General features: G+C 40.3%; 8 protein-coding genes, 1 long non-coding RNA gene and 1 pseudogene across 24 annotated transcripts; 5 read left to right on the top strand and 5 right to left on the bottom strand.

Moving 5' to 3' along the window:
• The first annotated feature begins 18,824 nt into the window (after positions 1 to 18,824).
• fdx2 (ferredoxin 2) lies at positions 18,825 to 22,657 on the top strand. The gene is made up of 5 exons (XM_086082835.1): positions 18,825 to 19,011; positions 19,311 to 19,362; positions 20,248 to 20,354; positions 21,236 to 21,323; positions 21,427 to 22,657. Exons 1-5 carry the CDS (start codon positions 18,834 to 18,836, stop codon positions 21,581 to 21,583), a joined length of 582 nt encoding a protein of 193 aa, XP_085938961.1. The 5' UTR covers positions 18,825 to 18,833; the 3' UTR covers positions 21,584 to 22,657.
• Positions 22,658 to 23,217: 560 nt separating this feature from the next.
• On the top strand, positions 23,218 to 28,770 carry zglp1 (zinc finger GATA like protein 1; annotated as a pseudogene). Its single transcript, XR_015095829.1, has 5 exons — positions 23,218 to 23,331; positions 24,405 to 25,404; positions 25,500 to 25,597; positions 26,881 to 26,974; positions 27,940 to 28,770. The product of XR_015095829.1 is annotated as a zinc finger GATA like protein 1 (transcript).
• A 1,453-nt stretch (positions 28,771 to 30,223) lies between these two features.
• LOC147169698 (forkhead box protein D5-like) lies at positions 30,224 to 31,777 on the top strand. The gene has a single exon (XM_086083217.1). The coding sequence runs from the start codon at positions 30,265 to 30,267 to the stop codon at positions 31,066 to 31,068; it is 804 nt and encodes a 267-aa protein (XP_085939343.1). The 5' UTR covers positions 30,224 to 30,264; the 3' UTR covers positions 31,069 to 31,777.
• A 558-nt stretch (positions 31,778 to 32,335) lies between these two features.
• Positions 32,336 to 47,862, bottom strand: LOC147169697 (uncharacterized). The gene is made up of 4 exons (XR_015095727.1): positions 47,322 to 47,862; positions 46,331 to 46,426; positions 44,355 to 44,507; positions 32,336 to 32,712 (listed from the first exon to the last, which is right to left on the bottom strand). It is a non-coding gene; the product is annotated as an uncharacterized LOC147169697 (long non-coding RNA).
• lyl1 (LYL1 basic helix-loop-helix family member) lies at positions 41,397 to 49,082 on the top strand. Its single transcript, XM_086081751.1, has 5 exons — positions 41,397 to 41,516; positions 41,689 to 41,830; positions 43,141 to 44,488; positions 46,352 to 46,449; positions 48,416 to 49,082. The coding sequence occupies exons 3-5, from the start codon at positions 43,914 to 43,916 to the stop codon at positions 48,952 to 48,954; spliced, it is 1,212 nt and encodes a 403-aa protein (XP_085937877.1). The 5' UTR covers positions 41,397 to 41,516; positions 41,689 to 41,830; positions 43,141 to 43,913; the 3' UTR covers positions 48,955 to 49,082.
• A 4,353-nt stretch (positions 49,083 to 53,435) lies between these two features.
• Positions 53,436 to 62,830, bottom strand: LOC147169695 (uncharacterized). The gene is made up of 8 exons (XM_086081750.1): positions 62,686 to 62,830; positions 61,479 to 61,807; positions 60,546 to 60,656; positions 59,851 to 59,973; positions 58,697 to 59,069; positions 57,737 to 57,796; positions 57,366 to 57,661; positions 53,436 to 56,114 (listed from the first exon to the last, which is right to left on the bottom strand). Exons 2-8 carry the CDS (start codon positions 61,803 to 61,805, stop codon positions 54,588 to 54,590), a joined length of 2,817 nt encoding a protein of 938 aa, XP_085937876.1. The 5' UTR covers positions 61,806 to 61,807; positions 62,686 to 62,830; the 3' UTR covers positions 53,436 to 54,587.
• Positions 62,831 to 62,861: 31 nt separating this feature from the next.
• hmgxb4b (HMG box domain containing 4b) lies at positions 62,862 to 65,837 on the bottom strand. 3 transcript variants are annotated; one of them, XM_086081756.1, is made up of 6 exons: positions 65,724 to 65,837; positions 65,191 to 65,295; positions 64,658 to 64,960; positions 64,323 to 64,445; positions 63,152 to 63,189; positions 62,862 to 62,962 (listed from the first exon to the last, which is right to left on the bottom strand). In XM_086081756.1, the coding sequence occupies exons 1-5, from the start codon at positions 65,793 to 65,795 to the stop codon at positions 63,166 to 63,168; spliced, it is 627 nt and encodes a 208-aa protein (XP_085937882.1). In that variant the 5' UTR covers positions 65,796 to 65,837; the 3' UTR covers positions 62,862 to 62,962; positions 63,152 to 63,165. The 3 variants fall into 3 exon arrangements, with proteins under 3 accessions (XP_085937882.1, XP_085937881.1, XP_085937880.1); XM_086081755.1 differs by having other exon boundaries at positions 62,890 to 63,033; XM_086081754.1 differs by lacking the exon at positions 62,862 to 62,962 and having other exon boundaries at positions 62,986 to 63,189.
• A 1,420-nt stretch (positions 65,838 to 67,257) lies between these two features.
• hmox1b (heme oxygenase 1b) lies at positions 67,258 to 71,516 on the top strand. 2 transcript variants are annotated; one of them, XM_086081753.1, is made up of 5 exons: positions 67,258 to 67,433; positions 67,731 to 67,842; positions 67,924 to 68,139; positions 68,218 to 68,490; positions 69,244 to 71,516. In XM_086081753.1, the coding sequence occupies exons 1-5, from the start codon at positions 67,402 to 67,404 to the stop codon at positions 69,409 to 69,411; spliced, it is 801 nt and encodes a 266-aa protein (XP_085937879.1). In that variant the 5' UTR covers positions 67,258 to 67,401; the 3' UTR covers positions 69,412 to 71,516. The 2 variants fall into 2 exon arrangements, with proteins under 2 accessions (XP_085937879.1, XP_085937878.1); XM_086081752.1 differs by having other exon boundaries at positions 67,260 to 67,433; positions 67,728 to 67,842; positions 69,244 to 71,513.
• rnf11a (ring finger protein 11a) lies at positions 71,402 to 74,604 on the bottom strand. The gene is made up of 3 exons (XM_086081757.1): positions 74,238 to 74,604; positions 73,141 to 73,313; positions 71,402 to 73,057 (listed from the first exon to the last, which is right to left on the bottom strand). Exons 1-3 carry the CDS (start codon positions 74,334 to 74,336, stop codon positions 72,886 to 72,888), a joined length of 444 nt encoding a protein of 147 aa, XP_085937883.1. The 5' UTR covers positions 74,337 to 74,604; the 3' UTR covers positions 71,402 to 72,885.
• Positions 74,605 to 76,342: 1,738 nt separating this feature from the next.
• nfixa (nuclear factor I/Xa) lies at positions 76,343 to 217,096 on the bottom strand. 12 transcript variants are annotated; one of them, XM_086081947.1, is made up of 14 exons: positions 216,276 to 217,093; positions 203,713 to 203,796; positions 168,929 to 169,460; positions 110,299 to 110,361; positions 109,399 to 109,473; positions 108,724 to 108,847; positions 106,621 to 106,656; positions 106,313 to 106,440; positions 104,326 to 104,400; positions 98,307 to 98,432; positions 93,121 to 93,290; positions 90,310 to 90,457; positions 88,201 to 88,289; positions 76,343 to 81,789 (listed from the first exon to the last, which is right to left on the bottom strand). In XM_086081947.1, the coding sequence occupies exons 1-14, from the start codon at positions 216,276 to 216,278 to the stop codon at positions 81,775 to 81,777; spliced, it is 1,668 nt and encodes a 555-aa protein (XP_085938073.1). In that variant the 5' UTR covers positions 216,279 to 217,093; the 3' UTR covers positions 76,343 to 81,774. The 12 variants fall into 12 exon arrangements, with proteins under 12 accessions (XP_085938073.1, XP_085938079.1, XP_085938076.1 ...); XM_086081953.1 differs by lacking the exon at positions 98,307 to 98,432 and having other exon boundaries at positions 216,276 to 217,096; XM_086081950.1 differs by lacking the exon at positions 104,326 to 104,400 and having other exon boundaries at positions 216,276 to 217,095.
• Positions 217,097 to 223,026: the final 5,930 nt, after the last annotated feature.

Raw genomic sequence — 223,026 nt, 5'->3', positions numbered from 1 at the left:
TTCAGAATGCGTGAAGTGCTGGCACGTTGATGCTCTCCTGCCAAAGCCGTGTAACTGAGCTAATAGCAGCTGTTTAAGCCGCTTCTCAGAACACATTCACATGTTCCATTAGGAGCCAGTGGCGGATTGAGCGGCTCCAGATGTGTGGCGTGGCAAGGGAAAAAGCCTCGCAGGATTCAACGGAAGAAATGAGGAGATGTGTTTTGTGTCTCGGGAGAAGTACGAGTGTCTTCACTGGTGCTTTCAAAGACCTAAAGAGGAAGTCTCTTTGCATCTGCTCTAATCAGACAGACGCCTCTTCATAGCCAAATCCTCAAGGGTAATGTTCTACAGTGTCTTTCCAAATGGGAACATTTCAGTGATGGTGTTATATGTATGACTTGTACTGGGTAATACATCACATTTGGGAAGGACAGATGTAAACAGCTTGTAACGGTTGAGGACTGGACATGATTTTCTCTCAAGTTGAATTAATGCATGTTGGCAAATGTGAACACAGTATTTCCATTATTTGTGCAGCAAAATTCAAACTGCTCATAGGACCGTTTGTCAAAGCGAATGTGCTCGCCAGAGAGAAACGCTACTGTCATTACTGCCGAGATGCTTTCAGCTTCAGATGAAGCTCATGCAAATCAAGCGTGTCAGATTCTTGCGCTCCTCAAACTTTCCAAACACATTTTCTCGATGTATCTGGAGCTTCATCGACTTGTATTTTATGTACTTCTGCACAATAGTTCCCAATGCCTCCATCCGTTGTCTACAGTGCTTGTCCTCATTATGTTCACGGGTGACCTTGTGCCTGTCCCAGCTAACTTTGGTCGAAAGGTGGGGTACACCTGGGGTTTGGACTCGAGCCCGTCGCGCTTACATTCACACTTATGGACAACACTGGGGAACGATTTCTTAAAAGAGCTCTTTTGAGTTGTTGAGATGTTTATGCTGATTAAAACTAAAGTTGGCATGCTGATTCCAAAATTGCGGTCAATTTCTCCACATCTTACCCTCCAGATAAGCACATTTCCGCTGATTTGCTGTAGAAAGACAGTAGCTGATTGATTATGATGGGACTCCTCTACAGCTAAGTGGCATTTTGTTTGTGCAGTCACATTTGAGATAGTGTGGTGAAAGTTGTGTGCTAGCTAGTACTAGCTAGTAGCTATACTGTAAGAGGATTATTGTCTTTTCTCTTAGTTAATTAGTTGTATGCATTTTTTTTAAACGTTTGTAACTATTCATCTTAGTGCTTTATTTACATACATATACATACATTTCTTTTTATTTATTTCTTTTATTTGTTTTTTTTTGTTTTTACAAAAACGGGGCTCCTATAGCTCAAAAACGTCACGTGACAGAGAAAAACTTTTGTTTTGGATTCCGCATCCGAAAATGTGTTAAATACAGCTGTCAGACTTAACTCCACAAAAATTGTGCACCCCAGTGCAAGCTACGGTGTCTTTAGTTAATCTAATATGCTGCAAAATGATCCTGAGCTGAGATTCAAACCCGGGACTTCAACTGTGAGGCAGACATGCGAACCACAACAACACTGTGCTGCCTATACCATTTTTATTAATACTGAAATATACTGTATTATTAATAATAATAATATATTCATTAGTTTTATGGAAGTGTTCAAGAGAAGGAACAGAATACAATGATTTACAAATCCTTTTCAACCTATATTCAATGGAATACAAAGACAACATTTTTAATTTAATCAAAGGACCACAATTTTAAAAACTGATCATTTACAACTTACATTTCATAACGTGCATCTCGGCCACACGGCTTCCCTTTGTTTGTGGGTGATTTTTTTTTTCCCAGTCAGATTTCAGCTTTGTGTTGCCATGCCGATATTATTTTTTATTTTACCAGGTTTTAGATTCATCACTCCGCGTCTTGAGTTTGTTTTTCCGTCCTCTTAATTGGCTCAGGCACTGTATCACAGCCACAGATTGGTTGAGCTTAAAATGCGAATCAAAGATCGATTTACACAGGGGAGGGAGTGATTAAAAATTCACTTTCAAGCAAATCTGTACTTCATGTGGCTAGGTCAATTTAAAAAAATTCTTCACAGGATGATGATATCTTGCTATGGATTCTACATTAATTTTAGCAAGCTCATGCTACAGATTATAAATTGAAAAGCTGTCCCTGAACATTATTAGCATTTGTGTAGTGACACTTTACATTTTGAACTCAAGTAGGAAAATGAACATCATAGCCGTCATTTAGATCCAATGGAAAGTCACTGTTCAGTCCCAAGAAGCCCCTAAAAATGTCGAATAAGTATTTCTCAATCTGACATAGAGATTGTTCTATCGACTGCCAATCTCGGGGTTTCTCCTCAGTCAGGCGATGTGGTTTCTTCACAACCATCATGTCATCTGGGCTTGGTTAATGCTGGTGATGTTCTCCTGTGGTATTCCTTAAAACGTGGCTCTGATCTCTGCGGCAAACTGCCCCTTAAAGAGTCGACGCAACAATGATTCCAGAGGTTTATTCTACCAAAGTGGCTGCTGATGTAATAAATCCTTTAAGTAATAGCGAGCATTTTTGTATAAAACCATGAAGTCATCTGGTTGTCTCCTTGCTTACAGTACACGAGAACTAAATGGGACGCTCCATGCAAACATTTAGATCACATAAGAGAAACAGAATGGAAGTACAGCATTTTGCCGTCACCTGTTTTGTGTCCCGTGCCGTCTTATGTTCCAGCGCACATTTTGATCTGAATGGTCGGCCAATCCGACTAAGACTCTTTCCCAGCTGGAACGTAAACACAAGTCAGCCGCAGTCTCATCAAGAGCAACAAAAGGCTTAAAGCGACCCAGAGAAACGTTAGATGACGTTTTGGCAGACTTTTAGAGAATAGACGTATCCATCTTTGACTTACTTTTCACCTGTACTTTTTATGTTCTAAAAAATATAATACTACATAAGAGTAAAAAAAAGTCAAGGCACTACGTTCCTTCCACTTTAATTTCCCCAATGTAGAATGAGTGTAAATGACACCTTCAGAAAAACAAAAAAGACTTCTTCAGCACTCTACAGCACACTTGCCACGATATACAGTTACAGCGCAGACAGCAACTGATTCCCAACTTCAACTCCCCTGGAGAGGTTCCTTTCACTCCCTCCTCATTGTGAAGGCAAAGTGTCAGTGGGGAGTGACAGCGGTCATTAATGACCTTTGACAGCGTCTGACATTAGGCAAGCAGAATAACACCGTAATGGTGTCACAGGATACTCGGTTTACATAAAACAGCACTCCGAAATAATCCAAATGTGTTTAGTGATGTTCATGTCACAGGGTTCACGTTAGGCGTAACACACCAGCGGACTAGACGAGCTTGAGCTATGCCTGTGAATGAACCTTTTAGCGGTGACACGAGTGACAAAGAGAAAGATTCCGCACATTCTTGTTAGCTTTAGTTACACGCCACTAAATCTTTTCACTGACAGTGTTAAATGACTTTTGACACCTCGGTGGTTCATCAAACTGAATTGCTGCTGTTGTTTGCCTTGTTAGCCACCCGTGACCAACAACATTTATGCGGTTCAGGGTTTTTGCCCAAGAGGTCAATTAGACCAAGTTGATATCAAATGTTCTCCCTGCACTCAATATGTAAGCTTGCAAAGGTGTTTATAATAAACTCAATTACTCGACACACTTGCTCAAACCCAGTTCAAGGTACAGTATTGTAAAAATGTGACTTTCAGAAGCAAATATTGCTTTGTTTTGATTGACACGGCCAGAAAAGCACATTTTATTTCCATTTGCAAAACTGTTTCAATTCAATCCTGCAATCACGTCCGCTGCCAAGATGCTTGTGCCCCATTCCACTTAATAAAGTTTTTTTTTCCACGTGTTTATTTTTTATTTGAAAACTAGTGTTGAGTTATATATCACTTAGACATTAAAAATATAAGAACAAACGATGGTGTGATTTTATTTGGTCAGTCTCATCTGCATCATCCCATTACAGCCTTACGGAAAATGAAGATAGGTGTGCAGGCCTACGTGATGAATGCTGCATGCCAATATTGCCCGCACAATTTTCAGGGAATCTGATTATAATCCAGACTATATACTGTAGATTACTGGTACATGTTGCCATCTTTTGTGGTCAAGAAGTTGGCATATTTGCATTCCATACTGTGAACTTTGAGCCGAATGGTTTAAAATCAAGACAGGGTTTTTTTTTGTTGGGGGGGTTGTACTGACCTGTATACGTTATACTGTAGGTTATATGTTGCTATCTTTCGCAATCACAGATATCTTGCGATGATAGTGCCAATAATGTTTTTGAAAAATCCCTCAAATTCCGCATGACTGTTTTTGAAAAACATACCATAATACCGTGTATTACTATTTACCCCTATCTTCAACCCATTTAAAAATGATTAAAACACACATTTTAAATATATTTTAAATGTGCTTGAACAAAACAAAAAACTGCAATAAAAAGATATAGAAAAATCATGGTATAGTTTGAGAGCATATTTGTTCAAAGTAAAAAAAGAAGACCACCAAGTCAATCCAGAGTATCGTCATATATTGTGATTGCTGCAAGCTAGCATAGTTAGCGAGTTACGCTACTCGGTGTAAACAAACTCTAGTGTTTGGTTGTCCTCCAAGACAACTGGAGCCTTTACTGGCCACCACAATGACGCAATAAGGCCTCTGATCATTAAATATTGCCTTCATCCAGCCTAATTTAAGGAAAAAGTCTTCCACCATGCTTCTCTGGCTTTCTTCTCGGAGATCATTCTTTGTGGTTTTGAGGTTAGAGAGTGCTGGCTAGGCGTCATACATGTTGAGGCCCACTCTTTTGGCTCGCCCAGTCACTTTCCCTCCTTTTCTCACTGCTCCCCCTCTTCTTCCTTCACTTCCTTTGTCAGGAACCAGTTTCACGCTTGTTTAAGCAAAAGCTTGGCCAAAGCGTTTGCTGGAGGTTAGCGAAGGAACGTTAAACAGGGGAAGCCGAAATGGATGGACCCCAGCAGTGCTGTAACCCCGAGAGGGAACCTGACCCAGTTCTTGGAGAGAATGTGGTTTGTGGGTGCGGTCCATTGGAAGACCAGTTTACCTCACACACATCGAACCCGCTGAACTGAACACAAAGTCCCGCCATACCGCAACAATGCAAGTGCAACCGGCATTGTCAAATTTCCTTTCAAGTCAGCATGAATGGTCGAGAAAAGTTCTTGTGCTTTACAGATGAGCAGATAGTTCAAGAAAGAAGCTTTTGCGTGACAGATAAGGAACAAACATACTGTTGAAAGAGAACATTTATGACCACTCAGTCCGTGTGTGGGAGAGCCGTTAGACGAGGTCTTTGTTGATAACAGTGACGGATGATGCTTTCAAGTTATGGATGCGACCAAGAAGATAGACTCGCTGGATCGGGAGAAGCACTATTGTGTGAACGTTGTATGTTTACGGGGGTTTTCCAGCAAACGCCTTTCAGACGTGAATCACAGTTGCATGAAACAGTCACTGGGAATGGGAGTAGGAGAGAGAACAAGACAATGTTTTTGAGGTAGGCTATGAATCATTAGAAGGAGGAATTTCTCACACGGGAGGATCCTGCTGTGAACCGTTTTGAGTTTTTCAACGTCACTCTTCAATGTGTGGTAACATTGCCTCTTCGTAACTATATGCAGAGTTTTCAGTCTGTCGCACACCTCGATGGAGCTCGCGTGTTCTACCTGAGCTTGTGCGGGTTTTATCCTAAATTGTGCAATCCACAACTTTTTTTGTAACCCACAAATGTGTCTCAAAATTTTTCTTGACACGTGTTCAAAACCAGTGCTACATCATAAGTATGGTAATAACCAAATGCAGAGGTAATTATGTAATGTGATAGGAAAATTACTGTATTCAAGTTCCCACATAACATATTAGGTAAGGGACAAGAATAACGGCACCACGCTCTAGCCACACTCCACTATTATATGCCAACATGAAGTAAAAAGAAAAAGAAGCAAAAAAGAGAAGCCCTCAAATGATAAAAACAAAAATACATAATAATTAATTGTTGGAAACATTGGCAAATCATGTATTCATCATTAAATAAGGCATTTTTTAAATTTCTATTACAATAACAAAGTGTGCTATGTAGAAAGGTGTGTGTAAAAACAACAACATCAGTACATATGCTAACCCTAACCCTAACAAAAACTGAAAAAAGTGGACATTGTTTTTTGCTGTATAGATAACAACAAAACCACAACCGAGACAGACCAATTGGCATACAGCTTGTCCAACATCAAGAAATAGTCCAAAAGATGAAAAGCTTTTGTAAGATTTCTTTTTTCTTTTTGTTGTTTTACATGTCATTAAATTTGTCCGTGTTTACAAAAAAGACGACCAGTTTGGTTTGCATTTTCTTCCTTCCTCTGTCTGGGTATGCCTGGACACGTTCAAAAATAGTGCAACAAATAGATAGAAAATTCTCTGGGATTTCAACATACTAGTTTGCTTGTTGCGTTTTAACAAAAGTTCCTCGAAAGATGGAGAAAAAAAAAACGATATACAGGCCAGAACTGCCATCCTCCTTAAACCCCGCCTCCTCGGCAGGCTTACCTAAGTCAAAGCACACATTTATAATAATATCTCTCATGGCATACCACCAAACAAATGTGTTACAAAAACTATAAATAGTCTAGCTAAAAATGATGATCTCACCTCAATTTACTCACAAATGATCATAGTGTGAAATCTGAAAGTGTTTTACTTGTAAACCATGTCGTGGCCTGTGAAGATAATTGTAAAGAGAAGTAAAAAAGAAACACGTCTTTGTCCAACGAGGATCATTTTAACAAAACTTTAACTTTCCGTAGCAACTGAGACATGAAACTAAACTTTGTGTTGGACGTATCCTTTCACAAATAAGACGCTCATAACTTCTCCTTACAACGTTTCCGAGTTTGTGTACATTTGGAAACGCACTTACGAAACGACAGCTGCTAATACTGTAATCCATACATACACACCCACTACTTAATAACATAGCCATGCCTAATCAAATATTGAAAATTCAGCCTTTCCAACAATGACTGCAGCGGAATTCAACAAATCGCACATCTATGCCAAGGTGGAACAATAATTCCAGATGGCGATAGATTTCTCCCTTCTGTCTTAGCAGCAAGTGGAACATGCGCGAGACACAAACAGCTGAGCTAGCATAAAATGACTTCGCCATTTATCCAAAAAGACTAATTGTTTTATGTGTTCAATCATTAAACGCAATGATCCTGGGTAATGTATCACATGAAAAGTACATGGAAATAGACACAAATTTGACATACAGTATATACTGTATATCTTGGAGCTCTTGGGGGGTCTCATTTGTCAATTAGGAGAACTTTATAGCCTAGCCTGCTGAAAACACACTCCTCTACAAATTTCTAAGCAACTTGACACGGAGCCAGATAGGTTGGATTGACAGACTGTCACTACCACTACTCAGCAGTGTGTGACATTTCACTTTTTCAGAGCAGGAAAAGGTCAGGATGCAAGTTGTAACAGTGTAAAGTAGCCAAAAGTCAGGAAATAAGAAACTTGATTCGCCGTGCTCCAAACCTTCAAACCTTGCTTGGAGTGTTCTTGAAGGAAGTTTCACTCATGAGCATAAGTCAAGTAAGAAATACAGAAAATATGTCAAATTCATTTCAAACAGAGGAATTCCACACTAATTGTTTACAAACAGACCAGTGAAATAGATTTGCGAATTTTTTTAAATATTCCTTTATTTTATTTCTTCTAAATTTGAACGAAAACGCAAATTTCACCTTCTTAAGAAATTTGATTGACATCAAATGAAGTTATATTGAATATAGAAATAAGGTAGAAACTGGCCTTCTGAAAAGTATTTTCCTATATTTTCAATGGGCCAATGTTTAATTTATTGGCTAGCAGATTTTTCTCTCGTATATTTTAGTATAAAGTTAGACGGCAAAGTGTAAACAAGACAACAATTAGAGAACAGTAGGAAAGAATATGGCTCCTCTGCACAAGAAACTTACAGCTAAATAAATATCCATATCATACAGTGGTATTTATGAATAATAAAATAAAAATAAAAGGAATGATAAGGTATTAATATTATTATTGTTGTTATTATTATTAACTACATTTCCTGTGCAATTTATTTTATTAATAAATATCATTTAATATAGTTTTTTAAATTATTTTTTTTACCTGAATTAGAAACACTGGGATGTCCTGTAATGGATTGAATTATTATTATTCTCTTTACTTTAGATGAATGACTGTTAATCAATTGAACCCGCAAGTCTGACTGCTTGTTTGGACACGTGCACAACCCGCTGTTCGTTTTTAGCTTTATGACGTCATGTGGCCAGGTGTTGGAGAGGAGCAATGAGGTCACTCTATAACACCTTGATAATTACAGTCATTTTGTCTACGCTGGAGGTGCTCAGCAAGTTTAGAAAGATTTATACAGTTTCATAAACTAAGGATGAAACAATATCCCTCATAGTCATATTACGTTAAATAAATCCGTCCATGCAAATGGGAAATACGTGTGTGTGTGTGCGCGCGCGTTGAGCTGATGCATCTTTATCAATCTGTGTATGTTTACTACTTGTGTGGGTGCGTGCACTGTGGGTGTTCATGTCTTGGAATTTGTATGAGTAACATTACACTGTATGCTGCTTCAATGAGAGAGCGACAGACGTAGAAAGTGTGACACACCTGTTGGCATCATCTCACCTGGACAACTGTCTGGTTTTACACCCTGATGAGAGGCCATGATACATAAAACATTTAGTGATGCCTCCAAAACCTGCTATTTGAACATGGGTGTGATGACTTTTTATATGCAGTGTATGTAACGTGCGTATCATGTACTTGCAAGCGCGTGTGCGCGCGTGCGTCCGCATCAACAGGAAACCCCAAAGTAATAACTCACAGCTCCAGTGATGGCGAGGGCAGAGCCGCCATCCTGGACCGAGCGAGCGGTGCCGCTCACAGCCACAGCGGGCCGTTTCAACTGCCACCTGCCAAGCCTTTATCTCCATCCGCCCGGTCTCGTGCATGCGTGTCGATGTGGTCGCACAAGGAGCGTGTGGCCAATGGTACGAGATAACATCAAGGATGCATTCTGATGTGTTGAAAAATGTTGCCGTGCTATATGCATGTCGACACAGTTTTCAACTGACAACAGATAGAAAATTTTGTCGTTTTAGAGGAAAGTGGATTTTTTTATTTTTTATTATTATCAACACCATTATCATAAAAGCCAAAAGACTTCCTGTGAAAATGGAGATGCACATTATTACAGTTAACACATTTCCAGCAAGGATGCTCATTTTCATATCTGTTTGAGGTATCTTATACTTAATAGGATTTTTTTTGCAATTGTTGTCATCCAATTTGCAATGTTAGAAAAGCTACTGGAAATTTTCGATTGTATGGCCAAGGATTCATTTTTTTTCTCAGTACAAGACAAGCAACAACACAACAAACTATTTTGTGTGCAGAGGAGTTATTTTTGTTGCTAGTATTTGCAAGTTATCAAAACAGAAAGTAACGATTCATTTTTACTTTTGTAATACTAAATTATATTTCGGAGGCTGTACTTTTTTTTTTTTTTTTACCTAAATTGAAGTGTAGAGTTGAATGAGTCCATCCACTTTTACCAGAACCGTATTTATGTATTCAATTATTTATTTATTATTTTACACAATTATCTGTATTTTTACTTTAGTATAGAGTGTGAGTACCTTGGACCATGGCCCCAGACCTGCTCCATATGTAAAGTGTCTTGAGATAATTTCTGCCCCATTAAAAAAAATACATTATATATATATATATATATATATATATATATATATAGTACACCCACACACAACTGACCTGACCCCATCCATCCATTACATTTTAAATGCACATATATGTCGGTGGTTATGTTCAAAATAAGCTTTTGGATACAATCTGAGAGAACAAGCCACAGACTAGTCACTCCTCCGATTACTGGCATACATGCTTGTTGCAACATTTTCAGCTAGTATGTGTCAACGAGAGCCAGTCTTTTGTATCTCAAACCTTTCAAAAACACACACACACACACACACACACACAAAAAAACTATAGGTAATTATTATATAAACACTCAAAAACAAGTGCCTGAAAAAGTTTGTTCATTCCATTTTTAGCCAAGATTTACACACTTTTTGAATAATCCTCTCAATGATTTTGTTTGTTCTTTGGATGTTTCCTGTGTCTTTTAGTAATGGTTAAAAACGATATACAGGTACATCTAAATTTTTCAAATTTTTACAAAAGTAGCCCAAAGTCACATATGCTAAATTAAAACATTTAAGGCATTACATACGACTGCAGAAAAGGTGTGTGCATTACGGTCCAAAACACATCCCAGACAAGGCAAAAACATTTCATATCTTCTTTGTCTTATCAACACGGCTGGAAAAAGATAAAACCCTGAGCTGCAACGCGAATAAAAACACTGCCCAGACGAAAAACAAAATCACCAACATGAAGGGGGAAAAAACCCCAAACATGCTTTGTAACCATGACTACAGTCCACACAAATATAGTTTTTCTGTATCATTACTTTAAACTACCAAACACCTAGAAAATGATGCATATTGAGTGGTCTAATATTTGATTAATATGGTCGAAGATGTTCTGTTTCCGATAAATATGTGTCAACACTGTATAAAAGTGGCAAAAAGATTCCAACTGAAATTTGTATGCAGCTTCAGTATAACTAAAGAACCAAGTGATTACCTTCTGGTCATCACCGCCTTGATCTTCTTTCTAACATACAACAAAAAATGAAATGAGTATAGCTTCAGTTAAAGTTCAAGTACCACTGATTGTCACACCCAACTAAGTGGGGAAAAAAAGTCACATTTAATAGATTTTGGATCTGGAACTGGGATCAGATTTTTATTTTTATTTATTTTTGTTAAATACTATACATATGGCTCGAAACAAAAATAACATTGTTATCATGGTCTGCCTTTTTCAACTCAAAACAAATTCCAAGTACATTATGTGCATAGCTTCAGTAGGACCTAATGGTGAAGTGATTAGCTCTAGATCATAATCTGCATCAGCATCAAAAACCTGGGTTAGGTTTATTAATATAGATTGCATGACTTTTGATCAAGACTTGTCAAGTCACTGCAGACATCAAAAATGTGTGTGCTCTGCGCTCTACCGAGTGCCACCCCTAGCTTATACTTGCATATGGAATTTCCGGAATACAGTCAAATGACACTGCAGCTCACCATATCACAAAACCTCTGTGGCTAAATCTTCTTGCACTGCTGGCGTAATAACACATGATTATGCACACGTTTAAAAGACCGCAACTCCGCATTGCTTTTGCATCGTTTTATACAGCTGTAAAGCAGCCATACGCAACGTAGAGTTCCTGGTCCAATGTCTCCTTTGACTGTTCCAGTCTGCCAGCAGCGCTGATAAAATTGTTTAGACTAGCTAATCTGCAGATATGCCACTGGGGGGAAAAAAAACAAAAAGAGAAAGCCTGTGTTGTGTTTTGGTCACAAAGCAGAGCGAGGGGTGTTGGTCCATTTGAAAAAAAACAGGATGGCGTGTGCCAGGACACGTAGAAACGAGCCACACGTCATTGTTGTAGCAATAACAAGGAGATAAGACGTGAACGTGCTGAAAATCAGACATGGCGGCTGTCGTACCATACGTGGAATTACTGTCATGTGAAGCACAACAAAATACAATGACTGTTACATCATGGGAAAATTGTAATGTTCGTATACAAACATTTGCTTGTTTGGATTATCTACCCAAAAATCAAGGAACAAATTTAAAAAACAAAAAAACTGTACTGTAAATCTTTAGTTGTCTATGCGGGGGTGGAGGATAAAACAAAACCAACCAAACCAATTAACAAGAGTATTTTGGTAACTTGGTGAAGAAACGCCGCACCCACGAGTGATACAACATGGCTAGCCAGAGCTATGTTGACAAATATGTTGGGTGCGTGCTTGTTTTTCCAAACTCGGCTCTGCCTCCGCATCAGCAGGAACACGCCGACCAGATTTGGCTGGTTGTCAAGCTAACGAAAGCCGGGTTCGCCATTGGCCTAGCAATAGCCCATATGAAATGAGGAATGGAGCACTGCATGAGATAAATATGCTAGACTATGAGACGATTTATTAATCAATCATTTTAATATTGAATTTACCCAATTTTCACGGGCTTGCATACTCAATTGTGGGTTGGTGGTCGTTATGTAATCCTTCCCTGACTCATGCGCTTTACCTGCTTCCACAGAGCTCTTACCAACACCCTAAGAAACCTATCAATCACTCTGCTGTGACGCCTCAAGGAGGCCTGCGGTGGGCTGTCTCGCAGCTTCATGTTCCAAGTGGGCCATGTTACCCCTCCCAATAACATCAAGTGACTGACAGACAGTGCCAGACTTGCATTCAAAATAGATAAACCACTCTTATGGAATCCTGAATGGAAACATAAGCAGTGGAACATCTGCGTTAGGAGCAGGTGGGGAAGTGTTATTGGACTTTGTAGTTTACTCATCAGGTAATTACAAAAAAAATTCAAAACTGATCCAATTGGCCAAAATTGGATGCGACAATTAAGGTTCGACTCCCTGACCAATTCTTTCCTGTACAGTTTCTAGCAACTATTTCTCAAATGGATTTAGGAACTCTCTGTAAGGTGCTGACTGAACCGAGTAAACTCATTTGTTGAAGTCAAACCACAAAAAAAGTCCAAAGCACACGATTGGAACCAGCTCACAGCTTTCATGTAATGTATTATGTAAGCAAATGCTGCACAACTATGTAAGTGAGATTAATGTACCTCAGCACGGCACTCTGGACGAATGCTTGCACACGTGTTAGTCGGGAAAAAAACAACAACTTTCCACTAAGATAAAATTACTAAACCGATTTGACTCCATAGAGTCATGTTTTTTTTTAATGTCCTGTGACCTTTAAAAGTCTAGTAACAGTCTGGCCCCATTTTGAAAGAAGTCAACTTTTGTTATGTTAAATGACCAGCCCAGATGTGTTGCCAAGATAGCTTCAGAGTGGAAAGACCTGCCAAGACGTTTGTTATCTATGGACAATTTGAAAGCCTCGGTAGGCGGTGAATATGGCAACGGATCTGTCATACATAGTAGGAAATCCAATATTTAAATATTCCCACCAAAATAAATACAACTATTAAAACCAGCTGTAATATTTAGGGACCTCCATAGTTGTTCTAAAATGTTAGCAAGACGCGAGGAGCTACACTTTTACTCTCAAACGAACATTCCTCTACGTATATAATGTTCCCACAATAAGGTAAAAATAAACATGTCTTGTGAATTTCAGTGATTAAAAAAAGGAAATAAAAAAACTATCAGCAAACTATAGCAACGAGATGCGTTAGCCTCAAGCTAGCTCATGAGGCTTCCAGCCGCAGCTACTCTCGGTTGTCCAGAGCGTCACCTCCTTGCTTGGGAATTTACATTTTGATACCAAACTGTTGTATACATTGTGGCAAAGCCATCAATATTAATAACAATACGTTTAGTCATTGTGACAGTTCGTCCTAGGAAATGATTAGTCCTATTTTCTTCTTTTTTGTCACCATCTAAACAAATCATAAGTGTCTCGAATGGCCATTTAGGTTCCATCCAGCATTTGCTTGCTATGCTAGTAATCATAGCCTTTGCTGACAATACCAAACAACATTAACCATTTCAAAAACTCGCCAAAGTAGGACTATTCAAAACCTCATTTGGACAAATACTCCTCAGCACCTTTATGTAGACACACAATAAAATGATGTCAGTTCCTTGGGCCCGCCCCGCCCGCCCTCAAACATTTGCTTAATATTGCCGTACCACTGATCAAAGTCAATTATAACCTACTCGGTGGAGGTAAGAAAACAAACTACAACAAATTACTGCAGAAGATTTATGACTTCCTGTGTGTGTCGATGTAGCACCTCTGCGACCTGCAGGCTTTAACCTCTTTGCTGCTTTTCCTCCACTAAAAAGGTCAACAGCGAGTAGTCAGCGCCGTCTGTCAAAGGCAAGACGATAGAGACGCCGGCATCAGACCGACACCGCTAAACCCCAGTCAGCCCTCGAGATAAACAAACCTCTGGCCGCTGTCGGCTGTGTCTGGTGGTGTGTGGGGAGAAAAAGGTCATTAATTAAAAACAACACTGGGAAGCAGCGGCTTGGAGGTGGGGGTGCACTCAAATGGGTGACACACAATAGCGAAAGTGTCCCACAGCTGACACATAAACGTCACAGGGGTTCGACTCACATGGCGTTTTTGTTGACGTGCTCTGCTCCCATGATGCTTTGCTTAGTCACACTGATGGTAAGTTTCTCTTTTGTCTGCCGGAGAACAAACTTTTTTTGGATTTGCTTCTGATGCGAACGAGTTGTGAACGAGTCATCTGAAGGGAAATACTCAACGTACTTAAATATTGTTTTAACTTTTAAAAACGTATTTTATTAAAATCGGGCACAAGACCAAAAGGGAATTGTCTAAATGTACAGCTGGTGTCAAAGTCTTTACAAATGCCCTTGGCCGTGTCCTTGCTGTTCCTGGCTGCTTTTCTTTAAGACTTTCCATCTGAATTCCATCAAGACCTGGACAGATTAGGCCCAAAGGACAGCTGTAAAAAATGAATGAGACGGATTAAATAGCCGCTGTCATTCAAGCAATCTGTGTGATAGATCATCACACCTGATAAAGTACTTACAGTAAAGCCGACACAGCGTTAAACAGGCAAAATAAAACACCGTAAATTATTAGTGTAAGGTTTGCATGCAAGACACTTGTAATGGCTCCTAAGGCGAAACAAATGCACACCATTTGAAAAAGTCTGCAACTTGCATTTGAGACTTTTAGAAGGTTTTAGTGTCTAATCTGAAACCATTGTGAATTTACTCCAGGACTATAAATTCAAACCATTTTTTTTTGCACCATGATCCCAGAGCAACTTGTAGGAAATCACGCAAAAAGTGAAGCACTATATTACATTCGAAACAGACTTTTTATGAACAACACCAGCATCATCACAACTGTGAAAACACAAATACTGCAGACATGCAGCTGGGAATAGTGCATATTTTTGCCATAACGTGCACAGACATGTAAATAGCTACAGTAATGCTGTGCTTGGCTATAAATAGTAAGCAAGTAACAATAATGTATTGGAACCAAATTAGCAAACCTCGAAAAAACAAACATGTGCCGCCTTTGAAATGGCAAAACCACGACATGCTCCTTCCAACATCCCGTTTGTCTCCAATAGAGATACAGTCATCTCACAGTACTACTTCATTTCTTATAATTAATCTAATCATTTTTAATAAAAAGAAAGAAAGAAAGAAATACGCCTGTATTGAAGTAATATGCTGCACATTTCGCAAATACCAGGGGATCCTGCTTTTCAACACGCGCCGACTGCAGTGACAATTTGGTGGCAGGAAGTCAATCAAAACCTTATGCGTGCCCAGCCTACACACGTGGTTGGTGTATGCAGCTTGCGGGCACGACCTCATCATTTCGAAATAATTCTAATTCATTACAATAAAACAAGGTGGTGAGAAGAAAACTGGCCGGTGCGCACGCGTCATGAATCCAACAGTGAATTTTCACACTGTGACTGAACTTGTGTGCAGGGTAAGAATATTTCAATGCATTTTTTTTTTGAGTGAATGAGGCCCAATAACGACAGCTCTGATGGGTTTGGAGTGATGGAACTAAAAAGGACGACTGGAAATTCTTCGACTTCATCCATCACTGGAAACAAACTGATACACTGTGCACACGGTGTGCTCTCAGGGGGCCGTTTAGCAGATCACTTTATCACGCCTTTTCCTTCCACACATTTTGCTTCAAGCTGCGCGTCTTTCATCATGAAGGAGACATCAGGAATCCGTACGTGGCCACGTGTGAGCTACAGCAAGATGTGAGGGGAAGTACAGTGGAACAGTCCCCAAAAATATTTGTACTGTATCTCTGTTAATCTATCGATGCCAGCTATACAGCGACACCGATAATAATGAAATGCTCCAATAGCAGACGATACAATAAATCTTTCTGTCCATTTGTTGCCATTCATCATTATCTCAGTATATAAAGTACATTGTCCCCAAACGTTGTGCCGGGTGCTATTAAAATACTTTTAAGATGATAATGACTATAATTAATTCAATGAATTAATTTATACAATGATTTAAAGGGATTGTCCCACAATGTTTTCATATTTATGAATGAAATGCAACTCACACTCACGTCCACCGAGTCGGTCTGCCTGCACCTCGATCAAATACACCAGAATCTTGTTACGCCGCCTGCGCCACTAGTTAGAGCTGGTTTTACCGAGTCCAAGATCTCATCTACTTTTTGTCACCAAATTGGAGCTTGGTGCGCCGGGACGGCCAGCGCGGTGTAGTGCGTCTATCAAATTCACAAACACGACAGACCTGAAAATGTAAATGCCCATTTTTTTTTTTTTTATGACAAGCGCATGTGCAAATGTCTATGAAAATAGAGTGAGTGTCACTCAAGCACCCTTTTCATACTCCGAATAGTAAGTAGTTTTACTTTATTTTATTTCTACTCAGTTTTGTTACCATTTTTAACATCTCATTATAATTGTATGACACTGTTACTTAAATATTGACTGTACATATTAAAGAATTTTGTCATGGTGACAGTCGGAGCCTGAAACTAATTAAATTCATGTTACAAAGTTGTTTTGAAGTCAACTCTGTTTGACTTTGGAGGTTCCACTATAAATTTGCAGAGGGCAGCCAGGAGCCACATTAGCGTGTTTTGGACCTCCACCCACCACACCCCTAAACATGGACACATGCATGCACCTGCAGGACAGGACGTTCAGTGAGAAACAGGTGTTTTCCATTCCTAGAAAGGTAAACAATCCCAGGACACTCATCATGTGCAGGTGTACATAAAGTGTGGCGATTTATATTCCTGTGTGTTCTGCTTGCTATTAAATATAAAAGTCAACACGCTGGGGCCCAATAAACACCGTCTAGCGCTCCACAAGGGAGGAAGCGCTGCACCGAGAAGGGAGGTAAGTATACGTCTCAAAACCAACTTTAAGACAGGCACTTTTTCGCAATGTGCAAGTCTTTATATATGTTTAAAAAAAGAATGATAAGAAAGAAAAAAAGAAAAAATATAGTGTGATTCCAGCAGGACAGCACTATACAGTCACACAGAGGTATAAATCACATGTGGAAATGTCAACATCATGCTCCTACAAGTTTTACTGCTCTCAAAAGGCAAATAATAGCGTCTCACTTTCTTCTTTATGGAGGATATCTTTTTTTTTTTGCTTCATTTCTAGGTAACGTCAACTCAACAAAATATGAAACCGCACCATTCATCTAGATATCTCTTGTCTACATTCATACAAAACTATAAGATCTATAGCCAGCCTGCATCAGATGCCTTGTTTAGTTAGGTTTGTCTCCCTCTGGAGCAGGTGGTAAAGCAAAGTACGTTATGATGACTGTTGTTATAATGGGAATATTTAGTTTCATTATTAATTTGAACCATGTGGAGGCTCGCTGCTTCTGCTTTTCTTTTTCTTTTTTAACAAAAGAGTGGACAACTGCAGCTTGCAGCTTGAAATGATTATATAGCAACAGAAATGCGCCCGCGTTAAAATCAAGCCTTTTGAGTGAAGATTCAAATGGACCCATTTTATTGAATTAGTCTGATAATAACATCATGCTAGTAAATTATGATTGTTGAAACAAGCTGATCTGAATTTGCAATAATATATGGAAATTAGATTACAATTTTGTTTTTTCATGTAGTAGAATAGAAAAATAAAGTGACACCATAAATAAAGATCTTTCTGATATTTGAATTTTTCAGTCAGCAGCCACAAAACTGGAAGTTGCATATTCCAATGAGACTCAATTAAAAACTGCACACACATTGAGAGTACTATGAAAATGCTGAATATTAGGGAAAAAAAGGGACTTTTTTGTGATGTGTTGAATGAGTTGAACATTTTGCCGCTGGAATGGACTGCATCTTTCTTTGTTTTTCTGTTTCATCTCTTCATGTATTCTATGTCATTTTTAAACAAGCTAAAGTGCACAACCATACAGTAGCTTACTTGGTTGAAATGTAATATTTTAATAACCAAAAATACAGCATGCCGTCCTTGCCTCAAAAATGATTTGTTCCACCAAATTCCTCCGTAAGTTTTAAACCAGTGTATGTGGAACATTTCTGAAACTGCTACCACCAACACACTATTATCATTACCATTCCTCATTATTGCTGCACTTAAACGTAGGTAATTGTTTATGTTGCTGGATGGGACAGAGATGATCGTTCTCTAGCTATGAACTAAACTTCAGATGGTCACAGAGACAGTGAGAGAGCGAGGGAAGGATGTAATATACCATATTCTTATTTAAAGTATTGTCAGAAGTCCATTTCTGTTCATGTGTTTTACATGCTGTGCATTGCAATTCATTTATCAATTTTTGTTGTTATTTTTGCTATATAATATTCTCACTTTAGGATACTGATTTACACCAGAATAAATGCATACTGTTAAATTATATGTAGAGGTGCTGCTGTATCAAAATGAGTTGTCTTCAAAATGTTTGTTTTGTTCAACATTCATTAAATAAACTTTACCATATTTGATGGTTTAGTCACAGACTAACTGTAAAGTCGCAGCGGCCTCTGTCGACGGAACAGAATGCTGACAGGGCTCTTTTCCTATTGGACGACGTGGAGCACGTGATCAAAACACAATCATGGCTGCCGCCGCCGCAGTCCGCTCGAGCATGGGGCTGACTTTCAGACTTTCGCGAGTTTTACCGGACTGTAGCACATGTCCTAAGACCAGGTTAACGTCGTGCACGGCTCATTTACAGAGGAAGGGCTCTGTGGACACGTTTCGTACCATTAATCGATACATGCAGACGAGTGTAGGTGAGTGCTTCGCCCTGCTTGTTACCGTAGGTTTGTAATTTTTAACGTCTCTCGCTTTATTGCGACGAAAGTATGATGAGGATTTAACGTATTTTTCTAACAGATGCTCACAGGCTAATATTCACGCATTTTGCATATGTCAGCACTTAGTCAAGCATACGCCGAGTAATGCTTGTGTAACCTCACTCGCATGGCATTGTGAAACCTTGCCTTATGCAACAAGTAAACTATTCTCATGACGGATTTTCTGTGTTCACCTGTGAGAGCAGAAGTACTTACTGGCCCTGTGTTTCTTGTAGGTTCGTTCCACAGTGAGGAAAGCAGCGCAGATGAAGAGAACCAGGCCAATGTGTAAGTCTGCAAAACATGTAGCAGTGTTATTATAATCAACAAAAACAAACGAAATAACTCAAACTGAAAAACACAGTTAATGAAATGATGTAAAAAATTCCTGCTTTAAAAAAAACGATAACTGAAACTACATTTAATGTTTTTAAAAAGCATCCAGTCTCAACACTAAATCAACCTTTTTTTCTTTCTTTTTTGCTGATAAACTGTATTATTGGGTGTCTACTAATGTCCTGATTATTATTTTAGTGCATGTTTGTTGAAAGCTATTTGGGACAAAAACCATCAGTGTGGCGCCATCTTCAGGTTAAACGCTGAGATAAACACAATTTGGCTGAAACTGACATAGCAGAGCCACCCACGTACACACACACACACACCTTCTTAGCGAGTTGGAATAGTAATGTTTGCTAACATCTCATGTAGATTTGTACAGGTGAGGCAAAGTGACCTCAGCAAAATATCTGCAGCTTGAAAGTACATACAGTACCTCCAGTCATAAGTATCCAACACGTCGCTAAATCGCTGCTTTTTCGATGTATAATAAAAATTTTGATACACGTCTTTGGCAATGTTCAACTCAATTTTATTTATAGAGCGCTTTAAGAACAACTGCAGCTGATACCAAGTACTGCACATCAGACAAAATCATCAACCACAATCAGCATGATCGTGACTGCATTCCACCAGGCTCTTATGAAAATGGTCCGACAAATGTTTCGAGGTTGCAATTGGCGCCCGATTAACTTGTTTATGCAGAGACGTAAGAATATGTCATCACAGGAAGGCGCGCTCAGTGACTGCAGTATGTCCTGATTTTCTTTTGATTGTTTTATATTTGTGACCAAGAAGTACTGATTTCCTTAAGATGTGTTTATTGCCTTTCAGGGTCAATGTGGTGTATATAGACCGGTCGGGCCAGAGGATCCCAGTTAGAGCCAAAGTGGGAGACAATATTTTGTACTTGGCTCACAAAAATGGAATTGGGCTAGAAGGTGGGTGTTTCTACTGTTTAAGGACCCATCCACACAAAACCCCGTTTCAATGTATCCGCACAAGGCGGCGCCGTTTCGGAGCATGAAACCGATCACTTTTGTAACCGGGCTCCAGAGTGGAAAGATTTCAAAACACGCCCCATAATGTGGACACCATATGCGTTGATGACGTAGTGGTCGCAGCTCGATGACGACGCGTTGTCGTAGTTTGATGACGTATTCTCCAATTCTGCAAGCGAACCGCCGGTCACCAACAATGGCAGTTATAGTCTGAAAATAAATATTAGAACTAAATTCGCAGCATTATTGTGGTTTACGTCGTGATGACCCCCGGCCGCAAAACACAAAACATTACGTCGCCTTATGTAAAAAACAAACACGACTGATTGTCACCAAAATATATGGGTACATGTGCAGACACGTGATAATCATAGTCCGGAAATATTAGAACGGAACTCGCAACATTTTTGATAATATATTATATGAAAGCGTTCATTTTTTAAAAATTATTATTATTATTATTATTATTGAATGTGCGACAAATTATTGCAAGCTTCGTTCTAATATATTAAGACTATGATTAACATATGTCTGCACATGTACTCATAAATTTGGGGGACAATCGGTCACGGTTTTCATTCATAATGCTACCGAGGACTGGTTGCGCATAATTGGCTGTGTCGCACTCCGCTCCAGTCAGAAATGACTCTCGTAACAGTTTGGGAATGGTTGGGAACTAATGGTGTCCATGTACAAGTGAAATGAGGCAAAAAAAATAAAAATGTGTATTGCTCTTTTGAGCAAGTGTAACGAGACAGTGGCTGGTGAAGTTACGCTCAAGCACACGATGTTAACGGTCATTTTGTATTTTTCTCATTCAGGGGCTTGTGAGGCATCATTGGCCTGTTCAACGTGTCACGTGTATGTTAGCGGCGACCATTTAGACAAACTGCCAGAACCACTTGAGAGGTAGGTGTGCCCTTTTAATTGTATTTTTGTAATATCTCATTCAAGACTGGCAACCTTTTGAGATGGAGTGAAAAGTATATCCGGTACTATGCTCAAATTTTAGGGAGGATGACATGCTGGACATGGCGCCCATGCTCCAGGAGAACTCCCGACTTGGGTGCCAGATTGTTCTCACCCCAGAGCTGGAGGGCATGGAGGTGACTTTGCCCAAAGTCACGAGGAACTTCTACGTGGACGGACATGTTCCCAAACCTCATTGAGAAGGCGCACTGCAGATGAAGGTGGGATTGATAGGGGCCGGCCCGGCAAACGAGAAGCCATGCTAGGAAGGGAGCGAGCGGGTTTTCCTTTGACAAAATCTACGGCTTGGGAAAACCGTAGCAACCACCCAGAGGATCTTAACTGATCAATTAACAGTTTACTGTGGTGGGCCTGCAGTTTTTCGCAGAATTCAATGAAATCAATGGTTACTTGGCAAAAGGAACATATAACATCTTTTTATGTATGCGGAATGCCTTCGGGCCAGCATTGAGAGCGAGCAATTTCACAAAAGTGTTCTTTTGTTAATAATGCAACAATCTATACATTCAAGTTTGGAGACCTTAGTTCACCTTTACAAAAGAGTATTAGGGCCACACTGAGAAAAAAAATTAAAGAGCAGTGAGAATAAAGTAATAATTTAATGGAAATAATACCATATTTTTTGATGAATGAAGCCGTTAGGCTTATATTAATCATGAAATATGTAAACTATTTCACTGGTTGCCAAATGTAAACAGTGTAAGAGTGTACGGTTTTCTCAACACATGACTATTCTAGTAAAACCATTTTTAAGAGATTTGCAAATTTTTTCGTAATACATTTTTTTCCCAGTGTACCTGCTAATACTCTACTACAACTATACATCGCTGAATGGAGCGTGCCTGGTTACAACTCTTATACGCACATTGTGATTGTAAAATGCTCTTGCCATTTCACTTAGACAATCTTGATTATGAATTTTCACTCAAACGTTATCATGCATTTCTTTGGTATTTGTGTGGGAATATGACTGCACTTCAGTCAAAGTCCCTCTCTAAAATCCCGATAAACATTTCAACTGTCCTGTAGAAACGGGCTTACCTTGAGAAAGAGTGTTCTGACCAGCTGACACCGATGTGCTGTGTTCTGAAACGAAATTGCGACATGCTGCCAATGAAGGAGTTTGCCAGGTTGAACTGTGTTTATTTGTCAAGTCTACTGTACTTGTCCAACTTACGCACACATTTAAGTCACTAATGTATGGCATATATCAAATGTTTAAAATTGTGCAATAAAGTACTATTTTAAAGCTGTATGGGATTTGTTTTTTCTCTCTCTTAAGAGCCTAAAGGTCCAGGCTAAATTGCTCTGAATATGAAAACAACAGTCAGTTAGTGGCGGTAGTAGTAGTAGTAATATTACCTGTAGTCAAAGACACAATATTGTTATATTAATGGGAGCCTCAAGAAAGGGTCAAGCTGGGGTGAAGCATTGAGTCCTCTCTGGGGAAAATGCAGTATAGTAAATTTAATTTGCTTACCGACAGCTGTAATAGCATTTCAAGCCTTCCTGCGCGAAACACAGCTTCTCAAAACATGTAACCCACAAACACTCTGAAGTATATTTAAAAAATAATAAGACGTGCTTTTCTAATTTGCTTCGCATAAAAAAAAATAAAAAATGATGGCCCTTTGAGGACCTGATATAAAATGACCCTGATATGGTTCCCCAATCCAAAGTTAAAGGGACATTTCTAGCGTGTGGTAATACTCCCACATACAAAAAGTAATAAATAAAAAAAATGAATACGTTTTTACGTGTTTTGAGTTGCGATCGAATCATTTTGTGAAAGATCGGCGTTAATTAGCCATCAGGTGTTCGCATCTTCGGATGTAATCACGCTAAGCAGCGGCCAGCTGTGTCACACAGACTTGCTCCCCGGTGACAGCCAAAACTCGCCAATTCCTCTATAACGACAATCCATAAGGTAAGCAACAAAGATTTTATTTGCCACAAAATTGTTTTTGAATTTCTTAACAAACTGTCGAGAAGGTCTTACCTCATGGCGGGCCAAAAATGGCGAAAATATTACTGTACAACTGCGAGCTCAAAGTGAGGTAAACGTTTCTAATGACATATGGAATTTGCGATCAGTGTACAACAAATACAATTTAACAAGTTAATATGTACATTAATGTACATGCATAATTCCAACAACTCGTACATTACCCGCTATATAAAGTCAATGTTTTGAAGCCGATGAAGAAAGATGCCGTAAAAACACGCCCAACCTCACGTATCGTAAAACGTACTGTCAGTTTTCCATAAATGTTATGAGGGTTTTAATAGTTTTGGTGGGGAACATGTCATCCCATTCGAAAGATCAAGAAGGCCATCGATTTTATTAGCGACATATCGTTCATATGGAACAAGTTTTAAAGGTCACCTGCGCGACAACTCCACGCTGTTTACAACAGATTGTGAAAAATTATTACCTTTTTTAAATCATGGAAAAAGTTCAATACACTCAACTTGGAATAGGCCTACGTAACACTGCAATGATTTACTCTTATTTAACTGCTACTAAAATGCACATATCCTATCAACATGTGCATTAATTAATACTAAAGGCACTACGGTATAAGTATCCAATGCAAAAGCAGCATTCATGATACAGCTCTTATTGGGGGGGGGGGGGGGGGTCAATACATAATTAAAATACCCAAATTAATGACAAAGGCCATGTGTATGTAAACCTGTGACTGGCAATAATTGTAAGATAAAAGTTTTTTGTTTTTGTTAAATATGTGAATGTTTTCTCTGTGCTGTTACAAATATGTGAATATATTTTCTCTGTACTATTACATACATAATTACTTCCTTTTCAATGTTTACTTCAGCCTTTTACCTGACAGAGAGAAAAAGGAATCACATATTTGGAGGTTTATTTATGTGGACAACTTTTTGAGACAATTTGGTAGCTTTCCATACCTCACTCAGGGATACTCAAAGAGTACATTTGGGGTCCACTTATCTTTTTTGTTGTTGTTTATGATGCAGGTATGAGCACAGGTCAAAGTTCACAGGTGACCCTCTTTCAGAAACATCAGAGGGCAGCAGAACAAAATGAGTCTCAATCTGCGCTCCTCTACCTTTTCCGGGAAGTTTCCAAACTTGACGCCTCCTTGCAAAGCGGTGTCCTGGCCACCAGATCGCTGTCCAGCTGGGTTCAAGACAGTTCAGCTGAAAATGGGGCAAGGGCTCCAAACGCCATCAACCCAAATGTAATATCACTCAATAAGCACCTCATGGTGAACGGGAAAGTGGAAATTGTAGTGGAGTCCCCACCTGGAGGCCACAGCCCTTGGCTAGCGTTGAGTCTGATCAACCAGCAGTGTAAAAGGCTCATGGATCTCGGAGAAGAGGAAGCAGACTCGGGATTGCTATTTCCCACCATGTGCGATGTCCCTTCTGCGCACACATCAGGAACTGGTGCCAGTGTTGACTGCACTTTGAGACCACCGCCCGTTGCAGGGATCTCCACCTCGGTCGCGCCGGTGGTTGATGAGCAAAGAAACGGCTTTTCTTCTAAACCGAAGACTTGTGAGAAAGAGTTGACATGTCATGGCCCACCACGGATGGCGGAGAAAGACACGCCAGCATTGAGTGTTGACATGTTTGAGGGGAGTCATGACAGCTCCTCTGACACCCACGTTTCAAGAAGTTCTTCTACAGTCTTCACCCGCGACCACAATGCAAACCTGATATTGGGCTGTCATTCGCCCTCCAAACCAGATGACCACACGGTGTCACCAAAATCACACTGTGTAAATATTCCCATTGAGCACACCACACTTATCTCACATTTGAGGTCAAAGGGGGGAAATAAGCCGCCAGGCACTCAGCACTTGTGGAGAACCAGAGCTCCTAGAAAGCAACCCAATCCCAGCCGCAGCGGCAATATCCACGACCCAGACTTCCAGGGAGTGACGTTCCGGATGCACGCAGACCTGAACGCCAGCAGGGATCAGTGTCGGCTCAGCATAACATCCAAGTACAGGTGAGGACACGCCGATATACAATTGGAGGATTCGTGGTGGAATTATATTGTTATTGTCTACAATTTTTCTGGTTCATCTCTCTTTTCCATCTCAGCAAGGAGCTCTCCAGGAACTTGCGGAAACGGAGAGCGAAGACTCGAAGGTGTCGCATGACCAGCAGCTCAGATGAGGGAAGTGTACCTGCTGCCCCAGGTATCTGCACAAGTCAAGCCACCACCGTCACTTTTACTGCAGTGTGTTCCAGTAGTCCAGACACACCGCATAAAATAGTGCTTCAAACCAACATACCACTGAAAATGAATTATTTCATTCAATTAGGTTAGTGTGTATAAACAATAACTGTGCAAAGATCAAGGCATCTGATTACCTGGAAAAAAAAAGTTGAAGCCAATAAGCTATCAAAAAAATGACATACACTGGTGCAGCGCCATTTTGGCTGGGTTTGAGAAGGCAAGTGCTGTAATTTAGATTGCTATAAAAATGCTGGATGGTATCATAAAGTATTGCCATGATTTATATAGCGCTCCAACAAAATGATTATAGTTGTCATAGGTTTACTATCGGAGCATATTATTTGCGGAGCCCCTAAGGTGACATGAAACTTTGCGTTCCCTCGCAAATAAACGTTTCGTTCCCTCACAAAAACATAATTACGTTCTCTTGCAAAGATTGCGTTCCCTCGCAAAAACTTTTACGTTCCCTCGCAAAAACGTTTGCATTAAAAAAATTTGCGTTCCCTTGCAATGATGGAGGATAAAACGTATACAGCAGTTTACACGCTCCATCCTCGTCGCTTTTGGTCACACAGAAGATGACCCGGAAGTACATCAACTCGTTTGGGACAAAAAAATATTGCGACCTCTCGCAAAAACACTTTTGCATTATCTCGTAAACATTGCGAAGGAACGCAAATGTTTTTGCGAGGGAACGCAATGTTTGCGTTATCTTGCTATCTTTGCAAGGGAACGCAAATCATTATTCTTTGCCTACCATGTCACCTTAAGGGCTCCGTATTTACTTATTTAAAGCTACTGAACACAGAAAAAAATAATTTTGAGCAGCATTTTCCCGTCCTCAGATAAACAATGCGCACATGACATCACATTCGCAGACAGAGGGCGGGAAATTCGAACCCGAATCCAGTCTGAAAACTATTGGTCAGAGGCTTGCAGTAGTTCCCATTATAAACAGCTAAGGTGTTAATCTACTATTTAAAAAATGTTTCAGGCATAAATGGTCAAATAAAAAGGGTATTGCAAAGATATTTTTGGGCAAATTGTCACAAAGCGTTGCTTTAATTGAATTGAATTGTTTAACATATTTCCCTCCACTGAGAGGAGCTGCTACACAAGTTGTATTTGCAAACAAGCTTTCACCTGCCCTGCCTGAACTGTAATGCACGTTTCGGTTTTGTGATGGCATATCGTGTTACAACATAATACAATACAATACTAATGTGTGTTGACTGTCACTAGGGGTCAAAGTTTGCGCATCATGCTGCACCAGAAAGACCCCAATGTGGAGAGATGCAGAAGATGGGACCCCCCTCTGTAATGCTTGTGGCATCAGGTATTTTATTCTTATCAACATTATTCACACTGTAGCTAAACACGCAATTATTCTTTAAAAAAAAAAAGAAAATCTTTCAGTCCTTTATTTTCTAGCACTTATCTTGTACAGGGTGAGGCTTTCTTAGGACTGGTCGGCAGTCAATTACAGGCTACATAATCACAAAATATTTACATTACATGAGAATGGACAATTTAGTCAATGAACTTGTTTTTAGAAAGTGGGAGGAAGCCATGCACTCAAACATGCATTTGTGAGTAAAACATGCAAACTGCTCAATAGTCAATAGAAATGTTAAGTACAAACTCAAACTCAAATCATTAATGGAAACAATATTTATAATACAATTGGCTAAATTCAACATAATACATATCATTAAATGAAAAAAAAGTCAAATTTTATTATTCTTGTTTATGTAAAATCGTGAAAATATGCTCCTGCTGCAGAATTTATTTAAGTGTACATGACCCTATTCAAGTTTTCCATTATTGTACAAAAGAAAGGAAGTAAAAAAAACAACAACTGACGTGGTTGCACCTGTGTACTTTAATTGCCGACAAGTGTGCTGACTCCCATTTTATACAGTTTGAATGTGATTGGTTGATTCTGAATGTAGTTTATTTATTTATTTTAATAAAATTTCCCTCTCAGATTTATGAGTTGTATTATTTGAGTACTTTTTACAAATATTTTATTTATTAATAAAAAATTTAATCTCACAAAAAAATAGGATTTGAACAGGGGTGTGTAAACTTTTTATATCTACTGTGAACGCGATTGCAATTGACTGACACTTTTACTTGGCTGCCTACTCTGCTTGTAATTTTATTCATGTTCTTATTTTATATAATATATATATATATTTTTTTGCCACTTGTGTTTATGCATGCATGGCTACAAACGGCATACGTTAGTTTTTTTCCTTGATGCTTTTGTAATTTCTTTTCTCCATGGTCTCCCTCAAGGTACAAGAAGTACAGGGTCCGCTGTGTCAACTGCTGGCACATCCCGAAAAAACAAGGCAACTCTAACTCCTGCTGCCTCAAGTGTGGGAATGAAATTTTGTGAGGCTGAGCTCCATTCAGCACAAACACACCACCTAGCAGTACAAGTACTTCTTTTCCCTTCCAAACCGAGCTAAGCAAACATTTCAACGCATAGAAACAGCTCTTAAATTCAGATGAGAAATCTGCATTGGAGCGCTTGTGGTCAGCAGCACAAGTGTCCCTGTCCTTTTTTTTTTAATTTTTATTTATTTATTTATTTTTTTCACACAATTTTGTATATTATGTTAGCCTCACTATTACACAGTTGCGCTGACTGCTAATTTCATGGTGGCTCAAAAGTGCATCAGAGTAAACTGATCCTGGTGGCCCAAAAAAAAAGGTGTTAGTTGTGGCTGTTCAGTCAAAAAGATATAAATGTTTAAGCAGATGTTTGCGTTCTTTGGAGAGAAATGTGATGTTGACACTCACTGCGGGTCAATTGTAAAGTGGCAAATTTTGCGTTCATTTGCTGTATAACAGCCAAATTGTGTTCTGTATTAGAAGTGGCACATTTTGTTGTACTCACTAATTGATGTTTACTTTTTTTTTTTTTCAATGTGTACATTGGTGTGTTTATATTTTCTTGTTTGTATATTTGCGTTGATTGTGGTTTTGGGGTATTTCATTACTGGTTAATGAGGTACGCTTGGTTTACTTGGCATGCATGTTGTGAGTTTATAAAAAGGCAATTTTGTGTAAACATCAATATGTTGTTGGTCTGGATTAAATTAATAAATTATTCAATGTGAATAGCCGGTTGTCTTGCCTCATTTTGAGCACAGATCCGATATAAGTACATTAATTACAGTCATATAAGAAGACGACTGATATATTTAGTATAACCGATGGCAAACAAACTAGCGGGAGGGAAGTGGTGTGCGTTAAAAATGCCTCTCCATTCCGTGAGCCCGCATATGCAGCGAGGGTCTCTCTCCACGGTGGGTGGCCTCACATGGACGGATGCTGTGAACACTATTGTTTTATAAAACGCATGACGTCTTTCTCTAATTCCAAACAGCCAAAGAGACTTTCCTCTCATGACTTTGCCAAAACATCCACCGAGGACTAACGGCAAAGGAAATGAGCTGAACGAGCCAAGAACATAAAAAAGGTCCTGTTAAAATCAAGCTTTTAGTTTCAAAATCAAGCATCGTAATCCACACGCCTCACCTGCTGTGCTCATTTCTGACGCCAAATATAAACAACAGTTACAGCACAAATACCACCTCAAATAAACACCTCCATTTTTCCCCACTCATGAAAAAAAAATAACAGATGGTATTATCTTGTACAATGTGTAGCCTGCAGAGCAGACTTTTGCATCTGGGAAGATGAAGTTTGTGGTGGAGTTTGAAGTTCTTTTTGGCATTCCGGAGCACATGCTGTAAACTATATTACACTACACTACACTTGATCTTAGCTGACCCTACCCACCCCGTACATTTGAATTCTCCCAAAAATTATTGAATATGCGGGGATATACCACCTAGAAGCCTTTTGATCACGAAAAATTGTGTCCCCCGAAAAAAACAACACCCTAAATATATATTTAAAAAAATATTATCTGCAAATTCACGGCCATTAAATTTCATTGAATTTACCTTTCCCCCCAAAAAAATAAATCTTGAATAAGTGGGGCTATACCACAAAAAAAAATAATAATTCCACAAAAAAAAGTTGCCCCCCACAATATTTTTTAATTAAAAATATTTTTAAAGATACTGAAACAATTGCATAAATAGTGAAAATCCACAAATAGCTAAGATCACACCTATTGAATTGCATTGAATACCCCCCCCCCCCCCAAATTATTTTACATTTTTTTTACATTTTCCATGAAAAATGAGGTTGCCCCCCATGCTCCCTCCTCCCCCTCCAAAACAATACTGAAAAAAACCCACAAACACAGAAAATCCGCAAATAAAAGATGCCCATTCATTGGGGGACAATTTAAATTTTTGTTTTAAACCCTCCAACATTCTTCAAAAAAGTGTTTTCTATGACAAATTGGGGTGGTTACAAAAAAAATGTATACGCATCGTTTTTGATGCGGTTTCTGTATCTCATCATCTTAGCACCATGTGGACTCCTCAGGGACTGCTTGAATGAGGTGGTGCTGTTTAGGTTAGGAGGAGGAGGAGGAAGAAGAGGAGGAGGAGGACGTTAAAAGTCAAAAGATGCAGTCAGCTGAATCAAAGCGAGGAAGAGTTGAGCTTTGTCTTCAGCCTGCTCACACCGAGGACCATGACTTTGGACTGCAAAGCTACTGACCACGCGCACCTGGACTTCGGCGTGCGGGGCGGTTCTGAGCATAAAGACCTGGATCTCTCAGTACGTGAGCACCAGAGAGACTTAATGGTCCGACTCTGCGGCATCTCCGGTCAGACTCCAACTTCTCCGGTGAAGCCCCCTTACTCCTACATCGCCCTGATCACCATGGCGATCCTCCAGAGCCCCAAGAAGAGACTCACCCTCAGTCAGATCTGTGATTTCATCAGCCGCAACTTTGCCTACTATCAGGACAAGTTCCCCGCGTGGCACAACTCAATCCGGCACAACTTGTCTCTTAACGACTGCTTCGTCAAGATCCCACGGGAGCCCGGCGTTCCCGGGAAGGGGAACTTCTGGACTTTGGACCCCATGTCGGCAGATATGTTTGCAAATGGGAGCTTTCTTAGGCGGAGGAAACGCTTCAAGAGACAACACCAACCCTGGAGGACCGTCAAGGACTCTGTCGTGCCTGTAACTCTTCAACCTGCCCCCACCAGAATCCCGCTGATCCAACCGGAGCTGTACCGCCACCTGAGCCCCGAAAGTTTTTCAAACACCCAGGCTGGTCCCGGGAGTCCCCCTGTGCGAACTTTTATTCCTGCTCTGTCCTCGCTCCTCTCCAAGAGATTCCCGCCATGTTTGGACATCAGCAACTCCCTCCAGCCTTTGGACATGACCTTTCCCTTGACCTATGCCGTCTCTCTTCACGGGAGGACACCCAACTACATATTTACCGACTCTAAACACTCCTCTTTCTTTAGCACTGTAATTGTTTGACGCTCTGATGTAGCACTTTTGTATTTCATATCTCACATTTGACTTGTTTGAAAATTTAGGACTTGACGATCATCTATATGCCGGAAATAGTGTGGGTCCACTGTATACTCAAGATTTTTTTAAGTGATGATACAGTGGATATAAAAAGTCTACACACCCCTGTTCAAATATCAGTTTTTTGTAAAAAAACAACAAAAAAAACTGAAGATATTTTCGAAATGTTTTTATTTATTATGTAACGTGTTTGACTCAACAACTAAAGAAATCTTTGAGAAGGAGCATGAAAAAAAGTTGCATAACCGTGCACACCCTTTAGTAACGCAGGATTCAAATTCATGTTAAATGAGAATCAGCACACACCTGCCACCATTTAAAGTGCCACTGATTCATCTAAATAAAACCCAGATGTTCTAGTAGGCTTTCGCTGACATTTTTGTAGTCACATCTTGGAGTACAAGCCTGCACAGAAAGTTTCCACAGGATCAGAAGAATGTCATTGTTCACAAACCTGGCATTTCAACCAGTGGTGTGTAGACTTTTGATATCCATTGTATATTTAATATTTAATATTAATAGGTTCAGACTGTTGACTAATCTTGTTTCACACACACAAAAAAAAGCATTTTCAAAATGATCTACTTCAAAAATCAGAAATAATTGAGTGGTTTAATTGGAAAAATGCGAATATACTTCGGCATACTTACACACAAACTGCCCTTGAGTTTACTAAATAAAATGCTTTTTCAAACTATGATTTTTTTTAAATGTGTGGTTTTCTATCAATATAATAAAAGCAACTTCATTCAACTTCAAAGATTAGACATGATATTATATGCAACATTTGTGTGTGCTTACTTCTTCATTTATTTGTCTGCTTCAGTCGAATCAGGCTTTCATGTTACAATTTGAAATCTGTCTTTTAAAGCAAATGAATACCAGATTGTTTCCTCTGGATAACATGCAAGCATCTTGGCTTTCTTGTAGCTTTTCACAACAAGTTCAATCATCAGTACTCTGTATCCAATTAGACTGAAATGTAAACTGTGCCGATTGTTTAGAAACGTGTGAGGTTGCATGAGTACATTTCATCAAAGCAGCAAAACGAGTGAAAAACATGACACTATGAATTCAAATATGACTTACTTATTCTTCTGTATTTGCCTTTCAGAAGTTACTCGTGTCATTATAATGTGTATAAAAATGCCCTGGCAAGATACACACACGTAAGCCTACCGGTCAGAACGTTAGGTTACGTACGTCTAAAAAAATAAAATAAAAAATGCTGTACCAAATATTTTGGCCAATGCCAATTTCCTATTAGTAGGCTTGTTGAAGCCTTTTAATGACAAAAGATGACAAAAAGTGCTTTTTGTTAAAGGAGACACAAAATGTCCCCGCATTTACTGCCCCATACAACCTGTGCACATTCACTCGGTCGGCTACACAAGAGCGACGTTGTTACACACGCACACGCGCGGTGGTATGAACACAAATAGCAGCTAATAAGCACAACATGAACCAAAAATAGCATTTAACAGTTCCAGGTAACTCACATAACGTTGTCCCCGTGTTTGTTTTTCCAGGCCGCCTCCTCGCTGGCGACATCCAAACATGCAGGGTCAGGTGGAGGCCGAAACAGGAAGTCTTCAAATACAAACAGGAACACGTAAATACAATTTGTTAGTCGGGCAGGACAAGTTCAACACGTTGCATCTTGATCATGTTTGATTGTTGTCTGCAGCTTTTATACAGCCTTCATAGAAACGCCGGACTTGTTCAAAGGATTGCACGCTGTCAGTTCTGTAAACGGAAACAGGTCGAATGCAGAACTCTCATGCTGAGGAGTAAAAATGAGTGATGATTTACATCATCATTTTCTTAGCCTTATCATCACCATCCACCAAAACACTACGTTGTAAATGTTTGTACTTCCATTGGTGTGTGAATTTGAGGCATTGTAAAGCGCTTTGGGCACCATATTGTCATTTACCATTTTGGTGGCGACAAACTCTAATGTTCATGGTTTGGGCTTTAGTAAAAAATTATTTGTTGACAGGGTCCGACTTACTGTAGAAGGAAGAAAAATATCAAGGGCGAGGTAAACCCGAAATAGATGAAGTTATGGTCATAAATGAAAACCCGCAATAGAGTGAAGCCACAATCATCGAACCCCAAAGTAACGTCATGAAGCAGGTCAGCGGGAACTCGTAGCACACGTGTATGACAGATGTTCATCTCACCTCCAGCTCTTGTTTATTCCTTCCCTCCCCTTGAGGGCACGCCTGGTGTTAATCCTTCCCTCCTCCACCTGGACCGGACCACCCGCACGCGAGCGGCCCACCGGCACAGAGACTGTGGACCTGAGTGCGCATGCGGATGTCAAGTTGGCATCTCTCTATGGGGAGGAAGGATATAAGCAGAATGAAAATGAGAAGAGGCCAAATTCACCAGATAATTGATTAGGTACATCAACACGATCTGATCGCTATCAAGTCAACATTTTTTATTTTGGCCTTGATTTAATGAACACACACAATTGCTTTATGATCTGATTTTGGTTCATGTGTACGCATTGGTAAAATATTACACACTGCTCTCTCAGTACAATGCAATGCAGTTCTATGGTAACCTTACTATATGACGGATTAGAATTATGATAACGATATTGTCAATTCAAACTGAGCATTATCATTTATGTGCATGTCTTTTTGCATACAGACGTTTACTGAAGATGTGTTCATTCAGCGTTCATTATCCAATGTAGGTGCACAACCTCCAGTCCACCTGTTATTAAACGAATGAATGAAGGAGATAACACGTGTTAATTTGAAAAGATTCAAATAAACCCCCTTTTTGATGTGTTTGAAGTAAAAAAAAAAGTTGATCCAACTATAATTATAATTTCATATTTTTTGTGAATGTTGGAAAATGGCAGTAGTAAAATTAATTAGCTGCACAATATTTGCTTAAAAAAGAAGTGTATAATGTCTGACCTTTTTTGCCCCTGCTGGGTCAATTGATTTAATGTATTTTTTTAAGTCATTTATTTGCAATAAAGAAACATATTTCAAAAGTATTTAGATTTAAAAAAAAATAAAATAAAATAACATGTTTGTGGGGAGTTTTCAAAATCAAAACAGAAGGGCTAATCTGCTTGTTCTGAATTGTGCTTATGAGGCGACTGTTTCATTCATTTGTGTGGGATGATAGTTGTGTCGTACACAGGACGTTGAATGCTAAATGTTTGTCTCCCTCTAATGGCAAAACGATCAAATCACTGCACTCACACGTCAATGATTTTGTTCAGTAAACTTTGCCAAAACAGATGAGGATGAAATCCCTTTACAATCACTGTCACATTAATTAGATTGCATTTTATGCCTTTGGCTCAAACCCTAAACACGTTTTGATGAGTCCGACCCCTCATGATAACAACTTCAGAAATTGGATGCGCCTGCCCCTCCTGATATGTTGTCACACGCTAGACAATCAAACATTTTTGGCGTTTACAGGGCCCCACATATGGTAATCAAATAAAACATTACGGCCGGACGGATGTTTCATATAACAACATTTCAGCTAGCGCTAGCTTGCATGGAGCAGAGGGACAATGAGAGAAGCGTGTGAGAGAAAGTTGGAAAGTGATGCGGCGTTTCCTATTATTACAGGATGGAGGTCGACAACAAGCCACACTCAAACACAACTGTGGAATTTGGACTGTGCGAGCGCTGATGATGAGAAATGTGACACAAGGAAGACACAATACTCTGTTGTTCCGAAACGTGTCACCGTGACCTGAGGATACTATCACAACGCTCACACATCTACTGTGCATTGTGCAATGGATCTTAATCCAGATTCCGATCAAATTGTATGCACTCTATGTCTGTTGCATTGTTTGTAAAAGAGGGGTACACATTTCTGAATCTACACCCTTTAAAATAATTCACACAAAAAGGAGCCGAAGAGAAGCAGAAGAACCATTTGCTACCTTCCAGCCAATCAGAAAAAAAGGTCATTAAAAAAAAAAAACAGATATCAAACTCAAGGCCCACCATGATTTTATGTGGCCCGTGAAAGCAAATCCATGCTTGTCAACTTTCATGAGCCATGCTCAAATCCTCCCCAAAATTTCAATTTGTCATGTATAATAAATAACAACGTTGAGGTTTTGCAATCATTTTTTTTGTTGGTGACCACTGGTTTCGGTGTACTTAAAGAAGCGTATTCTGTGTTGCTCTTCTTAGCGCAGCGTCCCTGGCTTGTGTCCAAAAGTAGAGGGTGTGTTCAATCAAGGAAACAATTGATTTTGAGTCCATTATGTTCCCATTAGCCCCCTGCCTGCCCAAGGAAGTCAAAAGAGAGATAGGAGACAATAAGGAGACCTGTTTGTCCTTGAAGCACTCACTCAATGCCCCCGTGTTGCGTTTAGGGGCGTGTCTTGATTTAAATGCACAGTTGATGTAAAAGTGAGTAATGCTATTCTCCACCTGTGGCCATGGCAGACATATCCTATGTGGAAAAGCCTCTAATCCACCCTAAGCACATCACCTTATCAACTCCACTAATATAACCCTCAACCAGCAGGTCTCGAGAAGCCAAACCAGGAAGTGTGCACAGGAAACAGCTGTAGCCTGCATCCGCTCGTTCGCCTCGTGCCAGGTGCATCCTGGGAAAAGGAGCCATGTGTGACCGTCGACAGGCGACTGGCACTCTTATACCTTGACCTCACTGAGATAGAAAATAATAATGATAATAATAATAATAATAGGTCATAAATGGGTACATTAAGAATCTAATAATAATGAAGTAAAACTTGTAACTTTAGATTTTTTTTCTATATTACATGAAAAGTCATACTATAAAGAAAAAACAAACCTAATATTTTTTCTTAGTAATAAACCTTTATAGCTAGTCACAATTTTGCCTATAATAAAATTACAGTATATCAAGCAATTATATTGTAATTTGAGAAAAACATTTTTTTTAACATTATGTAGAAAATCTTAATATTAGAAAGAATAAAACGTAATTAATTTCACTAAAATTACTTTACAACAATACAAAAAAAATAGTCTTAATAGTAATACAATCAAACTTAAAACATAAAGGGGGAAATGTTAAATTTTATCATGTTACAAAAAGGCAAACTGTTTTAATATTACCTGAGCAACCAAAATACTCATAAAAGCGAAACTTGTCTTATTTGAATAAAGTTATAATATTATAATACATAATACTAAGAGAACAAAAACACACATTTTCAACAAGTTATAATAATAATAATAATTTTATTTGTAATCACTACGATAAAGATGTTGTACACAAAAAAATACTTAATACAAGAACATAGAATATTGAAAGTAAAAAAAAAAAAGAAGAAGTTAATTATATAAAAAAGTCACTGAAAATGAGATCGCAGTTGCTCAGGGTTCAGGTAACGACCAATCACGGCTCAGCTTGCAAATGTCACATGACCAACCTCAGAAAACAGGTGAGCCGTGATTGCTCTTTAGCCCTGAGCAACTGTGATGTCATTTTCAGTTGACAGTAAGTAGCAAAATGGCCGCCCGCTGAGAGAGATCAAAACGGGTGGATTTTGCTGCTTAATTCATATTCAAAAATTCCACAAATGCAATATTTATCAGAATTCTGCATTTAGACTATCGGTGCACATACAACATATTGTAAAGAACATTTTTGGGTTGACTTACACTTTAAGAAAAGTCAATTTTAATCAAGTCATACTTTTACGACAAACAAATATGAACCTTTGTTTTGTAATAAAATATCTTTATTCAAGTTTTTTCTACACCCTGTTGGAATATGACAAGGAAAAATACTACTAGTAGGATTTGGAGTAATATTAGTGGTCATAATAGAAAAAGTATTGGGCGAGAAAAAGTTAATTACATGTGAACAAAGATGCATTACTACAAAACAAACAAATCTTTTTTCCAATATGGAAAATCTGATCATGACTTTTGGTATAAAATCAAACTGAACACACTTCATAAAGCTGAATTTGTGTTTGTCCTTTAGACCCCCCCAAATAAATCAAGTATCATGATCACAATGACGCCTATCAGGGTTTGTGTCCTATTATTTATCTTGGTCATCTTTTGAAGTGTGCAGAACAATGAGGCCCATAAAAGAGCAGCAGACGAAGAGAGGAAAAGGAGAACTTTAGTGCACGTGGTGGCGAGCGTGTGTACTATATTGTTTGTCACTTTCTCCATCAATTGCGCCGTGAATATGGCCCCCAAACAATTAGCCGCGACGATCACTATCACGCTGCACACAATCGTGTTTACATGCTGCGAAGGAAACGCGGACATGGAGTCCACTTGGTGGAGTGTGTCCCGTCTCGCTATGTGTGTGTGTGCGTGTGTTTGTCCTCACTTTTCAGTCTTCTGGCCTCCCTTAACGGGAACGTATTATTTATTAGCGTACATACGATATTTAAAAAAATATCAGGAAAAATACATTCCTGCCTTGGCTTCAATTATTATTTTTATTTTTTTTAAACACATCCTTCATTGATCTTTATTGTCCGGTCTTGTATAAACAAGCAACAGCACTTGTTGTCTAAATCAGTAGTTCTCAAACTTTTTACACCTTCAAAAAAGCTCTCCAAGTAACACCACAATGACCAGCATGCAAATACAGTAGCGTATATTAGACCAATATGTTCATCGAAACATGTGTCCTATTATTGTAAACAACTATAAGATGATGCACAGTTTGAACAATAACACTCTGTTTAAATGTAGTGCATTTAAAAACTGTACTGCGACAATAATTCAATTAAAATTAAAAAAGAAAAACACTTTATTGTAAAAGAGTGTATTGCCCTTAAAAGTTATATAGTTTACTTAACAAACTGCTTTTGGTGGATTTAAAGGGATACTTGACTCATTTAGCCATTTTTTCCAGCCCCCCCCCATTTGGGTTAAAAAAAAAAGTCATGCCAGGGAAACCCCAAAACTAGGTTAGTAGGGCTCCCTTTGGTCAGTTTTTAAGAGCAGTCAAAGCAAACAAACATATGATAGGAAACAAATGCAAAAACAATGATTCAGAAAGTACAATGTTAAATTATTCATTCAACAATATGTTTTTAATAGAACCTCTTAAATTATCTTGAGGAAAGTTTTACCAGGTGAGAAGGAAGAGAATTCCATATCAAGGCGCCTCGATATTTTCAGCAGCAACAAGTTAAAAGGGATACTTTACTAATTTTGCAAGTATCAGCAGTAAAAAAAAAAAATTCTATCATGAATTTGATAATTTCATTATTTTAAAAAGACGTTTTGCCTCAACTCAACTTGCTCAACTTGTAGACGTTAGGTAAGCCGTGATTGGTTGTTATCTGAGCCCTCAACACGTGTGATGTCATTTTCAGTTGGCAGCAAGTGTTGTAGCAGTAGTTTTGGTATTACTAATACTAATACTAATACTAGTATTAATAGTAGGATTAGTAATAGTAAATGTAGGCTACTAATACTCTGTGATATTAGTGTTTCAAATTTGTATTATAATCTATAAGAAGACATATACCAGTTAGCTTTTTCCACAAAAATGGCAGTTGGCAACCTCACCTTTTTTTTTTTTAAATTCAAGGTAATAACGTTCATGCAAAAACGCTCGGCAGACCTTTTATGCCCGTAAAAGAATTTTGAACATGTTTATAATTTGATGGCGATAAGAAAAGCTGTTTGTGAGCATAAAGATGGTTTGTAAGGGTCTGTAGAAACGACGTTTTGCAGTCTTGAACAAAACCTGACGAAATATCAACACTCACTTCATGGGCACACCCTCGAAAGCCTGCGCCGCTCAGTGAGATTCTGGCTCTCTAAATTTTGTCTTTTCGCAAGAACATTTTGAACGTTTAAAATGCTTGAACGAACACTGATGGAAGCGCACATTCGCTCCCTTCGACAACACGCGCTAGCGTTAGCCCCTCGGTTGGATACAGGCTGTAGTTTCAAAAGCCCCAGTGCACAAAAAAATGATTGACACCTCCTGGGCCACGCCTCCTAGCTCTGATTGGTTTCTCAAAAATCATATTAGGAGGTACAAAACGGTCCTGAGGGGGATGTTTTTTTCCCACAGATCATTTCACTCCTGATTATCTTAATTATATATATTTTTTAATTGCAAACTCTGTAACATTAACTTAAGATGATCTGATTCCTCAAGTAACTGAATTTGAATTGTGATGGTGTTATTCCAGTCCCTCATGTTGTACTTTTATACGTTGAAGGTTTGATCAAGTGGAACTGCAGCTGCTGAATGCAAAGCGGCAAAACACAACCCACAGAATATTTGCAGTCTGCATATTCACTCTCACGTGCAGCGATGATGATGATGATGATGATGATGATGATGATGATGATGATGATGATCACAGAGTACAGCAATAATACAACAATAACAGTGCTGATGACAGATTTGTCGCACAGTTACTCAGCAAAGCGTTCCCTTTCCCAGGACCTCCAGGTCACGTTCGAGCGGAGTGGACATGACGATTGTGAGCACGCGGTTGAGCGTCTGAAAGCGCGAGGGAACGCCGAAGAGGTGCTGACCTGCGGGTTGCGGCGGCCGCAGACGAGAACAAAGAGCAGGCGTGAGACACATTTAGGAAGGAAGTCGGAGAGGAAAGTGGCCATGATGACGACTCTTATTGGCCATCAGCGACACAGGTGCGCTAGACCGAGGCGTCCCAAATTCCCGCTCGAATCCCATGAATGAAAAATGTTCCATCCTGTCACACACACACAGATGCACTTTGTACAGTAAAGTGGAGGTGCTGCTTTTGGATACAGCCTAAAAGGCGAGCTGTTTGAGTCCCCTGACTACCACAGGGAGATTATTATGGGATGCCTTGGTTTAACCACCTTCAATTATTAGATACATTATTAAATAAATTTTAAATAAACAACATAACATTTATCACAGGTAAATATTGTAATTTATATAATATATATATATATATATATATATATATATATATATATATATATATATATAAACTGTTAGTAGCCCTAAGTGATTAAAACACAAACACACAAAACGCCTAGGACAACCACAACAAAAAAAGTGGGCCTTAAAATATCATCCTGGGGGCCTTAAATGCCCCCCCCACACACACACACACACAACTTTGAGACCCCTGATTTAGGGACTTCAATGAACCAAACTCCACACAGATTTGAACCTTGAATCGTAGAACTGTGGAGCAAACGCGCAAACCACTAGTGCACCATGCTGCTGTAAAATGACATTACTAGATATAAAAAACTAGGAGTGTCAGGTGATTTAAATTTCTAATCGAAATTAATCGCACGACTTGGTTAACTCACAATTTATCACAAATTTTATATCTGTATAAGTTTTCATACACTCGTTAACATAAAAGTGTGTGTGGGGGGGTAAATAGAAATATGGCTGCATCTTTTAGTCATTGATACAGTAATTTCATAATAAATCATAACACTAAGTTAAAATTGAAAAGATGTATTGTATTGTAAAAATCGAGTGTGATATTGATTTGTGTTGGTCATTTTTCTGCCACTAGATGGCATAATTGCTTTTGTAAGACGTTGGTGACAGCTCAGTGCATTTTTCTTTTCATATTGAGAGCCATCTAATCTTTAACATGAAGTCACTTGTGAAATTCTGCACATTTTTTAAATTGTAAAATACAACTTGACCCCAGTCTCCACAAATAAATGCATTATTATTCAATTTATTACAGCAACATTTTGACGTGGACGTCTGCTGCGTTGCGACCCCAGCACGTGCTTTCCAAGTAAGGGGCGGTCATTAATCGCGAGTTTAAAAAAATTTGTGCCGTTAAAGGAACTTTAAATTCACTCATTTTGACACCCCTAATAAAAACAGATCTTATTGTTCTGTGTCATAATACCATATAAGTTCATGTGGGTGTGAAAGCAACTATAACTAACGTGTTTGTTTTTACTCCCATATTGTCATATTTTTAGCATGAACATAATCATGCATGAAGTCGGGTAGGTGTGTGCGCAGTTGGCTGATTGCAATCCAATCAGTCTCCTACTGACCATGTAGTGTACATTCGTGTGTGTGTGTATGTGTTGCGGTGGGGCTTGGTGTTAGTATTGTGGGTGTGTGTGTGTGTGGGGGGGGGGGGGCAGTGGAGGTTTCTTATCTGGAGGCCACAGGCAGCTTTTGAGGCTCTTATCAGCAGCCACCACATTGTAGCAGCACATCCTCTTGTCCAGCAGGGAGCGGAAAACTCTCCTCGCAACAGGGACGACCCACACCAACCCCCCCCCCCCCCGCCTCCACCTCCATGCCCCCCCCCCCCCATCTCACATTCTGACTGTATCCCAGCATTCCGACTGGCAGCCAGTTACAGCATTGTGTCGTCTTGGCGACTGACAGACAGATGGACGGACGGACAGAAAGTGAGTGAGCGCAGCGTGAGAGACTCGCGGGATGACAGCAGTGTCAACATCATCTCCATGCGTGCTCGCGCTCGTCTTTTGCTCTCATTTGACAGCACAAAAGCATCGCGTTGCTCCACTTTTGGATCGACGTGCTTTTCATTGATGACGCCTTTTCTTACTTTTCCAATAGTGGAAAAGTCCTTGAGTGGCGTGTCGGACAATTTGGGCTCCAAAGACAGAACGGAACCTTGATGACGAGATACTACATGAGACTCGACGCTTTTTTGCATCAATTTTGGACTTTGAAGCCATATGGAGGCCATCATGTATATGTGAGTATTGTTTTTGTTTCTATCGAGTGCTGCCTAGCATATTGATTAGACCACCTGTCATACAGAACATCCAGCATCAAGAAATGCTTTTCTGTGGCCTTTTCAATTTCACAATGATTAACATTTTGCTACTTTAAGCAGGAATGAGGAATTTCAACCCGAATTGACCTTATATATATATATATATATATATATATATATATATATATATATATATATATATATATATACAAATTTGAACTGGCTCTCTGTTAGACTAGATGAATCAGACTTTTTTTTTTACGTTAAGTGAAAGTATAGTCAATACTATATTCTGAATATCTTGACAAATTATAATGTGCATTACCATTTGCATTTTTTTGCAATTAAAAAAACTAAATGATTTTTTATAGCATAATCAAATTTGCAGTAGGTTAAATTTAATTAATTAAACATTCATAAACATATTAAGAAAGATTACATCACACGTCTGTATTGCTACAATGTAACACAAAAGGAATGTAAAATAATTTCTCACGTAAAACATAATAAATAATTCCTTAAATTGACAAGTTTTCTTGCCCTCACTGCTTTTCAGGCCAGGCTTTAATTAAGTATTGATTGGCCAAATATGATTTGATTATCTTGTTTATGTTGATCACTGCCTGGAATAAATAAATAGATGAAAAGGAAAAAAATTAATTTATAATATACAAAATATATCAATATATTGATTACCAAAAACAGTACTTGTGATTGCAAAATGTACAAATGCACTAATTGTTGCTTCATGTACTGCTTTATATACAACAGGAGGAAATAACAAAGTTGAAAGTAACCATCATGACATTTCCAAACTGTTAAATACTGCTGTTTAAATTAAATTAAAAGCATATAAAAAAATCAATCTATTTAACAATAGTTTCTACATGCGGAGTAGCAAAATGTTTATTTAAAAGCAATTTGCGATGTTTCTGTTGATTTGATCGAAAACAACAAGCTATGCAAGTGCGCCTCATTGTGAAAGAGGGAACTGTCCAAAACAAAAGTCATGACCATCAAGTGGCAACAAAACAGGAACAAATGCTATTGCAAAACCTACAAAATGACGGTGACTCAGAACCGACACCTACAGAAAGTCAGCCTTTGCACTGCAGTTCGACGACTATTGTTTACTACATTCATGATATTACGTGAGTCTTTCCCTTCACGACATTCTTTTGTGTCCGTGCATGCCGTGCAAAGCTCGACATACTGTACGTCGAGCCTCCTCTAAATATGTACGCCAACTATACACTAAATCCCACGTGTGTTTTCTCTTTTGTTTCCAGACGCTTTGATATGCATCCAATCTTCGCCAGCCGGGAACATTTTGAACGCTTTAAAGGATTTTGACTCACATCCTCAAAACACACACACACAAACACGGACACGGACAAACTCACTTGACACATCAGAGAATCCTCAATACAGGATGTGTTTTAAGGACAAATACAGACTTCCATTTTGGGTCACGTTGCGCTCGAACCTCCATTAAAGTTCACTCGAGTGCATTGTTGGAAAGTTACAGATATGTCCGTTTCAAGGCAGTGTAAAGGCAGGATTACACTGCACCGGGTTCACTCCTTCTTTCGAAAGAACAATACTTTTGCGTAGAATTTCACTTAATCGGTCCAAAAATGATTATTTCTTCACCACAACGAATGTATCTTTGCTCATCTGACGTATGGTGACAGGCCAAACAATTAAATGCTCTGCCACTAGGAGGCAGATGGGAGAATGAACCACCTGTTGCCGAAATAGAAGCTAATAGGGCCTCATTTCACACTGAGGAAAGTTGTGAGTAAATTGAAATAATATAATTTTTTTTCAGTATTATTGTGAACGTTTTGGTTTGGTGATTTTAAAATGGTGGGCAGAAAGCTGGCATAACTATGTCACACTTTGAGCCTTCCCTGTGAAAAATGCTATTTTTCAATTAGATGCAAGAAGTGAGGTAGAATAAAAAAAATAAAAATAATAATCTGGTGGAAAGTGCAACAAAACATACAGAAAGCGTATGCATTATGTGAGGGGTCGCACAAGAGAATGTTAGCCATCATATATGGAAGCAGCAAGCAAAACGCACACTGACACAAACACCATGATGGAGAAGGTGAACGCCGTAGAGCCGCACGCCTCCCCGCACCCCCTCCCCGGCTCCTCGTCGCCATCGTGCGACAAAGATGTCCCCGAACACGGCGAGACGAGCGCATCGAGCGATGTGCGCATCGAGCCCGTCGTCATGGAGACGGAGGAGCATCAGGGAAGACCGGCATTGAGTGCTTCCCCCACCAAGTCGCCAACACCTGCCTTCCCGCCGCCACTCCTCCCGGCCAAGAACAACCCGGGCCCGCTCCCACTTCCACCATCTTCATCTTCATCCTCATCCTCATCACTTCCTTCACACATCCCAGTTATCAGCCTGGCCCACAGCAAGCCCCCTCTAGCCATCCCCAACCCGCCACTGACCGCCCTGCACCCGATTCCCAAAAAGCCTCCTCACCTGGAGCTGCGTCGCACTCAGCTGGCCTGTTTGCCCGTCAGCGCTTCCGGAGGGTCAGCGGGTTCAGGGGGCGGAGGCGGTCCATCCGTGCTGGCACAGACGTACCTGCAGCCTGCTCATCCATATTTCTCCAGGTGATGACACTTTTTCCACCTAAAAGAAAGCATTTTACGCTTGAGTACGAGATTGATAGATACCATAATAATTTTGATGTTTAGACAAACTTTTTTGAAGATATCTTAAAAAAAATTTGGGGTGACAACAATATGTTCTATGCAACCCCACTAGTCAAAATACGGTATTCTGGTTAATATTGCATTGGTGGAAAATGTTGTTATATTTAGTTAAGCAGCAAAATCCAGCAGTTTTTATCAATATCAGAAGGCGGCCATTTTGCCACTTGCTGTCGACTGAAGATGACATCACAGTTTCTCAGGTCTCAGGTAAAAAAACATCACAGCACAGCTTCAGAAAACAGGTAAGCTCTGATTGGTTGTGGCGTAAACCCTGAGCAACATTGATGTCATCTTCAGTCGACAGCAAGTGGCAAAATGGCCGCCCCCTTAGATGGGTAAAAAACGGCTGGATTTTGCTTCATAACTCAAGTAGCTCTTTTAATATGTAAAATATACTCACTGTACATATTTGACATACAGTGGTGCCTTGAGATACAAGTTAAATTTGTTCCATGACATTTTCATTAACAAAATGAAATAAAGAGTGCTACTACATTTTCCACAAAACTATAATTATAGCAAAAATGTCCTTCATTTTTGTCTCTGTTCATTTCACATGCGCGTTTGGGGTTAATTTTAAATGTATATATTTTATTCGTTCGGCAATACTGTACAGTTGTACAAACAAAGGAAGGTCAAAATGTCTTGGAAATTGTAGCTTACTTTCTTCCACAATACTTATTGGGGTCTTTTATTTTTAGTCTTTCACTTACAATGCTTCATATACATTGTTGTTTTTTAAAAGTAAAACTAATACTAAATCTAATAAAAACTAATCCAAAGCATAAAAAATAAAAAATTAAATAACAAACCCAAAAAAAAAAAAAAACTAAATAAAAACTATAATGAAAAATCCCAAATCTGAAACCATCTTTTCCCATTAAAAATAATAGAAATACCATTAATCCGTTCCAGCCATGGATGTTTTCTTCATTTGGAACTGGGGCATTAGTCAAAGTGAAGGAAATAACAAATAATTACAAATACGAGTCAGTGTTCAAAACAAAACATTTTTAAAAAATCATGAAAAGCCTACTAAAACAGCTGAAATAAATTTTAGGTTAATCAGAGGCACTATAAATGGTGTCAGGTGTGTGCTGACTCCCATTTAACATGTGATTGGTTAGTTCTGAAGACAGCCACAATCCCGTTTTAAGAGTGCGTGCACACTTGTGCAACCACATTATCTTGGAACTGTAAGACAGGCTAACTAACCACTCATCCCATCAGGCCAGCCTTGATTTTTGTTGTGTGAAATAATTATTCACCTTATTTGTAAATTGTTTTATCCATTTTTTGCAACCACGTTTAGTCTAGTATGCATTTGATCTCACTTTAACATTCACATCATGTGAAGTTTGCTCAATTAAATGCGACAAGCAAAATCTGGCAGCCCCTCTTTATCCAAGCCGTCCAACTGTGCATCTCTTCCCAGCCCCCCCCCCCCCCCCCCCCCCCAAAAAAACGGATTTTCTGTCACAGCAGAAGGATTGTGCACATTAGCTCACTGTATGACTTCACCGTTTATCCTGGAAGCCCGTCCCTGTCGATCATGCTCGCACCAGGAGTCAATCATCTATTCCCCCCACCTGAGGTACAATCATCCACTAAGTGACCTTTATTAGACCGGCCACAAACTCTCCACGCGCTCGCAATTAATGAAGCGTCCCAACAAACGGCTTCCGGCTCGGCTAACAACATCCACCTTTGTTTTCTTTGTGCTGCCTGTGTGTTGTTTACCTTTTTGTTGTCTTCCTTCAGCTCTTTCTTGGGCGCATCCGGGGGAAGCTACGGTGTCATCACTGGTGGTCGAGTTAAGAGGAGACCTTCGTCACACTTTGAAATGGAGATTAACGATTGTGAGTATGTTTCATACAAAAAGTCCTGTAATTTAAAAATAATAATTTTTCGCCTTATAAGGAGAGTTGGCAAATTGTTTGTGTAAAGAATCACTTTTTGTCAAATCTGCCACTTCTGGTCCCATCTTGTGTCTAAATTGATATTTAAAGGGATCCATGACATTATTTTTCATGTACAATGAATACCTTTAAAAACACTTTTTGCCACTTGCTGTAGACAGAAAATGACATGACAGGTGCTCAGATTTCAGTAAACAAAAACAGGCTCACCTGTTGGGTTTGGTCATATGACGTTAGCAAACTGAGCCATGATTGGTCGTTACCCGAGTCAAAAGCAAGTGGCAAAATGAGTTTTTAAAGGTATTAATTGTTCATGAAAATTAATTTATATAGAAAATATTAACTTTTTATTGCTGACAATGGCTACATGAGTTCAGTATCCCTTTAAGGCCACTACACCTGAAGGTGCGACAAACATTTTTTTTTGTTACCTCCGAGAAGCACCTCTTTTGCTCATTTGTAGCGCAATAACAAGAAACATTATTGGTTTGAAATTAGATTTTTTTGAAAAGGCTACAGGGGGCGTACCCATGATGTGTGCAACAAATGATTGACACCTCTTAAATTGCGCGTTCTGTCTCTGATTGGATGTTTTTGTTCTGTTGGTCGTTTTTCCTCGACCATGGTTTCTTGTATATCAAATTAGAGGCACAAGATGGAGTCAAACTATTTTTTTTTTTTTTAAACACGGACTGTCAAATCATAATGATTGTTTGAAAAAAATTGGCAAATAGTGTTGTTTGTTAACTTGCAAGTTTTTATTCATAAGAGATACCTTAGTTTAAATTTTTGTAATTACGCCAAAATCTAACCTTCTCCGGCATTTCTTTATGCCATGTTTGTGGATGCACCGACTTCCTCATCTTCTCTTGGAAAATAGTCTGAACAGTTCTGGAGGGAGGTTGGGGGCGGAAAGTGAAACTGTACGTCAAGAAATTATACCATTGAAAAATAAATAGTGTTGAAACATATAAAGGGCCTAATTTACATCAACAAGAAATATGGGGAAAACACTTAAATTGATTTGCACCTGAATGTAGATCTGTACAAAAATGTATTGACATTCCCACAAAATGATTGAAATACTTAAGTCCCATTCCTGTGGCTCCTGTGGATATATATAAAAAAAAAAAATCACTAAATTAATTTATGTTTTAGATAAAAAAGGAATAATCAAATATTAGGAAGAAGTCCAAATTTGTAATTTGTCAGAAACAGACGAAAAGTAGATGAAAGAGCAGAAAATGTGCATATGATGTACACAAAATTCAAAGTCAGAAAATTAATTTTTAAAAAAGGCAGACAAAATAACTTTAAAAAGTAACTATTAAATTAAATTAAATAAATAAATCTCCAAAAATACCACAAAATTGCCAAAATGTCAGAAAATTTATAGCAAAAAGTAGCCATAAAATGTCCAAAAAAGGAAGAGACAGAAAATGACCATAAATATAGTATGTTCATAAAATTGCTAAAAATGTCAGCAATTTGACAGAAAGATAGAAAAGTCAAAACATTATGAAAAACTAAGTCTGAAAAATTACACGAATGGTAGAAGAAAATGAATTATTAAAAAGTATTGGATGCTGCAGATTAGGCGCCACTTGATGACAACACCTGTCAACGACACGCCCAACTAAAGGACTCATATCCCTTACATGTTACACTTTTGCAGCTCCAGACAGATTTTATTTTTATTTTTTGCCTAAAATGGCTCTTTTGACAGTAAAGGTTGCTGACCCCTGTACTAGAGTTCCTAAAAAAAAATAATAATTCTACAACAATATGATGAGTTCAAAGGGCCCAATTGAGTGCTAATTCCATAATGGCTGAGTGTCAAGGACAACGTTTGATCCAACAGGTTTTGTGTGTGTGTGTGTGTGTGTGTGTGCGTGTGTGTGTGTAGCGGGTCCCCCTCAGAAAATCGCCCGCCGCGTCTTCACCAACAGCCGCGAGCGCTGGCGTCAGCAGAACGTGAACGGCGCCTTCTCGGACCTGAGGAAGCTCATCCCCACGCATCCGCCCGACAAGAAGCTGAGCAAGAACGAGATCCTGCGTCTGGCCGTCAAGTACATCAACTTCCTGGTCACCCTGCTGGACGACCAGGCCCAGGACGGGAGCAGGGACTCTGACTCGGAACCAAAAGTGGACTCGTCGGGCCTGGACAACAAACTGGAGCCTCTCTTCCAGTGTGACACCCCACCTCCGTCGCAAGGCGCCTCGCCGCCTTCAACTTGCCCCGCGGTGATGAGGACCCAGCATCGCGATCGAGACTCCACTGACTCGGCGACGCCGCTCGCGGCCTCGCCGACGAGCTCTAGTTGCGAAAGCGATTTGAACAGCGAGGACAGCTTTGGGGCAAAGGCCTCTGTGGTCACGTGTGGCACTCTGGCCAAGGTCAAAGGTCAGATAAGAATGGTGGCAGCTGCAAATGATGAGCGGTGATGCCACAGGATGAGATAGAACTGATCCGATACCAAAGAGACATGCTTGTTGTGCCGCCGTGCTTTCACATTCGTTTTGTGTCATGTTGGTTGTTGTCGTCTTTTTCAGTAAAGTGCAAACGTTGTGCAGTCGAACGTGCTTCATTCGCGATGACGTTTAATCCTAAGAAAGAAATGTACAGGGTCGGACTGGAATCAAACTACAACTGCGCCTGTTTTCTCATCAGCACCCGCAAGGCACAACCTTAATTCCTGTGACTACGTAGAACACATTTGAAGATCATATCAGTTACTTTATCGAAACAGTTGAACCTCACATTCATTGGCCAGTACAGTGAAAATCGACATACCCATCTATCAAGCATGAAGTTACACAACCGAAACCAATGTCACAAAATATATCCAGATCTTGGCCCTATTGTGACATAACAGTGGGGCTAATTTTAACAACAAAGCAATCCTTACACCGCGATTCTCTACTCGTGACAATTGCAACGATCAGATATTTTATTTTCTCGCAAGCAAATTACACCCTGAAAACAGGTGGGTCAAAAATAATTAAATTATGGATCTAAAATGGACCGATCGACTTTATGGGTCAATTTGACCCAACTTTCTGAGTTATTTTATACAAAATTACCCTTTTTTTTTTGGACCCAAGTAAAGGATCTAACCAATATTTGAGTTGAGCTGAAAGACCAATTTCTTGACTCAAAGTTGGGTCAGATCAACCCACGTAGAGAATCGGTCCATTTTTTACCTATAGTTGGGTTATTTTTGACCCAACTATTTTTAAAGTCTACTGTACACCAAACCATACTCATGTCAAAGACATAAAATAAGCAGAGCTGCAGTGTTGTTTGATGCACAGACTAGTATAACGTACTATATAAGCCACCTCAGTCATAAAAACTCACATGGCCTACGTACCAACATGCAAAAACCAATACAAAGCGAAATGTTGGGTTAAACAATCCAATAAATTATTATAGTGGTAAACTGTACATGTTGACTACTGGTTACAGGAAGAAGAAAAAACAGCCCGTTTTTATAATGCTGCCACCACCCACCATGCTTCACTGTCACTATGGTGTAGTATTGTTGAAACCAAATGTATTGTCTCTTTTGGAATGATGGCCAAATAGATTGACAACATTGATTTCAGATTTTTTTGCAATAAGCCACGTGAGATGTGGCAAACCGTGTTTTGACCAGAGTTGTGGAATGCAGGACCAAAGAGAACAAAACCTGAAACAGTTCGACTTTAGCCACAGGTGCTTCTATGAGCTTGTTTACCTGCCAGTTGAGTAAGAAGCGCCTGTGGCTAAAGCCAATCAGTGGCGGGCTTTTTACTTTCTGGACCTGGATTCTCCAACCCTGGTTATGATGACCCACTGAAACAAAAGGGTAAATGTTTTTGTCCATAATTGCAAAACATGTTTACCGTAAAAATAAAACAAAAAAAGTGAAATACGGTGGCAGCAACATTATGCTTTGGTGTCCGTTTTTTGGTCAGCTGGAACTGCAGCTTTAGTCAAGGTGGAAATAATTATGAACAGTTCAAAATACCAGTCAATGCCCCTTTTGTTTGAAAGAAAAATCTGGAAAAGCCCACCAGAACATCTGACATTGATGTGGGGCAGGTTATAATAGTTAAAAAAAAATTGTATTGGGGGGGGGGGGGGGGTCATTAATGAAATAAAACGAAATAAAAATAAATAACTGAAACTACATTTTTGTCAAGGGCTCTCCTTTTTTTCGCTCATATATGAAAACATATACAAACACAGTACAAACTTTCTATTCATACATCCATTTTAAATATATGACTTAAAAAAAAAAACTAAAACTAAGACTGAAAGGATTTGGGGGGAAAATACTGAAAATGAACAAACCCGCTCTGAAAACTAATTAAAATGTAATGAAAATTCTAAAACTCAAAGTGAAATTAAAACCAATTATAAATAAATATCCTATATATTATAACCCCGACGTAGGATTTAATCAATGTTGTTTTGAACTCACGTTGAGCTCTAGGCTCACACAATAATGTTTTATTTTCTTCTTTTTGTAAGAATAATTTCCTTCTAAATTCTTGTAAAGACAGATTACAAGGTGATGATAACAGATTAATAATGTGAGTCATAAACAGCAGGTAAATAAAAAAGTATGTGCTGTGACACCCCCAAAGCCGGATGCTGCCATTTGCTGACATTATGTTGTGACAATGGCAGCCATGGGAAAAATACCTTTATCATAATCCCATGATATTTTCAAGGGTAGATTTATTTTTATTTTTTTATGATTTGTTGTGCACACGCACACGCACGTGTGTGCATGTCATGGTGGTGTTTGACAACCAGCAAGGATTTATGTAACCACAGCAACTGTAAATGTGTGGTAATGTGTAAAGATGTAGGATGTGGTTCAAGATGGGATTTAGTGTATTGGGCAGGGCTGTTCATTAGCTTCCTAGTGGGTGTGGCTTGTAACATATCGGATATGTTTAGGCGTTAACTGAGTTTGGAGGTGGGGAGGACAGTAAACGGTCCCAGGGTGTTTCTGGGAAGCCCCATGCACCCACTTTCTGGACCACATAACAGGAAGTTTGCACAATATTTCACTCCCACCCAAAAAACACCAGCCCAATAGAACAATTGATCCAGCTCGCTGTGCAATTCTACAACTAAAACTTCATATTTATTAGTAAACATTTTAATCAGTTTTTTGGAGGGTTACATTTAGTGTAGCCTTTGGAGGACAATATAAAGACTAACATTTTGGTGTGGCCCGCGCCGTTTTTTAACCTGTGGCACGGCGAACATTGACACAACTGAGACACGTAATAATTGTTGCACAGCATTTTCTAATCATTTTTTTCACCTTGAAAATTGGTTATACTGGTAGTTAAAATGCATTTGTTCTTTTCAATATATAAATACTTCACATATATAATACACATATTTATACTGGCTATATAAAATAACGTTTTGTCCTAAAAAGTGTTTTATTTGTTTTTGTTTTTGGTGGAGGGGGGGGGGGGTTATTTTTAAATTAATTTGTCTCAATAAATAAACTGATGTTTGGTTTATTGTAAATAATTAAGTTCTAGATATATTGTTATAAAAATATACATTTAATCAGATTTTTTTCATGTGATTGGTTAACAACTTTTTAAATAAAATTAAAAATAAAACATTTTAGTTTATCAAATAATTGGCCAATTGATTACACTTATTTAAATGAAAGAAAATGGAATTTCTAAGCCTTTAACTGCATTAAATTATTGGTTAACTATTGTAGCACTAAATCATAACAAAATCCAGAATACATTAATGAATGCATTATTGTATTAAACTAATATATAAATATCAGGCCTAACGTGAACTACTTTTTTTTTTTTTTAACGCTATCCATAAATGACCTGGTCCATTTGCCCATTAAAAAAAAAAAATCAAATGTGTGCTCCACCTTTTACTGGTGGTTGAGTGTTGTGATGTTGGTGTGTTTACCTCCTCTAGTGCTGCCTCCAGGAGGCCAAGCAGGGTAAAGCTGGCCAGTCTGGCTCTCCGAGATAAAATGTCAGCGCCTCCACCCCTCCACCTCCAGAAAAATTAAGACATACCTGTACACACAAATAAGCAGACCAAACTGTGTTTATAGAACTTTTACAACTAACATTAAATCAGACTAATACTGTAGTGATAGGTCTAAAATAATACTGTATATCTGCTTCAGCTGCTCAATTCTAGCATAATACTGCACAGTAGGGATGTAGCGATAACGGCAATATGGTGATATGGAAAGCAGAACATGTTAAAAAAAATTCTGGGTGATTTCCGTTGGTCCCGTTCTAGCACCCTCTGGTGGCTAGTTTTTTTTTTCAGTTAAATTTTAATAAGGGATGTTTTGTCCCTTAATCGACGCCAATGGTCAAATGAAGGGGAATGTAATATGCTTGTGAATCGAGTCAATATGTGGAAGAACTTAATGTGTGCGTGCATTAGTAAGTAAGCAAGTAAGAGATTGTAGGTGGTGTATATGCATTGCTGTTACAAAAGCACAATATTGTGCTTTGTTTTTTTACAATATTGTGACCTTTTTTTTTATATATATATATATATATATATATTTATATATATATATATCACGAACTTCCCCAAAATATTGTGAAAATTATTGTATCAAGATGTTTGGATATTGTTACATCCCTACTGCACAGTACATCTATCGTGTGAGGTGAAGAAACGTGAATTAATTCAGTCTACAACGGCACTACCAATAGAAATACATGAATAGAAGTTGCTTATGTCAACCAATAATAGGCATATATTATACAAGTAACTACTTACCACAACTGCTCCAAAAATAAGACTCCCCCCCAAAATGCCTGGTACAACCCTATTTTTAGGATTACGGTAGTTTTTTTCTTTTCTTCCTTCATCACAATTTGTGTTCGAGATAGTGACAAAAACAAGAATGTAATATTACATGTTTTTATTTCCATTGTAATCATCCATAGCAGTCCAAAATATATTACACATTTAAATTTCACTCAAATCGATTGCATCAATTGAGTAAAGCTTGAAACATGTCATTTTAGTAAAACCATAACTACCACTATACTACTATTTTTTTTTCGGACAATAAATCACTCAGGATTATGAGTGCATGTTTTGGCTAAAGTTAATTTTACAAAAACTGACAAAGAGCAGTAGAGGAATTGTTCCTCATGCTAAAGAAGGTGGCGGTAATACAACAAACGTACTTGCCAAACGCCAAAAGAATGTTGAAGAAATGGAAGAAGCAGCAGCAGCAGTCATGGCAACTCCTGTGATGTATTGCTAGTTTAGCATGTAGCTTCTTTATACCACAACAAGGATTTATTATTTACGGGTATCAAAATGCACAATAAACGACCAGGATTTGTGGCTTTTGCCACAATGGGACGCGGGATTCTAGTCTTGGTGAGCCATTTTAAACTGAAAAGATTTAAAAACGTTTTCATAGTTCGAAGCGGACGTTTAGAATGCAAAGCAGAACTCGTTCGCTGCCAGTGCCAACACGATTAAGGAGTGTGGAATTTGCAGGAGCAGCCAAACTACGAAAATGTGTGACTTACTTACTGTAGTCTGAAAAATACGGTATTTCCTTAATTGTCATTTCATACATTTTATTTCATATCATTTCTCTTCCATGCACAGCTCCCAATACATGCATAGATGTTAATTTTTTTTGTGGTTTTTGGTCCAATCAGATTTCAGCCTCTGTTGCCATATCAATCTATCAGATCAATGCTTTAACCACACAGGGTCACTGCATTTTTCTAACTGATTGGCTGGTCAGTGCAAAACTGTTCCAACCAACTCACTAAACACATTTGTAGCCATCTGTACACAATAAGTTTAATAATCAGCATTTGGTGAATTCTTTTATTTACATTCTCTGTTTTTGTCATGTTATTCAATAAATACTGATCTTGAACGGCTCCCAATTATGTACTATTATCTGCTTGTATTTATGGTTTCTATAATTATGACAGTGTTAAGAATTAGATTAAGTTGGCTAAATTCCAAATGTAGGTAGCAAATCCGCGGCCGGCTGCCGGCATAATTTGCTCCGCTTGACACGAGATCATTCCGTTTTCATGACTTTCTCTCTTTGTTTGACCAGCGAATCCACCGTGTCGTTCACTCGTCGTTCAATGTTACTCACAGCCTTTTCCGGTCCACTTTTCGTGGCAAACTTCCGCCTGACCACCTCAGTGGCCGCAGAACCGATGACGGCCCCCACGGCTCCGCCGATGGCTCCCGCCAAAAACACCCCCAGCGCCAAACCCAGCAACGCGCCCACAATGACAACCATCGGCACCTTTTTGGCATTCGCCACCATTTTCTGCCACACAGAGCTCTCGCTGACCATTTTGGCCCCCGCTTTGGCCCCGGAGCCCATCTTCCCCCACACTGGACTCTGGGCCACTTTCTTTGCGCCAGCACCAAGTCCAGCTCCAAGGCGCACTGAACCGTCAGCCACTATTTTGGCCCCGGAGCCAACCTTTCCCCACACGGGACTCTGGGCCACGGCCTTCGCTCCGGTTCCAATCCCGGATCCGACACGCATCGAGCCGTCTGCCACTTTCCCCCACACGGGACTCGCCGCCGCCGCCTTGGCTCCGGAGCCGACCCAGGTCGAGCCGTCGACCACCGCCTTGGGGAGTCTGTCTCCCACCATCTTGGAGACCTGCCCGGCTTGAGCGCCCACTTTGTCCCACACGGGACTGTTGTTCACCGTCTTCTGTACGTTGTGCGCTCCGCTCCCCGCCGAGCTCCACATTGGATTCGCTATCACCTTCTTGGCTCCGTCGCTGATCCACACCGAGCTGTCGGATAACAGCTTGGGCAGCATCTTGGCGTTGGACTGCACTTTCTCCATCATGGACTGGAACATTGAAGGAGACATGTTGGCCATCGTCGTAATAGGCGGGAGGCTGTCGATATTCATGGCGCCGACGCTCCTCTCGGCCTCGGCTCGTGTTTTCTCAACCTCTTCCTCTCTCACTTCCTCTTCGGCCTCGGCCACGGTCTGCATGTAAGGGTAGAGGGAGCGCCTCTCGCCCCGAAACTGCTCCCCGAGGCGTTCCTCCTCATGCTTCTGCCGTCTCCTCTCCCTCACGATCTCGGCCTGCATCTCCCTCACTCGGCTCTCGGCCTCTTGGAAAGCGGGGCTGGAATAACACTGCCCCCCGGCCTCGGCCGCTATCTGCTCCACCTTCTCCAGGAGTTCCTCCACATTTCTGCCATGGCTGTCTCTCTCCAGCACGTGGAACCTGTCCCCGCATTTCTCCACTAATTTTAATAAATCATCGCGCCGACCCGCGATGTACGCCTCTACGCTGATGCTGCCGGCCCTTCCGCTCTTCTTCAGAAGATCGCCGTGCGTGAAGAGGACCAGTGTGTGTTTCTCGACGACATCCGGGCCAAAGACATTCTCGAGGGCGCAGAGGGCCTGCATCTCCATCTTGGCCGGCTGGTCTGTTGGAACGCATAAGAGGAAGGCGTGGGGACCCGGGCTGGAAAGGGCCACGCAGGAGGAGATCTGGGCTCGCACCTCATCTGGGGTACGCTCCGAGTGGAACCAGTCTGGGGTGTCCACTACCGCCACCTATGGGGAGGGAGAAGAAGAGCAGAAAGTTAACAAATGTGCAATAAACCCCTCTCCATCGCGGGTTCTTGGTTCACGGCCCTCCTGGATTATTTTGAAGCGCATTTAAAACACCTTTTACTCATTCACTGCCATTGACGGCTATAGACGTCAAAAATTCATTTGAACTATTTCTGTTAGTTTAACTTTTTTTCCCCCCACTTTTGTTAACAAGAGTATGAAAACCTAGGAAAAAAAATATTGTACATTTAGACCAGATACAAAATTTGTGATTAATTATGAGTTAACTATTGAAGTCAGGTGATTAATTACAATTAAAAAATGTAATCGCCTGACGCCCTAATTTTTAATAATCTTCTTTTTTTTAAAGATTATTTTAAAAAACAGGTTGTCAGGTATATGAAATACAATAAAAACTTTTTTCTAGGTTTTATACTCTTGTTAACAAAAGTGGGAAAAATGTAAACTAATAGAAATAGTTCAAATTAATTTTTGACGTTTATAGCCGTCAATGGCAGTGAATGAGTTAAAAATAATGCTATAAAACATGCCTATGGTTATTGTAACCCTCACAATTCGAGCTAGAACTAGATATGTTAATGCTGATAACCGATATTTGGAGTTGATATCATTTTCACTAAAAGGGAAAATATTGGCATCAAAATTTGAAAATATACAAACTCCAGCTCTTAAATTTAAAAAAAAATGTTTTAACCATATGTTTATTAAAACTTTTATAATTCATAAAATATTGGAGATTGAAAACTCAATCTTAGTCAATAGACATTGTTTTACAAATCTAACAAAAAGTTCAGGGATCTCTGTTGCATGTTTTCAAAAGTTAAATACAAACTAAAGTAAATAGCTCCCTATTGTTTTCTATAGTATATAGACTTTTTCAAAATTTCAAAAAGTATTAAATTTTTACTAATCTCAGTTTTAATTTCAAACAAAAACAGCTATTGTAAGAAGTTTCCAGGTTGAGCAGCATCTGAAAATTTAAATAATTATAATCAATTTAAACATTTTTTAAAATAATACATTTTTTAAAATAGATCCATTATCGGCCGTACGATTCTTCAAAATGGCCGATATTGATATTTGTCAAAATGCTGAATATCTGCGCTGATAATTGGGTATATCCCTACTCACGATGGAGGTGGGTTAACTGTAAACAGAAGCCTGGTGTTGCTGTAAGTTAACAGTGCTCAGAATAAAAAAAATAAAAGAAAGCATAAGATTGATACTGGCCCTTCTTCCAGCAACCACTGCTTTCTTCTTGACACACTCCAGAGTGATGGCGACCAGACTGTCAGGCCTGGACTCAAACTCCCCGCGCCCCAGGATGACGTTTCCAGCCGCACTTTTCCCCGCTCCAGATCGTCCGAGCAATACCAGACGTAACTCCGGAGAGGATGGTGAGGATACGGGGGTCGTGGCAGGGTACAGGTCAAAGTTCGGTGTGGATGAGTGATAGACAGGTTCAGGGGAGGGGGTGGGGGAGGCCTCTGGGGAATTATCCTCAAAGCTGTTGATTCTGTGATGAACTAAGAGATGACACGTGGTTCATTAAGCAACTCATTATCCAATGTCAACATTAAGTTTGGTCATGAGTGTCTTACGAGTGGAAACGACTTTAGGTGAGGTTCTTTCATCCATCATTTGTGATAGTCTGGCTCCATCTAGAGGACAAACAGAAATAATGCATCATCTCTCGGTCTCTCACTAACCAGCCTGCTCAGAACAATGCTCTAAGCTAAAGTAACAATAATCCACTTACTCTTGGAAGACAAATCGGAATGTTGAAAGCACATGAGGTTTACTGTCCCCTCAGGGCCTCCCGCCATTCTTCTACTCTTAGTTTTATTTTTATTTTTTATACGTTCCAGTGTAAAGTATAGAAATAAAATGGTTTCTTTTAGTTTGTTGTTGAGCATTAAAGGTGCATTTAAGTTCTGAAATATTCAGAAATTTTGTGGTTGAGACATCACAATCTATTTTAAAATAGAGTCTCGTGACTTTTTAACCAAATAATAGGCAGAAAGGATATAGTGATAGACTCGTGCATTTCGATGAATTAAAATAGCATGAACATTTTCATTAGTTTTACAAGTTAAATTATAAAAGGGATTTGGTTAATTATGTATATTCACTGCAAATAGTGATTTTTTATTTAGTATCATTTTGATTGTAATAGTTTTAAACGAAAACCCCAAATCCACCATCAAAAAAATTTGACTACAGAGAAGAGACCAAAAAAAGTTTTAATATAAAAATTAAGTAGATAGTAATTGGCATTCTGAAAATTATATTATGCGTTTAAATGTATCAATTTCACTTTTTGAAGTGGACTACTGGAAAAAGTGAACTTTAACCATTTTCTAATTAACGGAGATCAACCTGGACAATATTTGCCATTTCAATGCAGAACGGGCTGTGATCAATGCTGGTATTGATTATATCAGTTTATACAGATACACAAAGTTTGGGTCCCTGGATGAAGTAAATTTGGTTTGGGTTTGAGAATTGTTTTGGCCTAAAATGTTGATAGCAGGAACAGATCCAATTTATTCCACCCTTACCTGCATTCAGTCTGAATGATCGCCGCTCGTGCTGATCATCATCCCGGCCCGACTGCCACCCTCCTGTTGTTGAAGCTGCCGGACTGGACTGAAGCGCCTCAAAAACTCCGTTTCTCCAAACGCCGTTGATGTTGTCCACCTCGTCTTCTCTCCTCCTCTCCCATACATCTCTGTGTGACTCCACTCTCTCCACACTCCTCAGCGTGTCGACGTTCGGCCTGTAGCCGGACGCCAGCGCTTCCCTTTTCTCTTCGTTTTGCCTTCGGAAACTTTCAATCAGCTCTCTCTTCCGCTGCTGTACGCGTTCCTCCAGCTCCCTCTCTTCTTTTGTTTTGGGGGAGAACACTCCGCTTTTACTCACCATGTCCTCCACCTATTACACATGACAACACATAAGAGTATTCTATTTAGGGAAACATACAAGCACATGGTTAAATGTCACATTCACTCTAGCTTACAGTCATAATAATAAACCTCATCAGGGAAACCAAAACCGGTTGAGACTGGTGAGTGACGTATGATGTACAGCAGGGGTCACCGACTTTTTGGAAAATGAGAGAAGTAGCTCTCAGTTAGGCTACGTATTACTGAAGGGCTTTTTGGAAATGACTAATTTGCTCAATTGACCTTAAATTATAGGTCATTATTATTCATATTTACTGATCTACGTGAAGATGCAGATTACAACAATGGTTTTAACAAGGTAGGAAACATACCGACCGGTAAGTATCAACATGCAATAATTCTCTACGTGTTTACGTTTTCGACAACATTGCTAGGAAATCACAATGTGTCATCACTGGTGAGCAATTTATTTATTTATTTTTTATTTTTATTTTTTTTAAACAGGCCCACACACTACTCATGTGGTCCATGTTTGTGATCTTGGTCCCTTTGAACCCTCAACTATTTGCATTTTTTTTTATAATCTTCACCATCACAGCTGAAAACTTGCCAAGCCAGGTAAAGGAATTCACATTGACACAATGAAAAAAATGATAAACGTTTTTTTTCTCTCTACCTCTGTACCTCTTTCACTCACTCACTCACTCACTCACTCACTCACTCACTCACTCACTCACTCACTCACTCACTCACTCACTCACTCACTCACTCACTCACTCACTCACTCACTCACTCACTCAACCTCTTACCTTTTCCAGAAGTTCCCGAACCTGCATTCGGTCCCGTCGCTGACGGTTATTGATGACATGGTGGCGCCCCCCACATAGCCCAATCATTTGCCTCAGGCCTGGATTCTCCTTCAGAAGATATTCCTGCAGAAGAAGACAAAAGAGGATTCCATTTGAATCAAAACCAGTCCAATATCTCTTCAAATGTAAGATTGGCTTTGAACTCAACTAACCTATTTTGGAGGTCATGGAAAAGCTACAATACAATTATTAGCTTTGTGGAATACGCGTTTATTATTATTATGCATTGCAACATGCAGAAAGTTGTTTCTTTGCCAGAAAATATTATTATTTTATTTGGGATATTATAATTAACATAATCAATCCATCACATCTACCTGCCTTTACATATCACAATAAATTAGAACATCATGGGAAACTGAAATTATTTTGGTAATTCAATTAAAAAAATGAAACTAATATTAGAAAGATTCATCACATACATACACTTGCAAACATACTTTTTCAGTAGGCCAAAATATTTTTGATTGTGTCATATGTAATTCTAATTTCTTGAGATGGTGAATTTTGAGTTTCTGTTAGCTATAAATCGTAAAAGTCAATTTTTTTCTTTTTTTAGGTTTTGCACAATATTCTAATTTAATGAGATACAGCAAATCAAGTACATGCAGCTAGATGTGATATTCACTACTCACCTCCACTGTTTTTCCGATGAGATAATCGCCACAGGTCAGTAGCACTATGGTGTGCTCTAGCACTTCTTTTCCAAAGACTTTCTGCAGCTGTGTGGGCACTTGGCCGTCCATCTAGAAGAAGCAAAAGAAACATTGGTTGAACTGTTGTCACTCCCAAAAACTGTGTCACAGAAAAAAAAGAATTTGACATTTTTGACCAAAAATAATTATATGACAATGTTTGAATTAGTGATCAAGGTAAAGAAATAAAAGTAAATGAGAAACTAAAGAAAGAAAGAGAAGAACAAATCGCATCCACCTTTAATAATAAAACTAAGTAAGAACTCAAATTTAAATAGTCTATTTGATATATTCAAGTATTTATTGCTGTATTTATAAATTATTTAATTTGTGTATTTTTATTAATATTGCATGCATTTAATATAAATAGCGCGCCAAGATTTACATCACTAAAATATTGCACAACAAATTACAATCTGATCCAGTAAGACCTAAAAGGGATCAATTTGTAGGGGTTTCAAAATATTTATAATGATATTTTGCATATTAAGATTCAATTGCTACCTTACATGTGGAGTCTCAATTCTTAAAACTAGTTTGGCATTAAAGCTTGTAACCCAACAGTATGAACACATTTGGCAAGTTATAACTTCATATTTTCACCTTTCAGTTCAATTGACATTTGGTAGCGTACTGATTCCCATATGCAGATGGGGTCACACAATCACGAAGCATGTGGTATTATGTGATTTTGTGAAATGAATGAAATTAGCCAACGAAAAATTTATATTTGATTTAAAAAAAAAATTGCAATGTCATCATGGACATCGTGGATGTCGTCCAAAAATTGTATGTGATTATCCATGCAAGAATACACATGGGGTTGCACCCAAACAAGAGAACCTCCTTGGTGGAGGTAATCATAGCACCAACCTCTGTAAACTGGCTGACAGGAACCAGCAGCAGAATCGCATGAGGACCGGGCGCCAGCAAGGTCATAGCTCGCTTCGTCTCATTCATGACACCCTCATCCATTTCCATTCCGTTCCAGTACCACCTGGGGGCCTCCACCAGGGTCACCATCCTGCCCTCGGCGAAATCCTTGCGCAGCTGGATGCTCCGAGGCATCGCCGTGGACAAGTCCGTCAGCTGGCTCAGGATGGTGTCGGCCGACGACGTCTTGCCGCATCCGATGTTGCCCAGCAGCACCAGCCTCAGCTCCGGGGGCGTCAAGCCGTAGTGCTGCATGTGGGTGCTCATGGCTGGAGGAAGACGGCAGACACGGTTGACAAAAACGCATTCAATGGCGATTTTTGGCACAGGGCGACATTGCTGGAGTGCAATGAGCAACATTTTATGAACGTAAACTGAACGTAGTGCATTACTCCATAATAAACATTTGTGTAATTCTGATGTTTGCGAATGCTTTTTGGATGCAAGCGAGCTTGGCCGTCATCAAAACGTAAAGCATGATGGCAGCTTGCAGGGCGAAAAAAAAAAAGCCCATTGAGGTTACCTCACTCAAGCAATTGGTATCGGTTGGCAAATAGTATATGACAAGTGTTTGTTAGTCCATGTTCGGCTTCAGTGATCTAGTAGTAAAAAAAAATGTGTCAGTTCCTCTTTCACGCATAAGATTAGATGAACAGTCATTTTCATTGTTTTCCTGGTGCTCTTTTTTTTTTTTTATTCAATCAAAATGTGCAACACCTTGCCAGTCCTGCCTGACTGCATTCTGCCACAACTTTCCTTATACAGACACACGCAAACATGTAAAATGTTACAAATCCTACCATAATGAATGAACAAGAATTAGCCTTATTTAATACAGGCTTCAGCCAACATTTCCATGCTCGTGCACTGACAAGCTTTTCCAGCTGCGGAATATCATATACTGATTTTTACATACCTGCAGAATAGATATAAATCGTATTTTCCACATTAAAACCCTAGAAGCAAACGATTATTATAATCGTCCCCTCCAACAAACTTCTCATTCTGACAGCAATTTTTACTGTGAGAGTAGTTATTTGCCACATTGAGCCAAATCACATAATTCACACATTTCCAAACAATCTGGATTGGAAAGCTTAACAAATGTGCTTCAGACACGACAAGTAGAAAATCAAATGTAACTCACTTAAATGGGAGATCTCGAAAGCAGCTTTCGGTGTTCTCGTCTTCTCGCTCGAACCCGCTGGCGCGTAAATGTGTGCGTCTCATCCACACCAGTTCGGTGTGTGGCGACTCCCAGGTAACGGCTTGCATAATAGAAGAGCCACACGTTAGCTTTTCTCACCACTCCCCAAGTGGAGGGTATGCATTAGGATACTCTTGTGTGTATAACAGGTTCCACAGTCTGCAGGCTGTTTGGCATTCCTTGACAAGGCGCAGGCGGGAGGCGTATCCCGGGGGCACTTTCAACACACCCAGAAAACAGCAAAAGCACTTGCATGGCCATTTTTTTTTTCTCCTGATGAATAATTGTCTGAAGATCAACATGGGAATGTTTTGATTTATACTACAGGACTGTGATAGCTATCTAACAGAAATACGTATATCACGAGAGAGTTGGTGTTACCACAATGTGTGCAGTATTTTCTCACCTGTGCTGCAGCCTTCAGCTTTTTAAGCCTGTTTCGGCCTGTGGATGTTAGACTTTCTTATTACAAGACTCAGCAAACTAGAACACGTCACATATGTAACTATCAGGAGTACTTCTTCTTGACAATTAGCCAGCAAATGCTGTTGGGTACATAAGAGTCGAGATGGAAGTGAGACAGGAGAGTCTTATCTTAATTTTATAAGAATGCACTCGAAAAACAGTTGGGTTAAAAGTAACCCTATTATGGATCAAAAAATGACTGATCTACTTTATGGGTCATTTGACTCAACTTTCTGGGTTGTTTTATACAAAATGATCAATTTTTTTCACCCAAGTAAAGGATCTGACCAATATTTATGAGTTGTTTTACACTAAAAGACCCATTTCTTGACTCAAAGTTGGGTCAAATAGATCCAAGTAGAGGATCGGTCCATTGTTGACCCATAGTTGGGCTATTTTTGACCCAACTGTTTTTAGAGTGTGAGACCCAAATGCATTGTCCTTTGTTAGAAACAATGTTATAATTAACTTCTTCAGAATTTTCAGTGATGTCTCTTTTTGTTAGAAAAATAAAACAAAAGGAGAGGGTCAAATACCGGTATGCATTTAACTGATATCTGGCACCAAGGACACCCAATACAGCTCACAGGGTTTCCCCTTGTGCTTAATAAGCCTGGCAGCCCACTTGACTTTTCTTGTCCCACCCCTCAAACCTAGTCGTAGCAATCGCTGGTTGTCGGTTGGTTGGTTGGAACCACCAACCCCTCTCCAAAATGCAAACTCCACACAGAAGTCTCTGAGCACAGATGCAAACCCAGGACTTCCCGACTGTGAGGCATGTGCCAACCACAACTCCATAGTGCTGCCCTTTTAAGTCTCCACATTAAGAAAAAAACAACATTCAAGCAATTGAAGCACCATTATAGTGAGTTTAATTAACACAGGAGGTGTCTAACATAAATATTTTTCCAATGAAAATAAAAATAATACTATTGTAACCTAATAGTGGGTATAAAGTGAGAGTCATTCATTACATACAAACAAGAAGCAATGGATTCATTCAAAAACCTGGCATCATATAGACGATGTTTTCCAGAGTTGAAGCCTTTAAAACAATTCATTCAAATAAACAACTTTGGTTAAAGTTCATGCATGCGATGCACATCACTTACCAGCATGTTCGCTGTGCAGCTATGCAGCTCTGGTATATGTGAGGTGAGGCACATTAGTGGAGCAAGCGCACATAGTAGAGAGTCCAAGAGAAGAAACAAGCTTCTGGACACGCACACGGATTTCTGTGAACACACAACATACAAGTGACTGGTGAGCCATCTGTCCGGTTTTTATACTGCTTAACTTGTGAAGGTTCCAGGAAGGTCACACTTGCATATACTGCAATGGGTGTGTCGGAACTGAACCCACATTGCCTCCACCAAAGTCAGGCACGTGATCCACTTCACCAGCGAGGAAACACAAATTGTATGACTTCATGATGTACAATACTCACATTTGTCCCCTTAAGGAGGCGTCCAATCAGGGACAAGGCTTCTCCCAGCAGGTGTAGGTGAGCAGCAGCACGAACAGGATCAGAGCAGGCAGGCCTTGGAGATCCCATCGTGCCCCATATTGACCCGCACATAGATGCAACAGGACCAACTGTGTCACCTGTGGGCCTGGCCACAGCGTGACACAGCGTGGTCATCACTGAACTAGGATCAGCCATGAAAGTGTGAGGCCTGCAGTCTGCCTCATCGGGTTTGTCATTGGGAAGCTCCAGGGCAGAAACTACAAGTTCCTGAGCAGAAAGAACCTATGAACAAAAGAGAAAATGGCCCAAGGAGAATTAGAGTAACAATACTGCCCTCTAGTGTGCAAATGCAAAAATGTTATCTCTGAGTTTGTCGACCTCTATTATTTCTCTAATGTCAAAACACTGCATCCCATAGAATACAAGAGAATTATAAAAGTCCGTTTACCATCTGCCTTTGAAATATTTTTTTGAGACAACCACAGCATGTGGTTGCAGAGGCACAAACTCACTTTGCAAGGCCTGCTGGTGTTAACATTCTCCACACACAGCTGTGATTCTTTACAATCCTTCATGTAAACGTGGAAATCCATGTAAGCTCCTCTGGGTTCATTCATCTTGGACAGCAGTCAGACAAATAGAGGAATTTGTCAGATTTAGGCTCAACCAAATGCTAGTAAATGTAACTGAAAGAACAGACTCGCTCAATAATGTAATTGTAAGACGTAAAACAAACAATTTTGTCTTTAGAAGTCAAATGGCAAATAATTGACGCCATTTTTAAAGCTAGAGTTTTGACGTTTACTAATGGCCAATGAATTTGCCTGAAGAAATATCGGGTCCTCGCCCTACTGGGTCTGCCTTGTGCCTGAATAAAAACACAATGGGACATTTATTTATTTATTTATTTATGTACTTTTATTTATTTATTATCTTACACATTCGAATTTAAAAGGTTAAAAGACCCCCCAAATTCAACGAGGGGAGAAAACGCTGACTAACGTTTAGCGCTCGACTTTTGCTGACTCATGGAAGAGAGGCTCACATTTCTGTAGGCTGATCCGAGGTCAGTCACTCCCGGTCTGAAAAACAAGAGTGACTGTTCAGATTGAGTCATCCTTGTGCGTATTTGTCTTTTTTATGTGTAAAGAGTGCCAGCTGTTTGAGCAAAGCTTGTCAATAAATAACGAATAGTAATGCCTGCAGTGGGTCGACGGCGATCTTTAGTGGCACAATTACATAAAGGTGTAGGGACATTACATGACTTGACGCACTTTAGTGGGGTTCACTGCACGTACACTTTTTCAGTTTTAACATTGTAAGCTATTTCCTGTCGTCTTCTGATATTGTGTGACGTATTGCGAATTTACCCCCTAGTTTATTTTGCTGTTCTTTTTTTTTGTCTGCCAACCTAAGGGGAATAAATACCCAAATGACAAATAACAGGAGTGGATAGTAAAAAACAAACAAACAAACAATTGTTTTGTTGTATTTGTAGTTATTTGCAAATTAACCTACGTTTTTTTTGTGCTTTGACATAGGGCTGAAAGATGCCACAAGATGCCAAAGCCCTGTTTGATAGGAAAGTAATATTTGATGATCATGTAATTAAACTAAACTTATTAGTGTTACTTAATTGGACTCAAAAAGTAGTCTTCCTAATGATTACCTGAGTAACAGTAAGTATTGTAAGTACTATAGCTTGTGAGTTATTAAATCAGCACATGATCGTCAATTAAAAAAAAAAAAGTTCCTGAGCAGAAATAACCTATGAGTAAATTTAGATTTTCCCCAACTATACAACTTTAACTAAAACAATTTTTTTTAAAAAATACATTTTTTAAATAACAAAGTAACATAAATTCAGGCAAATTCAGACACGAAAATAAATGGGTCACTTTGAAGCAAAGTATTCTATTGTGTGGGTGGGGCCACGGAGATTTTGTTCAGTCATGTGATTGCCTGGCTCAGTTTGATTGGTCAAATTGGGTCACATGTAGACTGGTGAAGCAGTCTTGTTGGAGAGCGGAAAGTTGCTCAGTTGCAAAGTTTTTCCAACAACACTCAAGTAAAAGTAAAAACGAAGTACGGTGATTTAAAACTACTCTGACATGTAACATTTTATCCCAAAAATTACTTAAGTTGCCAAAATGAAACCCACACAAACTCCACACGAGGGCCGGTGCTGAGATTTATAATTTGGGACTTCTTGACTGATATGCAGATGTATTAATGACTCATTCGCCGCGCTACTCAAATACAAATAAAACCTCCCAATCAAAACATTCCTGTAATGATCAACAAGTTCAACTTCGCCGTGAGCTTATGTTCAAAGTGCTGCTGTACAACGTCCACCCATGTCATGCGACTGTTCCCTTCTGTGTGACTCACAGGCCCTCCCTCTCGCCTCTGAATGCCTTTGTCATGTTTAGTCTACAATGAACAACTGTTGGAACACCAGTGCTGTGTCATGTTTAGCCCTCGGCCCTCCTCCAGCTGTTATCCCAGGCTCAACTTTCCCACTCTCTCCCCCCCCCCCGCCCGGACCAAGTTGCTGCATCATGTTAAGCTTTGTGCTGAGCTGTCTTCCTGTTTTCATTTCTCGAGTGGGAGGGAAGAGAAGGAGTAGTGTATAAAAGCACAGCAGGACGCAAAGAGCTGGACACAGAGGATTTGCATCAAAGTGAGTTACTTAACTGAGTGAGGAAAGGAGCAACGGAGCAATGGAGACGCAGAAGACGCAAAGAGCAGAAAAGTAAGAATTGATTTGATTGATCTAAACAGCCGTTAGATTTGAATGTATGTTTTATATGCAGTTGTGCACGTGCTGATTTATTTTTGTTCATCATACACATACAGTATTAATGAATATAATATAATGTTGTTATTGTCGTTATACTTTTTTAATTTTAATTTTTTACATTTCCTTAAAAAAAAAAACAAGGTTGAAATCAGGCCAATGACGTATATAACTTGACAACAAGTCCACCACTGCAAACTTTTGCTACTCCAGTGCGGATGGTCACGATAATGAACATATTCTCCCCAGCAGGGATCTGTCAGAACAAATCAAAAAGGTGACGATGGATAGTCACATGAGGGCAGAGAACACAGAATTAATGCTGAGCTTCCAAAAAGGACAAGTCACCATGCCGCAGTATAAAGTAACACGCATTTCACACTCTGCTCTTCATTCATACTTCACAAACATCTTCTCACCACCTTCTCTCATCTTCTTTCCTCAGCTTCTCCTCAGCTCCCTCCACGAGATCTACCAGACCTTGGAAAAGGAGCTGGACAGGAACCGTGACCACCCCGCCGTGGAGCCCATTTACTTCCCGTCTGAGCTGGCCAGGCTGGAGTCCATCGAGAAAGACCTGGAGTACTTCTATGGTCCAGACTGGAAGGAGAGGACGGTGGTGCCCGCGGCCACGAGAAGATACTGTGACAGACTGCGCGAGGTCAATTTCATGCTCATGATCACGCATTCTCCTCCAGGATAAGATGATGCTCATCCTTGATTTGTTTTTTGTTTTTAGATTGGGAAGGAGAAGCCAGAGTTCCTGGTGGCCCACGCTTACACCCGTTACCTGGGCGACCTGTCTGGCGGCCAGGTCCTCAGCCGCATCGCCCAGAAGTCCATGGGCCTGAAGAGCGGCGAGGGCCTGTCCTTCTTCGCCTTTCCCGGCGTGTCCAGCCCCAATCTGTTCAAGCAGCTCTACCGCAGCCGCATGAACGTCCTGGAGCTGAGCGAGGAGCAGAGGAACGGCGTCCTGGAGGAGGCCGTCAGAGCCTTTGAACTCAACATCCAGGTAGGTGATGATTACTTGAGTCCAGATGTGGGGACTCCAGTCACAAGTCAGACTTAAGTTGCTAGCTTTATGAAAGACTCAACTTGATTTCGGCTTACGATATGTGAGGCTTGACTTTAATCAGGAATGAGCAACTTGACAAATCTTGCCTGTTTATATTTGAAAATGTTCAAAATTGTGTGACAGTTGGAAGGTTTGCGACTCAGAAGATATGAGCCTTAACTATTACATCATCTAACTTGCAATGACCAATCCTTTCATGTCTATCATCCCTTTGAAACTAGGAAACGTCATCTCAACTTAAGTCAAGTCATCTTTATTTATAAGTTTTTTTAAATTTTATATATTTTTATTTATTTTATAATTTATTTAAATGTATTGAATTTATAATATTTATAAGTAAATGTCCTTACCACATGATAACTAGAACATATAACGTATACAGTAATCACTTTAAAACCCATAAAGACAGCTAAGCTATGTTAGCTTCACAATTTTAGCTAACCGATAGCTTGTAAAACATGAACTAAGCTTAACGTCTCTTTTATGTGTTTACTTGGGAAGACTATAAAGTAATAGAAAATACAAAGACTGGTTTGGTGCCATTAAAAAAATTAATAAAAGTGAATTTGTTAGCACAGCTAACTAGCGTACAAATTGGCTAATGTGCGAGTACCGAGTACACATTGTGACTAAGCAAGACTGTATACCTTCAACATACATCTCAGGGATGTTGTCTGGATTGTGTTTTAGGTCTTTGAGGATGTGCAGAAGATGCTGAGTGTGGCTGAAGACCAGCTAGACTCCAAAGTTGTCAAATACAAGACTGCCGTACAAAGCTCCATGATGGGCACGCCGCTCTTCAGGATGCTACTCGGAATCATCGTGGCAGTTGTCACCATGGGAATCTGCATGTCGTAGGGATTTGTGTACATAATGGGAGTCAACTCAGGGTACAGCTGCAGTACATAACGACGACCTCATAAAACGGTTGTTTGTTTGTTTGTTTTATGACAGGCCAGTAGTTGGCGTTGTGGCTTTGCAAAGAAACACTATGCATTTGGTTAACAGTTCACACTTGTCACTACAACAGTGTTGAAGTCCACCGTTCTAGTTTGTTTTTGAAATGTCCTTGCTAATTGTTCAGACTTGCTAATGCAGACCTGCATTTATATGACATTAACACTGGGGCAGGACTGGACTGGCCATCTGGCATACAGGGCAGATGCCCGGTGGGCTGATGTCTTTTGGGGCCAATATGGTGCTATTTAATTAGTATTTTACCCCAAGAGTGGGAGAAGACCATTAACTCATTCACTGCCATTGACGCCTATAAACGTTTTAATTTGAACTATTTCTATTCGTTTAAACATTTTTTAATCACTTTTGTTAACAAGAGTATGAAATCCTAGACTTTTTTTAAGATAATCTTTTTTTTATTTTTATGAAAAGATTATTAAAAATTAGGGGCGTCAGGCGATGCAATTTTTTTTATTGTAATTAATCGCATAACTTCAATAGTTAACTCACGATTAATCACAAATTTTAAATCTGTTCTAAATGTACAATATATATTTTTTCTAGGTTTTCATACTCTTGTTAACAAAAGTGGAATTTTTTTTAAACTAATAGAAATAATTCAAATGAATTTTTGACGTCTATAGCCATCAATGGCAGTGAATGAGTTAATCAATTTACAATATAAACAAACTGAACCAGCAGGCTGGCCGGTCTAAGTCCAAATGCCAGGGCCGATTTTTTTTGGTGCCAGTCCAGCCCTGCACTGGGGTGTACAAAAACTGCATTTTCAGGCTACAAACTATTGCCACTGCCAAAACGAGAGCACTTTGATCTATTTTGAGTTCAAGTTCTTTGTGTGCTCTCTTGGAGGTCATTAGCAAGAAAACTTGGTTCTCTCTTTGTTCTACTTGCCTTCTTTAGAACAATATACATACGGTGAACGTGAACAAACTGGTTCTCGGACTTCATGTGAATATGACCCAAGTTCCTTTCCAGATGTGGTCATAGACCAGAAAGTGGACTTTAATAGTAATATATCAATTTGTTTTTGGATTTTGTAGGTCAATTTGAAGGATAACATTGTTAGCAACCCTCTAATGAGCTTTATTCATTACTATGGAAAAAGGTTTTGAAGTGAATCCAGAGCACATTTATTTATATTGTACAAAACTGAAAAGAGACCACTTCCAGCTTCAGTTAAGTTTCAGCTCCTTTGAACTCTTAATATTTTACTGTAACTGTATTGTACATACCGTTTAATACAAAACTGTAGTTATGTCTGTTTTGCATGTAATATCAACACTTGTATTTTCAACTGTAACTCTTTCATTTTTTTATATATATATATAGATGACTGTTGTTATTGATGTGTTTTATTCAAACATGACCTTTTTAACTCATTCACTGCCATTGATGGCTGGAGACGTCAAAAATTCATTGGAATTAGTTTAACATTTTCTCCCCACTTTTGTTAACAAGAGTATGAAAACCTAGAAAAAAATATAGGACATTTAGAACAGATATAAAATGTGTGATTAATCGTGAGTTAACTATTGAAGTCATGCAATTAATTACAATTAAAAAATTTAATCGCTTGTCGCGATTCAAAAAAAGAAAAAAGATGAAAAATTAGGGGCGTCAGGCGATTAAAAACTGTAATCGTAATTAATCGCATGACTTCGCTAGTTAACTCACGATTAATCACACATTTTATATCTGTTCTAAATGTACAATAAAAAAAATCTAGGTTTTCATACTCTCGTTAACAAAAGTGGAAAAAAAATGTTAAACTAATAGAAATAGTTCAAATGAATTTTTTTGACGTCTATAGCCGTCAATGGCAGTGAATGAGATAATTGTAATAAAACGTAAACACTGAGATGACAATGCAGTTGTTTGAAATGTATTATCAGCTTTAATGATGGTTAGATAACGTTTCCAACACATTCGTGGATTGCGCACAAATTAACACCTAAGACTGAGCAGCAGCAGGCGGCAGGACGGGGAAGAAACAAAGAAACAAAAAAAAAGTGTGCTGGTGTCTGGCTCCCCCTGGTGGACGACTATGACTCGGAAGAACACGTCAACATTGATTGTACTTCACAAGAATCTGCACTTCCTTCAATCTTTACAAGGCACAGCAGCTGGGCGAAATGAAAACACGTTTGATGTCAATTGATACATTCCGTTTACCGATGGCAGCGAGCAAACGAACAAGAGCGAGGTGGAAATGTATCACTTGCAGTATGAAGGCCAACAACCAGTCAAACATTTAGAAACACGCGCACACACTCAACTCATAGCCCTCTATAAGAAAACTACATTTGAAGATTTACATTAGAAAAAGAAATAACTCAACGTTTTCAAAAATAAACTAACCCACCCCAATTATCTTGATATAAAGAAGAAGTATTAGGGCCAAACTTGAGAATAAAGTTGAAATAAGCTGTCTTTTGGTGTGTGTGTGTGTATATATAGTATATATATATACATATATATATATATATATATATATGGTGAAAAAAGTCACATTAACTTTAATATGAACTTGTGTTTTGATGAGAAATGAAAGAAGATGAAATATTCCCACAAAAAACTTTTGGGATTTTAAAAATCAAAATATTATAAGAATAAAGTTATTATATTCAGAATTAAAGTAATAATTCCGTGCAAAGCAAACTATGGGAAAAATGTCATATTAAAAGAACAAAATTAATCAAAAATGTTTGAGAGTGGTCCTAATACTCCTTTATATATTTAAACGGTGAAAAGGTGCCATATAATAATAATTATCATCATTTTATTGTGCTCTCGACAAAGTCATGGGATGGTCTGCGCGTTAGAAAGAAAAAGTATTGCGACACACTTCATACACGTGTAAGTGATTCCAACACTTTCCTGTCTAATATGCCATTAATAATTCATTCATTCATTCATTCATTCATTAATCCTGCGGGCGAAATGAACAAAGTTGAGTATTAAATCATATTGTCTGTTGTACCTGCAGTTGATATGACGTATTGCACATTCCAAAGACACTTCCGTGACATTTGTGACACCTCGCTGCCTTAAAAACTAACTCTAAAATACAAATATATATTTGAGGCTATATAAAAGTGAAATGAATTACGGGAAATGTGTTGCTACGTATATAGATTTCTTTCATCTCGTTCAATATGGCACACTGTCCCGTTGAAAGAAAAAAACAAAAAAAACAATCGGATCTGAGCAATTACTGTAACGTACAGTTTCAACACGTGTACGCAATTAAAGAACACGAGCCCAAAGCCACATGGCCCGGTCTACTTGAACAGCAGCTAGGACAGTTTAGGCTAACAAGGTGCGGTTACTTGGAGGCAGGCCTGGGCGGTCAGCTCAGTTGGCTTCGTAGGTGGCGAGCAGCGCGGCGTCCACGGGCTCCATGCAGGACGGGCAGGTGAAGGAGCGCATGAGCCAGGCGTCGATGCAGTCCAAGTGGTAGATGTGCAGACACGGCAGGAACCGGATGGGGTCGCCGTACTCGAAGTCCATCATGCAGATGACACACCTGCAAAAGACACAAAACGTTGGGAACGCAAAACCCTCAGCAAAAATCCCCCAAAAGCCCAATGTATCATATTCGCGACTCACTCTTTGACTTTGCGATCTGAGGGGTCGGAGCCGGGATCAAAGATGCCTCTGGGCAGGTGATGGATGAGGCCGATGCGCTGGGCGATGCGCACCTGCTCCTCCTCGCTCAGCTGGCTGGCCAAGCGACTCTCTCCGGGTCTGGGATGGTACACGGGCACGGCCTGCGGACGCTCCTGGAAAGCCGGCGAGAAAAACAACAGGGTGGTCCATGACACTCCACAATTTTTTACCACCCAGCTATTTGGTCCAATTTTTTTTTTGAAGAATGTTTATTTATTTGGAAATTTGAGACTATTTACAATCATAAAAGGCTGCTAATGAAATAAATGGAACGCCAGTAGGACTTTGAGGTCTGCAGACTCGGGTCAATGAGTAGAGCCCAGAGTTCGAAGCAAACATGGTGAAGCATCGTTTAGGTGTTATGCTGCATGCAAATAAGCGACCAACAAAAGTGATGCGAGTCTTAAGGGTAAATACTTTTAAATCAAGGTTAAAAACGATAATTTTTCCTCTACCTATGGTTAAGCTCTTTCAAAGTATTTTTTAAATCTTGTTCTAACACTGTTCGGTCTTTTACTAATTTTAGTGAGCTACTTTTTATGTCTTTACTTTGCTTTTAAATGTTGTACTATGAATTATGCGAAGCACATTTAAGTTATCTTGTGTACGAAATGTGATACATAAATACATCTGCCTTGCCTTGCATTACTTCTCAATTCTCATGTATTAACTTTTTTTAACACTTTAGAAAAGTGGATTTAAGACATTTTAAGCAGGTAATGTGCCATATTTAGCAACATGAGAAAGTTATCAGTTTGATGAAGAGCAGTTCTACTACGACCACAACAAAACAAACATCCAAAAAAAACCCACTAGATTATACAGTGTTAGCATTAGTTATGAATATTAGTATATGAATACCTACGCAAAAAAACGACATTGTGTAGGATTTCATTCGACTGTGTGCCTATTAAAATGACAGTTTAAGGTTAAATAATAGGCAGGTGGTTGGGTGATCAAGCTCCAGCTAAAGTAGGCTATCGTGTCGGATATGTTACATATCATATGTAGGTCGGTGTGGGGCCGGCCCGGGTCACCTGGTAGGGCGGCGGCGGCTCTCCCGGCAGACTGCCCGCCTCAGACTCGTTCAGCAGAGACAGATCATCCGCTCCTTGAGAAAACAGGCAGTTCCCCATTGAAGTGACAGCAGCATGAGCGACACACACACACACGGGGGTCGACGCCGCGGCTAGCTTGTTTTCGCTTTCTTCGGCGTCTTTATATTTAAAAAAAAAAAATTGCCAAAAATTCAACGTCACGTCACGAAATAAACTCTCGGCGTTGTTTTCAAACCAACAAAAATCCAGCTTGTGACACGAATTTGAAAAGCTCGGTCGAGTTATTTTCGTGTCCTAAATTCTTGTGTTTACAAAATGTAGACCGGAAGTCTCGTCTGGGAGTTTTTGGCTACTTCCGCAAGTGAAGGAGCAGCTCGTCATGACTAAAAATACACAGTTTGCAATTTAAAAACCTTTTAGATTCTGTAATTTACCACATTAATACACACACAAAAATGCTAAAATACACCATGTGATAATCAAACAACAGAAAATAAAGTTATACACCATAACCGACTGGGGTACTTACGACACGCCCCTTTTGTGCTGCGTGCCTTCGGCGATGCTAAGCTAGGAGGGGCAAAATCGTCAGGGTCCAGTGAAGTTGGAGGTCTCGGAGGCAGAGAGCTGGGTTCCAGGCTAAAAAATTTCCATAATTAAAAAAAATGCTCACGCAGCTATCTCTAGGAATACATCCTGGGTTGCTGCAGAGGTGGGTAGAGTAGCCCAAAAATGTACTCAAGTAAGAGTAGTGTTACTTCAAAATTATATTACTCAAGTAAAAGTAAAAAGTAGTCATGAAAAAACCCACTCAAGTACAAGTAAAACAGTATTTGGTGAAAATAATACTCAAGTACTGAGTAACTGCTTGAACAATGAAGTCTGATTTATTTTTTTTGACTGTCATCAGATAGACTAAAACATACAATTATGTGGAAATGCTGGCATAACTTTTTGCATTCTTTGTGTTCTAACTTTCGTGAACGTCACATCACTAGAGTCCGCGGAAATGAAATTACGGTAAATCAAATTTATGAATGGGGCGGCAGGTAACGATTCTAGTGTAGCCCAATATAAAGGAGTAGCGTTACTTCTTCACACATCTACTCAAGTAAAAGTAATAAGTACTATGTGGTAAAACTACTCTTATAAGTACATTTTTGTTCAAAACGTTACTCAACTAAATGTAACGGAGTAAATGTAGCTCGTTACTACCCACCTCTGGGTTGGTGACCGAGCTCTCTGGAAGAAAAGCCAGACACGGTACTAATTATAAATTCATTTTTGGAGATTTTGTGGCACAATATGAATTCTTAAAAATATATTGTAATGGTTTAACATGCAAAATGATATTTAAAAAGCTTAATGACATACATACGTACATATTTTCTGCATCCTCAGAAGGAGAAGCAATTGGGACAGGAAGGGTGCTCTTCCTTGGCACGCTCTTAGTTTTTTGGTCTGGAGTCATCAGTGAAACTTGTCGGCGTCCATGTGGTTACCACGATTGCGCTTTGTTTGTTTGTGTGAACTTCCACTGTATTGTTTAATATTTGGATAATTATTATTCTGTTTTGTATTGATATTTCTGTGTTCAAATATAGCTCTATGAAAAAAAATGGAATTACAAGGGGAAATTGAATTTTTACCCGCACCTCGTTCTGTATTGATACGTAGTACAGCTTTTGGTATTGACAAAAAAAATCAGCTGCATTAAAATCCTTTGAGAAATTAGCAAGTTACAACTGAATTTCAATGTTCACACATATTTTTGATGGGAACGTTGTCCCTCTTAACATGGCCGCCACATAGGCACATCGGTTAGCCAGGCTGTTTTCGCTTCTGTCTATCTGTGGGCTTGTATGCAAGAGTGACATGTGATCGGTGGAGTGGTAAAGGTAGTGATGCACAGATATGCCGGTGCGGCCAGTCAACCAGCGTGCCTATGTGGCGGCCATGTTGGTAGGGGCGACATTCTCACCAAAGACAATGCATAGAATCTATCATGCTCATAAATGGCATTTAGTTGTCTAAAGTGTTTCTGTTCAGCTGCACTAGAAATAAAGACACATGACGCCCACCGATACAGTCAAGAACATCCTTTTTATTCAATCAGGTGCTGCTCTTCTCAAACTGCGTTTTTCTTCTTATGGAAAAGAAACTGTAATTAACACATGCATTTCACCTAGAGCTCTGGGGGTGTTCTCACAAAGAAGTGGTGCGTAGACAGAGGTGCAGAGGAGCTGGGACTAAAAGGAGGGTGGTGGTGGTGGTGGGAGGGGGGGGGGGGCTGCTGCCTAGTACACCAGTAACCATACACGCTTAAGAAAACAAACTAAATGAGAGAACACAGACCTGGAGCTTTCCAGCATGAGGTGAGGCAGAAGGGGACAAATAGTGGGGGAACAGTCGGCTGGTGTGTTTTAAGTAGTTAATACTGCTGAGAGTTTTACTGTGTAAAACCCGCCATTAACGATAATACTTAGCAGAAATTCCTTTGTGGAAAAATTGTTGTGAAAATGCAAGTCCACCCCCTTCCCTTCAACCTCATGCAGGATAAGTCCGGCAATAAGGTGCTTGTAGCTTTCATTTTAAGTCCAAGGCTTCCTGTCCTCAAAGAGCTTTTAAACACAGCATACCCTGATAAGCAAATATTAAAAAAATAAAATAAAAATCATCCAAATTTCGTGGAAACAAAAAAGGGGGAAGTAAAACAAAGCCAAACAATAAATAACCAAAACAAAAGAGCAAACTCTTATCCTAGTCCGAGCAGCCCCTGTTCCAACATCCCCAAGCGGTTAATTCAGCTTTTCTCCATCCCCGAAATCCCCCCCCCCCCAAGCCCGCTCATCCCTTCTTAAAAACCCACCCAAGGACACCCCCAAAAGCCCGTCAGCGTCGTTTGTTCACGTACATTAGCTTTTGAATGGAGAAGCAGAAGTGATGGGCATGGCGAGATACAATATGAAGCATACAGACAAGAATAACATGTGAGCTAACTGCATTCTGCTCAGACAAAAAAAGTTTCTCAGTAATAATTTTTTTTTTTTTAGGTCCCACCCTTCAGCGGGAGAGAGCGAGCCAGTGAGCGAGAGTGACAGACACACAGTTACAAACTACTCGAGTGTCGAAGAGAAAATAGACAGTGGAGACGGGGGTGGGGGGGAGAAAGTGGGGGGGGAGTGGAACAATGACATTTTTTTTTTTTGCCGTCATTTTTAAGAAAGAATTAATTGATACTTTTGATATCTGTATGCAGATTTCAGCATGGAGATAAGGAAGAGAAGGGAGGGACGATGATGGTTCATTTTGGAAAGGGTACACTTGTGCTCGAGCGCAGCACTCTGGGATAACCAGCTAACGAAAAAACAAAAATATTGGATTACAAAATGGAGTCTGTGAACAAAAGGCACTTTTAAGGGACAACCTTTAACTGCTGGGAAACTATACACTACAGCACAAGCACTAGAAGAGTCATTTACAGAGGCGGGGGGGAGGGGGGGGGGTGTCAACAGGGGAGAGGCTCACATCGCTGCCCAAGGATCAAATGGCGTTCTCGTGGCGTTTGTTTGGCCGTGTTCTACTTTTAGCCGCCGCCTCTTTTTGGATTTAGGCCAATGTTTGGGGGTTTCTGCTGGTGAGTTCTAGGCAGCGCTCGGGTAAAAAGTTGCCAGGTTTTCTTGACTTGGCAGTCAAATTTTGCTTTTGGGGATCGGGAACCTCTCCCCCCACTCAATAGAAGAAGAATACAAATAGTGAGAGAGAGAGAGAGAGAGATAGAAGAGGAGTAATGCTGCTTTTTTTTTTTTTGTTCATGACCATTCGTTTCTAATAGTTGTGAATGGAATTGATAGTGTTTAAGGAGCACCAGTTTTCACTTGATGATAGCGAAGTTGTGTAATTTGTTTTCCTTCAGCCCTCCCGCATTTTTTTTAATAAACAAATGATTACACAGAAACATAAAAAAAAAAAAAAAAGAGACAAAGGAAATAAAAACAAAACCCCCGACTTACAAAGACTAGGATTTTTTTTTTTTTTTTTTTTTTTTATCATCATGGCCCTCTAAGTTTAGAGTCCCGGAGCTTATGGACTTGCGACAAATACATTTTTTTTCTCTTTTCTCGTAGCTTTCTTAAAAATCTCTAACAGACAAACACAATGATCTACCCAATGCATTGCACGTGGCTCAATCGACACATAGTTCTCAATAATAATACTTTCCATCAAAAAAAAAAAAAAACAACACTTTTTTTTTTCTTCTTCTTCTTCTTCTTCTTCTTCAATCCTACAGTCAAAATTTGTTGACATGTTTATCTAAGGTATTAGAACGCTGCGCTGCTGCACATGTGTGTGGTGTCGTTTGGGGTTCGGACTGCAAAGGGAAGGTGAGGTGCTTTCAGAAAATAACTAGACTGCCCACTAGATCGCGGAGCAAAAATGTTCAAAAGGAGCATGCGTAGATCATAAATATATATGTATAACATCTCTCTCTCTTTCTGTCTGTCTTTACAAAAGCATGTTTGCGGTCTTCTCAAAGATGTGTCCGGGCCCGGGTTTCCCAAATTGCGGGATGGGATTTTATTGTTGGAATAAAAGGATGATGCTATCGATCATCAAACAGGCACAATTTCTCGATTCAGGGTTGTTGTTTCGTTCTTTATCATTGATTTATGTCACTTGAATGCAATCAGAAGTGTCAATATAATCAATTAATTGCCAAGTGTAAAAAAAACATCTGCTTTTACTTTCAAAACATTGACCAAACCAGTAACTAAAAGGTTGGCAAGATATTCCTTAATTGTTCTTTTTTTAATCGCTCAAGTAAACAATTGGTTTTGTAATACACTAGAATTCAAAATGAAATGTCATCTCATTGCTGGAATAACCAATAGAATAATTGATTCTAGCAATATTCGACAACCCGAAATGCAATTCTTGTGCCGAATTAGGAAACCCTGGCGGAGGCCAAAATGTTCTTCGCCTTGAGCATTTGCTCACAAGCCGGAAAAAAACGTGAAGTTGAATACTAATTGCATGAAGGGAGTACAGAGGCACTTTCATATATGACTGTTCATAGTTGTGATATACTGTAGCGCTAATGTTAGCTATCTCGGTCTTCGCAAAACAGAACCAACAGCGAGGCAGTCCAGTTATTTTTTGATGTCGGCTTTTGATGTTGGATTATGTCGTGATGCAAATTCGCAACGTGAACAGTTTACATGTAACAAATTTTCAATTTGGACAAATCTCAAATGAATGGAAAAATATGAACAAAGGCATTTTGGAGAACCAAATATATAAAGGCTTCCCTTTATCAATATATGACAAGTGTTAGTGTTCATGTGTGTTTGTGTGTGTGTTCCTTTGACAGGACGACGGGGTGAAGCAACGCAGGGGATTGTGTGTGATGAGCTGGTGTTGCCGTGCTGTCCTTACGCGCGAGAGATTTTGAGAATTTTTCACTGTTTAGTTGACATCTACTCACTTGAAATCCGGGCCTGGTCCGAAGCGTGCTATATAAGAACTACGGCGGAAAAAAAGTGTTATGACATGCAAAACAATCCGAGTGGAACAAAACCAAAAAGAAAAAAAAAATCTGCCGATAAAAGAGGAGAACACAAGAAAAAAAAACATCTACAAGCTAAATGAAAGCTAATAATATGAAGCTCATGCTGTGTGTCTGTAAAATAAAATACATTTTGAAAAGGGATGGGCGTTGGACTACATTTCCTTAAATTGAGTTTTTCGTTTAATTTTAAGATAGGATAGATGTTCTGAATTTCCGTTTCAAAGCCTCGAGGAGTTGGATGTACATTAGCCTCGCTTCAAATCTTCTACTTCCTTACACAGCAAACTACAGTGCTCCTCTGCAATATGTTTCGGGCCTCTTAATTTAGCTCCTGAATACATAAAAAAATAAATGCCAATTGAATAATAAACACAGTAGAGCTCTGCAGAATGGGGTCAATTTGTCAAAGCAAACACGGTGAAGCAGCATTTAGCCGTTATGCTGCACACAAATGGAATACACTGCTAAGAAAGTGTAAAATAAATTTAAACACAGGTTTAAAAACAATCCATCCACATAACTATGTTTTATTTTTAAAATCTAAATTTCCAAAATTTCTTTTTAAAAAATCCCCCAAAAAATCAAAAAATTTATTTCTTGGATTGTGCATTCTTTCAGTAATTTTAGTGAGCTACTATTTATTTCTTAAATCTTTACTTTACAGTTAAAATGCCTTTAACTGTTACCTGCCTTGCCTTGCCTTAACGGTGCCAGCAAGAACAGGCAAGGAGTACTTTAAAAAGCACATTTAACAAAATGAAGGGGGTTTTAATGCTTAAATGTGTTCTGTCTATATTGCGGATCACCGTAGTTGCTAGCCAAATACGCAGTTGCCTCAAAAGCTTCCATTCATCGACTTATTGTGCCCATCCCTAATTCTAAGAAAAAGATGAGTGGCTGTGTGACAAACTATTTTAGGGAAGATGGTTGCAAATGTGTGTGCGTGTGTGTGCGTGTGCGTGTGTGTGGTGCACTTGAGGGGTTAAACTCGACCTGGACACACACCAGCCACATCTCTGTGAAGCCTCCTCGGCCTCCCTCATCGCCCTCGTGGCCGTCCATGTGCAATTCCGTTCATCCCGAATGAGAATTAATAGTGCATAGGTGAGGGGATGAAAGAGCACATGCAGCCTTTAGTGTTTTCAAACGCTTTCAACTGGCTAACGTTTCTTCTCCTCCCCGACAAAAAATAAAATAAAAATAAAAATGGCGCCCTGATACTTAAACAGGTAAACAAAAAAAAACAAAAAAAGACCAGCCACTTAGTGCATATGTGTCACACCATCTGATGGCGTCACCGGATTGGCCAATCGCATATCAATGGGTCTTCAGGGCTGAGCGAATGAGGTGCGTAAGAAGGTGGGGGGCGGGCGCAGGGATGTGGCTGCGTGTGTGGTCTTGAACCCAAGTGGTGGTCATCAAGGTGGGCGTCGCCGGGATCTTTGAGATCACAACGTGCAATTTAAGTGGCGATCACTGACTGCCATTTTGTTTTTTTTAACCTCCCGAGCCAATGCGTGGAGTTTCGTGGTGGCGATGACAAAATGATAAAAAAAAAGAAGGGATTTAAAAAAGAAAACAAAGAAACCACAAATGTAAAAATTGGTCAATAGCCAGGTTGCCATATTTGTGTTTCCTGTCCAACATTTCCTTGATGAGCGTGCGACAGTTCCTCGTCTTCCGCCTGGCGTTCTGAGTCTGTCCACTCCATCTCATGGAGGCCTCCTGCATTTCCGAGGGGGGGGGGGGGATACGAACGTTCCAGTTCAAATTGGGTTGGATGGGAGTGGCCACGTGGGGTGGGGCCATATGGTGGGGGTCTGTAGTCGTACTTTGTACAATGTGGGCCAGAGAGAAACCTTTTTTAGTGTCAGCAGTCTGCTCTTGATCATTTTTTATCTCCAATTTTCATGACACCATTTTAGCTGTTGATTCGTCGAGACCATGTCAGAGGAACCACGACTGTGGGGGGAGAAAAGGCAGACAATTAGGCATGAGTCGCCCCAAAGGGAGGAATTTCTGAACTGCACTGAACACCCGCAAAATAATCAAGCATTTACAGCACAGCCTCCAAATGTGTGGTACAATTTGAAATATTTCAATTTCAAACAGTTGTACTAAAACTCAGTAGAAACGCCATCAAACCTTCAGTTTCGTGAGCATATCAAGTCATTATTGGTTTGTTTTGCCTTTGCTGTGATGGCGTCAAAAGCAAAAAGAGGAAATACAATAAGAATAGCTTTGAAAGTAAGTAGCGCCTTTCAAGGGACCCAAGCAGACGGTGATGAAGACCCGCAACCAGAATGGATGCGTGATTTGGTGCAAAAGTCTCTGTTCTGGCTGCTCAGTACAAAATGGCCAGTAATTAAAAAAAAACTAAAAGTCATGTAGACCAGAGAGTCAGTTAATTTAATCCTATTCGTTATTTAGCAGTAAACTTATTGCATGACTGTTTAGAATGTTCAACTGTTACCCTTATAATGTAAGAGTTTATTATAATTTTTTTTTAACAGTGCCAGTTGGACTAATGAATGGATGAACTGAATATACATATTTCCAAATATGAAGCAATCAGGCCTTGTAGACAAATTATGGTGTCCATGTATATGTAGATATAACACATATTACAAAGAGTCCTATAATGTTTTTCTGCATTAATATAGGGTTTTTTTCTCTCCTAAAATCGGTGAGTTTAAATCTATCTTTTTTAATGTATTTATTTTGTTAAATAAATGTTGTATAATTATAAGCAAACTAGTTATTAATAACACTAAACATGTTTCATTTTATGTTCACATTTAAAGCAATTTTTAAATCATCTTTTCCATCTACTCTACTGCAACAGCATCACTAAGATATTTGTGACCACAAGGTGGCACTGTCTGATGTCTGTTTTTAATATTTGCTGAACTAGGGGTACTACACAGAGTCAAAAAAGCGAAAAAGGGAATAATGTCTACTTTTAAAGAGGGCTGCCTTTTCTTATTAAAAACACTTGTGAGGGTTCACATCTATACATATCAGGCCAGCAATTCTTGTATTGTACTGAAAAGTGGATCCAATTTCAGACTACTGATAAAAAGTTTTGTGGCGTTATTAAACAACACTGGGGGTGAAAACCCCTCTCAGAGAAAGTTTTGGCACAGGCTGATGCATCTTGGCTCCTGCTCACATTCCACAGGCCTCGACCCAGGAAGCGCAGCAAATCAAGCCGCCGTGTTGTCACACAGTTGTGTTCGAACCCCTCCAAAGTTTCACCAATCGTCCCCTCTTCTTCGCGCACCCTGATTCTTTTGCGTCTGTCGCCGATTCCTCCTCCTGGCTTGCCCTTCCATGAACCCCCTACTCTCTTCCTCTCCATGTAATCAGCCTCCCCGTGTAATCCTTGGCAGAGGAAAGTGACCCCAGGCCCCCCCCTCCCTCGCTCGTCCAAGTCCAACAGCCTATGACATCATGTCTGGTTGCCAGTAGCAACCAGACAGCCGGGACGTGACTGTGGAGTGCAGTGAGCTTCAACTAACTCCCTTGCTCTTTTTTTTTCTCCCCCTAGTGTTCTGTCCCTGGCTTTTTTTTGTTGTTTTTTGGCCACCTTCCTCTTCTTTGATATTGCTCTGCCTGCACCGCTCACGTCTCACCACCAGAGAGCTCCTCAGACCACTTTTTTTTTTTCCTGACTCAGGCCGAGGGGTGGACAGGGACTCACACAACGTTAGGGATAGTAGGCTTTTGAGAGAAATTACAAGATGTGCCTAAAATGCAGTATAAACTTGAAAGGTGAACTCAATTTCACCTTCTCAAATCTTTTGAATGCGCATTCAACTGTACAATGTTTCAGTACTTTTTGAAAAATTATACAGTCAACAATAGATGAATTTAAAAGTTCTCATTTAATTCATAAGAGATGTTGATGACCTTGCGACGTCTGTACGCCTTCTGTTTTAATTTGATATTTTAATTTAATTTTGGAAAACTTTTCTTACTGAAAACAAAAGGGAGCTTGTTTAAGTTTCTATTATAATTTTTTAAGGACATGGCTAATGACCCTGAAAAGTCCCTGAGTATTTTGTTAGAATTTTAAAACAAGGATGTCTATTGACTACGATATATAAAATAAAGGGAAAAAACTCAAATATATTGCAAATCTTAAAAAAAAAATGCTTAAAAGCAAGATTTAAAGTTTGTATAAAAAAATTTTTTTTAGTCAAAAATAAATATTGGCTACAAATATCAGTTAACGGCCTTCTTGACTACTAATAATCAATATCGGTACTGGCTCTGGAACCCCCCCTCCCCCAACATATTGGTCTTGCTCTACTGAAAGGACACAGGAAGTCCACCATTTTGGTTAGGATGCCACCAAATTTGAGCCACATGCACTCGGGCTGCACAATAATTTGAATTTGAATTGTAACAACAATTTTAGCTGCAACAATTGATTTAATCTGCTTCTCTGTACAATTTACATTTCAATAGCTAAACAAGCATTTTTTCGACCAGTAGTCAGTGAGTCACCAGTGGGTGAATGCATGGTTAAGACGTCATTAAACTGCCTAAATAACAAGCAGGCGCACCGTGCAATCACTCGGTGGACTTGACGAGAGCGAATCACAAATCATGGTGAGAAGTTTGAAAGGAATCAAATTCTGAAGTCTGGACTTTTTTCAGCATAGTTATTCAGTTGCCCTTGGTAAAGAAATTTTTGGGGGTAAAAGTATTTATTTTTTCTATTGTTTGTCATTAATATATATTTTTTAATCTATTTATTTTAGAGTTTTAGTTTTTAAAAATACATGTTTTTACTAGCATGCGTAACTAATTTATGTTGACAATACTGATCCAAAATAATCACGATTAGCAATTTGACCATAATCGTACAACACAGCTGCACAAAGCTCGATTGAGGAAATCTGACGTTTTGGTCATACGTCTTGTTAGGACTACAAGGCTCAGGACCACTTGATACGAAAACCTGGGCTGTGGCGAAATGTGCTCGAGTGAAGAATTTATTATTTTTAAACGTTGGATAAGCGAATGTAGAGGATAATAAGATCTCTAGAACAGATGTAAGCTGTCGTCAGGAGGGGGGGGGGGGGAACGAGGGGCAAGAGTTTTGGCACGGGGTTACGTGTTCATGCGTGTGTTCGATGCATGCTCAGACACATTTGGACGGGTTTTGAATGTCCCCTCTGTGCCAGGGGCTGCATCTGTGGAAGAGCGGTGCAGGTGGGGAGCCGGAAAACACGGGGAGAGGGGGGGGGGGGGCGAGGGGCTGTGGCAGCCGAGCGGAGCTGGGAGGGGGTAAGTCGGGGGGGTTGTGCAGATTGCTTCCATGTGTGCGTAGGGAGGACGGCAGAGTGGAGTTGGCTGCAGGCAGGTGCGGTTAGACCCTAATGAGAAAAGTTGTGTTGGTGATGGAGGAGGCCCAAGACACTGCAACCCAGCGGCGGAGCGCAGCCAAGACGAAAAACCACAATGTAGTGTGCTAGTGGCCTCACACGCTGCTCTAATACACACTGTGGGGCCTTGTGGAGATAAATCAACACTGGTCCGGTTCTAACTAACTGGCGCTGTTTACATTCACGGCGGGGAAGCTACCGTAGGAACAGAAACTGTAAACCGGTACTGAAACTTAAGGCCTTCGTACGAGCGCAAAACGCATCAATGTAGGTGGCCGATGACCAACATCAAGCCGCTTATAACACACCCCTGCGGGCACTTCACAGCAACGGCTTGGATGTGGAAAGCCATGATGTCAATTCAAACAAGCGCCGCGTCTGAGCTAATCATTCAGCTCCACAAAAAAGTGCTGCGAACGCATTGACATCAAAGCCAGCTCAGTGAAACGAGAACATTCAGATCTTTGAACAGATCACACACAATTCCATTCCAATTCATAACAACTCTGCGGCAAGTCTTGGAGGTGGCTGACTGAAACCGCACGAAAACGGATCGTGTTGATGGTGAGGTGGCTGCGGCCCAATTCAGAGGCTGCACCCTCGAGATGTGCGCCGATGGACATCATCTAATTTCACTCTTGGGTTGGAAAATTCGTATTTGTTTATTACAAACAATCTTTGTTCATCTATCTACTCTACTGACATAAAGCGGCGGGGAGCATAACTAAACGTTCTTCCACAAGATGGCAGAAGGAATTAACTCATTCACTGCCATTGACGGCTATAGACGTCAAAAATTCATTTGAACTATTTCTATTAATTTAAATTTTTTCCCCACTTTTATTAACAAGAGTATGAAAACCTATAATTTTTTTTATTGTTTATTTAGAACAGATATAAAATTTGTGATTAATCGTGAGTTAACTAGTGAAGTCATGCAATTAATTACGATTAGAAATTTTAATCGTCTAATTTTTAATAATCTTTTTTTTTTATTGCGTCAGGCGAATACATTTTTAATTGTAATTAATGGCATGACTTCAATTGTTAATTCACGATTAATCATACATTTGAGATCTGTTCTAAATGTAAAATAAAATAAGAAATTCCAAGTTTTTCACACTCTTGTTCGCAAAAGTAGAATTTTTTTTAAATTACTAGAAATAGTTGAAATAAATTTTTGACGTCTATAGCCGTCAATGGCAGTGAATGAGTTAATGTATAGTGATTATCTTTTAAGCATTAAGTGGTACCTGGACTTAAAAGTTGTTTGAGATACAAGTCGTCATTTGGCTGATTTAATTTTTTTGTCTTAATGTGAGAGCAAAAATGTGAGTCACAAGCAATAAATGGTGGGAGTGAACAACAAGCAGCAGAGTTGATTAATTGCTAGTTGACGTTTAAACATCACAAAAGGATAATTACATGGTGTGTATTTAACCAAACATGACACCTTATAGACTGCTAGCTAAATGCTAACAGTGCAAATTGCCATTAGCGGGCTAGCAAAATTAACATTTATTTTAGGGTGCTATAAGGCTTCAAGTAACGGATATTTGACCACAAATTGTGCACTAATGCATGTGGACAGACAATATAACAATATTCAAAGGCATATATTCTTTATCCTTTGAGAAAATAAACAAATATAACTCTTTTTCATGTTTTATGTAGGGCTGTTATACTAATTATGGGTGGGCAAGTGTGCATACCATAAGGAACACAATGTCAATGGGCATTGGAGCATGAAATGATAATGCACAAATTGTTTAATTTTTGACATTCTACTTAATTGTGTCATCATTATATATTTCTTAAACATACAATACTATGGCATGCTATTTTATATTAAGTATAATACAACATTTTTGTGGGGTGTGCTTTGAGGGGCTGGAATAGATAAATGGTATTTCCATTAATTTCAATGGGGAACGATATACCTTTTTTGACTTTTATATCATTTTTTTTGACATTTTTGTTTAGTGTGATGCGAGTTTTTTTTAAAATGTCTAATATGTGCCTTTGTTCGGTAAAGGTTGGGAAACGCCCTAGAGAAGCTCTTAAACAGGGCAAAATAACGGTGGATTCAAGTTTTATTACAAATCGGTTGATTTGCTGGCTACAATTGGGGCTGATTTGAAGGTCATTGTACAAAAAGGGAACAAATCAAGATGAGAAATTCTGGCATGTCAAAATTTATGAAGACCTTTGCCTAACTTGACAGCTGACAACAGCTGGAGAAGATGCTAACGGAAGCTACAGCACTTCAATGGTAAAGCGCCGATGTGAACGTTCAGCACGGGCAGTCGTGCATCTCGGTCAGTTCGGAGTGTGTGAGCACTTCAATTGTCTGCTTTGACTTTCCGTACAAATTCCGTACAGATCGAATTTGACGTCTATAGCCGTCAATGGCAGTGAACGATTTGAAGTAAATGCTTTTGTTTCTAATGCATGATGCTGCCTGGAGAAGACGTTTCAACCCTTCCCTTTACGTCAATTAGCAATATTAGCCTCATGAAAGGAACTTTAAATTTTGATGTGCCACATGTCCAAATGAGTGAAAAGCCAGTACAGTGGCGAGGATGGGTTCTTTGGTTTCATCGGTATAGATACCGTAATTATTACTAAAGTGTATGTTAGTGATACAGTATCTGCTTTTTCATGCCCAATTCGTTTTAAAACAAAGAATAACAATCCTTGAGCCAGACAGCTGTCGTGCTCATTTGAAATAGTGTGAAAAAGGAAAGCGTTATCCAATCGGGGCCGCCTTTGAATGCAGCCTCTTGATTTGGGTCACAACTAACGATATCCTCATGGCTGTGAATGGCCCGCTTGTCCCTCGCAAAGCCGCGCGGGTGCATTTTAGTTGACACGCACAAGTGTCGCAGTGTGCATGCTTGAAGCGAGTGATGAGGAGACAGAGGCGACAGAGGTGGACGGGTGGGTGTTAGTTGAATGAGGGAGGCTGGCAGGGTACCTGAGTCTGCTGGGGGATATTCAGAAAGTTGTCCCGTGTTCCGATGCCGACAAACCGGTTGGGAGCTGTGGAGCCTGGCGTGGAGTATGCTACAAACAGAGAGAGACAAGTGTGTACATGCTTCGACACAAACACATACACACCGAGCTCACGCTAGCGTTTGGCGCTCTCATCATCATTACTCGAAGAATTTAGTCAGTTAAGTGCATGGCAATGGATCGCTGTCAAATGAACTATTGGGAAAAGACAGTAAGGGCCGGCGAGACTGACGCTCTCTTAGTCATACGGATGATTTGTTCGTGTTGCGGGCAACTTAATTGTTGTTTCCCTTCACTTGGCCATGTAATCTGTGGCTACGCAGGGGATGTCGAGTCTGTAATGAAGAGTGCTAACATGAGGAAGCTATTTCAAATAAGTCACTAATGATCCTCAGCAGCCCCTGGGCCCGTAATCATACAAAACCACTGAGGACCCACTGTCGACATAATAATAGGGCGACCGGCAGAAGAACCGGATTCATCACCGGTGGCAAGTGATGCTCCGTTTACATTTAGCGGCTTGAAGAGGAGCGGGTGACACCGGGTGCTGATGCCACAGGATCAAATTTAGGGCAGTTGTGTTCACTGGACTCCAGCGTGGCCGAGTGCGAGTGACTTGAGGGAGGTCGTCGGCGAGGGGGTGGGGGCGGGAGGTGCGGATGGCTGGGTGGGGGTTCACAGTGACAGGGCATGACAGACAGTGAGTGCGGCGTTTAAAAAAAAGGATGTGTTCAAAACCGCACTTGCAATATCTGAGCATTAGAGGTGGAAGGAAAACCCAAATGTGACAACAGCCACCGGAGTGAGAACCAAAAGGGTGAAAAGGGGTGCTATTTATTTATATGGCAATATAAATAAATAATCGAGTGACGTGTCAATTGGAGAGAGCAGAGAACGGGGAGGAAGGTGGGGGAGAGGATGACAGGACAGGAGGAGAGAAAGACAAAACAAAAAACGGATAAGAAGGTGCCCCGGTTGCTCCGTCCGGCGCCCCCTCCTGGAGTGCCTCTCCCATGGCCCGACTCTTTCAGCGCACCTGTGTGAGTGCGACCAAGCAACGCCTCAACACTCCTCTCCCCTGCTTCCCCGTTGTACGACTAAGCCTCATCCTTCGTGTTTAGGTCGTTCTCCATACATTGTGAGTTTCATGTTGTTTGTAGTTCTTAATTATTGTGAGATCTGTGTGAAAGTGACAAGGGGATTGCGTTTGCGTAATTGGGGCACGATGGTCTTTAGTTTTCTTTTTATGTTGTTTTTTCGGAGTCCACGCCAACTGCCCTAATTTTGTTCCCCTACAAAGGAAAAAAAAAGAGAAACAAAGGGGAAAAGAGCTGAGAATATATCAAATAAAGCAAAGAAAGTAAAAAAAAAAAAAAAAGGAAATGAGAGAAAGGGGTTTATCACGAGGCAGACATGCGGGGCCTGTGTCGATCAAAAGCTTTTTGGCTACAGAAGCGACGTGCACGGGGGCTATGACCCCCCCTCCCCCCCGCTTCCCCGCAAACTACACAACCCAACAAAGCCAACGAGAAGAAAAAAAAAGGGGGGGGGGGGTTACCACAGTGCCTCTTGCGGCGCAAGCATGAAAAGCAACACTAGAGAGCGAGAAGAAGCTCAAATGCAAGACGGGGAGGGAATGAACGCAAAGACACGAGCGGAGGAAGAGACGCTGAAGCTCAGAGCGAGGGAGAGAGAGAGGAAGGGATACACAAGTGATGGAAAGAGGACCTCTGGTATGGCGAAGGCGTGGCCTCTAATGGTTTTGGACCTTCTACTGTGGTTCCTTCAAATGGTGTAAACTCCAGGGGCTGCTGAGAGTTGGAGCAGTTTGCCATCTTACTGGGAGCAGCTCAAGCCATGAAACTACGTAGTGTGTGTGATTTCATGTGAGATTTTAATGTCGAGATCCAACGACTCCTGTGAGCCAATTGGGGAATTAAATTGAAATAAACTCAAAAAAAAAAAACCCTGACAATTTGGTTTTGCCGTCTATGATAATTCTGCGGGGAGACTGGGGAGCCGTAAAGGGGGGGTTGGGGGGTGGGGGTGGAGGGGAGTGGGAGTGACTTACACGGAGATGCGGGTGAGCTGAGTCCACCGTCGGTGGGCGTGCTGATGGTTTTAGAGTCGGGCATGGGGAGGGGCACGGGGCGTGCCACCGGGGGTGGCGGGGGCAGCAGGAAGGAGCCCGGCATTTTGCTCTGGCCACCTCCATTAGGCTGCAGACGGACCATATAGACAGCGTGAGCAGGACGGGACGCGCCCACCGCCCCGCCCGACATCAGATAGGGGAGCCAGGCACACCACATCAAAGTGACAACCAACACGCACCCGCTGACCCATAGATGGCAACAGCGCACACACACACGAGTACAAGTACGCACCTTACACACTAGAGTAAGGAGATACACACAAACACACACACACACGTAAAACCGAACAGTAAAACGATCAACCAGTCTAGCCAAAAAGAATGGAATACGTAAGAAAAGAAAAAAAGGTGTGGAACATCTTTTCACAAGGAAGGAAGTAGACAAGGTGTTGTCATAGTGCAATGGTAGTTTTCTCAATTAGTGATGTCATAATGTGAGGAGATTGCGGAAGTGTATGCGCACCACATATGGGTCCAAGTAACATTATTATTATGCATGTATATTAGAGCAGTGGTCCTCAAACTAAATTGGGATCCGTGAGCCAAAACATGGGGATTCCCAGAATAATTTACAATGTGAGGCAAGGCAGCATATTAGCAGCTTGGATGCCGCATACCTCAGGTCAAATGTTTCCAGAAACAGTGAATCACTGCTTTGGTGGGTCCAAAAAAATATCAGACAAACTGCTAAGTTGACAAGGCTGACTGCTTTTGAAAAGTAGCTCAGCAGCCATGTTGTTAGTGAACGCAGTGCACATCAGCAAGCAACGATGGCCAAATATTCGGGGCGTCAAAATGAGTGCGTTCATTTTTGAGTTAATTTAAAGTTCCTATAACGCCACCATTTTTTTAAACGCACAATTAATAACCACCCCTTACTTGGAAAGCCTGAACTGGGGGAAATTCCTGTCGCAACGCATGTGAAAATTTATATTCTTATTATTCTTATTAATATTTTACAATTTTAAAAATGTGCAGAATTTCACAAGTTACTTCATGTTAAAGATTAGATAGCTCTTAATTAGAAAAGAAAAATGCACTGAGCCGTCACCGACGTCTTACAAATGCAATTATGCCATCTAGTGGCAGAAAAATGACCTCAACACAAATTAATATCACATCTTTTTAATTGTAACTCAATTTGAGAAATTATGACTAAAAGATGCAGCCACATTTCTACCAGTTTAAATTATTTTCCACTTTTGTGTTAATAAGAGTATGATGTATGACATATACCAGCTCAGTAGCCTCGTGGTAAAGTGTCCGCCCTGAGACTGGGGAGGTCGTGGGTTCAATCCCTGGCCGGGTCATACCAAAGACTCAGTGGTACTTTGAAAACTTAGGAAATATTGAATTGTACATTTGCATTAAACATTTAGAACAGATATAAAATTTGTGATTAATCGTGACTATTGACTATTGAAGCCATGCGATTAATTACGATAAAAAATTGTAATCACCTGACACCCCTATTAAAATTAATTTGGTTCACATCCTTTCTGAACAGGTTATTAATATTTTTTATTTTTTATTATTATTTGTTGTAATGTTATATATGTTATATAAAAACCAAATAATAAATACTTATGGGGCATCTATGGATGGTCCATAGAAGAACGGTGCTTATGCACTTTATCTTAATCCTGCAGCATGTTTTGTGCAAAAAAAAAAAATCAAAAATACGACGTTCCCTGCAAGAGATTTAGTCTCATTGTTCGGAGTCCAGCTGCCTCACGTAGAATGACAGCTGGAATGCGACTGTAATTTTCCAAGTGTTTCCATGGCCGTTTATGGAGCGCTTCTAAACAAAGTTAAATTTGACCCTCTGTGGGTTTGCTGCTAACTCAGCCTGATCTTTTTCTCTTGCATGAGCTACATTTACTGCATCCTCCCATGACACAGTGGGGTCACAGCGGCTCTGACCACAACACCAGCCTTGGCATCCGGTTTAAGGACATGGTCCTTGTTGAAAGAAAAAGTAGGACTTTTTCATTCTTTTATCTCGTCATATGTATTTTTGCTGCAGCTGGAATTATTTTATTTTTTGTGTGGAGGGGACGGGACTTGTAAAAAAAAAAAAAAAACTGTTGTCAAAACAAACATCATACACTGACCTGCAATAATGACTGATTACATAATAATAATAATAATATGCAGTAGTAGTAGTTTGCTATAGTTTGTTATATTACCTTGGTTGACTAACAACCAATTACTTGATTGTCCTCTTTTGAAACATTTTTAATGGGATGAGTGAATAGTTTGTTTTCATGCCACAGTGGAGGTCTGTGCAGTTGTAGCGCAACATTCCACAGCCGACGCCATGTTGTCCTCCTTTCGGCAGCAAAGTCTTTGAGATTGCATCATCAGCGCCTCTGCTGGTTGCAGCCAAGCAGTGCACTCCTTGTATGCCCTCAATTTTCCAAGATAAATGCTGTTTTTTTCTCTTTTGAAACTTCCAGTTTGACACCCATTTTCACATCTTTCAGTTCCGAAACGCTGTTGTCACATAATGTTAGAATGATATAATTTCTTTCATTTTTTTTTTTAGTCCTACCATAACTTTGTGCAACGCAGCATTTGTCATAACTGATGAGAAAATGAATGTTCAACTCCAACCCAACTCAAAAGAGAACTCTTATGACATATCATTGAAGCCCCTTCCCCTCAGCATGACCCCATCCGTCTTCTTGCTCATACCCGTCATTAATCCCATCCCCGTCCATCACTTACCTGCGCGCTCGGCTGTCCTGTGCCGTCGGTGCACACAAACTGCACAAACTCCTTAAGCGGGTCCTGGTGGTGGTGGTAGCGTATGGTGGGGTGGGTGAAATAAGGGCTGGACTGCTGGATGATTGAGGAGGAGGGGAAGTGCAGGGCCGAGGCTGAGGCACGGGGGCTCCCTGCGGAGATGACCAGGAAGCGGACAGGAACAGGAAGGAAAATCAGCAAACGCTGGGTTAAACGACAATCGGATATTCTATTGTTTCAGCAGAGATAATAAACATACGGTGCATCGCACAGAACGACATACAGTGTATTCCATGCTAACCTATAATAAGACATATGCTCAAACTAAGCTGCGGCCATTATGTATAATTTTGCCGCTCAGGCCTATAATTGTCCTGACACAGAAAATAGCTGTGACGTTCTCCTGTGGTAGGCTATTGTGCAACATCTGGCCCCGTTCACTTGATACATCAGCCAACTAAGAAAACACACTTTCCTCAGTCACTGTACGTTTGTATATTTTTACACCTTCTGCTGCCTCACAAAACCGCTGAGGTAGGAAAGAGCCACACACAAACACACACTGTGATCGTTCCACTTTTTGATTGCTTGTCAGTGAGGCGTAATCAATCAGCGGCGTAGCCTGGCTGTGGGTGCGGTTCTCCTCCGTAGCGTGGAGCTTGTCAGAGGATCTCCCCTCCGATCCCAAATGGCCACAAAACACCTCCTGGAGACATTCGTCAACCAGCCAGCCAGCCACGTGCACACACACATGCACACGTAGACACACACTAGCCTCCACTGTCTGTCTGGCCGGCTACCATTCTATGGCGTTTGCAATTTGGCACGGCGAACAAGAGAGACAAGCTGCTAGGTGAGGGGAGCCTGGCGAACAAGCATCTGCGATTGTGTCTGTCACCTACTGTCTCTTGTGTGTCGCAACTCACAAAAGGCGACAGGCAAGTTGGTCAAACTTTCTGCCTTTGTGGGGTTTTCTCAGTGGTGGGAAGAAACAAAGGACACACACTCTGTGACTGTAGTTAAGTCGATTTTTTTTTAGGAACATATAATTTTATTGAGAATAAATTTTTCTGGATATAAATAACTTCTTTTACTTACTTTGTATAGAATATAGGCTTGTTTCCTTTTTCAAGCTCTGTGGATGATGACCCAAAAAGATGTAACGTGAGAGACGTTAAGTCAAACTCGGATGGGATCTCAAGTGATTGTACAGTAACCGCCCCCGCCCCCCAGATTTTACCGATTTTTATTAATAGTTAATAATTTGGTTTAACTACATTGTGTGTAAATCCACCATCGACCACTGGATGGCGGCAAACGTATTTAGTGTGAGACGGTGTGAATTGAAAGCAGAATAAAACAGGAAGTATTTTAGCACAGCCTAGTTTTTGGTGAAAATTACTGAACGTCACCTTCGGTAATCCTGCTTTTGACTACTGTAGGCCCATTTCATGTCTTTGGCCATGATTATTGATGTATAATGTGAAATTACAAATTTGTATTGTTTACTGTGTGTTTGTAGAAGCGTGTTTAAAGACCTTAAAAAAGTAAGTGTTGTAAATACTATAGGAAATTTGCCTAGAGAGTATTTCAATATGCGGATTCCACTTATTGTGAGGGTGGTCTAGAATGCAACCACCACAATGGAGGGGGAATTACTGTAGATGGCAGTATGCATGCATTATGAAAAAGATGGTAGCCCATTCATTTATTTTTTAACACTTAATTCGATTTTGGTTTTAACTGCATTGTATGTAAATCCACTCCCGACCACTGGATGGCGGCATACTTATTTAGTGTGAGATGGTGTGAATTGAAAGAAGAATGAAACAGGAAGTATTTGAGCACAGCCTAGTTTTTGTTGAAAATTACTAAATGCCATCTGCTTTAATTCTGCTTTTGACAAATGAATGTCTATTTCACGTCTTTGGGCATGATTATTGATGTATAATGTGAAATTATAAATGTGTTAGTTTTGTTTACTTTATAAGTGTTTGTAAAAGCAAGTTTAAAGGCCTTAAAAATTGTCGTAAATGCCATGAAAATTTGCTTAGTGAGTATTTCTATATGTGGATTCAATGTATTGCAACCGACCGCAATGGAGGGGGAATTACTGTAGGTGGCAGTATACATGCACTATGAAAAAGATGGTAGCTTACGTGATGAAAATCCTGTTAGGAGGCTCACTGAATAATAATATTGTGGACTATAATCGTAAAATAAGCACACAAGCCAACTTGAAGTCATTGGTGGGGACATAATGTGACTGCCGACTGGTTGCCCAATTAAGTTACTTGGCAGCTCTAGTTCTTATACAGTGGGGGAGGGGCGACTCATGCCTGAGGCACAAGTGCATCACTGGGCGCTCTTTTAGCCCCCCAAAATAAGGAAACAAGAAACGGTGAAAAACAGTTTAATGCTATTTCTCCACAATTTAGTAGCAAATAGTTCAAAGTCTTAGCATGTTTTCAACTATTATCTTCATACGTGTTAAATGTATTTAAGGACAAACCTTTGATTTAATTTCAAAGTAACTACATTTTAGAGTCTGTGCTTAACTTTTACATACGTAAATTATTTGAGTCAGTATATAGATATTTTTTTACATAAGTATCTGCATTTCTACTTAAGTACAGAGTGTGAGTACTTTGGCCACCTCTGTTTTTTTCCACGCTTGAGTTAGCACAGAGCTTAAATTTGGGGTTCTCAACGTACATGCATTGGTTGCGTGTGCGTAACGGCAGCCACAATGGCGGTCTCTCTCCAGACGAGCGTAATCAGACAGCAGTCTGCCTGGCATCTCTCCATGTGCGTCCAGCGCCAAACAACGGGACATAAACAATCCAGCACTTAGCTGTGAACGCTCTCACACTAGAGCTACACAAGAGGAGCGAAACCGTTTCCACGCGTCCAAGGTGGGCCATGGTTACGAGAAGCATCTCTCTGTGCATTCACATCTTTCTTTTCACTCCACTCGCCTGTCTTCCTCCAGGCACTTTATAGAAGCGAGGCCTCTAAGGGACATTCCATTTGGACTGCAGCCATTGTAGCGCAGACAAGAGTGTAAATTTACACATGCACACGCGCGTGTGTGTCTGCAAACCAACGCGAGCTCAAAACACTGCCTCATTACAGCCTCTCTATTACGCCAAAAGCACTCAGCTAACAGTCCAGATACACAGTTGCTTCAACTCATTTGGAAGTCAATTAAAATGCAGTGTTTAATTTCTTGGACTCTTGAGCAAAACACGCTCAGTGGTTGGAGGCACGTCCTTGAGTATATATTCTAAATATACCTTTGGGAGAGCTGAAAGTAAAATTCAATACGCTTCAACACGAGGGCATTGAGTGCAAATGACCTTTACATGGTAGGTGCGGTTTGGCCGCCGACCAAGCCGTTCCCTTTGAGAGTCAAATGGAATGAGAGCGGAGGACGTATTTATGCCTTTGAAAAGTGAGCCCGCCAGCCTTCGGGGACTTGTTGGCAAAGTTCACATCGGAGGGACGTTGGGAATTCTCAGAGCGGAGATGGAGAAACCTTGTAGGATATGCTATTGGAGCAAAATGCTCCGAGGACAATTTGCCCTTTGTGCCTCAATCAAAAGACGTCACTGGAAACACACTAAAGGAATCTGTGCCGTTCAGTGAACATATGCTCTCATTAAAACTAGAAACAAGGACAAAACTGAACATGTTTAGTGGAAAAAGAGAGCCGACTTTAAATCACATTTGAGTATTTTTTCTCTCCAAATGAGTTCCACGTACCGTGCTGTACGTAAGTCTTAGCTCGTGCACCATTCGTTTTTGTTTTGTTTTAATTATCATGTCAAAAATAGCCATGGCATGGTAAAAGCATGTGTTATAGAACTAGGGCTGAACGATAAAAAAAAAAAAAAAAAAAAAAGTTGCAAAATTTTTACCCCCTCAAAATTTCGATTTTTAATTTTTTTTTAAAAGGTCTTCCCAACCCCCCCACCACCAAAAAAACCCAAGCCATAAATTAATCAGTATTACAATCAACTATCACATTTATTATACATAAATGTTTTTGGTCTTAGAAGTTGGCTTACACTAAACTAATGGCAAATGAACTTCAAATTAATATGAAAGACAGGTTGTTTACTTATACTAAAATTTGAGTTGTTAACTTGCTACGACGTACGACATGTGCCAAATTACTATTCATTGCGGGAGGAGTGGAGGGGCGTGATACTTAACCTGACGACCCGCCAGGCTTCTAAAGCACTGGGGGGAACCCTAATATATATATATATATATATATATATATATATATATATATATATATATATATATATATATATATATATATATATATATATATATATATATATAGCCTAGTTCAAATTGTTCCAAATTGCATTTTTTTGCGATTTCAAAATTGCTTTCTACTACATTGCGATGCCGATTTGATTTTGATTATTGTTCAGCCCTAACTCGAACACACAATGAGCACAATTACACCAAATTGACAAAAACGATTTCCACAGAACTTTGTAGAATGGCGGTGAGGCGGCTCTGAACAAAGTTGCAGATGCAGGAATTTATTCACCATTTCACATCATTATTTTATCAATGGACTTTTATCCAATACAAATCTGTTCATCATCTTCGGTGAACTAATGAATGTTTGTTAGCAGAGGTCAGCTCTCTATTGTGTGGCATTGTAGTTACAGTCATTGTTGCAGTGCTAATCTGTGGCCTTAGGCCCAGTACTGTGCACACATCATATTCATTGTATGAGAATATAAAAAGTCATGTGCCATACAGACCACTAACTCATAATCCAACCATGGAATTCAATGGCGATAACTGGATTAATAAGCACGGAGGCAAAGGCATGGATGCAGCAATGGTACCATGCAACGACAGTATTAAAACAAACAAGCACAACGGTGATGTTAAAAAACAAATGTATGGATAAAGATAGACTGAAAGAGAGAGAGAGAAAAACTTAGGGCAGCCATGATGGTATAGCAGTAACATTGAACATGTGAAACTCAGCAGTTGCAACTGCGGGATTGGAACATTTTTGATGGAATTCCTTTGCTTTTGGGGTACAATCTCCCTTTCCTTCTCTCTCTTTTTCAGACTGGAATATGAGGGGGCGCCGGGGGGGGGTTCTCGGCTTGGTGGCAGGGCTCTCTCACCTGGTCTCACTCCTGCCAGCACGGGCAGCGGGTGGTGTGTGAACGCCATGCGGGGGGACCTCTGGGAAGACAGGGCGTTGAAATCAAACTTCCCCGGCTTCTTAAGTGAACCAGGCGAGGACAGTCCTGGTAAAAAAAAAAAAAAAAAAAAAATGGGATCAACAAAAAAAAAGTGGGGAGGAGAGTGGGGTAAAGAGAGGTGGTTTTAATCAACAATTTGCTTTTTATTTTATTTATTTTTTATTTTATTTATTTTTTACTATGCCACATTATTTTTATTCTTAATAAAAGGGGACTTAATTTGGAGTGATGGATGTTTGTAATTCACTCCCATTTATTTCAAAGAGCCAATCAATAGAACTCAGTGCTGCCCGATTGCCTCATTCACAAATAAATGGAAAAAAAGATCAGAGTTCCTGCTGCTGCAATAACTCATTTGGATAGAGGATTCCCAGCTCCCAACTTTGAAGTAATGGGCCGGGCAGTATTTTACAAGCATGTCTTCAAAAGGAAAAAAAAAAATGGGGGGAAAATAACTGAAGCCAATATCAAACTAGCCTTGGTTTGAGAGCCAAGGCACATCTGTAGCAATAATAACCTCTAACTGTGCCACTGTATGTTTTCTCTGTCTCCTTTCTCTTTCTTTGGCGTTTTCTCTGTCTTTTTCAGGTGCCAGCGCCAAACGCGGCCACCGTCACAGCCGCAGTCAGCGAGTTGCGGTTTTGGCCGCTGCCAGGCCCACAGGCTGGCTGCACGAGAAGAGGGCTTCATTCAGAAATAGCACAAACTGTACAGTATGGACGCGGCAGCTGCTGAGTGCGAAAGACAAGCAGACGGACAGAGGAGACGGCGGGAGGCGACAAGCACGTGGGAGACATGAAAATATGCGAGGGAGCGAAAGCGAGTGAGAGAGCAAAGCAGAACCTGTGAGAAATGCAGCAGTGTTTTGTTTTTTTCCATGCGTTGCTCTGACGACATGTATGAAATCGGGATGTCATAAGACGTTTGCATATGCTTATTATCTGCCGCGCGCACATGTAACAGCATAAAAACAGAGCAAAAAAAAAAAAAAGAGTATTGTAGGGTTTCTTCTAATCTTCCTGACGACTGAGTGATATGATAATGTTTTGTCTTGAAAACTTTTTTCAGGCTCTGGTTTTGTCGTCTATTTTTGTGGCTGCTCCGCATCAAACGGGGCATTAAATACGATTCCTCCTCCAGCTGGAGACGTGTGAAAGTGGATGGTAAGCGTGGGGGCGTGCAAAAACCTTCCCTCCCGGTGTGAAAGAGTTAAATCTCGAGCAGGTGGGAGTGAATATGTGTGAACCATTTATGTCTTCGGCAGACGTATATTTCTTTTTCTTAAACCCCCCCCCCCCCCCCCTCCCTAACTGTAGCAGGACTATGTGGGAGTATTGTGCTGTCAGATACATTCCAAGCATGAAGACCAATCTCGGACCCAGCTTCTGACACCAACAGTTGGTAGTGATTTCTATGTGTAAAGTAAAAAAAAAAAAAGCCCGGGAATGACTGAGATTTGAAAAGAACATTTTGCAGTATTACAGCACAAATGTCAATGAAGTTGATGACCAGAAAGAGCGACTAGGCCATGAAAACAACATTGGATCCCGCTTCTGACACCAACACGTGGTACAGTAAACCTTCGCTATCAGGCGTGCTCTGGGCTTTGCCGTGAATAACCCCAAAAAATTATGAACACTCAAATAAAAATAAATAGAACTTTATATAACATTCACACCGAGGCCATTTTCACTGAAGCAATCCCCTTCGCTACTGGCTGTTTTACTGGATTTTGAGTGATTTTGCAAAGCCCACAGAATATTGTGTTCTATTGCTATAAAAACATGGCACCTACCAAAAGAAAGATTAGAGTCTCTTCTTTCATTGGTGAAAAAAAGTATATTTTTATCTGTTTCCATTTTGCAGCAATTAGCATAAGAATATAGCTAAGTTTCATGATTATTCACAAATCTATTTAGAAATGTAAGTAAAAGAGATTTTTATTTAACATGGCCCTGGTTGATTTCCTTAAACTCTGCTGCCACCTGCAGGCCGTTTTTTAAATAACTAATACTAATATCATAATATATTATACGTTTTTGGGAGCAAATGAGGTATTATCATTTCAAATTCATTTTACACCTTTTTTTACAGAAAAAGAAAAAAAGAAAGCCTTTTATGTGAAGGCACCACTGTACTTCCCTGACATTGATTCCTGGTCAGACAGGGTTTTGGCGGCTTCTTAGGGAATGTTAGAAAGAGCACGAAAACTACAAATACAGTGGGTAATACTTTTTCCAAGTTTATAGCTCTAAACTCTCCAGAGTTAAATCGACACTTTTAAAGCAGATAGATATTTAACACTAGCAGAGTTAAATTAGCACTACGGTAGTGATAAACAAGAACAAAAGGAGGAGGAGGAAAATTGCAGTGACGCAATTTTGGAGTTAAAATCAATTCTGTAACCCTAAAATTTTAACACTACAATATTTGCTGTGTTAGCGATTTAGTGTGGTGAGTGACATTTGAAACGTTAGCAATATGCACGGTACATATGTCAATGACGACTTGACGAGTGATTATTTTGACACATTCCGAATGGTGGAAAAAAAAAAAGGGAACGTGAGATTTGAAAGAATGTTTAGCAGCATGTTTGCGCTTAGCGTTGAATGAAGCTGACGAGCAGAAATCATCATAAGGAAGATGGGGAATCCGCTGACGACAGGCATCTGGGCCCTTAAAACGCCAACGAAACCATCAGGAGGATGTAAAAGAAAATGTCTCAGCACTTCAGAGACGAAGTCGTCTGCCAATCTGGTTCACATGTGCGCTTGTGCCACAACTGCACTCTTTCTCTCCTGGCAAGCTTCGGCGTTCCACTGGCACCCAATCAAGCGCTCCCCTGATGACCCTTCTGTCTCTTTGCACTAACAGGCCTGCCACCAGATGCGCCTCTGAAGCACTCAGATACACTCACGTACGAACACACAATTTGGAGGGGGGGGGGGGGGGTGACACTTGATTCGAACAAGTCGGGACTCCAGCCACGCATCTCGGTCCTGACATTTCACTGAAGCAGCGAGAGAAGCCCACCCGGTGTTTGATTTATTTAACAATCATTTGGAGCTAATATGAAATCATGGTTGTTTTGCCTGCCTTACACCCCCCCTCCCCGCTCCCCTCCCTCCATGAGCCCATGTGGAGCAGATGTCTCCGGCATCCTCACGGATCCCAAGGCTATACACACAGTCATTCACCATCTGGGACCGTGCTTCAGCTGTGCGAGTGCGTGTCTGTGCGTGGAAATCTATGGTGTGTATCTGAATGTGACAGCGGACGAATGCGCCTGACGGATTTGTGTGCGCCGTTGGTTATTCAGAGAGGAAGGAAACTGCTGCAAGCGGACGCACACCGAGGCACACCTGTCTGTGTGTGGTGGGGTTTTTTTTTTTAGTCTCCTATGTGAGCACATGGTGTGTGCGTGAATGCGTTTACACACCCCCACCTGGACAAGAATTCCCAGATGAGATATCATTTGGCAGGTGGGATCCTTCGGAAAATCGGATACACCCTGTACCAAAATCGCACATCGTCTAGATTAAACCTCCCTTTGTGTACCACACACTCAATCTTTCCTTGTTGTCTTCTTTTTTTTTTACGAGTGGTGAGCGATAATGTTGATGATTCTTGAGTAAAATTGCATGAATTCATTCCTAATAGTTTGTTCTTCTCATTTCATATCATTTCTCTTGGCGGCACTGCACTTCCAGTACGTGTACGTGGATGTCATATTTTTTGTCCAATTAGATTTCATCCACTGTCTGCTGCCACGTTGATTTAATCTACCCCGGTCCTTTATGTAGAATCAATAGGGCTGGCCGATGTAACGTAAATTATATTAGCAATGGGAATGTTCCTTTAACCAATTATATTTCAAATTGGTCCACAAGTTGACTCTCAATGAAGTCAGTATTTTTATGTCTTCTGATTAGCTAAGTTAGCCCGCTGTCTTTTATAAAGCACAAATCGGGCTACTGTTAAAGGCGTGGAAAAATGCTGCTTGTTACACAGTTGAAAAGTTTGCAATTCATCCACGTGGATTTATTCAATTACACAAGGATTACTGATGTTATATGGTGTTCCACAGGGTTCAAATTTAGGGCCCCTGCAATTTTTTTTGTTTTAACTGTCTTAGCTTTTATATAGCTGATTTTTGCTTTATATACAGCACTTTGTATGCAGCTATGACTGTTTTAAACTAATTTGCTCCCAAAAAACGTATAAATACGTTATATTTCAAATATTACCACGCTTCAAAAGACGTATAGATTTTTTTTAATGCTAGAGCATACAGAAGGCTTTGATGCAGCCTCTGAGCTGAAGAGAATGGTTGAAACAATGGCAGTTATAACAAAAATGGCCAGCAGGTGGCAGTAGAGTGCAAGAGATCAACCAGGGCCATGTTGAAACAAGCTATTTCCTCTTCTTGACACATTTGTGAATAATGATGAAACTTAGCTATATTCTAATGCTAATTGCTGCAAAACGGAAACAGATAGAAATATACTTTTTTTTCCCCGGTGAAAGAAGAGACTCTAATCTTTCTTTTAATAGGTTCAAATGATAATATTCTGTGGGCCTTGCAAAATCAGTCAAAATCCAGTAAAACAGCCAGGAGCGAAGGGGGTTGCTTCAGTGAAAATGGCTGAGAGTGAATGAGTTAAAGTGCTTTATTATTAAAGTTGAGTTGAATGTCTCTCAGGGAGCGAGGAGTTAAATTGCGTGCGAGCTGGTGACCAATCCAGGGTGTACCCAAGTTCTTGCTCAATGTCAGCTGGGATAGGCTGCAGCTCATTTGTGACCAATAATGAGGACAAGCGCACTATAAAATGGATGAATTCCCTTTGTGTTAATGTTCAAATGTAGCATTTTCTTTTTACCTACAGTACGTGGTTTTCATACGTTCATTCTCATTAGGAGGTACGCAAGGCAGCCTGCTGCACTATACGGGACCAGGAAGCGATACACAGACAAGGGAGAAACAGACCATAGCGAGCGAGAAGTAGGAAATTGATGGAAGGTGATGCTCTGGAGCGCCAAGACATGCAGCAAGCGCTGCCGCGGCCCTGCTGAGCAGCAGCCTCTTAATTACATCTACAGCTAAGTGGAGCAGCAGCATCGGAGCAGCCGCTGAGGCTCCAGTGATAAACCTAACCATCGCTTTTGGCTACGTCCCTCCCCAGAGTCCTTCCTGCTGTACACAGTTTCAATTAGACAGAAGGGAGACTGCGATGGAGGGCGGAAGCGAGTGCAAGGAAGCAGGAGGAAGGGTTTTACACCTCTGATCCGCAGACGGTAAGCGTCTTAATGAGGGATTTCAAGCCAGGGGAGGGATGGCGAGACAGAGAGGTGAAGGCGAGGCGGGCACCTGAACACCTGCCGGGTCGGGGAGCAGGGTAAGCATGGGCGTTTCGACGTGTGAACGTCTGCCTATGGAGAGGGTGTAAAGTGGGCGAGCGGCGGATGGCGCATCTGTGCAGGCACACATTAGGCACGGGTGTGTGCGCGAAGACGCGGAACCTGTGGAAGTCTCTTAATACATGCCTGAGTCACGCGCCATGTTCAAGCCTATGCATGTGTGTGTGTGTGTGTGTGTGTGTGGTTTTTTTTTTATGCATGGTGACATCTGTTGGTTAAAATGACACCGGGAGAGCAGGCAGGACTTTGGAGAGAAAGCCAGGGAATTTAAGTGAGCTGTGCATGTGTGACAAAGAATGTAAAACTTTAAGCGGATAATCCTGGAAAATCCTGCCAGTTAACCACAGAGAAAATGGGAGGGAAAAAAAAACACATCATCAGCAAGATATAATTCTAATATCCATAATTTGAAATAATACTTTTTCCCTTTCATTGACAAACAAACATACAAGATAATACACAGAGCAATGAGTGTGCTCGTAAATATCAAATATGTAAGTGTAATCAATGTTGTTCTAACCATGGTAAGGAAACTGCACGCCTTCGTTTTCATGTTTTATCTTCCTCTCCTGCACACTGGCCAAATGGTGCTGCACTGAAAGTGGAGAAGGGTATTGTTAACAATGAGATAGAGAAGAAAGAGAGAGAGAGAGAGAAAGAGAGTGAGACAGCAGATGGGGGGAGGGGGGGGGGGCGGTAGTGAAGAGGGTTAAGAGTGAGCATTACGTTTCAGGGCTTGTGATCATGAACATGTACTTATGTCATTAGAAGTTATCAAGAGAAGTAGCAGCTTTACCGGATTGTTGGGTGGGTTGGGGTGGAACTAATCAGTAGGGTGATGTAAAAAGCACATCACAGAACTGGTCTTGGTTACAAAAACAAAACAAAACATGGGAAACATTCATATACGGTCTTCAATAAGGCCTAGTATTCAAAGGTATTTCTGATTTCAAGGTGAGAAGATCTAGATGTGAAGAAAAGGCTACTCTCCCTGTTCATTTTGCTCACCAGTAAACCATATGCCGTAATTTACGGACTGTAAGCCGCGCTAGCTAAATTTGAGGAATACTCGAGATTGTTACATGTATAAGCAGAGGTGGCAAATCCAGGTCCAGAAAGTAAAGACCCTGCCACAGTTTGGGTTTAGCCCCTGATGCTAGCTAGCTAGCTCCCTAGCAGGTAAACGAGCAAACGAGCTAGGGACCTAGCTAGCTAGCACCTGAGGCTAAAGCCAAACTGTGGCAGGTTTTAGATTTTCTGGACCTGGATTTGCCACCTCTGTGTATAAGCTGCACCCGACTGTAAGCTGCAGGTGTTTTAATGTTACCGAACCGGTATATAAGGCTTCCCGCGAGAGAGATGACTGGGAACGCGAAGTGTCCAATTTATTAACATCTGAGTAGCATTTGTGAGGTGCACACAATACAGCGCACGTCCTGCAGTCACAGTAGCAGTACAGAATAACAACAGAAGAAAACTGACAGTGTTTGGGTGCAAACTGTTTCACTCTCGTTCTGTCTCTCCTACTGTATTTAGGCTCACTTGATTTGTTTTTTTTTCTGCCTGGCGCTCTTCCGTTTCCTTCATAGTGCGCCCCCTTGTGGCCTAGTGGATAAGCCACACTGTTGTATTAGCCGCAGGGTCGAATGCAAGTGAAAAAAGTAGCGTCTTATAGTCCAGAAATTACGGTACCTCTGTCTTGAATTTAAAAAATAAATAAAATAAATAATGATCATATTTTATTTTTCAATAAAGAAGGGTTCGGTGAAGGTACATAGGAAACTGGTGGGGTTTAGTACTTCCAACCCCCAAGGTTAAGAACCACTGTTTTTTGGCTTACATTTTATACATTTAAGTTTGTACTTTTGAGAAAATATGTTAAATTTACTAGCTTCAAGAAGGCTTTCTTGAGAGTAACTATAATTGTGATTTTTTAGTCAGTTTTGGATTATGTGATAAACATTTTTAAAATCAAGCATTCTAATCAAATATTCCGTCGGTTAAGTAACTGGATTAAAACAATTTTAGGTGTTACATTGAAAGCGTCATTCATTTTGTGGTGATTTTTTGTTGTTGTGTTAATCAGGGGCAAATATAACAAGTTTTTACTTCTTTTCTGGCCCCTTACATTTCTTTTATTTTAAAGAGTGACATAATTTTTTGAATTGAATTGAAAATTGAGTGTGTATGGCTTAAAAATATCTGACTGGTCAGTAATGCGCGGTATTTGGTGAGTACTCAGGGGTGAATATTCGTAAAGGAATCGGAAAAAGTGGGATCGAACTTGCCAAAACCAACGCCTGCTTGTCACAGAAGGATGGCCACAAGTTTATTTTATTTTTTTTGTCATGCACACTGGTTAGAAGTGGAGGGTGTACTTTATATCCTCAAAAGTAAAGGTGTTAGATAGAGGGATCTATTAGTAGTGCGATGAGGGGTATAGTGAGGAAAACTGGTGATGCTTTGCTCTGAGGGAGGGGGACGTGTGAGGTGCGTCGAGGGGGTACCTGCATCCATGTCATTGGGCCACGCGCTGGATTGGGATGAGCTGGCAGCGGGCGAGCGTCCGGGATAGAAAACATCATCTGTAGGGCTCTCCATCTCACTGTCGTCTAACGACTTCCTCTTGTTGGAGCTGGCGAAAGAAAAATACGGTACTGATGTGAACGTTCTGACCGAGGTCCTAACAAATGCTGAATCACAAATGCCGAAGCACGAGGCATGAAAAGTACAAATGACACGTGACTAAATAGAAGAAACAGTTTGAAAGCTGGATTAGCTTTCTGGATGTGTGTCTTTGTGTTTTTTTAACTACCTCCGCGGAAGGTTTGCGTACAGTTCCACCTCAGACCTAAAGTGACGGCAGATGACAAGAGGCGAGAAGAGAGGAAAGATAAGTCAAAGGGAGACAAAGAGGAAAAGCAGAAAGAGTAATTGCATGATTAGAATGCTACTTTTACACTGCATAGTTCTGAATACGAAACGGACAAAAATACTCAAAGCATCAGTCACAACCATACAGAAACAACAATGGAGGAAAAATAGCCTCTCTTGTATTTACTTTCAGCAACGAGACCATTTTTATCCAAGCGGAGGTCGAAGGGCACCCAGAAACCATAACAAAGTGGAGTTAAGGAACAGCAACAGGGAAAGCAAACATTAACATGTGTGTTTATTTTTGTGAGGGGTCATGAAGAATCTACTTCATCAATGAGAGACAAGCAGTCGTTCATAATTGGAACTTTGGCTTCTAGTTGTGGGACAATCAAAAGCTGATGGTGATGCATCATATAAATCGTACATCGACTCATGAATAATGTTTATTTAAGAATAAAAGATGCATCATTATAGCTAGTTCTATTCTTCTGGAGAGTATTTTTTTTCGAGAATATAGTTCTATTTTTTTTAATAGAATATAAGTGTCTTTTTCAGAAAAAAAGGGTGTAATATTGTGACAATGATTAACAATTGTTTTTTTTTATATTCAGTGTTTTTTCCTTGTTAAACATTGACTTAAAAATATTACTTTATTCTTTTAAGATTATGACTTTTAAATCCGACAAAATATGTGATTATTCTTGTAAAGATTATTACTTTATTCCTTGAAAATTAAAGCATTTCATTTTTTTTTTTTTTTAACTAATTCACTCAGCCACTTTCACTGAAGCAACCCCCTTCGCTCCCGGCTGGTTTACCAGATTTTGACTGATTTTGCAAGGTCCACAGAATATTGTGTTCTATTGCTATAAAAACATGGAACCTACCAAAAGAAAGATTAGAGTCTCTTCTTTCATCAGAAAAAAAAAAAAAAGTATAGTTGTATCTGTTTCCGTTTTGCAGCGATTAGCATTAGAATATAGCTAAGTTTCATCATTATTCACAAACCTGTTCAAAACACTGGGTAAAAGAGGTTGTTGCAACATGGCCCTGGTTGATCTCTTATACTCAGCTGTTACCTGCTGGCCGTTTTTGTCATAACTACCATTGCTTTAAGCGACCTCTTCAGGTCAGAGGCTTCATCAAAGCCTTTTGTATGCTCTAGCATAAAAAAGCGCATACACATGTTTTTGGGACCATGGCAATATTTAAAATAGAACATTTTAATACGTTTTTAGGAGCAAATGATTTAAAAAAATATGCATTTTTTTCCTAGCATTATGACTTTTTCTCCTCGAAACTATGCAAACTTTTATTTCAATTAAAAGAAAATAACACTGAAAAAATAAGCCTGATGGATTTACATAGAATGTATTGCGTGAATAAAAATCATGTAAACATCGTAATGCAAACAACCTATATCCATAATTATTATTATTATTATTTTTAAATACAACAAATTCTCCCCCCAGAGTTATTTTTAATTGTTAAAATGATCCTTGAAAAAATGTCACAATGCCAGAACAACTGAGAACACCTGGAGTAGGTAGTGTGCAGAGGGAAAGAAGCAAAAGAGATGAACATCTAACAGAAAAAGAAGCACATTCACAAGAGTTTTAAGGAGAAAGAGGAGTAAAAGGTTGATTGCCCATGCATGCAAAGTCAATGGCCTGACATTATACGGTGGTGCCTTGAGAAACGAGTTAACCATCGGCTGATTATTTTATTTATTTTTATTTTTTTTGCTTTGACATGTGAGCACAAACTTGAGATATGAGCGCTGTATAGGGGCAGGTGACTAAACTCAACAAGTGGCAGTTTGTCTGATTTAATTACTGGTAGTAAATATTCTTCACAGTAGCTGTTTATTGGCATAAAGGTACTGTTCAAATAAACATTAAGCATTTCTCTCCAGTATGAGCATGAATAGAACTTGTATCTCAAGGCGCCACTGTACAATTAGTGTCACACTTGACAGAATGAGAGAATTGGACTTTAGAATTAGTCACTGGAATTTGTGAATTTGGCACTCTTTCTCTACCTGGTGGAGGGCGGGGAGGTGAGGGAACGTCGCCCCACGGCCACCTGGTTGATGTTGTAGTAGCTGGGGCTGCTGTCCAGGTCGGCCAATGAGAAGTTCGGACCTGACGCCGTGGCAACAGGAGCTATCGGGTAACGGAAAATAGAGAAAGACAATGAGCAAAAAATGACATTTTATGCAAGTGCAAATGTGAGAGGTTGTGATATTAATAAATATGTGTCAATGAGTGTGTGTGTATGTGTGTGTGTGTGGGGGGGGGGGGGGGGTCGAGAGATGTGAAAATCTTTTTTTTCTCTTTTTTTCTTCTTCTGCCAAGATGTTTGTATGTGAGTAGGATTAGACAAATGCTACCTAATCAAAACCTGCGTTATGTTTTTGATAGGATGGAACACGGGTCAAGGAAAACACATTTAATTTTGGTGCAGCTCCAGATAAAGGTGTGATCCTTTCTTGTAAAATTGTAAGACACATTTTGACATTTTCCTTCATTTGTAAGTGAGTAAGGAATGAATATTAATGGCATAATTCAGGCATATGCGTGAGGGTTGGTATGTAGGTGTATGTTGGGGATGATCCAAATTGGAATTTGGCAGCAATCTGTTACAGACTAATTTATTTTTCCTTTTCTTTTTATCTATTTATGTGTTTGTTTTTAAAAGTTGTTTTTTTTCTTACTCTGCGACACTCTGACGAGCTCAGCCACGTTCCAAACCCCTGAGGTGACAAAACAGTCTTGGAAACTCAGGTGTCCTGTGGGGGGAAAACATACTTTGATTAAAACATTCAAATAAGAAAGGAAAGTATCCTGGACATTTACGCACTTTTGAGACAACTATTTGGAAATCAGCATACGTGTTTAATTTGGAATATAATGCATAGTGGATATAAAAAAAAAAATGGACACACCCCAGTTGAAATGGCAGGTTTTTGTGATACAAAATAAATCAATAAATCAAATAAATTAAATCATGTCAAAACTTTTTGTACCGTTATTAATTTGTAACCTATAACCTCTATTGAAAGATTAACTTGAATCGTTTTGACAGGGGAAGTAAAAGTAAACAAAAACAGACAACTGAGATAATGTGGTTGCACAAGTGTGCACACCCTCTTGACATTCTAATTCATGTTAAATGGAAGTCAGCACAACTGTCATCATTTGAAGCGCCTCTGATCAACCCTTCCAAAGTGTGGCTGTTCTAGTTGGCTTTCCCTGACATTTGTTTGGCTTTTATTTTTTATTTATTTTATTTTTTAGCAGAAGCTTGAAAGTTTTGTGCTAATACTGGATTTAGGTAAATGTCATAATTCCCTCTATCTTGACGAAGAAAAAAAAGTTTGATGCTGCCACAACCGTGCTACACTGTAGGTACTATTTAAAAATTAAAAATTATTTTTAAATCTACAGGGTATGACTCTATGAATGTTCTGAACTCCTGTTTAAATGTCACAGCGTTGTTCATCTTTTGCTATCAAACTAGTGCTACTCCTACTTCCAAATAGTGTACTCCATTTTGTCTCAATTGCTTCCAGATGAGATTAGTCATCTTTCTGAGTGTGTGTGTGCGCGCTTACCATTGGGCGGCGGTTTAATGTCCGTGTCCCCCTGCTGGCTGGAGCTGTCTGATTGTCCGGATTCTGCACAAAAATGGACACACAAAGCAATATTATTACAATTTGTAGAGATTTTCTTTTAATGAGTACTGTCCAATTAAGTGTTGTTTATCATCGCATATCAGCGAGGTGTAGAGAGAACGAGCTAAATATGCAGTATGTGCTAAATTATGGTATGCATGTGTTTGTTAAGTCACGCATTATTATATATTTTTTTAAAGTGTGACATTTTTTACATCCCGGAAATCTCGCTCGCATCTTCCCGCTGAGTGTAGGTGCAATGATTTGCAGAGTGCTGTTATGCCAATAAGTATCTAACTACGCAATCATATCCCGTGCCCTAATCCTATTTAATACCTTCTTGCTGGTAGGGATTTAGTCTGCATAAACAGAGCACCTTACACACACACACACACACACACACACACTCTTTCTCGCATATGAACGCGCACCCACACGAGCATGTGCACTCGCAATCTGTTTCTTCTTCTAATTTCTGTTTCATCGCCGCAAAAACAGACTCTGGAAAACAGCTGACCACGGGAGTTTGGCTGCGCCCGAGGATTTGAGGCAGAGCGCGTTTTAGTCGCAGGGAAACTATTCCTCACGGGGGCAGACAAGCAACACTAATCTGTGTACACACGCACGTTTGCGCACACCTGTTATGACCGGCCTATGAATGCAATCGGACTCAGTCACACGGGCGGTTAGCCGCCGCGCACGGCAGGCCTTGGCAACAAAGGGACAAAATTAGGAATGGAGAAGCTGCAGACGGAAAAAAGGATGTTGTAACATGAGTCCGAAGTGTCAAAAGGGTTGTCTTGTTGTTGTCCAGGTTTTTGTCACGTGTGTGACCGCATTCATATTTAGGGCTATGCAGTGGTGGCTAAAGCACTCACATGCTAAATTTTAAGTAGAAGTACATCTACTTGTGGAAGGTATTCTGGGAAAAGTAAAATAGGGATAGACCACTTGTCGGCAGGGCTGTATATTAGCACCAATATTCGGCATTTTGACAAACATCGGTACCTTTAAAAAAATTAATAAATCTGACGGTCGATAAAAGATTGATTTAAAACGGTGTTATTCTCAGAGAATTATTTATTTAAAACTTATTGTTAACTTTGTAAGAGAAGCTGCTGACTAAATGTGTTTACTGTAGAAAACTTTAGGGAGCTATGGTATTTACTTGTTTAAAGCGGCTGAATGCTGAAAATTCGGTTTTGAATCACTACTGCCACCCGTGGCCGGAAAATGAAACTGCACACACGCTTCCTCCGCAGACTGGGAGTGGGAAATCCAAATTTGAATCCAGTCTGAAAACTATTGGCCACAGGCTGGCAGGAGTACCCACTGTGAACAGCTAAGGTGTTAATCTACTAATTAGAAGGCATTTCAGTCATGAATGGTCAAATAAAAAGGATATGTAAAGATACGTTTGGTCAAATTGTTACAAAGAGCAGCTTTAAGTTATCATTTAACTTTTTAAGACATTCTGATGATCCTGGGATTTTTTTTTGTAAAAATAACATAAAACAAAAAAGTCACTAAGAAGTTGTTCAATAAACATATGCTTTAAGATATTTGAACAAAGTTAGAAATTGTATTTTCAAAAATTTTGATGCCATTTTTTTTTTGCCCCCTTTCAGTGAAAATGAATATATCGGCTATCGGCCTACTTGACTATTAATAATCAGTATCGATATTGGCCCTGAAAAAAATCATATCTTTCTATCTCTAAAGTAAAATTACCGAATTAAATTCTTTAAGGTGCAATATGGAACTTTTTCCCCCCAAAATAACTTTACAGTAAGCTTTTTATTTGACCATTTATGACTAAAATGCCTTTTAGTTAGTAGATTAACACCTTAGCTGTTCATAATGGGTACTCCTGCAAGCCTCTGGCCAATCATTTTTTTTTGTCATTTTTGCTAACCTGGCGCAACAGATTTACAGTATTTGTACCAAGAGAAAAAAAAAATCCCTGAATCGCTGAATTTTGACAGGATAATCAAAACTGAACTAACAACAACAGGTCGTGCATGAGCAAAATTTGTCTCGATTGTCATCTGTGGAGCTTGAAAAAAGTAACAAGGGTATTCTGACAAAAGAAGGAGTAGAACGTCCAAACATATGTTTTCAAATGTAATGAGTAAAAGGAAAAAGTTGTCAAAAAAAACAAAAACGAAATGTGCTCTCAAACTCGTTTTTGTGTGTGAATGCTGTTGGTGGTCAATTCGGACCCAAGTTGCTAGCAAGCGGGCTAAAGGAGGTGTTTATCCACAGGCCGTAGGTGATAACAGAGCACACAGGCTCCTGCCAGCAGCACTTGCCTTGCAGCCGCTCTAAGCCACAGATTAGCCGAGTGAGCAGAAAAAATAACAGGCCTGTCTCGCTGCCTACGAAGCCATCCGCAGAGAGACAGAGCGCAGAAAGGCGAAGAGATCTCCCTTTCTGCTCGCTCCTCTCATGCAGAATCCCTCACTCGTCGCCGTCGCCCCATCGCGGGCCGCATGTAATCCTGGCAGCCATCTTAGAGCTTGGCAGCCATCTTAGCATTGGCGGTAGCGCCGCATTCCAGGTAACTGACGGCACTGGCTCCGAAGGCACCGGGCTGCGCGCGCACCCCAGATGCATTGAGCCCCTCATGGACGGACAAACACTGGAGAGTAAACATGCGAGTGCCAATGAAAGCTGTTGGGAAAACAACCCGACTTCACTGGACTTTTACCGGCGTGTAGTATTTCACCACAGGGCTCTAGAATATTGTAAACACTCCATTTCTTGCACCTTCTAAGCACTGGTTGGAAGAGCCAGCCGCAAATGTATACAGTGTGCTCAGCAAGCCAGAGGCGTATCTGTGTGTGTGCGCGCGCGTTACCTTCTAGAATTAGCCAGATGTAGCTCGACACGCTACGAGAGGTTATCAGTTTCACTGGAAAGAGACACAGTGAATGAAACTCAGGAGGTCCGCAGACTGTTTATCACGCCTTGGCCAGTTACGGTCTATAACAGCCACAACCCGTCAAAACCCGCAGAAAGCCCTTTATCTCGCCGCCCCAGACCCCGAAGCTCTGGCCTCAGCACCTCCAATCAGAGCTCTGCAGGCCCCCCGGACGCCCCTCGACCTCAAGTAATCCCCCACCGCAAACGTCAAACCTTTCAGCTCCGCGCGTTGTCCCTCCCAGCCAGCACAGTCTAATTAAGACAGAGCGCAATGTCGTCACTTATGAGCCAGATATGGAAGTATGAGTGAAAGATATGGAATTGAGCAAGTTGGAAAAACAATGACATCAATTGGCAAATTTTTATGATTTGATATTTTTCGCTCTTGAGCATCGTTAGCGTAATGCAGTGCAACAACATTTTTTAAAGGATTTATAAAGATTGATTTAAGACACTTTAATGACAATTGTGTCCTTGTTTTTAAATCCCCAGTAAAGTGGCATAATCAAACAGAATGGAACAGTTTCTTTTTGCCACACGTATAATGTACATTGTGCTACAGTACTGCAAGTTATGCCCCTCTCTCGGTTTCTCAGAACAGTAGGATTATTAGTTATTCTTCACAGAGGAATGTGTGTATTTTCAAATGATCTCTTTACATGTGCTGTTTCCGATATCCATTGCTTGTAGGGTAACAACACCGCCACATACATGCCAATTTCTAGCCAGAGTGCCTGTGGTATGTCCCATAGTAGCATTAGCATTAAGCTAGCAGAGGCTATGTATTTGTTGTAAATACACAATGTATAATTCTCCTTCATTTGTCTTTATTTTGACTGAACTGCTGCTTGTTATGAAGTGAGTTGAGTTCACTGCCAACATACAGCGCTCAAAAGTCAAGTTTGACGGTTTGCATCTTTAAAAAAATTCTCAAATCACGTCACTTGTATCTCAAGGCACCACTGTACTGTATCCTGAAATAATGATGATCGACTCAGATGACTCACAAATTTACCTTGTTTATGTGAACACAAAATTCTGTTGTGCATGCCATCTCGTGGAAGAAAATTAAAATTTTCTGCCTATGACTATACGTTGCTAGCTTAGATGCTACATACTTTTTTTTTGTAAAGAAATCATATTTGGACCAGTTAAGTGAAATTGGATCATTTCCCTCGGCACTCCTGATGATCTCTGACACCTGCTAAGTGGTTTTAAGTATATACTGTTAAAGTTACCATGAGTGTAATTGCTTTAAAATTGTCTTACACGTTTCGCTGCTCCGCGTCGTTTTTGCATAGTGGCAAGCAGGCTCAATAACAGCTGGACATTCCCGACTGGCTGGTGTAGAAGGTTCTACAGACTACTGTACCTCCCACTGTCAACGCTCACATATTTCTGTGGCTTTTCCCTTTATCAGTTCCATCTGTAGTGCATTTTCCTCCCCATCCCATTTTGCCATGTGTGACATATGGTCCTCTCTAAGTGCTTCCATTCCTGTCGTTTTATGAGACTCAAATAATAACTCTGAAACCAGGCCTGCGCCTTTCCACTTGCCACGACTTGCTGCACTGAATCTTGAAATGAAATAAACCCTTTTTTTTTTTTTAAACCTTTTTGATGAAGCACCAACGTCATGACACTATCGATTAGCCGTAGATTAAGCTGGGCTAATTGACCTATTGGATTTTGCCTGTTCGAGAGAGGCCAGCAGACAGAGATAAGCACCAAAATAGAGAGATGGGGGGTGGGGGGGGGGGTCCCCCCCACGTTACAACTCACTGAAATGAGCTAAAGAATTTTTTTTAATTCTTTAAAATTGGTTATTTATCAACATGTCAAAGGTCAAAAATTTAAAGAAGGAATTGACGCTTCTAAACACTTTGTATTTTTTTATGTAACCTATAATACAAGAAAGATGCATGAAATATTTTCATAGTGATAAAAGTATTTAACTATACACTAATTACACACTTGTCAAGTTTTGTGACATTTTTCAGGAGAATTGAAAATGGGAAAATGGTGACTGAGTTACAAAATGTTCTTCTTAATTTGTACTTTTCCACATTTTTTTTCATTTCGTTTTGGTTGTGCTAATTCATTTAAGACCGTTTTCAACGTATCAAACTATAATTTATCTCATTTTTCCACACTTTTCACCCTTCTTGCATTGTGCTGAGCCGTTTGCACAACCGCAGCATTTCAGCCGCGGTGTTTTATTGAACAAAGAAAAATGATGCGACAGAACTTTTCGTCATTTTTCTCCCGTAGGAGATATGGAGAGTTAAACTCGAGATAGGACTAAATGGCGAATTGCGCCTTTCCTTCTGTATGTGTGTATGTGGAAAAATACAGTTGTTTGTTTACATTCAAACTCATCTTGTAGCAAACGTGAGTCAAGATGAATCAGGCACGCTGGGATTACAATTTCAGCATCCCAGCTTTAGTCATCTATAATCCCAGCACCCTCATACTGGTCCTTGAAAACTTCGGTCTTGCTCCTCTTTCTCATTTACGAACATCTTCGCACATGCGTTCAAGAGGGAATGAGACTCTGCACATTGTGTGTGATAAAAGCCAAATTAAAGAGAGTTCTTGTATATTTTAATTAGAAATGAGTGCTTTATTTAGTCCTTTTTTTTATTGTACTATAAATTTTTTATGATTGTCTTTTTTGTTTTATGTAGAGCACTTTGTTACAGCTGTGGTTGTTGTGCCGATTGGCCAATACTGATTCTGATCACATGGATTAGCACGATTAAAATTTTTCAATTTAGAGCTACTCACTAACGATTATATGCATAATTTATTAATTGTTAAATCAGATTAAAAAATAAACATTTCCCATGCAGTGTTAAGGAAAAGTGGAGGGAGGGACACAGGCTGCTCTCTAAATTGGCTGCAAAGTATGAGCTCGATCGACATAAGCCGATCACGTCAATTTCCGAGACGGAGATGTGTAATGATGATGTTTACTGTAGTATTTTATTATTGTGATCAGACACCTACAATGTTGATTGCATACTCGTGCCACCCTGTATATGCGGTCACATCAATCTGTGTCTGCATTTGTGTTGCTTCTTTCTACGCGACTTCCGTGTTGGAACAATCGCGACTCCCGTCTCCCCACTTCTCCGCCACCTCCTCCTCCTCCACTCTGCTCTTCTCCTCCCCAAAACACAGGATCACGCCGTACAGCCTCCCAATTGGGTTTCGCTTAAGAGGTTTATCGGTATGTTGCTAAACATTCTGACCTTTTTTTAATCCTTAATGCGCTTAAAATGTTCCAAAACCTCCTAATCCCCCTGGCTATCCCACACAGATGTTCACTCCGTTCTTTTATTGGATATTATTTCATTATTTTTCTTTTTTAACATATATATATATTTTTTCTTGCATATGCACATTTTATTCAAGTGTATCTAATACAGAAGGGAATATTCCAGTTTAATGTTGCTGTTACGCATAAATCTCACATTGAGCCAAGCCAGATGTGTGAATGTGACTTAAAAAAAAAGAAAGAAGGTTTGAACGAATAATATTAAGACCACTCTTAACAGCTCAGTTTTTCCAAGTGCTGTGCGTACATATGGATATTCATGTGAATCTATTAGCGTATGGATGCATGCATTTGTGTGACTGTGCCACTCACAGCCAGGCAAACTGTTTGGCGAGGTGGGCTCTGCGTGTGTGTGTGTGTGTGTGTGTGTGTGTGTGTGTGTGTGTGTGTGTGTGTGTGTGTGTGTGTGTGTGTGTGTGTGTGTGTGCGCGTGTGTGTGTGTGTAGCAGGTGTGCCAGGCTGCCTTGCGCAGCTTGCTGCCCATCTGTGCTCCCGTCTGTGTGCCGCCTGCGCCCACGCGTTGCCAACAGCGCCGCACCACAGCAAGAAGACCCAGGAGAGAGGGATGCTGAGAGATGAGGGAGGGAGGAGAGGAGGTGGCGGAAGGGATGGAAGGAGGAGAAGAGGCAGGAGGAGGGAGAATGGGGGATTACAAGAGGGTAGGGAAAGGGGAAGAGAAAAGAAAGTGGGGGAGGGAATGGGGATGGGGGTTAAGGGTCCAGAGAGTATACATGAACTTGCAGGGAATGGGCGGCGTGCGAAGCCGGCTTGCTGAGTGGAGGTTTTAGGGGGTTGGGGGTGGATCGTGGCTGGCTGGATGCCCATGCATGCCCCCCCCCCCCCTTTCTTTATCGCGCTTCACTCCTTCCTGTCCGGCCCTCCCTCTCTTCATTCATCTTCCTCTCAGTCCACCACAATGTCTCGTCTTCATCAGTGCAGATTACTGTGGACCTCGGGATACTGTATTCACTAAAATGTGACTTTTGACAGGAGTTTTATTAGGGATGTTCAATGCCACTATTGTTCTGACCGATACCACTAGTACTAAAATTACCCCCCCCCCCAAAAAAAAAAAATCAATGATGGTTAATTTCAAAGAAAGACAGTATACAGTATATTTCTCAATATAGCATTTTTTTCTCAAAATTGCATGAGATTAATTGCAATATTCTATTTTTCTAATTTGTAGTTCCTGATCGTAAAAAGAGGGTAGTGATATATATTTTTTTGTCTCATGTCTGGACAAAAGGCTTAAATTTGATATTTTACCTTCTCATTCTCTTTTGCCAAATCAACTATTAAATAAATAAAAACAACTAAAATAATGAGCGCTGCTGGTATCCTTGTACTCCCTGGTGTTGTTGGAAGGGTTAAATACTCATAAAAAAAAAAGAGTAATAATAAAAAATTATATAAATGATTCCAGATCGAAAACTCAAACCATAAAAACACCAACAAGTACTTCATCAACAACAAACAATGGTATACGGAAATACAGTAATTATAGTGCCATTGACATCAGGTGTGTCCCTCAGGTGTGTGAGTGACACTTGCAACATTTCTGTAATAATGTCATCACCCTCAGCAGCAGTTAAAAGAAGACAAGTAGTCTTTTATACTGCAGTTAAACGAGTTAACAAGGATCCATTGGGAACTATTATTGCTAATACCAATATTAACTTTTACCATATGGATTGCCCAAGTGTCTGAATCCCTTCTTATGTATGAAAATGAGAAAATATCTGTCAAATAAAGCCAAAATTGTTGCTTGCTGTTGGATCATTCATTGGCTCCTACCACCATTATTATTTTCTTAGTTTTCACATAGAATAGTTGAAACTGAATTAAAACAATGTGCTACAAAAATGGCCGAGGTTTCCACACATGCACTGTTTGCTTGAGCAAGAGTACATGAACCAAGGGCGACTTTACAAAGTGCACAGCTCTACCATAGAAATGTCAAAAAAAGAAATGCTGTTTTCCGCTATGTTAACCGCATCTGGCCGTTTCGCGGACGGGTTCATCTTTGGGCCGAGCTGTACTTTTTAAGCAATTTCTGTTAACATCGCACAGGTATTATGTTACGGCTGAAAAAGCTGACGTGACTGTAAATACATATTGATGACAACATAGGTTACTGTACGAGTGACTGGGGTCATTTCTTTTTCACAACTCTCTTCATTTGCAGTGACTGAGTGTGCTGCATGTGTGTGAGTGTGTGTGTGTGTGTGTGTGCGTGCGTGTGTGTGTATGGCCGGGGGCCCCAGCACAGTTCATGACCCAGCCTAACAGAGTGTGAAAGTCCCCCCGCCGAGCTGATACTGATATAACTGTCCCCTAAGTGGTGTTGACACCAGCATTATTACCTTGTCAACCTCCATATCTACTCAGCTTAAAGGAGTCAACTGGGCCAGGGGCCCAAAGCATGTTAAGGGCCAACGTCTCTGCACCGGCCCAAATAAATACAGCTGCACAAAGGCCGGAAAGGGAAAGAGTAAGAGGAACACGGGGCGGGAGGGAGAAGGAAAGGGGGATATACACGGACTTTCGCTGCTACCTAACAACACTCGCTTGATGCAAACAACTGTGACGCATGCTGAAGGTGTGGCTGCAGTGAGGGATTATCGCCACCAGGTGGCGATTTCCTGGCACGGGGAGTCCATGGTGAAATGCAAATAAAGCAACAAGGCCTTGGGCCAGACTCCTGGGCTAGCTCAGACTTCACTCTCTAGACTGTAGAGAGAAGCAGGCCTGCCACAGAGAGACAAAAGACAAAATACATAAAAAGGGAAGGAGATGTGTAGTACGGAGCCGTGAACGCTAGCGAGATACGAGGAGGAGCTTATCCTGCTGCATTTCGCTCTGCGATAGCAAGATCCAACACAGTGCAATCTGAACACTAACACAGTCAGAGGAAAAGCTAAACATCCAAAGGCTTCACATTCACACACACAAGGCTGAGCCAGGTACTTGGATGCAAAAAAAGGAGTTTGAGGGTTCGAAAATGAAAGGGAATGATAGGAAAGTCCTCAAATCAAATTCAAATTCCCTTAAGTGGAAACCAACTGAAAAATTACGACAAAATGGTACACCACATACATGATGGAAGGGCTAGCTATGATAGCTAGCGAAGTCACTAAGCATTAGCATTTTAACTTCTTTTTATACTGGCTTTACCCTTTAAAAGTGAAGTTAACCTAAATATTTTCTTTACAGTAATATGTTGTATATAGCCCCCCCTTGTCTTAACACAGTATTCTGATTAATATTGTGTTTGCAAAATATGAATTAAGCAGCAAAATCCACCCTTTGTTAATCCATCTCAGTGGCCATTTTGCCACTTGTCCACTGAAAATGACATCACAGTTGCTCACTGCTTACCAATCATGGCTTAGCTTCCGAATGTCACATGAGCAAAACAGGTGAGCCGTGATTGGGCGTTACCTGAGCCTTGAGTAACTGGGATGTCATTTTCAGTTGACAGCAATTTTGATGCTTAATTCATATTCCCCAAACGCAATATTAATAAGAACGTCCTGTTTAGACTAGTGGGGGACTGGGGGCGCACACAAAACATTAGCATTTTTTTTTTTTAGCTGACTTCCCCTTTAAAATGCTAAAACATGACCAGTAAAGTCATTCAAGGTTTTATAATGCTGACTGTTTGACTGGAACAGATCATTTCCATGATTTCACCAGGGGAAAAATTGTTGACCAGCATCATGTAATGGATTATGTGTTCGACCTTTTACGCTCCACTCTAACAGCTACTAAAAAAATGAGACAAGCATTTGCAGAACGGCTTGGCTAGCATAAATCAGATCTCTATCTAACGCGTTTGACCATGAGAGGAGTACGAGACAGTAGTAGGGAGTATCGTGAGTGTACACGGCTTGACAAGCTATGAAACCTGACACAGACAACGCCTGAAGACAAGTGGAGTAACAAAGCTGTGAATCAGTGTCAAGTTTTGCAAAAACAGAGGAGGCGGGAAGTGAGGGAAGGCCTCTGTTGGGATTTGAATTTTTCCTCCTTCAGCATCTCTTCCTGCTGGCCCAGATTGACACTTTTTTTTTTTTTTTTTGCATGAGACCGTATACTTATACACATTTCACGCCTGGCCAGCACTCAAGAGGTTCTTTAAGGTAAGCCGTGCGCTACAATTGGAGCCGTCTTTGGCTCCATCTGCTCATTATCTTCCTTTGTTTGTAAGTTCAATTTCAACAATGCTGACCACCTGGTTGCTTTTCAAACATGGCATTTGTTGAGGTTGAGTCTTTTCATATGTCGTTTTCTCCGTTGCCTTCAGCCCACGTGCGTTTCTCCGCAAGGCACATAAAAGAAAGGGAAGTACACTAGCAGAGCGCTGGCGCACTCCACAGCCAAGGACACGTCGATAAGAATGAGAAAACATCCTCAACGCAGTCGCGCACACAAACACGCACCCGCGCGCACATCCACAAAAGTGATACCGACGAAGGTTGCCAACTCCTCCAAAAGCTCCGCTGAGATAACGGCGATAACAAACATTCCTGCCGCAGCCAAGTATGTCTCTCACGAGGAACACTTCAATGAAAACTCGTAGCAAATGTGCCACTTTACGAACATAACAATACATCAATAAGTCAGTTGGGTGAGCGCGTCGAACTGTAAAGCAAGAGACCCAATTACAGCGGAACTCGTAAACTATTATCTCTGGAGGAATGCAACTGAAATAATGATCATTCTTTTGGGAACGCGTGAAGTCATAAAGCCTGTCTTGGAAATATTATTTTTTTTTAAATAAAAAGCTGTAATTTCAATAAGCAAATATAATATTCTGAGTAGTTGAGTTGGGTTTCCATGGTGACAAAATTAAAACTGGAGATTGTTGCTCCCTATCGGGCTGTGCGTGTCCCATTGGGAAGCATGAACACCCCGAGTGACTCAAATCCTATCAAACGATGCCAAGAGGACAGAGGGATGACTGGTTGGTGGTTGATGATCAAAAGAAAATGGAGGATACTCGCGGGGAAGGCAATAAAGGAGACACAAGGCATGATATAAGTGAAGGGAAGCTCCAGGAGAGCAAACTTGATCAATGCGATCACACTGTCACCATGACAAACGCACAATGCCGACGAGCGGGGTAAGGAGACGCCGGAAGAAGGGTCAACTTTGACCTTTTGGCAAGGGCCACGAGTGGAGGAAACTGACAAATGAGAATGCCATGAAATCAAATTGTATGGCCCTGTTAGTGGAAGCTTGACGAGGGTTGATGTCAACTTATTTTGTCAGCGTGTCTTTAAAGTGTGGTTTAGGGTTGCTACGCAGACTGGCGATTAAAGAGAGCGTCTGGCTCGTGAAGTAAACAGTTCGACCACAAAAAAATAACACACTCCAAAGGGTGCTCAAAAGACATCGCTAATGTTCAAAGGCACACACGCACGCGCGCACACACACACACACACACACACACGCAGAGTGAAGAGACGGTCTTTGTCCATTGTACGGCACGGCGAGGACAGATGGAGAGGCTTGTGAACGGTGAGGTCATGTGAGGGAGCTGGAGCCTGGCGCAACAGCAAGCCTGAGGTCAACCCACTAACACTAATACGCTCGTACCGCTGGGTGTCTCTTTAGACGGAAGCGATAGATGGAAACAGGTACACTATGCGCCACGGATGTAACGTAGCATGTCAACTCAGCTCGGAACTTCTTGTAAATAAAGATCGAACTTGAAACATAAAACCCAATACAGTGGTGCCTTGAGATATGAGTGACCTGATTTATACCGGCAGTCATTTGGCAGATTTTTTTGTCAATTGGAAGACATTAAAGGCATTTCTATCCATTTCAATTGTGAAAGATGAGTTGAGAAAAAGTGAAGTGAAACAAATGATAATAATAATAATAATAATAATAATGATAATAGCAAAGGAAGAAAAAAAGGGAAAACAATACTATTTTGAAATTCAATTCACTACTTGGCTTCAACCAGTAGAGGCGCTGTTGATTCACTAGCTTGATATCTGATTAACAACACGACTTTGGCTCGGGCCTACACATCAATGAAGACTTCCACGACAGCAAAACTCCTCTGTGCAACACCATGCCAATAATAATAGAAATTAATTAGAGCAGTGAGTGCCTCAAGCAGGCGCGTTACCCAGGTATGGTAAAATCCACAATTAAAACTAATAGTAACAGGAGAACACATTATCCAGTGTACACCAACAAGCTTTTCCAACAAATGTTCCCAGCCTGGATTGCTCTGAACAGCTTGGCTTGCTCACAAACAAGATATATCACCTCCACAGACAAACAGATCAACCAATCAGGATATAGATGTACAGTAAAGCAGACCACCATCTGTCCGTTGGCATAGGCACTCATTAGGAAGCTGCATCACTGACGCATAAGGTCAGTCAGTCTGTATGGGTATGTGACTGCAAAAACAAAATAAGATGGACAGATGAAGCCTGCTGGGGATTTGCAAATATCTATGGACTGCACATGTTACCTACAATTCTCTTTCCATCAATAGCTTTTTAAGGTTGGACGGTTAACTTGACAGATATTTAGCTGGATACAGGTAATGAATGAAGTGAGCCGATTCTGTTGGCGGGGAGTCAGCTGCATTCCCTCCTACAATGGTGCACGTCGGTAAAAATGCCCAATCCGGGAAAATACCAAAAGAAAATGCCAAAAGAAAGAAAACTCCAACCATGCGCGTAGTTCGACTGCTCTTTACGCTAGGTATGAAAAAAGGGCCTAATGCTCACATGACCTGCCTGCCCTCACAACTTGAGACGGCACCCGCCGATTGATCTCGCTATGATACCGATTCATGTGAACGCACAAGTATTTATATAAAGATCACATTGGCCCCATCACATCCCGGCGCTTAGCTAGTAAGCCCATCCTGCTTAACGTCTCCACACTAATTCTAAATCTAATTCACCTCCTTACCAAAATCACCCCAACCATCATCCCCGCAGCTAAGCTACAGACACACTCCATATTAGACACGTGGTTACTGGAGCTGGCTATTTCAATGAGCTTTGACCTGTGACCCTTATCAATTACATGAATCATCCTCCCTGACGCCGCGCCATAAACAAAAAATACCTATGGGACTTTGCTATTCTCATTACAAAATGTGCCAAAGCCATTAAACAGACATGTGGGCTTTTAACCATCCTATATAGAGCCATGAAACGGCCTGCGCGGCATGTATGCAGCGGCAGCGGTTGTATATGAGCAGGCCTGATCCCCTATAATCTAAGCGATGATGTAATGCCCAATGCAGCCGCCATAATATGTTACATAACCTTATAAACGGCTTGGGTTGACAGGGTTCATTTGAGGCATGAATGGCTACTTTGTCGGAAGGGGGCTAATGTATAATAATCTAAACAGCAGAGGATGAAAAAGTCAGTAATCAGAGGTGCTAAAAGTATTCAAACTTAGTACTTAAACAGAAATACCGATTTAAAAAAATGGTTGAAATAATGATTCAGCTTCTTAAGTAAAAGTAAAAAAAAAAAAAAAAAGTACAAATAAGAAATATATATATTTTTTCTTCTGTCTATTATACACGGGAAAAAAAATGTGTGATGAAAACTAGGTATTTCCATAATTTTGCTAAAGTTGCGAACTTATTAGCAACTGAAAAAGCTAAATAATTACAACTAAAAAAATACCTGTATTAATTTTCATTTTTGAAAACTAGATACATTTTTTTAAACCTCAGATAATAGAGGTTTTTAGGCTCGCAAAAGACACAAAACATATAAATAAATCCAAGGATAAGTAATATCTTGCTTCTTTGAATCTTTTACTGTTGTCACGAATGGTCCCAGGTTCACATTCCTACATGTTGCTGCTGTCTCTGTTTTCCTCATGGCCGCAATCGATCAAGATCTCAACTGCAGTTGACTTTATCTCTCTCAATGTCTTTTTACATTATGATGTCAGTCGCGGACATTGAAAAAAGTTAAAAGTCCTCAGAAAAATAAACATTCAGGTAAAGTATATGTACCAAAAAAACGACTTATGGGAAGTATTTATACTTCATTACTTCCCACCATCAGAATTTGAATTACTAGCAGTATAGTTTATTCTTTGCATGCTTAAATAGCTTATTGTTTTGTTTTTTGTTTTAAATGTACACTGACTTTGTTAGGCTGTAAAAATAAAAAAGCACCAGCAATGGAGTAGGATGGGTATAGTATGAGGCACTTACAAAAAGGCTGTTGTGAGTCTCTGAAAATGACTGTAGTCAAATGAGTATTAACATACACCCCCCCCCCCCCCCCCCCACACACACACACAGCAACATACCTCCTCGGCCCCCGACTGTTCTTAGCTGAGAGGGAAAGCTTTTGATTTGGTTGTGACTGGCAGCTCATGTAAACACTGCATCAGCCAGTGAGCGATAGTGGAGACCGAGAGAGATTTGAACCACTGCCAAAAGCTGCAAAGCCAAGTTTGGCCCTATAGCGCTCTGTGCATGCGTGCACGTGTGTGTGTGTGTGTCCTGAAAAAGAGGGGTTTGTACGTGCAGCCATGAGTGAGTTCATACTGTATGTGTGCACATGTGTGTCTGTGTTTAACCCATTTACGTAACAGACGGGTCCTTGGGTTCAGGCAAATTTAAAGACGGAGCAAGACGGGAAGACGGGGGGGGAAGAAAAGTCGAGGAGTGAGCTATAGGGGGAGCGTGAATGAAAGAGGCGAAGCAAGAGAGTCTGCCAGGAACTGAGAAAAGTAGAGAAGAGGTGGGACGAGCCTTGGGAGAGAAGACGGCGAAAGGGAAAATTTAAGAGTGTGGACAAAGGACGTTAGGGACAAAGTTTGTATTCATCTTGTACAGTTGCCGTGATAGAATACAGAATTCATCCACCTGTGCACCACTTTGCGGTTCTTGCCAGAGAAGCAGCATCTTGCAATAATAATTATAATGAATATCATATACAATATGCATAACATATAATTAATGATACTTAGATGCTTGATGACGTATAAAATAGTTGTCAGTGAGCGAGAGTCAAAACTTCACACCTTGCTCCGGACGCACAGGCATTCCCTTACATGCAGTCAGCGCGCCGCTTCGGTTACGGCTCAGATTCTATCGCCGAAAGCGGAAAATTATCAGCTCGATTTCCTTTCCAAAAAAACATTTTACAGGCGGTGTAAAAAGGGGTAATTGTAAGTGGTTTAATGGTGGCAGACTTGCCACTTTTCAAGTCGGCATGGACACCGACACTAACGACACTGAGTTATGTGCCCTGAGAGAGAGAGGGAAGAGGGACGGCAGTGTCAAGATGAGACAGGTACAGAAATGGGACAGACAAAAAGCATGAAAGAAAGAGAGAGGAGGAACTCGACTGAGGGCGAATGAGAAAGAAAGCGATAAAAAAAAGGGGGGAAAGCATGAAGGCCTGTTTCTGGTGGGACTCCAAGAGCCAGCATCTGTTTGGCTGGGGCTCAGAAAAGTCTAGTGTTTCACCCTGCAGCGCCCGGGGGAATGCTATTCCAGGCTGCATGGGCTTCTATGAAAAACAGCTTTATGTGGAAAAGGGGAGATGGAGGGAACCGGAGAAAGAGCGGCAACGGGGGAAGGAAGGGTAGAAGGAGGGTGTGGAGGAAGAAGAAGAAGAAGAGGAGGGGAGAGGGATAAATCGGGGTGACACCAGCAGGCAGGGGCGCCGTAAATGGCAGGAAATAGTTAATGATTCTTTGGGCGCGTAACTTACACAGGGTTTCAAAACATATTAGTACATTGCATTAAATGCTTAATGGGCCCCCATTTTTATGTGTTTCCGTGGGGCCCAACCCCTGAGAGCGGAGCGGGAGAAAGTGGAGCGTGTGAGTAAGGAGAATGACTAAGCGCCGTGATGTGTGAAGTTGGCAAGTGACAAAAGCGAGTAAACGAGTAAAAAGCCATTTCACCTGTTTGCCACCCTGTTTTTGAGCCACCCAACAACAACCCAACCTACTGTAGCTTGATGTTGGGGGGGGGGGGGGGGGGGGGGGTTAATGAGGTAGGAAATACACACTCACATACACACTCACATTCACACACTTTCTGTCCCGACTCGGCATCTGGGCAAGGCCAGCTGTGTTGTGGCTCGGAGCCCGGGGCCGCCTCACCTGTCAGTCAAGCAGCTGACACCCTCAAGGGACAACAAACAGCTGGCAGACAGGTGTGGCTGCCATCTACAGCCTCGACCAACACCTGCGCATGTTCACATGTGGACCTGGCGCAAACTGCTTTGTCTGTCTTCTCCACATGCATATGACATGAAGGGCCACCAAGAAACATATATGTCGGCGTTACCAACTTTTCTTGAGCCAAAGTGCATATCTTACGTTAAAATATATATATATATATGATGGCACAACATCAAACAAAAACGTCTCAAAAAGTTCTAGTGGAAGAGTATTTAATTGTCCTTCCTGTCATTAAACATCACTGGCATAGTTAGCCGAGCCTGAACGATTATTAATATTATTCATATCATCATTATTTAAAGTGTAGTAGTCAATCGGTCCAGCATCTGCACAGACCATTTATTTACTGTATTTTTATAAACTGTATACATTATACTTAAATCTCTATGCATAACACCACTACAAAATATGCCAGTCAACAATCGTGTATTATTTTCGTTGACTTGGGGTCGCCATCCTTTTGCTCTACACTGTAGTATCTGTGACTTTGATTAGTGGGCTGTTGTAGGCTCAGGATAGCGGCTCGCTGTTAACTGGCTAACCGTTCGCTAGCTTGCGTGATGAGCGCGTCTGGGCGTCACATTTTGGCCATGCAGCTATAATGTACGAATGTGCTTGTCGTGTGTTTATTTTCTTCAACGAAGTGATTGAAAGTGCGCCGGTGGCCGTGTCAAGCTTTGGCCACCTGCGGAGGGATAAAAATTCATTCTAACTAGCAAAGGTAGGCTATGTCATTTTAGCTAACAATGTTTACTTTAAATTAGAGTTCAGTTAATGATCCCAAACTTTGGATATTCTCCCGGAAAAAAACTCCCACAATAAAAAAACAGTGGATGACTGTAAATATGTTTCAGAGTAATTAAGATAACATAAATCATTTCACAGGGGCGCACACCTGACGATTTCTCACAGCACACTAGTAACTACCAGAGGGTGACAGATGGCCAGTCGACACACCGCAAACTCCTAAACCACGATGCACTTAACGCCTTGTGTCGTGTTGTACTGTTGGGAAAAGAGGTATTAAAGTGGGAGGCGCTCGGCTTAATCAAAAGCAGAGGCGCATTTCTCTTGGCAAAACAATGAGCGAAGGCAAAGTTTACATGAGCTAACTGACGGGGAGAAAGAGGAGATGGATGGAAGAGTGAGCGAGGGAAGTGGGAATGGAAGAAAATAAACACACCAGGGAGTGAAACGGGGGGAAGAAAAGAGAGCGAGAATGAAAGGGAGAGCGGTGTGACGGAATGAAACCATGAAAATGTGCTTTTCATTTCTTAATACTCCGCCACAGCCGCCCACTCTGTCCCTATATAACTCCATGTTTATAGCTGTGCTGATTCCAGCCACAGCTGCACGGCGTATTGCTGTCGCGAACACGTGTAACTGTTGCCTGTCTAAAGTCAGATGGCACCTCAAGTTCGTCTTGGAGTCCATGTGAGGATGAATGTAACGAAAGAAATGAAAAGACAAGTACTGCCCTTTTCTTATGTCCCACCATGTGACCTTTGTTCAATGAAACTCCATTATTGGCGCAAAATGTCACTGACATGGGCAAAAGTTCATCCTTAAAGTCACAGTCAAGCAGACTTTTCCTTGTTTTGAAACGGTTCGTCCCTCCATTTTCTATACCACTTGTTTATCTGTCGCGGGGAGCTGCAATTGATCCAAGCTGGCTACATGCAAAAGGCAGACACCCTGGACTAGTTGAAGTCAATTACAAAGCATTATTTGGAATTGGAGTCTTCCTATTTGTCAAGATATTGTTAATACAATGTGGCGGAGTAGATATAAAAGTTTACACACCCCTGCTCAAATGCCTTTTTTTTTTGTGATGTAAAAAACGAGAAACAATTTCAAAAATATTATTAATTCAATAACAATTTCAATGATTACACTCCACAATTTTTAATTTTAAACTAACTAATTTAATACATTTTGTTTCATACAACTTGAATAATTGTTTCAAATAGTTTTATTTGTCTTAATATTTGTTTTATTTGTTTTTTTTACTTTTAAATATTTTCTTGTACCAAAAATTAAATGATCGTCACACTGAACAGTGCACATGCCGCACTCCAACTTCAAGTTTTTGCCAACATAAATAACATATATATTATTATAAATATATATTATTATAATTTCTGTTTGGCCCAAAAGGAACTTATTATAGTGTTTCTATTTTTTAAAATTGATCTTAATATTTTTAAATGCTTAAACATTTTCTTGAAAATAAATAATCGTTTGAATAATCGTGATTTCGAATATTGCCAAAGTAATCGTGATTATAATTGTTTTCAATAATCGAGCAGCCCTACTATTAATGTTGTCAATAGCCAGTAGAAAAACCCCCCCCATATTTTAAAGAGGGGAAATAAAAATAAACAACTTAGTTATTGTGGTTGCACCAGTGTGCACATCCTCTAATAATTGGGGGTGTGCAGTACAGCCTTGTATAGCCTGAAACACAGTCATCATCAGGTGGAGAAAATATGGCACTATGCTTGGTGCAAACTCAACACTGTTTGGCTCTTCAGTTAGGTTTATATGCGTTTCAGAGCAAGTATGAGTAGCTGTACCAGCTAATTGAAACTTCTTATGTGGCATTATGCTCCATTATGATTTATTAAGGTAAGCTGAGTCACTTTGTGTTTTAGGAGAAGACATCCTAATCACAAAGTTGTGCAGAAACAATGCGTCTTCAGGGTTTAAGCTCTAATAATTCTTACGTGAAGAATTTCCATTAAAATCCATCACACACCTTCTGTAGTCAACATTGAGTCCACTGGGACATATAAGCCTCTACTATGCCCGTACTAGCAGCTTTGTGGGGATTTCGCTCATTAAGTCCTTTCACTTGTCCGACCTGGATTGATGTTGAGCAAAGCAGCTCTCGCTGGTAAGGGTCTAACGAGGACAGATACTAGATAAAGACAAAGACAGGAGGAGATTGTTATGGTAAGATAGGAGGTGACCGGAGGCCTTAAAAAGTCTTGTGATGGACTCAATCTAACAGTTTGATCTTTTTTTTTTTCCCTCCATTGTTTGTTCTGAAGTTTGGCTGTGAGCTTGAAGGCTTAATTTGGAGATCATGGCTTAATTATTTTCTTTGTCCGTCAATTCGATATGAAGATTAAAGTGAACCAAGAAGTATTGCGTAAAAATTGTTGTTAAAAACACAAACACCCGGTGACACCGTCGTCGTAAAAAAAAAGCTGAGATGACTCTCAATAACAATATTAATGTTGGAATTATAAGTTCAAAATTATTGTATGGTTATATTATTAAGATATGTATCCGTTGGTAGTATTGGTAACAGCAAGCGGTTATCCTTTCATATGAACGAATCTGGACCAAAAGCAAACAAACTGCAAGGCTCAAGTTCATGGTGATTAATTGTCATGTCACACAGTGCAAACGCAAGGCTTAAGAGGATTATCAAAACAGAAAAATAAGCTATATCAAGCCATGCTTGTGGAGACTGTTGGGCTCATTCGGTTGTTGGTTTTAGCTTTTAAATAGTATTTGCTTACGGTTTAAAAAATAAATAAAAAATACTGCTCCAAGTATAAATCAGTGGTACATGACAGGAGTTAGTGTCTGGGCAGCTTATTTAATGTCACTTTCTCTTTTTATCAAGAAAACCGCACAAATCAAACTGCCTACAAGACAGAGAAGACACACAACGGAGTCGATGTTACAGTATTCATCACCTCAAAGGCTGAGGGTCTTGCTGCTATCTCCAACAAACACATCATTACGCCGTTTCATTCAGCTCTTTGTGTTTTTGAAGTGTCTCCCCGCCGGCAGTGCTTTCTCGAGAAATACCACGGTTAAGTGTTTGGGCTTGAGCTTATAAGTGTTACATTTGATTGTGCAGCTCATGTGATGTTGTAAAGCCAAGGACCTTCACGGCGAGGAGGAGAGGAGGCATGCAGATGGCGATCAAGAGGCGACTTCACAAGAGCTCACACCTGGAGGTTAGATACTGAACAGACTTTTTTTTTTTTTTTTTTTTACATACATCAGCCGAGACCAACATGACACGGTTCCAAGCCTGGATGAGTTATTCTTTCTTTTGTAGTTTGAGCCTTTCCTTTTTTTCGCTGTTATTCGCGACATCTCTGCTGAAGGTTGTTTCGTATAAGCCCTTCAATTCCGTTGTCCCGGTTGTTGTTGACATGAATGGCTGTACATACTGCACACACTTTAAGTGGCAGTAAGTGGCTATTTGGAATGTTAGGAATACTATTATTGTATCACTATGGAGGAAGGGGGGGGTGATCAAAGTTTAAAAACATATATTATTATTGTTACCCTAAACACTGTTGAAGCAAATTTAGCGATTGATTTCTAATTACACACGTTTTGAAAACAGACTTGAAATAAAAAATGGATATAAAAATATTATTAAAAATTTTAAATACAAAATATATATATAAATGTAAATAAAAACAACTAAATAAATGTATCCATGAATAAATAAATATAAGTAAAAAATAAAAAATAAAAAAAAAAAGATAAAAAAAAAATAAAATAAATATAAAAATAAATGGAAAAAATATATAATAATAATAAATATATAAATAGAATTAAATATCAATCAATAAATAAAAACGCTCTGCTCTCACATTTATTTATTTCAGGCTGCACACGCTCAGGACGAAATGTTATTCAAATATTTTAAAAGACATGAGCACACAAGGCTTAACAAAAAGAAAGAAAGCAATATACCAAAATATTTGCACCAAAAGTAAGATGCATGCACGGACACATTCCACATAGTACCATGTGGACCGTATCATCAACGAGTTTGCTGTTTTAATGAGCCCAATTGCACGAGTGCGTCCTGGTGTATTGAAACGGTCAGCAATCATCATCACACACTCTGCGATGAGAGATCCATATGATTTCACTTATCCGCGGCCTTGGTCTGAGAGCTTTTAGACTGGAGATAGTGACAAACTAATAATCCCCTTTCCTGCAATTATCTTCCTCCCCCATTCTCTTCCATCATTGCCTCGCTTCTAATTATTTTCTTTCCTCCTCAATCACTGCCCAGCTGTGTCTGCCCCTTACTCAGTTAACGCAAAAGTGTATTCCTTACAGCCATTGAGCCTACAATAATATTGTTGATCTGCCTATAAGCAGAAAGAGAACGAACAGAGAGACAGGCAGAAAATGTTCATCAGAACGAGCTGTTCATAAAACGGTTTCTGTGTGCGGCTCGATGGTAACAACTGTTTCTAATATTACCATAAAGTTGAGCAAAAGGAGCGTATGAAGTCACAACATGCGGATGACTTGTGACCTACAGCATCATTAACAGAGGTAGTGATGTAATCCACTCGGGGGCTTTGTGGCAAAACTACTGAGGCCCTCGCTGATTGTCTCTCTCCGGAGACAAGAGGCAGAAAGAAAAGGGGGATTCATGTGAAATAAAATGTTTATGACACCAGCGCTAGAGCTCATTCCGAGTATTAGAACTTAGTCACGTGACAGCGTGGCTCCATCAAATATGTGTCCTCCTTAGCACTACAATGCACACCTAATAGGCTCCTGATGAGCCATCAGTGTTTGAACGCGCGCGTGACTGGATGAACGTGGCAGAATTGTAAAGTGCTTAAGTACCATTAAATACCATTAGGGTAAAAAGGTGCAACACAAAAGGCATCCCATTTATCATTTTACAACATCGAAGAGCGTGATCAACAAGCCTAAACGATACTGCCCTGCCGAGGCCTTTATGATCTATTGTGCTGGCAAACCACTTTCCTTCTTCAGCTTCGGAGCTAATAGTGATTATTCGGGATTATTGATAGGCTGATGGCGAATCTGGGATATGAGGGATTGTTTAGAGAGGATTACCATACTGAGGATGCAAGGATGATGATAGAGCGGATAATAATGCCAAGCTGATCATGACTGGTGTACAAGATGTACAGGTTGAAGTAGGGTCACGGTTTTCGATGAAAGGAAATACAGAAGCGGTGTCAGTGAATGGTAGAGAAAGAGTCATTCTGAATATTTCCCTGAAGAGGAAGCCTTTCCTAACCCTTACACTCAGGTTTACGTTCAACAATGACTCAGGAAGCACATTCTGTTAGACGGATGTTCGAAAAACAATCTTTAGCAAGCAGAATAAATCTCCATCCTTTTTGGTCCATAGCTCGTCTCAACCTTCCAACTCCTTGTATGAGGTTGGTCAGTCTTGACAGTGATCTTGCACAGTGAAAGCACAAGCCTCTTTAAAATTCCACTAAAAGAGCCGCATCAGAGACGGACCCGAACGTGCCGCAATAAGCTGCCTTTGCGTTTGACGCAGGTCTCAGCAATGTTGTCATGCAAGACTGGTGACAAAACTTTGCAACCCTGCCAGTAGGGAATTCCCCATTTACACAATTAGGGATTTCATACGACCTCCAAAGTGTCTGTACTGTTTAAATAGAACAGTGACGGTGGGTAAAGCCAAGCTACTATTTCTCTTTTTTTCTTCTTCAGTTTTCAGTTTCAAGCTCCAGATGTTAAGCAACATTTTTTATATTGTTAGTATTTTAATTCCAATAAACTGTTGGAATGCCTTTGCTGTCTTGCACGGTTTGACACTTGACCTTAACCATGCATGGCACTGACTGGACTTCATACCTCCAACCAAATGTGTATCGGGAGTCGGACAGCGTTGGGCCGACAGCATGCGCCGTTTGATCTGTGTATGAATTACTGTCGTAAAGTCGGACTGAGTTGGAATACGTCGGGGGGGGCATTTTCACCAAATTCGACATGTTGAATCGGCGATGGGGCATTTGATCGCTGTGATTGGCTGTTAGCTAGCGAATCAGCGCACGGGGCAAGAGGAAGAAGTGACAAACGCATAAACAGTACTGATGGAAAGACCTTTTTTTTCCCGCCATTTTGCACATCGTCACCCTGCTGTACCATCTTCATTTGAACGTATAATGTCTGTCTGAACAGAAGATCGAGAAGATGACTTCATCTCTTTGGTTTAAGAGAGACCGGCATTGTATGATATTACCGTTAAAGGGCATGCCGACAAAGGTAAGAAAGCCAAACTATGTCATGACACGGGGACGCGACTGGATAAAGCAGGTAGGATTTACTTGTATATATGATACTGTGCAAAAAGCCGGAGGGTTTTATTCACGTGGGAGGATATCGTGAGAGCAAAAGTAACCGGTATGCTTTGTTTACGTTTTTAAATTCCTCCCCCGTAAAGAGGTTTCCGGTTGCCTTTAGGAATAATGACTACCACGGCCGATGGTATGGAGGGTAATTACTTCTCGCGCATGCGCTGAAAGTACGTAATAGTCGGGATTGGTGTGGTGTGTATTTACGTCATCTTTCTACGGGACGTGCCAACGTCTGGGCCGACGCCACAGGGAGTAGTGTCGGATTGGTGTATCTAGGCCTTAAGAAGTCTAGATGTGGCTTTCCGAAGATGTGTACTGTGCAAGTATCAAAAGTGTCGTCTTGGACCATCATTGAGGGTGAACTGGACTTGTTTGTGTTTTAGGTGATCATCCTAAATTCGCCAGTGATATTCAGCTGAGACATCCAGGCCAGGCAGAGTTGACGGGCTGATCAAATGCAAGGTGGAGTGCCTGGCGCAGATTAGCTCTCCTCTGGCTTTTCAAACAACACCGACAAACGCGCACCCCTCCACACTTTCGTTTGTCAGAGATCTATTCCTGCACTTAAAGCAGATACATGCGCATGCACTCAAACAGCTTATGCTACCTTTGTCACCTCCCACTCACTGGTTATCTCCAAGGACACAAAACCCACAAGATCCCCTACCCAATTTCCACGCATGCAGCCTAAATGGAGCTGTAAGTAGGCATTAAGCCTGATGGGGAGAAAGGGAACATTAAAAAAGAAACATCAATGCTGGGGAGAAGGAAGGAGGAGGGAAGAAATGGGAGGTGGTTTTCTACTTAATACAGCGACTTTTGTATTTTCTTTACAACATACCTAAGCAGGGCTTTCGGGAAGGTATGCAATCTCTCGTGCATACAATAGTTCCCCGTCCTCACTCAGACAGAAAAAGACACAATGAACCCTCTGTACTTTTCTTCACACACATGCAGCAATCCCTGCCAGATTTAGAAATGTCTTGGTTGCTGGCCAAAGTATCTGAAATAATACCCAACGGCTCACAACACTTCATGTAACTTTTATTTTATTTTATTTTTAAATCTGAGATTAAAAGTGATCTCCTTTCACTGTTAATACTCTGACCAGTCTGCTAGGAGTATCTGTAGTTTAAACTGGACGCAGGCCAGGAAAAGAGCTGTGAGCTGCATTTGCGCAACAGCCAGTGGTGAAAATATATACAGTAGCCTGATACCTCGGCCATGGATATACTTAGATCTGAGCAGTGAGGAAATGTCAACAACAAAGATACCAAATTGGACATCACATGTTGTGGCGTGCAACCTAAGCCGTATGCCCCACAGGGCATCAAACATTTGCATTTGCGTTGTATTCAATATACATCCTACTATTATATTGCCATTTGACCTTAGATGCATTCCGGTAGCTGAAAGGCTGTGTGTAGTACTGCGCACGTCAGCCTTTTGAAGATAGTCTCACCCATTGAGGTCAAATTTGCAAGCACCTGGTCATCAGCGTCATTTCAACAACTTTCAACTGTATTTCCCCACCCGCCACAAATTTGACACGGAGAATCATTTCCAAACTGAACAAGCATCAAACCACATTTTAACAAACCATGTGAGTTCATCACAACCCTTGAGTGATTTACTATCAGATGCAGACAGCTTGTCGACTTGCGGGGCTAATGAACGGTCTGACTGTCTGGCAAGCAATTTGATCAGCGGTCATACATTTTACAGAACTCACAGTTTCTTAAGTCAACTTGTTTACTATCACATGGCTATCCTTAAACTTTGATAATGCCCACAAAAAAACAATTACAATAATTACATTTAAGGTTTGCGGAAAACATGTCAGGTTCTGCATGCATGATGCACTCTACACAATTACCTGCGTGTGCTAATGCTAGCTTCCAGACATGACAGTCCCTATTTCAGAAATGGAATCAGGCATCAGCCACAAACTGCTTTCCTTTTCTTTCACAATCACCACTGCGCTGCCATGAAAGGCAGGTGTGCATCACATTAAGTATTTTTGGTCAAATGCACCCTAACTTTCGGACTATGGTGCTAACACCGGTTAGCCATGCTACAGTGCTCACACGTGTACATCGTGAATGAGCCGGATTATCACTAAAACAAAACTGCAAAAATTAATAATGATGATGTCAACTATTAAATTAGCCTTCCTATGAAAAGCCACTTTGTGACAATTATGACAACTGACAATGAGATTCTCTGTGACCTCTTGTATGTACGACAGATTATTTTACAGTTTAATAACGCCGTGATCACTAAAGGTAGCCAGAACTGTCCTTCATACATATACTTTTGCTTCAGACTACAACTTCACCATTCATTTTGTTTAGAAGACAATCAGAGACAAAACTGTCCCAAAAAGTCTGAATTTGAACTATTGGTGATCTTGTCTCAATCTAATCACAAACTAATCGAAGACTAGCTACTCACTTTTCAGCGTAATTAAGCAACTGGAAAGCAATGATAAAAAAGTGACTGTAAGGGAACTCCAGCTACGTTTCTCTGCGGTCCACAGGCACGACCTGACGCATTCCTACATGGGCTAATAAGCACACCGTGTGCCTCGTCATCCATTGACGTCTCCTCGCTCCGGCAGGAATTAACAGTGGGCTGTCTGTATGTCAGCTGCCCTCAGCCTGACCCAGTCAGCCGCGCAGAGAAAGAAGTGATTAACAGAACTGTAGGAGCAGGAGCCCACCTGCTCAGACTAAATGGGAGCCCCTCACACAGCGAGTAGCGAGCAAGTCCCCCGTGTACAAAGAAACACTTGCGCTGACAACGATATATATGTACACACAGAGACACAAGACCCTCACTGATTCTTTCATCCTCGCAGATAGACAGAAAAGAGGAAAGGGGGCTTAGCGGTGATAAAGGCCCCAGACAACAGTCAAGGGGGTGGAAAGGGAGGGAGTGAGGAAGGAAGGGAGGAGGAGCGTTTCCTGGAGAGACGGGGCAGGCAGGATATGCAGGAGGAGGAGGGGGGGGGGGGACACAGGGGTGGCTTGTTCCTAGCAGAGGTTGTGTCCTTACTGGGGCTCTGTACAGCACCGGCGTCAAAAGTGATATGCTTTACATTACGGTACGCTCGGCCTCTGCCCATAAACCTGCTCATTGGATGACTTGAAATGACTAAATTCCAACACTCCCTTATTTGTCCTCATCAGGTATCAGGTAATTAAATACAGTTTATTCTACCGGGACACCCTGGAGCACTTACAGGCATGTCCTGTATGTAAAAGGATCGCGCTCATTCTTCTCTGTCAGCCCTTTCCATCCTTCTGTTCACCCCCTTTTGTTGTAACAAAGTCAGCTCAACCACGATGCGTGAGAGCACTAAGATATGTGTATACGAGGTGTGCCATAAAAGTTTCAGGACTGGTGTCACAAAAGAATCCAAACTACAAGTTTTCCCCTCTGAAGTAATCGCCGTGGTGGAGTCGAGCACCTGGTGGATCATCCTCAACTTTAGATGTCGTCCTCATTTTCAAAACCAGTCCATGTAAATGCGATGACCACCTTTTGAGTTTGGAAAAGTCAAAGAAAAATCACACTCAGCCAGGTCAGGTGAGTGAGGAGGTTGCTCCATTGTTCGTCTTGGGCAGGAACTGTTAGATGCTCAGGGTATTTTTACCAGTCATACAATTCGCTGTTTCTGGATCTTTTTAATTGTATGACTTTTTGTATTTTGGGTTCGAAATAGAACACGTTCGACACCAGTCCTGGAACCTTTCTGGGATGTTTCACAAATGGCCGCACTATTGTTTACATTCACAGAGTCGCAGTAAAGCGAGGCTGCTCGCAGTGCCTTGATGAGAACAGAAGATAAGAGACCATGAGGGACCACGCGAAGTGTAAGCAAGCGTGACATTAGGCCTTAAGTTGTGTTAAGTGCCTCTCTACTGATTGAACACTTCCTCCCATGTACCCTCCAAGGATTTCACCTTTAAACATAACCTTCCCCTGCCCCGGCTTTTCAACACATGTACGGTTACACTCTTGGAAAAGCCACACTATATTTCATTTTCACACATGCTTTCCTTTGCTTGCCCTATAACCTTGGCTGTAACAACCTATCCCCCCTTTCAATGCTGTTAATACCTCTTTGTCAAATCTCCATATGCCCCCTCAGACCCTGTCTCAAGTTGCACAACGTTGCTTTCATGCACGTGTGGCGCTCTATTAATTCCAGTGGTGACAGGCCTTTGATGCCGCCACTGCTCCTTAATCCGACACTGAGAGAAAGGGCGGGGAGGGCGCAACTAGTAGTGAGGAAGGGGAGGGGTGGCTTCCAACTGGCTTTGACCCAGTCAAGTTCAAGATCAATGTTTTACCAAAGCTCTTTGAGTCCCATTAAAACGTGGCTCAATGCAATGCTGCGTGAAAAGGGAGAATTGTTGCTCAAATTACTGTTTTATAGCCCAGGAGTACAACAGAAGATGTCAAAACATACTTGGGTGTGTGATATAAACGAAAAGTTAAGATCTTTATTCCCGTGGGGGTCAAGCAATATAATTACGGAAAGAAAGAAGCCAGCCCAGAAAGAAACAGTCAAGGAAATTACACATATGCGTGCGGTGATAGGTGATTTTGATTCATTTTAATTAAAAAAATGGTAGCATACAAGGAAAACATGAAAAAAAAGACACTCAATTTGTAGAGGCTGTTTAGACAGAGGAGGTAGAAGACATCTGTAGTTAATTCAGATGTTTGAATACGTTGTGAGATAATGTTTGAAAGCTGAATTCCCCTGCATAACAAGCAAGCCAAAAACTGATGTCGTAATCAAGGTCTGCTTATGCTCTTTGATTTTGGTTTTAGATTACATTAACCTCCCGTGCCAAGGAGGTTGTGTTTTCATCACTATTGGATTGTTAGTTGGCAGCATTATGCAAAAAGCAAAAAGAAGACATTAAATATTGGTGCAGATCCAGGACTATTCATTTAATTTGGAAGAAAATGGAAAAAGATAAAAATTTAAAAAAAGACAAAATTGAGGCAAATGCATGGAGGTCTTTATAGGTAAAAACCCAAAAAAACGCTTTGTGGTCTTGTATTGCCCATCTCCGCGCAGCCTAAGGAAGTGTTCCTTCAGTTTTGCTAGATAGCTATTTGGTCTGGAATAAAATTGTTCAATTTTAGTAGCAGTTAGAACGCTGATTCCCATCAATCATCCACTTAAATCTATATTTAAAGAACACTTTAAACCAACCACCACTGTTTTATTAAAATGGAACCCAGGGGCAGCAGGTACAACAAAAACAGCAGAGGCCCCAGAATTGAACCCTGTGGAACACCATATGTTCCATTATACACGTTTCTTACTTGACGTACAGTAGTTATTATGAAGGAATTAGCGTGATCACTTGAGTCGGGTTTGTGTTTTGACCTCCAACGAACCCCTGGGGTTCAATCGAAACCCAGGTTAAGAACCACTGATCTAAAGGTACACAAAAGAATAACTGTAGGAGCCGTTGGATTTAATCTTTAAGAACAGCTAAAAAATATTTCGATATTTTTTATACAGTATAGCTTTTATGTGCAATAAATTATCATTTTAGTACTGTTTTTTAATTTAGCTATATTCTATCAGTGTATAAGGTTGCAGTGCATTACAGTCAGTCAACTGACATTTCAGAAATAAAATAATATGAAAACAAATAAAATATTAAATAAAATATTTTAATGTTAGTCATTATGATGGCACTTGGAGACCTCAGTTAATTTTTTTTTAGAGGCCATATCTTTTTTAATCAAATTAGTTAAACCTGGCTTTGGTTCACATTGGACTAATTCCTGTGTTATGTAAATCAGACGACATCATTAGTTTCTCTTTGGCCGTATTGGAGCACGCTTGACTTGGTGAGGTGAAAGAATTGCAGTAACACTGAATCTTTCTACAAAGGCTGCAAACCTAAAGTCCAGGGAGACATCTTTGACATGTGTTTGCCATTTAGCCATCACAGCGGGGAAGATTTATGATATCTCCCCAAACTTCTCATCCGAAACTTATTTTTTTTATTCCTCTTTGTGAGAGTCTATCTTCTGGGAGAGAGGCGTTTGCTTCCCTCTGCCAGGTGGTGCCTGAATGTGTCCATATGAGTATGCGTGCATACATGAGTGATGAGGTATTTGGCAATCTGAGAGCAGGTTTAATAATAACCAATATATCCCTGGATGCTTTCAGAGCTCGTTCCAGCTGGGAGCGGTCTGTCATGCCTCCCGACCCCATGTGAAAGAAAAAAAAAGATGGGAGACAGAAGTTGGGAGAAATGATGAAGAGAGGGAGGACGGACGGAGAGAAAAAATAAGGGAGGGGATGTGTGAGCTGACATCTGCCTGGCATCCGCTCACCTTGCATGCTCTTTGGCCCACCATTTTTTTTTTTTTTTGTGGAGAAGAATGACACTTCTGCAAAGTGTCGGCCACTTTTTCACTTGTATGTGTGCACAGCCTCTGGTTTCACACGGAGATGAACCCGGTTGCCTGTGCCAGGAGATACCGAGGCGTCTCACACTGTCGAGCTGGCTGCGAGCGTATCGGAGAGAGTGTGTGTCGCCACTGGCTCGGGACGCCTTGAGAAGCAGGACTCTCGCGCGCAACCGCGAAAACAGTATAGAACATTGCGCGCATTGGCACGACCTTGTGCCGACGCGATTACGCAAGGAGCTAAAAGGGAGACGCGCAACAGCGCGGGCTCCGTTGGTGCCTCTTTGACAGATTTAAGTAAATAGCAGCAAACAAGCGATTATTTTTGGCAGGCTGGCAGGCCGTCCATTCCAAGAACTAGCGAAGGTCCGGTGGGAATGGAGAGAGATGAAATCACATAAACAGATGTGATTAAAGTCAATATCATATGTGCCATTACTCATTCAGACGACGCGATCCTTCGCTCAGCCACGAAAACATGCAGACGCGTTCTGCTGCTTGGCTGCCATGCTCTCATTTGGGCTTCCACTTATATCTATTTATTGCCAGTTAGATTCAATGTGCACGATAATTAAACTCGGAGAGGCCTAACAGACGGCAACGTCTAAACACTCGTGGCTGAAATGCATTACAGTAAACCCCCCCCATTATTCCAGCCCTGGTGTGAACAACAACAATGAAAAAATAAAAATAAAAATAAAACACCTACAAATGTTTACATTTGCTTATATGAATAAAGTTTAAACTGTAAATCTACCCCAAACACTTTACTATAATTTCAAACCCATCTTCTCTAATTGCCCTTCAAAATAAATGGCTAACATATGATTTGGTTTAAAAAAAAAACGGAGCAAAAAATGTGACAGACTCTCTGTAACTCTTTCGAACAACCCAGAACAAACTTAGCTCCTCCCTAACATACAGATCAAAGAAGAGTCGAGAATAGTCATATAACTTCACCATACCTCCTTAAAACCTATTACTACTTTCCTATTAGATACAACTATGGCCCGATCTTTAGCCCAAAAGTATGCAGATATTCTACGATTAGGTGAGTTTTTCAGCAAAAAGTTTGGGATGGATTCAATGGGGGAAAAAAAATGGAAATACGGGATTAGCTGGCCGCAAATAGCTAAGGGTTTAGCATATAAATAGCTTTTGCATTGTCTGTAAATCCATCACTTTCCCACATAATTTCTGTGACGCTGTTATTTATATAGGGGGTCATCTGTGAGCAATCTGTGTTTTTTATTTAACTATTTCATATTTTTCCAATTTACTGTTCATGTACAGTAGTTTCCAATTTAAGTTTTTTTCTGTAGAGCCTACTTTCGACTATTGGCTGAAAAACTCATCTATTGGCGGTTTCTTCACTGAAAGACTAACTTTATACAGTGGTGCCTTGAGATATGAGTGGATTAAATTATGAGTTGTTTTTTTTTTTACATATGAGCTGTCATTCGGACAATTTTTTTATTTTCCTTATGAGCACTGACTCGAGATACGAGCGTTACACGATGGCAGTGTATGCGATTAAACTTAAGGCATTTGTTTTTAAAAGGCCTACTAAGACCTTTTTTTAACTCGGTTATATTATATTGTATTTTATTTTTAACCCTTATATGTTTTACTGCAATTTGTTTTTAACCATTAACTGTAGTAACTTTATATTATTATTATTATTATTTCACTGTAAGCAGCAGTTTGGCAAATATTGAATAATTCATCAATTTAGTTGATAAATGCTACTCTCAGCTGAAGTTTATTGTGTAAACGTGTATTAAAACAACCGCATAGCATTTCCATAAGAAATTCTGCTTAGCTTAATGCTAACAAACAAAAAATGGCTAATAATACACCATCTTACTGACTCCCTTCTAGTCATAGTCGAAGAAGCTGAACTATTCTTCTTTGTTTGTGTCTGCATAACTGTATCATACTGCCTCCTGGTGACCAGTGCAGGCACATCAGAAGGAGCAGCTCAATGAGTTGGATTGCAACACAAAACCATGACGCAAAAACTTTTCAATTCTTTACATGGAGAGGACAGGAAGTATCTGCGTAACACCCCCTCCCCACCCCTAAAAAAAAGTGAAGACTGATCAAGTGGGAATTCACCATGTTCATCCGCGTTCTTTCAAATATGTAACATGAAGCCATGCGGCGAGGCGGCGGGATCAGTGCGGGATCTGCAGCTGACACAGTCAAGTTGACCCACTATAAGTGGATTTGTAATCCCCGAGTGGATTTAAACTGTGTTTACTCTCATGGCCGTTGTGTGTGCTTATTTGAGTCGGCCGGCACAGCTGCTTCTGTTTCCCTCTGTCACTAACGCTGCTGTCCATACTGCTTCTCGATCACATGCCACTAATTATACAGTGGGCTTCGGCGCAGTTTCCTTTTCTGAAAGTGATGGAATTATTGGTGTCATGCAGTGGGAACAGTTATTTCGGTCTTGTACCTTCTTTTTTTTTTTTTTAATGGGCAGGTCTGCGACGGCGCAGTGGTGCTACACAAACACATCCTGGGCTTTACAACGCACAAAAAACAGGGAGATCTGGCCCAGCTCTGGAGACGCTAAGCCGCTTTGGGGACAGAGGGGAGCTTTGATACTGTCACCAGTCGATTAATCGGCCATTACCGACGCAGGCCGGGCCAGCGTCTAGTGCTAATATGGCTCTGCCGCATGCACGCACTTTAGTCAGGGTTTGTAGGGTTACAGCCAGATCAGACTACGGCTAAAGCTCAAAGCGGCATGACCCTGAAACGTTTGGCTGAGGCGCGAGTCAACTGAGGCGCGAGTCAACTGAGGTAAATCAAATCAATTTGGACTTAGAAGCAGGCGCACTAGAGTTCACGTAAGGCTACAGATGGAGCTGCAGGTGAGACTCTCACTACCTTGAGCTGTCAAATTAGGTCAAACAGATTAGTATGACATTAGTAAAGTTTCGTACATGTTTGTGGTGAGCTTTTATGAAAAAAATTATACAGCGAGGCAGTGAAATTCAAAGTAGGAAGTAAGTTGCACGAACACTTGAAATTCATGTGTGAAGTCATGCAAGATATCGGGATGACTCCACAAGTGTGCACTTCGTCCTGCTCGCATCCCCCAAAATAGCGTCCACATATGCTTACGTCAGACGGCAAAAAACGGTTGAACTTACTAACCTATCTTAATTACGTGGGTAATATTGTAAGCGTCATTTTAGCTCACACTTGAAAAGAACTGAACGGGAACAGTCCAATGAAGGATGAGCTGTCAGAGAAACCAGCACTTTAAGATCAAGGTACTATTGCGAAAAACAAAATGTACGTAAGATTTTCTACCGCAGACCAACACGTGGATTGACGTCAATGAGCTTCGGGGTGGAAATATTTCATTCTGGCTTCTTATTAGCCTTGTCAATTTGCCATGTAAAAATAAAATGGGAAATAAAAAGAGTTATATTAGTTTGGGATTTGTTTTGTTAGTTTGACAAAAAATTTTAGAATGTGTTTTTTTTGTTTTTATTGTTTTGTCTAGTGTTTAATTTAAAAAAAATAAAATTGTTTTTTGTTCTTCACAGGCTAATAAACGGCTCACTAGCGCCTCTGCTGGTTCCTGCCAAGTAGTGCACTCCACTCGCCTAAATCGCTTCAAGATGCGATTATGCAACAATCAATTCCACACAATCCACTGAATTCTTAACAATAAATACATAAATTATTGGGCAAATCCCTAACTGCGGCGCAACGGTAAAAAGAGAAAAACAGATGAGTCGTATTTTAAATATTCAGAGTGATAAAAGGCCTCTGACAACTTTTTCCACCACTGCAGTAGACGACAAAAAATAAATCATAAGTTGGAGGGAAAATATGAAATAAACATCTCCAGAGTGCTGGCAGTTGAGTTTGTATTTTGTCGAACCACGGTTATTTCAGTCACAAACACATGCAATTAAATTGATTTGCTCCATTCTTTTTGATGCGAGTGAAATATATGTATATCTAAAAAATAAAAAAAAACGAAAAAGAAAAAAGTCAAATGCATCAGAGATGAGATCAAACGGTCAGAGATGAGTTGCGGTTGTTGGCAGCCGCCGCGCTCGGTGCCACCCACGCGGGCTCTGAGGCAAAACATTTACTGACCCCTTGCCAACGCCTCTACGTGTGCGGCAATATGTGTGTGTATGACAGTATGCGTGTTTATCGGCCCCCCTGCTGCCACCTCTGGGGAGGAGCCGACGGAGCGCTGAGTGACACACGCTGCTCAGTTTCTTAACAGCGAGGAGGAGGAGGGCCAGCCAAACCGCAACCTCCAGACTGGGATCTCGCTGCCTGTAATTACGGAGACATGTTGAAGTCACTCTTTGTGTGTGTGCGTGCATGTGTGGATAGGTTTCATCCCTCTCATCATAATATTAATTAGAACCAAGGTGTGCCTGGTCGTGGCTATTTGTGCCAGAGGATGCAATACATGTCTCAGTGGTGGCCCTGCACACAAATAACACACACACAGTGGAGAGAAATGAAATTTGTTGGGAAGTGGAGCCGCGTTCAATTAGGCTAACCGCATATTTACAAACAGTGGGGGGAGGAAAGTTGCCTCGCGGTGACTCATTAGCCGAGCGGCACGCTTGCACTTTTGACTCACTGCTTGACTCTTTCTCTCGCTTTCTCTTCGCTCAGCCGCCCAAGTGCTCGGCCACGGCGCGAAGGTGGGAGATGACGGGGTGTGGACAGAATGAAAAACACACACATGCGTGTTGGCCGCACATGAGTGCGAGTGACCACGTAAACAAATACATGTGTGCGCACCGCGCAAACACCCGGGCCAATTAAAAATGAGCTCATTTTCGAGGCTGCGGTGTGAAGAACGCCGACAAGCGCGAGGCCCACGCTGAAGAGAAAACTAAAATGTCAAAATCGCAAGAAAGTTGCAAGAAAGTCGCTCCCAAAAATGTATAAACACATTCTATTTGAAATAGTGCCATTGTCCCAAAAATGTGTATGCATTGTATATATCTGAAGAGGGCGCTTAAAGCAATGGTATTAATTACAAAAAAACGGCCAGCAGGTGGCAGCATAAGAGATCAGCCAGGGCCATGTTGAAACAAGCTCTTTTTCCTCAGTGTTTTCAACAGGTTTAAGAATAATGATGAAACTTAGCTATATTCAAATACTAATTTCTGCAAAAGGGAAACAGATATAAATATAGTCTTTAATAGTGAAAAAGTTTAAATTTTATGAAAACATTTTTTCTTAGCTTCATCCTGGCCCTCAACACAGAAGTGGACTTCCCACAGCCAAAACCAGTGTTTAAAACAATATTTGGAAATAAATATTTTTTTAATCACTGCATGCAGACGCCAAAGAAAAGTTTTAGAATTGTTATTGTCAACATAACGCATCAGCGTGATGGCCAAGTGTCTTGTTGCAGCTTTTTGGACATCCGAGCAAACAGAGGCACGGGGGCCTTAAGTGGGAACACTGTTTGCCTGGACTTGACCTTGGGGGTGTGCGGGGTGTGCATGCATCTGTGTGGCCAACCACATCAAAGAGCGACTGAGCAGCTCAGTTGTTCTGACCTCTGAACCCGGCGTGCTCCGAGCGAGAGGGAGAACACACACGCGCGCGCATGGAACGGCACGGTATACACATTAAAGCTTCTGAATTTACAACGAGGAAAACGAGACAGACGAGAGACATGGCAATTTGTCTCGTTAACTTTTATAGGGAGCGTGAATAGGGCCGCACAAGTGAATCATTAGGCCACATAAACGCATGCACGCTTGCAGTGAGTCACACGCTTCTTTTTGTGTTGAAAAGTCATCTTTCTTTCTCAAGAGCTTGCTTTGGTCTGAAATGTGACCTGCTGACCAATTTTCTGCATATTAGTTAGATTTGAATATTGACATGAAAGACAATGAGCAATTTTCTTATATACTAGACTAAGGGTTAAATGTTCATGAGAGCATGAGAGGCCTGTATTAATGCATTTGAGTTAATTATCATAACACATTTTACTAGGGATATTCAATAGCACCAACACCAGTACAAGTTTTCAACTCTTGAGCAGTGGCTGATACCGATACCAAGTACCAATACCATAAGTACTTTTAAAACATAATATCTTCCAAAAAAGCAATGACATAATCTTAAACAAATTCCTATATATCCCAATACAGTGTTCCCTTGGCGGGTCAGTTATTGCGAATTCACTGTATCGCGGATTTTAAGTTTGTGACTTTTGTAAACCGGGTTAAGTTAAGCCACTCTAAAAAGCTCCAAAAGTAGATTGGCATTTATTCTACATGTTGCATGCAAAAAGTTACATTTATAAAGTATCGGTATAACAAGGGTTGAGAAAGGTGGGAGCCGTATAGTTTCCTAATGGCTTAACAGAGGTGTAAATACGTCCCCCTAAAAAATAAATTAATAATAATAATAATAATAAAAAGACATTCTCTACTTTGCGTAAATTCACCAGTGAAAAGTGAGGGAACAGTGAATATTATTTTTTATTAAAATTGCATGAAATTAATGGCAGTTTTTTAAAATTCTTCCAATTTCCAATTTCTAGTTCCTAGTACGGATAAGCGGTACGGATAATGGATGGAGGGACGACTAGATCGTGCCTTATCGTAAAACGGCCACAAGAGGGAGTACTGATGCGTTGAAATCAGGCCAGGTATTGGCCCGATACTGATATCCCGACATTTTATAATAGATAAACTAAATATTAATGAATATTATCAAGTCCTCTGTTCACATCTAGATCTTGGTTGCGTTCCTATTAGTCTTCATGACACTAGTCCATCCAATCCCACTTGCAAACTCTACTTGGGTCCACAACTTTTTCTCCAGAATGGTCCCTATTCCTACAGCAGCATTTGTCAAGTTAAGCCGAGTTTATTTATAGAGCCTTTAATCACACGAAAGTCTCAAAAGGCTACAGTTGACAAATATTACCGACATCCCCTGATCGAACCACAAGAGGGCAAGGAAAAAAAAAAGAAAGTTCACTCGCAACTACAGCTTTACAGATGCCATGAACTTAGGCGTGTCACAGTCAAGGTAATAACAGCCACCTAGAAGAAAGGTGGTGAAGAAGGCGATGTTTATTTGAGGTGAGGCATTTATTTTTTCAAGCGGACAAAGCACCTAGCGATCAAATTGGGCATGGCGTCTATTAATACAGTCTTATTTTCTTAGCAAACTGATTCAAGTCCCTTCGCACATGCGAGTGTGTTTTAACAAGTTTGTAAATGAATCACTTATTGGTACGTGTGCGTGTCCATGCATGAATAATTACGTGCGTCACAGCTGTAATAACTCACAGCTCCCTGCGTTGGAGCGACGCTGCCACGCTCCATTAAAATGGTCTTCGCTAGATGGCACACGTGAGCGTAAGAAGAATTTCCCAGCTGAGCAGCTAAAAGAGGCCCGGGTTCAGCGTGAGCGCGAGCCGCCGGCCGCAGTTGCACAACATGGCCGCCTCACGCGGGTGTCGACAGCGCAGATGTTTGGACAAGTCCGAGTGTGCCCCGCGGCAGTTTGAACGCAAATTGATTATCTCTGCCGTGCGGCCACTCTGCGGACCGCAGATTCTATGCGAGTGTACGTACTGTACGTGCACATGCATGATGAGCGTCTATCTATGTGTTGTGTGTGTGTATATAAAGCAGCCCTTGACAGCCATTGGGCACGGCGGCGGTGCAGCCGGTGTGTTTGCGTTGGCAGCGTGTCAGCATTCCACATTCCGATGTGATATTCAGCGCCGCGACCTCAAGAAACCCGCCCAGCGGAGGATCTGGCTCTCTTTCCGCTCCCCGCTTCTCATCTTTTCCTCCTCCGCCTCACCCTTTTTACGTTTCACCTTGAGAGCATACATTATCTGTCTTACCTCCCCCTTCCTCCTTCCCCCCCAAACTTTTGACAGTGCTGCGACTTTCGTATGCATGACTCAAGATGCCTTTTTCTCCTTTATTAGGTCATATAATGCCACATTCCACGTAGCTCCGCCTCTTACCGTGCCCTGCCCACATGCCTGCGGAGACGTTTCACCCCACCCCCCACACACACACACGCACACGTCTCCTCTTAGCTTGATCTGCAACACACAGTTAAATTAAAACACATGGCTGCCACACCTGCCACCGCAAGAGGAAAACAAAACCAAAAAAAAAAAGGGGGAACCCAGGGGAAATATACGACACAATACAGCCTAATTGTGCTAAATAGTAGAGCAAACAAAGAAAAATATTTCATCATTTTAAAAGCCTGGAGTCTTTTAGGCATACAGTTTCCACCAGCTATATTGGTGTTCATTGAATATTTTTAAGCAAACGTTTATGATTATTTTACAGACATAGACAAGTTAGAGTTGCCCACATTCTGGGTCGCAACATGTCGTCTACTAGCACACATTCAGTGTTACTTAGAGCCAGAAGAAAAGGCAACTAAACTCCAGTAAAAGTCATTGTTTCCACACAGAATGACGTATATGTGGCATGTTAGTATTGCTGTATTCTTAGTTTGTGCTGCGGTTTAATGTGTCTTCAAGTAGCAGTTGTTTGAAACTTCTAATTTCCCATCTAAGCTGTTTCACATGATAGCATTATTGTGATTATTATAGCAATTACGATTGCTAATTGCGTTGGGTATTTAATAATGCTCATGCACAGAAGATAATAATTAATACCCACTCAATTCAACTGCGCGTAGTAAATGGTGGTTAGTGTTTGTTTACTTTAAATGCTAATCCCGTTTGCTAACCGTTTAGCATAGCCTGTTTTTGTTGCTGTTCAAAATGCATATGCACAGAAGATAATGAACAGTTACACCCATTCAATTCAACTCACATTCAACCTTAGTGAAATAAAAAATAAATACATACAATTTTATGGGTGGACAATTATTCGACGGAATAATCGATAGCATAATGGATTTTAAAAAGATTTGATAGTGATAGCCCGAGATTATTATCATGAAGCAAGCAGCGTTTTTGTGGGAATACGGACGCATATGTTATTGTGATTTTTATTCTACACACTTTTTTGCCGTGTAACAACTCCCAGATAATACTTCCGATTTACACTGTTCGAATTTCAACTTGTTTCAAAAATTCGCGCCTCCCGGGGTATATATCGTCTGACTCCACATTACTTACAGTATTCACACAATTTAACAACTTTTTCCCATTCATTTTCAATGGGACAGACATTGAAATTTGTCAGCAACAGTTGAGCCATTGCCCGCCACCACGAAGAACTTGGATTCAAACCTCGCCTGGACCACATTTTAGTACATTCGATGGTTCGATACCAACTGACTATCAGATTAGGGGATGGATTAAAATTTCTCTGAAATGATTATATCCCGCTTTAGACAGACTGCAGTTCAAGTTTGTTTTTATTCATTTGTCATTTAACTACAATTAAAAATGTGTAATTTGCAACTAGTTTATCTTTCAATTTACTTTATAAGCAACATACATTCAAATCTTAGCATTCAGTTTTTCAGCATTCCCACGCAATTTCTGCAGAAATTGCACTTTGCACGTTTGGCTGAAAATGTTGATGTTTACTTACACAATGCCGACGACGTGGTCTCAAATTTTTCACCTGCTTTGATAAACAGTGGCAGGTGATCAGTGCATTAGGAGAAAGTCAATTTGTGAGGCTCAGAGGGTTTAAAATCCTCCTCATGCAGGGCAGTGGAGTGGCGTGGGGGTTAAGCGAGGTGAAGACTGGAGCAACCAGTCAACCCTCATCGCCGCGTCACCGTGGCAATTTACTCTTTCCGAAGCGCACCTGGATCCATCAAGCACAACAAAAGGGCTTGAATCTGCAGGGCGTCGCTTCACTAAATTCATACGTAAGCCAACGGTATGACAATCCTTCCTCGACATCAAACGCAAGATATTCCGCAAAACCGGTTGACTTCCAAGACTTGTTGGCTAGTTTGAATTTCACGTCGTTTTTATGTACAGTTAAGTAATCAGAAGAGGAGTACAGCAGCAAACGACACACACAAAGACCGCAGCCCAGATTCGAACCATCTACCTCCAAACTTTCAGACAGATGTGCTAACCATGAGGCCCCCAAAAACATTTTCCCTGAATATTTATTATTGAAAGCCAAACTGTAAAATGTTGGCATGTTTGACATGGGAGGTTCCATTCTACATTCACATGTGTTAGTGAGGTGAGGGGTGGGGGGGGGGGGTGTTGCGTCTGCACCCATATGTGTGTAAGACTATGTGGGAGTGTATGTGTTTGTTGCGGATTAAGAGCTTCACCCCTGGACCTCAAAATTAGATAGCAGATTAGCATTACACATCCGCCACCTGGCATTTTAAGCCGCGCCATTACAACAACAACTTTTAATCAACAACAGCCACATTTGCCACGTACGGCACCGCACTTGCTCCTCTTCGTCAGGCAGAGAGATAGCGTAAAGGCCACGGAAAGGCCAGCTGTACGGTGGCGTCTCGAAGGCTCATAATAAACAACCTTCTGTATTATTAGAGATGAGTCTGTATGGCGATATTGCTCGGCGAGGATTTAGCATGGAGACTGACTTTTACTTGGCACGAAACAGAAGAGATAAGACGCACGGCAGTTGGCACCGAGCTTAGAGGTAGCATCCCATTAACACCCGCGCGAAGCCTTTACTATTCAAAGAGCTATGCTAGGATTTGCTCATTATGTCAAGCTTAACTGATCCCCTGTAAAAACATTTCTACGCTAGGGCTTTTTTTTTTTTTCAGTTGGAGGTCAATGGTCGAACCCTGATGGTTGGGTTGCACCTGACCCAAGAAAACGTGCGGTCACTCAGTTGGTTCAGTAAATCAGCCTGGATGCCAAAGTCAATTATAACTTACTGTCATAATCATACATGTTTGTCCATAGAGTGGAAAGTAATTGATTATTCGATTAACTAATTGATTACTATTACGTAATCGAGTAATCATTTAGAGCCATTGTTCAACCTAAATTTGTTAAGATCCCGATTTCACCCTCTCAAGAGTAATTATTCTTTGAATTCTGTAGACATTCATGAAAGCATTTTATCAGATTATTATTATTATTATTATTATATATTTCATAATCACTTATTTTCAGGGTTACGCGTAGGGGGAGTCCATCTCAGCCGCTGGGCTACGGCAGACTACACCCTGGATTGGTCGCCATATATAAGTCACATATGGAGGCAGACGGCCATTCACAATCACATTCATAATGAGTCGAAAATGAAAATAACTAAAACTACACAAAAGTACATCACGACACTAGCACTTTAAAAGTGTTTGAATTTGTGTTATAATTCATTTGAGAGTGGTAATCAACAATAATTGACACTATAACTATATCCTTAGCCTATAACTATCCCTAAGAAACATATTGATCTCTCTAGCCACTATGTGAAGAAATAATATATCTTTAAATTAGGCATGAAACGCTAAATCAATTGCACATATGTGCCTCTTTAAAATAAATTGCATCACAGGATTCTTATAATCTACTTAGGTTAAGCTTCTGGCGACGTGTTATTAATGCTCAGCTCATGACAATGTACAGCGTACTTCTGAACCAACAGCTGTGGACTCAAACTGACAATGAAATCCAAGGTATAAAAAAGATTTCATATGCTGTATATGTTTGCATTTTTGCCTCATCAAGCCAGTGTGCAGTAATTCGTAAACATTTCGTAGCTCATTGCATTCAAATCTAAAACGAGGGAAAGCCAAAACCGGCAGGACTTCCAAGATGACAATCGACCACAAATTAGGAGCACATTTCTCCAATTAACCATCCCGTTACTTTCCTTACAGTGATTTAGTAGTAGTTCTAAATAAGGAGGGAAAGAATGACTCTGCTCATGAGAACGAGCAGAAAAAGCTCAACAGGGATGGAAAGAGCAAATAGAGGAGAGGAGGGTAATTGCAGGAAAGGCGGCTCATTAGTCTGTCACGATCCTCAATCTAACCCCCAATTTCAGGTCAGGCCGAATACAAAGACACTGCAAAAACAAGCTCAAACTTAACAATTCTCTACAGTCCAGTGTGCTCACTCTGAAGAAAAAAAAAGCCGTTTTACTCCTTTTCCCTTCAACTTTCTACCTTGGGCCAATTTACAAAAGCTGGCAGCGCCGAGCGCGCGTGCGCACCGCCGCCAGCGCCGTCATACATCACACACCATATCTCCTTGCACACCTCGCATGACGAATGCACTGTTTTCCTGCCACGAGCCGCGCTCACTCCGGAGTGTGGAAGACACGCCGACTTTGGTCGGGAGAACAGAGGAACGGACAGGAAACGGGCATCGCAATAGTTAACAAACCCGACGGTGCGGGAGACGATCAAAACACTGGCGTGATTAAACTGCCCCGTAAATCCTTCTGCAAACGGGCTTGTTGATCTGAATCCCAGCTCAGTCAAAAGGCTGCGCTGCTACTCTCATCAAATACCGCTGCAGTGATTGGCCTATCACGGACGCCGACTCCGACTCCCGGGGAACAGGGTGATGAGATTCCCATTCCTTTCCCGCGGAGTTGACGTGTTGCTCTCCGCGCAGGCGGGAGCAACGCACTTTCGGGGGCCATCTGCACAAGAACTGTTTCCTCGTTTGAATAAATCGGAGTGGATGGTGGGGAAAATTGATCATGCAAATAGCAACATCATCAGCTGACATCAAAGTTTGACACCATGTATCTTTCTCCACGGACCTTTGTTGCAAACACTAAATGGTAATTAGTGTTTGTTGACTTTAAATGGTAATCGCTAGTGCGCTAATGCTAATTACTAACCGTTTAGCAAACCGGTAGGCTAATTTTGTTGCTGTTCAATCATGCTAATGCACAAAAGATATTAAATGATTAATAGTATATATATCTACTTAAATCAATTCACGTTCAACCTTAGTGGATTTATAAAAAAATTATAAAAATATTACTATTACTAATAATAATAAATATTTCTGAAGCATCGTCTATAAGTGACTTTTTAAGACACTATTACATCTGTAATGTAGATATAATGATGTATGTGTGAACTAAATGGTAGTTACTGTTTGTTTACCTTAAATGGTAATTGCTAGCGCGCTAATGCTAATCGCAATTGCTAACCGTTTAGCATAGGCTAACTTTGTTGGTTTCAATAATGTTAATGTACAAAACAATAATTAATATTATATATCTACTCAAATCAACTCACGTTCAACCTTAGTGGATTCATAAAATAAAAAAATATATATACTACTACAAATAATATATTTTCATATATTATTCGATGGAACATTCGATAGGGACAGCCCTATTTTTTCCCCATCCTTTAATTAAGTTACAAACCTGCGTTCACTTCATTACTTTTAAATGTTTTAAAAGTTAATGTGTTTAAATGTTGTCAATGTACGTTGTTTTATTAATTTCGGTAAGATATTCTTGCTTAATTTATTTTATTTATTATGCCTGTCATTAGTTGTTGTGTGAAGCACACTGATTTGCCATGTGTATGAAATATATAAATAAAGCTGCATTCCCTTACATTAGCTTAAAAAAAATTACCTAATAGTGGCAAAGTCAAAGGCTGGTAGCAGAAAGACTCTCCTTATGCTCCATAATGAACTTGCTGATGTGGATGTCCGTATTACCTGCGCATGTGGATTTGGCTTTTTTCTTCAAGTGGCTCATCACGACATGCGAATCTGTCACGAAACCATATTTCCTCAACAGATGCAACAGTGCATATAAGCTTTGACGGCGCACACAGACAAAGGTGCGCCAGTGGATATTTGCATATGCACCCAATATATGTCGTGTTTGCTCATATATTATACATTTCCAATGCACCCCCATGTATGTTGCCTCCTTTTCTCTCATTCTCTTGTCTGCCTCTCATGTGGGAGGCAGGACTGGGCACCAAGCCATCCCACATCAATATGCGTACTGGCGAAATGCTTTGCTGCAGTAGGCCCAGCCTGAAGCGGTGGAAGCGGCGGCTAATTCGACCGGCAACAGCGGGTCACGTTAGCTGCGAGTCACTCAATAGACATGATAGTCAGGGTTAGGGTCACCAATGACTTCGCCCTAGCAACCGGCTGCGGCGACAGACCGCGGACGCAGACAGCACCAGCCAGTGCCACCCTGGAGGCACCTTGGATTCTACCCAGGCAAAGGATCCCTGGGAGCCACGGTTGCCATGGTGCCAGCCAAATTTGGGTCCAATAAATGTGAGGGGAACAGGCGGCAGAGGGGTTGGGAGGGGAGGGGGGGGGGGCACTTTGGGGTGGCAAGACAGAGGACAGAGAGAAGGGGGGTTGTCGAGTGGCATGGCAACCCTAAAATCAACTGCAAGTCACATAAAGAAGCTGTTTAAAGCTGTCACTATGCTGATGTTTTTAGAATCGATTAATCTATCGACTCTTTAATCGATTAATCAGATTCATTTTCATTTTGCATTAAAGTGTTGCATCTTTTTCCCTGATTGCTTTTTTTTTTCTTTCTCCTGATTGCTGTTAACCAGTGGTTGGTGTTTATTTTGGACTTTGCATTCATATAGTGATAAAAAAAACAAAAAACAAGTAAAAGTGAAAACAGGTGTTTGCAAATGTCTTATTTTGATTTAACAGAGAAGATAATCAGTCTTCTTTCATGAAGGACTACAGAAATCAATAAACAATTACTGTTGATCAGGATTTGGACAATTTAAAAATTTAAAAATGGCTCCAAAAGATTAATCAATTATTAAAAAAGTTGTCGATAATTATTTGTCGATTAATCGATTCATTTTGACAGCTCTAAAGCTGTTTTGAACAAAACCCTTATCAGCTGACCTTTTTGAGAACCGTCAAAAGACTGAAGTCGATAGAACTCGTATGCCGGATGATGCCGATAAGCTAAAAAACAAACAAACATAAACTCAGACTATTCTCCCGCTTTCAGTGGAATTTCAAGCCTATCTTATAGCGCGCCCGACAAGGCCGCTGCGCTAAACGAAGATGTGCTCTTAGACGTCAGCAAGTTAAAAAGCCGAAGAATTGTTAACGTTTGCATTCATGAATGAATGCGCTGCAAGCTTTTAAAAAGTGCCACTTCCTTGACTTCTGCGCCCTGCTCTTCATTCAGCATACACTAAGTGCTTAGAAGTAACTTCAGCTTGATCCTCACATACACCAATTAATTGAAAAGTTTGCAAGGAGGAAAAAAAATGGGCAGGATGATAGTTTCGAACGACTGCGGAGCTTGCTGCGTGCGGCCGGTTCACCGAGGTGTCCCTGGGAGCCCGACTCAACTCCTTGCAAACATTAAGCTTTACTGTAGGGGTAACATCACACGTAGAAGCGACTAGAAAAAAGTAGATGAGACATGCGAACATATGCTTTCACACGCACACTTGTGCGTAGACGCTTTGCCAAAAGAACACAAAACCCTGCGCTGCTTAGCACATAGTCACTGGCCCACACTACACCCCCCCCCCCCCCCCGTCCACACTAGTGATAAAGAACAAACAAAAACACCCCCCCCCCCATCTTACCCCACTCGTTAAATCTGCGTCCACCTTCCATCTGCTCTGCCCCTCCCTCCAAAAACAACACAAACATTAACGAACACACACACCCGCACACATTATTGCCATTCCCCTCCGAGCTCATCCTGTTATCTAAACAAGCGGCATGCTCTCGTCACTGGCTTCCTTTCTGTGTCTCCTCAAGAGAAAAGAGAGACTCTCCTGTTCACACATGAATGGCGTCTTTTGATGGAGCGCCGAGGCCTTGTTTACCGCCACTCCATTTATTTACCCGTTTTCAAGTCGTCATTGAGGAACTCTCCTTACCTCCTCGCCCACCCCGCCCGCTCCCCCCCCCCCTGCAATCTCACCCATCCGCACCCCCGTCACATGTCTCTCCCTATCCCGTTTCATCCCGCTTTCTTCTCCCCGTCTAGTGTCCTAGATCTGTGTCCAAACTGATTTGAAGCTTACTCGCTTACACAGATGCATGCCAAATTTGATTCTCTGCATTCTGCTGTGCTTCTCAGCGAGCGCTCTCATTCGCCGCAAACGACCCCCCACCCCCCCCCCCCCTTCAACCCCAACACGGTCGTCTATCTTCTATAAACTGCTCGCCTTATCGCGGTGTCATCAACATCAAAAGGCGCCCTGGTGACGCTCCACAAACTAATTTTAACTATACTGACAAGCAAAAACCACAAAACAAGCCACTATATATATATATATATATATATATATATATATATATATATATATATATATATATATGACTTAGTCATACAGTTGAATGCCCTGTAAGCCAAACACAACTTGGAGGTAAAGCTGTCAAAATTAATCGATTAATCGACAAGTAAACGATTATCAAATTAATCACAACTATTTTGATAATCGAGTAATCGTTTGGAGCCATTTTTAAATCCTCTGATTTCAGCATGTCAACAGTAATTGTTCACTGATTTCTCTCCTCCTTCATGAAAGAACTTATCTTCTGTATCGAATCAAAATAAGATATTTACAAACATCTGTTTTTGCTTTGGAAAACAATGACCGAACCACTATACGAATTCAAAATACAAAATAATAAACAGTAATCAGGGGAAAAAATGTTGTGTAATACACTTTAATGTAAAATTAAAATGAATGAATCGATTGAACAATCAATAGATTAATCAATTCTAAAAATATTCGGTAGTGACAGCCGTACTCGGATGTTGAACAGTAATGCGTGATACCAAACGGAAACGTTAGCTAATTAGTTGAGAATTAATCGATTGACAACTAATCTATTACCAAATGAATTGATAATTATTACTGATAATCAATGAAACTTTCAATATGTTTCTTTAATTAAAAATTATCCAAATGCTTGTAATTTCAACGCCTCAACAGTAAATACTCTCCGATTTCTATAGTTCACCATGAAAGCGGACTGATTATGTTTATTAATTTTTTTACCAAAATGAAACTTTTTTTTTTACTTTGGAAAACAATGATCCGACATTTTTGCCTATTTTCATCATCTTACAGACCAAACCATTTAACTGAATCATAATTAATTTTATTGTGCACTCTTGGTTTGAAAAAAAAAGTCTTTTTTTTTTTTAAGGGCTGAAAATGTATTTTTTTAAATCCACTTAATCAACTAATCGGGGAAAAATTCAAACACGTAAGCCCTCAACTGTGAGTCTGAACTATTAGTTGACTGTGCTGTCCCACGATGTAATTTTCAAACACATTTCTGTGAGTCAATATTCCACGCAAAGAAAACAAGGCATAGTAACCGTAAGGAGGGAAAACGCATCTGACAGTCAAGGCTCACAACCTCTTGATGGCCGGCGTTCAAGAAAAACACAGATAATGGTCCTATTGAGCGCTAAAATGTTTGCACTTACAAATGATTTGACATTTTTCTGAGGCGGCAAACAGGAATCCTCGCTGCTAATGAGGCTAGGGGAGGGCCTTCGTTTGAACCCTAAAGAGGAATAAAAGAAACGTGTGAAAAAGGAACGTGAAAAAGAGAGGAGAAGAAAGCGAGGATCAGAGGGAGGAGGTTGGCAGGGAGTGTATATGAAAATTTGGCATCTTGCGTCCAAGTGATAGCGCCGTGCCAAAGACAGACAGACGGCAACTCTGCCTCTCACTTTGCGAGCGGCGCACACCTCGGCTGTGGTAAATTTACCCACCTTTAGTTTTTCTACAACTCCTCAACCGGATGTGCAAAAGTAGGAACGATATTTTTTTAAATATTTTTTTATTATTATTATTATCTTTTTCGATTTTAAGCATTGATTTCATGGATTTAAAACACAGGTGTCAAACTTAAGGCTCGGGGCCCGTCACGTCATTTTATGTGGCCCACTGGAGCAAATTACTTGTGTACACTTTGTCTCATGATTTGTTCTCATTTTGGTAGAACATTTTTCTTTTCACTTTTGCGTCCATTTATTTTCGCCAAATACCTTCTTAACTCATTTGCTCCCAAAAATTTATAAATACGTTCTATTTTAAGTATTCCCAAAGTATGTCCCAAATACGTATTTATACTTCTTCTTTTTTTATGCTAGAGCATACAGAAAGATTTGATGCAACCTCTGAACTGCAGAGAACGAAGCAATGGTAGTAATTACAAAAACGGCAGCAGCAGAGTATAAGAGATCAACCAGAGCCATGTTGCAACAAGCTCTTTCCCCCACAGTTTAAAACAGATTTGCGAATAATGATGACATTTAGCTATATTCTAATGCTAATTGATGCAAAACAGAAACAGGTAGAAATTTACTTTTTTTTCCTGATGAAAGAAGAATCTCTCATCTTTCTTTTGGTAGGTTCCATGTTTTTATAGCCATAGAACTACTCAATGTTCTGTGGGCCTTGAAAAATCCATCAGTCAAAATCCAGTCAAACAGCCGGGAGCGAAGTTGGTTGCTTCAGTGAAAATGGCTGGGAGTGAATGAGTTAACATAAATTGGAAAATTGCTAAATTATTTTTTTATAATAAAATAAAAACACATTATACTATTTTCCACGATTTACAAATTAATTTGTTGTTAAAAATATATAATATATAATAGAGCGAGTATTATGTTGTTTTTTATTCTAGGGCTGATACTGATTATTAGTAGTCAAGGAAGCCGATAATCGATATTTGGAACCGATATTTATTTTCACTAAAGGGGAAAATATTGACAACAAAATTTTAATGAATACAAACTACAAGTGTTTGTTGATTTTTTAAGTATATGTTTATTGAACAACTTTTAAGATTTGCAAAAATACACATTAATAATAATATACATTATTTTTAATATTTGCCAGAAGATATTTTTGTTTTAAAATTCTAACATTAGCATGTTTTACAAAGTTAAATAAAAATGAACAAAAACAAGTAAATCACTCACTATTTTGTACAGTAAATATAGTTTTCCAAAATGTTTAAATATCAGATTTTTTTTTGGGACATTCTTGACTTCTTAGCTTTAATTTCAAACAAAAACAGAAGGTGGTCAGCAGCATCTCGTATAAAGTGTAAACAATAACACAGTTTTAAATGGATTTATTTTCGACCGTATGATTCTTCAGAAAGGTCAATTCTGATATTGCATGTCACTACCCAATTTTTTAAATGTAAAAAGCTGGAATTTTTCTTCACATTGACGTCACAGTCAAGTGAACCGTAAACAAAAACGAGTGCGACACCCCTGAAAAGGTATTTGATGATGAACTGAGCCGGTCTCCAAAATGGCCGGGTGAATAAGCCGTCCTCCGTGGCTCTGCTAACCCAGCCTGATACTGAGCATTACACCCCCCACCCCCCTCGCCGCCCCCCTCCCGCTTCTCCTCCTCCTGTCTGCCTCGACGATGTGGATTTTGGGGACGGACACATTACACGGTTGGAGCGGCAACAAAAGGCTGAAAAGAGAGCCGGCGCTGGGAAGACACCGTATTAATACAGACAATAACACCCCCTCGTTGCTTTTGACTCGCTTTTCTACCCCGTCCCCCCCCCCCCCCCCTTGCTCTCTCTAGGCTTTTTGTTCCAAATTAAAAACTTAAGAAACGCCTACTCGGCTCAGGTCAGAAACATTTTTTTTTTTTAATCATGCGTTTTTATTTGAAAATCGTTAAGTGTTTTTAGACGTAATTAAATCTAATCACTACGTATTAAAGTGGGTGTAGAAACACTTTCACGCAATATGAAATTAAAACAGTCAAGCAATTAACTACACAAATAATTCCCAGCCCAATGAAAATGTATCGCATTACTTTTTTTTATTTATTATGATATATCTAATTAAACATCTTTGATGTCAAAAATATGAATTTGGCATTTGGGAACTCAAACGTTATTTCATTCATTGTAGCTTAATTTTGCATTAAATATCACGAAACAAGAAGAACATTTGATTAAAAAAAACAACTCAAAATTAGTAGGATTCATTTAGCTAAAATAGCCATTTGAAAAAATAAAAAAAAGCACAACTAATTCATCCTCGCCTGCACTGTGAGCTTGGCCTGAGGAGAAATGTGGATGTGACAACTGACTTTATTCAAACTGACAAGAAGATTACAGCCAAATGGATTTAGAAAAAAAAAAAAAGAGCAAAATAGCAACTGCCTACCCGCTTTAGCAATATGACCGACTTGAAATTCTTCTGGAATAATCTTCTGCATATCAGCAAACACGAAACACAAACAAACGCAGGTGCGGGCTTTTAATCGCTCTCAGTTTTCAGATAGTGACAGTAACAAAAAAAATATATAAAAAAATTCAGGGCGCATCACACAACTTGTCAATAAACAAATTAATCCGCAGACGAATGACAACGTGATCCAATTGTGTTATTTTCCTCTCATGTGCGTTTGAGTCATGAAAGTCTCATGAGATGAATGAAGACGCTTTTTTTGTGTGTCCTTCACTCGGCAAAATCGTCAGTGATACTTCAACACGTACAGAGTTAAATTTACACGTCAATAGTGTCTATATTGGTCCACAGTGAATATAGTTAAAACAATACGTTTGAAAGTTTTTTTTTACACTGAGATGGAGTTAAAACAACTCTGATGGTAGTTGAAATTTAAAATGAGTTTTTTGTGTGTGATAAAATAAAAATTTAAAACAAATATTAACTTCAATAAATTAACGTATAAATTAATTTATATTATTTATCATTAAATTTATAATAAATTATGAAATAATTTAAATAAAATATTACATCACAGTGTTGACATTTTTAACACTGCTTTCACATAAAAGCCTCAGACCTGATTGACTCCCGATTCATTCAGTGCACACTTCACCGCCGAGGGTCATCCTGAGCTGTGCCCACTCATACGCAAAGCAACGACACTTAGGCACAAGGACCTTCCAATCATGTGATGTCATAGGAGCCGGAGACGGGATCAGGAAGCCATTAACAGATTATTTACACAGAGAGGAAAAAAAAAAAAAGTCGAGAAAACAGTGGAGAACTGTGGAATTCATATGAAAACGTCCACCATGCTGTGAGCCATTCATCATTGTTCGCCAGATAAAAGTCGCCGCTTGGCTTGCTTTGTCAAGGTAGTTTGATGCCCTTGTATGTGGGCAAGGAGAGCCCACATAAAGAGAATGTGGAAAAAGCAGTCAAACACAAAAATAAAATGACAACACTCTCGCAAGGCCAGCTGCGGAAGTCACTCACTAGGCCCCGCCCCTTAGAGGCACACATCCAGCACACGAATAAAACCCTACAGTATTTAATTTGCTTACATTCGCAACTAAGAATTATTTCAGTCATCGATTAATTTGTTGATTATTTTTTTTCCGATTAATCAATGAATCTGATTTTTTTAATTAAATTCCATCCCATTATAAACGGATACAGGACATTAATTGAGTAATCAATTAATCTGTCGATTATTTTTTTCCAATTAATCAATGAATTGTTTGGTTTTTTAAAAATTATTTCCATCCTTTTTTTAAAAAAAAAATAGGACATTATTTCAAATCAAGTGTACAAACAAATTAATTTTGATTCCGTTACTGGTTTGGTCTGTAAAGTGAGGAAAATCGGCAAAAATCATTGACAGAAATCGGAGAATATTTACTACTAATGCATTGGACGACTTTCAATTAAAAAACACATCTAAATGATTCATCAATTACCCAAAATATGTATCAATTAATTTGATAATTGAATAGTTGTTTATTAATTGATTAAAAATAATATTTAATAATATATTTTCCCCTCGCTTGCCATATTTTTTTTAATTATTTGTTTACACGGCAACGTAGAAACAAATGGAGTAGAAATGTGTGTAATCGATTAATCGTTGCATTACAGTGCTGTTTTTCTTTGGCGGGGACAAGAGAGCACTTTATTTGTGCATCCTTCCTGTGGTCAGTGAGTCAGGGGTCTGGCTTCAGTACCGGGGGTTTCTCTGCCCGCCCGGGCGGGAGACTCCGGCGCGAGGGAGGCGGGATCTGGCACTGGAGAGCGTGCAGTGCCGAGCGGTCACGGCACAAATGGCACGGTGCGCACATTTCACACCTCCCTCGGAGTGACTGAAAATGTCCCGTTTGTTTTTTTTGTTGGGGGGGGGGGGGTTGGAAACACATTTGAAACATCTTTTCATAATCACACTTGCGGCTCGCGGAAGGAATAAAAGAGGCGGCGCGAGTTCCAAAGTATGAGTAAGTGCAATGATCTAACTTGGGGCCTGACAAATGCTTTTTTAATCTCTTTTTCCACGCTCGGACAAATGATAAATGTTCTGCGTTTTAATGGGAAGCGGCGCAATATGTATATTGTTTTATGAAGCAAATGAAACACACTAAGCTGAGAAGTCAACGTATCGCCGGGTGATAACGCGCACCCACCTTCACAGGCGTCAGACGCTCCTTCATTCATTGACAGGAAGCGCGCCAGTTTGTGGTTATCATGCAAAACGTTGGCACTTGTGGGCCAAGAGATCGCTATCTCCATTATAATAACAGTCGCCGTCTTAACAAGAGCGCTCAGTAACATACCTCTGCCAAGGCCGAATAATAACAGCACAGGTTTTTATGAGTAGATTCCTCCCTCCTTGTTTAGCTGCTACTCTTATGTTGTGCATAACAAACCGAGAGGGGAAAAAAAGGAACTGGCAAGTTGTTTGTGAACTCAACGACAAATAACAATTAAGGATGCGGTAAACGAATAACAAATAGTTAGCGCTAGCCTCATAGCGTCACTGCCTCATACTTGAACATTTTCCGAAAACAAGAACAGAATTTTTTAGCAAGCAGGTTGGTACGATTTATTGTTGATTTGCTAGCAGGAAGTTGAAAATTGCCTTAGCAATTATGCTATTAAGCTAACGGTACAAAATATGCTACAAAGCTAACGATACAAACCATGATTTTTGGCAGGAAAAAAAAACACTGATTGCCGATTAATCTGCCGATTCTTTTGAAAAATAGATATATTGAGTACAGAAGAAAGTTACGATTGAATTCCGTTTAAATAACTCGTTTTTCACACACTGGGAAGAATTTGTGCCTTTGCGAAGTGTTATCGTAGCTGCGGCTATGTGTTCCCACAGCATTTGTGTGTGAATATATGTTATTGGAAGGAAAAACACTCCCAAAGTCGATGCTAACTTCCCGTTAGCACTTGAATGGGATCCTCCCTTCGCTTTTAGCATTAGCGCTAAGCTAGCCATGTTTTAAAAACGGAGCATGTTTTGTATTTAAATATACAGTTGATGTAATTCATATCGTCGTGTGTTTAGTTTTACAGTTAACTCGAACTGGGGTGTCATTAAACAGAACTTTCAGTTTACGGTGATTATGGCGATGCCAAATGGACAAAAGTGGTATTGTTATGTCTGAAGGAAGACCACATTTCCTATGAGGACAAGCGCATTGCGTTGTTTTTGTTTTTTTAGCTCAACCCAGCGAGTGAAATCCGGGCCAAAGTTGATCCTTGACTTTCATCCGGGATATATTTTGACGTATGCTATAAAGCAGTCAGCACATTTGTCGTTTTTTGTGTGGCAGTGTTCCTACTATCCTCTTTAAAGTTGCTTAGTGCCAGTAAAAATGATACGGACGCCCTCAGGCCATGACAAAGCTACCATTCAACTAGTTATGAAAATATTTTATTCAGGTTGAAAAGTTCCTTAGTGCTACTTTAAAGGCTTTGGGACAACATAATAACCGAAATAACATATGCTACACACTTGCTAGTTGCCAATGCTGCGCAAGCAAAATTCATTCTTTCACAGTGCCAGAAACGTCGTTTTTCTTCGATTCTAACGTTTTAAATAATCGGCCATTTGGCCGATTGTTTTGGCAGATGTTTGAAGGGCAATAATGTGTCGATTAATCGATTAATCGGTCGGGAAGAGTGCACTTCTTAACCACTTAGCATCTAGATGCTCTATAAATCTAATATATAACCTGGTGGGATTTCACTTTCCTTTCTTTTCTTTGATCCTTCCTCGGGTCTCCTGACAACCTCACGACTCGAGCTGGATTCTGAAGTATTTAGTAGTTTAGGTGAACGTATGGGATTTTTTATAGGTTTTAGGTGAACTAATGAGTACACACTCACACAAAATAAAAAGAAAAAAGAAAAAGAGAGAGAGCAATGATGATGACATGTCGAATCGAATAAACAATAATGAGCTCTCTCAGAAGAAAAAAAAAGATGCGCTATAAATAAGTTGAATTCATTGTTCAAATGTAGTTTTTAGACATGGATGTCCATCCATGTATTTTCTATACGACTTATCCTCGTTGGGCTTCTGGGCAAGAGACAGTATATACGCAGGACTGGTCGCCAGACAAACGACCATTCACACTCACAGCCTCGGTTGACGACTGTCGGTGCGCTTGAGCTTCGTGGAAATCAAAGAGCGTTTGTTGATCTGGTGCGTGTCCCGTTACAGCATGCAAAGACACGTCGCTCTTTATCGGAGGCGTCTGAAAAGACGAGGACGCGCGCCGCGGCTTCTTCCGTCACGGCTCCATAAAAGCGAGCGGGATCTCCGTCGGCTGGCTGAGAAAGCCTGACAGCGAGCCCAGAGATTCCCCGTGGCAGCTTTTTGCCACTCTGTCGCAAACAAAACACGAGACGTCTTTCTCTTCTTCCCACACCAAGCGGGCTCGGCCGCTGCCAAGCAGAACAATCGCGACGGCGGCCCACTCTCTTCCTTTCCGACACTCGCGTCTTCCACAATATCAACAAAAGACTTTACCTCCGCGCGAGCAACAATGAGGGCCATGTTTAAGGAGACAAAAACGACAGTGTGTACGGGATCAAACGGGAGCGGCGAAGGCGGCGATGCCAAAGCCCGACAAAATGCGAGGCAAACAAAAACAAACAATGAGCACGTCGTGTCGTTCGGCGCGCGGCTGAAGCAAAAAAAAGATGAAAAAATGAAGAAAAAAAAAAGCACAAATAAAAAACACGGGCCTTCATGACTGCTGGCTTTTGGCGAGAGTCAAACGTGATAAAGCGTTTGACCTTTGGGCAGGTTTGAAGACGGCGTTTTGCCCTTTGTCTTCACTTTCATTTCCCCCCCACCCTGCCTGCCTGACTCCGCCTCTCGGCAGGGCCCAAATGTTCCCTCCAACTTAGGCTGCTGTGTCTGGAAGGAGGAAAAATGCTGAGGCACACTGCTGCTAAGCAAACAGGAGAGAGAGAGAGAGAGAGAGAGAGCCAACGTCCCCCCACTCGACCTTTGTACACCTGACTGCAAATTTTCATTTTTATTATTATTTAAGTAAATAGGAATCTTTGACCGTCTCACCATTTCATGGCAATTTGATTCAGAATTAATTTTTGATTCAAAATATGATTTCTGCTTCAATCTGTAGATGTGCAAAAAAAAAATAAGCTTTGCAAACCAGAATTGCAAATGGCGACATTAAAGTCTCTTTTTTAAATTTACATTTAATTAGTTTTCAATTGTAAGGAAATTGCCTTTTTCCACAAAAACAGCATGTGCGCCACAAATGAATGGATATATAACATTTTATAGTGCTGTCACAATCGAATATTTTTAGAATCGATTAAACTATTGATTATTCAACCGATGAATCGACTAATTTGATTCATGTTCATTTTGCATTCAAGTTATTGCAAAAGCATTTAACCAGTGATTGGTGTTTATTTTGTACTTCGTATACATATAGTGATTATGACTATGTTACCAGTTCGGTTATTGTTTTCCAAAATAAAAACAGATGTTTGCAAATGTCTTATTTTGATTAATCACAGAAGATAATCAGTTGTCTTGCATGAAGAACTCCATAAATAAGTCAACAATTACTGTTGATATGCTGAAATCAGAGAATTTGGACAATTACAAAAAAAAATAAAAAAATGGCTCCAAACGATTACTCGATTATTAAAATAGCTGCAAATGAATTTGATAATCGATTTTTTGGCGATTAATCGATTAATTTTGACAGCTTTAAAATTCTATAGCTTTTATAGTACGAAATAAATAAATAGAATCTACTTTGGGACATGTTATATCAATTGTGAATTGCAGTAAATTCTTATGTGTGTGAATCGATTTTTTGGCACACTAGCAAATATAAATTGAAAAGATTCTGAATTGTCTTAAAAGAGCAATCGGTCTTTCGTAAATCTAAGAAAATACTTTTAAATTCCTTTGAACAATAAATTTGAGGAGAACAGCAAGATACAGAAAAAAAATTGGCTTTTAAGTGAAATTCTATTTTCACATTTTTGAAACGCAGCCCTACACCTGACCATTTTGTTTGAATTTAAAAAAATGTGTGACTCAAAACTAGAAATTAGTGTAATTAGTGTTTGGTGTGTCGTCTTTTTGGGAGATTTTTTTTTGGGATGCAGCTAATTAGAGGACAGCACTAATCATTAATTTGTCAATTCATTTGTAAATTTACTCAATATTGTAAAAAAAATAAAAAAAGAGAAAAGAAATTCATTGAGCTAAAAGAGGCCATTTGGAAAAACATCAAAATGAGATTTCCACCCCAAGCGAAGCTGCCAGCGTCGTTTGGCCCGGACGGAGATTGTGACTTGACACGGGTGTGCGTGTTACCGCGCGCGCATGTGTGTGTATACCTATGGAAGACGAGGCTATGACAGGATAAATACTCATTTGTGTATGTTGTGTTTGTGACACAAATCATTGAAAATGTCCAAAAAGAAAGAAAAAAAAAATCCAGCTGAAATAATATTAGGTGACGAGCCGGTGTTTGCGTGTTGCAGGCTGAAGTGTGTTTTGAGAGGATTTGGCTGTCAAATGTGTTTCGTGTGTGCGTGTGCGTGTGTGTGTGTGTGTGCGTTGGAAAAAAACTACAACACAGCACAGTATTTTGGCTGTGTGTAAAATGGCTGCATGGGAAGCTTCAGCAAGCAATCTTTGGCTGTGTGTGCGCGTGTGCGCGTGGGTGTGTGTGTGTATCCATCGTGATGGCTGCGATACAAAACGTATCCGGGATGGTCTTTGGCTGGTGTGTGTGTTGTGTGGGTGTGTGCGTGCGTGTATGCGACTAAAACCATGTTTGGCTCCACGTGTGAAAGTACGCTACAAAGATGACTTGTTTGTCTATTCTTTCTCTCTTTTTTTTTGGAAGTGTGTGTGTGTGTGTGTGTGTGTGCGTGCGTGCGTGTGTGTTTGGCAGGCAGGTCCAAGGCAGCGCAGGCGTTCAGGCAGACGGTGAAGGCGGCAGCAGCCTGCGGCCTGAGAGCAGGAGACTCGCAGCTCTCTCACACACACACACACACACACACGTGCGCGCGAGCATACACACACACACTTCTGGGATGTGGCCAAACGACAATCCCTGGCGACAATGGCCTTATCGTGGCACATGCACTTTCATCTGAATTAGGAAAAATAAAATTTAAAATCTTTCTCTCTCATCTCGCAAATTTGTCAGTGACGATAATCGTGTAAAAAATACGCAAACACAAAATAAAGTATGTGTTTATATAAAGGCGCAAAAAAAAAAGCAGCACGGACTTGCCAGCGCATGTTGGACTCATGCCCTAGACACACACACACACACACACACACCACTCCATTTGGTTCTACGTTGCCATGTAAACAAATATGAAAAAACATGGCAAGCGAGGGGAAAATATATTATTAAAATATGAAATTGTTCACACCCCATTTCCATGACATTTTCGTTTATTCAGTCATTAGTAGAGGTGCAACGATGAATCGATAATTTAATTATCAAATGAATCAATAATTATTTTTGATCATCAATGAATCGTTTTGCTGTTTGTTTGTTTTTTACTTAAAATTGTCTAAATATTCAGATTTTCATGTCCTCAACAGTAAATATTCTCTGATTTATGGAGTCCTCCATGAAAGCGAATTGATTATCTTTGTTTTGAACCAAAATGAAAAAATTGCTTGATTAACATTTTTGCCTATTTTCCTCATGCATAGGCCAAACCAGTAACTGAATCATAATTGATTTTCTGCACTGTCAATTTGAAATAATGCATTTGAGAAAAGGGATAGAAATATATTATTTTTTTTGTATCTGATTGATCAATTAATCGGGAAAAAAATCGTCAGATTAATCGATTACTGAAATAATTGTTAATTGCGGCCCTTGTCATTATTAGATTTTTATTTTTAATTTTTTATGTGAAGCACCTTGTGTTGCTTTTAAAGTATGAAAGGTGCTATAAAAATAAAGATGTGATTAATTGATTGATTATTTTATGGCTATTTTTACATGTAATATTACATATAATAACATAAGTGGCTTTCCATTTCATTTATTTACATGTCTGTTACAGTGTGGGTATATAACGGCATGAAAAACTTTTTTTTTTTTTAAACAACAAAGAAAATATGTAAATGTAGTACATTGATGTAAGCATTTGCCTTCCTTTTAGAAAACAACTTTTTTTAAGGCTCACCGGCACACATCGTGAAGTTGTGAGCATTGGGCCCACTCCCCCATCCCTCCCAACCCTCCCTCCCACCCTCAGCCGAGCCGCCCACGTACCTGGCGTGTGGACGAAGTAGGCCAGGTAGAGGTCCAGCTCCTTGACGGACACCCCGATGTGGTGCGGCTGGACGCACAGGCCCGGGTTGGTGCACTGCGGCGACTTGACCAGGCGCTCGCCGTCGGTGCTCTCCAGTGGGCTGCCTTTGAACAGGATGACCATGACCAGGTCCAGCCGCCACACCTTGTCGGCCTGGCGCAGGCAGTCGATGCGGCGGATCTTGCCCTTCTGGTCCGGGTTGGACAGCACGCAGCAGGGCGGCTTCTTCCCCGTGATGGTGAGCACAAAGTCCTCGCGGAACTCGGGCCGGATGTCCTTGCGGAGCTTGGCCAGCAGGCGCGAGGCCCACTTCTGTTTGATCTCGGGCTTCTCCCCCAGCAGCTCGTCCTTCACCGCGCGCTCTTCCTCCTTGGACATGCGCTTCTCGTGCTTCTTGAAGTACTTGCGCTTGCGGGCCTGCAGGTTGAACCAGGTGTAGGCGAAGGCGCGGACAAGGGGCAGCAGGGCCTCGATGAAGGGATGGAATTCATCCTGGATGAGGGAGGAGGAGGACGGGGGGAAGCAGGACGAGGAGGGGGAGAACGGGGGGGAGAAGGACGGGGAGAGGGGGAGCGGGGGGGAGGACGGGAAGAGAGAGGTGAGGCAGTTAGTACCGGCGCGCAGCATGGAGGAGCGGCGCCTGCTCCGTGCGAGCCGAGCGAGGGAATGAACGAGAGGCGCCGAAAAAGAGAGAGAGAGAGAGAGCGAGAGAGTGTGTGTGAAAGAGAGAGAGAGAGGAAGAGAGAGAGTGCCTGACACTCGCTCCCCGGCAGACATCGCATTGAAGGAAACGCTTCAGGTGACCAGTCATTCATCGACTCACTTTCAATCATAGGCATCACATTTTTACCATTGATTCTTTCACCGATTAATCGGATATCATTTTAGTTTATTTTACAGAAACATTTCTTCCCGTATACTGTTTGTTAGCCAATTATTGTGATTTAGTATTGTTTGATCATTCGGAATTTTTTTTTCTCTAAACGATTATTCGATTACTCAAATAGTTGTTGATTAATTTGATAATCGATTAGTTGTCAAATATTCAATTGATTTTCACACCTCTAATGATTTAGTGATAAAAACGTAACAATTAAATATCACACGAAGGAGTGATGTTGTACGAAACAACTTTCTTTAAACCGATTCAATTGCTAGGTCGATCATCACTTTCCAAAGTAAAAGCAAATGTTTGCAAATGTCTTATTTTGAGGAACACAAAAGATCATCATCTCACACAATTATGACAGTCGAGAGGCTGAAATTGGAGGATTTGGACAATTTTAAATAAATAAAAAAGGCTACAAAATGATTACTCGATTATTAAAATAGCTGTCAATTAATTTGATAATCGACTAGTGGTCAATTAATAAATTTTGACAGCTCTACATCAAACGATAAGAATGACAATGGACTATTATGCTTGCCTACATTTTAAAATATATTCAATATTTTCAGCACAAAAAATATCAAATGAACATAACAGCATATATGCAATAAAATAAAATAAAATGGTAGTTACCATTTTGCTCTTTCATCATAAATAGACCCCGAAGATTGCAAAAAAGAAGAACAATTTAAACAAAGAAAAAAGTGTTTAGTTTAGTCAATGTGCAATGTATAAATGGTCATATTTAAAAAAAAAAAAAAAGTGAAATAGAAAGTGAGGCTAAAGCTGTCCAGTGAAAGCAGCCAAAAGTAAAAAGAAAAAAACAACAACAAAAAGCCAAAGGGCACGGTGTAATACCGGCAAAGGAACACAGGAGGTAGTGTAGCAGGAGCGGGAGGGTTGTTGTTCAAGAGCTCAACAGAAGGAGAATGTCAAGAAGTTAAGCAACTTCTTTACATAAAAATAAAAAAAAGACTACAAGGATAAATGCATGATAAGTAAAATGGAAAGCAACTCTTGGCAAAGACGGAGAATTCACAAGAATACGAGAGAGAGAGAGCGAGAGAGAGAGCGAGAGAGAGAGAGAGAGAGAGAGAGAGAGAGAGAGAGAGAGAGAGAGAGAGACGGTGAAAGTGCTGGACAGAAAAGGAGATTCAAAAAAAAAAAAAAAAGCAAAACAAGAGGACGGAATCAATGTTGGGAGAGTGCGCGCGAGCGCTGGCAAACCCGAGTGCCGCTTCTTTTTTCGCCCTCTTTGCCTCCAACTCTGCCTTCTCTCTCTTCCTCCTCACTTTGCTCCGGCGCCCATTGACTGAGAGTGTGCCAACGTGCGCAGGGACCACCTATTTGGCACACAGTCACCGGCGGCACAGCCAATACGCGCGCTCGCAGCGCCGAGGAGGGTGGGAAGAGTGATGGCAGGGGCAGAGGCAAAGAGGCGGGGGCGCGGGGAGGGGGGGCGCTCGGTGGTTCGGGGAGAGAGAGAGAAAGAGTGAGTCATTAGCCAAATAGTCGAGTTCCAATCTAGTGCAAAAAGGCAAAGTCCAGAGGATATAACAATTTTACATGCATCCAATCGAGACACCACCTGCCGACTACACCCCCCCCCATCGCGACCCCCCAACAGAAACCCCCCCCCCCCTCCCGCTCGCGTTACAGCACCTTGGCATGGGATGGCATGAGAAAACACAGGCCCAAAAATCCCACTAGACCCCGAGACCAGCAGCTGCTCCCGGATTTGCCACACAAACAAGGAGACGAGGAGGTGGGGGGGTGAAAATGCCTGTCACAACCCCCACCCCACACACATCCACAAACATGCTCCCCTGTTTGAAAATGCAGCAAAGCGGGCCTCACAAAGTTAGCAAATGACGACGCTAGCGGAATGTGTGCACAATGAATTGGCTTCGTCTAATTAGCCTCAGCGTGCTCAATTGTTCAGGCAAGTCCATATCGCAGCCATAAAATGCCTTTTGGAAAACGTTCATGTCCCATTAGAACGCTTGAATGTTATCATCGTGTACGACGTAGCTAGCGGCCTTCACATTGGAGATGCTAGCAAGCGCAACATATTCGGATTTCCAACAACTGGTGAAACAAGAAACAACTCACAACCAAGTATGTGCCATTCATTGTTTAACGCTCACTAACTGCTAGTCTGGCAAGCCACGCCCACTTTCATTAAAGACAAAAAGTGGGTTTGGAAAGGCTGCCATTGACTGCCGTTTGGCTTGGTTCTAAAAAAAAAACGGAGCATGGGAGACATGATAGTTTGAAATGTCTTTAAATCCCCCGGCAGCTGACAGCACTGAAAGCATTTATTTGAAAAAGAAGGCATTGGCGGCCATCTTATGTTGCCACTCACTCAGGCCAACTAACTTGAAGACACTGAAGTCCATTGAAAATGGCGCATGGGAGTTTGAAATGACCAGAAACACCGTCATTAACCATGAAGAAGAAATAATGTTGCAATAGTACGGTAAAAGTTGACTTCAAAATATTATGAGACTAAAGTCCAATTATGTCAAAGGGTCATAAATTGAAAAAAAAATTACTCTATATTTTCCTCAATTAGCAAAACTATTGTTAAGTAATTTGATATTTGATTTCTCACCGATTACTCAATTCATTTTGACAGCCCGACAATATTATGAAGGAAAACATTTTTTGGTCCATTTTGATGTGGCCTCCATTGCACAAATACCACATCCAAGCCTGGAACATTCACAAAATGTTCTCTCTTCGCTATTATTACTCAACGAGGGATTACATCGACATGACTGGAAATCTCGGCAAGAGGAGCAGCTAGCTTGTCATGCGGCAAAGTTGAGGGCCCAGACATTTCATAACGGGGCCAAGCCGTCTGCCGTGCAATGGCACCGAGCGCCTGCGTGTTTGTGTGTGAACACCTTACAAAGGCCAGAGTCCTCCACTTGGCGCTGGCCGCTGTCGGCACTAGCCTGGCCCGCTCCCTCTGTAAATGTCTGGACCACGAAAGAGTCCAGTCCGCTGACTGACTGGCTGGCTGGCCGGGCGGATGGCTGCTTGGCTAACTGGGTCGCTAGCGGGCTGGCAAACCCGTGCTGCTGACTGGCTCGTGGAGGGGGAAGGCGCCTACCCCATCTGGGCCGGGACGGGTGCCGATTGTTCGGGCGAACATACGTACGGTGGATATAAAAAGTCTACACACCCCTGCTCAAATGCCAGGTTTTTGTGAAATAAAATATGTGATGAAGATTAATTATTTGAAAAACATTTCCACTAATTAAATTGTTGAAAATCTTTTCATGAGAGAAGTAAAAAAAACAACTTAAGTACCAAAATGTGATTGCTTCTTGTAAATGGGATGCGGCTGGGTACAGATTTAGCTAGTCCCATTAATAAATCCTACTAAATCTGAAATCTGACTTTTTATTTCTTAATTTAATTTAATTTAATTTAATTTATTTATTGTAGTAGTAGAAGTCTGAAGGTTTTGTGCCAACACATTCCCCCACATGTGTTTGGGGGATTGTGTTCTGCTCCAATGAAACTAAGGTTGAACTTTTTGGCCACAAATCCCAAAAATATGTTTGGTGCAAACACTACCCTGCTCATACTGTACCTACGCTGAACCATGTAGCTGTTTTTCTTCAGCTGGAAGCCTGGAACTGGGGCCTTATACGAGGAGAAGGAATTCTGAACGGTTGGAAATAGCAGTCAATGTTAGCACAAAACCTTCAGGCTTTTACGAGCAAGCAAAAATGTCAAGAAAAGCCGACTAGAACATCTGAACTTTATTTGGGTTAAATCAGGGGGCTTTAAAATAGTGGCAGGTGTGTGCTGACTTCCATTTTCTATGAGTTTGAGTGTCATTGGTTAATTCTGAACACAGTTGTTATAAGTGTTATTTCCCTTGTTCATTTTTACCTCCACTATCCCAAAAAATAAAAAAATAAAATCAGTTGAGCATATATTTCATTTGTTATAGACCACATTAGGAAGTAGAACATTTGTCTCATATTTGTTATCACAAAAAAGGGCATTTGAGCAGGGGTGTGTAGACTTTTTATATCCACTGTATGCATGCCTGAGTATATTTTCAAAAAAGATAAGACAATAAACCAGATTATGACCTCGGAACGTCATTCGCTTTTTGATGTGTTTGTCGATGAAGCCCTGCTATTTTATTTTTTGTGGCATTCAGTTAAAATAGGGATGTCAAACCATATGGTCTGAGGGTCACATACATATCATATAAAAAAAACAACAACAACAAAAACCAAGAGCAGCTTTTATTGAAAGCTATAAAACATTTACCCAACAAATGCTCATAATCTAATGCAATATATTAGAAAGAATTGTTGGACTGATTGCACCACAGCTGCTATTTATTTTACATTTGAAGCCGGCCTACAACGTCCATTCTGTGTTTTTACACATTACACCAATGCTTCTCAAACTAGGGTTCCCGGAGCCATTGGTCATAAGGGTCTACAAAATGTGCATAGCAACATATGGAGACAAGTATGCCATCAAAACAAACCAAACTGGCCTCATTTAGCTTTGGGTCGGCTAAAACCGATACAATTGTGACGTATCATCACATAAATTTGACATCGCTGCATTATTTGGTCATTTTCTATAAAAACAAAAAAAGTTTTGAAGAAGACAGCTCTAGTTTTTTAATGTTTCTTTTCCAGAATAAAGGCATGATATCACATACGGTAGTTAGATTTTTTTTTTAATTAACTCTGTTTTTTTTTTATGACTTTCTTCCAATATAATGTAATAGACAGTATTACAAAATAAACGTTCCTCTTGGAAAAATATGACTATTCCTATAAAGTTTTTTTTTTTTTTTTGTCTTTACAAAAATTTTATATTGCAGCACTTCTCAACTTTTCCTAAAAATAAACATTTCATGCTAGGGCATATTTAGGGGTAGTAATGTTCAATTGGCATTGGGGTTTTAAAAAAAAAGAAAAAAGTTTGAAAAGCCCTGCGTTAGATCACGTCTTACACAGGTGATCTAGAATAGATATGTAGAAGTCCAATCGCACCTCAACTCTTAACATTTGGCCACTTTCAAATTCCACCACCTATTAGGGTTTCCGGTGTTTGCCCAGGTGGTAGATATCTGGGGCCGAGCCCGCCGCAGTGTGTGTGTGTGTGTGCGTGCATGCTTGCACGTGTGTCTGTGTGGATCAGTAGCTTGGCATTAACGCAAGGGCTCCTCTTATCTATGCATGCCACGCTCTGTGTTTCACTAAATGTCGACCTTTGTTCCGCCGGCCGGCCAAGACGAGAGCCCCCCTCCCGCCCCGACAAGGTTCACCTCCCGAGCGAGAGCCGAGCGGAGGCTTGAAAAGTGCAGAAAAAGCACCTGGGAGCGGCCAAAAGCAACACGGGGACGAATATTGAAAGGCAGTGTTATTCTGACTATTTAAAAAAAAAAGCAAACAACTGCACCAGTAATATGTTAAATGAACCAGTAACGGCAGTATTTGGTGTCAACAGAGGTAGTGTAACATTCACAAATTCAACGAGCCGAATAAACACATGCCTCGAAGTAAGTAACGTTTAAAACCGTGTGTAGATTCCTTACAGCATTAATAAGTCTCTCGCTCGCTTACATCACTTTATAATAGAATCGTTAGAAATAAACCAGTTGTAACCAAAATAAATACATAAAGACGTCATAATCCCCCCTTTTGTTTGCCGTTCGCTTTACCCAACGTGAAGTAGAAGTTGGTGGTGTTTGCACCGACCTCCGGGCACACAACGTGCCTAACGGCCGCTCGCCCCCATCGACGTTGGGCTCTTTATTAACTCAAGTAATCACAATACGTGTCATTTAAAATGGAAAACGAAAATGACCACTCTTGAAACAGAATTTAATAATAAAATAAGATAACAATGAAAAGGGTAGTTTTTTTGGCAAATAAAAGCAAATGTAAACATCTTAAACATGGCTGAAGGTTTATTGGCTGTCTTTGCACACAAACCAGACCAGTTTCCACGCACAGCGGTCCATAGATTTAATATGCAAAGGCGTTCATTTATCCTGTGGAGTGAGTCCAAAATAGATACAAAGACGAGTTGACGTGATGCCACGTATCCTGCGCGCTGCACATGCACGCCACCGCGCGATGCTCTCCTGCACTTTTGATTTTTAAATGAAAGCCATTTAAAGATCAGGCGTAAAACCGCACAAAAAAGGGTTGAAATAAAACAACATGTAATGCATTTGAAATAAACTGAGCAAAAAAAAATAAAATATAAGTGTGAATTATATTGTGTATAATTAGAGGACCTTTCGTTGTTCAAATTTACAAAAGCTGAAGGTTTTGCTGTATAAATAACTGTAGCCAGGTGTTGCTTAATAACTCAGTTTTTGCTGTCCATTAAGTCCATTAAATATAAAGATCATTCTTACAATTGTGAAAGTGTAGTTATTTTATCAATAATCATAATTACTAAAAATGTGTGTTTGTGTGTGTGTGTGTGTGTGTGTGTGTGTGTGTGTGTGTGTGTGTGTGTGTGTGTGTGTGTGTGTGTGTGTGTGTGTGTGTGTGTGTGTGTGTGTGTGTGAGAGAGCATGTTATAAAAGAGTGGAATTTTCAAAATTTTCCAGAGCTGACGCACACACGCATATGTGCACACTTTTTTAATAGAACTCTGATCGAGATCAAAGTTTGATAAACACACATCCACGAGTGTGCATGCATACGCACGTATGCACACACACACACATACACACACACACACACACACAGAAAGAGAGTTGATGAAGGTTTCAACGTGTCCGGACATGTGATGAGTGGAATTCATCCCTGACATCTGCTGTGCAAAATCACATCCAGTATTGACAAGTGTGCGAGTGATAGCAGGGAAGCACTGGAAGGCTTTTCCCCCTCTTTGGTATGTGGGCACAAAAAGTCCTGTGCTTTTTTTTTTTTTATGCACATTTTAAAACTTTCAAATGGTCTTAATTTCACATAAATTAGGCAAGTGTCACAAAAGCACTTGTATTCCAAAAAAAGCGAAAAAAGCGGCTGTGGCCTGAGCAAAGTTTCCATGTTGTCTTCCCGAGAGGAGAGCGGGGAAAGTAAGGTCCGCTTGGAGAGTGAAATGTCGACTACGACTTGGGGAACTTTGCAACCTCAAAAGCCTCACGGTTATGAAATCATCACACACAAGTTGACATTACGCTGTTTCTTTGGAAACTTTTTGGAAGTAGCTCTTTAATTGAAGACCACACACGTTCTCTCCCTTTCACTTCCGCTTCCTTCCCGCTGCAACCTATTCTCCGGGAGTCGCGAAAAAACGTTTGCTCTCCTCTTCCTCTTATCCTATCAGCGCAGATTGATGTTAAGAGCGTGTCTGCGCATCGTTTGTAATTATGCGTGTTTAAACACTGAAACGTTAGTACGTGTGAACGTCTGTAAGCCATTTGTGGCACGAGGCGGCGGGCGGGAAGACATTCAAGAGCTCCAGAGACGCGAGCGCCGTTAGCAAGCCGCGGCTTCTGCCCGCTGCCTGGCTGAGCTATGGAATATTCCACATTTGTGCGAGGGGACAAACGCACATCAAAGATGCTCGTCGCCATTTTTCAAACATCCAGATTTATTCCGCTAGGATTTTCATGAGGCTCGTGTGGTTTTGCTGTGCATAAATATCACCGCATACACTTAATTATAAACACATCCCACCATATTTTGATTGTATTTATCTGCAACCGCCGTTAAATAAATAGGGGATTTTCTGACTTTGGTTTTGGTGGCTGGAAAGTCAAAACTCCACACACCCAAAATATTTTGTGGCGACCAAAAAGCCGACTGCAGCGAAATACTACACACTTACCGCCGGTAATGCAAAACTGCCGTTTCATCTAGATTGCAGCGCGCTGGACTGGAGAGGCGCGTTTCTCCAAGAGTCGATGTTATCAGTTCTTTTAAACACAACTGGGCAACATTATACGTTAGGAAGACATCTCGCAGGTTACAAACATTTGAAGTGAAGAGCAAAAGACGGGCTGGTGTAGCATTACGGGAAGCATATACAGTATAAGTGAATGCACAGTAACAGTGTTTACGTTATATTACATTTCGTTTCTTTAATGTCGCGTGGGAAAATATGCACACAGTCGCTCAGCTTTACACGAGGTGAGGCAGGGGTTGAACCCATCAGTCGAGTAGTCAACTAAAAAGTTGACTAACTGCTAATCACGTGTTTTCTGCATCTGGTACGAGGACAAAAAATAAGCTGGTGGTGGCTTAAAATAGAGGTTAGCCTCACTCGCTTTGACTATTTTGGTAACAGCTAGTTTTAATAGATTCATACCGGCAATATCTCAAGACTGGTGGCGAGGAACGAGGACAGAAGAGCACAGTGAAACTTTCCAAACTATGTCTAATAACGCGCAGACAACGACTGTGTGCTATCGAGAATAATTTCTATGTCAGTCCTAAGGATGGGGAAAAAAAGTTGACCAAGTCGAATAAGTCGACTAAAAATGTCTGCCGCCGAAAACATGTTTGCACCGCCGTCCATGTTTCTGTATGGACCTTTTTTGCAGACAGGAAGTTATTGAGCTCAATGTAGCACAAGAGGCAGCTCCACTCGTTTACTCGTTGGACTCTTCTTACCGTAAATGGCAATCGCTAGCGCGCTAATGTTAATCGTGATTGCTAACCTTTTAGCATAGGCTAATCTTGTTGGTTTTTAGTCACGCTCATCCACAGAAGATACATATTTAGTGTATCCACTCAATTCAAGTTATGTAGATCTTATGAGTATGTGTGAACTAAATAGCGTTTAGTATTTGTTTACTCTAAATGGTAATCGCTAGCACACTAATCCGAATCGTTATTGCTAACCCTTTAGCATAGGCTAATTTTGTTGCAGCTATATCCACTTAATTCAACTAATGTTCAACCTTAGTGGATTAACAAAAAAAACAAAAACAAAACAAATATTATATGGGGCGATTATTCGATGGAATAATCATCGATTTTAAAAAGATTCGACAGTGACAGCCCTAGTTGGCCCGTTGATATATGTCTTTATGTGAAAACGGTTGGTGGCGCAAAAAAAGGTTGGGGACCATTGACTATTAATGACTTCATCGATTAATCAACGTTGATTTGATGTTAATCACATTATAGTCGAGTAAAAAAAATCTTTAGTCGTTCAAACTCAAATTGGTTTGCAGTGCAATGATTCACATAGCTGCTGTGCAATCATTTTCCACTCCCAATGTGCCACTGTTCTGTACAAACCGCACCATCACAAACGGGATGGACATGGATGATACGGTCATTTTCATTCTTCTGAGGTCGTATCAGAGACGTAACAGAGGCGGGACGGTGCCTGTGTGTAAGGGAATGCCAAAATAAGCGGGACCGAGGTGTGAAGTTTCACACCAAACCTTTTTCTATTGTTTTGGCAGCAATTGCCGTTGTCAGACAAGTATTTTAGACGTCTTATTATCCAATGGCAAGATGCCGTGGACAGAGCTCCTCTTACCACTTGGACACGTCTATTTTTAATGAAATCCAAATCAACACATTTTGACTTTAATATATCTTGAAAACATTTTTTCTTTTTTAATTTAAAAGGGTGGATGGCAGCTTTTTTGCCTCGGGCAGAAGGTCTCACGCTTCCCTATAGATGCGCACGCCGCAAACACCTCCGACAGGCGTACACATGGAGCACAGGGGGGCCTTGAGGTCTTGGACCTCATAGTTAGCTAATACAGAGAGAATGGAGCAGATAATGAAACCCAATAGGCCCCCTTCCAAACAAGCAGCAGCAGCCGGCGAGGACTGCGATTCCTCTCACAAGCGATGCACTATTGAGAGACTTTCTCTCCCCTTCATTCTTTTATTCCTCATTCTGTCTACAGGCGAGGCGGGATGCCAACCTCTCTCCAAAAGCCGGGCAGAGTGCCCTCGCCCTTTTATTTAAAAAAAAAAATGCTTCGCCAATGTGCCCGCCTCGCACGTTCAGTCTGTGCGCCCCGCCTTCGACTTTATTTCTTCCTTTCACCTCAAACTAGTCAGTGTCTCCGCCGAACATTTTTTGCCTTCATTATATTGTTGCTACAGTTCTCCCTCGGGGCCCAACTGCTCAACATCCGCACTTGTTGTAATGGCCTGCATGTGCTCTTTAGCTCCGTTGCTAGTCAGTGTGGAGCTCTCCCTGCTTTTGCAAAAACGGCGACTCAGATATAATAAAACGGCGTCCTTTTTGGCATTCTTTTACAAAACAAAAGCATTTTGGAGACTGAAGCATATTTTATTTTTTCATATAAATGGTATCTTGTCAAAACAACAATGGTGGAACAATGACATGAATGAATTGTGATAATAACTAGACTTTGGCAAAGATGACATTTATTTCACTGCTTTTTTGTCTTTTCATCTATCACATATACACAAATAAAGCTAATTTGAGCAAGTCTGTTATTTCACAAGTGGCTCATTTATTATCTGGCATTGGCTCACTACTATTGTTTTTAAATGATCAAAAATATTTGCCTTTGGCTGTATTCACCCATTTTTAAAATAGTTTTCATGGGCAAAAGGTTACATTGAACAATTTTCAATTTTAACATACGCATGTGCCATTTAATCCGATTAAAGAAAAATAATAAAGAATACAATATTAATTAAATAAAATTAAGAATAAAGCATGACTTTTTCATTTTCAGAAGAAACAATGGAATTTGGAACTCACACACACGCGGTAACTTATTGGGACACAAATGTCACTGTTGTGGCTGCTCAAATTATGGTCAAGTTGAAAATAGGTTGATTTTAAATATTATAAACACGGCCTGCACGGTTGTTTTCAGTAAGAAAAGTTTCTGAAGCCAAACAAATCAGAAGTTGAAGAGCATTCTACTGCATTAATTAAATTTTTGTCATCCAATTTGGCGTCCGATGAAATATCTGCAGAAGATGGTTGACGTAGGTTACAATACGTGACTTTCCACAAAGGAAAGAATGGAAATCAACTTTGCGGATGAGAAGGCAGCCATGCCAAGCATGATAGACCACGTTGGTGAGAGCGTCCTATCAGGGACACTGAAGCTTGCAGATTTAATTCTGCTTATCATGTGAGCTGGAGCCTCGCCTGCTGGGGGTTGGCGCCACGAGGGTTAACCGGTGCCCACTCCCCGTGGCATGATATGAGCTGGGTCTTTGCCTGCGCACTCTGCCTTGCCTGTCTGTCTCTCCGTGTTGACTCGGAGGCTTTGCGGCCCGCTCCAAGTGGCCTCTCGGCCGACTTTGATCCCATTAGGGTTATAAGGTGTCTGTTTCAAATGGTGCTCCCGGAGCTGGCTCTTAATCTCTGCTAAGCTCGACCGCGTTTAGGTCAAAGGGAAACGGACAGCGCGTCTTGAGCTGGCAGCTCGGGGGTTAAAGGTCGCTCTGCCCATTTTGAGTGGCAATCCCTGCGGAGCGAGCAGCATGCCAGGCCGGAAGACGCTGAGGACGCAGACAAATGCATGCAGGGCGAGGAACAAAAGAGCCTTCACCACCGCACATGTATAAAGACGAGGTCCTTTTCAAACTTTTGTCCTCAAACCACCGCTTTCCCCTTTTAGTCTTCCATTGCGCAGCGAGGACTGACACACGCACAAAACATTGATGGGAGGTTATCTCCTACGCGACCGCGTTTGCTGACTTCCCCGGCCTAAACCACCACCTCGCGCAGACCTCAGGAACACCGCAGCACCGCAGGGAGACAGTCATAAGTACATGTCCTCAGAGGGGACATAAAACGGAGAAAACCCACCTCGATAAAAGACTTACTCATAAAAGAAGCGGGGGAAAATAAGGATGGGGGGGGGGTATGGGCGATGTATGATGATGTCAAGCATATACAATTAAAAAAGAGAACATAGCTCTTTGGTAATTATAAATGCAACTTTACAGCTTTGAGTAACTTTTTAAAACTCCAAATCCACATTTTGTTTGTAAGCAATTTATCGATTGCCATACTTAAAAAACAAAACTAAAAAACATATTAATGTGTTGTATATAATAAAGCTGAATAGCCATAGCTAACAACAAATTGTTCTTTAGGCCACAAATGAGTCGAGCCCGAGTCAACAGCGCCCCCGCTGGTTGTAACCACTAATGCATTAAATTTTGCCAAATCTGCTCAAAAGGAGCCAATTCTTACGATCAATTAACGAGCTAATCGATCATTATGCCCATTGCTACTCAAAGAGCTTCATTTTGCATATGCACAATAGAACTCGTTAGTCTGTTGTATGCAATCAAGTGGCAAATTATCAAATATTAAACAATGCTGATTTTGTTGATGGGATAATGACGTATAATAATTTGGAAAGCCTTCATTTTCACCAATTTTCAAAATAGTTTTCATGGGCAAAAGGTTACATTTACAATTTTAACAAACACATGTGACATTTAATCAGGTTAAAGAAAAAGAATAAATAACTCAATATTAATTAAATTAAATTAAGAATAAAGCATGACTATTTCAGTTATCATTCTTTATTACCTCTGCCAAGGACGTAAAAAAAATGTCTTTTACGATGACGTTCCCATTACAATTTAAAGGTTTATAGGTATGAAAGGCCAAAATTGCAGGAAAAAAAACTGTGAAAACATTGGTCTAAATGTATGCAGGGCCAAAAGTTTTAAAAGCTAAATTATTACAAATCTAATCCAGGAATTGGTAGCAGTTAAAAATCACATGAAAACTCTCATTAAACATGTTCAAATGCTTAGATCTCAAATGAAATCTGATTAGATTAGATTGTAATTTTTTGTAGCTTGCCATGTGTAGAATTTCAATAGCTAAAAAAAGCTATTTTCCAGACACCACTAAATCAAGTGCCAATATAATTTTTTACATTTCAAAAGTTTAAACCGACTGATCGTATTCCTTATTGCATTTCTACAAGTTAACTGGAAAAACAATTCGACCTATGCAATGCATATCCTGGATGCGCTGTTATTCCCCCATGAATGGTGCTGTGTTTATCAATTCTCAATGCCCAAACATCCAGTCAGTCTCCATTTATAAACATGTGATTGTATGAAAAGATAGTATCACAGGAAAGTGCGCCAGAAGGAGCGAGCTGGACTGAAAGCAGCAAGAGCTGCCACGTCAGATGCTGCCGAGGCTTCTTGGCCGTCAGCACTAAACCCACACACACACACACACGCACACACACACGTGCAATTCAGTGCGGCGCACGCACACAAGCGTACACTTCTAAGAGTTTGCCTTTCATAGAGTCAGCAGCCAAGGCTGACACCTCTGCTCAGTGTAGCATTCACCGCTGTCTCTGTGTGTGTGAGTCAACTCGCATGGAGCCGCTCCATCGACAACACTCACAGGCCCTAATAATAAAGCCTGCAAATCCCTCGCTCCCTTTTTCCACTGCCACATGTCAGAGAGGGCACGGCCCGGCCTTGATTGTATCCTGTTAGAATTCTTTCAGGATTTGCACTACTAATGCATGTGAATTTTTTTTTTTATCTAACATGCCTGTAAAAATTCAAAGTAAATGTAGTAAAAATGTGGCCTTTTTTGTTGTTGTTGTTGTTGTTGGTGCTTTTGCCTCCTGGATTTTTTTTTTTTATATAAATATATATTCGTGAATACACTGACACTATTGTTTAAGAGGAAAATTACACACTTTTTAAATTTGAGGAGCGGAGAGAAAAGCTAGAGATTTGATTCTCCAGATAGCCTTTGCTTCCTCTAAGGGCTGTAATGGTTATGAGACATTAGCATTCCTTCACATCGCCAAAGAAACCCAATGTGTGTGTACCAAACATTTTCGCATAGCGACGAGGACGTCGGAATAAACCTACTGAATGGGTCAAATAATTTTTAGATGACAAGCAGGTAGGAAGTAGCTTTTAAAGATTTCCCAATCCAACATATCCTAGATAATACCGTGGCTTCCTCTGGGAATGGAAGAGAGGAATCTGACAGAAACTGGGCTGATTTAGGCGACAAAATGAGATGGGAGATGAGACGGTGCAGGCGAATTTAAGACAACACGTGATAAAAAGGAGAAGGGAAGCAGAGGGAAGGTGTTAGGAAAGCAAAGCATGTTGTCTTAAGAGGGGAGCGCATATGAATTTCGGTGCCGATTGATCTTGTGAAGAAGGATCGTATCTATCCTGTGAGATTTTATCACCAGGAGGCTTAAATGCAAACCAGTCTGAGAGACGTTTTTCTTCTTTTTGCGATGGTTTTGAAAGATAATATGAGAGGAGTTATCCTCGCACTAAAAGGTCACAAACACTTCATTACAGCTGACACACCGCATTGTGAATCAAGGAGGTTGCGACGCGTAATACAAATCTTGATACACGGCCAATAATTTGACACGTTTACGATTCGTACGAAGCGGGAAACTACCGATGCACAATCATCCTGCTCACTAATTAAGTTGTGATCTGATTTGAAATTATGAGGCACTACTGGGACTCCCAGTTGTAGCCAAATTAATTAACAAATAATAAAGCTAGAGGGTCTTCAGTATCAATTACATGTGGAGGGAAAAAATGTTTGACCGATTGTAATGACATATGAAACGTTTATTTTATTTTATTTAAGACGTCAATATTATGACAAGACATTGATGCTATATTTGCATTCCTGCGAATTAACACTTTTGGATTTAGTTGCCCATCCGCCATTTTGATTTGGAATTTTGTAAGAATACTTAACCCTATACAGCCTGAACCATGAAATATAAGAGAGAAAATTCAGATTATTTGTAAATAGAGTATTTTATTTGTCCTCTTGAACAAACACATTTTAAAGATTTTTTTTTTTTAAATCAACTTCCACATATGACTTTTGATGTGTGTCATATTTGATACATCCGGTCACAATGCTTTAAAGCCATCAATTCTTGAATCAACATTTGAAACAAAACGGGTCCTTGCCGTAAGAAATCGTGGAAGAGGAGGGGAGCAGAGAGGTTAGAGGAAAGGAGGAGGAGGGGTAAAAAAAAAGCACCACAGCGGTCGTAAACCTGTGCCTTGTTGCTTATGGGGCGAGCGCACTATCCACTACACCATCCATTCATTTAAATTCATTAGCGCAAATGTTTTACTTGTAGTTTATACCGGTGTCAGCCAATGGATTTTAAGACAGCTAATTGTCATTTCATTGCACTTTGGCATTGCAAATGTGAAGAAATATTGATTGCTTTGAATTCATTTGGACAGAATGTTTATTGATAAAGGCTACTTTTGTCATTATTCCATAGAGGGAGGTCTCAGAGAAAGTGGGCGTGCGTTTAGTCCGCAGAGGCGGTGCGGGGGTGGGGCTGCACGCAATGACGTCAAACCGTGCCAACAGCTCGTTTTCTCAGGTTGGGAGGGGCTGGTCCTTGGATAGCAGAATCAATTTGAATTCCCCATACAGGGGCAAATGGAGGAAAACACAATTTTGGTCATGTTTTTGGTGAGGAATTAGCATTTTAACATGGCTAAAAGCTCCAAAAAGTAGATTTGTCTTGTTGCAGTCCCTTTAAATGCCAGTTCAAAGTTCTATGGATCCACATACAGTATCAACTGGAGGACAAATTGTGGTTGTCTATAACGATTTCTAGTTAAAGTTATTATTGGAACCCTTTCTGATATATATACTGTACATGTACATTATTCCAATTGCAGGAAACGTGGTAAGGCACACTGTAGCCATCTAATTTTGTTGCCCTTGCCACCAACTGTGTATATTTTCTTTAATTTTGTTCACAGCGTGCGTACGTTCTCACCACGCATGCATGTGCATTTAAAAAATATATTAAAAAAATAAAAAAGGAGTAGACAGGTGTCCACAGGCAGGCCAGGACAGAGTCAACAAACAAGGGTCGCGTTTAATCAAGCCTAGTTTGTTTATTTAGCAGTGGTTAGGTTTTCACTTACAAACCTCCCAAACTCCATTGCAAAATTCATCCTTTTAGACTCCGGAGAGAACATTCAAACAGTATTAATTCCCCTTGCTGGGAAAAGGGACAGCCTTTTCCCGGAGCTATCCATAACATCTGAATATAAAAATAAATACGCAGAACGGGCTTTACCCTGTGAGGAGGGGGGGGGGGGGGGATATCTGGGCAGTGTATGTTTTTCCTCACTTGTATCAATGTCTAGGGCAACATATTTCTCTATGCTAAAGCCCACTACCATCTCTCAACATTTTAAGGCTGCCTTCTATGGCTATCGGGAACTTCTTTATCTTCTACCCCCGTTCGTCCCCGCTGGACGCCCCCTGTGCCAGCTAACTCACCGCAAGCCTTTGGGAAGACCACAAGAATGCTTAAATCAGCATAATTAGCCCTGTGTGTACTTTAAACACACACGTTTCCCCCAAGCCTGGACCTCTGCCACCCGTACACCGCCGTGTATGCATCCACGGCCCGTCTCTTTGAGTCAATAAACACAAATATTTCAGCAGTCAGTTGCGCGCGCGCACACATTGACATAAGACAACACAAGGGGTAAAAAAGATGCCGGGTCCCTTTTCCCACCATGCTTAGTCTCACTTGTGCAGCTGTTCCCCAACAACTGGCCCCAAAACCACTACAACCGCACTAACACACTTTACCGTTCGGCTTAGCATGAGGCGGCTAAATGAGTTTAGCATGGGCGCTAAAAAGGCGGTTGTAAAGTTTCCATAAGCCGCCTGGTAAAAATCAAGCGGGAGCATGCGATGGCAGAGAGTTTGCGGTCGGGTCCCACACACATCTGTATGTGCTTTGGGTTTCACTGGCGCATTAACAAACAATTGCCTCCCAGCAAAGGCATGATGCTTGGCTGCACATGAGGATTACCATTACAGACCATTTAATAATCATAATCACCGCCATCAAAAATGAATCAGCCCGAGCATGTGATGTTATGTTCGGGTGACTGTCAGGATCATATTACCACAGATGAGACGAGACACTGTTTGTTGGCGTGGCCGGCGTATTGCTGCAAGTCTCTGTTTACCTATTAGGGCAAAACGTGGTTACGCAGCAGGTCAAGTTTGTGTGTCTGTGGGAGATAAGAGCAACCACGCAGCTGATACACGTCAAGTATTCTTGGTGAGTGAAAGCATGTCCAATGGAAACAAATATAGCAGTCACGCCCACTAGGCTTGAGACTGACTCCAAAACAGAACTATAAGGATTATGATAGAGGTTTATACGTGCACGTTTTGCAACTGAATCACTGTCGTCGAACACAATCAGTCTCAGGACGCAATCTTGAATTGTCGTAAAGGCTAATTTGAAGTAACATTATGACATCAAAAGTGTAAAAAACAATAATAATAATAAAAAACAAACTTTCAGCAATAAAACAAATGGTCCTAATTTTAATGACGAGAGTTGTTAGACAAAAGTGAGTCACGTTGCAGATGTGCTTAATAGTGAAATGTAAACACAACAACAAAAATACTATGTTAACTTTTATAATAAGTGACAAGTCAAAGCTGAGACCAAGATATTGAGCAACGCACATCTACTAGTGTGCTGCAATTGAAAAACTGTGGCCCTGTATCTGTTTTTGAGGCTCCTCATAAAATATAGCCTATCGTACTGTTTTTTTTTATTTTTTATTAAATCCTCAAAAATATGGTGTGATTTTCAAGGAAGAAGCAGACTGCCACAGAGATAGTATACCAGTGGCAAAAAAATACAATTGTTCGAGAGCCTGCACCTGTGCATTTTGGCCACACTTTACTTTCTATTGGTACGGGTTAGTTTTCAACTTCCGTGGTTCCATTGTACATTTTAGAAATTTAAAAAAAAACAAAAAAAAAAACAACAAATGTCATTGTGGTTACTGCAAATTACCCCGTAGCCTTTTTAATTAAATCATTCCCAATCTTAAATGTGGAAAACAAAGTAAATTAAATCGGGAATATAATTTACGGCACTGGCTTCGTAGGACCATTTGCGTTGTTTTGAACCATCATTTACAGCTAAAAACTTGACTTAATTTTTTTTAAACTCCCTTTAATACAGATAACATTCACAGTGTCTCCAATTACTGGCATGGAGGCATGCAACTACACCCAGCGAGCGCCACTCCATGCTGAAAACCATTTGTCAGCAACATTTGATCAAAGTGGTGTGATACTGTTAATGTGAGGATGTGTGCTGCTAACTAGCCACACAGAGAGGCCCGCTCTCTGCCGTGTGTGTGTGTGTGTGTATGTGCGTGTGTGACATACACAATCACACAGGCATGAGTGCACCCTTTAGCTGTGCTTGTCTGTCGCCACAACTGTGGATCTTACACAGGGTTCAGTCGAGGTAAAGATATGATATTACGCAACGGGTTATAGATTTTTCCACCCCTGGCCAGCTGCCAGCGCTCTCGACAGGAGAGAGAGTGAGACGGAGTGAGAGAGGGGAGAGGAGGGGGGGCAGAAAGGGGCTGGGGAATCAGAGAGCAGCACACTTTGTTCCACAATGTCCGATTCACCGACTGGCCTCCCCAGTTACAGCGAGGAAATTGTGCGTTCTCGCGAATGACTCTGTAATACTGGGGAGGATCTGGTGCTGGTAAACGAGAGGAGTTTTATCATTTACATTTATGAGGTCTGTTTGATATTTCAGCCACCGCCTCCCTCAGGCTGTGTGGACGGCTGCTGCTGCTGCTGTTTGGCCTCTCTGGGCTACAGACACAAACACACACACACACAGTGTAGGCAAAATAACCTTAGAAGTTCCGAGGTTTTTCTTTTTTAAGACAAAAAAAAAGGTTGTGCTTTGTCTTCGAAAAGAAAAACCACAGGACAATATAGATTTGTAGACAATATGAAGTTTTTTAGCCAACCAGCAGCTTTGATTTAAACAAACAGCAGAAGATCTAACGCTAACCTCCAATTTGTTCGGATTTTAAATCTATTTTTATCTGGGTTTTACATTATAGTAATCATGGCCGGGATTTTTCCATCTAACTCTATACTGTACTACTACTAACTTACTGGTATGTTGCATTTTGACTGAACTACAAATTCAGGTTAAGTTGCCACCGCAGGACCATTTTGCGTCATATCACACTTTTTTAACATTATTACTTGTAGCATTGTGCAAGAAAAGCGAAATAGCACTAATATTATGTTACAATTCATTAGTTCAAAACGAAAGAAACCTTTTGCGTATAAGGTGAAACATCTTCAAGCAGCAAGAAAAGTTCATATGCTTTGATTCTACTTTTGTGGATAACCACCATGACCTGAATGACAAGATAATCGAAAGACACTTGTTGTTCCTAATTGTCACCCAAGTGGAAAAAGGACAAAACATTACAGCGTAACTTTTATAGCCACTGACAATATCACATTGCGTAGCCTGATGGCATGATAGCTTCAGTCATTTTTAACTTAAAAATTAAGAACAGTTTTTTTTTCCTTATAGCAGAGTTTCCCCTAGTGCTTTATAGGCCTGGCGGATCGCCAGGTTTTTCTTGCCCCTTCCCACTCTCCCCTGCCAGGCTAAGCGTCACCCACCCCCATCCATCTGAACTTTTCTTGCTTGTTGAATGTATTGTGATTTTTTTCCCCGTGTTTACTGTAAACATTCATAAATAACTTCGGGTAGGCTAATTATGCTATGTGGCTAACGACGGTCTTGCATCATGAAAACTTCCAATGAACAGAACAGTATATTCTTTTCTTCTTAACCTCTTCTACTCTGAACACGCTTTGTTGGGGCTCGTTCTTAAAGTATAAGTGACAAAAAAAATAACACAAAAAGCTACCAAAAAAATAAAGTGAGGGTTAATCCTTCAATAGTAAAGTAACTAATATTGAAATCTGATAAGTATCACCGTTTGAACTATGAAGTCGTGTGCTACTTTAGAGAACACGCAAGTTAAAACGTGTTAGCTTTGTTAGCTCCAGTCATCACTTCAAGGCGACGAATTAAGAAAGCTACATGTCTTCTTAAAAAGAAGACATTCCCGAGCGCTACACGCGAGAAGCCTTACCACGAACGCCAAACTATCAAACCGACTTAAAACAAGTCGAATGTGCGTGTGTGACAGACATCTTGGGTGTGGACTACATCCAAAACAAGACTTGGAGGAGTCAGCAGGAGCGGCCCAGTCTGTTTCCAATCAGACGCTCGCCTGCCACGATGATCAACGCCACTCTCTTCTTGATTTACTCGCTGCATATGTTAATGAAACTTATCATATCAGTCTGGTCCACATTCTTCCCGCCTGGATTAAGAAGGCATGCATACGGTTCACAGACACGCACACACACACACAAGGCATAGAAATGCTTTCACAGAGCTTCTCTGGCCTAGATCTTGCACACAGAGGTACTCTTTTAATTGGGCCCTTGATGCTCGACATAGGGCGTACTTCCTCTAATTAGCTATATCTATAGCGTATGGGAGGCTCTATGAATGCATGCATGTGTAAAATCCTCTTTTGAGCAACTCCAAACTAACTAAGAGCTTTAATTTCACGCTAGGCTGCATTGTCCCATTGAGTGGGGGTACCCCCACAAAAGACCCTGTGAGAAAATCAAAAGGAACGCAAAACACACCAATAGGTGACGGAGGAGAGGGGGCGGGGAGAAGAAGGAGCCCGCCTGAGACAAACAACAACACAACAACAACCACGCCGGCTCATCCCCCAACAATGGCGATCTAGTTATAACCGTCACTTCTCTTTTACAGAGATCTAATTGACGAGGAGGGCGAAGGTGAGGGGGGGAGTCGGAACCCCGGCAGCTGCGAGAGGAGGGATGCACTGGAGTGGGCGACTCACGTTTCCATCATCTGATCATCTTATCAGCTGCTGCTATGTTTAATTCATGGATGCAAGTTTTCACTGTCCCACCTTTTAAGTTTAAGAATTGCTATTAAAAAAAGGTCTCCAAACTCATACAGATTAGTGGACAAACTGGACATCTAAAATAAAAAAAAAACTAAATCCACAGGTGTATTTTTCTTTTTCTTTGCCTTTTTTTCGGGGGGGGGGGGGGTATGAATCTACCACAGAACTGTATTAGTGACAGCAAAGAGGTCAGATCACAGTATTTTGAAGTGGAAACTCAGTTCTCTTAACTGCAGAAAAGTGGCATAAGCTGATCATCATAGTGTTTCTCGAATATGATCAAAGGTGCGGGTGAGTATAATTACTGTTATTGTCTTTTTATTTTTGGGTGGCGGTGGCGGCGTGGCTCAGTGGTAGAGTGGTCTTCTCGCAACCCTGAGAACTGTGGGTTCGATCCCATGCCATTGTGACCATGTCGAAGTGCCCTTGAGCAAGATACTGCAACCCCCAGTTGCTCCTGATGCTGCGTCATGAGTAAGATGAATGAGTAGTCATAATGTCAAGCGCTTTGAGGGCCTTGTAAGGTGGAAAGGCGCTATACAAATCAGGTACCATTTACCATTTTTAAAAGTGTACGTGGTTGAGAATGTTAAAATGTTTCGTAAAATATACGTTTTTTTATGGCCGCGGTCTGACCTCGGAACAGGTTATTTTGATTCCAATTCAAATATTTTACATGATTAATATGATCATCTGCCATACAAATACCCTTTATGGTTTAAAACATTTGGATTTGTGGCCTTTTGAGTTAGCTCTGTTGCTATACTTAAATAGCATTAACTAAAAAAATAGTTGCCTTTTCATTTTCTATCAGCCTCACTCTCTTATCAGTACATTGTGTCCACACAGCACAGCAACTGTATAACGGATGGTTCTTTCCATTCTCCTGAGCAAAGCTATAAGGTTCAAACAAAAGGAGGCCTTTAGCAGTAAGACCACACTGACTCACTTTTTATCTATCTGTGTGCAACATATGTGATGCTTGTGTCTAATTTCAGATGCTGCGGCGTGTACATGTGCATGACCGCTCAATACAAGTATATCGCAAACCAACACAAGACAGCTATAGGGGCCGCCCGGTTCCACTGGCCACAGATCAGCGGAAACCTAATCCGCACTGGGAGGCAAGAGGGAGGCTATATTCACACGCGAGCACATATATCTGCATACACAATAACTTGCATCCATGCAGGGGACAGCCACCTATTACTCTGCGATGCCAAGCGCCTCGGTTAAGCTTGATAAATCCATTTTCAATGGGCAGTGAGGGAGACTGTGCAGATAAGGGATGAGCACACTGCTGGATCGAGCGCACCTCCAAGACTCACACACACGCCGTTTTTGGGGGGAAGGCACAGAATGACTCTTTTCCACAAATCATGCTTACTCCTTTGCAATCCTAATGAATCTTAAGTGGCACATTTGTGCCATTCTCCATTCATCCCACAAGCTCTCACTCAGTGGCCAAGCAGTGTAAGGTGGGCCTGGTCTGCAACCAGAAGGAAGGATGAATAAATAAAAAGAACACAATGTACCCCTGGGTTGCGCCTGCCTGCCTCCTGCTTGCCTGCTTACATCCCACCGCCTGCCTGGCGTCCTGGCACCAAAGTCTGCCCACTTTCAGTCGGCCTTCCTTCCACTACAGCAAACCTATTCTTCACTGCATGGGCCCATCGAGCACCAGTGTGTGCGTGTGAGCGTGCATTTAACATGTTACACGATAACAAAGGCCCACCTTACTTTATACGTGTGACTCCATGGAGAGAATACAAATGTATGCATGCACACAATGAGGCCTGAATGTGAGGCTTTACTGCATTTCATACTACGTCTATGTCACGGCATGTCAAAAAAGGTGCACAGACTTGCATTTAACTTTGGCCGTTGTATCCGAAATAAATATTTTTTTCTGCATCACTCTTTGTCATTTATGCTGTGGTGTACCTAAACATTATTGTGTGAATGCTGAGAGATGAGCACTTTCACATGTCAACTCACACTCATGCTTTCGTGTACATAAAATAATGCTAGTATGTGAATTGCTGAGACAAGCAACGCTCACAGAAAATATTTTCCCTGAATCAATCTTGCACATGAATGTAATAGTTTGCCAAAAATATATATATTTACAAAACACGGTTGAGCTAATGAAAGGATGGGCAATAATGAGTGAATGCAGAGGAACAAGCCTTAGGAATTGGTAACACTACAAACTGAAAAAGAAAAATCTACTTTATAATAAGTTCTGAGAGGCGGTTGTGTGGCATACAAAAAAGAGAAAAAAAACACACCCAAAAAAAAAAGTTTTGCTTTCTCCACAAATAATGTGTGAATGTTGAAAGACAAGCATTCCCACTAATGCTGTAAAAAAAATTCTGCTATTATAAAAAGGAAGATTATGGACAAAAAAGCAAGCATTTCACAAATATCAAATCCAACAGCTCTGCTGTTCCCTAATCGCAGGCCCTGGGAGATAGAATTGCATATTTGCTGATTGCCATGATATGCTGCTATGCATTAAACATTGTTCGACAGCATTCATCTTTTAACTACAATTGCTATGTTGAGGGATAGCAGAATAAAATTCAGAATTTTGTATCCTGAGCGTCACATTTCTATGCTGCATGTCCAATAAATAAATAAATATTCTACTGCAATTTGTGTATGTGTGTGTGTGTGTGATTGCTATTATTCACTTTTCTTAACTACATTTCCACGGCGTTGTATTATATGCAGGCTGTGCACATAATCAAGCACAATATAGGGGGAAAGCCCCAAAATAAAAAAATAAAATAATCATCATCATAAACAATATAAATGTAACATCAAATCCTAATAAGTGAGAATGGGGAGGGGGGAGGGGTTGTCAACAACAATAAAAGTTCTTTATTTCCGCCCAAAGTACACTGCACAATCTCCTGCTCAAAGTTGAGCATCTCATTAGTTTGCACGCAGTCTCGGAATTTGGCAGCGTTGGCGGAGACTTAACTGGAAGCCGAGATAATTGATTTGAAAACGCCGCACATAAAAGTTTTAATTAAAGACGCCCCCGCAACCTTCATATCGCATCAAAACTTTATGCGGATACTTTTTTTTTTTTTTTTTGGGCCGTCACGAGGGCTGTGAACCGCTGCCAGAGTTCCACATTTTTGGCTGCACCTTTTCGGGCAGGGCCATTTCCAACAAAGCTCTTTAGCGCTATTAATAATGCACTCAAAGGTTGTTTACACCGCTCTTTTTTTAGTGAAATTTTAATTATTTACGAGGCGTGATCCAAGAATGACGACACAACACAACCACAGTGCGAGCGCAGTATCTTCACGTGCATGCGCTGCTTCCACATAAAAAAAAAAGTAGATTCCAAAACAAAAGCGCATGGAAGTGACCTACTACATGCCCCCCTTCCCCCCACCTCCAAATTATATATTCATCTTCAGGAGCATGCCCATCATGCATTGCGCGGCTCATATCCGCCAATTCATTTTAATTAACGGAAAGACCTCGGAAGAACTCGGACACTCACACCAGCAGGCTTGGAAATCATCTGTACTAAATATGCACAAATCAAATAGAATATTGATTAGGAAAAGTGCTGCACACACACATCGCCTTATGCCAGGGTGACAGAAGGCAGAAAGGTCAAGGGACGTGTAAGGAGTCATTTAAAGGACACAAGTGATGTGATTAATTCATCATATACAAGAGTGATTCAAAATCGTGTGATTCACTTGTGCAAACGGCCAGAGGAAACGTATTTTTTTTTTTTTAAAAAGTCAGCAAGGAAGGCCTGAAGTAACATTGAGAGAGAATCCACATGTTTTCCATCGTGGAGCTGCACACGCACACACGCACACACACTCAAACACACACTGCTCTGTTTAAGGACACGGATCCTCTGATTTATGGAATAGACCTTTCAAAAGATGGAAAAAATGTGGATATCACATTTTGCGAAAATAGCGAACAAACATGTTTATTAAGTGAATAAAATTATAGCAGAAACTTTAGTAATGACATTTCTTGCCGCAATATGTGCAATAGCTCCTGATTAGTGAATAATAAAAATCATGCAGGCATGAAAATATAAAGGATGTTAAAAAATAATAATAAGTAAAATTTTAACCTGGTGTGCAAATCAAGGGCACACAAGTCCATCTAAAATATTGGTAACTTTTTCTAAAACATCTGCATTTGTCTATGGTAAATCCTAATTTTATAAGCAACTTTCTACTTCTGTTTTTTTTTTTATCTGCATTATATAAAACAGATCTGGGGAAAACATGAAATAAAATAAAAAGGTCATTTAGCTTGACCTTTGCTTTGATTCTTTATTAAATGTATGACAAATAATAATAAAAAAAAACTAAAATATGTTATTCATCACATTGAAATAGGAATTGACCTAATATTATAAATCTCTAAAATTGTTTGGAAATTAGCATTAAGATAATTATGGCACCATGCTTTAAAAGTGAAGGTCAACCATCTTGTCTTTTTGTTTTTCAATAAAAGCATTTTTGCACTGTGTGTGCTTACGCAATGATATAGAATTCATCTTCAATGTTATTTAAAAAAAATCAACCTGAATTATAATTTAGTATAACATGCAATATGCATTAAAAGGCCTGTAAAAAAGCAAGTGTGTGTGCATGTTCACACACACACACACACACACACAAAAATTATACATTTTCCTAACAGTTCCCATCAATTACAGTAATATGTTAAAGTGCCATTACTTTAATTATTAAAAAATATTTTTTTTTAGACTAAATTATGACCACATGCATATTGATATCAACTTAATTTAATCTCACTGCACTCTAATGCCTGCTGTTCATTTAACATGACAATTAAAATGTGAGGAATAAATAAACAAAAATGCCTTGCTTTAAAAATCGCCTTGACCTAGAAGTCAAGGGTATTTTTCAAATCAACCAATAATCCAAGTGTACATCTCGCCCACGCGTCCTCGCAACTAAATACAGTACGCGGACGTGAGTACACGTCGTGGGTGGGGGGCGCTTACGAGGGCGTCCACCGTGACCATGAAAGCACCACGATAGCGCCAGCTCGCCCTTGGCCGTGAGCGAGAGTGTGTGCGGCTGCGGCTCCACTTCCTCAGTCCGTGAACGCAACAAGTCGGTTAAAACTGTCGGCGTGGTTTCGAGTCAACGTGTGTTGACTTCGCGGTAATTACGGACAAAGCGAACTCGTACACTACTGTACTACACCGTACTGTACTTTTTGGGTTTATAAAAAAATAAAGTGGGAGAAGCGCCATTTTCTCTCGATAGCGTAGCGCCGCGTAGGAACGTGCAATGGAATAGCGCCGTTAAAAACCGAAACGGAAGAGCGGTTGAACTGAGGTTGAAAAGTGGTCGGCCAAAAGTGGAGGAAATTCCGGGGGAGAGGAAGGCAAAAAAAGCGGCAGACAACTAACTGCACAGTGCAACCGGCGTACAGCCTCAAGCGCACAAGACCGGAAAAAGGGGAAACCCACAAAGCGATTAAAAGATCTTTTTTTTTTCTACTAAAAGACAAGATAAAAGTGCGTACCTGTGTCAAGCAGTAAGGGGAGTACATGGCTGAGTCTACAGGTGGCGGTCGGAGCGGTCGCGAGTCAACGTGGATGGAGGAGGTTCGCTGCGGTGCCGCATTGCAAAGGCTGGCCGAGGCTCGGTGCTGTGGCTCGGTGCAGGCTCTAACCCCGCCTCGCTCACTGTGCCGCCGAGCTCCGCACCAACTTTTAGGGGAAACTTTTTTCCCTACTCTGCCTCCCTCCCTCCCTCCCTCGCTCGCTCTCTCGCACATGCCCTCCCCTCCTCCCTCCCTCCCCTCCCCTCCCCTCACATGCATAACTGTAACTCTACTGTACATCGACTGTTTTTGATTATAACTTTGAAAACTACCTAGCTTTCTTCTGCAGAACTCAACAAAAAGGAAAGGCTGTGTTATAGAAACAATATGCAAGCTACCATGAATTAGAGTGACTGGACCATATTCTGCAACAAATACATAATTATAGCAACGCATATTCCATGACTTGAAAATGCTCGTTTATTTTTGCTCCCCTCTAATGCAATCAATGAGACTGAGTCAAAATAAAATAGTGTCCATACATGTAATTTCATTTCCTCATTTCCCATGACACACCCTGCATGTTATCAGCCCATCAGATGCCCCTTGATGACTTCTAAATGTCCTTTCAGTGAACAAGGCCTCTTAAACTGTCCATCCATCCATTTTCGACAGGGCTTAAGTCCTCATTCAGGTTGAGAGTGGGCTGCTAGCCCACATTGCAGCAGTTGTTCAACTTCACCCCCCCCCCCCCCAAATTTCCAACATTAAAATGCATTACTGTACTAGGTACAAGTGTTCATCTAAAACAAGATGGGGTTTATTCCTAAAAAATAAAAATAAAATGTTAACTGCCAGCCATTATGCAGTTTCAACATTACCATACATACTGCTTAACTATAGGAAAAGGAAAAACCTACACTTACTGTTTCTTTGAAAATGGATTGCACATACAAGTTAAATAATAATAATTATTAAAAAAAAACAACTAACAAACAAGCCATTCTTCTGATTAAACGCCAAGGTATCTTAAAAGTTAAATACAACTGTAATCTATTAGGCAGTGATTCTGTCACGTACTCCTATAGAGAACTATAAAGTGTGTGCCGCACTTTGAGAATTACTGCCAAAATAAATTTTGATGGCAAAAAATAGTATATAATACCAAATTAGAACATTTTTCAATGCAAAATATATCTTGCTTGTGGGAAAATATAGCTTTGCCATGGTAAATAAAACAATTTCCATCACAAAAACAAATGTTTCCATAGCTACTGTGGTCTCGGCCTTTGTGTGTGTGTGTGTGTGTGTGTCGTTCTCGATACTGCATGTTGGCCACATTTGTGGATTGTATGCAGCTGATGTTGAGTATGTCTTGTCAAGGTTTGTTTATGTGCATTTCACTCAAGAAATGCTTACCTTTTGTGTCATTTTCCACTACATTTCTTCTTGACATTGTTGCCTACACAAGAGCTAAAGTGTAACGAGACGGCAATTTCTCTTCTATTCATGCTTGTCCTCATTAGGGTAAGCTAGCGCGCCTCTCCTTGCTGAGATGTGAGTTTAGAAATTTAGAGCGTCTACTGACCTTAACGTGCATGTTTTGGGAATGTGAGAGGAAGCCAGAGTACGGTACCTGCAAACTCCACACAGGAGATCAACTTTAGCCTTAGAACTGATGCAAACAAGGTAACTAGACCGCTATGCTACCCCTAAAACTACAACTACAACTAAATAGAATTAGCAGTTTATTAGTAGCCGATGTCTGTCTACGGTGTACAATGCAGGTCTGAATTTGCAATTTTATTCTCAATTTTGCAATTGCAGTTTAAAATGTGACCATTTTTTCAAGGTCCTCTTCTTATGTTTTTTTTTTTTTTTTTTTTTTTAAACAAACGCAAGCAATACATTTCATTATGATAAATGAATCTTTTGGGTTTATGGGTTAGGCTTATGCTACACTGAAGGCAAATGGACCATGAATTAATGTGAACTAATTAATCTGATAATTGCTAACTTTTACTAAAAACTACGCTAACTTCACAAAATTCGACCAAACAAATCTGAAAAGTAAACATAAATTGGTATTTCTGAGTCAGATTACAATAATAATGCAAAAAAAATCTGTGGCTTAACCATTCAACATTTCATGGAACAATGTGGACTGCACTTCTTAAGCACCGAGCTAATCGAGATGTTTTCTTCTCTCTCTCAAAATTGCATCTTTTGCTATGTGAAAATGGCATTCTACTACATTGCAATGTTGATTTGAATTAAATGAATTGTTCACCCCCCAAGTACAATTGACAGTCAAGGGGTGCCCATCTTCGGTCCTGGAGAGCCCATATCCATCCTGCTTTAGATATTTCCCTCCTCCAACACGCCTGATTCATACGATCAGAATCGTCATTAGGCTTCTGCAGAGCTTGCTGATGAGCGGATCATTTGATTCAGCTGTGTTGGAGGAGGAAGACATCTAAAACAGGCTGGATAGGGGCTCTCGAGGTCCAAACTTGGGCATCCCTGATCTACACTAACAAGACTAATTTCTGGTCTTCGCGGTCAATGTTTGAACTTATTCCAGTGCAAAAAAAGGTTGAGTGTAAGATGACGGGAGGGAAATAATTAGATTTTGCGAGAAGTTATGCATATTGCACAAGACTTCCGTGTTCCTCGAGTGACGCCTCACACACTTTTCACATACAGCATTTTTTGCAGCCTCAACAACTTGTGGGAAAGATGAGACGGGAGAGCCCCATCTTTCTGGAATTACCCTCCATAACACTTTTGTCAGTCGTTACTAAAGACAGATTGTTTTAAATCATTAATTGGAAATGGTAAAAGAAAAGAAAAAGATGCACAAGGCACATCTTTGAGGTACTCCCTTGGATTTTTCATTAACGTTAACACTGCTCATTTTAATATTGATATGATTTTTTTTTAAATCACACAAGTACAGTGTTTCTTAAAGATTGTTTGTTCCAGTTAATAAAGGTTTTATGATGGTCGGAGCTCGCCCCTGCATGTGCACTATTTTTATTTCCATTATTTCTGCCAGTGAGTGTTGACTTGCTAACTTGTGTCTACAATGGAACAACAGCAATCAGTGTTTAATTTACAGTAGCAGGAAACGCTGGCTCCAACATTGACCAGAATTCACATTGAATTAACTTTTACAATGTGGATTTGAAAAGCCACGCTAGCTTTGCCTGTAAGTTATAAACGACACCCCATCATATATAGAATATGAAAAAAATAAACATTTCGAATATTTCTATGGACCTCCTGGCATGCTTTGAAGAAACCAACAACATTTCACTGCAAGATGCACATTTGCTTTCTGGCTGTCTGCAATTTATAACCCCCTCCCTTTTTTTCCCTTCTTGTTTTTGTGTAACAATGTCGAGCTCCTATTGCAGCGTGCTGTATAATATCCCGCACATACGCGGACAGTTGATACCTGAACTTGGAGCGAGAGGTCCAAAGCCGCTTTAATGTGACTCCCATTGTATGGAAGTGATACTCTCTGGTTCTAATCAGCCTCGGCTTTATCCTCACCCGCTCCCTGCTATTCGGCCTAATCAAACTCATATATGCAGGCAGAGTGCCTGCAATTACACATAAGCCCCTGCCTCCCAAGTGTGTGCGTGTGCGTGTGTGTGTGTGTGTGTGCTATAGGGTGCGGTCTTGGAGGCTGAAGTCACCCCGGTGCTTCAATGCCAAGTTTTTAAAATGGGGGTGTGGGGGGGGGGGTACGAAGCTTTACGAGACCTCAGCCTATGTGGGATACTTACCACAGCGCGCGCACACAAACACACAAGAACACACAAGAACACACACACATTCTTTCGTCTTGTGCTCAATGATACATGGGCAAGCAACTGAGTGGGAAAAAATGGGGGAAATAGTGAAAAAGGTGAAGGGTAAGAGAGTGTATTTCGTTCCATTAGTCGCTCCTCGGTCCAAACCACACCCCAGCACGGCACACGTCCAAACCCCAAATCTGTCGCGCACCCCCTTTTCTTTCTCTTTTTCCTTTTCTCTCCTGCAAACCGCTTTCAGCTTTTCGGTTTGCATTGGTGGTATTTAGTTAAATGTTAAATGGGTCCGATCCGCAGTAAAATGACTTCAAGGTCAGGTCGGAACATCATAGTTTGCGTTACAATTCAAATACAAATATTTTGTTCAATAGAAATGTCAATTTTAAAACATCCTTAAAAATTGTATGATTTAAAAATGATATCCTTTTAAAGTATTTGAACAATTCTATTAATAGAACATCAATTGTATTTATTGTTGGTTTTCACACTGAAAAGGCAGAACAAATAGAATATCAATTATATCTATGTTGCATGAGGTTAAAAAGAAAGAGAGCTTTTGGGCAACACATCCTTGAACTAAAAATGGAAACTTAAATAACTATCTTAAATCCACAAACACTATCCAGGGGGGGTTATTTACTCAACTACGCATGATAGGTTTGTAAAAGGCGGACAGGATTTTCAAACATTATGTAGTCAAATTAAAGTTTGTGTGGAACAAATAACTCAAGAATTTCCTGGATCATAAACCTGGACGCACACAAAACTGTGGAACAAGATCACATATTCCCCGGCGTTTACAAGACTCATGGTAATTAGTTAGAGATGGCTTCAGTGCTGCTGATTTGTTTACCAACGTTGGAATGGTCTCATTAGTTTACTATGAAATGAGACAATTACAGTGACTGTTTAAATTACCTAATATAATGCAAATGTACTTTTTCAAAAAAAATTACATTTTTGTCTATGTCCTAAGTGTATATTTTGCTTTTATTTTATTTTATTTTTATTTATTTGCTGTAGTACAAGAGAGGCACCAATTACCTATAACAAATTCATTTTGTGTTTCAGCATACAAGGCCAATAAAGATGCTTCTGGTTCTAATATTTGAGGGAGACGTTTTGTCTTTGACCACCTTGGAATTGAGATGCTGCATCTCAAATGGGTTCAGGGCGGTAATAATAGATCAAATAATTAGAATATAACAATCTAAGCCAACATCAGCAACATTTGAAATGTTTTTTCTACACTGTTTTTTAGTACGACTATCCATTTACCCTCAACTTTCTTAACCGCTTGATTGCCTTACACACACCAAATTACACTACTCATAATGCTGCTTTGAATAAACGATTTGATTGGCTGAGCCATATCACATGGCGGCGTTGCACCGCACATGGTTGCTGGGCAGTCTTTTCATGTGTGCACATGTGTGTACAACTGTATTGACCATGAAGAAAAAATGTTGGTTAAATAAGAGTACTAAGAGTAAGAAATCCCAGAAATGACACTCATTCATTAAAAAAAATAATAATAATAATAATAAATAGGAGGAGGAACAAATCACACAGGGGGATTAAAAAAACAAAAACAAAAACAAATCACATTGTTTAGACATTTACCAGTGCCTAGGCAGTATCTAGCAGTTACAAGCAGTTAAAAAGATTTAAATGCAAAGTAAGGAAAATAGCTCGCTAAAATTACTAAAAGAGCATACAGTGCAAAAGACCTTAATAATAGGTATAGGAAAAGAGCATCGTTTTAACCTGGATTTAAAAGCATCTACACTTTGAATCTTTATTCATGCATATTTTTTACTCTGATAATAAAGAATACCAGTAAAAAAACAAACAGCTTTTTAACTGTGATATTTGGGGGGGGGGTGCTATTATACGGAGGTGCGCGTTATTCACGGGATTTTACGGCAATACTAATTTATAGTAGGTCGGTTTAGAAAAGTGTCATGGTCCACTTCCTGACCTCTACTTTACATGGTTCTTCTACAGCATCTGACTTAACCAGCCCTCTTTGTCTGTAGCTGGATTGGAGCCGAGACACCCATTTCAGTATTCAACACAACACAGGCACTCTGGCGAACAAATAACAAGCTGTAGAAACCACAAGAGGAATTAGAAAACAGCAGAACTCAGGTCTGCATCGAAAAAACCTCCAAATTTCCCATCTTGACCGCCACACTGAGAAAAGCCCCTTCCCTCGAGCTCTGGCGGTTTCCGAGACTGTGTTTGCCACACGAGGAAAAACCACATGGTGTGACAACACTTGAAGCGTGTTGTGGTCTCCCGTTGACACGCGCCGCTGGCCGCGCATTTTATGTTTACCATCTCCTGTGGTTACGCTGTACGTTAAAAGCCAAGGCTGATATCGCCATTAGTGGGCTAAATGTGCGAGACAGGTGGTTGTGGCTCCCTTTCAAATGCTGTTTATGTGAGAGCACCAGTCATGAACGTACAGTACATGTAACATGCAGTCAGGCTGGCCATTATGGCTAACAAGAACCTCGTACAAAGGAGATGTTATGGGTCTGGTTGCAATCTCAGTTGGTGTACGTGTAGTTGTACATGTGTCGGGCCTGCTGCTTTTTTAAGTGTTTACTGTGTGCAATGGCAGCTCACGTTTTCAGTCTGGCTGCTTTAGATTATATCGCGTTTTTGTTTATATATGACAGGAAGAAAATGTAAACATCTTCATGAATACAATCCTTCATACAGTTATGTCTGTGAATGTAAAGTGTGGTGTCATTGTATGAAGTAGTATTTGGGCCACACTGATTTTTTTTTTTCTTCAAAATTTCTACAAAGGTAATTACAACAATTTGAAGCCACTGCCTTACATTGTGCAATATCTTTATATTGTGTTCAAAACATCATAATTATTTTAAAATAAAATAAAAAAATCCGGCATTATATTACTCTTATAGTAAAATATTTCCAATTGTTCATTATTGTGCTTTAGCCGGCAACACGTTTACTCCCACAAAAGACGAAAATAAGCCTTGACAAATCCCCACACTAAAGAGCATAAGCGAAACATAAGAAAATATATGTACAACAGAAAAGTAGCAATTTTAAGGTGCATTCTTGCATGTCAAGGAATTCGCAATGCATCGGTTTATGGCTTCCAGGATGACATTTTTGGATGAGAATGACACTGGGAGGATGTGACATGTATAATTTAGTAGAACATGAAGAATTCAGTAGAAAATAAAGCATTACACTCTGTTCGGATTGTAATATTAACATATACCATTTGCTATAAAAAAATAAAATAAAAAAAACTATGTTTAAAATTGAAGTCAGTGGTTAGAATGTAGAATTGTCCCGGTTAGAGTGCACAATCTTTCATAGAAAATCCATTTAAATTCCTGTGAGAATACGCATAGTGTTAAATATGTTAAATATGTTCTCGGGGGCATGTGGAGAGTGTGAGGCTGTCCAAAAAAAAAAAAAAACTGATTTAACCACAGTAAGTCAAGGTAGAGTAGATCATTTTAATCCACTCGCCTAGTTTGTATGGCCACAAAATGAATCACTTGTGTTTGCGGTTCATTCGTTCATTCGTGTGTGTGTGTGTGTGTGTGTGTGTGTATGTATACCCTGTATGTATCAGACACAAGGAAACATTCAGGCACCCCTGGGCCTCTGACAGGATCGTTGTTCACCAGGTAAGCGTCGGTAGCCTGCAAAGAAACAAAACAAAAATTGCTGTGAAACACACTCATTATCATAAACGGTTATGTGCACAAGTGAAGAGCATAATAATAAATAATTGATTGTTAAGAATTCTGTCATTTGTGTGTCATTTGTATGGACGGCACTACCAGACTATAACGATGCTGTCCAGTCACCTTCACACTAGTTTTCTGTCTAAAGATGTCCAACATCAGCTACACAAGCTACATTCGTGCTATATAGCAATTTTGTGGTATATAACACACCCAAATATTTTTAGTGTTTACCTATTTTAGAAAAATGCATTGTGAATAATGCAATTTAACTAGTTGGACAAAAACACAATTTTGATGCTTTTTTTCCTTTATTTAATCCATACAGTAATAATCCTAAAGAACAAGGACATTGCCAAATGAAACAGCAACAGCTTCATTTTATATTACACAACAGCATTTCGGGTTTTTGTGGTGGCTTTAAAAAGACAAGAGGGAGAATATCCCATTCGTCACACGTGTGGCTGCGATTCCCCCCCAAAAAAAGACCACACGTTACCTTGCGTTACGTGCTGAGTTGACTGACAAAAACAAAGACAAGCAATGTCAAAGGTGTTCATCTATTAGCAGGCGTGTCCATAAAGCAACACTCTGTACAAAGTTGCTTCCAGGTGACAAACCTAAAGAAAATTACCCAAATGATTGCATTGTTTGAAGTGGAGTTAAGTGCTCTCATTTTACTTTTACAGTGTGAAATTGATTCATTAACCATTTAAGATATGTATTTATTTTTTTACACCAAGTGGTATGTCTGAAATAATTTTTTAGATTTTATTTTATTTAAAATGGGATATTAAGATTAAACTTGTTTGCCTCATTATTTGGTGCTGCAGCAAAGATTTGCTATAAAAAGATTGTATCTGTTTACTTGGTTTTAACCACTGTCTAGATTTATGGCAATATAAAATGCTGTGATAAATCATGTTGGGATAAATCTCACTAATAGAAAAACAAAACAGGACTTGGTACTGGCAGATATTCAAAATCAAGTGACTTGGACCAAATTACTGTAATAATCCAGATAAAGAAACATTATCAATGCTTTCAAGTTGTGTTTCAAAAAATTTGGGATGGATTGAAAATGGGTCATTGGTCAATTTCTATGGGGTAATTGGGTAAGAGTAAAATACTTATGAAAGAATTTTGGGCAAATATATTTTTGATATATGTTTGTTGCTAATAAAGTCATGCTTTCTCTGCTGTTTTTTCATCAGTATCTTAGTACAGTATGTGTTACGGCAAAACGTGTGTATGTAACTTTGGGCCCTGGGAGGAAGCTAATTTCTCATTTGGGTCAAAAGATGGAAAAAAGTGTGTGGAAACCTTGGTTCAAAGTTACTCTCATTTTATTGAATACAAAATATTCGTATGTTTATTTTCTAGCGGCAGAACAAAGTCCTGACTGACAAACAGCTTGTGCACCAACTCAAGCCAGCCCAGTGTGTAAGTACAGCTCTGTATACATGCATGTGTGCATTCAGCGAGCTTCATTTGTATTCTTATTCAAGCAGGCCAGCAAGACAGGCTTCTGGCAGAGCCCGGCGCTGTGAAATGGGCTCTCCTCGCAGTGGTGCCGCTGATTGGATCAAGCTATCCCTCTCCGCTTAGCCGAAGGGAGCCCAAATCCCACAGCCGCTGCGGCGTTCTGCGAAATCCTATTTCATTTCACAACTTTAACGGATAAAAAAAAGCAAACAGGCGCTCTTGTGCCAGCCGGGACCCCGTGACACATTTATTCAGCGACAACACGAGCCCAAGGAAATTGTTTAAACTGCTGCGTACAAAAATATAATCACCTGCACATATTTACATACACATGCACGGGTGCACGCACGCACACGGGCGTCCACGTGCGTGCCACTTAAGCAGACGCGCAGACACAAACCCCGTAATAAGAGCCAGACGCTGGCAGACCGCACAACCGCGAGTTGTGGCGAAAACAAAGGCTATTCATATCCTTCGCAATGAGAGGCCTTTGCCCCCCCCCCTTCCCCCTTGCTGTTTTATTACAGATAATCTGCACTCACAAACCTTCCATTTTTTGGCAATTGTGTGATTTTCTAATCATCTTTATTAGTACATAAACATTGCTTACAAGGGCAACACACTGCCCATTGTTCAGACTGGATGGCGGGATCGAGGCCTGCTGATAAGACATTACTGCTATGTGCTGTATTATACTACGTCCGTCTTCTGCCAGGCCACATGTGTCCAGTGACGCATCCGATTGGCCGCCCAGATCCATGGCACCTGTGCAGGAGCAGACGGCAGCCAACCAGAGAACGGCGAATCAGGTGTGTGATGCGGCTTCCTCCGATTGGCTCGTCTTGGCCGGAGACAAGGTCAGGTGCAGCGGCAAATCTACTCTGATTGGCCGACACGTTGCCCAAATGAGTGACGTCAACAGAGTCATTTCCATTGGCTGCCGTGGCCCATTTTGATGATTAATATGTGTGTGGTAGGAGGGTGGCACTGGGACAACTGGCTCAGTTGGGAATGTGCAAGGCAAAATCCATTTCCAAAGGCACTATAAGGACAAATGTTTTTGGACGCATCGCTAAGTCAATAAAATTATCAATCAGGGGTTGGTATCACTTAGTCCCCACAGAATCGGAATTATTTATCTTAAGATATTTCTACAGCGATCCTACGTTTGTCGGGTTGGTGGGGAGGGGATACACTTTAGATCCACCTGCAGTAGATGGAAATCCGCTATATAGACAAACCATACGAAAAAAATAAATAAATAAACTTTTAACGGTTTTACCCCCACCGGCCTCCAGCGAACTTAACTCACTTTCACAACAAGCCATTTTCTAACCTACAAGGCATCTTTGATAGGCTAACAAAACTGTGCTATAACCCTTTAAGCTACGAATTATTTAAACGCAAATAGAAGAGTAACACATGTATGCTGTGTATACAGATACGTTCTCTTTTTAAATTGAATTAACAAGCAGAAATATATAGTTGTCATAGTGAACGCTTAAAAGACTGCAAGTCCAAGTATTTAGTAATTGAACAACGGTAATTTAAGTAGATAAACACGTTGTCTTTCATATTAGTCAATGATTCATTCATCCTTATTTTAGCGCAAGCGTAACCCGATAAGACCACAAAATGTATGTATAATGAATTTGATATTGTTTATTCTAATACAGATGATTTTATCGCTTATGTGTTAAAAATGCATGGGAAGGGGACCTGGAAAATATAATTGCATATTAAATCGCAATTGTAATATTGAGGGGACAGAAAAAAATGCAATAAGATTTTTCCAAATCGTTAAGCCCTCACCATCATATATTATTTATCCTCTGAAAAAATATTATTTATATCTGTATGTACAGTATATATTATATTGACCCCTAGTGTCCAAGGTGCGCACATCAGAAAAAGATGCACAATAAATTAATCATGATGCACGAAAAGTTTGAATGAAATTCTATTCAATTTTGTTATTACCATATGTATTATAAAGCATAATACAGCAGAGTGCTAATTGTTTTAACTGAAAAACACCTACAAAATCAGGGGACAACGAGCATGTGCAATGCAACACCACTGTAAAAAAACAAACTCTGAACTGTGATATAGCAGGGAACACTGTATACTTATGGGAACAGTTTCGGGAAGACCATTTCTGTTCCCAGGAGGATATCAACATGCGTCGATGGTGTGCAAAAACAACCAACATCACTGCAAACATATTTCCTTTCATTTTCACTTTCTGTGAGTAGCAGATCACGATACTTTTGAGTATACTTTACCATCCAGTTGGGACGAGCATCATAATCAAATTGGTTGTATAATCCAAATCATTCATCACAACAGAAATGACAAGGTAAAAAGTATTGACAACAAACCACCACTGCGTTTAGTTATCAAAACTGAAATGACCCCTGACAGGAGAGATTCCACACTCCTGACAGACTACATTTTAATGGAACATCATGTAATGGGACTGAAAACACAATAGATGCCTTGCATTCATTTCCTATTAAGGAAGCGGCACGCAGCCATTCTAATGGTCTTTTAAGTCATCCACCAGAGAAACAGGTGTTGATCCCATTGTGAAACAGTGAATAACAAGAAACTAATAAATAGGCTAAGCTCGCTACCTGCCACTTGGGAGGCCCGAACATATTGACTCCCCTTTGTAGTAAACTCCACCCCCCACCCCCCACCCCAAAAAAAACAACCTCCAGGCCCTCAAACGCTCTATCCCGCAGCGTTGTATGAATTATAAATTGTACTATATATATATATATAACATATGCCCGGCCCATATGGCCAGCCCTGAGCAGAAAAATCTCAAAGCCCTCCTTAATTAACATTTTAGAGGGAAGCGATTCGGAGGCGGGAGATTGAGTCAGTGACCTATTTGGAGTCCGCCATCATCGCCCCATGCAAATGTGTTAATTGAGACACATTTTCCCACTACACAAATATGCAAGCAGATACAATTTGGATTTTATATATTAATTTTTTGGTCTCAACCATCTGATCAATCGTTTAAAAGTATAACAAAAGAAGTTGCTTTGTTTTTCACGGTATTTCTCGCCAGCCTTCCCTCCTCTCTCTCGCTACTGTATGCGTTCACCACCATATGGCCAAATTCTTTGGAGGTGACATCTCCCAAAATCTGCTCATGAACACATACACACTTGCACATTGAAACGCACACCTCCACAGAGCCTCGTATGAAGGGCCCCGGTGGAGGGATTTGTTCTCACGTGGATCCATTTGAAAGCGCATGAATGGCAACGTACCAATGCATCACGTACTTGCAGGGGAACACACACCTTCCGCAAGCCATTTAAACACAAGCTGGTTACATTTGTTTTTAAAAGACTGATTTGTTAGCCATAAGCATAAATTGTTCATGTTTAAGGTACAGATTGAATAATGAAGGGGACAGTGGAGGATGAGACACACATACACACACACACACGCTCACACAAAAAGTGAGTCCAGCCAACCCGTGAGAGATGGCAACCGGTTCAAAAGACACCGGGCGGGCGGGCGGCCGGCCGGGTGGGCGGGCGTCACCGGCGATCTGTTCCACCGAGCGCGAGGGGGATGTATGAAAGGCAAACACGGCCGCCGTGTGAGCGCCTGCCAAAGCTACCTCGGGGAGATATGTTGGAAAAAGGCTATTTTTCACACCGATGTCTCAAGAGGAGAAGGAGGGGGGTGAGAAAGAAGATGAGAAACTGATGGGGTTACATAAAAAAATGAGGGATGGATAGATGGATGAGTGGGTCTTAATGATTTCACTCCACTTGAGGGTGATGGAGGTCACAAGTACAGCCAAGCCTGTTCATACAGCGTAGCTACTGAGATTAGGAGAAAACACACTTTTAAGTAACTTGATTGTATCCAAAATATAATGTGGCCGACTCCTGATTGCTTTGATAGCAAAATAAATCATACCAATCACCCCCACTCCCCCCCAAAAAATAAAATAAAAATTAAAATACAAAAATTCGCAGAATTTTTGTCGAATGTTGGCAAAACAATGTTTTTGTTGATTGCCAAATGACATTTTCGCAGCAAAATATTGTGCAACATTTTCCTGGCTAATTTTTTGGGCCAAATGTAATTTTTGGTGGCAAAATATACCACTTTCCTGCTCGACTATTTCTTTGCACAAAATTTGCATTTAAATGGCTATTCATAGCATTCATTTCTAAATGTCGCATTTTCATTGCCAAATGACATTTTGCTGACCAAATAATGTTGCAATGTAAGTTTTCATAGTTAAATGTAATATTTTCATTGGTAAATATAATATTTTTATTGGTAAATATAATATTTTTGTTGGTCAATATAATATTTTTATTGGTAAATATAATATTTTTATTGGTAAATATAATATTTTTAGGCAAAATATTGCATTCATGTGGCAATATATAAACTATAACATTTTTTGTCCTGCAATTGGCCAATCCAAGGTGTACCCTGCATCTCCCTTTAAAGTCAGCTGGGATAAGCTCCACGCACATCTACGACCTGAATGAAGGCAAGCGGTATAGAAGATGGATGGATTTTTTTTTTCTCCAGAAGAAAAAATAAAAATAAAACAAAAAAAGAAGATGGATGGATGTTCTAAGTGCCGTTTTAATAACAAAATATTTCATTTTGGTGAAAGTATAACATTTCGAGTTAATTTGCATTGTCTAACATTTCCATACGGAGGCAAGTTTGTATCTTGAAAGATAGAGATTCTATGGTAATACACAGAATACAGAATACGTTTGTGTGCCGAAATACAGTTTCTGCCCAAATGTCATTTTAAGACCCAATTTCTGAGCTGCATGGCAGCCATATTTGTGGATTGTGTTGAAGTCACTGTTGCTATGGTTACTGAGGCAAAAAACGTGATTCTCTGTTAATGAACTTGTGATATCAACAAAATCTATAACCTAACTTGCTCTTTTTACCCATTGGGATAAGCTCGTACTGATACCAGGTATCATAACGAGCCCTTATTTGTATTGAGTATCCACGAAAGCTGCTGATACCAGTCAGCGATATCAGGTATTGTCACCCTCTATTATAAGGAAGTAAATAGCATGCATGACTGCATCCATGTGCTTAAAGTGAGCCACGTTTAGGGTTTTAAAGTACGAGGTAATGGTTTTGCTGTTATGGTTGTGCGCTATCAGTGAGTGCTCAAAAGTTGAGCATTCACACTGGCATTGGTCTGGAAAAAAAAATGGTATCGAACATCCCCATTTACTACTATATGAGACATGTGTCAGCGCTTTTGCTTCAGTCGTTTTAAAAGAGGATACTGGCAACACAACAAAGGTACATTCTAGCATGCTATTAGTGGATGTGAGCACAGGTACCAACGCTTATCCCAAAAGTCAAACAGATAACATTCCCACTAAACTGCAAGTGAAACAAGTTTGCACACATTGTGACACACCTAAATAAAAGCTCAGGCTGGCACCCCGCCTGTAAACTATCGTGATCTTGCTCAACAGGCTCGTCCGTAACTGCTGCCTTTAGATAATGGTGTGCCAATTGTAACACCGAACGTTCCAGGCTGCAACGTTTTTGCTGCCACGCTGCTTGCACTCCACACCACCTCTGCACACCAGATAAATTCGAGTTCTACTGGCCTTACTTCCCAGAGGAGCCTTATCCGGCCAGGTCTATACGTGGGCCAAACCATGCATTCTGGAGGCAAAATGTTGCACGTTCATGGAAAATGTATTGTTATGCTGCCAAAATGTAACGTTGACGTGACAACATTTTCATGACATAGTGTTATGTCACAATTTTATGTTTTAAGGGAAAATATTGCATTTTTAATGTTAATTAGCAATATTTGATCATTTTCACGTTCATCATTTTCTGGAAAAACGGTTCTGGCTAGATATGCTTTCATTACAAAAAAAAGATTTTCATTTACAAAGTGTCTCTTTTGTGGAAAAGTATAGCTTTCATGGTAAATGATAACATTTATAGGGCCCGACCTATATGGATTTTTTTTAGGCTGATTTCAATTCCAATACATGCCAAAATAATAATAATAATAATAATAATTCTCATAGCCAATTAATTGGGCAATTATATATAATAAATAAATATAATAAATATATATATATATATATATATATATATATATATATATATATATATATATATATATATATATATATATATATATATATATATATATATAAACATTGTATTTATCAATAAATAAATTCAATATACATATCTAAAAAATAAAACGTATCGATCTCCAGTCAGTAAAACTCACACTTGCTAAAGTGAAAGCAAAGTAAAATTATACCTGCGTATATGACCTAACATTTTCTGATTTGATTTAAAAAAACACCAAGATTTTGTAGCAATCCTTGTGGGTGGGTCGCGGATTGTGTAGTTTCCCATGGTCTGGACTGGCCGTGAATGCAACACGAACAGACTTTTGTTTTGGTCAGCTAAGCGCGTTCGGATCTGTTGTGTTCTGGCGTGGTTACGGCCGACAGTTACTTGCAAATTGTCGTTAAAGAGTTGTTGTTTGTTCGTCGCTTGGCCTGATTCGTTCACCAACGCTACAATACATGTACATTAAAAGAGGCTGCCACTGCAGCGGCAGCACCTAAATGACGGTGAGTAATGACAATTTCGTCCATCCTAATTTTCACTCATGAAATCGGACACAACATATGGCCACATACAGACGTATTAAGCCTCAAAATATAGGCCAACTCAAATGTGTCAGTTGCTGCCGCACACTTGCGTGTACACCCAGTTTACAAAATGTGTGAACGGTGAAGTGCTGTTTTAAAACCAAGATCAAACAAATTAAACATGTTAGACACTCGTCTCAAGGTCTCAGACAAAAAACTCACCAAAATGACCCCCACTTATGGCACCAGGCTTTAGTTGCAGCAGTGACGTTCCAATTCCCCCTCCCTCTTCCTCTCCTTCCGCTACGTTTCAATGGGCATTTAAATCGCAGCCCTTCGCGATTACGTAATCGCGTTTTGTCAGCCCTATACAGTAATAGATTGACGGCAACGCAAATAGCCTTGCTAAACTTTTACTTTGAAATTCGCCCACGTCGTGGCGTGATGGCTAGCTTGACATTTAGACATTACTTTATCGTAGTTGCTTGACATTGTAGTTGCGACCAACATCAACACAACGCTATACCGAACACATATTCAATCGCTAATTTAGGACGCTAAGTAACTGCTAATTAATTACGCTGTCATTGTATGGCACGGCAGAAGTCTCCGACGTAAGTGGCTAGCGGCTACCTGTTAGCATGGCTAACAACTGTCTGGCTGCCGGCTGATAAGTAAGTTTGACAGCTTACTTTAATTCTTTTTCAATATTCTAGGCCAAGGCTTCTTTGTAATTCACTCTCCATGTTTAAAGGAAGGGAATGTGCCTTAAATTCTTTAAAATCTTAAAGTATTTTCATTATTATTAAGAAAAAAAATAATGACAGATAAATAGAACTTTGTCTTCATTTATTTTATAAAACACTTTTGCCCAACTCAAAATGTCTTAGCTGTTTAGATTATAGGAACACAACTTTAAGCCATTAATACACTGTTATTTTACACATGAACCACGTAAAAATAAGAATAAGAATATATATATATATATATATATAGTTAATTTTAAGTTAATCAAAAGTTCCTTTAAATTGCAAATTCTTTTAACGCCACAATTTTTTTTGAAACGTGCGATTATTGATTGGCCCTTACTCGGAAAGCCTGTACTGCGGGAACTCCAGTTGCAACGCAGCAGACACGTCCACGTCAAAATTTAGCAGTAATACATTTAAATTTGTGGAGACTGGGGTCAAGTTGTATTTTACAATTTGAAAAATGTGCAGAATTTCACAAGTTACTTCATGTTAAAGATTAGCTAGCTCTTAATAAGAAAAGAAACATGCACAGAGCTGTCGCCGTCTTACAAAAGCAATTATGCCATCTAGTGGCAGAAAAATTACCTCAACACAATATCACACTCGTTTTTTTACAGTACAGTATCTTTTTAATTTTAACTCAATTTTATGATTTATTGTGAAATTACTGTAGCAATGACTAAAATATGCAGCCACATTTCTATTATTTACATTTTTTTTTACCATTTTTATGCTAACAAGAGTATGAAAACTTCGTACATTTTATTGTACATCTAGAACATATATATATGTTGAGTATGTCTCCGGCTAAGTTGTGAGCATGCAATGATGCTCATCTTGGTGGTCAAATGTCATTGGGTCACGTTTTAAACAAATGCTTAACTTCTGTGTCATTTCCGATACATTTCTTGAGATTTTCTGAAGATTTTGTGCAAATCTCCAGGCGGTCCCTGATTTAAGAAGCTTCTAAAATCTGCTAGTTTTAAGTGTTTTCTTTGTCAAATATTGCACTGCAAATTAGTTTTGCATGAAGCATTCAAGTCAGTAACATATCTGTCCACCAGATAACCTAATGCTTCACTGGCCTAACTTGAACATATCCAGGTAATATTACGTGAGCCAAACCACAGTCACTCCCTGCCCTGCAAGTGGCTTTCAACAACAAGGTAGGGGCTGGTACAATCATCCCTTTGTGTCGTCAAGGGTGTTTTTTGTGGTTATCCTTTTTGCCGAGTTAACGGCAACAGGCAGGAAACATGGAGTTGCATTACAGCGCACAAAGCATGACTGAACAAATCAGCTTGTCGTATTAAATATCTCACTCAGTTACATCTTAGCTGAAATAACACTCCTTTTAATCCAATGGAATAATGGAGGTGGTGTGTCTCCCCCCCTTCACAGGCTGCCAACGTCTTGGCCTCCACTTGACTGAGAAGTTGCTTCTCCGTAACCACCAACTGTGAACTGCTCACACCACAATCAAAACACAAGCAGGGGGAGCGACATCTCTGCCGATGACACACCGATGCGTCTAATGACTCGTTTACCTTAAGCCTCAATGAAGGGTAATTGGTGGGATGATGTTACAAATCACAAGTTTGGAGATGCCTACAGCTGCTTGTGTTGATGTTCTGGTATGCAACACCAGCAGGGCACAAAACGTGTTGTACTTGATACTGAAATTAAAGATGGGAGCCAGCCATTATTCAATCTCGTCTTCGGAATGCTTTTGATTGCTATGCAGCAGGGATCACCGATGTTTTTGAAACTTAGGGTGACATCTTGGGTACTCGTAATGCAAAGCGCTACAAGTTTCATACACACTGCTGAAGTAACAAATTTGCTCAAATGATTTGGGGCTAAATCTTCTCATTGTTGTGCCGGCCAGCTTGTCTCTGACCTATGACCGACTAAAAAAAATTAAAATATTGTTTACAAATTTACACCAATGCAAGGCCTGTTTAAAAAAAAAAAGACGTGATGCCACCACAGAAGGGTGGAAACGTTCTGACGACTACAGAACAGGAAATGGAACTTGTTGACGTAGGTACATGCATCTGTGAGTTGGCTGCTCGTTATGCAAATAACGACCAGCTGATGCACTCGTAGGAAGCCATGACTTACTGAATGGCAACAGGTGGATACACGGGTTAATTTCATCTTCTACCATTTGGTGGAAGAGCATTTAAATGATTTGTCTGTCACTAAACGTAACTGGCATAGATTGATGAACAAAGATACTGTAAATTATTTTCAGTAAATAAATACATTTCTGACAAATTGTGGTGAAATTGAATCATTTCCACAGCAACTTGGTTGGGATATGAAGAGTTCGCAGGTTGAACTCAAATGAACTTCAGATGAGGCCTCTTGGGAAAAAAACGATCAAAATACTAAAAATCCTTTACATACATCATTTCAACAGCTACTTCTGTGTTTTGGTCTATGGTAAACGTCAATAATAAAGTCAATGGAAGTCAATGTCAACATTTTAATAGATGGATTAAATTTATAAAACTATACAAATTATTATATAAGCGGTATCTTATTGTAACTGTCCAATACAAATGATGTATATCCAAATTTTTGATTTTTTTTCTTATTCTATAGTTAAGACAAAAAGAGAGAGAGAGAGAGATCCGTGCTCGATGGAGTGACTATTAAAAGCTGAAAGTAGTACCGTGTTATTTATCCTTTTCGTTTCATTTTCTCAATCGTGTTCCTCTGGCATGCACTTAATTAATATTTAGCAAAGTGTTAAAAACTGTGCCAACAATAAACCTATTTGGGATTTCTGAAGGATTAAAAATAATTAAAACATTTTTTTTTTTTAAAGCTCATTCTGCAGGACAAGGTTTTCCCTAATTTCCATAGGTCGACATTGGTGCTTTCACATCCTCTTTAGGCTATTAAAACACTTGTTCAGGGGGGGTTACAAAGACTCTCTGTGTGTCTCACCTCCCCGCCCCCTGCATGGTAGTCTGCAGAGTGTCATCAAGTACACAAGTGAAGTGCTCAGTAGTAGAGATAAAATAAAATTAAAACAGCAAAGGAAAAGGATACCTAAGATCTTCATCCTGCATCTTTCTACAGTTTAATCATCTTTGAGTGTCTCTCTTACGCAAACAAATCAGCATTTTCACAATATGATAATCATCTTTTCAAGCATCACTGCCTGAAAACTTTAAAGCAGAGGTGAGAAACCTGCTGTTTACCGGCCATGCAATTCTAAAAAATTATTTCTATTTAATCACAAACATTTGTCAGATTGTTGGAACTTTTGCCCAAAATCAGTGTGGCACTTGTATGATTTATTAAAAGTGAAATAAAAAAATAATAGGTCCCCCAACTGCTGCATCTAAAAACACACACTCATGTGTCAGCATTAGCCAAAAAGCTCAAATGCAGCCAAACAGCAACATTTAGTTTAACGTTCACTCACACACACGCACACACACGCACACACACACACACACACTTGTGTCCATGTAGCCAACAAAGGCAAACTATTGAGTTACACAGCACGTACCATTATAGCGCAGGGAGATCTGCCAACACTCTCAATGCCCCATTTTCCTTTAAAAGTTCAGCTTCCAAAAAAAAGTGAGAGAGGGAGGAAGACTTGCTCTCTTGGCTGTTGCCGGAAGCCTCCACACACACGGAGGGGGAAAAAAAACCAGACCTTCAGACACTCTCAAAAAGTCAGTCCACACTGCGAGAGGGCAGCAAAAAAAGACGACAGGGGGAAAAGTCTTTTCCGATTTCTTTTCGAGTCTTTTCAACGCCGCTTGGCCATGCTGCGAGACGCCCGCGCCAAAAGTGTCGTCGCGCGTCCTTCAAGCGGCCAAACTTGTCCTGCAGATTGCTCCGCTTCTGCGCTCTCCTCGCACGCAAAAAAAAAGTGGAAAATACGAGTGGGACGGGATGCACAGTAAGTCGGTGTCCCTTTGTGCTCTGTGTGGCTACATAAAAAAAAATAACAATAATAATAACAAGTGAAGTGTTGGCCGCTTCGCGCGTCGTGCGCCCGATCTGTTTAGACTCGCACCTCGCTCTCTCTCTTTCTGTTTCTCTCTCCAGCTCTCTCTCTCTCTCTCGCTCTCTCTCTCTCTCTCTCTCTCACTGTGTGCGTGGATCCGAACGCGCAGTTAGTTGCACGTCGACTGGGGGTTGGGGGGCACCCGTGTTCCCACACCACCTCCCCCCCTTCAAGATGAAAGAGCAGCTACCGAATCTCAACTGGTTGCGAAAAAAATAAAAAATAAATCGGTGCGTAAAATTGGATCTCTCCGCTCGCCTGCACTCAAAACAACACCAAAACGAGCATCCACTAAGTAGCTCACCACATACACACAAACACAATCGAAACACAAAGTGGTTATTTAGTGTGTCACGAAGATAAGGAGGAGGGGTGAATTATTAATAAACGCCGTGCGGAGTTTGCGGAGCGGCCACAGCGAGCAGCTGTGGCTTTAGGAGCATTAGCACCGGCGGGGATTAGGCTTCCTCCCGCCCCGCGTGGGAGTCTGCTGGTGTGTGTGCGAGTGTGTGTGCGTGCGTGTGCGTGCGTGTGCGTGTGTTGCACTGCTCTGATGTGGCGCAATCAAGAGGCAAAGTGCGCAAAGAAAAGTTGTCCCGTTCCAAAAATTAGTATTGTCAAACAGATTTGTTCGTTAATAACGTGCTCAATCTGATAGATCTAGTGAGGAAAAAAAATTTTGTATTGTTTTTTATTTTTCCATTTTGGAAAACTATATAAAGCAAGTTCACCTAATTGTGTTTATGTTACCGTTCAAAAGTTTGAGCTCAATTCAATTCGCTTTTTTTTTTCAAAATATTTTTTTCTTTACATTTACAATATCTGTATTATGCGTTTTCATGGAAAGTATAATTGTCTGTGTGGACCAAAACTTTTGAACGGTAAAGTATGAAGTCGCGCAATTCTTATAAATGCAAGACTGCAAACGTGTTTTTGTGTGTGTTTTGTTTTTTTGTTGGTTTATTGGGAGGGGGGGGGGGGCGGGGGGTATAGAAATATCCCCACCATGACAGCTTTTTTATTTTAAATTGAAATATAAAATGCAAAAATAAAAACGTGTTGCATTTGTTCTCTCCTATGAGTGTGTGTGTAGTTATCCGCCTTTTTTCAAGCAGACATTCCTGCAATATGACGGCGCATCAATAATTTACCGATGACCTCCTCTCACATTTGGTCATCTCAATTATTCATCCAATCGAATTTGTGATTATTATTATTATTATTTAAATTTTATTTTATTTTATTTGGGGCGTGGGGGAGGGGGCATATGGCCTCATTGGGATTATTTAACTTGCAGTATGAAAAAGTGCAGCAGTATGACTTGTAAGGAGGCCCAAATCACACACACACAAGATTAGTTTGTTTATTTAAAAAATGATTTGACACACTTCATATTTCTTTATTTTAATATATGTAATTTATCAACACGATCCAATAAAAAAATATATAACACCCCACACCCACACCCTAAAATCGATTTCATTCAAGATATTTTAAAGATTAACATTGCTGAGAACTGATATTTTTATACATCTTCAGTTGACTTCATTCGTTTAAATCAATACTCTATTTTATTTATTGGACTTAGACGTTGAATTTTTAATTAACTTTATAAATTTAATTTTATTAAGGCTTTTCTCCCAAAATAAATATCGGTGAGAAAAAACAAAAACATGCCCATTGAAAGCAGTGCATTATTATTATTATTAGTAGTAGTAGTAGTATTATTATTAGTATTATTATTATTATTATACTACTGGTTTGATGTTGCAGACGCTGGGAGCTGTCGCAAAGAACATTGGCCTGTGTGGAGAATTTCCAGTTTATTGGGGAGGAGGTGGGAAGAACCAAAGTGCGTCTCTCAACGTTCATTAAAAATAAATATACATGTCACTATTTACTAAATATAATGATATGACCAATTCAGTTTAGAAAACAAAAAATGTTGACTTTTTAATGATCTTGTAGCTGTAGGTTCTGTGAGGGTCTGTGTCACTAAAGGCCCGACGAGCTCAAGGAAAATGGCTACTTCTACTACTTTATTTAAAAACAAAAACAAACCAAAAAAAACAATTAACCAATTAATGTATTTTTAAATGAATTGCAGTTATTTGTGTTACAGTGTTTACTACAAAGAAGAATTCCACAGATCAATATTTACTTTATAGACTATCAAAATCATTGACCATCACTGACACCCTATATGCAATCAATAAATGCACGCATTAAAATCAATTTGCTGCAAAAAACAAATCGTTACAGGATATTTAATTTAATTGAAAGGCAAGGGAAACAAATCACATTCCGTCCCAAAAAATCATTTTGTTGTTTAGAACATAAGACTTGAATTAATAATGCAAAATTGAGGGCAAACACACATTTAATGCAGCTTAAATAATAATGTATGGTGCCTCGCCATATGTTTATTGTGCTTGACCTCGTTTCTTTTTGTTTATTTCATACTTGCTGTCGCTGGGCTTTGTGCAGGAAACAATGCTTTAAAGACAAGCAACTAAGACTTGCCTCTTTTGCAAAAAAAAAGAAAGAAAGAAAGAAAAGGCAAGAAAAAAAAGGGGGGAGTTTTCATAAGTTTTCGAAATTAACAGGAATGGCTGACGTGCACGCGGAGGCCCAATCAGGCTGAAGTTGAAGGCCAACTAGCTCTCACAACCATGCAGCACTTCATCACTGCACACCACCAGAGCTTCAATAGCTTCAGTTTTATTTACACTCTGTTCACATGCACGTGTGCAAATGTTGAATGTAGCCTATTGTGTTCAGGTAACGAGTCAAGAAAACTATACAGTACAGCAATATCGACAGGTGCGCGCTTAAAATCTGGTGACTACCAGAAATCATTGTTAAATGTGAACAAAACACCATTCGTGGTATTTGGGAGTTACACAATATGATACAGGGGGAGGACTGGGTTGAAATTGAAAGGGTGCAAGCATTACAGGTAACATAAATGATTAGGTTAAATCTAAAGTAGTGAAACATTGAAACAATTTAGTTTTTTTTCTTCTTCTTTTTTTTTAAAAGATTATAATTTAGTATTTTTTTAATGTGCAATACATTTTAATCAAAGACTCAGCACAGGTATTTATTTTCCAAAATTTGATTCAACATCAATGCATTCTGTATCAAGTTATATATAGTGGTGTATTCTAATACAGTACATATTATACTTCTTGAGAATTAAAATGTTGCCTCATTTCTGATAACTGCTTTTTGTAATGCTGGTCTTTCCAGTAGCATTTAGAGAGCTAAGTATTTTTTTGGGGAATGATGTAAAAAGTTTGACAACCATGCATGAGAATAGAACATGAACCACTCTGCTGTTCCGCCATATTTAAAATGTACTGAGCTCTGCAGGGAAACAACAAGAACACATCACCCTAAAAAAATTAGCAATAAGGGTTATTCAGATATCTGAAAACACTAATCGACTCTTTTTTAAATACAATTTGCAGATACGGATCATATCAAACAGCATATCTAATGTACAAAAACAACCAACTATTACAAATCAGTCATGCGGGCTCAAAACACTTGAAAACATTCAATATATGAACAGCCAGGAAATATATGTTGATATTCAATTAGCAATGTGAAGCGAAGTGAATAATAAAAGTATTTTTTGAGGATACACCATCAGAATGTATCAAATGTGCTGCAAATGCCGAGATATTACATGGACAGCAAGCACTGTATTGTGTATTTAAATAGAAAAACAATTGTTTATGTGAGGCCGTGTCTATACTAGTATACTACATACTATACTAGTTTAAAATATGGTATATGTGTATGGATATTTTGGGGTATATATGTTGAAATTATGCATAAATTATGGCATCTAGTTAAATATTTCTATTTTAGATTGCACTTCTTGATGGAATATGTATTTTATGTATAATAGTAAGGGGGATTTAAACTTCTTCTTACTCCTTTACATTGTGTTTTCAGTGAGGGATATTTAAAATATATCTTATTTTAACTTTCCATGTATTTCAAAATTTTGTCTGCATGTTCAAAATGTATTTATTAAAAAAAAAAAAAGTAACACACACATTCAAAGTGGCCTTCAAGCTTAGCTTAGAAAAAGCTCACAGGGAAGAGACATGAAGAGAAAAAGATCACATACATGATCTTTGTTGAGGAAGAATTTCAATATTGAATTTTATATGACGGGTGCCGTACCTAATAATGTGGTTGGTCAGTTCCATTCAAGTTAGGCAGGGAAGGAAAAGGAAAAGAAAACTGGCCTCTCACAAACGTGTCTGTTTCTTCCACCACACAATCTTAACTGCCAGTTTAAAAAATAAAAAAAAAATGGCCGTTAGATGTTTGCGCCTCCATTTGAGGAGTGCAGCAAGGGGAACGAGAGTAGGAAACAAACAAGGCCCTTTTTGTTTTAGCAGGCAGGCAAGGCTGGCAGTTGGGCACAGTGCACAAGTGTTGTCTAGCATCACAAATGTACAAATGTTGGCCTGGGTGGACCTCTGCACGCTCACCCGGAGACATGCTAATAGAGCAGCCACAAAGACGCAGAGAATCATTGAAGGAAGGCAGGAAAGTGAGGAAATGATTGAGAATATAAGCAAGTGCGGCGGAAGGGAAATTATTAAAGGGTGGAGAGGGGGAGAGAGAGAGAAAGAGAGAGAGAGAGAGAGAGAGAGAGAGAGAGAGAGAGAGAGAGAGAGAGAGAGAGAGAGAGAGAGAGAGAGAGAAGGGGGGTGGTGGTGGCTGCTAAGCGGCCTTTGGAGGGGTGAGGAATGCTCAACCCTGGCACAGGGGAATGGGATGGAGGGCGCCCTCTTTTTTTTCACCCACACTGCTGCCAGCCCATCACATTCCCACTCCACACTCTTGGAGAGGTTAACGCTCGGAAGCCAGCAGTAGTTTCCTGCAGGAGGTTGTTCACACACACACTGAGAATGTCGTGAATCATGATGTTTCTAAAATAAACTTGGAATATCGGTTTGGATTCATATTTCTTGAACCAAAGGATATAGTTAGGCACATTTTGCAATAGCTTTAGGTACATTTTCATGTACCGTAATTTCCAGAGAACACGCGCACTCAAATATTATATCACCCCCACAAAAAAAAAAGACTCCAAATTCCACAGCTCGTCTCTGCGGAGATCCCTTCCACACATGTGTCGACACCAGTAATTACTGCACTACTTTCCTACTTAGACAGCGCTTTGGTGTCATCTTTTGATAACCTTGGGCTTTCCAGAAAAGCAAAAAAACAAGATTAGGGGAATTTTTCAGCAAATAGCTAGGGAAGAGAAAGCACCAGAAAAAAAAAGTGTTTTATCGTCAAATAAGTGAACTTGTGAATACTGAAATGTGCATACTTGGGCCATTACTGCCTGAATGTATTGCTTTTTGAAAGTTACCGCACATTTTTAGCAATATCCTGCAATTGTTGGGTTCGGTGAAAGCAGCAAAAGCAGATAGTGTAACACCTCATCAGTGAAGGCTATTGATGGTTGTACCACGGGGTGGCCATAATGGAGCTGATTTCCTTGTACTGTGTTTATTGATGACGTGACTGCTGACAAAAACAGCAGGACGACGCCTTCATTAGAACTCATTGGACAACGCTTCACAGTGCAGATGGACAACGACCCAAAGCATAGTGTAGCAACCTGAGTTTTTTTAAGGCAAAGAAGAGGAATGTTATGCAATGGCCAAGGCAATCGCCTGACCCGAATCAGAGTGAAGCTGAACTGAAGAAAAAATGGCCCATGGACAAACATGAACTCAAGACAGTTGCTGCAGAGACCTAGCAGAACATCACCAGGGATGAAATCCAGCATCTGGTGATGTCGTTGATTTGTTCCAGACTTCACATTCTAATTGACTCCAAAGGATTTACAAAAAATTGTAGCCAAGTATTAAAAAGTGAAAGCGATGTGATTTCCAGGACTGGCTGGTAACCAGTTCAGGCTGCCTAAAGCCAGCTGAGATAGGCTCCAGCAACCCCGCGACCCTTGTGAGGACAAGCGGTACAGAAAATGGATGGATGGATGGATGTAGCCAAGTATTAAAAAGTGAAAGCGATGTGATTTCCAGGACTGGCTGGTAACCAGTTCAGGCTGCCTAAAGCCAGCTGAGATAGGCTACAGCACCTCCGCGATCCTTGTGAGGAATAAGCAGTTAAGAAAATAAGATTAAAGCTGTGTGATTTATGATCGCTAATTTGTCCCATTACTTTTAATCCCTTAAAT

This window comes from Leptonotus elevatus, chromosome 8, assembly GCF_054856555.1.
Source record: "Leptonotus elevatus isolate MCC_2025b chromosome 8, RoL_Lele_1.0, whole genome shotgun sequence".
NCBI lineage: Eukaryota > Metazoa > Chordata > Actinopteri > Syngnathiformes > Syngnathidae > Leptonotus > Leptonotus elevatus.
The sequence above is the reverse complement of the archived record's forward strand: the minus strand, read 5'-3'. Positions and strand labels throughout refer to the sequence as shown.

Coding starts and splice junctions, on each gene's coding strand:
- fdx2 (XM_086082835.1), top strand. CDS start 18,834: ATGGCTGCCGCCGCCGCAGTCCGCTCGAGCATGGGGCTGACTTTCAGA. Junction 19,012..19,310: donor ATACATGCAGACGAGTGTAG/GTGAGTGCTTCG, acceptor TGTTTCTTGTAG/GTTCGTTCCACAGTGAGGAA. Junction 20,355..21,235: donor AAATGGAATTGGGCTAGAAG/GTGGGTGTTTCT, acceptor TTTCTCATTCAG/GGGCTTGTGAGGCATCATTG.
- LOC147169698 (XM_086083217.1), top strand. CDS start 30,265: ATGACTTTGGACTGCAAAGCTACTGACCACGCGCACCTGGACTTCGGC.
- lyl1 (XM_086081751.1), top strand. CDS start 43,914: ATGGAAGCAGCAAGCAAAACGCACACTGACACAAACACCATGATGGAG. Junction 44,489..46,351: donor GCTCATCCATATTTCTCCAG/GTGATGACACTT, acceptor GTCTTCCTTCAG/CTCTTTCTTGGGCGCATCCG. Junction 46,450..48,415: donor TGAAATGGAGATTAACGATT/GTGAGTATGTTT, acceptor GTGTGTGTGTAG/CGGGTCCCCCTCAGAAAATC.
- LOC147169695 (XM_086081750.1), bottom strand. CDS start 61,805: ATGAGCACCCACATGCAGCACTACGGCTTGACGCCCCCGGAGCTGAGG. Junction 60,657..61,478: donor CTGTCAGCCAGTTTACAGAG/GTTGGTGCTATG, acceptor TGCTTCTTCTAG/ATGGACGGCCAAGTGCCCAC. Junction 59,070..59,850: donor TTCGGGAACTTCTGGAAAAG/GTAAGAGGTTGA, acceptor CATGTGTAATAG/GTGGAGGACATGGTGAGTAA.
- hmgxb4b (XM_086081756.1), bottom strand. CDS start 65,795: ATGACTCAATCTGAACAGTCACTCTTGTTTTTCAGACCGGGAGTGACT. Junction 65,296..65,723: donor TCGGATCAGCCTACAGAAAT/GTGAGCCTCTCT, acceptor CTGCTGTCCAAG/ATGAATGAACCCAGAGGAGC. Junction 63,190..64,322: donor GCTGCACAGCGAACATGCTG/GTAAGTGATGTG, acceptor TAACATCCACAG/GCCGAAACAGGCTTAAAAAG.
- hmox1b (XM_086081752.1), top strand. CDS start 67,402: ATGGAGACGCAGAAGACGCAAAGAGCAGAAAA. Junction 67,434..67,727: donor AAGACGCAAAGAGCAGAAAA/GTAAGAATTGAT, acceptor TATTCTCCCCAG/CAGGGATCTGTCAGAACAAA. Junction 67,843..67,923: donor TCACCATGCCGCAGTATAAA/GTAACACGCATT, acceptor TTCTTTCCTCAG/CTTCTCCTCAGCTCCCTCCA.
- rnf11a (XM_086081757.1), bottom strand. CDS start 74,336: ATGGGGAACTGCCTGTTTTCTCAAGGAGCGGATGATCTGTCTCTGCTG. Junction 73,314..74,237: donor AGCCGCCGCCGCCCTACCAG/GTGACCCGGGCC, acceptor CCGGCTTTCCAG/GAGCGTCCGCAGGCCGTGCC. Junction 73,058..73,140: donor TCAGATCGCAAAGTCAAAGA/GTGAGTCGCGAA, acceptor TGTCTTTTGCAG/GTGTGTCATCTGCATGATGG.
- nfixa (XM_086081946.1), bottom strand. CDS start 169,745: ATGTCTGCCGGGGAGCGAGTGTCAGGCACTCTCTCTCTTCCTCTCTCT. Junction 110,362..168,928: donor CTACTTCGTCCACACGCCAG/GTACGTGGGCGG, acceptor ATTTTTGTGCAG/AATCCGGACAATCAGACAGC. Junction 93,291..98,306: donor GCTGGCAGGAGTGAGACCAG/GTGAGAGAGCCC, acceptor TCATCTCCGCAG/GGAGCCCCCGTGCCTCAGCC.